Raw genomic sequence first — 283745 nt, forward strand, 5'->3', positions numbered from 1 at the left:
TATGGACCCCCCCCCTATATCCCCCCAACCTCTTGAAGCCTCAAGAACATCCCCCCCCCCCCCCAATGGGCAAGGCCACCACGGCCCGACCCCTGGCAGTGCCAGAATGTTTGGCAGGACACTGGTGTGTTTCAGCCACTGCCACAATGGGTGGCGCTGCCAATTTGCCAGGCTGGCAATGCCAACGTGCCTGGGGGAGTGCCAGGGTACTACACTGCCCTGTCCCTGATGGCCCGGGAGTTGCAAATGGCCTGTGAGACCCCCCGAGATGCCATCATGCCAGGTCAACGTTTGTGGCAACCAGTGCGAAACGGCGCCCTGTCGAGGTCTTCGCAGGCGTGGCCGTTGACTCCCGGTGCCGGGTGTGTACCTTGTCCAAGTATTTAAATCAGCTTAGTGGCTTATTTAAATATGCTGATCTGGATCACGCCCAGTGAGGGGGAGATCCAGATCACGCCAGCCGGAGCGAATCGAGTGACTCGCAATTAGCCTGGCACCTGGCATGGTGCCCGATTTGGGGCTCGCACAGGCTTCACCCATTGTGGCAGTGGCTGAATCACTCCCAGTGTCCTGACAAGCTGGTTGTTTCAACCTTGAGTCTTCTGTTTAAAGGTAAAATAACATAAAAGAAATGGGAACAAAGGAAATAAATTGGAGTGACTCTTACAGATGCAAGTCCTTATTTCTTTCTTGGAACAAGACCTTCTTCCAAGATGGCCAGATGGGCATGTGCAGCTAATGGATGTCTAACTCATCATATCCCTGAATTTCTTCACCTCCAACTCCATTCAGGCAACTGCTGGGGACCTTTGCAGGATCTCACCCTCCACAGCCCACAAATCTGTCGACCAATAGAGGTACCATGTATGTCAAAGCCACCCAATATATGCACATTGACACTAATGTGGCCAGTCAAACACTGAAAGCACTTGCCTTTGCTGTAGTTTCTGGATTCCCACAGGCCTATTGAGTCATACACATGTGGCAATCAAGGTACCGTCAGATCAGCTGGGAGTATTTATCAAAGGAAGGGATTCCACTTGTTCAATGTGCTGGTCGTTTATGACCACCAGAAGCTTATTAGGCACAAGATTTCCTGGAAGCTGCCATCACTCCAATATTCTATGTCAGTTAAGTCTACTACATATTTTGCAGCTCCGAGCAGACTGAATGGCTGTTTCTCTCGAGACAAGGGCTGCCCTCTAGGGAATTGGCTGATCACACTTGTCAAGAGTCTTACTAATGATACCGAGGAGATGCACAAAAGGAGACCACGTCATCACAAAGACGAATATTAAGCAAGCCATTGACTTGTTGAAAATAAGATTCAGCTGTCTGGACCGATTCTCAGTGTGCACCAGTAAAGGTCTCCAGAATGGTAGTGGTCTGCTGTGCTTTGCACAACATTGTGCTGCAGGGGGTCTGGAGCTGCAGGAGGAGGAAGGTGCTGACAACTCAATATCCTCTGAGGAGGAGAATAATATTGACAATGCAGCAGTAGTTCCACATCCAGCTGCCAGAGAAGCCCATACCGGAATCATAGAGGCACAGTTTAGATAACAAACAATGTAAAGCTATACAGAACTGCAACTCTAAATATTCTGCCCACTATCCTGCACCCTCGCTTAGTCTCCTCCAGCACAACACATTCCCAGTCATAAATGACTGCATCACAAACACGCATTCCACACGACTCCACGCTGGGAGTGCCATTCGGATTAAATCTTTATTTACTGGGGAATCGGCATTCTATAATATAGAGAACAAGACGTAAAAAACTTTCCTAATTTGCTATTTCACAAATTAAGCAACATTAACATAGTTACAAACATGAACCCCTTGTGCAATTATGAAGTCTTCCTCTTCTGCTTCTCATAATTTCTATGTGGTGCTGCCCCTAAGACTTCAGCTGAGCTAAGGACAAGTTACTTATTTCTCCATTTTTACAGCTGAGATATGCATGAGGATGCCCTCTGGAACTGCCCTACCTACAACTGTGCAAAGGCAGACTCATTCACCAATCAGGAGGCAGCATGTGGGCTCTGTCTGAGGAGGAAGTGGGAAACAGAGTCCCTCTCATGACCCGCATGCCCTTTCTTGCCAGTAGAAAACTGGAAAACTCTTTGCAGCATGTCAGTGTGGTGGTATGAATAGGAGCACTGCCATTGGTGCAGAGCACTGGTTTCCCATTGGCTCTGGCTGGTCATGTGCCTCTCAGCTGATTGGCTGGGACTAGCCATGTGACTGCTCACCAATTGGTCGAGAGGCTAGTAGACCCCGCCTCCGAGGCGGGGTATAAGTACCCAGAGTTCCCAGCGGTCGGCCTTTCACTGTAGTCGACCACCGGGCTAACATCTAGATGATTAAAGCCTAAGTTTGGACCTTCATCGTGCACGGCGGTATATTCAATGATTGAGGACGAACAAGATTATGATGCGGCTATGGATCTCCTGAGAGGACACTTTCTCCGGCTGGTCAACGAAGTATATGTACGGCATCTCCTGGCTACCAGACAACAATTCTCTGGTGAGTCCCTCGGCGAGTTTTACCGGGCCCTCGCAACTCTGGGGAGAAATTGCGCCTGTCCCCAAGCTTCTGCGACAGAGCACATGGAACGTTTAGTCAGAGATGCTCACGTTGCCGGCATGCAATCCTCCTCTATCCGCCAGCGATTACTGGAAAAGAATGCCCTCAGCCTAGCTGAGGCAAGGACTCTCGCAACCTCCCTGAAGGTCGCCGACCTGAACGCCCGCGCATACGCCCCCGGCCGCGCGCCACCCCCGTCCTCCGCTGACCCCGACCCCCCCACCCCCAGGCCTGCGCTGCGGAACGCTCCGACAAGCTAGCGGGGCCCCGCTCCTATCTTTGCGGCCTCTCAAAACACCCCCGCCCGCGCTGCCCCGCTCTGCGTAAGAGCTGTGGGAAGAAGGGCCACTATGCTGTGGTCTGCCAGACCAAGTCGGTCGCTGCGCGGAACAGCGCGGTGCACGGATCCCCCCCCCCCCGGGCCCACCGACCTCTCCAGCCCGCCTCCCGGCCCCCGCAACAGGCCCACGGTCCTCCCTACCCCCGCTCCTGGCTGCCCCGACTGGCTCGCAGACGCCGCTGACCCTGCCCCCAGCCGCCACGAAGGTCCCACAGGCGCCGCCATCTTGGGCCCCAGATGCCGTGTGTGGGCCTCGGCGCCACCACTTTGGGGCTCCAACTCCACGTGTGGGTCCTGGGCGCCACCATCTTGGGGCCCCGACTCCACGTGCGGGTCCTGGGCGCCACCATCTTGGGGCCCCGACTCCACGTGCGGATCCTGGGCGCCGCCACCTTGGGGCCCCGACTCCACGTGCGGGTCCTGGGCGCCGCCATTATGGGCCAACACGGAAGGCCTTGCCAACGATTACTCTGCCACCGAGGATGATCTGGAACTCTCGCCACGACTTGCTTCCATCACGCTCAACCAGTCGCGACCACGCATGCTCGCCAAGACAACGATGTCGATACAGCTCAAAGGGCATGAGACGAAATGCCTACTGGACTCCGGGAGCACAGAAAGTTCCGTCCACCCTGACACGGTAAGACGCTGCGCGCTACCCATCCACCCAGTCAAACATAAGATCGAGTTAGCCTCGGGTTCACACTCCGTCCAGATCACCGGGTGCTGCATAGCAGACCTCACGGTTTAGGGGAGGGTTTTCAAAAACTACAAACGCCTCATCCTCCCCCGTCTAGGCGCTCCGGCACTCTTGGCCTGGATTTCCAGTGCAACCTGCAGAGCTTGACCTTCCAATCCGGCGGCCATATTCCCCCCCTTACTGTCTGCAGCCTCGCGTCCAATTGATGGTACATCAATCAGTTTGACATACTGCTACCAAGGTAATGTTTCCTTCAACCCTCTGTAAAAGGCAAGTCGAGTGTCCAAGCCATTGCATTTAGATCCTCCTGCATTTAGTGATGTGTCTGATTCTCCATGGAGTGGCTGTTCTTTCCATGGAGGTGGTCGTCAGAACAAATGCCTGAGATACCATGACACTCATTTGTTTTTCATAAATTTAGTGTACCCAATTCATTTTTTCCAATTAAGGGGCAATTTAGTGTGGCCAATCCACCTAGTTTGCACATCTTTGGGTTTTGGGGTCAGAACTCACGCAAACACGGGGAGAATGTGAAAATTCCACACGGACAGTGACCCAGTGCCGGGATCGAACCTGGGACCTCGGCCCCGTGAGGCTGCAGGGCTAACCCATTGCGCCACTGTGCTGCCCATGACACTCATGCTTGAGATGAATTCCTCCATTTTTTGTGGAAGATGCACACCGCCTCAGGAAATTCTGATAGAAGTATAGATAACTGTATAGTGTATGATCCCTGAGGCTTTGCATCTGTATCTGAATGAGTAGAGTTTGGAGTGATAACTCTTCATTGCTGTCCTGCTCACGTGTGATGCGTTCCTCATCATGTGCTACCCTAACTAACTGAGAATCTGGACCCACTGAGGTCTATGTATCTGTGCTCAAGGAGGGTGTGCAGGAGTCATGTGTCTGTATCATCACCAAGTCTCTGAACTACCCCATCTCTCCACCACAATGGGCAGCAATGGTGCCACTTTGCACATCCCAAGTGCTTCCTCCCCCATTGCAGTCAGGGTGACCATGGCTGCAGCTCCACCCCAGTTCTTCGTTGATCCCTGGAGTTGTCGTTCTCTTCTGCTGCAATGAATAAAAGTAGAGTTAGGAGTGTGAGGAGTTAACTGATTTCTCAGAATGGAGCATGAAACAGTTGAAGAGGGTGACAATGACGAATAGGTTCAATAGGATAAGAGTGAGTCTCAGTGTTGTCTGTTGACATGGAAGCTGGAAAGAAAGTAATGTGTGTGTGTAAGGTGTGTGAGTCCCAGGAGTACTGTGCAGGAGAATGCTAGGGAAGTGAATGAGTGGTTGCTGCCAACTGGGTGATGCAGGATACTCATCTTGCTGATTGAAATAGATCATTAAACCTTTTCCAGCATTGGTTCTGGGTCCTGGGCACCACACTCCAGCTGCTCACATTCTCCACTGCTTCTTGCCAGCACCTCTCCTCCCATCCTCATGGAAGAAGACTACTTTTACCCTCAGTGCATTCAACATGACCTCCAGGGATATATCTGAGAACCTGGGAGCAGAAGTTCCACATCGTCCCTCCCTACAGCAGTTTCCTCCTTCCCGCTGGTATCATGAATATTTCACTCATGCCGTGGTTCCTTTACATAGAGATCCTGCATTGAAATTTTATGTGCATCACCTCACCTTGATTGGATGGGAATCCCAGAGGCATGAGGATAATGGCATGGCTCAGCAAAAGAGCCTTCGCTAAGTCTGCTCCTTAATCAAACTTTTTTTTGTTATTCATTCATTGGACATGGGCATCGCGGTCCAGGCCAGCATTTTTATTGCACAATCCTAATTGTCTTTGTGAAGGTGGTGGTGAGCTGCCTAATTGAACCACTGCAGTCCATGTGGTGTAGGCACACCCACTGAGCTGTTAGGAGGGAGTTCCAAGATTTTGACTCAGCGACAGTGAAGGAATGGTAATATAGTTCCAAGTCAGGATGGTGTGTGACTTGGAGGGGAGCTTGCAGGTGGCGGTGCTCCCAAGTCAGCCTTCTGATGTACTTCTAGGTGATGGAGGTCGTTGGTTTGGAAGTTGCTGTCTGAAGAGTCTTGGTGAGTTCCTGATCCAGAAATGGTCCCTCCTTTTTGGTAGGGACTAAGTTGATAATATTTCACTTGTGAAAACAAAGGACATATGTTTGCTGTTCTACAATATCCAGGGAGAACATCACGTATTCCTTTGCCTTGTTAAACAATGGGAAACATTTCATGTGACCTGTTCATCATAGGACTTCAGGGCAGGAGTAGGCCATTCAGCCCTTTGAGTCTACTCTGCCATTCAATATGATCATGGCTGATCAGATTGTGGTCTCAACTCTGCCTCCCTGTCTGCCCTTACAACCGTTGACTCCTTTGTCTTTCAAAACTCTATATAACTCATTTTTAAATTTAAAGTATCCAATTTTTTTTTTCCCAATTAAGGGGCAATTTAGCGTGACCAATTCACCTCCCCTTCACTCTTTGGGTTGTGGGGGTGAGACCCACGCAGACAGGGAGAGAATGTGCAAATGCCACACAGACAGTGACCCAGGGCCAGTATTGAAACCGGGTCCACGGTGCGGTGAGGCAACAGTGCTAACTACTGTGCCATCCAAATATCTATATAACTCAGCATTGATCAATTCAATCACCCAGCCTCCACTACTTTCTGTAGAAGAGAATTCCACAGACTAACAACACTCTAAGAGTAAACGTTTCTCCTCATCTCTGTCTTAAAAGGGAGACCTCCTGTGTTCCTTAGTTCTTGTCTCCTACAGAAGAGGAAACATCCTCCTGCGATGAATGTTGGAATTTCTTATATGTATCTGGTGCAGTAATGGTTTTACAAGCTTGGGTTAGGGTGTGTATATATTTTCTGCAATAGTGGGCGGGATTCTCTGACCCTCTCTGCCGGGTCGGAGAATCCCTGGGGCGCCGTGCGAATTGCGCCACGCCGCTCTGACGCCAGGACGCGATTATCCGCAGAGCGGAGAATCGGTGCCATTGGCGCTGGCATGGTCGGCGCAGCGCTGGTCGGGGGCCGCTCTACGTGGCCCCCTGCTCGATTCTCCACCCGAATGGGCCGAGCGGCCGCGGCAAAAAACCTGAGTCACGCCGACGCCGTTCTGACATGCTCTGAGCTGGCGGGACCTCGGCATTGAAGGGTCTGGGGACGGCCTGTGGAGGGGGGGGGGGGGGGGGGAGGGGGTCCGACCCTGGGGGGGCCTCTGTTATGGCCTGGACTGATCGGCGGGCCGGCATCTCGTGCTGGGGGTCTCCTTTTTTCCTCGTCGGCTCGTGTAGCCCTACGCCATTTGGCGTCAGGGCCAGTGTGGAGAAGGAAGCCACTGTGCACGCGCGCGTTGCCACTGCACATGCGTGGACCCTGTGGTGCCCAGTTGACGCCACGCCATGCTGGCCCCCTGTGGCCCGGAGAATCGAGTGCCAGAAGGCCTATTGACGCCGGAGTAAAACACTCCCGTTTTTACGCCAGCGCAACATTTAGCCAGCCAACGGGAGAATCCCGCCCAGCATTTTTTTTAATGCTGGTTTAAAAGAAAGACGGACACGGTAGTTGCAGAAGGTGCAATTAAGATATCGTAAAAATAAATCATCGTCATTTCAGGCCATGCTTGTATTTACAAAGAAAAGCTGAATGGGTTTTTATTGTGTTTTCGGGGGAGTAGATAATTAGAGACATTGGGTGCGATCTACTGGCTATGTTGCGCTTGAAAGTCGGTGTGGCACACCGTGACCGGTAGATGCCTGAAAACCCTGCTCCCGGATCTAACCGGCTTGCTACTGTCATGTGAGAGTACCTTTAAGAAATGGGTGTTTTAAGAAATGTACCTGTAAGAAATGGGTGTTTATCAGTGATGTCAGAGTGTGGGTGGAGCTGGGCTGTCTGTGTTTTTTACTTTCGTTTTAGGCTGTTTGTTGCAGGATGCGTTTTAGTTTTGTTTTCAGTGTTGGAGCTGAAGCCAGACAAAGCAGGTGTACTGCTGTTTCTCTCTGCCATGAAAAGACTATATCTTCATCATTTGGTGAATTCAGAATTATAAATGTTATCAGTAGTGAATGTAAACCTAATGTGCTTCTGTTAAAAGGTGTTTCTTTTGTCTTCTGGATGTTGTTTGGGAGGTTATTAATGATTACTTAGTGTTGTAGTCTTTGGGGCCATGCTGTTGGTGTTGTACACTGTTGGCTGTTGGTACCAGGCTGGCACTGATAAGATGCCCAGGTGGCATTGGCAGGGGTGCTGTGAGGGTACCAGGCTGGCACTGCCAAGGTGGCATTTTTTGTGAGGTATGATTGGGTATGATAGGTACTCTGTCGAATGTGTGGGGACCCCCCCAATAGTGAGTTGGGGGTATTTGGGGGTTGCATCAGGAGCTCGAGAGTCCTGATTGGCGTCCTAATCTCTCGCTGCACTGAGGAGTTCCAATGGACGGAGCCCAGTGCAGCAAACGGGGCTAAGTGTGGCCTCGGCTGTGCATTCCCTGCTGAGGCCCCCGATTTACCTAGATGGGCTTTCGATAGTGGGGTAATTCTCAGCACCGAGAAACACCCGGTTGACCTCACGCTATGGGACTTTGTCCCCATTTGGGTAAATCGCAATCACTGTGTTTAAACTTAAGCAAGTAGGCAATGGCATGTGAGTGGAATGGGGATGATGTAATTAATGGGAGGAGCCAGGTCTGTATAAGGTCTCTAGCAGGCAGTTGAGTTATTGTTGCTGGAAGCTGCGAGCTGAAAATCAGTTTCTACAGAAGGCTGTCAGAGATTGATCATTATTCTGACAGGATCTTTCTCTCTCTCTCCAAGCAGTCTTTTCAAGGAATTATTTATCTAAAAATAGACAAGTAATCCCTTGTTTGCTAACTCTATTTAAAGGTGGTTTTTCACATGTGATGGGTTTTGCTTGATTGGAGTTAAAGAAGTTGGCAGTTAGAAGTTAAAGTCAATCCTTTTATTGCTAAGCATTGTTTAACTGGTAATTGTAAGCTATATTTCTGTGATGTTAATAATTAAGGTTGTTTTAATATAACATATCCCTGTTTTTGTGTGGAATCACTCCTGGAGCAAAGTATCCTTTTCACATTGTTTTACAAATTTAAAAAATGTATTTGGGTTTATGTCCGGTATCCAAGTAAATGTTAGGATCTGGTCCACGATTGTAATACTCTCAGTATCCATCCTATCAAAATCCCTCAGGATTTTATATATTTCAATAAGATCACCTTTCATTCTTCTAAACTTCAATAGGTAAAGGCCCTAAGTGTTCAGCCTTTCTAAATAGGATAAGCTTTTTATCCCAGGAATGAGTCGAGTTAGCCTTGCCTGAAGTGCTTCTAATGCAATTGTATCCTTTTTCATATGAGACTAAAACATAGTACTCCAGATGTAGTGTCACGAAGGCCCAGCAGAGCTGCAGTAAAATGTCTCTACTTTAGTACTCCTTTCTCCTTGCAATAAACGCCAACATTCCATTTGTCTTCCTACTCACTTGCTGTACTTTCATACTAACTTTTTGTGATTCATGTACCAGGACACCCAGATCCCTCTGTATCACTGTGTCTGCAATGTCTCCCTATTTAAACAATACACTGCTTTTCTATTATTCCTGACAAAAGTGGATAAGTTCACATTTTCCCACATTATGCTCCATCTTCCAAATGTTTGCCCACTCACCTAACCTATCTAGAACACTTTGTAGACTCTTTACCTCCTCTTGACAATTGACTTTTTACTTATCTTGGTATCAGCTGCAAATTTAGCTACCGTACATTTGGTCTCTTCATTCAAGTAACTTATTTGATCGTAAATAGTTGAGGCCCCAGTGCTGATCCCTGTGACAACCCATTTGCCAACCAAAGAATACCCATTTATCTCTGCTAGCTGCTTCCTGTTAGCTAGATAATCCTTTATCCATACTAATATGTTACCCCTTATACCATTAACTCTTAGTTTATCTAGTAAACCTCCAATGTGGCACCTTATCAAATCTAAGTACAGAACATCTCCAGATTCCCCATTTATCCAGCTTACTTGTTACTTCCTCAAATAACTCTAATAAATTAGTTAAACATGATATCCTTTTCAGAAAACCATGTTTATTCTGTCTGATCACATATTGATGTTCTAAGTATCCTTCTATGGCTTTCACAATAATAACCACAGCAATTTTCCCTATGACAGATGTTGTACTAACTGGCCTATATTTTCCAACACTCTCTCCCTCCTTTCTTGAATAAAGATGTTACATTGGCTAATTTTGAATTCACAAGGAATTCTGGAAGATTATAACCAATGCATCTCCTATTTCAGAGGTCATGGACTGGACTCTCCGCCCCTCGACGTCAGAATCTGTTTTCGCACAAAATCAGAACCGCCGCCGGTTTCGCAATTCTCCGCTCCCCAAAAATCAGTGTATTCATGGAGTATGCCGCGCCGAGTATTCACAGCCTCAGGCCAATGCCTGAGACCTGCCCCGCGATGCTCTGTTGCTGACCGGCCGAATTCCCGACGGTATGGTTCTAACATGGTCCCAGCGTCAGTGATCCTCGTGTGGCGGCTGCGGACTCAGTCCAGGGCCACCACAGTCGTGGGAGGGCCAATCAGTGGGCAGGGAGGGGGGCTTCATTCGGGGCTGGGGCAATGCGTGTGAGTGGCCGATGCGGGGCACTATTTCGGCGGTCCAAGTCCGCAGGCTGAGTCTGTCATGGATCACGGTGCTGCTGCTGGAGGCTGCCGCTGTGCGCGGCTTCTCACCTGGAAGTGCAGGGGGGGAGGGGGGGGGGGACATATCAGCAGCTGGAGCTGCAAGCTTAACGACAGCTGCCTGATAGTCCGCAGGAAAACTTGGAACTGTGACCTTTTGATGCCAGTTTTCCTGATGGTGTGGGGACATAGTCCCAAAAATGGAGAATCAAGCCCCACTTCTTTTAAGACCTTAGGATGCAGGCCACCAGGTCCTAGGGAACTCATTAGCCTTTACGTCCAATAATATTCCGAGTACTTTTTACCTGGTGAAGTGATTTAAGTTCCTTCCTCCCTTGCACCTCTTGATTTTCAAATATCTTTGAGAATGCCTATTCCACACTTCTGCCATTTTCTTTCCATTATTAATTACCCAAACTTACACTCTAGAGCACCAACACTTGCGTGAGTTACTCTTTTCCCATTTAAATACTTGCAGAAAATCTTACTATCTGTTTTTATATTTCCAGCTAGCTTTCTCCTTTTCATTAAAAAAATAAATTTTGAGTACCCAACTATTTTTTTCCATAAGACCAGAAGACATAGAAGCAGAGTAAGGTCACCCGGCCCATCGAGCCATTTAATCATGGCTGATATGTTTCTCATCTCCATTCTCCTGCCTTCTCCCCATAACCCCTGATCCCCTTATTAATCAAGAATCCAATTAAAAGGCAATTTAGCATGGCCAATCCATCTAACCGCACAACTTTGGGTTGTGGGGGTGAAACTCAGACAGACATGGGGAGAGTGTGCAAACTCCAAACAGTGACCCAGGGCCGGGATCGAACCCGGGTCCTTAGCGCCGTAGGCAGCAGTACAGATTTGTACAATATTTCAAGCTGATATTAACCTTAACTTTCGTATTTAGACACAGATGATGCATCCTTCTCAGAGTCTTTCTTTATCAATGGGATAAATCAGGCATGACTGAGCCCACTGCTTACTTAATGAAGCTTTCCAGATGCCCAAAACATTTGCATGGTCAGCCTTCATTTTAATAGAATTACCAAGCTGCTTACATTACTAGACAGCGCTCCAATTGCAGGGGAACGTGTAGGAAGTCCAGAGGCCTGACTGCCTAACCCAGACAGCAGTATACTTTTAAGGAGGGCCAGGACAATCAGCAGGGCGACGGGCAAAGCAGTGGACAATCATGAAACAAGTTAAGATTTTTCTGGAGGCAAAGGAAGATTGTTCATGCTCCTCATGCTCCCTGGAAATAAAATCTTGTTTCTTGGCTTTGCTCCAATGGCATCCAGTGACCCTTCTAGGGATGCTGATTCGATTGTGTTCCATTTAGGGCAAAGTTTGCCTATCTGGCATATGCCTGGTCGCCTATTTCAAGGCTCCCTCCAAAATAAGTCAGCTTGAAAATGGTGGGAAGTTGACAGTAAATTCCTTTTATAATTTTCATCTCATTTAATCTGACTTCTCTATTATTTAAAAAAAATATTTTTATCACATTTATATGCAGAGGAAGAACAAGCATTTGTGGAAAATCACAGATTGTCCTCGAGTTCCTAGCTGCAGGAACTGACTGAACACATTCAGTCCCAATGAACACGAGGCACTGTCTGGCTCCGTTTTTTTCTTGTAGGTAATCTTGGACATCCTTCACTTCGGAATGGCTGGTAATATCGTAGATTTAAAGGTGGTCTAGTTTGAAATCGTAGCTCTTAAGCACTTCTTGAGTTCATATACAGAACAAGGCCTGCAGCGCGGGTTAAATTCCCGTACCAGCCTCCCCGAACAAGCGCCGGAATGTGGCGACTAGGGGCTTTTCACAGTAACTTCATTGAAGCCTACTTGTGAGAATAAGCGATTATTATTATTACTATTATTAAGGACAAGTCACTCGAATGAAAACAACAAATTTATCTGGTTTTATTTTGCTGTCCACATACTCCTGTGCCATTCTGTTTCGTTTTCCAGTTACCTCAATGAGTCAGCACTCAGTTACCCTATTCTTCAAATAGACGGCCAGTCCTCATGCCAGACAAGAACCGTATCAATGTATTTAAATCAGGGTCCCATGAAACTCTTACAATCACAATATAATTTTGATCTCCAAGCACAGAGGTAGCATATGCAAATTCTGCCAGAACTTAATTCAGGCGGAGACAGTACACCACCACTAATTACATACCCCTCCCACTTCCAAACTCACTACCTAAAAGAACTGAAGATTCTGCCCAAGGGTTCAGTAAGGTGTGAAATCAATTATAAAGTCATTTCTGTGTTTTGTTAATACTTAAGCAGCACGTGTCCTCAAGTGAAGAAGGTATGAGAAAAACATGTCTGGTCCAAGAAAGGGCACAAGTCATTCTTGATTACCTTATCACAGACTCTATCTGCAACCCCCATAATCAATGGTCAGTTTGTTCCTTGAAAGAAAAAAGCTATCAATATCGCCATAACCTTACTTGCCCTTTTACAACAAATATGGATCTAACTCACTTTCAAAGATGATAATTAACCGAGAATCTGCTTCGCCTTTAGTTGTGTTGGCATCACAGACTAATATTTATATTCTGCCACAGTTTATATTGGTTGCACTAGCTAATTTAGATGTCTTGTGGCGCAGTGTTAATGTCCCTACCACTGAGACAGAAGCTCCGGGTTTGAGTCCCACCCTAGGACTTGATAGCCAAGGAAGATGGATTCATAATGCGGTCAAACAGATTGAGTGTCAACCTGAAAATCAATTCAACATGCCAAAGCTGTCAGTAAGAGTGGGAGACACTCCTGGTCAGCCACACTTGAAGTGGAGTGGCGCCCCTCAAGCTATAAGCCACTGGCTCCAGACGAGCGACCTGTTCTGGGAATTACTAGTTAGAGAAATGGACAAAAGTCTGCCTTCGTGCACCACTAGGTGCAAGAAAAGAATTGGAATGGAACTAGCTAATCCAGGTATGAACTGCTGAAATGGTAGTCCTGATTGATTGCCGGCTGGATAGATCGCCGGCTGTCTCTGCATCATCTGGCTCGGCCAGCCTTGGTGGCTCCCCCTTGTCTGCACCATGGTGTCAACGCCCTCGGCGATGCTCCTCAGTGATTGGGCCATGCTCTGTGGCTATGACTCATCTTTCATTCCCTCGCCCCACAGTATAAATATTTCCCACTTATGTCTTTTAGCTTTGACAAAGGGTCATCTGGACAAGAAACGTTAGCTGTTTTTTCTCCCTACAGATGCTGCCAAACCTGCTGAGATTTTCCAGCATTTTCTCTTTTGGTTTCAGATTCCAGCATCCGCAGTAATTTGCTTTTATCCAGCGTTTAACTCAATGCCACTTCTCTTCCAGGAATGCCTACCCTGAAGAAGTACTGCTCTTCTCTCCAACAGGATTTCCATATGTCCCTCCCCGGCTATCCACCTTCACTGTTTTCCATTTCTCTCTTAGTGTTAGACAAGGTATGTACCGAGACTCGCTTCCACAGTCATATTTCCTTCTTCAGTGACTGACTTCGTCTCCGACTTACCCCACGGGGTTTTCAACTTAAATTCCACTCTGCATGTAACCTCCATGATTACAGGTACCTCCAGGATATACAACATTCTTCGAACTGTCGCTCTCGCTGCATCCTGAAAGCCACACTCAGTGCCATGCGCTGCCACATGAAGACACTCGACATCTCTCTCCAGCAGTACCGCGTTTCTCTCTCTCAAAGCTGTCCCTGTCCCCAGTTTCAGTTCATCCTTTGCATCATTCGTCGCCTTAACAAGAAACGTTTCCTGTTTCTTGCAGATGTTAAGGAAAGCAAGCTTCAACAAATTATCAACACCACTGCCCCTCCTAGGCCCTCCATCAGTCCCAATCCCTCGTACCCCATTTCTTCTAGCCCCAGCCCTTGGCGGGTGTTCACCATACCCTCCGATCTTTCCCTCCCTGAGGCTGAGCGTGTTGTTCTCAGCAAAGGACTCAGCTTTGTACCCTTACGTCCCCCACCTCAATGAATTCCGGGCTCGACACAATATTAAACTTTACTTCCGTCGCCTTTGTCTCCGTGCCCACTTCTTTGGGTAAGAATCCTCCCTATGTTCCACAGATCCTTTCATGTGCCTCCAACATTCTGCCTCAATTGGACACCCCCGCCGGGACAATTACCTGTCCTTGATCTTTACATTGAGAACTGTCGATGAGACTTTGGCCGTCTTAACTTTTCTGTTCCCCTCACCCATTCCAACCACTCTCTTTCCGAACTTTCCACTCCGTCAGGTCCAACCCTGACCTCGCTGAGCGCCAACTCTCAGATACTTTTCCCTACCTCCCCCGGACCATGATCAGACCACTAAACGCCAAGTTATTATTTCCAACACTGTTAGTGGCCTAATTTCCTCCAGATGCCTTCCCCCTATGGCTTCCAACCTCAGTCTCCCAACCAGGACAGCCCGCTTTTACCTACTTCCCATAATCCACAAAAAGGACTGTACCGGTAGGCCCATTGTGTCAGCATGCTCCTGCCCCACCAAATTTATTTCCTCTTACCTTGACTCCATCCTCACTCCTCTGGTCCATTCCCTCCTCACCTACATCCAGGATTCCTGTTGCCCTGCGTCATATTGACAGCTTCCAGTTCGCAGGCCCTAACCGCCTCCTATTCACCATGGATGTGCAATCACTCTATACCTCCATCCCACACCAGGATGGCCTGAGAGCTCTTTGCTTCTTTCTCAAAAAGAGCCCTGGACAATTCCCGTGCACCACCACTTTCTTCCGCCTGGCTGAACTCGTTCTATCTCTCAACAACTTCACCTTTAACTCATCCCATTTTCTCCAAATCAAAGGTGTAGCAATGGGTACCTGCATGGGTCCGAGCTATGCTTGCCTTTTTATGGGTTATGTGGAACATTCCTTGTTCCAGGCATACCCGGGTCCCCTCCCACAACTCCTTTACCAGTCCATTGAGTTTGGTGCCGCTTCATGCTTTCGTCCGGACCTGGAAAAATTTATGAACTTCGCTTCCAGTTTCCAGCCCTCCATCACTTTCACCTGGTCCATCTCAGACACTTCCCTTCCCTTCCTTGACCTTGCTGTCTCTATTTCCAGCAATAGACTATCCACTAATATCAATTAACAACCCACTGACTCCCACAGCTATCTGGACTACAGCTCTTCGCACCTACACCCTGTAAGGACTCCATCCCTTTCTCTCAGCTTCTTTGTCTCAGCCGCATTTGTTCCGTTGATGCCACTTTCTGCTTCGAAATGTGTTCCTTCTTCCTCAACCGTGATTTCCCACCTACAGTTTTTGACAGGGCCCTCAACAGAATGCGGTCCATCTCCCGCACCACTCCCCTTGCCCCTTCCCCTCCCTCCCAGAACAAGGATAGAGTCCCCCTCGTTCTCACATTTCACCCCACCAGCCTCCGTATGCAAAGCATAATCCTCCGACATTTTTGTCAACTCCAAACACATCTTCCCTTCACCCCCTCTGTCAGCATTCCGCAGAGACTGTTCCCTCTGAGATAAAAGAAAATTATTGCGGAGCTGGTATCTGAAACCAAAGAGAAAATGCTGGCAGGTCTGGCAGCATCTATCGGGAGAGGGTCATCTAGACTCGAAACGTTAGCTCTTTTCTCTCCCTACAAATGCTGCCAGACCTGCTGAGATTTTCCAGCATTTTCTCTTTGGTTCCCTCTGAGATAACCTAGTCCATTCCTCCACCATACCCAACTCCTCTCCCATTACCCATGGCACTTTCCCATGCAATCACAGAAGTGTAACACCTGCCCCTTTACCTCTTCCATGTTTAACATCCCAGGCCCAAAACACTCATTCCAGGTTAAGCAGTGTTTCACTTCTTCCTCTTTTAATTTGGTCTATTCCATTCGCTGCTCCCAATGTGGTCTTCTCTGCATCGGAGAGACCAAACATAGACTTCAGTCTGTGCTCGTTCAGGACCCTGACCTTCCTGTTGCTTGCCATTTTAACACAAGATTCTGCTCCCATGCCCACATGTCTCTCCTTGTTCCAGTGAAGCTCAATGCAAACTGGAGGAACAGCATTTCCTCTTCCGGTCAGACACCCGACAGCCTTCCGGTCTCAACATTGAATTCAACAACTTCAGATGATTGGCTCTACCCCACCTCAACCCCTTTGTTTTCATTCCAAAGGGGCTGGTTTAGCACAGTGGGCTAAAGAGCTGGCTTATAATGCAGAACAAGGCCAGCAGCGCGGGTTCAATTCCCGTACCGGCCTCCCCGAACAGGCGCCGACATGTGACAATAAGCGATTATTATGTTATTTCATTTTATCTGTCTTTTACATTTTATTTAAGACCATAAGACCATAAGACATAGGAGTGGAAGTAAGGCCATTCGGCCCATCGAGTCCACTCCACCATTCAATCATGGCTGATGGGCATTTCAACTCCACCTACCAGCATTCTCCCCGTAGCCCTCAATTCCTCGCGACATCAAGAATTTATCTATCTCTGCCTTGAAGCCATTTAGCGTCCCGGCCTCCACTGCACTCCGCGGCAATGAATTCCACAGGCCCACCACTCTCTGGCTGAAGAAATGTCTCCGCATTTTTGTTCTGAATTTACCCCCTCTAATTCTAAGGCTGTGCCCACGGGTCCTCGTCTCCTCGCCTAACGGAAACAGTTTCTTTGCGTCCACCCTTTCTAAGCCATGTATTATCTTGTAAGTTTCTATTAGATCTCCCCTTAACCTTCTAAACTCCAATGAATACAATCCCAGGATCCTCAGCCGTTCATCATATGTTAGACCCGCCATTCCAGGGATCATCCGTGTGAATCTCCGCTGGACACGCTCCAGTGCCAGTATGTCCTTCCTGAGATGTGGGACCCAAAACTGGACACAGTACTCCAAATGGGGCCTAACCAGAGCCTTATAAAGGCTCAGTAGCACATCGCTGCTTTTATATTCCAACCCTCTTGAGATAAATGACAACATTGCATTCGCTTTCTTAATCACAGATTCAACCTGCATGTTTACCTTTAGGGAATCCTCGACTAGCACTCCCAGATCCCTTTGTACTTTGGCATTATGAATTTTCTCACCGTTTAGAAAGTAGTCTATGCTTGGATTCTTTTTTCCAAAGTGCAAGACCTCACATTTTCTCACGTTGAATTGCATCAGCCATTTCCTGCACCACTCTCCCAAACTGTCTAGATCCTTCTGCAGCCTCCCCACTTCCTCAGCACTACCTGCCTGACCACCTAACTTCGTATCATCGGCAAACTTCGCTAGAATGCCCTCAGTCCCTTCATCCAGATCATTAATATATCTGGTGAACAGCTGCGGCCCCAACACTGAACCCTGTGGGACACCGCTGGTCACCGGCTGCCATTCCGAAAAAGAACCTTTTATCCCAACTCTCTGCCTTCTGTCAGACAGCCAATCTTCAACCCATGCCAGTAGCTCACCTCGAACACCATGGGCCCTCACCTTACTCAGCAGCCTCCTGTGTGGCACCTTATCAAAGGCCTTTTGGAAATCCAGATAGACCACATCCACTGGGTTTCCCTGGTCTAACCTACTTGTCACCTCCTCAAAGAATTCTAACAGGTTCGTCAGGCACGACCTCCCCTTACTAAATCCATGTTGACTTGTTCTAATCCGACCCTGCTCTTCCAAGAATTTAGAAATCTCATCCTTAACGATCGATTCTAGAATTTTACCAACAACCGAGGTTAGGCTAATTGGCCTATAATTTTCCATCTTTTGTCTTGATCCTTTCTTGAACAAGGGGGTTACAACAGCGATCTTCCAATCATTCGGGACTTTCCCTGACTCCAGTGATTTTTGAAAGATCTCAACCAACGCTTCCGCTATTTCTTCAGCCACCTCCCTCAGAACTCTAGGGTGTAGCCCATCGGGGCCAGGAGATTTGTCAATTTTAAGACCTTTTAGCTTTTTTAGCACCATCTCTTTTGTAATGGCAACCATACTCAACTCAGCCCCCTGACCCTCTATAATTTTTGGGATATTACTCATGTCTTCCACTGTGAAGACAGAGGCAAAGTACTTATTAAGTTCTCCAGCCATTTCCTCGTCTCCCATCACTAGCCTTCCGGAATCAGTTTGAATTGGCCCAATGTCTACTTTGGCCTGTCGTTTGTTTCTTATGTATTGAAAGAAACTTTTACTATCATTTCTTATATTACTGGCTAGCCTGCCTTCATATTTGATCCTCTCCTTCCTTATTTGTCTCTTTGTTAACCTCTGTTTGTTTTTGTAGCCTTCCCAATCTTCTGATTTATTTCTTGTCTGTCTTTATATATATATATCCCCCTATCTTATCCCCACTCTCCTTACCTTTTCTCCCTTTTGCTTCTCCCTCCCCCCGACATCTGTCACTGTTTACCTTCTGCTTTTAGTTTCTCTGCTGTTTGGCCTTTCACACCTGTCTCTCTGGGGACTGCCATTAGCACTCTTTTCCTTTGGTTTCTGTGGGTATTAGCCCTCTTTTTCCTTGGTTTCTGTGACTATGACTCATCTTTCTTTTCCTCACCCTACAGTATAAATATCTCCCACTTTATATGTCTTTTAGCTTCGACAAAGGGTCATCTGGACTTGAAACGTTAGCTCTTGTTTCTCCCTACAGATGCTGTCAGACCTGTTGAGATTTTCCAGCATTTTCTCTTTCGGTTTCAGATTCCAGCACCCACAATAATTTGCTTTTATCCATGCTCAGCAGCGCCTCGGCAATGCCCACCTCCAACTGGGAGATGCTCCACAGCGCCTCGGCTATTCCCATCTGAGATATCCCTCAGCGACTCATCAAGGCCAGACTGGTACTTGGTCAACCCCCCCCCCTGCGAGTCGGACGTTCTGTCGAGGCATTCAGCTATGGCGGTCACCGACTGTGCCACGCCTCGGACACCTCCACTAATGCTGCTGACGTCATGCATCAGGCTCTCCACTGCCGTCGCCACCCTAGCAGGGTTGGCCTCAATGCCACGCATTGCTGGTGACATCTTCTGGTGTGTAGCTTCTGGAACATCTCCAATTGGCTATGGACCTACTGGAGTGTCGCTGACATCATCCTCTGAATATCCTGGTTGCTTCCTAATGTCTCTATCAGCTCCAGGATAGCCTGTTCCAGAGGCTCAGCATCTGGCTGGGACCTGGGATCCAGCAGCCCTCCAACTGTTGTCTCATCTGGACGTTCCTGCCTCCACCTGGTGTCTATCATCAGCGACTGTGTGGTGCTCACCAGATTGTACCCCGGAATCCTGCCCACTAACTTTGCCCACCAAGGTGCGTGCCTCTGCACTGGCGGAGGGTGGGGATAACAGCCGTGACGCATCGATTGTGCCACCCTCGGAATTCTCCTCCGAGGTGGTCTCATGGGAGGCAGGGGAGGGGGCCACCACAGATGGGCCGGCGCCCCTGAGGACCTGCGGGAGAATGAACACGTGGTCAGTGGGAAGGATGGGTCAGTCTGTATGGCAATAACAACTCACGTTGGACAGGTCCTCCAGGTGCGAAGGTTGGCGGATCCTCACCTCTGCGGCGTGCGCTGACCTCTGATTGTTGATCAGTCCTCGGCCACCCCCGTCATCTCCAGGACCCATTCCTCGAAGGTCATGAGGATTGTTTTGTCCGTCACCCCTCTGGGCTCTCTCCTGATGATTGTGGAGCATCGTTTCCTGCAAAGACAGGAGGGCATTGTTAGCTGCACCTGCAGTTCACACTGGGGTTGAGGGGCTGATGTGAAGGAAAGTTTGAGTTGGTGAAGAGAGGGTTATGAAAGGAGAACAGGTGAAGGGAGGGTTTGGGTGAAGGGATGGGTGGAGGGAGTGTTGGGGGTTAAGGTAGGGTTGGGGGGGTAAATGGACGGTTGGGGGAGGAAAGGTTTCGGGGGGGGGGGTTGTCAACTCTTGCGTGCAGCTGCTGCCCCTTCATCCCAGGCGGCGCTGGCTGCCCTGTGGCTTACCCTCTGGGACCCTCGGGGAACTGGACATCCCTCCTGGCCTCCACCACGTTTAGGAGCCTCCCCAGGTCCGCATCTCCAAACCTTGGAGCCGTCGTCTCGGTCCCATGGCTGCAAGCTGTGTGGGGTTCTCGACCTTGTTAGTGGGAGGCTGACGAGCGCGGTGAATCGGCTGGCGTGCCTTTGTTTGCGGCGTGAAGCCCGTGGAGCCTTGCTTTTTAAAAAAAATATTTTATTCTCCTCCTTTTTCACATTTTCTCCCGAATTTACACCCACCAACAATAAACAACAATCAGCAACAGATATGTTAATCCCCATAACAATAAAAACAATCCCATCCTCCCACCAACCCCCAAACATCAGCCTGCATGTTTACACAAACAAATTACCAAAAAGGAATCAGGGATTACCCATAGTCATCCTTAATATACACAGCCCCCCTCCCTCCAACTAATGTTCGATGTTATCCAGTTCTTGAAAGTGCATAATAAACCGTGGAGCCTTGTTAAGTCAACCAATTAACGTTGAATAGCATTGCTAGCCTCGCCGGGTCGAGTGTTGGGAAGCTTGCGACAGTTCCCGCTTGCCACCATACTTAGAAATCTTTCTGGAGAATCACGGCCACCATTTATTTTTACTCAAAGTACCCAATTCATTTTTTTCCAATTAAGGGGCAATTTAGCTTGGCCAATCAGCCTACCCTGCACATAGGATTTACAGTCCATTCGGCCTATCGAGTCTGCACTTGGAAAGAGCACCCGACTCAGGCCCATGCTTCTACTCTAACCCCATAACCCAGCCTAATGTTTTGGACACAAAGGGGCAATTTAGCATGGCCAATCCACCTATTCTGCACATCTTTGGAGTATGGGAGGAAACCGGAGCACCCGGAGGAAACCCATGCAAACTCGGGGAGAAAGTGCAAACTCCACACAGTCACCGGAGGCTGGAATTGAACATGGCACCCTGGAGCTGAGAGGCACCAGTACTAACCACTGTGCCACCCCTAAATCTTTGGCTTGTGGAGGTGAGACACTGTGAGAATTTGCAGACTCCACACGGACAGTGACCCGGGGCCAGGATCGGACCCAGGTCCTCAGTGCCCTGAGGTAGCAGTGCCAACCACTGCACTGCCCTACATGCCCAGTATTTATATGGCTGGTCCAGTTGAGTTTCTAGTGCGTAGTGACTCCCCCCCCCAAATGTTGACAGTCTGTTTTCACCTCCACCTTCTCACATGAATTTTTAAAAAAACTCCCCATACCAACCACGTCCCAACTGACAACAATATCCTGCGCAAAGCAGGCATTTTGAACACGGTAATGGTAATAACGAATGAAGCGGCGGCTTTGGTGGCATTGCGGGTTGAAGGGAAGGACTGATGTCCGTGCACAACACGCAGAGCGCGGCGGCGGCGGCACCGCCCCCCACACTCCCGCGCGCGCAGATCCTGGCAGTCGGGGCCCCGCCGCGCGTGCGCGCCCCTCCTGGCTCGAGTGAGCGAGCGTCCGCCCGCGAGCTTGTGTCGGGGCTGAGCCGGAGCGAGCACGCGCGGTCGGTAGGGTGAGGGAGGAGGTGCAGAGCGGCCGCGCGCGCGCGCGCGCTCTCTCTCTCTCTCTCTCAGTGAGGGTGAAGGGACATTGGGCAGCATGGCGGGACTGTGTGTACAGGCGGCTCGGTGCTGCTGCCACCGCCACTGGGCTCAATGGATAAAGTTACTATTGGGCATCCTACAGCTCACTTTACCGAGTTTTCGACAAGGGACGTTCGCAGCACAAGGTTTGGGAATCCTTTGTGTGTCACGTTGTTTTGTGTTCGCAGTGTTAATTTTTTAAAGGGACCCCCCCCCCCCCATCTTAAATGTTTGCGTCCCTGACAGGGTGTGTGTACCAAGACCCATGTACATGCTCTCTTCTGGATGAAGGCGTTCGTGATTCGGAGGGAGCAACGTGCTGCAAGTCCCCACTCGTGGTTCAAAACCTAAACATGCAGTGTTTCAAAGTGTCTCTAATGGAATATTGTGGTCCATACTGTACCAGTTATTTAGTTGTCGTTTAAAACCTGCAGTATAAATCTTCACTATCCCAATTCCAAAGTGCTTGGTCGTGTTATTCGTGTCTCGAAGCGGTTTCGATTTCACTAAAAAATATATATTTTTCTTCGAATAGCACTTGCCGAAATTCCCAAGGTAGTGGAGCTGTGGCAGGCAGAGGAGGGAGATGTGTTAATTCCCACTCAGGTGAGAAATTTGAAATAAAGTCTCGAATTATATTCCTCACAATGTTTGGGAAACGGAAATTCCTGCAGCTGGATGTCAAATTCTAGTTTGTGATTATTTAAAAAAAAACATTATTGGTTAACATATGATCAAGAAGACCTCCACAGTAACAATACTACCCCTCCATTATGTATTTGTGTCTTGCTGATGGCAAGATGTAATAAAATATTTAAAGGTGTAATCAAAACGTGCACATTACTTTGTTTCCGCTCGAGCATTTCTCCAGTTGGCTAAACTATCAAGCAAATAATACATCTTATTTTATCAATAAAAACCGGCCAACAGTCATTGTTCTGCTATGGCATCACTGAATTGTGTTTCTTTATGTCTTGTTATCAGGAAGGTTATTTTTAAAATCAGCAACACAGATCACTAGCATTACTGCATTTGGCTGATTTGCATTTTTTCACTTATGAAAGTTCATCAGATTGATAACTCGATTAGATAATTACAAACCAGTGACTGAAGCTGCTTGAACTACGTTAATCTAGTTTCTGTTGTAAAAATCTATGGATAACTGCATTCTATTTTTTCATTTGTACAGTTTGTGTTGTGATTTTGAGAATTAATTAATTTTTAAAAGTTCTATTTAACCACTTGTTCAAGAAATATTTTTTTATATCATAGTACACTTTGATCATGTTGATGTTGTGGCTTCTGACAGCATTGCAGTAGCTTTAATTGAAAGAGGTGGACTTGTAAAGAAGTTAACCCAGCAACAAAGCTTGTAACTATGTCTGAATTCACAAACATAATTAGCTGTAAAGGTCCCGCCTACTTGGCAACGAACACCGAATTCTGGAACAGTTCTTTTAACTATTTCTTGTATGTTTCGGCAATCGTACGCCAGTGTGGCTTAAGGCCCACTGAATACTTTTTGTGTGCCGCCTTACTTCTCATCATCCAAACTAGAGCATTGATAACTCCTCCCTTTGTAAAATCTTTGACGTCTCTCAACAGAATGATGGCTGGGAGTGTTGATAGCAGGTTTCAAGGGGCACCTGGGACATGAGGGTGAACAATTGACTTAATAGTTTATTTCCTTGGATAGACAATGAAATGGGAATGACAGTGAAGGAAACGATGAATTAGTCAAAATTAGGTACAGAAAAGGGAAGTGAAGAGGGAAAGAAAGATTGGGTTGAGAAAAGGTAGAAAATTGAGAAACAGAACAATTTATTACTTGCAAGAAAAGTTGTTTCATTTCTGGGCTGGAGAGGTTGAACGGCATTCCAGGAACAAAAATCATGATTAAGAGCCCTTGAATAACTATTATGTGCTAGTCCTAACTCTCTCTAGTGAGTTTAATATATTTTTATTAATAGTGCAAATGCAGCAATATCTAAATGCGCTGGGTAATTTTTGCAAGGGTAAAGACAAAACGGCTCAGTGTCCACTAACATGTAGTGATTTGCAACTTGTAGTGTGTCTCTTACCTCAGATTGATAGGTTATTTACAAAATAGTAGTATGTGCATTAAACTCGGTTATTTTACGAGCAAATTCTGGCTCTTTGTGGAAAGCAAAAGTGTCACAATGATGCCATTCACAAGTGTTTTGTTGTGTGCTATTATTTTGTTAGTATAAACTCCTTCACTGGTTTGCACCTTACAGTCAAAATTGTATTCTCTTTAAATGATTCAGATTAGGCTTGATTTATAATGGGGAAGGGTATGTTTATTGAGGGAGTCCCTCAAAATCGAAGTCTTCAGATGACTGAGGAGTCCATGCCTGGATCCACAAGTTCTTCCATTGAGACATTTTGTGCAAAGGAGTGGAATTTGCAGCCCCGTTTGGATTTCCCCTTCTTCCCCTGCCGTCGCACTTCTGCTTTGCTGTCAAGCCGCTGAGCCTTGAAGCAGCTTGTGCTTTGATGGACCAGGTGGAGCCATGCCAAGCGGTCCGCAGTCTTTTCCTCCCATTAGTGGTGTTAGTGATTTACGATGGCCTTGAGCATGTCCTTGTACCTTTTCCTTTCAAAGAGAGCTGAGAGGAGGGAACCTGCTGAGGAAGGCCGTTTCTGGGCATCCGTACGCAATGGCCCATCCATTGATTGGGAATTGGGTCCGCAGGAGCAGGGCTTTGATTCTGGTAGACACAGCTTCATGGATGATGTTAGCTTTGGTACAGGGGTCGTCCCATTTGATCCCCAGCATTCAATGTAATTACTGCTGATGGAAGCTCTCAAGGATCTTAACTTGTCGTCGATAGACAGTCCAGGACCATTGTTGATTTCTAAAGGACCCTATTGTTAAAGACACATTGGCGCAACTTGAAAGCACAGTTGACAATCTCAGGATGGTGACAGACTTCAATGGGGAGGATGATCCGAAGAACTTCACGATTTAAGGAATCAAATGTCTTGGTGAGGTTGATGAAGGTGAGGAACAATTCTTGGTTTTGCTCCTGCCACTTTTCCTGGACCTGCCTAGATACAAAGACCATGTCTGCAGGACCCCGGGATGTTCGGAAGCTGAGTATCCTGGACAGGACAAAGGTGGTTCAGGAGGTTATGGGTCTTTTGACTGCAATGGACAGGTAGAAATCCCTCTTATTTTCGTAATTAAATTGATCGTCGACCTCCTTGTGAATAGTAGTGAGATCATGGAGGAACTTTTGGTAAATGAGATATCAAAGCCAAGCTGATTATATTGCATGAACGTTACCTGAAGCATAACTTGCATTTATATAGAACCTTTAGTGGTGAAGAGCATCGCAAGGTGCTTCAAAGGATGGTTACCAAATGAAATTTCACAACATGCCATGGAGATGTAGTATTAGGATAAGTGACCGTAAGCTTGGCCAAAGAGGTAGATTTTAAGAAGCATCTTAAAAGAGAAGAGAGAGATGGAGTGGGAATTCCAGAGCTTAGCATCTGGGCAAAGGCACATCTCGCATATATAATAATGGAAGATTGTGAGGGTTGCAGAGATCTCAGAAATGTGGTCGGGGCTGGAGGTGTTTACAAAGGAGGGGTATAATCATGGAGGGATTTGGAAACAAAGATGAGAATATTAATTCTTGCTAGGCAAGAGGATCAAAAGTGAAGGTGAAGATGTGATTGATCATATCGGTAGCTGTAGAAATGTCATGGTGAATGGAGGGCTGGAGGGCCAAATACGTATCAATTTGGAAGTTTGAAAGTGCGACTGTAAGTGACTTGGAGTGTTTTTTTCCCCACAGCGGTGGACAAGAAGGAAGTGGACTAGGAAGGGGAAAAAGCTGTATGGATGGAGAGTGACACGAGGAAATGATCAGAGATTACCTTATTTTTGAAACAGTGGAAGATCCAAGGGATGGCTGCGAATATGGGTATATGGAGGGAGAGATTCAGGAAGGAAAGGAGGGCAGTAAATTTGGAAAAGAAGGAACACTAAGTGCGACACGAGTTGAAATCATTGGTTACAATCCCTGTAAAGACATATAACTTTAAAAAAGGAATTAGCACAGATTCCCCCCAAATTCTGGATTGGCCAAACTAAATTGCCATTTAATTGGGGGGAAAAAAAGTATATTTTTTAAAAAAGGATTTAAATTTCCAGTGACCAACTTGAATGGATTGCATGACAGCATTTCAAGTTTTATGACTTTTATTTCAACAAACTAAAATCAGCATTGACTGGACATTACTTAGCAGGCAATGAATACCCAAAACTACAGAAAAAAATATTGATGTCTTTACTCGACTGATAACCCCATGTCACATATGTATACATTACTGCATGTTGTTCGTGTAATTTCAGTCTTTACAGGAAGGTTTGCAGTCTCTCTCAGCTTTCAATTGGTTCACTAGCAGTTTCACTGAGTTTTAATGTCCAATGTCCGTCAAAGGTTCTGCCCATCAGTCTTCTGAGAGTTCCCGACCAGTCTTCCGGTACCAAGACTCACTCCAATAATTCCTTCTGCCTTGCCAGGGCAAAATTTCCAGTGGCCTCAAATCTCTTGGAGGTTCTTTCTCTTTACCCCGAGGACCAGCTTTCTGCTTGGGAGCTAACAGAGAAGATATTTTCCCCTACTACTTGCAACAGCTGCTGCTTCTCTTTTTTTCCCTCTCTTTTTGTCTCCGTATATCCATTAAAAAAAAAAAAAATCCCACTACTTGGGACTCTGTAAGTCTGCACAAAGCAAGAACAGCTACCTCAAACTGTAGGCCTACTCATGACCAAGCCAGGTGTTTTGTTTTCATGTGTTTAACCTGGCAGGAGTGTCCCTTGACCCCATGGTAACCAGGTTTCAATGGCTTATCGCTGGGCAGAATTAGCAGGTGGTCACATGTGCCTTTTCATCATGCAATTTTACATTTATTTTAAAAAGACAGTCCAAAATGTAACCATCTGTATATCACATTCCTAACACATTGAGGGTGAGAAGTTGCTTGGTGCAGATACTAAGGGTGGAAGGCACTGGCGATATCTTGGTGAGAAACCTGATGTGGTATTTGGGTGGATGGTAGAGAAAGAAGATTTTTAAAATGGGGTGGAAAAAAGTGAGTTGCTCAAGGAAGGAAAAGTTGCTGGCCAAGGGGTGATTTTTTTTTTTAATAAACAATTTTATTGAGGTATTTTTTGGCATTGCAACAACAACAATATAAGTTCATGGAACTATAAACATAGTGCAAAAACCAACTCCCTTCCTAACAGGTCCCGCCTAATTGACCCCCTATTCAATGATCAATCATGATCACATTTACCAGCCTTCTTACATTGGCCACCAACTGCCTACCCGTAACAAATCCCATCTGGTCCTCCCCAATAACGTCCGGAACACAATCCTCAATCCTGGAGGACAAAATTTTGACCAGTAATTTGGCATCTACATTCAACAGGGATATCGGCCTATAGGACTCACAAAGCTCCGGGTTCTTGTCCTGTTTCAGAATCGTGGCCTTTGACATCGTCGGGGGGCAGAGCCCCTCTATCCCTTGCCGCATTGAACAACTTGATCAACACCTGCCCCAATGTCCCGGAGAACTTTTTATAGAACTCCACTGGGTACCCATCCGGTCCCGGGGCTTTACCCAACTGCATGGCCTTCATGCCCTCCACTATCTCTTCCAGCCCGACCGGGGCCCCCAACCCTTCTACCAGTTCCCCGTCCACCTATGGGAAAGTCAGCCCTTCCAGGAAGTCCATCATTCCCTCCGGCCCCGTAGGGGGTTCCAACCTGTACAGCCAGCTGTAGAAATCCCTGAACACCTTGTTCACCCCTGCCAAACCTCCCACCAAGTTCCCATCCCCATCAATTACTTTCCCTGTTTCTCTAGCCGCCTCCCTCTTTCTGAGTTGCTGTGCAAGCATTCTGCTGGCCTTCTCACCATGCTCGTGTAGATCACCCACCCCTCACCTTTCTAAGCTGTTCCACTGCTCTCTCTGTGGATAACAAGCCTAACTCCGCCTGTAGCCTCCGCCATTCCCTTAAAAGCTCTGCCCCTGGGGTCTCCGCATACCTCCTGTCGATCTGTAAAATCTCTTTTACCAGTCGGTCCTTCTTGTCCCTGTGAGCCCGGATCGAGATCAGCTCCCCTCTCACCATTGCCGTCAGCGCTTCCCAGACCACCGCTGCTGAGACTTCCCCCGTATTGTTTACCTGCAGGTAATTTTGCATGCATTTCCTTAGCCTCTCGCACACCGCTTCGTCCGCCAAAAGCCCTACATCTAACCTCCATTGTGGGCGCTGATTACTTTCTTTACTAACCTGCAGGTCAACCCAATGTGGAGCATGGTCTGAGATAGTAATCGCCGAGTAACCCGCGTCCACCACCCCTGCCAGTAAAGCCTTGCTCAAAATAAATAAATAAATCGATCCGAGAATATACCTTCTGTACATGGGAGTAGAGGGAGAACTCCTTCATCGTTGGTTGCCTAAATCTTCATGGATCCACCCCGTCCATCTGCTCCATGAACCCTTTCAGTTCCTTTGCCATTGCTGGCACCCTGCCCGTTTTCGAGCATGACACATCCAAAAAGGGATCAGTAAGCCATTCCCTTTCTTGGGCCTACCTCCAGCCCGTGCGCCACGCCTCCCCCGGCAGCCCCCACCACTGCCCTCCTCTCTGTCACTCAACCCAAGTCCCTCCCTCATCAGCAGAACAACTAACTTCTCCCCCTAGCAACACCACTCTGTAACCTAATACGCTAAACATATACATACCCCCCACTGCGCTTCCGTGAGGTAGCTCACACAGCTAGTGTGGTGGCTCCCATTCCCGGCGCCAGATAGTCTCCCACCTATTGTCCTTTTCGCCCCCCCCCCTCATCTAACAATCCCCACACAATCAACCAATTGAAAGAAAAACACCGAAATCCAAGCATAACGTCTCCATCCCACAAATCCTGCAAATCAACGCAAAAGGCACTGCCAACACCCCCCAAAAAGAAAACCCGAAAACGAAAAACTTTCCCCCCCCCGCCGCCTTAAACAGAACTCAAAAACAGAAGAGAAACAAAACAAATATAAGCCAAAATGTTGCATCATAGTTCAAAAGTTCTCAGTCCACCACAAGCCCTTTCCTTTTAAGGGGTGATTTGTTGATGTGCCACACTTTTCCTTGGTCAGTCTGGGCTTGGCAAATGGTGGAAGGTATTACCAGCGGTGGGAGATTTCATTAAGTAGCGGAAGGTGTCAAGATCGCCACGTTGATGCAATCATTTACAAGTTCAAGGATGGGCAAGGCCCTGTTCACAAGTGAATGGACTTTCTCGAGTGGAGTGTGGAGAGAGGAGATGAGGGCTGACATTGGGAAGGCAGCTTGCAAGATTAGTCTCCAGTGGGCTCACCTGTTGGGACGGTCAATGATACTTGTAAAGAGTGGGTCACTTTTGGAGGATACCAAGAGAGGTATTCCAAACGTGTATGCTAAACAAAGAGGGAGTAAGCAGTCACTCCTCAGGTTTATTATGAAACAAGTGAATGTTAATAGATGCATTTCAGCCTTTTTGCAATGAGGTATTAGTGGCTTGCCTTTGGAATTACCACAATCTTTGTGCGACATACTCTTTTTCTTTGGGAACCTAGCAGCATTCACATAATTCAGCAAGTTGCATGACCACTGTGTGCACATCTCAAACTGTTTAATTATTGTTCAACTTTTCTTGATTTTTAAAAGAACTGTTCTGATGAAAGGGTTACAGACCTGAAATGTTAACTCTATTTCTGTCCACAGATGCTGCCTGGCCCTGAGTAGTTCCAGCAATTTTTTTTTCCATCAGGTTTCCATCATCTGCAATATTTAGGCTTTTAATTTTTCTTTTGTTTTCATATACAGATTGTCACGATTGAGCAGCGTACACCTCGTTGGTAGCCTTACTTTTAAAATAATTACTGTGTCAATAAAGTTCACTTTAGAATCGTTATAGTCAAGGAGATGGTGATTTTGTATGTCATTCAAGTAATTTTGTTTTTCCCCTTGTTACATTGCAGACTACTTCTGAACAGAGTGTAGATGACCTGCCTCTGGAACAAAGGTAAATTTGATCAAATTCTGTTTCCATGTTGTAACTCCGACCACTAATAAAGTCACAATGAAAGTAATAGTTTGCTATGCCAAGTCATACTAAAAGCTTTTAAAGTAATTGCTTTTATATATAAAGTTTGGTCTAAGAGCTCTTTATTAAAATTTAGAACATCTGGATTTGTAGTGTGGCTATGAGCTGTAGAGTTGGGGAGCTGCTAAGTTCCATCACTGATCTGGGCTTTGTTAACCATAATGCTTATGGAACTGCACTATTTGCCTTTGGCATTCTGAACTGGAGATAAGTTGAACATTAAAATTCCCCCCCCCCCCCATAATGTCCAGTGATCTATTCCAGAAGTGTTTGTGTGTGAGTGTTGAATACTGGATTGCATGGCTATGTGTCTCATGCTCCACAGATGGCCTGCTTGAAATCATGGTTCAAGCTTTTTCCTGGGTAGCTTTCAAGAGTGCTTTCTTTTAAAAATAGCTTTTAATGTGAGTTTCCTCTGGGTGCTCCGGTTTACTCTGGCAAGTCCTAAAAGACGTACTGTTGGGTAATTTGGACATTCTGAATTCTCCCTCTGTGTACCCGAACAGGTGCTAGCATGTGGCGACTACGGGCTTTTCACAGTAACTTCATTGCAATGTTGGTCTGAGCCTACTTGTGACAATAAAGATTATTATTATCAAAAAGTCATTTTCAGTCAAGTAACCATTTTCTTCCTGTACTTTGTGGATACCTGTGCAAAGCGTTAAACAGATTGGTAGCCTGTTGTTGCGTCTAGTTAGTGATTTCACTATTTAATCATTTACATGCAAGCAATCTGGGTGTTTAGTGCTCACTACTTTAAATTTCTTGAAAGCTTTCAACCACACATCTTATGACTTAAAATGTCTGCAGTATCGTCCCAACAGTGTAGGTAGGAATGAAACCTCTCCAAACGTTTATTGACTAACCCATCGAACTGACTTATCAAAATCATCCAAGTAGTAATAAGTAATAATGTTGAGGGCCGAAGCATATTCAAACAACTTTTCTCCTTCTGGTTTTCTACTATCATATTATTTTGTTCTAAAATATGAAAAGCAGTGGCAAAGCCAGTGGCTCCAACAATAAATGGACCATAGCTTCCAGAGTGACATCTGATGATTTATTAATTCTGAACCTGTGAATGTTTCTTGCTCTATCTTATAGTTCACTTACATTTGTAATTTTCACTTGTTGGTGAACAGGTAACCTGCCTCCAGCTTCTAGTCTTCAGGATGAAACCTGCATATCTTTGTGCAATAGATATAAAGATTGTAAACTTCCAGTAAACCGGCCTGGTCACTAGAATTAAATTGCACCTATTTGCATAACTAGTTTATTGCCAACTCCACACTTAAGCTTCTATTAGAGTATTCAGTTGGGATATTGGCTGTTTCAGCTTCAATTACTTGTTTTGAGACCAGTTATTGATGCAGATCATAAAGCTTTGGTTTTGATCAATTTGATTCCTGGTTGCATGATATAGTGAGTTATCTATAGAAATCTTGGAGTAGACTTTGTGCAGAGTGCTCCCAATTACCATAAAACTCATGTACACATTGTTAACTCTCATATATGCTTTTTTTTTTGGTAAGCTTATGATGAGAGATCAAGCGAACTGCAAAAGTTTCAGATGCTTGTGTCTTTTTGTCTGTGTGCACTAAAATCTGCTTAGAGTTTCATGATTAACTAGTGCAGAATGGACCCAACTACTGTTGCTTCAGCTAACCACCTTTCCATCTCACCAACAAATAAACCTTTGATAATGAAGAAAATTCTGAGATGTAGGTAGTGACTGTAACCTAACCTGCCATGCGCCTAATTCACAAGATTGGCATCTCGGCTTCAGTTAAGAGTAAAAACAGTATGCACCACGTCCCAATGGGGTGGGATATGTTAAAATTCCTACATGGCCCAGATTAGAGAAAAGCTTTGAATGGAGTTTCTTTAAGTGTAAATTTTGAGTGCTAGGATGCAATATGCTCTAAGGACTGAAAGAAGGGTGATTTGCTGCATATAGCTGCAGCTTCCCTCCCTCAGTGATGTGGAGGTAATTTGGGAGGGCAAGGAACGGGGTAGCGGGTTGGTGTGGGTGGGCTTCCGCAATGTTCAGATTCCATTTGTGGAACCTGAGCTTCAGCTCACTCCTCAACTGACCAACCCCAATATCCCAACTGGGCTCCACTTTCTGACTGCATGTGGGGATTTGCAGCATCATCTCTTTGTCAGGAGAGTTGATCCAGTTTTTGTCATACAGGAAGCATGGTGACTGCCGAATGGCAGCACAGTGGAATGTGACTGGGAGCAGCTGAGCATGTGCACAAAACTGCTTGGAATTTAACATTTCAATACACTTGTCCAGAGTCATCACTTAGATTTTATATAGCTATTTGGTCCTGTCATATCAATTAGAGATGTGACTATTTGATCTGGTGGTGAATGGCTAAACCAGTTGTCTGTCATATTCTTTCATCACCCAGATTCCCTTTTCGTGCCCCAAGCCTTCTGTATCCTCCCTGGAAAACTAGCCTCAAATTTGTTCACAATTACACTTTCAAAATTCCAACTATCGAGCCTTCGGCCCTCTGTTTGCGGCAATATTTCTGTTGCTGCTAATTTTCTCAATTGCACCCTCTCCTACATCTTTGGTGCCATTCCCCCGGTAAGACCCTTTTCTCCACTTCCTTAAGTTTAAAAAAAATCTTTCTATTCTCCATTTTCACCTTTTCCTTCAAAATTTACACCCCACCAACAAGCAGTAAACGGTAACAGACACAAAGTCAATGCCCTGAGCATCAACAACGATCCCATCCTCCCACCACCCCAACCAACGGCCCACCTGTCAATATATGCATCAAATAAAACAAACCCTCCCACGGTGGAAAAAAAACAAAGGCGAAAAAGAGAAAGGAGTCTGGAATCGCCCATGGTCACCGTTAACCTATAGAGTCGTCCCCCCCCCCACGACGACACTCAATGCCATCCAACCTCCAAAAGAGTACCGTAAATGACACCCAAGAGTTGTAAGCCCGCCCCCCCCCCCCAATTCCTCCCCTCCACTTCCTCTTGTAAAAATCCCCCCCCCCCCCCCCCCCCCCCCAAACCTTAGTTCCTTCCCCCCAACTTTTCACCCCAGCTAGACCCCTCGGACCCTGTTCTGCCAGGCTCCGATGGCTGCAGCCCCCCCTCCCGTTCACTGGCCGGCTTAAACTGGCTAGGGTGGAGGCCCCCGCCCGAGTCTCTTTCCCCCTTGCCCAGCCCCAGGAAAAACCCAGAAGTCCCCTTTAGCACACAAACCCCGCATACACACCCACATCCCAAAGAACCCTCATTACGACTGAAAGTCCCATTTTTTCCCTTGTCCAAATATATACAACGTTGGCTCCTATAGCCCATACACCACGCAGTGAAACAAAAAAAAAGAAAAAATACAGTCATGAGACTACATCGGTACATGACCATTTCTCAATTCTGCCACGGTCCTTCTGCCTTTGCAAACTCCTCCGTTGCTTCCATCGTCCCAAAATAAAAGTCCTTGAAATAGTAGGTCACCCACAGCTTCGCTGGATATACAATGCCGCACTGCACCTTGGTAATGTACAGTGCTCTCTTCACCCGGTTGAAGGCAGCCCGCCTTCTCGCCAGCTCCACCGTAAAGTCCTGGTAAATGTGTATACCAGCTCCAACCCACTGCACCACCCGCTTCTGCTTAGCCCAGCACAGGACTTTCTCCTTTACACTGTACCTACGGAAGCATAGAGTCACTGCTCTTGGCGGCTCACTCGCCTTTGGTACAGGTCTCCACGACCGCTGAGCCCGATCCAGCTCATATCGGGAGGGATCCTCCCCTTCCCCCAATAGTTTCGCCAAAATCGTGGCAAAATACTCAGTTGGCCTCGGTCCTTCCACTCCTTTGGGCAGCCCCACAATCCTCAAATTCTGTCGCCTGGATCTGTTTTCCAGGTCTTCCATTTTGCCTCGCAGATCCTTGTTGATCTCTATCACCTTCCGCATCTCCTTCCCCATCGAGGTAAGTTGATCACTGTGCTGCAGTAATGTCTCTTCCACTTCCTTCAGCGTCTCGCCTTGCTCCTGCACCTCCGCCATTGCGCTCGCCACTGCCGTCACCGGAAGTCCTCCACTTCCTTAAGTTGATGGGGCGCAGACTGGCAAGGATATGGTAGACAAGTTTAACCATTCACTGCCAGATCTGGCTTAAACAAGTAAACCACTAAAGGGTCCAGCTCTCATCTGCTAAAACTGATCACAAATCCGGGATCATCCCAGAATACACCGATATGCCCTAGCTTCATTTCTTTACTGCAAACAGACCTAAGCCCCACTCTGTCCCCTTCACCCTCCCCTCCAAAATCCTGCCCTCCACCCCCCGGCAGGTTATGCGGTGGGGAGTGGACCGAGGAAGGGGAGTCGGTGCAGATTTGATGCCCTCCTGCACTGTAGGAGTTCCATGATTTAATGATGGAGGACATCACCTTGACCTAATTGGGAAATCGACCAATTTCTCTAGGTCAGCTCTATTTCCATTGTCCTGACCAAGTTAATAAGCTAATTCAACACAAACCTGTGATTGAATTTAGGACTTCCCAGTCTGTACAGGTAAACTTGTTAACTGATAAGCTTCCTGGGTCATTGGGGAAGCTGTTTTTTCATGAAATATAAATTTTCACAAGCAAATAATGGCTTTAAAATGCAAAACACATCTTGTAATTTCTTTCTGATGGGGGTGAAAACTTATTACATGAACTTTTAGTATTGAACAGCAGTTTAAAGTAAAACAAATTTGGTCATGTTGTACTTGGTGGAATGACCGAAAATTTATTTTCCTTGCTGTTGTCTGACCTAGTGTTCCCAGCTCTGGGTCACTGTCCGTATGGAGTTTGCACATTCTCCCTGTGTTTTCATGGGTTTCACCCCCACAATCCAAAAATGTGCAGGATAGGTGGATTGGCCACACTAAATTGTCCCTTAATTGGAAAAAATGAATTGGGTACTCTAAATTTATTTTAAAAAAAAAGAAGAATTTGTGTGGACTTAGCATAGGGATCATTCTCAATTTTCCACTGCACTGAATTCTCTATTTATAATCATTCAAAAGATGGAACTTTTGACTAACTTCGCAATTCTTAATATTGTCTTTGAATGGCACAATGGCACTTGATGATGAGAGATTGGTAGTCCCATGTTCAATTCTGATGTCATATGCATAAAACTATGTATAATGATTATTTCGTAAGAATGATTGGTCATCCACCTGGGCTGAACTGTGATAAACTGAAGGAAAAAAAATCAGTTTTAGCATTTCTGCTCAATGGGAAACCAACAAGCAATGACCTTGGCAAACTAAACCTCCAGCTGGGGCTTCAATCGGCCTTCTCTGCCATTTAATAAGATCATTGCTGATCTGGCATTCTTTATGTCTAGTTTTTCTGTAACCCTTGATTCCCTTACTAATCAACTATCTAACTATCTGTGTCTTTCCTCCTTAAATACACACAAGGAATCTGCCTCACAGCTCTCTGTGGCAAGGAGTTCCAAAGGCTCACAACCCTCTGAGAGAAGACATTCCTCCTCATCTCCATCCTAAATTGGCACCCCCTTTATTCTGAGACTATGCCCTCTGGTTCTAGACTCTCTACAACCATGATGCTAGTCTAAAAAATATATTCTTCATCAATTTTTAAACAAAAATACCTTTTGTTGAATATTGGTCTCATAACATATTTGACAAAATCACTTGAGTATTAGGTTAACTCTATAAAATAATAGATCAATTTTTGTTGACAATATGTTGGTAAAAGGAGGAGTGGTGCCGATTCGGAATCATAAGGGTGATTTTTAAACATTTAGAGGCAGAGGGCATGGCTGAGATATTAATTGAGCACTTTGTGAATTCTTTACCAAGGAAGAAGATTTTACCAAAGTCATGGTGGAAGAGCATGTAGTTGAGACACTGGAAGGGCTAAAAATTGATGGTGGAGATATTAGGCTAGCTGTACATAAAATCGATAGGACACCAGGACTGCATGGGATCTATCCAAGAGTGCTGAAGGAATTAAGGGTAGAAATTATAAAGACACTGGCCGTAATCTTCCAATCCTCTTTAGATACAGGGCTGGTTCCATTGAACTGGAAAATTACAAATGCTACACCATATTAACAAAATGGTGTAAGGATGACCCCAGCAACTACAGCCATGATTGAATGGCAGAGCAGACTTGATGGGCCGAGTGGCCTAATTCTGATCCTCTGTCTTATGGTCTGACAGGCAAGTCATTTTGACCTCCTGAGGTGGGAAAGATTTTAGGCGCGGTATTCCGGGACAAAATTAGCAGCCATTTGGGCAAATGCGAATTAATCAAGGAAGGCCAGCAAGGGCTTGCCAAGGGCTATTTGTGTTTAACTAATTGAGTCTTTTAACTGGAGAATGTTAATGAGGTTAGTGTGGCTGATGTGAACATGGACTTCCAAAAAGTGTTTGATAAAATGCCACATTAAAGGCTTCAGTAGATTTGAAACCCATGGAATGAAAGAAGTAAAGGCAGCATAGATATAAAGTCATTATTGACACCTTTCTTTAGTCATTAACCCTCCCTTTGTCTTGAGCCCATAACATCTTTGTCAAATCTCTCCCAGTATAAAATCCTTCACATTTCTCGCGCTCTTTTCTCGCCTTCTGTCTTTATTTCAGATTTCCAGAGTCCGCAGTATTTTGCATTTATTATTGGATAGAAAGTTGGTTGAGTGTTAGTCTAGACTTGGTTTTACATAGCGCAATTTCAAAATTTGCTGATGACTGAAAACGTAGAAGTATAATGAACTGAGGAGGACAGTGGCAAATTTCATGAAGACATAGGCTGATGCAGTGTTTTAGATGCAAGGCAGATAAAATTGAATGCAAATCAGTGTGTGATGTGATGCATTTTGGTGGAAAGAACAAAGAAAGGTAATATAAAATACATGGCACGATTCTAAAATTGGTGCAACAGCGGAGGGACCCAGGGGAAGAATATATACACAAAAAGTTGAAAGTGGCAGGACAGGTTCAGAGATCAGTTAATAGGCATAGGGTTTCCTCGTCTTGGAGGCACAGAGTACAAAAGCTAGGAAGTTATGATACACTTTTTAAAACACAAATTCAACGGCAGCTGGAATATTCTGTCCAATTCTGGGCACCACGAATTAAGAAGGATGTGAAGGCATTGAAAGGGTGCACAAAACATTTATGCAAATGCTGTCAGGCGTGAGGGACTTTAGTTACAATTGACAAAGGTGGGCTGTTCTCTTTGCAGAAGAGAAGATTAAGAGGCGATTTGATGGAGGTGTTCAAAATCATGAGGGTTCTGGACAAAACCTGTTACTGTTAGAAGGGCTGAGAACCAGCAATCACTATTTCAGATGATTGGCAAAGGAAGCAATGGAGACATGAGAAAAAATGTTTTTATGCGGTTAGGGTTAGGGGTGGCACAGTGATTAGCACTGCTGCCTCACAGCTCCAGGGTCCCAGGTTCAATTCTGGCCTCGGGTGGCTGTCTGTGTGGAGTTTGCACTTTCTCCCCATGTCTGCGTGGGTTTCTTCTGGGTGCTCCGGTTTCCTCCCATAGTCCAAAGATATGCAGGATAGGTGGGTTGATCATGCTAAATTGCCCCTTAGTGTCCAAAAGTTTGGGTCCGGTTATTGGGTTACGGGGATAGTAGGTGCTCGTTCCAGGGGCTGGTGCAGACTCGATGGGACAAATGGCCTCTTTCTGCACTGTAAATTCTATGATTCTAATCATCACAATCTCGTGCTAATCATATTGCAAGGTTTTTGGGGATTTATTCCGATTAAGTGCTATTATCCACGCAGAAGCCAAATGAGAAAACTTTCCTGAACCTCCCCGAGGAAACCCCCTGCAGCTATATGTGATTAGGAGGGAACAGTGATGGAAGATCAGGAATTAATGTTATTTCATTGTTTTTAATGTTGTAACCGACATTCTGAAAGATGAACTAACTACTGGAGGGAATGCAAAATGGGGATGTTCATAGGTGGGGTTTATACCATGAATATCGACGTTTACTTCCAGGTTCATTCTGAAGAGTTATATGGACTTGAAACATTCAGTCTTTTGCTTTTATTTACTTCCAAGCTGTTTGCTGCCAGAAGAAATGAAACATACTGGCTTAATGTGATCCAGATGCAGTGTTTCTGTTGAGGTGATTCATTTTGGAATATGGAATCCAAAATCCATATCATAGGATCATACTTATTCCATTGTTGTCCCATGTATTCTGATACTTTTGGGAGTAGTAGAGCACTCTTGTGTGGATGAAATATAATTTAGGCAGGATGACACTCCAAATCGTGGCAAAAACCTTTCTGACCTACCATGTTGTATGAAATATTTGTATTAATTTGCAAGAACAGAATATGGTATTTGGGTTGCAAATGACCAAAGCTGCTCAGCAAGTCATGCTGTATAGCTTTAGGGTTGGGAGGAGCAAGAATGCCTTTATGGATTGATTTGTTTGAAAATTGGAAATGCTAGTTCATCAAAGTGGTGCAGTCTAGCACAGTTGTGTGTAACTACATATCTAATATCAACTTTTTTTTTCTTGATGTGTTGCAAATGTTTTACCTTTCAGTATTCAAATATTTGATATCTACTATGCACACTGGCCTGGCCTTCAGCATTCTATCAACATTTTAGGTGTGACAGAATTCGAGTTATGAATACTTGGCCGTTGCACACTTATTACACTGAAATAATGGCATTACTGAAGCTTTGTACCAATGGCAAATAAAAACAGAATTATTTTTCCTCTGTTCCTTTTCTTAATCATTTTTACAATACATTGCACAATTAGAGAGAAGTGTACAGCAGGATTATAAAGTAAAGAGTTTTCACTTGTCACCATATCGAAAGTGACATTGCACGAGCACCTACATAGTGTGAAAGCTCAAATATAGTTTCTGATTTGCTAATGCCATTCATGCACCATATATCCTCGTTTGTTTAAATTCAACGTTGACCCTGAAATTCTGACTCTTCAGACATACTCTGGGCATATCTTAGCAAAAATCAGCTGGAAGTTAGGTTGTTGCCCATCTGCGCTGGGTCCAGTCTTGAATGGGAATTACTGCTTAGCTTTTGTAAACAGCAAAACCACTGCCAGTTTCTTACAAGGTCAGTAAAGGAAAGTGGATGAAAGGGGAGTTGCTCTACCTTTGATCCATCAATTGAAAGAGATTGAGTTGATGGTTGGTATACTTTGTAGCAAGTCACTGAACAATGGATTTATGATCCAGTTGGGAGTCCAGGTCAGAATTGTGGCATAGGCACCCAAAGTGGACTTAATTTTTTGAAACCTTTTTTTCTTAAAGCCTTTCATAGAGTCATGCAGTAGAGAAGAGGCCCTTTGGCCTATTGAGTCTGCACTGACAAAACTACACTGAATCTACACTAATCCTGCTTTCCAGCACTTGGCTCATAGCCTTGAATCTTTTGAATGTTACAGCATTTCAAGTGTCATCCACGTACTTTGTAAAGGTTGGAGATTTCCTGCCTCTGCCACCCTTCCAGGCAGTACACTCCAGACTCTTGCCATCCTCTGGGTGAAAAATGTTTCCTCAAATCTCCTCTATACCCCCTGCCCCTCAACAACTGGTGAATCTTCTCTGCACCCTCATGTGCAATCACAGTCTTCCTATAGTCCGAACTGAACACAGCACTCTAGCTGTTGCCTAACAAAAGCTTTGTACAGCTCCAACATAACCTCCCTGCTCTTATAATCTATGCCGCAACTGATAAAGGAAAGTGTCGCGCATACCTTCTTAACTAGCCTATTAACCTGCCCTGCTGCTTTCAGCGGTGTGTGGGCAAGCACCCCAACATCCCTCTGTTCCTTGAGCTTCCTAGTGCCCAGCCATTCATTAAGAAGGCCGTTGTCTTGTTACTCCTTCCAAAGTGCATCACCTTGCACTTATCAGGGTTAAATTCCATCTACACAATGTTTGTTGCTAGAAGCAGTTTCTAGAGGTTTCCTGTGGAATGGGAGCGATCTGACCGGGCATTGCTTGTCTGGATTTTCTGGCTTCGTTAGACTCCTGGACCTTTTCTTGCCACTTGGAATTTGAAATACAAATAGTTTAAATTCCCACAATGGAAATTGTATGTGATTCTTAGCTATTTCTGAGTTACATTTTGACTTTAACCTGTAGGAAAAACATTAATGTCTGAATAATAGATTTCAGTGGTTGCATTTAATCTGTTGTAGCTCTCTCTCCCCCATTGACTGCACTAGCACCTTGCCATGCCTAACCTGTAAAGGTTTTCTCAAGTTCCAGTTGCAGCGTTAAAAAAAAATAAAAGTCAATCTACCTGGCAGCTCCTGAAATGAAATGAAAATCGCTTATTGTCACGAGTAGGCTTCAATGAAGTTACTGTGAAAAGCCCCTAGTCGCCACATTCCGGCGCCTGTCCGGGGAGGCTGGTACGGGAATCGAACCGTGCGGCTGGCCTGCTTGGTCTGCTTTAAAAGCCAGCGATTTAGCCGAGTGAGCTAAACCAGCCCCTGGATGCAGATGTATAATTTTAAATATGTAGGAAAAACATTTCAATATCTTACTTTACCCCATTAATATATGATTTGAAAAGCCAGCATCTGTGTAAAATCTTTACTGTGAGGATAAATGCAGAGCTTTTGCATCATATAATTGAAATTACCATGGAGCCAATGCTATCTTTCTGTGTGTGGAGGCCAAACGGAAACATTTTACTCTTCCTGTGTGCTTGTATAAAAATGGAATTGTTGACACTGGTGATTTTTGTATGGGTGAGCCAAGCCATCTTTCTATGGCTCAGGGTGGTATGGCATTGTTCTCTCCAGTGTTTCTCCAATGGGTTGCTTCCACTGTAAAGGCTTTTAGATGAAGATCCTTAGTAGAGCAGTGAGTCTGTGTCCCATTGCCCTGCAGCACAGAGAGTTGTTCTAATGTACAGCATTGCCTTAAATGGGCTTTGCTTTGTAGATTGTTAACTGTGATGGCCAACAGGAAGAGGTTTATGGTTTTCTGTGTTTTAATGTAGTGGTTTAATATGTTTCTTTTTAAAGCAGGGTGAGATGTATCTGCAGTAATGGGGGACAGAAGAATTATTGGGTAACATTGCTTACGTCGAGCCTCCAGATGACCACAAAAACATCCCCTTTGCAGAATGAGTATATGGAGTTAAAATTTTGTTGTAGACAGACAGAGGAAACCGCCTCGTACAAATGACATTTAACAATTAGTAACTTCCTGTTTTATGCATGTGCTGAAGTCTCTAAATGTTTTCCTTTCCTTTACTGTTGGCCCCAGACCCATTAGAGTTTCCTTTGTTTATTTCAAACAAAATGAATAAGGATGTGTTGTGTGAATATTTTTCTTTGAATCTCTTCATGAGCAGTGCTCTTTAGCAACACAGGTGTACTGTATTAACTTTTTTTCTCTCAGGTTTCCACCATTGCACTTTTTCTTCAGCTGGTTCTAAAAATCCTAAAATGTACTGCTGCTGCTCAGAAGTTACAATTTCACAAAAAAAGTGTTTGGAACTTCGCATTTGTGAGATTTTAAAATCAATATTGTACCTTCTATTTTGTAAACGTTCACTGCCCTCGTCTTTTTCTCCCATCCCCTTTTATGTTGATGGAAGGCAGGCTGGTGACTTGTTTGGCTACTGTGCTTGGGGTCAATTTGCAATGCAGAATAGAAAGGCACAAGTTTTGAATTAGTGCAGACTTGATTTTTTTTCTCTGGAAGGATCTGGGATGGGGGAAATTGCCCTGGCTTCCCTCAGGTTGCTCATCGGTCTGAGATGGGGAACTGGAAATAGAACATTTAGGTCATCTGTTCTTTCAAATCCTGCTCATTAAATCTTGATTCAAGGCCATGATATATCATTCCTGGTTTTCATGGTGTCAAGTAATGTCAAACTTGTGGGCAGAGAAATTACCAAAAATATCCAGACATCAATTTGTGGTTTCAGATCTGTCATCCATGGGTAGTGAATTCTGCATTCTCTTCCTCTTTTGCTCAGTTTCCATGTACACATGAATAATTCATTCTCCAAATCAATAAATCAGCTAACGTGTTTCCTTTTTTAGAATTTATGGAAGGCAGGCTCTATTCTGGATTTTACCATCCTTGCCTGAAATAATCCATAATTTTATCCCAGGGACCTAAATGTTCCTTCAAAATTTGTTGAATGTTGTTTTCAATCTTGGTTCCTGATCTGATTGTGGCCTTCACTCCACTTACCTCCTGTCCTTCATAGTCCTTAATGTCCTTGTCTTGAGTTGCTATCGTTTTTAAGTTTAATTTAGCTTTTATTGCGGTGTTAGAGGGGTATTGAATGAAGGTTTTACTTAACTATTACCAACCTAATCAACACCTTAGTCAAGATGGATTGAAGACTTTACTGGAAGCAAATCGCCATTGAGTGCACCTGGTTTGTTGCGGCTAGAGAAGCACACTGAAGGCTTCCAGTAACAAAGGGGTTTATTGATGAAAGGTTAAAGGCTGGTAATAATACACGCACAGAACACAATTGGATGCGTCTTGTTTCTTCAGCTCCGGGGTCCTGTTCCCAGGCCCCACGCAAACTCGCTTTTGGCTGGTGTTTGCGGACTATTGGCCCCGACCCAATCATGTGGTCTGTCAGACTTGTCCCCTTAAAGGGGTCACACCACCACATCCCTCCCCCTTTAAGTCCCTTATAACATTTTACACAATAACTGTGTATAGATTCTATGTACATGGCAAAAGATATCAAGGGAAAAAGAGTTCATCAAAATGTCAATCGGTTCTCGAAGACCTTGGACCCCAGTAGCCCGCACACAGAGTCCGCATTCTTCAAGATAATCAAGTTGTCAGCAGCCTCCGGGTCCAGTTATGAATGTCCAGCAGACACCGGCAAGGTGTATAGGAAATTCAAGGCCAATACGACCTCCAGTATGATCTTTGGCAGGCGGAGTCTACTTAATGCATCTGCATTGGCAATCTGCCTGCCGGGGTGCTGCTGCTGGAAAGCATAATTGACGGCTGTAAGCAGCAAGGCACAAAGCTCCAGCGTAGCTGGGACTATTGGTAATATTGGCTTGTCCTCACTAAAACGGCCCAGTAGTGGCTTGTGACCAGTGATTAGATCAAATTGCTGTCCGTACACACATTGGTGGAATTTTTTCATGCCATATATGACTGCTAATCCCTCTTTTGCATAGTTCTGCTCCGCTTCTGAAAGGGTCCTTGAGGCAAAGGCAATGGGGTGCTCTGAGCTGTCTCCCATCTTGTGGGATAATACTGCCCCATGCCGTAAGGGGATGCATCACAAATAAGCAGAGTAGGTTTCCCAGGTTTGACTTGAGCTGAAGGCAAAACTTCCTTAGCACTTCCTCCAGGCTAGTCATGTGCTCTTCAGGGGTGGTGCTGGTGACTAGAACGTTGTTGAGGTAGACCATCACCATGGGAAGTTATTGGCGGAAGCTTTCCATCGATGCCTTGGAAAACACCGCAGGCTGATATGATACTGAATGGAAACCTCGTGTCCTGAATTAGACCCATGTGGGTTTTAATGTGGTAAATGTCTGGGACTCTTTGTCCAATGCTGATTGAAGGTATGCATGGCTGAAGTCCAAGTTCGAATGGGTGAGGCCTCCCATCAGCTTGGAGTTGACATCCACGAACTGGGGGATCAGGTACCTATCCTCCTCGTCAGCCAGATTTTTGGTTAGTTTGCAGTCCGAACAGATTCTTCTTGAATGATCTGGGAAAACGGGGACTATGGGAGCTGCCCACTTGGAGAACTGAACGGGACAGATTATGCCGAGTTCTTCTAATCTCAGCATAGCTTCTTGTTTTAAATTTAAAAAAAAATATATATTTTATTGAGGCATTTGTATCTTAACACAACAAACACAATCAAATCAAATCAGGCCAACAGGGCTGCAATTAACCAACTCAACATAATACCTGACCCCCAACTCCCCTGCCTCCCCATTTTTAAACCCCCCACCACTGCTGACAACTTAACTTTTCACTCCGGGAAAACCCCTCCACAGACCAACTCAAGGCGAAGTGTATTTTTTCTAACCCGAGAAACTCTGCCAGGTCAGACACCCACACCCCACAGTTTCGGGGGCCCGGAGTCCCTCCACTCTAATAAGATCCGTCTCCAGGCTACCAGGGAGGCAAAGGCCAAGCTTCTCTCGCCCCTTGGACTACTGGGTCTTCTGACACACCAAAGATCGGCACCCCTGGACGGGACCACCTTCACCTTCAGGACCGCCGACATAACATCGGGCAATCCCCAGGCAATGCCAGAATCACCCAGGCTTCGGACATGTCCAAAACGTGTGGACATGATTCGTGGCTCCACACTGCCCACACCTGTCTTCCACCCCTTCAAACACCTGCTCATCCTGGGCAGTCATATGTGCCCTGTGGACCACCTGAAACTGGATAAGGCTAAGCCTAGTGCACGACGACAATGCATTCACTCTCCTTTTTTAAAATAAATTTAGAAGACCCAATTATTTTTCTCCAATTAAGGGGCAATTTAGTCGGCCAATCCACCCACTCTGCACATAATTGGGTTGTGGGGGTGAAACCCACGCTGACACGGGGGAGAATGTGCAAAATGACCCAGGGCCGGGATCAAACCCGTGTCCTCAGTGCCCGACAGTGCTAACCACTGTGCAACCATGCAGCCTACAAGCTTAGCTTCAACCCTCTGATGCAGGGCATAGGGAACTGGTGTGGCTTGAAAAAACTTGGGTGTCAAATCCGGAGTGACACAGATTTTGTCTTTGATGCCTTTAATCTCGCTTAGTTCGCTATGGAAAACATCTCCCTACCTTTTTAAGAACATCTTGAAGGACACTGTTTTTAAGGACTTCCAGCCAATTGATTTTCTGTAACCAGTCCCTTTCCATGAGGCTGGGTCTGTGCTCTTACTTGACAACCAGGGCAGATGGCCTCATGCTCTTTTTATAAGCTACGGGTGTGTTGATGGTCTCAAGGATTTTCAGGGTTTCCCCAGTGTGAGTGGGAAGCTTGGCTGTGATGGTGATGCAACATTTAAAAGTTGTGCTCCATCACGGATATACTTGAAGGTCTATTTGTTCATGGCGGTCACTGAGGCCCCAGTGTTGACTTCCATTGCCTTTTATCTTTAGGAAGAATTGAACTGGACAAATTCAAATGATACAGTGCATGCTCCTATCCACCATGTTCAGTGGCGCTGTGGACTGCTGCTGCTATTGTCCGTTTAAAAAATCATTCGTGAGCTTTGCCTTGCATGGCATCGTGCTTGTATATGATTCCTACGATTGCCGGGGAAACACACAACTCCCGACAATAGGTCTCTTGGGGTGGTGTCCCCCCCCCCATCCCCCCCCCCCCCCCCCCCCCCCCCCACCCCCATCCCCCCCCTCCCCCCCCCCTCCCACAACGATAGCAGTCCACCTCTGTCTTAGGTTTATGTCCTGTTCTTTTCCTGGTCCTTTGACTCTGGTCCAGTACCAAGGACCATTTCTGGATGTCTGTTGTCTCTGTTGATCCTGCAGCACGCCTTGCAGCCATGCCGCCCCATACTTGATTAACCTCCTCTTCAGCCATGCTTTGAAGCTTAGTGGTGCCTTTTTCGGCGCACTCTGTCACCTGAGCTATCTCGATTGCTTTTTCCACGTTATAGTAGTTTCAACCAGGGGTTTCTTTTGGATATTGAGGTTGTGGATCCCACAAACCAGTCAGTCGCGCAGCATATCACCAAGTCCGGTCCTGAACACTCAGTGCTATGCAAGCTGGCGAAGCCTGTCTGTGAAGGCTGAGATGGACTCTTCAGGGTCCCTAAAATGGAGTTAAATTTATAATGTTGGAGGGTCTTGGGTTAAAGTGTTCTTCGACCAACTTCACTATCTGATCAAAGGACTTTGAGGGATGCCTCCGGGGACGTGAAGATCCTAATTAGATTATAAGTTTGGAGCCCGCGCACTCCTGCACAATTGGCCTTGGCACTTGGTCCCTTAAAGGGGCCTTGCTACCACATGGTCCCAAAATCTCAATCTTACAAACTATGCAGTAAGCCCTGACTTGGTAGTTGTGATACTTTGGTACTGGCAGAACTTTAATTTCACGGTCACAGTTACTGCCTTTTAATTCCAGCATATCTAATTAATTGAATTTAACTCCTAATTGGATTTGAACTCCTGCCTCTGGATTACTGGTTACATTAACATAACTATTGTGCTACTGTAATCTTCATTTAACTCTTCAATTGCGTGCCTGCAATTGTTTTCCAGGTTATTAGATGCAAATGGCCATAAATAGTGTTGGAGGTTTTACCATCCGTCGGTCAAATAACTTTAAAAAGATGTGTTGAGGTTCTCCTGTGCTTCAGTTCGCTAAGTTGTGTTGCTGATTTTAAGGCAAGGAGACATTCTATATGTTTACTAAAATTGCACCTCTCTTTAAGGCGTCAAAGTTTAATTATTAAGTAAACAAACTCCCTGACCTTGGTCTAATTGGTGCAGGAATTGCTGGAGACTGGAGTATGCTCAACTGCCTCAGGCTGCAGTGCAACTATTAGTGGCAACGATCGCAGCACGACATGTTTGGCATGTAAAATAGAATGCTGGTGTGTGAAAGATATAATTGCTGTGGTTGCTTGAAAATTAATGCTCGTGTCCATTCCAGGTTAAGCACTAAATTGGAATCCTGATTTTTTTAAATTTGCAGCTACAATGGAATTGAAGCTGAAACATAGAGGATTTTGAACTGTATTTTGCAATTGAGTTGAGTGCAGGAGATAGAAAGCGTAAATTTTATTCCCTTGAATTTTTAAAGGATAAAGAAATTGGAAGAGGAGAAGCCTTATTGTTTAAAGATATAATTACAACGTTAGTAAGGGTGGAATAGGGAAGTGACCGCAATCAGCAGGTATTCTGGTTAGAGTTGAGAAATAAGAGGACGTACAGGCCTTCTGATAGCTGTGAAGTTGGAGAATGGTAATCAATTCATTGATTAGAGAAGTTTATAGCAAAAGCAAAGTTTCAATGGGAGAACTTAATTTTCATGTAGATGGAGGAAAGCAGAGTAAGTCAGAGTCAATGCCTTAAGTGTTCACAATCATGTTCTGGAGCAGCATGTTCTGGAAGCACCAAAAGCATGAGCCACCTTCGATTTAATAACAGGCTGGACTTGATTTTAATCAAATAGCAAGGTAGCATTTATCTAAATGATAATATAAAATTCAATGTTTAGTTTGAAAAGGAGAGACATGACTTGATAAGATTCTATATTGTGCTAAGAGAGAAACTGATGTTAGCAAACTGATTTAAAATCCATTGAAATCCGTTTTTATTGGATAAAGCAAAAAGCACACTGGCGTTCAAAAGAGAATTTTACTTAATACAGGACCCCTGAGGAATAAGATCTCTACTTAGATCAAGAGTTGAGAGGCTAGATACAATGGAAGAATAAAAGTATAAGTGCAAAGAAGAATGTGGATCCCAGGGACTGGGAGCGATATAAAGGATAGCAAAGGAAGAGCAAGATAGCATGAGCTACAAAGAGGAATACAAAAGAAAACTTCTGAAGGATATAGAAATTACCAAAATGTTTGCAATTATGTGAGGAAAAGAGTAGTCGAGGCCAATGTGGGTCTTTTTCAAAAAAGATGTGGGAAACTTTGCAAATAAAAGTAAGATAATGGCAGTCTTAATCCTTACATTATGTCAATCTTCACAGTAGAGGAAAAGGATAATGTGCCTGATACTTAGAGAAATAACTCGACTGAAACTTACTAAAATTAATGTAAACAGAATTTAGAAATATAATGGCACTAAAGACTGATAAATCTCCAGGACCCGATGGCTTTCAGAAGGGTTTTAAAGTAAGAAGGTGAAGATATTGCAGATGTTTTAACCATAATCACCCAAAGCTCTCTTGATTCCAGAATTGTACCTTTCTTCAGATTGGATAATTCTAATCCCATTATTTAATAAAAGTGAGCAGAAACCAGCGGCTGAATTTCACACTGCTGCCAATGGGCTGTAAAATGTCCCAGATGCCCTTGCCACCACCTTCCTGCCCACACTGACCTGCACTTTTATGATGAGATGAGTAAGGCATAGGCCTGCCCACCTGCACTTGCCCCAATAGAACATAAGTGCAGAAGGAAGCCATTCGGCCCATCAAGTCTGCACTGACCCACTTAAACCCTCACTTCCACCCTCTCCCCATAACCCAATAACCCCTCCTAACCTTTTGGACACTAAGGGCAATTTAGCATGGCCAATCGACCTAACCTGCACATCTTTGGACTGTGGGAGGAAGCCAGAGCACCTGGAGGAAACTCGTGCAGACGTGGGGAGAACGTCCAGACTCCGCTAGTCCAACATTTGTTGCCCATCCCTAATTGCCCTTGAACTGAGTGGCTTGCTAGGCCATTTCGAGGGCAGTTAAGAACCAACCACATTGTTGTGGAGTCACATGTAGGCCAGACTAGGTGATGGCAGCTTTTATCCAAAAAGGACTTAAGTGAACCAGATAGGTTATTACAGCAGTCAATGATTGTTTCATGGCACCTTTATTGAGGCTAGCTTTCAATTCCAGATTTATTAACCAAATTTAAATTCCACCACCGTAGTCTGAGGAGGCATGTGGAAACGTGGAGGAAAAGGTGGGATGGAGGAGGACACAGGACTCATGGGTGATCTGAGGGTACATGGAAAATATATGGGGGGGGGGCATAGAGCTGACATGAAGAAATTTGAGGGGCCATGGAGAATACATTATCATATAAGGCTGGCATGACCGATATTGGGGGGGGGGGGGGGGGAGAGGCATGGACTGGCATGGGTGGGTTGATGGGGGTGGTGAGAACATTGATGGGTGAGGTTTCAAACACTTGGGATCTGGAATACTGTGTTGGAGAACTGAGGCAGACTCGAGCAGCACTGCAAACCTGACCCTAGTGTGAAAAGACAAAAGCGGCATGTGAAGTCGCAAGTGGGTTAGATGTGCACTTTGTGAGCCGCAAGAGTGCACAGGCCAGGTTTCCCCAAACTCACAGGAAGATTCGGCCAATAGAGTCTGTAATTAACGACCGAGTGAAAAATATTTGCTGATTAGAGGGAACTTGCATGGCATTTTGAAGGATAGGTCATGCCTAATAAATGTTACTACCATAAAATCAATTACCAAAGTAATAGATTGAAATTATTATGGCTGTGGTGTATACGGACTTCCAAAAAGCCTTGAGTAAGGTTACAAATAAGAGACTGTTAGTTAAAATTAAAATTTGTGGATTTGAAGTTAAACTATTCTTTCGTTTCGCATATTGGCTAAATCGAAGAAGGACGGGAGTGGGATAAATGAGTATGTGTTGCAATTGAAAGAAATGTCTCGAGGTGACCTACAAGGATCTGTACTGGGGCATCAATTAATGACTTGCATATTATAATAGAGCGCCATATATTCAAGTTTGCTGATGATACAAAGACTGCTGCCTAAGTAGTGTAGATGGGTGCATAAAATTATGAAGAGGTATTGATAGATTAAGTGCGTGTGAAAAACTATGGCAGATTGATTTTAGTGCAGCTAAATGTGAAGTCGCTTAATCTAAATGGATAGATCGGAGTATGTTTAAATAGTGAAAAGCAGGAACAATGGAGGTCAAAAGGAATTTGGGGTTTCTTATGCAAAGAACACTAAAATGCAGTCAGGTTAAATAAAAAATCAAAGGCTAATGAAATTATAACTGTCATATCTAGAATGCTAGAATATAATGTTAACCTGAGGAAGGAGCAGTGCTCTGAAAGCTAGTGATTTGAAACAAACTTGTTGGACTTTAACCTGGTGTTGTAAGACTTCTTACTGTGCTCATCGCAGTCCAACACCAGCATCTCCACATCAGAATATAAAGGGAAGACTTTTTCACCAGCTATCCAAAATCCTGGTTAGACTACATTGTGAAGTGCTGTGTACAATGTTGCAGTTTATAGAAAGGCTATATTGCCCTCTGAATGAGTGCAGCTCAGATTAATCATAAAGCTTCCAAGGTTCCAAGAGTTAAATTTTGAGTGATCACATAAACAGGTCCAGATTTATGCCAGAATGGAGAGCTGCACTTGTGTGAAAATGGTGGGAGCAGCCAAAAATGCAAATCCCACCCCAGTATAGCAATCCTCATTTTAGAGGGGTGCAGGTCACATTTCAGATGTATGCATTGTATGAAGGCAACCAGCCACTAAATCAACAATGCCTCCACTCAAGTGGGATTTTGGTAGTCTTGTGTGAGACCCAAAATGTGCAGATTAGATCCCCGGTGTAACTTTGGATCTGAACTTTGTGGATTTGTTTGGATAGGTAAGGTACCCCTTTGGAGAGGTAAATTACCCCATTGGATCCGGTCCTGGGATACCTTTGGTGGGAGGTAACATGCCCTCTGGTGGGAAGCAAGATGTCCTTTGGAATTGTTAAAATTAAGCATGAATGTGTATTCATTAATGCTCAACTCTCATCAGAACTGTTTAAAAAGTGTCAAGAGCAATTGTTAAAGGGAGCTTTCAAGGCATTTAAAAGTCCTGTCCTTTAAATCTTCAAAAATTGTCTGGCAATTTTAAAGGATTGCCTGATACATCTCTTATGATGTGGGGATGCCGGTGTTGGACTGGGGTGAGCACAGTAAGAAGTCTTACAACACCAGGTTAAAGTTCAACAGGTTTGTTTCAAACACTAGCTTTCGAAGCACTGCTCCTTCCTCAAGTGAATGAAGAGGTAGGTTCCAGAAACATGTGTATATAGACAAAGTCAAAAATGCAAGACAATGCTTTGAATGTGAGCATTTGCAGATAATTAAGTCTTTACAGATCCAGAGATACGGGTAATCCCAGGTTAAAGAGGTGTGAATTGTCTCAAGGCAGGACAGTTGGTAGGAATTCGCAAACCCAGGCCAGATGGTGGGGGATGAATGTAATGCGACATGAATCCAAGGTTCTGGTTGAGGCCGTACTCATGTGCGGAACTTGGCTATAAGTTTCTGCTCTGCGATTTTGTGTTGTCTTGTGTCCTGAAGGCCACCTTGGAGAACGCTTATCTGGAGATCAGAGGCTGAATGCCCTTGACTGCTGAAGTGTCCCCCGACTGGAAGGGAACATTCCTGCCTGGCGATTGTCGCGCAATGTCCGTTCATCCGTTGCTGCAGCGTCTCGCCAATGATCTCGCCAATGTACCACGCTTCGGGACATCCTTTCCTGCAGCGTATGAGGTAGACAACTTTGGCCGAGTCGCACAAGTATGTAACCGCGTATCTGGTGGGTGGTGTTCTCACGTACAATGGTGGTACCCATGTCGATGATCTGGCACGTCTTGCAGAGATTGCCATGACAAGGTTGTGTGGTGTTGTGGCCGCTGTTCTGAAGGCTGGTTAGTTTGCTACAAACAATGGTTTGTTTGAGGTTGCGCGGTTGTTTGAAGGCAAGTAGTGGGGGTGTGGGGATGACCTTGGCAAGATGTCATCTTCATCGATGACGTGTTGAAGGCTGCGAAGAAGATGTCGTAGTTCTTCCGCTCCGGGGAGGTACTGGATGACGAAGGGTACTCTCTCAGTTGTGTCCCGTGTTTGACCTTGGAGGAGGTTGGTGCGTTTTTTGCTGTGGCGCGTTGGAACTGTCGATCGATGAGTCGAGTGCTATATCCTGTTCGTACGAGGGCATCTTTCAGCGTTTGTAGATGTCTGTTACACTCCTCTTCTAAGCAGATCCTGTGTATACGGAGGGCAGCAACGGTAGCATGGTGGTTAGCATAAATGCTTCACAGCTCCAGGGTCCCAGGTTCGATTCCCGGCTGGGTCACTGTCTGTGCGGAGTCTGCACGTCCTCCCCGTGTGTGCGTGGGTTTCCTCCGGGGTGCTCCTGTTTCCTCCCACAGTCCAAGATGTGCGGGTTAGGTGGATTGGCCATGCTAAATTGCCCGTAGTGTCCATAAAAAAAAGTAAGGTTAAGGGGGGGATTGTTGGGTTACGGGTATAGGGTGGATACGTGGGTTTGAGTAGGGTGATCGTTGCTCGGCACAATATCGAGGGCCGAAGGGCCTGTTCTGTGCTGTACTGGTTCTAAATTCTAAATATGGGATGGCTTCTTTAATGTGTTCAGGGTGGAAGCTGGAGAAGTGGAGCATTGTGAGGTTATCCGTGGGCTTGCAGTGAAACAAGTGCTGAGGTGACCGTCCTTGATGGAGATTAGTGTGTCCAAGAATGCAATCTATTTGGAGAGTAGTCCATGGTGAGATCTGATGATGGGATGGAACTTATTGATGTCATCAGTACTCGTTTCAGTGAACCTTCGCCGTGGGTCCAAAGGAAAAAAATGTCATAGATGTACTAGTGTATAACGTCGGTTGAAGGTCCCGTGCGGTGAGGAGGTCTTGTTCAAACTTGTCCATGAAGATGTTGGCATATTGAGGTGTGAATTTCGTCCACATGGCTGTTCCGTGCATCTGGATGAAGAACTTGTTGATGAAGGTGAAAACGTTATGATCCAGAATGAAGCGGATGAGTTGCAGAATTGCGTCTGGAGATTGGCAGTTGTCGGTGTTGAGTACTGAGGCTGTTGCAGCAATGCGTCGTCATGGGGGATTCTGGTGTAGAGTGCTGAGACGTCCATTGTGACGAGGAATGTTCCTGGTTCAAGTGGTTCATGGGTGCTGGAGCTATCTGTAGGCAGTCCGTTGTGTCGCGACAGAAGCTAGGCGTTCCTAGTACGATGGGTTTCAAGATGCCCTCGATGTGCCCGAGAGGTTCTCACACAGGGTCCCATTGCCTGATACAATCGGGCGGCCTGGTGTGTTGGCCTTGTGTATTTTCAGGAGGCAGTAGAGATCTCCAATGGGGGGGAGTACGTGGGGTGAGAGCAGGTAGGTGGCTCTGAAGGTCTGAATCACACAAGGTCTTGATCAGTCTGTGAGTTGGCGGGTATGTTCCTTGGTCAGTTCTGCGGGTAACTGTCTGTAGTATTCCTGGTTGTTGAGTTGTTGATACACTTCTTTGCAGTAGTCCATTCTGTCCAGTATGACGGTGGTGTTGCATTGTGCTTGGGTGACGTTCGGGGCTGTCTTGTGAATGCGACTGATGAATCTGATATTGACGCGACTCCTGATGGCTGAGCATACATGTCGAGTCTAGGGCAGCAGCCGTCCGGAGGGGTCCAATTCGACTCTTTCCTCTTCGGTTGCCGCACCGCAGATCTCTCAGTCTGCTGTTCTGGGTCATTGGTTGACTCATTGGGTTCGCTGACGGCCTCTTGTCACCTGTGGAAGAAACTCTCGGAGCCTCATTCCATCCTTCCCCTCAACTCATAATTCACCTTCTCAAGTGTTTAAAAACTCCAACCGATCCCCTGCCGCGCCAGAACACAGGAGTGGAGAATCTGACCTCCACCCCAACAGGATCTGCCTTTGGGCGATCAGCGAGACAAAGGCTAAAACATCTGACCCGCACAGCCGTTTCTAACCCCGACTCATCTGATACCCGAATATGGCCTCCAGAGGACCTGGCTCAAGCCTCTCATGTACCACCTTTGAAATTACCCTAAATACCTGATCCATTATCCCTCCAAAACATATCAACGTGGTTTGCGCCCCACTCCCTCCCCCAATCTGGCAATGTTCACAAACATCCTCTACCCCCTCCAAGAGTCATCTCATCCTCGCCTTTGTAAAGTGTGTCTATTCATCACGCACAAAGTTGAAGCATTCCGGAGCACCCTCCTCCGTGCCCTCCCCCCAACTCTTCCTCCCACTTTGCCATAAACCCCTCCAGCAGTGCCTTCTCTTCTCCCAGAAACGCCGACACCCCCCCTTCTCCGTTCTCCCTGTCGTCAGTACCTCCTCCAACAGTGTGGAAGCAGGCGTTACCGGAAAGCTCTCTATCTCCTTCTTAACAAAATCTCGGACCCGGATGTATCTAAACATTTCCCCCTGCCCCAACCCATATTTCGCCCCCTAGCTCCTTCAATCCCGCAAACCGGCTCCCTACAAACAAATCCTTTAATGCCCTGACTCCCTACTCCTCCCATCTCCGAAAACTCCCATCCCACTTCCCTGGCTCAGATCTGTGATTCCCCTGAATCGGCATTGCCCTTGACCCCACCCCCAGCCTAAAATGGTGGCGTACCTGCCTCCAGATTTTCACCGTCGCTACTATTACCAGACTCCGAGTATTTCTCCGGGGCCATCAGGTGGCGATGTCGCCAACGCCCTCTGCCCCGACCCCCTATACAGACTCCTCCATTCTAACCCACTGGAATTACCCCCCTCTCCTGAACCCAGCTCGCCACCTTCTCCGCATTCGCCGTCCAGAGATAATATAGTACATTCGGAAGATCCAACCCCCCTGACTGCCGTCCTCTCTGCAACAGCACCTTTCTAAACCTAGCCACCCCATTATAAACGAGGTAATATCTTTTCAACATCAGCAGGCACTGAAAAATACACAAGAGTCGCGGCAACAAGTTCATTTTAATTGCCTGTACCCGACCTGCCAGCGACAGAGGGAGAAGGTCAGATCCGTTTTTGCCCCCCCCCACCAGACTTGTAATGTTATACCTAAGGAGCCCCCCCAAATCCTGTGCCACCTGCACCCCCAGATATTTAAAGTGAGAGAAGTGTTGTATGTATTAAGGGTGCTAATTTTAATGTTTAGATATTTGTATCCAAAGCTGCAGAACCGTTACTTTTTAAATTCCTGTTATGCTGTTTGTGAATTAAATTGCTAATGATTTTCATTCCATCAACTTGAACTGCTTGTTAACTCCAAACTTGAGATGAAGAGTATTCTAATTGACTGTGGGACATCTTCTTGGCTTTCATAGAATCCCTATAGTGCAGAAGGAGGCCATTTGGCCCATCGAATCTGCACCGACTCTATGAAAAGAGCACGCTACTCCCACCCTATCCTGTAACCTCACCTTTTTTTTTTAAATTTAGATTACCCAATTATTTTTTCTATTAAGGGGCAATTTAGCGTGGCCAATCCACCTACTCTGCACATTTTTGGGTTGTGGGGGCGAAACCCACGCAGACACGGGGAGAATGTGCAAACTCCACACGGACAGTGACCCAGAGCCGGGATCGAACCTGGGACCTCAGCGCCGTGAGGCGGTTGTGCTAACCACTAGGCCACCGTGCTGCCCTCCTGTAACCTCACCTAACCTTTAGTCACTAAGGGGCAGTTTTAGCATGACCAATCCACCTAACCTGCACATCTTTGGACTGTGGGAGGAAACTGGAGCACCCGGAGGAAACTCGCTCAGTCACGGGGAACGCGCAGATTTCACACAGGCACTCACCCAAGGTTGGAATTGAACCTGGGTGCTGTGAAGAGGCAGTGCTAACCACTGTGTGACCATGCCACTTCCATGTTTTTATTTGTGATTAATTTGAATTTATAACTCAATCTTTAGGCCTCTGATTGGAATTAAATCAGAATTTCTTCTACTTGCAATCACATACTCTGAGATTAGGCACAGTTTCTAATGAATCCATATTTTCTAATTAAAGTCCAATCTTTAGAAGGTGTAAAAGGATGGAAGAGTAACAAAATATATGCTTGAACATTTCACGCTTATGAGGCATCTATTCTGGTCAGCTGGAACTGCTTTGTAATTGAACAAAAAAAGAAAGAAGTTCATGTTCAGGGTCAGTCAAGCCGATTGAGGACAGCATGAAGGTAGGACTTGACCTGAATTGTAAGCCATGATGTGTGACATTTTCCCAACTAGAATATGATCTCAAAGTTACTTGGTATTAGTGCATTGTTTTTTTTACGATATAGGAAGTATTGAAAGTTAGAACCATAGAATCATAGAATTCCTACAGTGCTGAAGGAGGCCATTTGGCCCATTGAGTCTGCACCAACCTTTTGGAAGAGCACCCTGCCTAGGCCCAATGCCCTGCCCTATTCCTCCAACCCCACCCAAAGGGGAAATTTATCATGGCCAATCCACCTAACCTGCAATTCTTTGGACTGTGGGTAGAAACCTGAGCATTCGGAGGAAATGCATGCAGACACTGGGAGAATGTGTAAACCCAACACAGTCACTGGAGGTGGGAATCGAACTTGGGTGTCTGCCGCTGTGAGGCAGCAATGCTAAACACTGTGCTGCATCCATGGTGTTGTTTTAAAAATAAAACTCTAATTGCGATTTTCTTCAGACAAATGTATTTTCCAAATTAAACTAATTTTAATGACTTGAGCACAAAAATCCAGTGCAGTATTGAGGGAATGTGGTACTTTTGGAGGCGCTGTCTTTCAGATGAGACATTAAACTGAGGCCTGGCTGCCTGTTTGGTTGGACGTAAGAGATCCCATCCCACTATTGTGAAGAAGTGAAGAGGAGTTATCTCTGGTGTCTTGGCTAATACTTATCCCCTGAGCAACATTACAAAACCTATTATCAGGCCATTTCCACTTTGCTGTTCATTGCAGCTTGCTCTATGCAGGCCGGTTGTTATGTTTCCTACATTACAATAGCAAATAACGTTCTTAATTGAGTCTTAAAACACTCTGGATGTCTTGTGGTCATGAAAGGCACTAATGCAAGTCTTTCTTCCCTTGATTTGTCATTGACTTCTCATATCAGTGTTCCAGCAGCTCTCTCCATCAGGAGATTGAAGGAGCATGTAGGAACACATCTGAATTTACATTTTTTTTAATGTTAAGGGGGACACATGATTACACTCGCTGCGTTAGGCTATTCTGTAAGTAGTGTTCAGGTTTGTGAATTAACTGGAAAGTAAGGGATACGGGAACTGCTTTTGAAAGTGAATGATGCCATTGGTACTAAAGAAGGTGTCTAAGGCTGACTGAATTTGTAACCACAGGGCACTAGGTTATCTTGCATTTCTGTAAAACGTACTTTTTCGCTTCATGTCCTGGGAGGTTGGTGGGGTGCTGATTGACAAGTTATCTGAGTGGTAGAGTCGTTGCCATAGTTGTTGGTGACTAACAGTTAACTGCCAAGCATTGTTTCAAATTGAAACCAGACAACATGACTGGGGTCAATGCTTGTCCTGTGGAGTGAACCAGCAAATGGCTATCACCTATTTTGTTTAGCTGGAACAAGTACAATTTGTGCACATGTTCTTTCTGTCTGCAAAGAACAGGACCCTGTATATTAATAGATGTATATTCCAGAATACAAATAATGCCACACTGCAGGCAGTGTTGTCATAATTTTTAGCACACCGAGAATTATTTATCAAATATTGTCCAATTGTGGAATCACATCTAATGTTGGACAGTAGAGTATTGTTGTTTCCCCTGACATTCATATTCTAGTGATTGTCCTGATGTATGCAAGAAGAAACGCTGCAACAAAATATATTCTTTTCTCAATGCTCAAGAGCTCATCAGTCCCAGGACACGATCTAACACAAAAACCCAGAGTCCATTCTGGGTGTGATTAAGCGCCACGAACAACCCCGCTATCGAATGGCATTTTTTTTGTGGCTTCAATGGGAATGCCCCGCCGAGGCCGCACTCCATCACATTTCCTGAGAAACTGCGCCTCAATTTCTTGACCCCCTGATGTGACACTCAAGACACCACAATGCCCAACTCGCCTATTTGGGGGTGCTTGGGTACCCCCACACCCCACTTCATATGGGCAAGGCATACCTGGATTCTACGGCATGGGCAGTTTGGCATTGCCAGCCTGGCACCAGACAATGCCCCTGCCAGCCTGGAAATGCCACCGAGGCACCCCGGTTATGCCAGGCTGGCACCCAGGTAACACTGCCAGGGTGCCGAGTTGATGATGCCAGACTGGCAATGCCAAGATGCCTGTGTGGCATCAGAAATGCCAGGGTGCCATCCTGCTCAGATACGAACCACCCGGGGCCTCTGATCGCCTGGGAGATCCCCCTCCCCCTGAAGTGCGTTCTGCCTCATCGAGGCAGTAGATCCCGGGGGCCAGTTAGATCTGGTGTCGGCGGTTTCTGCAGGCCTGGGTCCCACCCATTTTGGACAGCATCTAGATTGTAACGTCGTGCGAGATCCTGTAAGATCTCGCAAGGCGTAACGACCATCGGGAAACCCGGACGCGGCGTCTCGCCTCTGGCAATGCCATCCAGATTCCGGCACCCCTGTTTTTAAAATCTCACATGATTTTCATTGTTTTTGGTTCCATTTTATTTTTCTCAGGGATGCCTGAAATGGACATCCATGTGTTTACAATGAGAATTTGATGGGAATTGATTGGGTGTATTTGCAATTTTGAATCCATACACAATTTCTATATTCAGTCATGAATACAGTACTCTCTAACTTTAGCCCTGACTGAATCTCACTGGTAAATTCAATACTTCAGCTGGCCCATGATATTGCAAATGTGGTACTTTTCTATTGTAGCTGACTGGCAGTATGCATTTTGATGCAAAAAACCTTCAATTGTTGTCTGGTGATGATGAGTTTCCTTATAGTTTCCCTTCACCTCATTACCTACCAGGCACCCGGTGTGGTATCCTGTTGTGAATTGTAAAGTTGCATAATCTTACATCCGTTTGCCATTACAAGCTAGAAAATAATTTTTGCAATGCTTAACTTGAAGATTTAAGGCAAAATAAAAATAAAAGTGTCAGTGAAGTATCATTACTCAATTTTTGAGTTGCACATTCATACTACTGTTATGTTTTTCAACACAGTTCAATTTTGAAGGTGGGGTGTGGGGGGCACTGTCATGGAAATTTCACTGGGTTACAAATGTCTTTATGTGGCAAATTTGTCTCTTTTTAAAAAAAAAGTGTTTTTATTGGGTTTTCACACTGTCTTTCACAACTCATATGTTACGCTTTGCATAACCGTGCAAGAAAAGAGGAAAACAAACAATCAAGAGATAAAAAGACAGGGAGAAGTCTGTACAGATAATTACATACAATTGGTTTCCCCCCAGTTCTGGCCGTGACCACCCTTTGGTCTGCATACCTGTGTTGCAATTCCCAGTTTGACCCGGACGCATATTTACAGGTTACTATATGCAGTCTTGGCCCCTTTTACCTCTTGTTTTCCTTGCATGCCCTTTTCCCTCTTTTCTCCACCCCCCCCCCCCCCCTTTCCTTTTCATCTTTATCTCATGACTTGCTTGTGTCTCTCCCAACCCATCCCTCACTCTGTTGGTTGCTGGCTACAAAGATCTTGGAACAAGTTGGTGAATGGCTTCCATGTCCTGTGGAAGCCCTCTGCCTATTTGAAACTAGCTATAAAATTATACATCGGATCTACTTTAGGTAGATTCCCCACTTCTGTTCATGTGTATTTGTTTTGAGCTCCCAGAGTACTCTTTATGCAATGCCCCAGGGAGTTGCTTCAGGGTTTTTTTTCTTCAAACTGTACTCATTTGGAGTTGAAATGATCTTGGGCAGTAGCAAAAAGTGGGTAAGAACATATCTGTAGTTGACTTTGTGTTATAAATAGTGAAAAAGAAAATTGTTGGATTTTGAATTATCGCTCAAGATGAATACACCCCTCCATGATGTTTAAATATTAAACAATTGTTTCTCATGGTAAAACTAACTCTTTAAAAATGTTAGCAAAAAGCTACAAGAGGAAGATAGGTGGTTGAAAAAAGAAAACTTTACTCATTTCCTTTGTAATTTTAAACAAACTTCTGGTATTGAGGGGAAGTAAAATTTCATTGCTAAGAATAGGAAAGGGTGAGGGGCGGTAAAGAGTAAAAAGAAATCTCAGCAAGTCGCTCAGTATCCTCCTATCGTGAACACCACCAGTTTCAGCTACTGTAACTTTATGGACAGCAAGTGAATACATCCAACTTGAAACCTGTACACAGGCCAATTCTATCCACATCAATATTTCAGCAAAGAGACAAATTTGCCGCTTCCAGTACAGGGGATGTGCGGAGTGGACTCCTGGAAACTCAAAATTAAGCACCTTTAACCCAAAATAGCACTCTAAACACAGAGGGGAAAAACTCCACCCTTCTCCAACACCACCACAACGAACTAAGCATGCCAGGCAGCACCAACCCGAGGAGCCAAAGAGACGGCAGAGGCAGTAAAGGCCAGGAGAGAAAGACTGAGGCGATACCAAACATGTGGGGTAACAAGGTCCCAGCCACACCCGACCGGAATGGATCGGCAGAACATATGCCAGGCTACATCCCAATAAACAAATGGAGGGAATTCCTAGCACAGGAACTCCCAAAAGCTCAAGGTCGTCGCAGTAGTGGTAGTAGAGGCGCTCGATTGTCAAACAGCAGCGGGACAGTGGTATCACTGCCTCATGCCTCTGTGCAACTGGAGTATTCAGAGCTGATGGTGTTTGTCTGTGCGTTTGCCACGGGAGTGCTGTGTAGTAGTTTCACCCAGGAGATGAACCCTGGTCCGAACCTAAACCTTTCCAGTACCTCTGTGATGTACTTCCATTTGATTATGTTGAAGGCCGTTTCTGCATCCAGGAAGATGATCACTTCCGATGTTCTCTCCCTGGATGGGTCAATCACATTCAGCAAGTGCCTGATGTTCGCTGTCAGCTGCCTGCCCTTGACAAAGCCTGTCTAGTCTTCCATGACTACCTCTGGCATGTATCTCTCCAGCTGCTTATCCAGGGCCTTTGCATCTACGTTGAGAGTAAGATGGACCTGTATTCAGTCAGGTCTTTGTCCTTTTTGGGTATCGGCGATATTAAAAAAAAAAAGGTCCTACAAGGGAAAAGAAAACTACTGATCTATAATGGGCAGCCACAGTGGAAAGAGGGATGGTGAAGGAACCAGGAGCAGGATGAAGGAACCAGGAGCAGAATGGGTGAAGAGAGAGAAGGGTTCCTACATAGGGACATCCTTCTGAGCCCTAATAGCAACCGCTCTACCACCTCTCTCTCGCCTCTCGCCTCTCGCCTCTCGCCTCTCGCCTCTCGCCTCTCGCCTCTCGCCTCTCGCCTCTCGCCTCTCGCCTCTCGCCCTCGCTCTCGCCTCTCGCCCTCGCTCTCGCTCCTGCTCTCGCTCTCGCCCTCTCTCTCTCTCTCCTCTCTCCTCTCTCCTCTCTCCTCTCTCCTCTCTCCTCTCTCCTCTCTCTCTCTCTCTATCCCCCCCCCCCCCAACCAGTGGTAGTAGCAACGCGCCACCCGTGGTACCAAATGAGGCAACATTTTTTTAAAAAATATTTTTTTATTACGGTTTAGCAAAACTTTTCATAATAAATAGTAATAATCTTAACACAGCAAATTAGAGTGAACATTAACATAGTGCAGAAAGAGAATATACAACAGCAATTAACTAGACGTTACCCCACGTGCCTCAATCTTCCCACACCCTCCCAACGGGGCACTCGCCCTCATCCCCATGGATCGCTGATGTTTTAATTTTCCCCGAGATGTCAATGGACGATATTATGCCCCCGGTCAAGCAGGACTCTGTATACCGCGACAAAGTTATTTACCACATATGTAGGCATCCGTTCGTGGTGTTGTCCCTTGCTCATCCCCGGATGGAGTTCGCTGCCGTTGTCGTCTCGTGCACAACTTCTGCTTCTGTGACCCTTCCGTCTTCCCCGTTTTCTCTTGTCCAGTGGATGCCAAGTTTGTTAACATTTCCCTGCCTCCCCCTCCCTGGCTCTCCTCTATTCTTCACTGTCTCTGCCCTCTACCCCCCCCCCCCCCCCCCCCCCCCCCCCCCCGGTCTCTTCTCCCTCTCATGCTTTGGCTACTTTCCCGTTTCTTGGCTACCTGGCTATTCTTCTGCTTGTTTGTTGACCACAAACAGGTCCCGGAATAATTGGTTGAACAATAGGGGGAGGACTCTGGATCAAAGCACTGCACAGGGTGAACTTTACCTCCACACACGCAGGGCTTAACCTAACACAGTTAAGAGGTGGTGCACAGAGCGCACCTAACCAGAACCCGAATGACTAGGTTCTTTCCGGAGGTGGAGGACAAATTTGAACGGAGCCAGGGAGGCCGGGCCAACTACACCCACTTGTTCTGGGCCTGCCCCAGAATTGCGGGTACTGGACGACCTTTTACTTTAGGCAATGTCCAATATTGTCATGCCCAAAAGTGGGAGTATTCGGGCTCTCAGACCAGCCAGAAGTCTTTATGGGGAGGGGGACCAATACCCTAGCCTTTGCCTCTCTGATTGCAACATATAGGCAACATCTGTGATTCTAAACCAGAACCTGTATGAAGTTGGTTACTGGAGAAGAAGTTATGTTGAGCTTTACTGACATGAGACAAGAGCAAAATGTCAGTAGCAAGTGTGTGGTGGTGGGGAGATGGTGTTATAATAAAAGTGTTGCAGTGACCACAGATAATGCTTAACAAATGGATGGTGCTGTTCATGTGCAAAGGAATAATCCCAAAAATGTGCTCACTCTGCTGATATCAAGTTTAAGCTGACATTTCTGGTGAATTGCATTAGAATGCGCCCAAATGTAAAATGGATATAAGCAATCGGGATGCAAGGAGGGCCCTGTACTTCCCACCGTGTTTTGTAACTGACAAAATTAAAAATTCAACCATCCTTCATCGACATATTTACCATCAAGCTATTGAGGACATTTTTCAATTTTAAATCTGCTATACTTGTGCAGTAAAAGTATTCAGAGAACAATAAAAAGTCCAGATTGGAATGAGAATGATGTATTTAGAAAACCCCAAATTGTAGCAAAAAAGATCATTTCCTGTTGCATCTGAAAATATAGTCAGAACTTGAAGAAGGCCTTTGTACAAGTGCAGTTGATGAAATGTTGTGCACCAGGACTCCTAACTTGTAAGGGCCCATTGTTATGAGCCAAGATGGGTGGCATAATGGTTAACATGGCTGTCTCACAGCACCAGGGACTCGGGTTCAATTCCTGCCATGGGTGACTGTCTGCGTGGAGTTTGTACGTTCTTCACGTGTCTGCGTGGGTTTCCTCCGGTTGCTAGAATTTCTTCCCACAATCCAAAGATATGCAGTTAGGTGGATTGGCCATGATAAATTTGCCACTTAAGTGTCCAGGGATATGTAGGTAGGGTTATGGGGATCAGACGGGGGAGTCAACCTAGGTAGGGCACTCTTTTATAGGGTCAGTGCAGGCTCAATGGCCTCCTGCAGTGTAGGGATTCTATGGCTCTATGTGATTGGGCTTAAAGAGTGACAAACAATTATCGAAGAACAAGGAATTTTGGAGTAATGTACTTGCACATCTAACTTGCTCGCATCCAAAATACCGAGATCTTCTCGGTCATGTACTTGATTTATGCCCAGATTAAGTGTGTCTGGGCACAAATACACCAAAAGTTTTAGGTCCTCCTGTAATTCTATGGAAGTACTGATATTGTATTTGCATCGGGGGACAGGTGTCATTAGAGTTTGTGTACTGGCGTTTTCTACAGCCATCTGTTTAATACTTTCCCATTTTGGGAATTTAATTTGTTTGTCTTCAAAATCCTTTTGATTTAGATTTAAATGTATTGTCACATGTACAGAGGTACAGTGAAAAGTCTTGTTCTGTGTACAGTCCAGGCAGAATCTGTACAGATTGTTTACACGGGAAACTGCTGGAACTTGGAGACTTTGCAGCAATGTAATGCCTTATTTACTGTCTTTTTAACAATAAATGAAGACAAATCTTTGGGGAGGGGGAGGAGTCATCTGCACGTTACTTCACGTTACACTCAACTTTGGAGTTGCTTGCAGTAAAATTTGAAGATTGTGTTTTGACATGTTTACTACTAATGCCTGTCAAAAAGTCTCCAATCCTGGTGCAAATTTGACAAAAAACAAATGATAGATCACTGAAATTAGCAAGTTGTTACAAAACCGTGCAACCTCGTATTTCAGGTAGTAGTCATTATACCTTGTTTTGTATGACCATTGGTTATATATTTATACATTTGAATAATAGTTTCCAGTTGATCAAAAATTGAACTGGAACCCACATAAATGTTGCAGGAGCAGGTCTGAGGCTGGGAATTCTGAATGGGGTAACTGGCCTGCTGAATCCCCAAAATCTGTTCATCATCTTCATGGCACAAGTCAGGAATGTGATGGAAAACTCCACATGCCTGGATGAGTGCAACTCCAACAAAACTCTGAGCTTAACACTAACCGGGACAGAACACAAAGCTTGATCAGCAGTGTATCTACCATCACTCCCACCACCACCAACGCACAGTGGCAGCTGTGTGTATCATATACCAGATGCACTGTGGCAACTCACCAGTGCACCCTCAACAGCATCTTCCAATGTGTACCTCGATCTCTTAGAAGGTCAGGAGCAGCAGAAATGTGGAAATGCCACTACCAAGTTCCCCTCCAACACACAGCATCTTGACTTGGAACTACATCACTATTTCTTTACTGTCACTCGATCAAACTCCTGAACTCCACCCTCGCAGCACTGTACATGTACCTGCACCAGACTGCTACTTTCCCAAGTGCAATCTGATGGGCTCAAATGTTGGCCGTGCCAATGACGCCCACTTCCCATGAAAGAATTATAACAAAAAATAAAATACCATGTACAATTAAGAGTTCTCAAAATTGTGCACTGTTGACTTATTGTGCTTTCCATTTATACCTTCTCTAGTGCTATCTTTTTGGGTTTTTTTGCTTGTCCCATTACCCTCTCCTTTTGCCTTGTGCCAACAGCCCTTTTGTCATTTAATCTCCTGCCCTTAATAATCTTTCCTCTTATTCTATCCCTGCTTTGATATTTTCTCAAACGTGTTGCAACCAAAATGTTTTCAATTTCAGACAAAAAGTCATCAATCTTAAACGTTGGACGCCATTTAACCAGAAACAAATCTGTGTCTGGGTTTATGTGCATTGTGCATTTAGTGGGGTGTTTCACAGCTACTACAATGCAGAAACACCCTGCCATTCAACGCCTTTGCCGTTTTGTTTTTGGCCTCGGCAGTTTCTCTCTGCTGAGGCCGCACTTAGTCATTTGTTGCTGGTGATCCCAGCAGATCAAGGCACTATTTTATCTGACTGCCCCGATCTTTTCCCCCCACCCTTTCAGCACCCCCTATCAACCTGGTAAGGCCCCTCCCAATTGGGCCCGAACCTCTGCATTACCAGGGTGCCTGGATGGCAATGCCAAGGTGAGAGAGGACATGCCAGGGGACACTCTGCCTCGGCCGCACCCCCCCCCCCCCCCCCCCCCCCCCCCCCCCTTGCCACCTCCTTGAAAAATACCTGCACTGATCCCCTTAGGGCAAATTTCACCTTCTCTAGCTTGAGAAACACTGCCATGCCTTGACCCAGGCCTCCACGCTTGGGGCCCTCACGTCCTTCCACTGAAGAGGAATCCTCCGCCGGGCTACCAGGGCCGCAAAGGCCAGAACACCGGCCTCTTTCGCCTCCTGCACTCCCGGTCCTCCCCAACCCCAAATACTGCGAGCCCCCAGCCCAGATTGACCCTGGATCCAACCACCCTCGACAACGTCCCTGCCACGCCCTTCCAAAATTCCCCCAATGATGGACATGCCCAGAACATATGGGCATGATTTGCTGGGCTCCTAGAGCACCTAATACACCTGTCCTCACTCCCAAAGAACCGGCTAATCCTTGTCCCAGTCATGTGAGCCCTGTGCAGCACCTTAAACTGTATGAGGCCAAGCCTCGCACAAGAAGAGGAGGAGTTCACCCTCCCCAGGGCGTCCGCCCACGTCCCCTCCTCAATCTCCTCACCCAGCTCCTCCTCCCATTTACCCTTCAACTCCTCAACTGAGGCCTCGTCCATCTCTTGCATCGCTTGGTACGCCGCTGAGAACCTCCCCTCCCCAACCCACACCCCCGAGAGCACCCTGTCCTGGACACCACGCGGCGGCAGCAGAGGGAACCCCGCCACCTGCCGCCTGACAAACGCCCTCACCTGCATGTACCGGAAGGCGTTCCCCGGGGGAGCCCGAACCTCCTCTCCAGCTCACCCAGGCTCGCAAATTTCCCATCTATAAACAGGTCCCCCAACCTCCTGATACCTGTCCTGTGCTAACTCAGGAACCCACCATCAATTCTCCCCAGAACAAACCGGTGGTTCCCCCGTATCGGAGATCCCATCAAGGCCCCCACCTCCCCCCTGTGCCGCCTCCATTGCCCCCAAATTTTGAGGGTAGCCACCACCACCGGGCTCGTGGTATACCTCGTTGGAGGGAACGGCAGCGGCGCCATCACCAGCGCCTCCAGGCTCGTGCCCACACAGGACGCCATCTCCACCCTCTTCCATGCTGCCCCATCCTCCTCCATCACCCACTTACGCACCATCGCTGCATTGGCAGCCCAATAGTACCCACAGCGGTTGGGCAGCGCCAGCCCCCACCATCCCTGCCCCGCTCCAAGAACACCCTCCTCACCCTCGGGGTCCCATGTGCCCACACAAACCCCATAATGCTCCTGTTAACCTGTCTGAAAAAGGCCTTCGGGATAAGGATGGGGAGGCACTGAAACAGAAACAGAAATCTCAGAAGCACTGTCATCTTGACTGACTGCACCCTACCCGCCAGAGACAGCGGCCACATGTCCCACCTCTTAAACACCTCCTCCATTTGCTCCACCAGCCTTGTAAGGTTAAGCTTATGCAGGGCCCCCCAGCTCCTGGCCACCTGCACCCCCAAGTACCTAAATCTCCTCTCCGCCCTTTTCAATGGGAGCCTACCAATCCCCCCCTGCTGGTCTGCCGGGTGTACCACAAACAGCTCGCTCTGCCCAAAGTTGAGCTTGTACCCCGAAAAGTCCCCAAATTCCCGGAGAATCCTCATCACCTCCGGCATTTCCCCCACCGGGTCCGCCACATACAACAATAGGTTATCCGCCTAGAGTGACACTTGATGCTCCTCCCCACCCCGCACCAGCCCCCTCCAGTTCCTCGACTCCCTCAGCGCCATAGCCAGGGGTTCAATTGCCAGCGCAAAAAGTAGGGGGGACAAGGGACACCACTGCCTCGTCCCTCGGTGTAACCGAAAATACTCCGACCTCCTCCTATTCGTGGCCACGCTCGCCATCGGGGCCTCATATAACAGCCTCACCCAACTGAAAAACCCTTCCCCAAACCCAAACCTTTCCAGCAGCTCCCACAAGTACCCCACTCAACCCTATCAAAGGCCTTCTCCGCATCCAGTGCCACCACTATCTCCGCCTCCCCTTCTACCGCCGGCATCATTATAACATTCAAGAGCCTCCGTATGTTAGTGTTCAGCTGCCTCCCCTCAGAACCCCGTGTGATCCTCGTGGATAACCTGCGGCACACAGTCCTCTATCCTCGTGGCTAAGATCTTTGCCAAAGGTTTGTCGTCCACATTCAAGGAGTGAGATTGCCTGTAGGACCCACACTGCTGGGGTCCTTGTCCCGCTTAAGAAATCAGGGAGATCAGCGCCCGAGACATCATCGGGGGCAAAGCCCTCCCCTCCCTTGCCTCGTTAAAGGTCCTAACCAACAGGGGCCCAACAGTCTGCATAACATCTTAGAAATTCCACAAACCGGAGAACCATCCGGCCTAGGCGCCTTCCCGACTGCATGTTCCCTATCCTTTAACCAGCTCCTCCAGCTCAACTGGCGCCTCAGCCCCTCCACCTGTCCCTCCTCCCATCCTCTGGAATCTCAGCCTATCCAAAGAGCGCCCATCCACCCCCCCTCCACAGGGGGTTCGGCACGATACAGTTCTCGTCGAAGTCCCTGAAGACCCAATTGATGTCTACCCCCCCTTCGCACCACATTTCCTCCCGATCCTTAACTCCACCAATCGCCCTAGCCGCAGCCCGCTTACGGAGCTTGTGTGCCAGCATCCTACTCGCCTTCTCCCCATATTCATACACGCACCCTGTGCCTTCCTCCACTGAGCTTCCACCTCTCTGGTGGTCAACAAGTCAAACTCAGCCTGAAGGCGTGCGCCGCTCCCGCAACAATCACCTCCTCCGGGGCCTCTGCATATCTCCTGTCCACCTCACCATCTCCCCCACCAATCTCTCCCTCTCTCTCCCGCTCCTTCTCCTCCCGGTACGTTCGAATGGGCGATCAACTCCCCCCGAACCACCGCCTTCAGCGCCTCCCAGACCGTCCCCACTCAGACCTCCCCATTGTTGTTGGCCTCCAGATACTTCTCGATACATCCTCGGACCCGCCCGCCCACCTCCTCGTCCGCCAGCAGCCCACCTCCAAGTGCCAAAGCGGGCGCTGGTCCCTCTCCTCCCCCAGCCTCAGGTCCACCCAGTGCGGGGCGTGGTCAGAAATGGCTATCGCCGAATATTCAGCATCTTCCACCCTCGCATCAGCGCCTACTCAGAACGAAAAAAATCAATCGGGGAGTAAGCCTTATGCACATGGGAGAAGTATGAAAAATTCCCTGGCCCTCGGCCTCGCAAACCTCCATGGATCCACCCCTCCCATCTGGTCCATAAACCCCCCTCAACACCTTAGCCGTCGCAGGCCTCCTACCCGTCCTGGAACTTGGACCGGTCCAGTGGCGGATCCAGCACCGTGTTGAAATACCCCCCCCCCCCCCCCGTTATCAGACCTCCCACCTCCATATCTGGAATCCCGGCCAACATGCATGAAACCTGCATCGTCCCAATTCGGGGCGTATACATTGACCAGCACCACCCGCTCCCCTTGCAGCTTGCCACTTACCATCAAATACCTCCCGCCACTGTCTGCCACCACATTCGACGCCTCGAACTACACCCTCTTCCCCACCAGGATCGCCACCCCCGATTTTTTTGCATCCAGCCCTGAATGAAACACCTGGCCTACCCATCCCTTCCTCAATCGAACCTGATCCGCTACCTTCAGGTGTGTCTCCTGAAGCATAGCCACATCCGCCTTCAGCCCCCTCAGGTGTGCGAACACCCGGGCTCGTTTAACCGGCCCATTCAGTCCTCTCACATTCCAGGTGATCAGCCGGATCAGGGGACCACCTACCCCCCTTCCCCGTCGACTAGCCATCACCCTTCCGTAATCCGCCACGTGCCCGCACCCCCCACTCAGCCCGTTCCCCACAGCGGCAAATCCCCATCCCGACCCCCTCTACCTGCTCCAGCTCCTTCGCTGCTTCAGCAGCAACCCGGTACCCCCCCCCCCTTTTCCCTACTCCCCAAAGCTAGGGCCCCCCCTAGCTGCGTAACCCCTTCTATTGTACTTCCGTAAGCCAGCCGACTCCTGCTGCTCCCGCTACCCCAAAGACCCTCCCCATTGCAACACAACCCCCCCCCCCCCCCAAAGTGACTGTCCCGCCCACTACTCCTCTAGCGCGGGAGAAAAAAGCCCGCACTTCCCTACCAACCCCCCCCCACCCCCCCCGACCCAAAACACGGGGAAAGGCGGGCACATGACCCAACAGGACAGCGAACCCCTCCCAACCGGTGAAGGAAAATAAAAATCCAAACGAAACAAACGATCAAGTAAACAGATAACAGTCCCAAAAAGCAAATAAAAAGGCAAAAAACCAACATCATCCAACAGAACCGATAAAAGAAAGATTCCAAGGAGGACAAAACCTCCGGGCTGTGTACAACGTTCCCCAGCCCCCAGTCCTCAGTTCAAGTCCAGCTTCTCTGCCTGGACAAAAGACCAGGCCTCCTCCGGGGAGTAAAAATATAGCTGCCGGTCTTGATAAGTCACACCCACAGGCGTGCCGGCTGTAGCAGGCCAACTTGACCCCTTTCTTGTGGAGCACTGCCTTCGCCCCGTTAAAACCAGCCATTCTCATTCGCCACCTCCGCACTCCAGTCCTGGTAGATCCTGATCACCGTATTCTCCCACTTGCTACTCTTCTCCTTCTTTGCCCAACGCAGCACACACTCGCGGTCGATGAAGCAGTGAAAACGGACCAGCACCGCCCGAGGCGGCTCATTTGGCCTGGGTTTCCTCAGCATCATCCGAAGGGCATCCTCCAGCTCTAAGGGTCCCTGGAACGACCTCGCACCCATTAGCGTGTTCAGCATCATAGCCACATAGGCCCCCCAAATCCGAACCTTCCAGCCCCTCTGGGAGGCCCAGAATCCGCAGGTTCTTCCGACGGGTCCGGTTCTCCATCTCCTCCAGCCTCGCTGACCACTTCTTATGGAGCGCCTCGTGCGACTCCACCTTCACTGCCAGGCCCAGAAGTTCATCCTCGCTCTCCGAGGCCTTTTCTGGGAGACTTTTTGCCTCTGAGGAAGGGGAGTTCACAACCCCAATTGCTGACCTACAGTTTGGGTTCCTTCATTTTGTGCTGATTTTATCCCATTTAATTTTGGGGCAATGGAAGTCTTCTGTTATTATCCTATTATTTCTGCATTTTTCAGCAACATAACTAACAGATTTGCTCTTCTACATCCCTCTAACTTTTCACTAGTCTGTTGTATACTTCCAACAGCATGATTGTATATTTTCAATTCTTCAGCTCAACCTGCATTTGGTAATCCTTCCAGAATATCATCCCTTCTCAGCTGTGATTTTTTTTTTTCATGAACTAATAATGTGACATCTGCTCTCTTTTTTTTAAACCCCTCTCCATCCAGTCAGGAAACCCTGTAACCAGGAATGTTGAGCTGCCATTCTTGCCCTTTAAACCGTTCTTTAGTGATAACTGTGAAATTGTAATGATTAATGGCAGAACCAACAAATTTTTGTTGGTGATGGCGGAAGAACGAGAACCTTGTAAGCGAAAGATCCTTTGGAAAGAGGACTTGCATTTCCTTTAAGCACACATGAAGAAGGTAACGGGAAACCACCTCATGTATTTGTTTCCGAGTCACCTTACTCATCCCCCTTCATTGCAATTGGAACTGACAGGCTCTGATGACAGCTAAGAGGAAAGTGCAGGACCAGTGTCATAGGGAAATCAACAAAGGACCCCGTAGCCAGATCACTACCATGATATACTTCCCAAGAATTGAAATGCATTTCTCCCACACCAGTCTTTCATCTCTCTAATCCTGCCCTACAACCAGTTTGCTTGTGATTTAGTGTGTGCATTTTAATTTGGCCCCTGGCTGCCTCATAATCCCTAACTGTGCAGCTTTTACTTTCATCATACAAGCTGCAAGAACTTTGACCTGAACGCACAATTGCAAAGGGTGGAGACTCCTCCACTTCTACCCTCTGGGGTCCCAATACCTGCCTCACTCTCAGTCACATTCTTCTGTCTTTGACTACTGACCAAATCATTAGAGTTGTGACTGCCTCCAGGAACCAATTATCCAGGTAACTTTCTCCCTCCAAGATGCAGTGTGATGTCTGCTGCTCAGTCTCCAGCTCAGTGACTGAGCCAAAGCTACTCGAGCCACAGACACTTACTGCAGACATGCTTACTCTGACTCACGCTGGTGTCCATGAGTGCCCTTATCCTAGACACAGCACATCACCTGCCTTACCATCTTTATTATGTGTTATTTAATTTATTAGTTTTTATAAGTTACAATTAAGAAACCCTACTACTCCCAATTATTTTGTTGTTACTAATAAAGTTTACCAATGTAATAAACCATGCAATTTTTAAAAGATTACACTAGTTTGAAGATAAATTAGCGAAATACTTATCACCAACAAGTGTTTCTCCATAATGTCACTCTTTGATATTTTGTTTTTTAAAATATGCCTGTGAAGCACCGAGGGACATTTTATTATGTCAAAGGCCCGATATGAATTGGTTGATGGCTAATTTAGTTCCAAAACCACTTGATTACCTCTCATGTTGTCAGACCAAATTTCAGTTCAGGCAACTGCCTTGTTAATAATTCCATAAATCATTGTTCACTTGCATTATGTTCTGATTTCTGGATACACCCAACTTGGAATGTAGGAAACTTTTGTGTACAAATGTGATAATCCTTTGGTCAAACAATGGGGGAGGCAATGATATTGTCACTAGTAATCCAGAGACCCAGGGTAATGGGAGCCCAGTTCGAATCCTACCACGGTGGATGGTGGAATTTGAATTCAATTAGAAAAGGGAATTGAAAGTCTAATGATCATTGTCGATTATCGTAAAAACCTTCCTTTAGGGGTGGAAATCTGCCATCTGTACCTGGTCTGGCCTACATGTGATCCACACCAATGTGGCTGGTTCTCAAATGCCCAGTGGTGGACAATAAACACTGGCCCAGCCAGCAATGCTCACATGCCATGAATGATGATAAATATTCCCAGAACCTTATCCTGGAGCAATCAAATTGCAACGATAATCAGCCTAACCGCTGATTTCTCCGCCCTCATAAACAAAAATATATTTTTAAATACCGCATTGTGTACAATAAAGCTGCTTGTGTGATTGTGTAGTATAATGCTAGAATTCTGATATGTTGGCCAACTTCCATTGTACATATTGTGTATTTTATTGAGCTGTCTCAGTGCTTGGCAGCCAAAGCTTAAACAACTAGTTAATTATTTACAAACATGAAAGAATACTTGTTGAAGTTAATATGAATTTTATTTGACAATCCAAGCCGTCTTGGTGTTAGCAAAATTTTTAGGTTTAAATTCTATTCATAAATCATTGATAACTTGTTTAGTAACATGTCTCTAGTTTCTCTCCTTTTGCATCATTTATGCCCAGTCATCAGTGCAGGAATCGGGGGCAGCACGGTGGCACAGTGGTTAGCCCTGCTGCCTCACGGCCCTGAGACTCCCAGGTTTCGATCTCTGCTCTCGGAGTTTGCACCATTCTCCCCGTGTTTGCGTCGTTTTCAACCCCACAACCCAAAGATGTTGCAGGGTAGGTGGATTGGCCATGGTAAGTTGGACTCTTAATTTCAAAAAATTGGGTACTGCTAAATTTTTTTAAAAAATCAGTGCAGGAAAAGGAGGTGTGCTTGTTTTCAGCATAATTTCTGCCATTCAGTTGTTGGCTGCTTCACAGAAGGGTTGTGGGAATGAGAAGCAATCTCTTTCAGTTTCCTTCCTAAAGGATATTTCATCATAATGTCAGAAAGCGGGATGTTGCTGATGACTGCACCATGTTCAGCACCATTCGCCCCATCCTCAAAATAATGAATTAGTCCATGACCAATGCAGCAAAAAACTGGACAATATCCAGGCTTGGGTTGAAAAGTGGCAAGTAACATTCATGCCACACAAGTGCAGCAGCCTTGTAACCATCTCCACAAGAGGACGAACCATTTCCCCTTGACATTCAATGGCATTACCATCGCTGAATCCCGCACTATCTACAGTCTAGGGCTTACCATTGACCAGAAGCTGAACTGGGCTAGCCATATAAATTCCGTGGCTATAAATGGCAGGTCAGAGGGGCAGCATGATAGCACAGTGGTTAGCACTGTTGCTTTGCTGTACCAGGGCTCCCCGGTTCGATTCCTGGCTTGGGTCATTCTCTGTGCGGAGTCTGCATGTTCTCCCCTTGTCTGCGTGTGTTTCCTCCGGGTGCTCTGATTTCCTCCCACAAGTCCCGAAAGATGTGCTGTTAGGTGAATTGGACATTTGAATTCTCCCTCTGTGTACCCGAACAGGCGCTGGAGTGCGTCGACAAGAGACTTTCACAAGTAAAAAGCCTATTTGTGACAATAATAAAGATTATTATTATCTCCTGATTCGCCAAAGCCCATCCACCAACTACAAGACACAAGTCAGGAGTATAATGGAACACTCCACTTGCCTGGATGAGTGTAGCTCCAACATGCCGTTTGACGGCTCTGGAGCTGCGGATGGACTCACTTTGGAGCATCCGCGATGCTGAGGAGGTCGTGGATAGCACGTTTAGCGAGTTGGTCACACCGCAGGTGAAGGTTACTGAGGGAGATAGAAAATGGGTGACCAAAAGAAAGAGCAAGAGTAGGAAGGCAGTGCAGGTGTCCCCTCCGGTCATCTCCCTGCAAAACAGATATACCGCTTTGGATACTGTTGAGGGAGATGGCTCACCAGGGGAAGGCAGCAGCAGCCAGGTTCATGGCACCGTGGCTGTCTCTGCTGCACAGCAGGGCAGGAAGAAAAATGGCAGGGCTATAGTGATAGGGGACTCGATCGTAAGGGGAATAGACAGGCGGTTCTGTGGACGCAATCGAGACTCCAGGATGGTATGTTGCCTCCCTGGTGCAAGGGTCAAGGATGTCTCGGAGCGGCTGCAGGACATTCTGGGGGGGGGAGGGTGAACAGCCAGCTGTCGTGGTGCACATAGGCACCAACGATATAGGTAAAAAACGGGATGAGGTCCTACAAGCGGAATTCAGGAGTTAGGAGTTAAACTAAAAAGTAGGACCTCAAAGGTAGTAATCTCAGGATTGCTACCAGTGCCACGAGCTAGTCAGAGTAGGAATGTCAGGATAGATAGGATGAATGCGTGGCTCGAGAGATGGTGCAAGAGGGAGGGATTCAAATTCCTGGGCATTGGGACCGGTTCTGGGGGAGGTGGGACCAGTACAAACCGGACGGTCTGCACTTGGGCAGGACTGGAACCGATGTCCTAGGGGGGGTGTTTTCTAGAGCTGTTAGGGAGGGTTTAAACTAATGTGGCAGGGGGATGGGAACCAATGCTGGAAGTTGGAAGGTAGTAAAACAGGGACAGAAACAAAAGGAAGTAAGGGGAAAAGTGCAAGGCAGAGAAGACATAGTCAGAAATCCATAAGGGCGACAGTACAAGGTACAGTGACTGAGGGGAGCACAGTGAATAGGCCCAGTAATAACAAAAGGAATAAAACTGGAGATGTTAAGATTCAAACAGAGGTAAAAAAAACCAACATAAGTGTACTTTACCTGAATGCTCGTAGTATTATTCGGAATAAAGTAAATGAGTTGGTGGCACAAATCATCGTGAAGGACTATGATTTAGTGGCCATTACTGAAACATGGTTAAAGGATGGTCACGACTGGGAGTTAAATATCCGAGGGTATCAAACTATTCGGAAGGACAGAGTGGATGGTAAGGGAGGTGGTGTTGCTCTGTTATTTAAGGATGACATCCGGGCAATAGTAAGGGATGACATCGGTGCTATGGAGGATAAGGTTGAATCCATTTGGGTGGAAATCAGGAATAGTAAGGCGAAAAAGTCACTGATAGGAGTAGTCTATCGGCCACCAAATAGTAACGAGATGGTGGGGCAGGCAATAAACAAAGAAATAACTGATGCATGTAGAAATGGTACAGCAGTTATCATGGGGGATTTTATCTACATGTCGATTGGTTTAACCAGGTCGGTCAAGGCAACCGTGAGGAGGAGTTTATAGAATGTATCCGCGATAGTTTCCTAGAACAGTATGTAATGGAACCTACGAGGGAACAAGCGGTCCTAGATCTGTCCTGTGTAATGAGACAGGATTGATTCATGATCTCATAGTTATGGGATCCTCTCGGAAGAGCGTCACAATATGGTGGAATTAAATACAGATGGAGGTGAGAAAGTAAAATCAAATACTAGTGTTTTGTGTTTAAACAAAGGAGATTACAAGGGGATGAGAGAAGAAACTAGCTAAGGTAGGACTGGGAGCTAAGACTTATGGTGGAACATTGAGGAACAGTGGAGAACTTCCAGCGATTTTTCACAGTGCTCAGCAAAGGTTTATACCAACAAAAGGAAGGCGGAAGAAAGAGGGAAAATCGACCGTGGATATCTAAGGAAATAAAGGGAGAGTATCAAATTGAAGGAAAAAGCATATAAAGTGGCAAGATTGCTGGGAGATTAGAGGACTGGGAAATCTTTAGGGGGCAACAGAAAGCTACTAAAAAAGCTATAAAGAAGAGTAAGATAGAGTATGAGAGTAAAACTTGCTCAGAATATAAAAACAGACAGTAAAAGTTTTTACAAATATATAAGACAAAAAAGAGTGGCTAAGGTAAATATTGGTCCTTTAGAGGATGAGAAGGGAGTTTTAATAATGGGAATGAGGAAATGGCTGAGGAACTGAACAGGTTTTTTGGGTCGGTCTTCACAGTGGAAGACACAAATAACATGCCAGCGACTGATAGAAATGAGGCTATGACCGGTGAGGACCTTGAGACGATTGTTATCACTAAGGAGGGAGTGATGGGCAAGCTAATGGGGCTAAAGGTAGACAAGTCTCCTGGCCCTGATGGAATGCATCCCAGAGTGCTAAAAGAGATGGCTAGGGAATTGCAGATGCACTAGTGATAATTTACCGAAATTCACTAGACTCTGGGGTGTCGCGGGTGGATTGGAAATTAGCAAACGTGACGCCACTGTTTAAAAAAGGAGGTAGGCAGAAAGCAGGAAATTATAGGCCAGTGAGTTTAACTTCGGTAATAGGGAAGATGCTGGAATCTATCATCAAGGAAGAAATTGCGAGGCATCTGGATAGAAATTGTCCCCATTGGGCAGACGCAGCATGGGTTCGTAAAAGGCAGGTCGTGCCTAACTAATTTAGTGGAATTTTTTGAGGACATTACCAGTGCAGTAGATAACGGGGAGCCGATGGATGTGGTATATCTGGATTTCCAGAAAGCCTTTGACAAGGTGCCACACAAAAAGGTTGCTGCATAAGATAAAGATGCATGGCATTAAGGGTAAAGTAGTAGCATGGATAGAGGATTGGTTAATTAATAGAAAGCAAAGAGTTGGGATAAATGGGTGTTTCTCTGGTTGGCAATCAGTAGCTAGTGGTGTCCCTCAGGGATCCGTGTTGGGCCCACAATTGTTCACAATTTACATTGATGATTTGGAGTTGGGGACCAAGGGCAATGTGTCCAAGTTTGCAGATGACACTAAGATGAGTGGTAAAGCGAAAAGTGCAGAGGATACTGGAAGTCTGCAGAGGGATTTGGATAGGTTAAGTGAATGGGTTCGGGTCTGGCAGATGGAATACAATGTTGACAAATGTGAGGTTATTCATTTTGGTAGGAATAACAGCAAACGGGATTATTATTTAAACGATAAAATATTAAAGCATGCCGCTGTTCAGAGAGACTTGGGTGTGCTAGTGCATGAGTCACAGAAGGTTGGTTTACAAGTGCAACAGGTGATTAAGAAGGCAAATGGAATTTTGTCCTCATTGCTAGAGGGATGGAGTTTAAGACTAGGGAGGTTATGTTGCAATTGTATAAGGTGTTAGTGCGGCCACACCTGGAGTATTGTGTTCAGTTTTGGTCTCCTTACTTGAGAAAGGACGTACTGGCGCTGGAGGGTGTGCAGAGGAGATTCACTAGGTTAATCCCAGAGCTGAAGGGGTTGGATTATGAGGAGAGGTTGAGTAGACTGGGACTGTACTCATTGGAATTTAGAAGGATGAGGGGGGATCTTATAGAAACATTTAAAATTATGAAGGGAATAGATAGGATAGATGCGGGCAGGTTGTTTCCACTGGCGGGTGACAGCAGAACTAGGGGGCATAGCCTCAAAATAAGGGGAAGTAGATTTAGAACTGAGTTTAGGAGGAACTTCTTCACCCAAAGGGTTGTGAATCTATGGAATTCCTTGCCCAGTGAAGCAGTTGAGGCTCCTTCATTACATGTTTTTAAGGTAAAGATAGATAGTTTTTTGAAGAATAAAGGGATTAAGGGTTATGGTGTTCGGGCCGGAAGTGGAGCTGAGTCCACAAAAGATCAGCCATGATCTAATTGAATGGCGGAGCAGGCTCGAGGGGCCAGATGGCCTACTCCTGCTCCTAGTTCTTATGTTCTTATGCCATGCAGGACAAAGCAGTCTGCTTGATTGGCATTCCTTCCACCACTGACAAACCATAGCAACAGTGTAACCCAAATACAACATACCCTGGAGGAACTTGTCACTGCTTCTTAAGCATCACCTTCCAACCCATGACCGCATAGCCATCTCGAAGGGCAAGGGCAGTAAGCACATGGAAACATCCCCACCTGGAAGTTCCCATCAAAGCCATTCACCATCCTGACTTGGAAATATATCTCCATTCCTTCACTGTTGCTAAATCCTGAAACTCTCCCTAACAACACTGTGGATGTATCTCCACCACATGGACTGCAGTGTTTCAAGATGGCAGCAGCTCACCACCACCTTTTTGAGGGAAATTAGCGATGGACAATTAATGTTGGCCTAGCCAGCAATGCCCGCATTCCATAAAAAAATCAATAAAAAAATTCTGCAGCAAAGTATAGTGATTCAATCTCAACATGATCTGCTCCCTCAACCCCCCATACAGTTTCTTTTCATCAGATGTTTTGACAGGCATTCAATACAATTACTTTTGCACTTCTATGTACAAATAACCAGCAAGGTTGTAGAGCACAAGATGCATGTAATTTGTTTTTAAATAAAGAAAAGTGCAAGGTGAGTTGTTTAGACTGGTTTATATTTGATAAGCAATGGTTCAACATTTATTTGGATACTTTTCTAATATTAAAAAGTATGTTCATTGATATTTTCCATACTAACTGTCAATAAAACACAAGAATGCAAATATTACAAACAAAGAAAAAGTAACCGACTTAAACACTATACACCTGAAACCCCGAACAGCTGATAGTGTCTAGATCTTTGAAAAAGGAAATTAAATGTTGCCATCTCCTGCAGAATCTCTCCACTGAACCCCTGATGGTGAATTTAATTTTCTCAAGTGCAAGAAGGACATTAAGTCCCCTCACCAGCCAGAGGCACTGGGTGGAATAGGAGGCCTCCAACCAAACAGTATCTGCATCCAGGCTATTAGTGAGGCAAAGGTGACAACGTCTGCCTTTACCCCCGGAATGAACTGCCGGTGAATCCGAAACCTCAAATATGGCTACCAGCGGACATGGGAGTAATTCCAAAAGGAGTACCCCTTCATGGTGCTGAAAAAGCTGGCAGGTCTTGGGGCAGGATCAAAACATGTGTATGAGCAGCTGGGCAAACGCGTCTGTTCTCAATGTTTTGGAAAACCCCACTTATCTGTGCCTTGGTCAGTTCTGTCCTTCGTAGCACCTTCAACTTTCAGCTGAATTATGTTCAGCCGGGCACATGAGGACATTGAGTTGACCCTGTAAAGGGCCTTTCTCCAAGCCTCACTAGTGAATATAGGGCCCAGTTCACACTCCCATTTCATCATCGCCCTGTTTAGAATTGAGGGATCAGACAAGAGAATGTGACCATGTAGGCCTGAGATAAATCCCCTACCAAGCTCAGCCGAGCTTAGAGTCCACTTCAGCAAGGAAGGTGGAGCCAGAGGAAAAGAAGGGAAAGCGAGAGAAATCATGAACTTGAAAATAACAAAAAAGATTAGAGAAGCTCAAATTTGTCCACTAACTCCCCCAAACTGGCAAACCTCCCCTCCACGAATAGGCCACCAAAACACTACAGTCCCATCAACCTTCAAGAGTTAAAAGTCCAGCCCAGAAGTCAAGAAAAGGTGATTACCACAGATAGGAGCCAGTGAAGACTGGGAGAGGAGTTTAAACTGTTATCAAAACTGTTCCCAGATTCTAAGAGAGGAGACCACCACTGGTTTCGAGGAGAATCCAGTGAGAGGAAAGAGCAGTGGTGCAGTAACTATGGCAAGAGAGTGGGTATAGTGCAAAAGCGAGCCTCCATTAGGCCCCAGATTGAATCGGGATCCTGACCAACAACAAGATTTTTTGGATGTTAGGGGCCCAGTAATAAAACAAATTTGGGAGGGTCAAGCCTCCTTTCCATTTATCCCTCTGGAGTAGAATTCTGTGAATTCTAGGAATCTTAGCCGCCCAAATAAAAGCAGATATCAACTTGCTAAGTTGAATAAAAAAGGATTTGGGCAGGAAAATGGAGACGCATTGAAAAATAAATAAAAATTTAGGGTGTATGTATATTTCTATTGTTTCAATCCTGCCTGACAAAGATAGAGAAAGGTTGTTCCACCTCTAAGTCTGTTTTGACATTATTGATCAGCCTTGAATAATTCAATCTGTGAAGTGAGGCCCAATTATGGGCTACCCTGACCCCCAAGTAACAAAAGCTTTTACTAGACAGGTGGCGGATGGGTAACATACCTAATCGGGCTCAGCTTCAGGGGGTTTAACTGGAAAAATGCCCTCTTGCCTAGATTTAACTTATAGCCAGAGAAGGAGTCGAAGGTATTAAGTATCTTCATTGTGCCATCGAGGGAGGGAGGTGGGTGGGGTAATATATAAATAAAGTAATCTGCCGAAAGAGATGCACGATGTTCCACCCCATCTTATTAATATTGCTCCATTGATTAGAAGCCCTTAAGACTACAGAGAGCAGCTCAGTTGCCTGAATGAATGAAAGTGGGCAGTACTGCCAAGTGCCCCTTTTCATGGGCAGTAGACTGAATATAAAGTTTTTGTGCGAAAGCTGGTCGTAGCGGCATTGTATAACAAGCGGACCCAAGAGTCAAGTTTATGGCCGATTCCACATCTCCCAAGAATCTCCCATTCGACCCTGTCAAATGCTTTCTTAGCATCGAGAGTCACTATCACCTCTGGCTCAGATGCAGGGGCGGGGGAAAGACTAACATTTAAATGACAATGTATATTGGCTGATAATTGACAACCCTTTACAAAGCATGTTTGATCATCAGAAATTATACTTGGAAGGCAAGGTTCCAACTGGAGCACCAGAACCTTAGTGAGCTGCTTAAAATCCGTGTTTAAAAGCAAAGTGGGTCAGTATGAACTGCACTCGGTCGGGTCCTTGTCCTCCTTTTTGTTTATAAGTTTAGAGTACCCAATTCATTTTTTCCAATTAAGGGGCAATTTAGCGTAGCCAATCCACCTAACCTGCACATCTTTGGGTTATGGGGGCAAAACCCACGCAAACACTGGGAGAATATGCAAACACCACACAGACAGTGACCCAGAGCCGGGAGTGAACCTGGGACCTCTGCGCCATGAGGCAGCAGTGCTAACCCATTGCACCACCGTGCTGCGGGTCCTTGTCTTTCTTAAGGTGCAAAGAAATTAGAGGCTTGAGTGAGGGTCAGAGGCAATGAATCGTGGTATAGGGGGTCATTAAGGTATGAGAACTTCTTATAAAATACGATCGGAAAGCTATCCGGGCCAGAGGCCTTACCGGTCTGCATCAGCCTAGTGTATTTTCAAATATAGTCCAGGCATAACGAGTAGTCCAACTCATAACTTTTGTCTGTCTTAACAGTTGGGATGGCAACCTGTCCAGAAAATCAGATCTGCTTGACTGTGCGCGGGTGGCTCAGATTTATAAATAGGATTTCCGCCTGGGCTAAGTACCTGGGGGATCTTGTGGGATGCCGCATGGCATTAAAGTTGGTGAGCCAGAAGACAACTGGCCTTCTCCCCATATTTGCAAAATGTACCTCTGGAGCACTGTATTTGATGCACGGCCTTATTAGTGGTCAGTAGCTCAAACTGGGCTGCAACTTTTTTCTGCTTGCGTAAAGCTCAGGAGTAGGATCAAGTGAGGACTGGTCATCTACCTCTAAGATGGAGTACACCATCCTCTGCTGATTCATACTCTTCATCTGTAGCAGATGTGTGCCATAAGAAATAATTCCTTCCCCAGGAACAGCCTTACGGGTCTCCCACAACGTGAAAGGAAAGATTGAATCAGACCTATTTAATTCGATGTAGGCGTCAATATAGGTAGATAGGGGCTCACAGACGTTTTTTTTAGCAACCAGCAAAGTTGTAGCCAATCTCCAAGGTGGACATAGGATGAGGCCGGACTCCAGCAACAGATCAACAAAGTGTGGGGTGTGGTCAGAAATTATGATTGCTCCATAAAAGAAGACAAAACCTTGGCCATCCCTGATGGGATAAAAGATCTGTGTTTACAACAATCCAATTTAGGTTCCAAAACACAATTCCGACCGTCTCTTAAAATAAGATGGTGTGAGTTGAGGTTGGGGAGGAAAGCTAACGGAGATAATTAAATTTGTACCATCCCGCTGCTGCCTAAGGCGCTAATGACCCTGGTTCGATCCTGGCCCCGGGTCACTGTCTATGTCGAGTTTGCACATTGTTCCCGTGTCTGCGTGGGTTTCACCCCCAAAACCCAAAGATGTGGAGGTTAGGTGGATTGGTCATGCTAAATTGCCCCTTAATTGGAAAAAAAATTGAGTACTCTAAATTTATAATTTAAAAAAAAAATTTGTATCATCCCAGTTAGGGACATAACTCTTGGGGTGTTCGACAGGGAGCAGAAAAGTATTATTTGTCGAACATTGGGGTCAGCTACAATTGGAGAAGAGGTGATCCGGACTCTTTTATTAATTAGAACGGCCGTGCCCCTGGCCCTTAAGTTGAGTGAAATGCTCCCTACCATTTTACAGTGCTATTCGAACACCTAACCTTCCAGGTAATCAGTTGGATTGGAGGTCTTCCACCACCCCTTAAACCGGAGACAGCTAAGGAGAGATATTAAACCAGGGACACAGCTAATACAAAGCAAGAAGATCTACCCAAGATGGCCACTGAGCCAAGTCAGATGACTCGACAAAGAGAGACCAACAGGCAGTCAGCAACCTAAAACTAAAACACATCCACCCCATCTAAGAAGCAACATCACTGTTGAATACAACCACACCCAAAAGTAAATGGAATGGTGAAAAACAATAACTTAACCTAAAGCATACTACTGTATTGACAAACCATAACTAAACACAAACGCTAAGCTCATTTAAAAAAATATTGTTATGAGCTGCAGAAAACCCTCTAATATCACTCCCGTTAACTAATACACCTTGTTAGCAGAGAGACTCTCAACTGGAGAGTAAAATCTTTCTTAACTTACATCGCCATGCTGGCAAGTCACGCCAAATAATAATGGAAAGATAAAGGGGAAAATAGGTTAATATAAGGAACAAACAGCAGAAATCTCTCAAATATAATTAAGGGCACCAAGAATGCACCCAAACAACAAACATGAAAAGAAACAAAGTGCCCATGCACCGAGCCATAACAGACTAAACAGAGCACAACTTGTACTTTTGGACAAAGGAGTCAGCATCTTCCGGTGAGTCGAAAAAGGTGGCCTTTTTCTTGGAACGTTAGTCGAAGGTGAGCTGGATAAATCATCCTGAACTTGACTCCACTCATGTACAGGATGGAAATCACTGTCTTAAAAGCAGCTCTTTTCTTAGCTAGATCTGCACTCATGTCCTGGAACAGCTTAATAAGAGTGACCTTCTCACTTAAAATCCCGGTGCTCTCTTGCCCATCGGGAAAAAAAAAACAACTCCTCTTTGAAACTGTGAAATCTTGCAATCACAGTAGCAGGAGGATCATAGAGCGAGGCTTCGGACAAAGCAAACAATGGGCCTGTTCTAATTTGGGGTGGGGAGGATGGAAGTACCCCTTCACCCACTATCTTGTGGAAGAAGGTCCGAGACCACGGGTGTGACCCTCGGTCACCTCTGGCAACCCCACAGTACGAACATTCTGACTTCTGGATCTGTTCTCCAGGTCATTCAGCTTAGCCGATAATGTTCAGTTAACTTTGGCCACAGAAGCATGGTAGCACAGTGGTTAGCACTGTTGCTTCACAGCGCCAGGGTCCCAGGTTTGATTGCTGGTTTGGATCAATGTCTGTGCGGAGTCTGCACTTTCTCCCAGTGTCTGCGTGGGTTTCCTCTGGGTGCTCCACTTTCCTCCCGCAAGTCCCGAAAGACGTGCTGTTAGGTAATTTGGAGATTCTAAGTTCTGCCTCTGTGTACCCGAACAGGCGCCGGAATGTGGCAACTCGGGGCTTTTCACAGTAACTTAATTGCAGTGTTAATGACTTGTGACAATAAAGATTATTATTATTGTAAGGTTGGACTCCAGGGAGGTGATCTATCACTATAGTCCGAGAAAGCCGTCTCCATGCCTGTAATTATAGCTCCATGAGCTTCAACGGTATTACTGGTGGTTTCATGAACTAGAATGGGGCCAAGGCAGCTTCAATTACCTTTTAAGATCCATTGATAAGCTTTGTCCGTATTTATCATGCTTGATCACCAAATTTTGGTGAGAGCTTTGGCCGCCATTAGTGGAGTGGTTGGAGAAGAAGCTGCCCCACTCTGCACTTTATATGCATTTATAATATGGTTAGTTTTATGTCCATAAGTGCAGGTTGAAATATAGGCTGGTGGGAAGAGAATCTGATGTACTTTTGCTGGGGATGAATTAGCAAGGTTTCTAAAGCACATGTTGCGACGAAAGTGCTGTAATTAAAATCGGGTGAGTGAGATACAAAATCCTTTTTAAAACTGGAGAACTTGCTAAATGTATGCATATTCTATATTTAATTAATGCATATTCTGTCAGCCATTGTGGCTTTAAAGACCATTGACGTTGAATCGATCCCCGCTTGTTCACTGGAGAGCCTTTGCTCTGTAGGTTATTGTAACCGTAAACCTTGGAGTTTTGCAGTTGCAGCATTTGGTCAGATTAGATGGTTAGTGAAAACTATATTGTTAATCTTGTGATTTGATTTAGTGGCACCCTATGAGCAGATATATTATCTGGTGGTTATGAACATGCTGATAGATGGCTGGCATAGAGTTTCAAATGACTGATGGACTGAACATGTCCATGGGAGTTACGAAAGTCAGGGGAACTCCTAGAATCAAATAATTACCTGTTATGCTGAAATTTTAACTTTGGCGCCGCTTATAGCAGTAAACAGTATGATGGTGAAAGGGTAAAAATACAGCTATGATCTGAAGATGCGTTCGATGATTTGGGGCAGTAGATTGCTGCTTTCTTACTGGCTGTAAAGTTTAGAAGCATAGTACATTGCAGGAGAAAAGAACACCATTCAGCACACCATGCTTGCACCAATACCCTATTCTTTTTCCTATTCCCGAGGTTTTCTTTCAAAGTAATAATCTTTATTATTGTCACAAGTAGGCTTACGGTAACACTGCAGTGGAGTTACTGTGAAAATCCCCATGTCACCACATTCCTGCGCCTGTTCGGGTACACCAAGGGAGGATTCAGAATGCCCAATTCACCTAACAGGCACGTCTTTCGGGACTTGTGGGAGGAAACTGGAGCACCCGGTGGAAACCCACGCAGACACTGGGAGAACATGCATATTCCATACAAACAGTGACCCAAGCGGGAATTGAACCCAGGATCGTAGCACAGTGGTTATCACAGTTGCTTCACAGCTCCACGGTCCCAGGTTTGGTTACTGGCTTGGATCACTGTCTGTGCAGAGTCTGTACTCCCAGTGTCTGCGTGGGTTTCCTCCGGGTGCTCTGGTTTCCACTCGCAGTCCAAAGATGTGCAGGTTAGGTTGATTGGCAATGCTAAATTGCCCTTAGTGTTCAAAAAAGGTAGGGGGATAGGGTGGAAACGTGGGCTTGGGTAGGGTGCTCTTTTCAAGGGTCGGTGCAGACTATGGGTCTAATGGCCTCCTTTTGCACGGATCTATGACCTGTGACCCTGGTGCTGTGAAGCAACCGTGCTAACCACTGTGCTACCGTGCCACCCATCTTTATTCACTTCCATATTAAAAGCTTTCATGGTGACTACTTTCATCATTGTTTCAGCATTCCAAGTTCTAATAACTATCCATTATTCCTTCCTCCCTTTGGATTCCTCCCTTGGAAATCTAAAATTTATGTCCCCTCATTTTATTTTTTGTATTCCCAAAAAAGTGCATTTAGCTGTCCCACACCATCTTCCCTTCTTGCATGTGAGAATTTGTACATCGTTCATCCTCCTGTTCAGAAGTTCAACAGTGTATCTTTTTGATTTCTGCTTAAACCAATGATATTTAAGATAAAAAGGGCAATGACACCTTATCAAACTTCCAGAGGCTAAAACTACTGGTGCAGATAGATTGTATTTGTGCATATTAAAAGACGTGGTGGAAGAGACCACTGTTCTTTTTGATGGAGGATGGAATAGAAGTGTCATTTCAAAATTTGCAGTCGATACCAAATTTGGAGCCATGGTTAATCTAGTTTGGGGGCTACAGGAAAAGTATGACAATATTTGAAGTAATTAATGCAATTGCAAGGTGAACTTGTAATTGATGAACACTTTGATATCGATGAGGTGGTGTCAGGGATTTTCACAGTAACGTCATTGCAGTCTTAATGTAAGCCTACTTGTGACAAAGATTATTATTATGTTATATACTCCTTAGAAAATAAATGTCTTAATTTGCTAGAGGACAAGAGGGTTCTGGGAGAACAATCACAAATCACTAAAAGTAATGATGAATAGGGCCATTTAAAAGCAAACCAAGCACAGTGGTGCATTTCTAGAGGATGGAACTTTAAGATAATAAAGAATTTGACAAGGTTGACATAGAGTAGATGTTTCCATTTGCAGGGAGAGCAGAACTATAACATAAGGTATTTACAAGAGAATATTGTTTGCTGAGAGAGTGGTTAGAATGTAGAATGTGTTACTACAAGAAATAAATTAGATAACTAGATGTTGCATGTTGGTAGGGCCTCTTCTCATTGGAACAGAGCAGTTTAAAGAAATGACCTTTAAAAATGTTTGCAAGCTGAAAAGTTTCTGTAGACTAGAGATAGAAAAATGATTCCCTCGGGTGAGTGAATTGATAACTGGAGGTCGTAGATTTAATATCATTGTCAAAAGGTCGAGAAAGGTGATGAGAATTTTCTTCACTGAGTTGTCAGGATCTGGAACGCTCTACCTGAAAAGGTGTGGAAGCTGATTCCATAAATAATTTAAAAAAGCAATTGGACAGGTATCCTATGTTCTATTGACAAAAAGCCTGAGGGACTAAGCATGGCTGCCCTTCTAAAGAGCCGGCACAGGCATGACTGGCTGAAAGACCATCCCTCATGTTGTAAGTTACTGTGATTCCAGGAATTTGTTTTCCAGTGTTAAATTGTCAAATTGGTAATTTTCCAGTTGCTCTTTTCTTGTTAGGTCAGATGTTTTACAATAGTTCGCTTCATTTGAGCACAAAGTTGACGAGGTTTGAAACTATTTCTCAGATGTGACTTTAAAAACCACGGTCCAATTTACCTGTTCTGCGTGCAGAGGATGTGTTGTACCTGACCAACATTACTCCCTCAACCTACCTCACCAATGCAGAATGTCCAACCTTGCATTTTATTGGTTTCACATGGATAGTGAACCGCTTGACGATGGAGTGCATCACAACCAAGCCTACTTATAGCTCCAAGTGATGTTCATGATCACTCATGTTGCTGCAGGAGCCACTGGGTAAACTACTGGGAATCCTGGGCGGCAACACCTTTTCCCCTCTGCTCCCCAGCACCACCCATCTACGCCTCCTGCTGCCTGGGGAAAGCAGGCAGCATAATCAAAGACCCCTCCCACCCGTCTTACTCACTCTTCCAACTTCTTCCATCGGGCAGGAGATACAGAAGTCTGAGAACATGCATGAACAGACTCAAAAACAGCTTCTTTCCCGCTGTTACCAGACTCCTAAATGATCCTCTTATGGACTGACCTCATTAACACTACACTCTGTATGCTTAATCCGATGCTGGTGCTTATGTAGTTACATTGTATTCCTTGTGTTGCCCTATTATGTATTTTCTTTTATTTCCTTTTCTTCCCATATACTTAATGATCTGTTGAGCTGCTCGCAGAAAAATACTTTTCACTGTACCTCGGTACACGTGACAATAAACAAATCCAATCCAATCCATAACCCAGTGACACCAAGACCCATTGTTAAGCATTTTTATTTTTGTGTACATAACATAATGCTTGAGAATATCCTATTGAAGTTTAATGTGTTGAAGGTGTGGCATGTTGTCATCTGGGTTTGAGTACAACGGTATTATGTTATTGTGTATCTTTTGTTCTTAGATGGTGCCAGGTCACTTGAGTCCGATCACGTGATGTGTTGATGCCGTAATTGGTTATTTGAATGGGCAAATGGGCAGTCTATCCTAACAGCCTGTCGAGTAATCACCTTTCCAATAAAGCTCTTGTTTGTTTGTACCTTCATGGTCTGCAAGCATATCCTTTCAATATACCACAAATGTGGTTATGTTAGGCTTACTTGTACCCTATTTTCAGAATATTTTATATGAGAATAGTACATTATTCCACTAAATATTAATAAAAAGCATCCCTGACTCTCTTTTTATAAATTGTTTATTGAAAATATGATTTACAGTGGGGTATTTTGCAGTGAAAGTGTACTATGCGTTTAGCACAGCTGTTACTAAGAATAGTGCAAGGTGCTGGTGCATTGTAAATTTAGGATTACTAAATTCATGCTGAAAGTACTTCATAGTTTGCGCTTGCTGATCCTTGGTGATGAGTCGAAGAGCAATGTTTTCAGAAATTTATTGCATCATTGTAGTGACAGGTGGAAAACTATTAACAGTACAAATTGTGCTGTAAAACAAAGTATTTGACCACAAAATGAGCAACTCAAAAATGTGCAGTTTATAAAATGCTGATGCTAAATTTGACATCCTTGGCTATTGAAGCTTCAACATATTTGGCATGTTGTTTTAGAAGGACATCTGTTGACAAACATTAAAATGAAAATCTTGTGAAAATGAGTTTTGTTTTGTGGCCATTGATGACTGTAACACTGAGGTTTTCGACAGGTTAACCACAGGCCTTGTTAGCTGTGGGAAATTTAAGAAAGAACAGCCTGGTGATGGATATTAGCATATATCTTTTTCCAAAATTACAATTCCTGTATTCATTTGCAGAATAGTTCCCACATGTCAGCACGGTAGCATGGTGGTTAGCATAAATGCTTGACAGCTCCAGGGTCCCAGGTTCGGTTCCCGGCTGGGTCACTGTCTGTGCGGAGTCTGCACGTCCTCCCCATGTGTGCGTGGGTTTCCTCCGGGTGCTCCGGTTTCCTCCCACAGTCCAAAGATGTGCGGGTTAGGTGGATTGGCCATGCTAAATTGCCCGTAGTGTCCTAAAAAAAGTAAGGTTAAGGGGGGGGGGGGGGGGAGTTGTTGGGTTACGGGTATAGGGTGGATACGTGGGTTTGAGTAGGGTGATCATTGCTCGGCACAACATCGAGGGCCGAAGGGCCTGTTCTGTGCTGTACTGTTCTATGTTCTATGTCAATGCCGTCCCTCTGTACACTGAAAAGTTTAATTCAGTTAATTGAATACTGATCATTGGCATAGACTAGGGGCGCGATTCAGCGACCATGTTGCGCCCAGCACGGACTGGGCGTAAGGGATGAATCGCACGAGAGCCCCAAATCTAACTCCAGGCCAATCGTGAGTCACCAACTTGCTGCACCCAACAAGTTCCTAACTGGCGATATGCAGATCTGCATATTTAAATGACCCATTAGGCTAATTTCAATATCTGGACATCACATTCACCCCTGCCCAGGAGTCAATGACTGCGCCTGCGAGACTTTGCCAGGGCACTGCTTAGCACTGATTTCTACAAATGTGGACCACACGTAATGGCATCTCTGGGGGCCTCGTAGGCCATTAGAAACCCCTGGGTGGTATCCTGGCACTGTCACGTTCAGGGGGTTGGGGGGGGGGGGGGCTTGCCCATTTGAGGCAGGTTGAGGGGGATCCTTGGAGTTTCTGCAAGATTGGGGGAGCAAAGGGGAGGCGGAATGCTGAAAGGGGGAGTCTAGAGATAAGGGCTGCCGGTCAAAATGGCTCCTCGATCTGCAAGGATCCATTAAACCCGCCAGCAAGAAATTGACTAAAGTGTGTCCTCAGCAGGGAGAAACTCCGAGAGTCAAATGAACCGACAAAGTGCCAGAGAATAGCAGGGTGAATCTCAACACTGCAGCCGCCAAGAAACACCCCGCCACACACGCCCAAAAGCGGACTTTAACATTTATCTGGTGAATTGCACCCTGGGTGTAGGTAAATCATGTAAAGTATTGAGACCACTTTGAAACACAGCAGCAATGCACACTTGGTACTTGAAATTATTATTTAGTGCTATACCCTGTCCAATTCATTCTCATAATAAAATATAATTGGAACCAACGTGGAGATAACTGATGCAACATGATTGGCATGAATTTTTAAATCAGGCACAGTTTTATGGAGGTGATTGCCTCACCAATTCTGAAAGTTGAATCATAAAGCAGTTTTGCCTCCAAAGTCTTGAATAAACTGGCCAATATTTTCTTATTTTATTTTGCCAGTTTTCTCTAAGGGGAGCTGTGAAGGAAAATGCTAATCTCTCCAATTTTAGTAGTATGATATATTATCATGTTGAAACTTCCTGCATATTTAGTGTATTACAAGGGCACTTGTATTAGTGGAGTATTGTGGTCCTCTTGCATTGAGCAGGCAATTGATTATTCTGACACAGCATTGCCTTTTGATTACATTGACTAAATGTTGTTTTATATATTGGGCAGCTAAGGCATTTTCTAGTAAAGCATTTACAATAAACATTGCCTACAGCTTTGCTTATTTTTACTATCTTCTCTTTCAGCTCAACAGATGGGCCTCATGCAAGGATCTTGCATTTTAAACCCCTGCTGCTGGATTTTGGTTTACAGTAAGTGCTTTTATTAATGGTCACAATACCTCCAATGCTGAGATAAGGTGATGCTGTTTGCCATCCATGTCTTTGGGTGAAGTGAAATATGGCTCGAGTAAGAAACGCATTCTGCCGGCCGCATTGCGTCCGAAAGGCGGCACATGGCGGCTGGTGGATGCCAGGAGATCTCTCTTCCAGGGTCCAACCGGGTCACCACACCTCGCAAGATCTAACGCATATTACAGTGAGATAGCTAGTCTCTCTCCAATATGCGCTCCCCTGATTTAATCCTTTCGCCTCAGAGCCCTCGAGCAAATGTCGTTCAGTGCTGGTCCGCACATATGGGGATCCGATGGAATGGATCGGAGATCCCCAGGTGGTTGCCCTTTGGACAGGGTATCACCCTGGCACTGCTGGTGCCACCCAGGCACCCTGACACTGCCAGCTGATAGGAGCACTGCCAGGATGGCAGGCCAATCTGCCAGGCTGGCATTTCACCTGTGCCGTGGATCAGGTCCAGGGGTGCTGAGATCGGGACACCATTTAAAAATGGCAACATAATCTCTTCCTGCATTGAGGAGTTCCGGCGAGCGGAGCTCCTCCTTTGCGGAAACGGGACTAAGTGTGGCCTTGACAGGACGTGCCCCACTGAGGCCCCCAATTGCAAGAATCCCGATAGATAGCTTGGTGTTTCTCGGCACTGCATGCACCGGAGAAACACTTGGTCAATCGTGCTCTGATCCAATTTGGTTAGATTACGCTCATAATATAAAAGGAGTGGTTTTAGATGAATTCTGCCGGTTGTGAGCTCTATGATGAACATTGTAATCATGATTCATTTTTATCTATATATTGCGTGGCTAAATTCCAAATTTAAAATGAAATCTTTGAAATAGTAGCCTGGAATATAAAATTTTTTTTTGGAGTACCCAATTAATTTTTTCCAATTATGGGCAATTTAGCGTGTTCAATCCACCTACCTTGCACATCTTTTGGGTTGTGGGGGTGAAACCCACGCAGACACGGGGAGAATGTGCAAACTCCACACGGACAGTGACCCAAAGCCGGGATCGAACCTGGGACCTCGGCGCCGTGAGACTGCAGTGCCACCACTGTGCCACCGTGCTGCCCTGCCTGGAATATTTTTAATCCACCTGAGGGATGAAAAGGGGCTTCAATTTAACCTCTCATCCAAAAGGCTCTGACACTGCAAAACCCCATTCGCACTGCTGAGTGTCAGCCTAGATCAGCCTAGACAGCCCAACCTGTCATGTCATGGCACACGTCTATTCCATACATTTTTTTTGAGGCATATTTCCTATTTTGAATTAGGTTATGAACAATCAATTTTTTATTTGAAATTAAATTGAGTTTAGTGGTAAAACATTCAAAATCACTAGATCCAGACCTAGAATGCACTAACTATTCCACTTCAGTCATTCAGCTTGTGTATAATTTTATTTTACGGTGACCAACTCCCTCAAGTAGAAATAAACAACTGCCATCTCAGGGAGAATCTTTCAGCCAGTCCTCTCTTTACATACATGATTTTCTCCAAGTATAAAAACTCCATCCAGCCATTTAACCATACCATGCCGCTGGGCAGGGCCGAAGACTTCCAACCAAATAGAGCTCTCCTTGGGGCTATTAAGGAGGCGAAGGCAAAAACATTCGCTTTCGTCCCATCTGCAACTCTGGTAAATCTGAGATACCAAAAATAGCCATCAAAAGAGCACAGTTCTAAATCAATCCCAAGAATTCCCGACATAAAATCATAACATTCCTACAGTGCAGGCATGATGCTGAAGAAGGAGATCCAAAGCTCACAAGCTTAGTACAGGATCAGAAAACGTGTGTATGATATGTCGGACAACTAGAGCACTGCTTACATCTATCTTTTACATCAGCGAAAGCCCCACTCAGTTCGTGCCCTAGTCAAAGGTGCTTATGCACCACTTTAAATTGAATCAGGCTGATCCTTTCACGCAAGGAGATAGATTTGACTCTATATAGAGCCTTGCTGCACCCCCCACCCCCAAAACTCCATATTCAACTGCTTCTCCCATTTCCTTTTAATTTCGTCCAACAGGACCTGCTCCATTGACACCACCGAGCATAAATCTCCGACATCCTCACCTACATCAGCCACTGAGAGAACTCTGTCCATCAAAGAGGGCGAAGGGGCCAAAAGGAAGGAAGCGATTGCATGCGTACAAAGTTTCACACCTGATAGTAAAACCCCCCCCCCCCATCCGCCCCAGTACTAACAACTGCGCTATCGTGCTGCCCCTGGGTCAGTGCAGACTAGATGGACCGAATGGCCGCCTGCACTGTAGGAATTCTTTATTATTTACATTAATTTAGAGTACCCAATTATTTTTTTCCAATTAAGGGGCAATTTAGCGTGGCCAATCCACCAACCCTGCACTTCTTTGGGATGTGAGGTTGAGACCCACGCAGACACGGGAAGAATGCGCAAACTCCACACGGACAGTGACCCGGGTGTCTGCGCCAATGTGGTCAGCAACGTCCCCGGGCCATAGAATCCTTCAACATCTCGAGCAGCACTGGGGCCAGCAACCCGGCAGACTTATTGTAAAAGTCAATCCGGAACCAGTCCGGCCCTGGTACCTTCCCCACTACCATACGCTCCATAACCTCTCCCAAAGTCAGAGGGACCTCCCTTTTCCCCTGTTCCACCACTGGAATAGCCAAACCGTCCAAAAACTCTTAACATTGAGACTCCATCCTTTGGGTGCTCTTTAATCCTCTTTAATCTTGACCGGGGCAGAGACCTCACTAGCCCACACGTTCCTAACCTGCACAATTTCCTAAGAGACCCCTTGTCATCTCAGCTGATGCGCCTACAAGTGACTAATCTCTTCCCCATGATCATGAAAAGCCACCTTGAACGTTGCAGCACGCGCACCACCCTATCCGTTGACAGCAGCCCAAACTGTAGCTTCTTCCTACTAGCTAGTAACTCCGGTGTATGAGTGACTGAATATTGGCAGTCCCCCTCCAAGATGAGCACAGTAAGAAGTCTTACAACACCAGGTTAAAGTCCAACAGGTTTGTTTCAAACACGAGCTTTCGGAGCACGGCTCCTTCTTCACCTGAAGAAGGAGCCGTGCTCCGAAAGCTCGTGTTTGAAACAAACCTGTTGGACTTTAACCTGGTGTTGTAAGACTTCTTACTGTGCTCACCCCAGTCCAACGCCGGCATCTCCACATCATGGCCCCTCCAAGATGGCATCCACCAACTACTACCCCTCCACCCTTTCACTCTTCTCCTTGTGCGCCTTAAAAGAAATGATCTTCCCATCTAATAAACACCTTCAACACCTTCCAAAATGTTGAAGGTGAAATCTCCTCACTCTTATTAAATCTCAGGTACTCCTCAATGGCGGAGGAGAAGCCCTTATCTGTCAGCAGCGATATATCAAACCTCACGAGGGGTGCTGAACGGGTCCCAACCCAGCCACCACGTCCACATAATGCGGAGTGTGGTCAGAAATCACAATTGCTAGGTATCCCGCCCCCACCACTCCCGGCAACAGGGACCAACGTGCTACTAATAAATCTATCCTGGCATACATCTGGGGAACTTGAGAGAAGAAAGGAAAATCCTTCTCCCGTGGGTGTAGAAATTTCCAAGGGCCTGCTTCCCCCATCTGCTCCATAAAGGCCAGCAGTACCTTTGCCATCCCAGAAGGCTTCAATGCGTTAGGGCTCGACTTATCCAGTCGGGGATCCAATACTCAGTTAAAGTCCCCTCTCCCGATTAGCTGGTGTGCATCCAAACCTGGGGTCAAAGACAAAAACTTATTAATAAAAGCTATGTTGTCACAATTTGGGACATGTACATTGACCATCACTATTGGTGTGCCCATTAACAACCCACAGACCACCACATACCTCCCGTTCGGATCCTTCAAACAAAATCATCACTGTGGAAAAAGCTACCTTATTAACCAGGTCTGCTGCCCCCTAGGGCCTACTATCTAACCCCAAATGAAACACCTGCCCCACCCAACCTTATTTGATCTGTAACTCGCAAATAGGTCTCCTGCAACAGCACTACATCAGCTGTCAATGTCCTAAGGTGTGCAAACACCCAAGACCAACCAAGTCCCCATATACTCCCCTCCCATCAGACCCCAACCACCCAATAACCATAACCCCTAAGCTCATACCTAATAGACCTCTCACCTTATGAGCTGCAGATAACCCCATTCAGACCATTGACAACTCTCACTAGAGGGATGGCCCACTACACAGAGACCCATTCATAACCCCAAAATTCCAAAACACCAACCCCCCCCCCCCCCCAATCCCTGCCTCGATCGCCTTCTCGTGATCAGTTCCACAGCTAAGATTTCAGCGGTTAGTGAGGTGGCCCCTGACACTGCAATCACCTCCACTATTTTCTTCTCCACCAATGCACTCAAAGCTTTCTCTTTTGAAGCTGTTCCTTTCTTGTTCTGTTGCCTAGTTCTGTATCGATCACGCATCCCTTTACTGTGGGACACTCGATCCATCGATCTCAACAAATTTCAGTCCAAATTTCCATCGCCAGTCGGGCGAAAATAACTCAAACAGCGATCTCTGATGGAGCCACCTCATGTGTGACCATCCTGCTACATGCCGCACCAGCAAGCTTCAATTTTAAAAAATGACTTAATTCATTGAATTATTTGTGTGCCTTGTTTGACTTTGAATTTCTCTGTTATAGCACATTATTAACATAAGCAAGTACTTGGCCCACAAATGATCTTGTTCAAGTTTTGATATTCACTGTTTCAAAATCATCAGTGCTTTCAATCAGTGGACCGTGTGCCACTCTGATCTGGAGTGTTCCTTTTCTGCCTAGTATCTAGTTAAACAATAGCATTTCTGAACATAGAAATAAAAACAGAAAATGCTGAAATTACCCAGCAGATCTGCAGTTTCTGTGAAGAGAGTAACACAGTCTGATGGTGCGACATCTCCTGAGTCTCTCCAGCATTTTCTGTCCTTACTGCAGAATGCCAGCATTTGCTGTATTTTGCTATTGAATGAGAAATTTTACAGCATACTCCGGCACTGAAATATAATTGGTGCTACCGCATGAATTATTTTCTGTTTATGAAAGGTAGATTCTAATCATTCTCCAGAGATGAGGTGCAGGTTTAGGAGGAATAGTTTGTTTATTTAAAAAAAATAATTTAGAGTATCCAATTCTTTTTTTCCCTATTAAGGGGCAATTTAGTGTGGCCAATCCACCTACCCTGCACATCTTGGGTTGTGGGGTCGAGACCCATGCAGACACTGGGAGAATGTGCAAACGACACACAGACAGTGACCCGGGGCTGGGATGAAACTCAGGTCCTTGGCACCATGAGGCAGCAGTGCTAACCATTGCGCCACTGTGCTGCTCAATAGTTTGTTTATTGACATAATAGGCACTGATGAGCAGTGTACTGTTGATACAATTGAAGGACGCTCCTTAGATTATATAACTGATAAGTGCCTCTTGTTTTTTATTGGTTATATAATCTAAGGAGCGTCCTACAATTGTATCAACAGTACACTTGCTTTTTCTTAATCAGCTCTATGGTGGATTTCTCTCATCGGTATCTCTCAAAATTAAGCTGATTTAGACTTAAAAATACCGGCAGCCCTTTACCGCTGGCCACAAACCCGTAGACCTCTGTGAATGAGTGAGATATCCTTAATCATGTTCCATGTGGGCACAAATGGCATAGATAAGAGTAAGAAAGAAGTTTTGCTTCAGAATTGTGAGCAGCTGGAGTTAAATTTAAAAGACAGAGAGCTCCAATCTGAGCCATGAGCAAATTGGCACAGGGTAAATAAGATCAGAGTTGAATGTGTGACTTTAAGATTTGTGTGGGATGGGTGGATTTTTATTCATGGAGCATTGACACCAATACTGGGGAACGGGAGAACTGTACCGTTGGGCTGGTCTTCACCTGAACCACACAAAGCTACCGCGGATTTTCTTGGCAACATTGTCTATAATCGCCTGCTTAATCCCATGCACCAATTTCGACCAGAGTTCCCAACACTGAGGGATTGTGCCTTCGAGGGGATTTCAGCACAAGGGTGGGAACCGACTACACAGCTTGGCCGATGTGCATAGGGCACCGGAGAATAGGCAAGATGAACGAAAATGGACAGAGTTTTCTGGAGCTATGCTACCACCATTGACTCTGTGTGATGAACAGCTACTTCCAAACTAAGCCACAAAGTGTCCTTAAGACATCTAAGATCATGGCACCAGCTGAATCTCACCAGATGTACCCCCTTCCCCCAAACAGTGTCCACATCAATTTTAGCTATCACAGTGTCGACTGCAAGACTGACCTCTCTCTAATGCGTAGCAAGGTCAGGCTTCAGCCAAGGAAACTATGCCACTTCAAAAACAATGGTCATCCTCAGATCAACATTTGCTGTACCACTGACCCAGAAATGACAGGAGTTCCTCAGCATCTCTTTCAGGCAATACCAGAGTGCAGTGGGGTCATCTGTGCCACATTATCCATAACTCTACACTCAGTATAAAGTAAAGAGATCAGAGGAATGCTGACTGGTTTGAGGGGTTGGACTGAAATGAGGCCTGTTACTGCAGCCAAGTGGAGAGCCCTCATGAGCTGCCAGCAAGTCCCCAGTAAACAACATCCAGATGCTGTCATAGCTACCAGAATCATGTCTCAGCAGACTACTCCGCATTGCAACAATCAATACTTGTCGAAATTCTGCAACAGCCAACTATCTGCTGCTGAAACCGGTGATGCTAGAGGGCTCTTTGAAGATATGAAGAAAGCAACAGGCCCAGCAGCAACCAAATTGCCCCCTTGAAGACAAGAGAGGGATGATCATTACTGAACTTTGCAAGCAGATGAAAAGGTAGATGGAGCACCATCTCAAACCTTATGCAACAGAAGCCGTTGTCATTGAAGAAACTCAGCGCCATTCCAGACTTTCCTGTCATTGAGGAACTGGACAGCAAGCCCACCGGAGTAGAGCCCAACTTGTCCATTGACTGTTTTGCCAGTAGTAAAGCCGTGGGAATCTATGGCATTCCATCTGAAATCATTAAAAGTGGGAAACTGTCACTGCTACAATATCTCTATGAACGCGTGTCTCTGCTGCAAGGAAAGATTTGTGCCTCAAGGCATATAGGATGCAAAAATAGTCACCTTGTATAAAAACAAGGGGGAATTGCAGCGACTACAATAATTACCAAGGCTTCTCCTTGTTAATTATTGTGGGGAAGATTTTTTTTGGTTTGCCGTGACCAGATTGCAGACTCGGGCATCCAACATCTACCCTGAGCCTCCGTATCGCGTCAGAGCTGGCAGATCAACAGTTGATGAGATTTTCTCACTTCAGTTATAGAAGTGCCATGGGCAGCACAAACCTCTCTACATTCTTTTCATAGCCCTTACCAAGGCCTAGACTTCACCAAGGCCTTGTCTCTTTTTATACTTTTTAAACTGCTGGAGAAAATAGGCGACTGCCTAGATTCCTGGGTATAATTTCTTTTGTCCATGAGAACATTCACAGTTTTGTCAGTTACAATGGACAATCATTGGAGGCCTTTGCGATCAGCGAGGTAAAGCAGGACACTATGTCCCGGTGCCAATTCAATATTTTTTCGATGACTCAAATGAAGATTTCTCCCTGCATGCCAGAGCTCATGGCAAGCTGTTCAACTTGGCAAGACTGCATGCCAAAGTATGTAATGTCCTAATCCATGAGTTGCTATTTGCTGATGATGCCACATGGGCATCCCATACTGAAGTTCACTTGCAACATCTTGTTGATCGGTTTTCCAGGCCTGCAAGGAGTTTGAACTGTGACAATCAGCATCAGGAAAAGCAAAGTTTCTGGGCCAGGACATGAGACTCCATCTTCCATCAACATTGACAAACCTCACTTTGGAGGTCGCTGCTAGTTTGACATACCTTAGATCAATAGTTACCAGTAACCTGCCCTTTGATGCTGAGATCAGTACCAAGATTACCAAGGCCGCAGCTATCATGTCAAAGTTGAGAAGCCAAATATGGACTAAATACAAAATAAATGAAAATTCAAAGCTCCATGTGTACCTGGCATATGTTCTGTCACCCTCCTTTATAGTAGTGAGGCATGGACCAGCAAGCTAAGGAAAGCAGATGAACTGCTGTCTACTTCAATGCCTCCGATCTATATTGTGCATCTCCTAGGAAGACAGAGTGCTGAATTTGGAAGTAAACCAGCTAGAAGGGACCTCAAGCATGTTTGTCCTTGAGAGTCAGTGATGACTCCATTGGCTGGGTCATGTGAGCTGACAGTAACAGTCATAGCCCCAAAGTCATGCTGTTATGTGCCAGGGTTTAGAAAACTCCAAAGTATATCATGGAGTTCACCTGACCTACAACTGTTTATCGATTTTGGTTATGATGAGCTCAAGGGCCTACCTTTCAAGTGTTATTCAACAGAGGCCTTAAGCACTTTTAATCAAAAACAAGCTTTATTCTATGAATTTAGATAACATTTTTATAAACACACACAGTAAGCATTTTTATCAACTACAAACATAAATACCCCACACAGCTACAGTAATCTCTATCATCCATAATAAATTTCCCACTTTAACTGTTCCAATTTAATAACAAGATCCCCAAAGCTAGAAACCCCTTCTCAAAGGTGTGGTCCAACACACGACACTCTTACTATCTTTAAGACTTGGTATGGATACACCTGTTTTCTTTCCAAAACAGCAGGTTTAAATTCCTTCCAGAAAACAGCTATCACTTTTAAGTTATCAAGTAATTTGGAAACAGCTTTTAAACTGAAGATAGAGAGACACTTCTGAAGATAGAGAGACACTTCTTTCCAACCTGCGCAATACAAAACTAGGTCAAACTCAAAGCGAAAGTAAATCTCAGATCCACAGCCCAGCTCTCCCCCCACAATGCCATCACTGAAGCCATGTGATAAGACAAAATAATTTCTTAAAAGGACACTATCATGACAATGCAGCATGGCGAGTTTGCTATCCGCATGAGACCAACAGGTCGCCCATGTCTGTGACACACGGAAATCTGCAGCTGAGTCTTCAAATCCAGAATCGGTGCTGATGCATGGGAAGTCCTCAATGCTGACTGTAAGGCCTGGAGATGAGCAGTCAGGAAGGACATGGAAAAAACAGAGGACAAAATAAACGACCAGTAGGCCAAAAAAGAGTCCGCCGGAACCTTGGGTCAACACTATTCATCTGCGCCAGCTGCGGGAAGGACAGGGATTCATGAATTAGCCTTCGCAGCCACAACTGATGATGCTGAATCCATATACTCCCTCGACGCAGTCCATCTTCTCCTGAGATGGACAGACCAATAACAAGCTGTTCCAAAGGCTCTGAAATGGGATTCATTTTGTTTGCATTGTCATCTGTACGGACTGCATTAAGTGAACAATTTTACAAAATTCTATTCCATGTGTGCTATTATTTTTCAAACCAGCAACATTGGTGAAAATTTCTGTGGCTGATCAAAATGTTCATACTGAAGGCACCCAGTAAAACCAAATGCATTATCCATCAAATTCAGATTGCGAAGCAGTAATGTTTAAAAATTTTTTTAAAAATTTAAAAATAAATACATTTAAGAGCACCCAATTTGTTTTTTTTCCAATTAAGAGGCAATTTAGTGTGGCCAATCCACCCATCCTGCACATGTTTTTGAGTTGTGGCAGTAAGACCCATGCAGAAACTGTCAATGTGCAAATTCCACACGGACAGTGACCCCGGGCCGGAATTGAACCCGGGTCCTTGGTGCTGTGAGGCAGTAGTGCTAACCAATGTGCCACAGTGCTGCCCCAAAAAGTAGTCATGTTGATTGTATAAATACATTGATTTATCTTGCATGAAATATTGGTAATCCATTTCAAACTCTTGGGTCTGAATAGGAGTCTGTTGGGGCTTATTTTTCCACAGTGTAATACTAAGGGATTTCTGCACTCTTGGAGTTTTGGATTAAATGTTACATTAAATGCAACCTGCTCAGAGGGATGTAAAGATATCAAACGGCGCTATGGAATGTTCTCTCTGACATTTATCCCAAAAGCAGCAGCTAAAAGAGATTTTCTGATTATTTATCTCATTGCTGTTTTGGGGTCTTTATGCACAAATTGGATTCTGTGTTTGCCTACAATACAGGAGTGGATTGCACTTGAAGTGCTTTGGGACATCGCATGGATGTGAAATGTACTGTATAAATGCAAGTCTGGTTTAATGACACATTCTTGTCTGTCCAGCATGGATTGAAAACCATTATACTGCTATTTAATCTGAGTTTTGTAATGACTCTAGAGATTGTTTCAGATTATCTTTCCAAAAATTAAAGCATGACAAAATGTAATTATGTACATAATGCAACAGGCCTTTTATGGCAGGCGGGCTGTAGTTTTGGGAGACTTCAAACTTGATTTGCTTGATTAGGTAGCCTGATGAAATAGATTATCTGCCTGTTACAGATCTTGCCTGATTTTATTCCGTTCATATAAATTCAGTGAAAATGGAATGGGTTCTGCACTGGGTGCCAAACACATTCCCTGCTTTTATTTTTAGGTTCAGCTTCTGATGAAAGGTCATCAGAAATGTTAACCGTGTCTCTTTCACCACAGAAGCTACCAGACCAGCTGAATATTTCTTGTCCATACAATCTCTTTTCATAGTTAAAATTCTTCATTCTTGGCAGTATCCTCATAAATCTGCTCTTTAGACTCTCCAGTGCAATCCCATCCTTTCTGTACCTCGGCAACCAGAACTGCATGAAACAATGCAGCTATTGGCAAGCTAGTGTTTTGTGTAGTTTTAGCATACCCTCCCTGTTCATATCTCTATGCCTGGTCTAATAAAAGAAAGTATCGTGAATGCCTTCTCAACCAGCTTCTTGACCTGTCCTGTGACCTCCAGGGATATGTAGGCATACACATCAAAGTCCACTTCATATCTCATCTGGGCTGCAGAGGACCTTGGAGTGGGAGGGTAAAATCCAGTTGTCGTGGTCCACGTAGGTACCAACGACATAGATAGGATAACGACAGAGAATATTTGAGCAACTAGGGGTTAAATTAAAATGCAGATCCAAAATTGTAATAGTCTCTGGATTAATACCTGAGCCATGAGCTAATTGGCATAGATCAATAAGATTAAAGAGGTAAATGCATGGCTCAAAGTTGATGTGAGAGAAATGGGTTTGAATTCATGGGACATTGGCCCCAAAACTGGTGAAAGAGGGAGCTTTCCTGATGGGACAGTTTTCATGTGAATCATGCTGGGACCAGAGTCCTGGTGAATTTGATAACTAGGGCTGTAGATAGGGCTTTAAATTAAATATTGAGGGTTCTGTTGTATCGGAATTTAGAAAATCAAAGATAAAGGAGAATGTAGGAGTGCAGGTTAATGATTTGGGGTTGGGGGGGGGGGGGGGGGGGGGGGGGGTGCGGGGTGGAGGGAGTGTGGAAAGCAGAACTTATTTTTAAAAAATATATAAATTTAGAGTACCTAATTAATTTTTTCCAATCTAGGGGCAATTTAGGGTGTCCAATCCACCTACCTTGCACATCATTGTGTTGTGGCAGCGAAACTCACTCAAACATGGGGAGAATGTGCAAACTCCACACGGACAGTGACCCAGAGCCAGGATCGAACCTAGGACCTCGGTGCCGTGACACTGCAGTGCTAACCACTGCACCACCGTGCTTCCCTGTGGAAAGAGTACTAAACGGCACCACGGGGAGGTCTCCGAGGCGAGTCTGTTTGATTCTGTGCCTTGGATAAATACCTCCGGCGTGGACATATTCAAGTGAGACTAACTACTCACGTGAATATGCAAATGTAGATCACGCCCAGTGAGGGCGAGATTCTGATCGTACCGCTTTATGAGATCTCGCGAGGCGCAATGAGCATCATAAATCTTGTGAGAGGCCTCGCGTGAGATTTACCAGCCTCCGGAGTGACAAGGGTGGTAGATTGCACCCCAGGTAAATGAGTTTGTGTAACACATTGAAATTGGCGGGTATGGTTTTGTGGGCATTACCGAGACATGGCTGCAAGGGGATCAGGGCTGGAATCTAAGAAGCTGAGGATATGTGTCCTATCGAAAGGACAAGCAGATGGGCAAAGGGGGCGGGGTTGCATTGTTAGTAAGAAATGAAATGAAATTGTTAGCAAGAAGTGATAGAGTTGGAAGGCGTAGAATCTGTTTGGGTAGAGTTGAGGAATCGCAAAGGAATAAAGACCCTGATGGGAGTTATGTACAGGCTGCCTAGAAGTAGTCTGGATGTGGGGAGAAAATAAATCAGGAGATAGTAAAGGCATATAAGAAAGACAATGTTACAATACTCGGGGGGACTTCAATATGCAGGAGAACTGGAACATTCGGGTTGATAGCGGACTCCAAGAAAAGGAACTTGTGGAATGTCTATGAGACGGTATTTTAGAGCAGTTTGTGGTAGAGCCCACTAGGGAACAGACAATTCTCGATTAGGTGATGTGTAATGAGGTAGACTTGATTAGGGAACATAATGTGAAGGAACCCTTAGGGGTCAGTGACCACAATATGATAGAATTGACCCTGCAGTTTTGAGAGGGAGAAGCTGGAACGAGATGTAACGGTATTACAATTGAGTAAAGGTAACTACAAAGGCATGATGTGGAGATGCCGGCATTGGACTGGGGTGAGCACAGTAAGAAGTCTTAAAACACCAGGTTAAAGTCCAACATGTTTGTTTCAAACACGAGCTTTTGGAGCACTGCTCCTTCATTCACCTGAGGAAGGAGCAGTGCTCCGAAAGCTAGTGTTTGAAACAAAAATGTTGGACTTTAACCTGGTGTTGTAAGACTTCTTACTGTACAAAGACATGAGGGAGAAGCTGGAACGAGATGTAACGGTATTACAATTGAGTAAAGGTAACTACAAAGGCATGATGTGGAGATGCCGGCATTGGACTGGGGTGAGCACAGTAAGAAGTCTTAAAACACCAGGTTAAAGTCCAACATGTTTGTTTCAAACACGAGCTTTTGGAGCACTGCTCCTTCATTCACCTGAGGAAGGAGCAGTGCTCCGAAAGCTAGTGTTTGAAACAAAAATGTTGGACTTTAACCTGGTGTTGTAAGACTTCTTACTGTACAAAGACATGAGGGAGAAGCTGGCCAGAGTTGATTGTAAAAGGAGCCTAGCAGGGAAGTCAGTGGAACAGCAATGGCAGGAGTTTTTCTGGGTTATTCGGGAGGCACAACAGAAATTCATCCCAAAGAGGAGGAAACATGCTAAGGGGAGGACAAGGCAACCATGGCTGACAAGGGAAGTCAAGGACAGCATAAACGCAAAAGAAAAAACGTACAAGGTGGCAAGGATTATTGGGAAGCCTTTGGAAGCAAGCAGAGAACAACTAAAAAAGTAATTAAGGGAGGGAAGATGGAATATGAGTGTAAGCTAGCTAGTAATATAAAACAAGAGTTCTTTTCAATATATAAATGGTAAGAGTGAGGCAAGAATAGACATTGAGCCACTAGAAAATGAGGCTGGAGAAGTAATAATGAGGAACAAAGAAATGGCAGAGGAACTGAATAGATACTTTGCATCAGGCCTCACGGTGGAAGACTGGCAGTGACATACCAGAACTTCAAGTGAGTTAGGGGGCAGAGGTAAGTGCACTGGCTGTCACTAAGGAGAAGGTGCTGGGGAAGCTGAAAGGTCTGAAGGTGGATAAATCACCTGGACCGAATGCACTACACCCCAAGGTTCTGAAGGATATAGCTGAGGAGATTGTGGAGGCATTGGTGATGATCTTTCAGGAATCAGTGGAGTCTGGAACAGTCCAAGAGGACTGGAAAATGGCTAATGTAGCTCCCCTGCTTAAGAAGGGAGGAAGAAGAAGATGGGAAATTTTTGGCCAGTTAGTCTGACTTTGGTCGTTGGTAAGATTTTCGAGTCCATTATTAAGGATGAGATTGCAGAGTACTGGAAATGCATGGCTAAAAAGGGCTGAGTCAGCACCGCTTCGCCCTGGGGAGGTCATGCTTGACAAATCTATTAGAATTCTTTGAGGAGTTAATGAGAAAGTTAGACAAGAGAGCGCGAGTGGACGTGGTCCATATGGATTTCCAGAAGGCCTTTAACAAGGTTCCGCACAGGAAGCTGCTAAATAAGATGAGAGCCTATGGTGTTGGAGGCAAAGTACTTGCATGGATAGAGGATTGGCAGGAAGCAAAGAATGGGGATAAAGGGGTCTTTCAAGATGGCAGGTGGTGACTAGTGGTGTTCTGCAGGGGTCAGTGTTGGAACCACAACTATTCAAGACATACATTAATGACTTGGAAGGGGAAATCGAGGGCATTGTTGCCACGTTTGCAGATGATAGAGGGACAGGTTGTGTTGAGGAAGTGGGGAGGCTGCAGAAAGACTTGCAAAGGCTAGGAGAGTTGGCAAAGAGGCAGCAGATGGAATGCAACGTGGAAAAGTGTGAGATTGTGCACTTAAAAAAAAAAAAAAATGTTATTAAGGCATTTATGATTTTATAACAAGAAACAATACAAATATAAATGTACACATGGTTCAGTGCGTAACACATTCCCCCCCCCCCCCATCTCCCATTGTTTTTGCCTACTCTAAACACAAAATAATCTAACTCAGCCTCTCGCCCCCTGGACTCCCGGATCTTCGACACTCCGAAAATCGTCACCTCTGAACTCGGCGCCACCCTTGTTTTTAGTACCGTGGACATGACATCTGCAAATCCCTGCCCGTATCCCCTAAGCTTCGGACATGGCCAAAACATATAGACATGGTTTGCTGATCATCCCACACACCTCACACACTTGCTCTCAATCCCAAAAAACTTGCTCAAACGTGCCACTGTCATGTGTGCCTGATGAACCACAATTCAGGGTGGTTCAATCAGGCTGAGCCTGGCACATGATGAGGACGTGTTGACTCTGCTCATCCTCCCACAGACCCGCCTCGACCTCCCCTCCCAGCTCATCCTCCCATTTACGCTTTAACTCACCTCTCATGAGTTCTTTATAGATAACAGAACCCCCCCCCCCCATTTTAGAAACTACCCTGCCCTGTATCCCCTGTGGTGGTAGAAGCGGAAAGGTTGCAACCTGCCTTCGCACAAAATCCCATATCTGCAGATATCGAAACCCATTCCCTCCCGGCAATTCAAACTCCTCCTCTAAATCCACTAAACATAGAAAGCTCCCATCAATAAATAGATCCCCCAGCCTCTCAATCCCTGCTCTCTGTCACCTCTGAAACCCCTCATCCAGCCTCCCCAGGACAAATCGGTGATTACCACAAATTGGCGTCCACACCTACGCTCCTGACACTCCCATGTGCTTCCACCATTGCCCCCAGACTCTTCGGGCGCCACCACAACCAGGCTGGTGGAGTACCGGGCTGGCGAGAACGGCAGAGGAGCCTTTACCAATGCCCTGAATTCCCAAATAATGGAAGCTCCCTCCCACCACTTTAAATGGCAGCTCCCCCAGTCTCCTCTCCTGCCTCCTTGCCTGGATCACAAAAACCTAACTTTTACCCATATTCAATTTGTACCACGAGAACTGGCCAAATTCCCCTAAGACCTGGATAATCACCCCCCCCCCCCCCCCCCCCCCCCCCCCCCCCCGGAACACAGTCCTCTATCCTTGAGGCCAATTTGGCATCAACATTCAGTAGGGAGATTGGCCTGTATGACCCCATTGCTCTGGGTTTTTCTCCCGCTTCAGGATCAGTGATATCGAAGCCTTCGACATTGTTGGGGGAAGGACACCTCACTCCCTAGTCTCATTAAATGCCCTCACCAGCAGCGGGCCCAGTATCCGAGAGAACTTCTTGTAAAATTCCACTGGGTAACTGTCCGGTCCCGGGACCTTGCCTGACTACATGGCCTCCAACCCCTCTACTACTTCCATAATCCCGAATGGGGCTTCCAAACCCTCCACTAACCCTTCCTCCACCTTCGGAAATTCCAACCCTTTCAAAAACTGCCTCGTCCCCTCCATCCCAGCTGGGGGTTCCGACTCATACAGCCGACTGTAAAACTCTTTAAACACCCCATTCGCCCCTGCTGGGTCCAAGACTGCGTTTCCATCCTCTGTCCATTACTCGTCCTATCTCCCTGGCTGCCTCCCTCTTCCTTAGCTGGTGTGTTAACATCCTACAGGCCATCTCATCATACTCGTATATTACCCCCCTCGCCTTTCTCAACTGTCCCACCGCTTTCTGTGGATAGCAGACCAAACTCCATCTGCAGCTTCTGCCGCTCCTTCAACAACCCCGCCTCCGGTGCTACAAATACCTTCTACCACCTGGAGTATTTCCCTCACCAGCCTATCCATCTCTACCCACTCCACCTTCTCCCAATGAGCCCGTATTGCGATTAGCTCCCCCCCCTAATCACTGCCTTCAGCGCTTCCCAAACCGTTGGCTGAAACTTCCCCCGTATTATTTCTCTCCAAATAATTCTGGATGGCCTCTCTCACCTGCTCACACACCCCCTCATCCGCTAACAGCCCTACATCCGATCTCCACTGCGGGCGCTGACCTCCCTCCTTGCTCACCCATAGATCCACCCAGTGTAGGGCGTGATGCGCCACCACAATTGCCAAACACTCGCTATCCACCACCCTCTGCCAGTAAAGCCCTGTTTAAAATTTTAAAAATCAATCCGGGAGTACACTTTGTGCATGTGGGAGAAAAAAGAAAACTCCTTCACTCTTGGGCATCTGAACCTCCATGGGGTCTACTCCCCCCCCCCCCCCCCCCCCCCCCCCCCCCAAAATCTGTTCCATAAATCTCTTTCGCCACGGTTGGCACCCTCCCTGTCCTTGAACTCGACCGGTCCAACCTTGGATCAATGACCGTATTGAAACCACCCCCCCCCCCCCGTCATGATCAGCTTATTCAAGTCCAGGTCTGGGATCTTCCCTAACACCCGCCTTACACACTCCGCGTCATCCCAATTTGGTGTGTAAATATTCACTAATACCACCAGCAGCCCCTCCAGCTTCCCTCTCACCATGCTACACCTACCCCCTGAGTCTGCCACTATATTTCCTACCTCAAATGACACCCACTTATTGATCAGGATGACAACTCCCCTCGTCTTAGAGTCTAGCCCTGAGTGGAATACCCGCCTGGCCCACCCCTTCCTCAGTCTAGTCTGGTCCACTACCCTCAGGTGTGCCACTACCCTCAGGTGTGTCTCTTGTAACATTGCCACGTCCGCTTTCAACCTCCTCAAATGTGTGAACACCTGTGTCCTTTTGACTGGCCCATTCAGCCCTCTCACATTCCATTTGATCAGAACAATTTCCCCCTCCCCCCACTAACAAAAGAACAATCCCAACCCCCCATATCAAACTAGTCATCTGCTCACCCCCCACTGCGCTTCCGTGAGCTAACCCGCCCAGCTAGCCTGGTAGCCCCCGACAATGGCACCAAGCATCCTACCCACCTGTGATCTCTCTCCCTCCGCTCAAACATACAAATGCAAAACATCACAATCCCCAACCAACACAAAGAAGAAAATTCCACCCACCAGCGCCCCACAAGAACAAAGTTAACCCACTCACAGAACTGAGCAACTTCTGAAAAAATTGGTATAAAAACACTACATACACCGCTTAAAAAGAAAATAAATTTAACAGCACAGGCACCGAATTACTCGCCCCCAAGTTCAATGTCCTCAATCACTTGCCAGTTTCCTGTCCTTGACAAAGTTCATTGCTTCATCCTGCGATCCAAAATAATGTTCGTGGCTCTCTTAAGTGATCCACAAACGAGCTGGGTATAGCGTGCCAAACTTCACCCCCTTCTTGAAGAGGGCCGATTTAACCTCTTCTTTTGGTCAGTTTCGCACCCAAGTCCTGGTAAATGCGCAGCTCGCTGTCTTCCCATTTGCAGCTTCTTGTCTCCCTATCCCACCTCAAGATCTGTTCCTTATCCAGGAACCGGTGCATTCGCATCACCATTGCTCTCGTCAGCTCATTCATCCGCGGCTTCCTCGCAAGCACTCTATACGCCCTGTCCACCTCCAGGGGTGGAGCAAATGCACCTTCGCCAAGCAGCTTCTCAAACATGCGTGCCACGTATGCCCCTGCATACGATCCCTTGATGTCCTTGGGGGGAGGGGGGGAGGGGGGCAATGATCCTCAAATTCTGCCTCGCGACCTGTTTTCCAAATCCTCCACCTTCTCCTGCAGCCCTTTATGATGGTCCCTCCCCTCATCAGATCGATCTCCACTGCCATCGCAGTTAGCTGGTCTTCGTTCTCAGCCACCTTCTTTTCCACCTTCTGCCTCACCAGTTCCTGGGCTTCCAACCTTTGCTGCACCCAATCAATCCCCGTCTTAACCATGTCCAGGTACTCCTGTCATTGCTTGGCGAAGCTCTCCTGAAGGAATTTCACCAGCTGCTCCGTTGACCACTGGGCCGTCAATCTCAGCTCCTCAACCTCCGCCATGTTTTCCTGTGCTGCAGGATCCACTCTCTTCTTTGCCCAACAATCTCTTCTTTGCAGACCACTTCTGGTCCACCACTCCATAAACCGGTGGGGATTCCTCCTCTCTACCTCCCCAATCTCCAATTTTACCGGTCAAATCCCCCATAAATCGGCGGAAAAGGTCCTAAAAGTCCACCACGAGCTGGAGCTACCAAATAAGCGATTTCTCAATCCATGGCCGCCACCGGAAGTCGAGATTGTGCACTTTGGCAGGAAGTATGGAGGCATATACTATTTTCTAAATGGGGAATGGCTTCGGAAATCAGAAGCACAAAGGAACTTGGGGAGTCCTGGTTCAGGATTCTCTTAAGGTTAACATGCAGGTTCAGTTGGCAGTTAGGAAGGCAAATGCAATGTTAGCATTTATTTCAATAGGGCTAAAATTTAAAAGCAGGAATATCTTGAGGCGGTATAAGGCTCTGGTCAGACTCATTTGGAATATTGTGAGCAGTTTTGGGCACCATATCTAAGGAAGGATGTGTTGGCCTTGGATGGATTCCAGAGGAGGTTCACAAGAATGATTCTTGGAATGAAGGGCTTCTCGTGAGGAGCAGTTGAGGACTCTGGGTCTGTACTCATTGGAGTTTAAAAGGATGAGGGGGGAATCTCATTGAAACTTGTAGAATACTGAGAGGCCTAGATAGAGTGGAGAAGGTGTTTCCATTAGTAGGAGAGACTTGAACCTGCGTGCACAGCCTCAGACTGAAGGGACAACATATTAAAACTGAGATGAGGAGGAATGTCTTCAGCCAAAGGGTTGCGAATCTGTGGAACTTGTTGCCGCAGAGATAGATCGATTCTTTAAGACAGAGATAGATAGGTTCTTGATTAAGAGGAATCGGGGGTTACGGAGAGAAGGCAAGAGAATGGGGATGAGAAACATATCAGCCATGATCGATGACAGAGCAGACTCGATGGGCCAAATCACCTAATTTTGCTCCTATATCTTTTGGTTTTATGGCTCTTCTGTTTTTCTCCACTTCTCTGTATCGCTCCATTTGTTGTACATTCCCTTGCCTTGTTTGCCCTCCCCAAATGCCCATACCTCTGATTGAATTTCATTTGCCACTACTTTGCCAAGCTGGCCATTTCATTGTTAGCTTCCTGCTTCCTGCAGTCTACAGTTTGCATTGATATAGTGCCTTTTGTGAGCTCAATAACACCCAAAGAGCTTTACAGGCAATGAAGTAATTGTGAAGTCACTGTTGTAGGGAAATGCAGCAGCCAATAGAGAAATAGTTCAATGTGCATTTGGTTTAATTACTGGCATTTTGTTGCTCTGTGTGAGATCAAAAACGTAACATTAATCAATTCCTTGTTTTGGTTTTTCTTCTCTTCTCCAGGCCAGTGGGGCAGCCAAGGGTTAAAGAATTTTTTATACACAACCCAAGTTGGGAGTTGCCAGTCATATTGGTTTCGGTGTTTCCGTTGAGTAGACATTTCTATGTACCTCCTGTAGATAACATGGTGAGTATTCACAAACGTGCTGCCAGTCAGCTTAAGCAAATGGTGATACCCATGGAACTTTTGCCAGTAATTTGATGCAAAAAATAAAATCCATATTGACAATCTTAATTTGTTCATGAACCATTGATTGACCAAAAGAAGTCCAGTTACGTTAAATAGTTAAAACTAGTTCTCGATTTATAGAGTGATGAAGGCTTATTGAAGAGATTTATATGCAGTGGTTTCAAAGAGCTGCTCATTTTTAGTAATTCTTTTGACTGTAGCTTTTTATGTAAAGAAAGTCACTCGGGTGAATTGTGGCCTCTGTGGGAGTTGATTTCATTTGCGAGTTGTGCAAAAGATGTGGAAAAGCTACATTTGTTGCACTTAATGAATACAATTTGGTGTTTTTAAAAAAAGCTTTGGCATTCTCAGAAAACCACGAACATTTAATGTTGCAGAGCTTTTCATGCCCTGAGAACAAATTCTTTGGGCGGCATTATCAGCTCTGACTGTGATCGCCCAATATTCACACTGGTGAAAGAACTTCCTCAGCACTGCACGATTGGTGCAAAGAAAGGTGGCCACAGTTCTGCAGCAAGGAAAACCTAAACATGATTAGTTCCTGAAACACTGAACATCTCAAAACTGTAGATCGGACAGAACAGATCCTTATTTTAGGGTTCAACACAATAAATCTGTTGTTTAATTGTGGAAATTAACATGTTGTGCTGCGTTTGTAATCCTGAACAACCCTCCCTATTGGAAAATGTCACATTGAGCAGAACCTGTGAAGGAAAATAAGTCATGTTGACCTTTACTTCTTCAAGATGTCTGCTGTTGGCAGTAGCTCAGAAGGTTGTTTGGAGCAAGTATAACACAAATCGTAATCTAATTGTGTGCGATGTTAGTGCAACAATGGGCTTTCATTCTGCTGCATTAATAACATTTTTAATAGTTGCAAATATGGCACAATCTCATAAGTAGCATTTAAACCAAGTATTGAGTGTAAAGGAGATTATTTTCATGTGAACTTCAAATTTTGTGTTTTCTATCCTCCAGGTAATTCCAGCAGGAGGAAATGTTCTATTTAGAGTTGTCTTCCTACCCACAGAAGAAGGCAATGTAAAAAATTCTTTATTTATAAACACTTCTACCCATGGGACTTTTTCATATCAGGTTAGTGTATAGACTTGATTCTGAAGCATTCTCTCTAAAAATCCTTTGCAAAGTGCACACAAGAGATGCTGCTGTATCTGCTGTATTATATTGTGCAGTAACATAATGCAGCACAAATTATGCACCATTTTGTACTGTGCCTTATTGTGGAGAAGTGAATTCTGCGCCTAATGAAGTTTATGTACAAGTCTTTTTATAAATGTAGTTTGGGTTTCATGAGAGTTTTACCTTTCGTCACGCATACCTCTTGGCAGTTATTAGATAAATCTGGCCATTCTCAGTTTCTCGTGACCTTTTTGTTCTTTCTCCTCTTCTCCGTCACTTGTCTCTACTGATTTTTGTATTTCTTCAACTGTTGTTGATAAGTTGAATCTTACATACATAACATGCTGTCACATACACGTGTCTTAAATACAGCTTCATAGTAGCATAACATAGATAATTTAAAGTAATTTTGAAGGGTTGGGAACCAGGGTGCAGCATTAGAAAAGAGAAATGAGGTGCACAAAGGATTGGCAGAGTCTGCTGGAGCTAGAGTAAGAACGAGTAAAGTATTATGTGGGGTCAGATTAAGAAGGAATACACACTGAGATCTAATTTAGGTTTATAGTGCATGTATGTAAACACCATGGTGTGGCAATTAAGGTTCATGAGCTGCAGGAATAAATACACTTGAAAATGTGATGTTGTGGCATTAACTGAGATCTGGCTCCAAAAACAACAGGACTGGATACTCAATATTCCTGAATACATGGTGTTCAGGAAAAATAGGGAATTTTAGAAAAGATGCAGTATTGGATAAGGAGATTAATACAATGCTGGAGAGAAAAGGTATCCTAAAGGGGTCTAAGACAGAATTTGTTTGGTTAGTGTTAAACAACAGAGGTGCCATTCCACTATTGAATATATTCTATAGGTCACGAGTTGTTGGGAAGGAGATAAAGGCAAAAATCTGCAAGGTAATTAGAGGCGCAAGAACCATTGAGTATTGGTAATTGGTGATATTGATTTTGAATTTTCTTGACCAGTAAAAGGCGGCAATGTTCTGAAGAATGAGATGGGTTAAGTGTTAGTAGGGGAACGTTTAGGGAACAGGGATCATCGTATCATAAGATTTAGATTAGCTGTGGAAAATGACAATGAGTAATCTACAGTAAAAATACTTAATTGAGGGAGGGCCTTGAGAACAGACCTGCCCATTTAAATTGGAATGGAAGATTGGCAGCTAAATCTATAACAAAACAATGGGCTGCCTTTTAAAGAGGATATGGATTGGGTACAGTTGCTGTGCATTTATAAGGGGAAAGATAGGACAAGCAAAGCTAGAGAACTTGGATGACAAAAGAATAAGATAAAGCAGAAAAAAGTTGAGTATGTCAGATAGCAGGCTGATGATACAAATGGCTGACTATAGAAAATTCAGAGGGGCTTGAAAAGAAAATAGGAGCAGCAAAGAGAGAGATGAGAATGGTAACTAACATCAAAACAAGAGTAGAGGTTACGACAAATTAGGGACCAAAAAAGAGATCTAAATATTGAGGCAAAGTTCATGACTGAGATACAAAATGAGAACTTTGCATCAGACTACCAAGAAACCAGATGCTGCCAATGCCATTGTGATACTTGAGGGGCTAAAAATTGATGGAGAAGTAATATTAGGTAGGTCAAAGGACGATGCTGAGGGAAGTAAGGGTGGAAATTGCAGAGGTACTGACCATAATTTTCCAATCTTCCTTGGATATGGCTTGGCGCCAGAGGACTGGAGAATTTCAAATATTGTAGCCTTATTTCTAAAAGGATGTAACAATCAACCCAATACAAACCCCAATACAAGGGGGTTTAATCTCCGTGGTGGGAAAGCTATTAGAAATTATAAGCTGTACAAAATTCAGAAAAGATTTATTAATGAAAGCCAGCACAGTTATTAAAAAGAAGTGCTGTTTACCGACCGAGATTGAATTCTGATAAGGTAACGCATATGGCTGATGAGAGTAAATACAGTTGATGTGATTCAATTGGATTTCCAAAAAATCTTTTGATAAAATGCCACATAATAGACTTAACAACAAAGTTGAAGCCCATGGAATAAAAGTGACATTGGCGGTATTGGTGTGATACTGACCTGAGTGACATGAAACAGTGCAGTGGTGAACCGACTGATAGAATGGACGTATAGAGATGTAGCAGATGAAAGTTAATACAGAGAAGTGTGAAGTGGTACAATTTGATGGGAAGAATGAGGAGAGGCAATAGAAAACAAGAGTTTTCTAAAGGGGTGCAGCAACAAAGAGACTTCCCAGGGGGATTTGTATGCACATATGCAGGTCAGGTTGAGAAAATGATTAAAAAGCACAGGATCTAAAAATAGAGGCATTGAGCACCTCAAGAGGACATGGCCTGGTGCAATGGGCAGATACGTGCCAGATTAAATTTACTGCAAAGAAGGGTGAAGTAATGCATTTTGGTAGGAAGTATGAGGAAGAGACGATATAAACTAAGGGGTGTGAATCTATAAGGGTGCAGGAACGGAGACCTGGGGGCATATGTGGATAAATCTTTGAAGGTGACAGGGCAGGTTAAGAAATCGGTTTGAAAAGGCATATGGAATCCTGGTCTTCTACACACATAAAGAGTACAAAAGCAAGGAAATTATAATGAACTGTTATATAACACTCTTTTGTCCTCAGCTGGAATGTTGTGTCCAATTCTGGGCACCAGGCTATTGGAAGGATGTGAGAGCTTTATTTTATATTTTTATTTTTTTTCCAATTAATGGGCACTTTAGTGTGGCCAATCCACCTACCCTGCACATCTTTGGGTTGTAGGGTTGAGACCAACACTGACATGGGGTAAATGTGCAAACTCCACACTGACAGTGACCCGGGGCTGGGACTGAACCCGGGTACTTGGCGGCATGAGGCAGCAATACTAACCACTGCGCCACTGTGCCGCCCCAAGATGTGAGGGCTTTGGAGAGAAAAGTTTCATGAGAATGGTACCAAGGATGAAGCACTTCAGTTACGTGTGTAGAATGAAGAAGCTGGGTCTGTTCTCAGGGAAGAGCAAGTTGAGAGGAGATTTGATACAGCTATTCAAAATCATAAGGGGTCTGGACAGAGTAGATGGGGATAAACTGTTTTCATTGGAGGATGGGCCAATAACCAGAAGACAGATTTAAAGTTATTGGGAAAAGAATCAAAGGCAACATGAGGATAAAGATTTGCATGTAGACAGTGGTCTGGATCTCGACTGTCCTGCCTGAGTGAATGATTTGAGACAGATTGAATTGTTGCTTTCAGAATGGAATTGGATAAGCACCTGAAGAGAGAAAATTTGAAGTGCTACATGAAAGGGGCAGGGGACTTTGACTAGCTAAATTGCTTTTGCAGAAAGTCACAACGGGCTGACTGGCCTCATCTGTACTTTATACCATAAGTTTTCATTCAGATAATTGGGTTTAACTAATGATGAGAGTTAAATGTGCAATTAGGATGTTTCCATGAAGGCATATTTATTTGTCAAACAAGTTGATGTGGCAAGATTACTGGAGGACAGCTATTGGAATTATACCCTGTATGAGTTGGTGCCGTTTGGGGTGGGGAGTGTTTTTTTTTGATAACACACCAAACTGCTGATCACTTAAATGGTCAATACATGAGAAAGGAAGGAAAGAGAACAGCTAAATCTATATTACCTCATAGATTTATCGTAAATTATTGAATGAACAGACTTGGCCAACCGGTAAGTGATTTATTTAACTACTTTTAAATTGATCTCTTAGAAAACCCCTTGTTCTGTGTAAAATCTAGCGAGTGTATCTGGAGATTTTACAAATTCTGACAAACAGATGAATCAAATAATCAAAATATGAAGTTTAAAAAAAAAACTGAAGCAGTAGAGAATAATCTGAGTGAAGGGAAATCATACTTTATAATTGTGTGTTGGCATTTAGTGCATTGTCGAATTGTCCTTTTCTTTTCCTTTTCAAAAAAAGATGTTTGGTGTTGGAGTTTCCAGTACCCAGGTGGTAATGGGTGATCAACGTTACTCAGATGACAAACTCGTAATTTTTCCACGCATCCAGAATATACAGGTTGGTGTATAATGTACTATTTGAAGACCGTCAACAGCTTGAATAATTTAGTGCAAGCAAAATCAAAAGCTTTAGGATAAACCTTTGACTGTCTATTTCTTAATTGTTTACTCATTACTGAAATTCTTACTTTGATGTAGCGAAATTTCGACTGTGATTTCCAGTGCATCAAATTCACCCCACTTTGGTGGTTGGGGATGGGATGTGCTGGGACTTTCTCAATTTGAGTAAGCTGATCCCTTTTCATTTTGGTATGATCCCTGCTGGAGCAAAAAGAGCACAGGGCCAAGTATTAGTTGGAGCAGGAAATCGGGCAATTGAACAGCCGTTAAAGGCTGGGAAGAGTTTTGTCCAAGTTTTAAAGATAAAACAACCATTTGCATTCTGCTGAAAAAACTACATATTGGGTTTAATAAATATATTTCGAGAGAACATGGGTGAACACGGGTGGCACAGTGGTTAGCACTGCCGTCTCACAGCACCAGGGACCCGGGTTTGATTCCGACCTCGGGTGACTGTAGAGTTTGCACTTTCTTCCTGAGTTTGCATGGGTTTTCTCCAGTGCTCCGGTTTCCTCCCACAGTTCAAAGATGTGCAGGCTAGGTGGATTGGCCATGCTAAATTGCCCCTTAGGGTGGGATCGCTGGAATAAATCTGGGGATTAGGCCTAGGTAGGCTGGTCTTTCGAAAGTCAGAACAAACTCAATGGGCTGAATGGCCTCCTTCTGTACTGTAGGGATTCTATGATTCTATCTCCCATTTAATGAATACGCCTTTTGGGGGCTTGCTTCTGTTTATGTACTGCAAGTGGGCAACATGCTGTAGATATTGATAGTTTTTGATAGGGTACACAGTAGGTGCTGTTGATCTGAGCTGTCTAGATAGGAGAATCCTTACTTTAGCATACCAGTATGCTCCATAGTAATTTTAGTTGAGGGATGTGCAACAGATATATGTTCAAATGATCAGAAACTCCTCTGAGGGGAAGAGGGTGGGAATGGATCTCTGAGCTTTCAGCTAATCTCTACCAGCCATTTCAATCATAAAACAACAATCCGATCCCCCCCTTTTGTAATTCTGCTTCTGCTGACATTTAATTTTCACCGAGAAAGTCGATGACCAGCTGCCACCTCTGGGTGAACCCGACCATTGACCCTCTTAAGGCGAACTTTATCTTCTCGAGACTGAGAAACCCAGCCACGTCACTAACCCAGGTCTCTACACTCGGGGGCTTTGAGTCCCTCCACATTAACAAGATCTGTCTCCAGTCTAACAGGGAGGCAAAGGCCAAGACGTCAGCCTCTTTCTCTCTCTGAACTCCCAGCTCTTCCAACACTTCAAAGATCGCTACCTCCGGACTCGGCACCACCCGTATTTTTAGCACCGTGGACATTGCCTTAGCAAAACCATGCCAAAACCCTCTAAGCTTCGGGCATGCCCAAAACATGTGGACATGATTTGCTGGGCTTATCATTCACTTTCTCAAGACATCTATAAGAAGCGGATTGGATAATTTGACACACATCACCTGTAGAGGTTTTGACCTGATGTGATAGCAAAAATGCTGCAAGATAAGCTGTCTCTATGATGGGAATAGTGTGCAGGTTAACCTTTTGAGGCGATACATAGCTCTGGGGTGGTCGTCTTTGTTTAGTAAAGATAGCTCTTTGAAACAACCAAGCAATGTTGTGTGGATCTTGAAATGCAAGTGTCAGAATAGTGTGAACCTCATGCTTCTGGGCTAGTTGCATTTGTCCTCGTCCCTTGTAAGCTCATTCACCCCATCTAAACCCTGGAACACCAATTGGAATTTCATATGAGCACTTTCTCCAATAATTTGCCCACCACTGAAGTCTGACTGACCAGCCTATAGTTTTCTGGCCTATCCCTCTCACCCTTTTTAAATAATGGTACAATATTCACACACCTTCAAACCTTTGGGACCATGCCTGAATCTAGTGAGGATTGGAAAATGATCCTCCGAGCATTCACTATTTCCTCCCTGGCTTCCTTCAACAGCCTGGAATACAATTCATCTGACCTTGGTGATTTATCCATCTTCAAGAATGCCAGCTCCTCCAGTACTCTTCTCTCACTATGATTATTGTATCTAATATTTCATATTCTTTAACCAAAATATCTGCATCATCCCTCTCCTCAGTGAAGACGAGAACCTTCCCCACATCTTCTGAGTCAACCCACAAGTTACCATGTACATCTCTGATAGGCCCTATTTTTTACTCAGTTATTCTCTTGGTCTTAATGTATTGGTAAAGCATATTATGATTTTCTTTGATTTTACATGGCAGTATTTTTTCATAACCTCTCTTTGTTTTCTTAATTTCTATTTTTACTTCATCTCTGTACTTTATACTCCTCTAGGCTTTCTACAGTATTAAGTTATAAGCCTTCTTTTTCCACTTTATACAGATGCATATAGACCAAGATAAACAAGGAGTTCTTGATTTAGCAGTAACACCTGTTTAGTTTGTGGGGACATGTCTAAACTGTGTCTGTAGAATTTCATTTTTGAATGCTGCCGACTGATTTTACACCGTTTTGACTGATTTAACACCGTTTTTCCTTCCAGTTGCTGCATCCAATTCACTGTTGCCAGCTCAGCTCTCAGCATTGTAAAATTTGTCTTCCCCTAATTTAGAACTTTTATTTAATCTTTCTTTGTCCTTTTCCATAATTATGCTAAATCTAAATATATATTATGATCACTATCTCCAGAGTGGTCCCCCACTGCTACTTCACCCACTTGCCCAGCTTCATTTCCTAAAACTAAATCTAGAATTGCACCCTCATTGGGCTCATTACGTGCTGACTAAAAAAGTTCTCTTGAATGCGGTGCAAGAATTTTGCACCTTTTGTGCTCTTCACACAGTTCATATCTTGATTGACCAATTGATATTAGGGTTGTTGAAGCCTCCAACGATTACTACCCTATATTTGCACTCTGAAATCTGCCTATATACTTTCTCTTCTACTTGGGCTTTATAGCAGTGTTCTTCAAACTTTTTTTCTGGGGACCCATTTTTACCAACTGGCCGACCTTTGCGACCCACGCCGGCCGACCTTTGCGACCCACGCCGGCCGACCTTTGCGACCCACGCCGGCCGACCTTTGCGACCCACGCCGGCCGACCTTCGCGACCCACGCCGGCCGACCTTCGCGACCCACGCCGGCCGACCTTCGCGACCCACGCCGGCCGACCTTCGCGACCCACGCCGGCCGACCTTTGCGACCCACGCCGGCCGACCTTTGCGACCCACGCCGGCCGACCTTTGCGACCCACGCCGGCCGACCTTCGCGACCCACGCCGGCCGACCTTCGCGACCCACGCCGGCCGACCTTCGCGACCCACGCCGGCCGACCTTCGCGACCCACGCCGGCCGACCTTCGCGACCCACGCCGGCCGACCTTCGCGACCCACGCCGGCCGACCTTCGCGACCCACGCCGGCCGACCTTCGCGACCCACGCCGGCCGACCTTCGCGACCCACGCCGGCCGACCTTCGCGACCCACGCCGGCCGACCTTCGCGACCCACGCCGGCCGACCTTCGCGACCCACGCCGGCCGACCTTCGCGACCCACGCCGGCCGACCTTCGCGACCCACGCCGGCCGACCTTCGCGACCCACGCCGGCCGACCTTCGCGACCCACGCCGGCCGACCTTCGCGACCCACGCCGGCCGACCTTCGCGACCCACGCCGGCCGACCTTCGCGACCCACGCCGGCCGACCTTCGCGACCCACGCCGGCCGACCTTCGCGACCCACGCCGGCCGACCTTCGCGACCCACGCCGGCCGACCTTCGCGACCCACGCCGGCCGACCTTCGCGACCCACGCCGGCCGACCTTCGCGACCCACGCCGGCCGACCTTCGCGACCCACGCCGGCCGACCTTCGCGACCCACGCCGGCCGACCTTCGCGACCCACGCCGGCCGACCTTCGCGACCCACTCCGGCCGACCTGCGTGACCACCATTTTCTCTTATCTTGTTTGATGCTGACAAAAATAGAAGAAATGGTTTTGGGTCCCATTGGCCCTCGTACACGCTCCTCCAATGCAACCTGTTGGATGAAGGTGAAGCTTTCCGGTGTCAGAAAGTATGGAGTCTCCATCTGTCCAAAGTTCTGAATTTTTTCCTGTAAAATTTTATAAAATAACCCCCCGCCGAACTTGTAAAAATTAATAAATAAAATGAGTAAAATAAATGAAAAAATGAATAAAACCCCCCCAGAACTTTAAAATAAAATGAATAAAATAAATGAAAAAAATGAATAGACCCCTCCCTCGAACTTGTAAAAAAAATAAAATGAATAAAATAAATGAACAAAATAAAAATTAAATGAATAAAATAAATGAATAAATGACTAAAAACCACTGCAGAACTTGTAAAACAAAAAGCTGCAACCGTTTAAAAAAAAAAAATAGCGGCTGCACTGCGCATGCGCGCATGCGCAATGTGGCCGAATTTTTTAAACATGCTCGCGGAGGCACGCATGTGCGCCAATCATCGTGCGAGCATGCACATTCCGGGAACATGTTAAAAAATTTGTCCGCATTGCGCATGCGCGCACGATGAATGGCGCGCATGCGCAATGCAGCCAAATTGTTTTTCCACATGCTTGGGAGCGCCGCTGACCGTATCCGCGACCCTCCCGACACCCGCCTTCGGGTCGCGCCCCTGACTTTGAAGAACACTGCTTTATAGTACAGTCCTAGAAGTGTGGCTGCCCCTTTTTTATTGCTGAGCTCGACCATGTGGCTTCATTTTTTTTACATAGATTTTTTACATAGAATTTACAGTGCAGAAGGAGGCCATTCGGCCCATCGAGTCTGCACCGGCTCTTGGAAAGAGCATCCTACCCAAGGTCAACACCTCCACCCTATCCCCATAACCCAGTAACCCCACCCAACACTAAGGGCAATTTTGGACACTAAGGGCAATTTAGCATGGCCAATCCACCTAACCTGCACATCTTTGGACTGTGGGAGGAAACCAGAGTACCTGGAGGAAACCCACGCACACACAGGGAGGATGTGCAGACTCCGCACAGACAGTGACCCAAGCCGGAATCGAACCTGGGACCCTGGAGCTGTGAAGCGATTGTGCTATCCACAATGCTACCGGGCTGCCCCCTTTAGCATATCATCCCTCCTCACAGCTGTAATTAATTCTTTAACCAATAATGCTTTTGACATTTCTTTTAGCAGTGGATAAACTGTATAATGGGGTGTGGGATTGAGATGGAATTGCAGAGCTTGTGAGAAGACTGTAAAGTCAGGTGTGGGATCAATTGGAATTTATTTCCAAACTCAAATTAGGATGTTACTGAGTTACACTGTAGGCTCCGTCTGCCTCCCACTTTTCTTTGCTTGACAATGGAATTTTCGGTGAGTTTCCTGATTTGGTATCATCATGGATTTTTATGTGGTTTCTCCAAGATCTTGTTGGAGTTGCGGTCAGGGATCAGGTATAGAACTTTATCTCAAGGTGTGATGTGGTTTGAGCATGTGTATTTTCTTTAACCTGTTTATGCCCACTGCAGTCTCCAACACCGTTAAATCTCTTTGTGCTAATGTAAAGTTGATTGTGTGGGAAGGTGCTAGGCACCCTGTCTCTGATGAAAGGAACAAACAATCGTTACTAGCGTTTTAAGTGATCTCTGGAGTCTTGGCTTGGACATGTCAAACAGGAGCTTTTGTGTTGGTTTGTCTTTTGTACATACATCGTCTGCTGTTTTTCCACTTGCAAACATAAAATCAGCCTACAAAGGTCACAATACTTTTGTACACATTTGTTTTATCAAGTGCTTGTTTTACCCCCTTCAAACCTGAGCCCTAGCATTTGTGCAGATGTTAAGTGACCTAGATTGGTTGGTTGGTATGTCATGACTAAAGTAGAACCACCCAGCCAGCTCAGCAACAGAAGTGAGGCAGACTGACGATGTGGTCATGTTTATTTGAAGGAAAATCACAACATTGAATACAGTAGTTTTGTCAAACCCATTTATTATGAATTCACCATCATTAGCTTTGTACTGAAGATTATAAACAATAATAGAACAATATCCTCATTTGTCTGTCTGTCTGTTTGTCCAGGAAAAATCTTCAAATTGCACTCTATCAGAACTGAGTTTTGAACTTGCTCTACCATTGCAGAGCAATAGAGACTTCCAGGTAAGAAAGCTCTGGCAGCGGAGGTACATACGAACATACATGTGTCATGTATATTTTTTAAACATTATACCATGGGATTTTGCATAGGGTGGCGAGGTGAACAAAACAAAATTGATCTCCCTGTAGAAATAGTGTAGTTAATTTATTTAATGTTGCATTTTTAAAAATAAATTTAGAGTACCCAATTATTTCTTTTTTCCAATTAAGGTGGTCAATTCACCTATCCTGGACATCTTTGGGTTGTGGGGGTGAGACCCATGAAACACTGGGAGAATGTGCAAACTCCACATGGACAGTGACCTGGGGCTGGGATCAGACCCGGATCCTCAGCATTTTGAGGCAGCACTGCTAACTACTGTGCCACCGTGCTGCCCCCCTGTAATATTGCATTTTAATCGAATTTTTAAAAAAAAATGTTTTTGAGATTTTAAAAAATATCAAAAACAGAAAATAACAACAAGAAAACAGTATTAACAACAACAGAAAGAAAAAAACACAATAACCCCCAAAACACAAATATACATCCCCCCCCCCCCCCCCCCCCCGGGGCTCGGACCGGTACAATTCCCCGTAAAAGTCCCTGAAGACCATATTAATGTCCACCTTTAATCACATTTTTTAATGTACAGTATTTTACCTTGAACACTGAACTGGTTTCATTCAATCCTGAATGTGCAAAGTGGTATATCATATAGCAAAGGATACTGGACTACTCTTCCCTCATCAATCAACCTGTGGAGTATTATTTTAGCAGCATTAGTGACACTCAGTTGAGGTCAAAAGGTTGTTGGCTTAGCACCTGAGCACGCAATCTCGGCTGACATTTCAGTGCATCGTTGGGGTTTGTTATTGGAGCTGGTTTAGCACAGGGCTAAAGAGCAGACCAAGGCAGGCCAGCAGCACGGTTCAATTCCCGTACCAGCCTCCCTGAATAGGCGCCGGATTGTGGCGACTAGGGGCTTTTCACAGTAACTTCATTTGAAGCCTACTTGTGACAATAGCAATTTTCATTTCATTTTCATTTCATTGTTGCGAACTATACAGGAAGTGCTGTCTTTTAGCTTAGGCACAGAATTCAGGAGGAAGTAAAAGATTTCATGACACTTTTTTAGTTAAGAACAGGGAACATACTTTAAATAATAAAAGAATGTGATGGGAAAACCCAGCAGGTCTGGCAGCACCTGTGGAGTGGGAAACAAAATGAATGTTTCTAGTCCAATGTGGCTCTTCTTCACCCTCCCATCCCTTAATCCCTTTAGCCCCAAGAGCTACATCTAATTTATTCTTGATATCACACAATGGTTTGGCGTGACTACTTTCTGAGGTATTGAGTTCCACAGATTCACCACTCTTTGGGTAAAGATATTATGGTTTAGGTGTTCCTTCTTCGTGAAAGCCAACCTCCCTTTCTTAGTTTACAACTATCCATTCACCAGCCAGAGCTGGCACATGGACACTGAATGGGGAAGGGGCACATAAATTCTCACCTCTGAGGAATTGGGCATGGATTTTGATTGGATGCCGAGGAAGAGTTTAAAGGTGGGCAAATATAAAACTGGGAAAAGTGAGAACGGAGAATGCATCTTCACCCGAGCTTGCATTTAATCAACCTGGGCAAGTCAGCAAATGTACTTGGGAGCATTATAGCTGCACTAGTATTGTTTTGCCATATTTGACAGTTCCCAGTTTGCATCAATAACTGACCCTGATGTCCATTTCTGAGATTGGTGTTGTAAGTTGTCTGAATTCTGTTAAATCTCACCACGTTTTGTCCGAAAGAGTGTAGAATAATGGGGTAATGCATATGTTAAAGAGATGGTGATGATGATGTTGATGTAGCTGTGAAATCAGTAGTAGTCAGGTGACCAAGAGGCTCCACGAGAGAAAGATGCTGAATAGTCATGTGCTAATCCTAAGGACTTTTAAATAATTCCTAATAAATTGAAGTTCGGATGGCATGGTGGCGCAGTGGTTAGCAATGCTGATTCGCGCTGCCGAGGACCCGGGTTCGATCCTGGGTCACTGTCCGTGTGGAGTTTGCACATTCTCCCCGTGTCTGCGCGTGTCTCACCCCCACAACCCAAAGATGTGCAGGGTAGTGAATTGGCCATGCTAAATAGCCCTTTAATTGGAAGAAAGAATTGGGTACTCTAAATTTATAAACAAAAAGAAAAAAAATAATAAGTTGAAGTTAAACTGTACCAAATATCACAAGTTTGTTAAAGTGAAGCAAGGTTCAGTAAGACTAGACAGCATGGTATTAGTAAAACTTCACTAATTCTTAGCAATGACAGTGAAAAAAAGGGTTTGTGTTTGTAGGAATAAATTGCTTTGAGTTATTACCAATCAGCTGAATATTCAAGTTGCATGTGTTGAACGTGATTATAATTCTTCAAGTCTCGTCTCTTGCATTTGTTTGACCAGGCAAATAATAAATCTTGTTTGTGGTTTGATGTTTGGAAATCATAGATTAATATTCACTGATTTTTTGCTTTCCTATTTCTTACAGAAATATTGCTTTTTGAGGAATAATCTTCCATTATACATCCACATCTCTCTCAACACCGAAGAATGCTACCATAAATTTGAAAAAATAAAGAGCTATTTATTAGAAAATATTTTTGTACTTTATATGCCAGTTATCAAAGAAAGTACCTCAGGTAAGTTTGTACATCTTGCCTGTTTTTCTTTTCCCCTCCACGTCCCCATCCAAGAAAGCTATGTAATATTTGTTTTTGTAGTAGTTGACGATTTCCTTCCTGTAATATACATTTTGACTCCGTACATATGCCATGGTCATTCGACGTGAATATTGAAATAAAAGCTTCCGTTACCCAAGTTTTGAGGAATATTTTAGCCATTAGTGAGTCCAGGCCTTTCACATTTTAAGCTTTGTGTATATATTTTCAGTGTTTATAATACAAGTGATTGCTTCAAAAAGAATTCAGTGAAGCAGTAGGACAACATGGTGGTTAGCACTGCTGCCTCACAGTACCAGGGACTCGGGTTCAGTTCCGTCCTCAGCTGACTGTCTGTGTGGGCTTCCCCCGGGTGCTCCGGTTTCCTCCCACAGAACAAAGATGTGCAAGTTAGGTGGATTGGTCATGCTAAATTGACCCTTAGTGTCCCAATGGTTAGGTGGGGTTATGGGGATAGGGTGAGGGATTTGGCCTAGGTAGGGTGCTCTTTTAGAGGACTGATGCAGACTCGATGGGCCGAATGGCCTCCTACACTGTAGGGATTCTATGTTTCTCAAGGCACAAGGCGCTTCTGTAAATGCAAGTCTCACCATTGGAGTTACTCATTTTCCATTTTGTTTGCAGGTGAACAAATAAATATTGTGTACTTCTTGCATTCAGGGAACAAATCTATGTACATTAAGGTATGACTTTCTAAAATACTTTTATTATAGTGATAACTTGGTTTTGTTTATTATTCAAACTGTAATTTATATTGTCGATCCATATTTACAGGAATGCCCATTTGGTATTGCAACGATAGACTTTATTTTGAGTTTGGTTCTGTAGAAGTGTGTACTGTGAAAATTCGAAGTCCATTTGTATTTTGTTACAACCCCTATTCGCTACTATATATGAGATATTTGTTACTGTCTGAATATCCTAACCATGGTGAATCACTTTAAGAATTTCAACTCTGTAATAATATGGTATTACACCTGTGCCCATGTCAAAGTTTTGTTGGTTAGCTTCTAAATTTTATTAATTCTGATAAATCGTACACATTTGTTCAATTGGTATATCGATAATACCTATTGAGTACAAAATTCTACATTGAAATGGTTTTGCTAATTCTTCACAGAATGTTCATTTTCTGTCAAGTGGAGGCACAATTACTGTTGAATTTGAGCCAATACAACTGGAAACATCTGTGACCAATTTAACAAGGGTTGCTTCTATTATTTGTGAAGGTAGGTCGTTTAATACTTCAGCATTAACTGAAATGGCGACTAAATGTAAATCTTCTTAGTAGCCTGTCAGATCTATGTAATTTCTTGTGTTTACTGAGGCTGAGGATGATTGTGCCTCTTTTTAGCTTAATGCCAAAAAATATATCATATCAAAGCATTACTCTCACTCGTAGCTTAAAGGTTGTTGGACACTCTCCTAAAATGCGACTTGACGCACATCATGTTTTATAATGTGTTGGTTCAAACCCAATGTTTTATTGAGACTAAGCTGCAGATTCTGTATATTGTAGGGTGTAAACATTGGATACTGTAAAAGAAAACTCTCACTTCATTTTCCAGCAACTGCTGTGCCTGATGATGTGGAAAATTGTTTGGGTGAGGTGATGTATGTAGTAAAAAGCAGCTTAGCACTGAAGGCATCCCCTATGCTGCAACCAACAGAAGGGTGAGTTTGCTGTGAGCACATTTCAAATCTCCTCTGTTTATTGATTTTTCTAATGTATTGTATGTTTATAATTTGAAACATTTTGCATACATTTCTTTTAGTTCAATAGCTTATTTCATGATTTTGTAACTCATCTGGGGCTGGATTCTCCAATTCTGGGGCTATGTCCCTACGCTGTCGTAAAAATATGGCCTTTCATGACAGAAAAACTGGCGTGAAAGGGCCACAAATTCATAGCCCTGCAGGGAGCTAGCAGGGACCCTGCGTGAAACTAGCAGCTTTTTGCTGCAGATATGGGCCCCCGCACTTCCGGGTTGGAGGCTGCCCATGCGCACAGCGGCGGCCTCCAGCGGCCGGGCCATGCTCCATGGCGGACTCAGACTGCAGAGCTGGAGCTGCCAAGTAGTGCCCCCGATCGGCTGCACGCCCGACCCTGACCACGTGCCTCAAGATACCCCGGGCTCGTATAAGGCCCCCCGCCTTCCAATCGGCCCGGACTGAGTCCGCAGTCGCCACGCTAGCATCCCAACGGCAGGACCATATTAGATCCACGCTGTCGGGATTTCGGCTGGTCGGGGGCGGAGAATAGCGAGATAGGCCTCCAGAAATGGCCGCAGGTCGATGATACGCAACGGATACTCCGCCCCGGCACTGGCCGTGATTTCGGCGTCAGGGTGCGGAGAATCCAGCCCATGATGTTTTTACAGCGACGTTATCTTTAGGTTCACAGTTGTTTCCTGAATCATTCCTTTTTTTGTATAAATTAAGGGGCAGTTTAGCTTGGCTAATCCACCTAAACTGGACAACTTTGGGGTGTGGGGGTGAAACCCATGCAGACACTGGGAGACTGAATCATTACTTAGGATGCAAGGTTAATCTGGTTGTTAACTTATTGAACTTTCTTTTTGTGGGGGGGGGGTTAGTGCAGACTAAGGAATTGGATGTATGGTCATCTGCATAGAGCACATTCCTCAGAAAATCCCAGCTAATCAGAGATTTTGGGAATCATTGCAGGACATCCTCCAAACACTGCCCTTCCAAAAGTTTGAAAATCATTGCTCAACATTGACTTGCATTTACCACGTTTTCTGAAAATAATCCAAATGTGCATGCATTGATTCATTGAATAATTTACTGCAGTCACTTTTGTTATGCTCTGCAGGCTTAAATCCTGCTTTCCATAGCCATGGCCCAATGTGATATGCAGAATATCCTGCACATAACCTGTTCAACAATATTAAAATCTATTGTATTTATCTTTTTAATATAAATTTAGAGTACCCAATTCATTTTTTTCCAATTAAGGGGCAAGTTAGCATGGTCAATCCACCATGCCTGCACATCTTTGGGTTGTGGGGGTGAGACCCACGCAAACGCGGGGAGAATGTGCAAACTCCACACGGACAGTGACCCAGAGCCGAGATCGAACCTAGGACCTCAGCACTGTGAAGCAGCAGGGCTAATCCACTGCGCCACTTTGCTGCCTAGTATTTGTATTTATATAGTACCTCCAACGTCGTAAGATGTTTCAAGATGCTTCACAGGAGCTTTATCAAACAAAGATTGACACTAACCCATAGTGAAATATGAGGCGGATGACAAAGCTTGGTCGAAGGTAGATTTGAAGGAGCATCTTAAAGGAGGAAAGATAGACGGAGGGATTCAGGAAGAGTATTTCAGTGATGAGGGCCTTGGCAGTGGTGAAATGATGAAAATTGGGACGTTAAAGCAGTCAGAATTTGAAAAGCACAGATATCTCTAGTGAGGTTGAATGAGATTACAAAAATAGTGAGGGGCCAGGCCATGGAGGGATTTGCAAACATGGATAAGGATTTCAAGTAGAGGTATTGCTCAACTAGGAATGGGTTACTGGATAAGCAGAACTTGGTGTGAGTTAGGACATGGGCAACAGAGCTTTGGATGGCCTCAAGTTTATTCAGGGCAGAAAGTGAAAGACCAGCGAAGAGTGTGTTGAAATAGTCAAGTCAAGAGGTAACAAAGGCATTGATGAGCATTTCAACAGCAGATCATCTGAGGCAAGGGCAGAGTCAGGTGTTGTTAAGGAGGTTGCTCCAAACTAAATGGCCAGTGGGTGAGTGAGAAAGGAAGAATACTGCTGGAACAGTGCAAAGTAATAAATCTTCATTGTGATGTTTCACAACGCAGTTAAAGTTGAAAGCCCAGCCGTCCCAGAAAGAGCTTAACAAAAATCCCCTTCCCTTGAAGTATTGTTCCAGGTGGATGTTCCTGATAAGCAATTAAAGGCGTATATTCCTCAAGTTTATGACATTTCTTTTTGTTATTGCACACACATTCCTGAATTCAAATCAACTATTTGGCTTGAGCAACTTTTGTGCCAACTTGTATTTATATAGAATATTTAATGTAGTAAAATATGCCAAGGGACATCACACAAGCATAATCAAACAAAAGATTGTCACTGAGCTAATAGGAGAGGCTTAGTCACCAAGTAGGTTTAAAGGAACACCGTAGTATCTTAAGGAAGACTGAGAAATGGGGTGGTTTAGTGAGACAGATGCCGTCCATATTATACATTTCAGGCTGTTCGGGGTCATGACATTTCTGAAATCTGAATTGTTTTGTTAATGCTCTGATAAAATAGACCTTTTGTAATCCTACTGGTGTTGAATATAGAGGCACAGAAATTTTGAGCTAGATCCTGGTGATTCAAATTTCGCCTTTACTGTGTCCAGAGGTCAAGGTATTTTGTTTTATTAAACTCACGTGAAGCATTTTTTTGATCTTTTATTACATTAAAAGTGCTATATAAATTTGTTGTTGCTGTGGAGAGGTTGCAGAACTAAAGTTATAGTAGGTATAAGAGTCTCGTCTTATGACTAAAATTTGGAGAAATTAGAACTCATTGGCGCCAATTTGCTTTTGCCACAAGCACAAATGGCGATGTGGATACAAAATCTCATGAGACTTGGAAATGAGAATCTCATCGCCAATATCCGATTGCTGAGAACCTTGTTTTACAATTCTTCCCGACCCCCGCTGGTGATGCAATTAGCTTCCTGCCCAGGAAGGTCGCAAACCTCATTTCAAAATTTTTTAATATAACTGGCGGGCTTCATGTCGTACTGTGTCCCCCAACATTAGTAATTTCCTGTTGGTGAGGTTTACAGCCACCTTTCAAAAACTGGAACCAGGGAAAGTGAACTTGCTGAGGTGGCGCGCAGGTAAGTATAGCCTCTAGGGGGAGAGGGACATGGCCGGCCAGTACACTGTAACTACCAGGGGGTGTCCTCTGGGGAGCTCCATTGTGGGAGCGGGTTCCCCTTATAGATTGTGGGGATAGTCGTTCCCCTTCTGCGTGTGCGCGTACGCATGTGTGTGTGTGTGTGTGTGGGTGGGTGGGTGGGTGGGTGGAGGTGTGGATGGAATGGGGGGTCTGCACGTGTGTATGGGGGGGGGATGAGGATGTGGGGGTCTCTGTGTGGGGGGAGGGATCCTTTCCTGTGTTTTATATTAGAGATTGAGTGCCCTTCCCAATTCCCGGTTGCTGGCTTTTTCTGGCAGTGAGACAGTGTGGGCCACACCTTCAGATTTGTTCTGCACAGAGTGCTGGGTTATCTGGAGAGGACACCGGCTCTGGAGCCTGCAGGCTGCACACTGGTTTTCTCAACTCAGCCGGCACTCTGTGCCGAGCATGGAAAATTCCACCCATTGCCACTGAAGCAGTGAAAGATACAAGATTTGACACATATGGGTCGAGGTAGGGGGCTCTTTCGAGGGGTTTTGGGGGGAGGGGGGGGGGGGGGGGAACGCCGCTGCAGACTTGATAGGCTGAATGGCCTCCTGCACTGTAGTGATTCTATGAATTGCACCGGTTGACAAATGTGTAACCAGAGGACATAAATTAAATGTTAATCTCTAAAAGCACAAAGGGAGAGGTATTGGTAAAAGGTTTAAAGAGTCGGAGGGTGGCTATTTTGCTAGAAACTGGCAGAAGCAGAATACATAATTCATTTCAAAAAGAAAGTGCATAAATATTTGAAAGTTAGAGAATGGGATTAATTGGATAGTTTAAGAGCTGGGGCAGGTCTGATGGGTAAAATGACCTCTCCCAGTGGTGTAAAGTTCTATCCTGATATTTACTGTTTTTCTTTCTATCATTAAGAAACCTTCAACATGATTCTTCGCTTCAAGTCATGTCACGACACGGATCAGAATTCTGGACCGTCTGGTTCACAAATTACTTCGAATTCAAAGTCTCGATAAGCAGTGTTTATGTACCTGAAGAAGCAGCGCATTTGTTGACAGTAAAGTTGTTTTAATTTTATGATTTCTTTATAAACTTGTGAAGTTACCAACATTAATTTGATGTGAAGATAGTTGTGTTCTTCAGAATAGGATCACCTAAACCGTGGTGCTGATGAATTTACGACTTACTGCCTATAAAATGTTGCTGGGATTTAAGAGAAAGGATTCCAAGAATTGAGCATGCACCTTTTTACATGGGCACATTACTTACACCTGAATTGTGAGGAGCTAGGTTCCCTCATTATTGCAGCAAAAGCAAAGTACTATGGACGCTGCAAATATGAGATATAAACAAAATATGCTAGAAATCAGCAGATCTGGCAGCATTTAGGGAAGAGAAGTAGAATTAACATTTCAGGATGATGACCCTTTGTCAGAACTAGAAAAAGTTAAGAGATTCAACAGATTTTAAGGCAATGGGTGGGGGAGAAGAACAAAGGTCTGTGAAAGCAGGAGAGGTTGAATAACAGGAGGGATGATGGTATAAGGCAAGGTGAAGTGGTAATGGGATAGGTATGTTATAAAGGAGGACTGTAGACCAGGTGTAAATGCGAAAGGCAGAATCATCACCAACAGTTGCCTTCCAAAAACAAAGAAATTCAAAAAATACACAAAAGAAAATGGGAGCAGAGGTTATGATCTGAACTTTTTGAATTCGAGTTGAATCTAGGAGGCTGTAAAATGTCATCAAAAGCAAAGTATGGTTTCTCAAGCTTGCATGGAGCTTGGGACAGTATTGGAATGTAGAGGAGACCACAACATGAGAAGTGTATACAGAAAGAGGTACAAATAAATCCCTGTTTCATCTGGAAGGTATACTTAGGGTCCTGGATAAGAGAAGGATGAAAATAAAAAGGCAGGTGTTGCATCTAGGGCCTCACGGTAGCATGGTGGTTAGCATCAATGCTTCACAGCTCCAGGGTCCCAGGATCGATTCCCGGCTGGGTCACTGTCTGTGTGGAGTCTGTACGTCCTCCCCGTGTGTGCGTGGGTTTCCTCCGGGTGCTCCGGTTTCCTCCCACAGTCCAAAGATGTGCGGGTTAGGTGGTTTGGCCATGCTAAATTGCCCGTAGTGTAAGGTTAATGGGGGGATTGTTGGGTTACGGGTATACGGGTTACGTGGGTTTAAGTAGGGTGATCATTGCTCGGCACAACATCGAGGGCCGAAGGGCCTGTTCTGTGCTGTACTGTTCTATGTTCTATGTTCTACCTACTCAGCTTGCATGAGAAAGTGCAATGAGAAGTTAGAGGAGTAGATCAGGGTGTACCATAAGGAACTGTTCCTACTGAATGTTGATAGGGGAGGATATGATGTGTTTGGTGGTGGCATCTTGCTGCAGGTGGTGGAAATAGTGGATTATAATCCCTTTGAATTTGGAGGTTGGTGGGTTGCATGGCTCCTTTATTCCTTAGTTTGGAGGAGCCCTTCCCCTGCCAGCTCCATAATGAAGAAAGGTGCTCGACCTCTTGGTTGCGCCTATCAGCCGATTAGGCTGGAGTTTCTGAAGCACTAACTGAATCCGGGAATCACCTTCGAGACAAACATGTATTGTACGCCTTTTTTAAATATTGGGAAAGATCTTAATTGTTCAGGGTTGTGTAAAGGAGATAAAGGACACTTTTTTTGGTCTTTATCCAATAATGGCAAGCAGTAGACATGTGACCGGAAATGCCAGATTTCTTGACTTGCTGTATTGTGGCCTATGTGATCCCAAGTACTGAGACAATGCGGGTGCTGTGTGGAACAATTTCTTGGATAGTTTATTAAGGAAAGCTTTAAACAGAATTGTTTTAAAGAAAAGCGAGCACATGTTGTTGCTTCATTGGAAAATAATGTTACGAAGCAACATTCAAAGTACTAATTTCAGGCTAATGGTGTGAAATATCAATAGGTTGCTGACAACTCATCAGTATTTAATATTTTTCAGATTCTAAATTTTACTGGCCCAGTGACACTCGTACCAGGTTGCTGGCACATCTTGTCACTGCAGTTTAACGATGGGAAAACACCTATAACTTTAAACACACATCTGGTAATCGTAACCGGGTCGGGATTAACGCTTGAGCTCCCACTGCGTCTCTGCTCGATTCATGTGCAGGTATATATTCCAATTTTTGAGCATCTGCAAATCACTTAATCCGAATTGCAATTTCTCTCATCTTAAATAATATATTTATTTACACAAGATTTTATCATGTATAAAAACATTTGTGAATCTAAATCAACAAACGCTATTCATTTATGTTTATCCTGAAAAGTAGCACAGCTTTACTTAATATTTTTGCATTTAAAATAATGTTTAAAGCGCTCCATTCAAATGGAAGGAACACATTCATTTTTTGGAGTATAATCCCAGACTCCAATCTCGTACAAAAATGACCGGCCCCACACAAATCCAGTTCTTTGAGAATGAACCAATACCACAAAACTGATAAATTGGCAAGTACACTCAAATGTCACAGTCTGGTTAATTTTAGAAACTGAAAAATTACCACACTGGTGTGGTGAGCTGTATTCTTCAGGGAAGGAACGGAGGTATTTTTGGGAGTGGCAGGGATCTTTACCATTCAGTTAACTGCTTAAGTATCCAGGGCAGCTTGATATGGGCATTTGTTGTCTGTTCTGTAATATGTGCTATGCTCCAGTGCCAACATCCCTCATCTCAATGAATAAAATCATCCCATAATTAGCAAGTAGGGTTTGATGATGATCAAATGTTGAGGGGATAAAACGTTAGTACAGGAGGCATCTGTGCAAAACTGTTGCAACATGTCTTTTTGGAAATCTATTTTTATTTTGAGTACCTGTTTGAATATCTGCGTATATTTGTCAGAACTTGCACATCTGAAAGAAATGCTGCTGCAGGATTTTACAGGATTGTAGCACTAAAACATAAGGTGTTGCTTAAGAAGAAGAAAATTGCCTGGATATAAATTTAGCAATACGGGCAAGAGATGGCAATTCCTTTTTTCAGTTTTAATTGCTTAAACTGCAGTAGTGGAGAATGTTGAACTTTAGCCATAATAAGCTCACAGATTTGGAAATTGAACACACTACTTCAGAACTGTTAGTTTAGCAGTAACTGGAAGAGTTCTGATAAGATATAGGAGCAGAATGAGGCCATTTAGCCCATTGAGTCTGCTCCGCCATTCGATCATGGCTGATCTCAGAGGGAGCTAGAAGTATACATAGGATTTCAACCTGCACGCCACGCGATCTGGGATCATGGAGGTGTTGAATGTCTTGTTGTAGCTGTGCATGTTTTATTTCGTCCCCCCTCCCCTTGTCTCATCAATTCTCCTTTATCACGTTGAGCAGCTTCCTTGTTCAATTAGTGCTAATCTTCATACGTCACTTTTCTACCACAAATGTTATTTGAAGTTCTAAGTTAATTCACTTTGAATTTATGATTTGGACATCAGTGATTAATATTGCATTTCAATTTTTATATTTATTTTTAAAGAACTTGCGTATTGCTGTATTACATTCTCAGGATATTCCAAAGCACAGTCAAAAAACAATACAGCATAGGAATAGGCCCTTCGGCCCTCCGAGCTTGTACCGGTCATGATACCACCCGTGGCCAAAACCCTCCGCACTCCCTAGTGCCGTATCCCTCTATACCCATCCTATCCATGTATTTGTCGAGATGCCCTTTGAACGCCGTTAATATATTTGCTTCCACAACCTCCACTGGCAGTGCGTTCCAAGCACTCACCACCCTCTGTGTAAAAAAACAAAAAATCTGCCTTGCACATCTCCTCTAAACTTTGCCCCACGACCATAAACCTATGCCCCCTAGTGACTGACCCCTCCACACTGGGAAAGAGTGCCTGCCCATCCACACTATCCATGCCTCTCATAATCCTGTAGACCTCTATCAGGTCAACCCTCAACCTCCGTCGTCACCTCCAACAAGTCATCTCCAACAGTGCAGCCCACCCTCAGTCCTACCCTAGAATGCCAACCTTGATTTCTGTGCTCTATTCCTGGAGTGGGATTTGAACTCACAAACTTCTAACTTGGGCAATGGTGTTACCAACTGAGTCACAGTTGACACTAAGGTGTGATGCTGCCACTGGGCCAAGCCACTGGAATGTGGATTTCCCTTCCATACACTGTGCTCTGCGACTGAAGCGTCACTAACAATTTGGAAACTGCCTTTTGCTACCTTATTCCTAATGCAGATTTTTCTCCTACCCAATTCATGTAATATGTTAATAAGTCAATGACTACCCTCACTGAATCTTCTTAATTAATGCTGCTAAGAAGCACTAGAAGTGAAATCATGAAACATTGGTTTTAAAATATTTTTATACTATTATTTACCCATTTCTTACCTTGAGTATATAATCTGTTAAAATAGTTTTACTTTTTGTGAACAGGGGAATGCGTATTCTGATGCAGTTCTGCAGTGTGGTATATATTGTTATCTAGGGGCAAAAGGTAAGAACAGAATGATGTACATGTTTCAATACTATATTTATGTTGATTTTGGTGGGTGGGGGTGGACTCTGACCTGATTGTTGCCCACTTTTGCCCCTTCTCTGTTCGAGCCAGCAAAGTCATTGATAGATCAGATCGTACTTATTTTCTTCTGGATTTGCAGGCAGGCTCCTATCTTCTGACAGTTGACCCTCCAAACAGATAGAACATTAAAGCAGAGGCAATTTGTTGCTGCAATTTACTTTCAGCTGTTCAGTCAGGTGTGATGGTCTGCTGACAGATTGCCGTCAATACTGCAGTGACTTGACAGTGGAATTCAGTGTTTCTACTAAGTCAGGAAGCAACATTAAGTCAAAAGCCAGTGGACTACAGCTGCCTGAAATGCCATGGGCGAAGTCTGGAAGAGTTGTGGAATCAGGAGATTCAGACACTCGCTATCTAGGCGTAATGTATTTCTTGAATCCATTTCGCAGGTGCAAGACAAGATATTACGCAATGAGTTCTTTATTATTTATTTTCTTAAGCTGTCTTTGATAATTGCGGTTTTACGACATGAGCAGTGCATAGCTCTCCTTCAAAAATCAAAGCATATTTGTATAATTGAGAGAGCAATAGCTGTTTGTTGTGCTTTTCCTGGCTTGGGTTTTTCCACATCTAAAAAAACATCAAAGCATTGTTTCTATGTGAAATTAATCCAGTAAAACTTACTCAGGCAATGAATCTGAACCGCAGCTAGATGGGTCAAACAGCATGCATTCACCACAGGTTCAGGCAGCACCTCTTTTGCTGTCTGTATGGCTCAGTTGGCTGGACAGCTAGTTTGTGATGCAGAGCAAGACCAAACAGCGTGGGTTCAATTCCCGTACCGGCTGAGGTTATTCATGAAGGCCCTGCCTTCTCAACCTTGCTCCTTGCCTGAGATGTGGTGATCCTCAGTCAGCTCTCCCCCTTAAAGGGAAAACAGCCTATGGTCATCTGGGACTATGGTGACTTTACGTTACCTTTTGTGTGATTAGATGACGAGTAGTCAATTTGAATACATTTGTAAATAACACTGCGTGCTTCCAATTTAGAAAATAATGATTTAAGGTGAGAGGCATTTTAATATGTCATGCCTGTCGTCAGCATATCCCACAAAATTGTGCTATTAAAACAATGTATGATGTATATTTGGTAGAACACCTGTAACTTTTCTTGTAAATAGTACACAATACACACAGTCTCAGACTTATAGCGCAATTGGTTCTCGAAAAGCCCATTGTAAATCAAGAAGTTGTAACTCTGAACCGATTTTGCCATATAAACAGGTGATTGGTTCCTGAACCAAGGCTGGAAATTATTCATGGGGTGGCCAGTGATGTTAAATGCTCCCAACTCTTGCCCTGACAAGTCACTGAGGCAACTGTTGATGCCTGCACACCTTTAACACAAGTTCCTCGGTTAGTTTGGGGGCTGTAATGAAGCCATCGATCACCTTCAGTTGCCTGTTTAACCTTGAACTTCTGTGAGTCAACGTATATTAAATACAACATAAACGCGTAAATACATTAAATCACGACAGTTGTGCCAAAAACGTTCAACAGAATAAAACACTTGTTTCCAACCTAATAAAGACACTCACCTGCGGGCAGCACAATGACGCAGTGGTTAGCACTGCTGCCCCACAGCGCCGAGGTCCCAGGCTCGACCCCGGCCCTGGGTCACTGTCCGTGTGGAATTTGCACATTCTCCCCGTGTCTGTGTGGGTCTTATCCCCACAACCCAAAAGATGAGCAGGGTAGGTGTATTGGCCATGCTAAATTGCCCCTTAATTGGAAAGAAAAACAATTGGATACTCTAAATTTATTTTAAAAATACGCTCCGACCTGTCCAATCATACAGATGAGTGACGCAGATCGTCAATGCGCACCTATGAACATGTTTGTGCTGCACTGTAGAGTCAAAATCGACAAAGTCGAAATTGAGTTTCGATTTATAAATGATGTAAATGGTGTTCGTCATAAGTCGAATGTCGCAAAGTCGAGCACTACCTGTTTTTCATTCCACGTGAAATGTTGAGGTATAGTTATTCCTTTGACTAGAATAACAAGAAACCTCTCAGTACTGCCACCAATATTCAACTTTTATCTGGTACTTTCAAATATGAGACTTTGTTTATTAAATTCATTTCTGTGTTTTTCAGCTGCTGTGCACTGGCACGATAGTCTTTCTCTGGAATCCTCATCCTGGAAGGTAGATTCTGAGCTGGGTTTGGATTTACGGCACAAGTGGCAGCAAATGAAGGAGAAAGGAATGAGCAGGTAAAACCAAGAGGTGGACACTGTTTTAAAGTTTGAAGGCCTGGATTTTGCGGTACTCAAGACAGCGTTCACCCTTGTTACCCCTCTGATACTGACAGCAATTTCTGGAGCCTGCACATATATAGTTAATCGTTACAGTACTGAGTAACTTTTTAAAAAAAATTTAGAGTAGCTGATTATTTTTTTTCCAATGAAGGACAATTTATCCACCTAACCTGCACATCTTTGGGTTGTGGGGGTGAAACTGACGCAAACACGGGGAGCGTGTGTATGGAGCGCGGTGCTTAATAACATTGAATGGTGTCAGTTCTATCCTTTACTGGCTGATTTACTTCTTGGGGCCTACTTATGCTGTTGTGATATCACTGCATCATTGAGCCATGGTTAGCAACCCTCAGACAATGAGGATGCTACATGTAGAGAGGTAAGTTTATTTGAGAAGCTGCTGCCTCGAACTGCTGCAGTCCTTGTGGTGTAGGCACATCCATAGTGCTGTTAGGGATGGGGTTCCAGGATTTTGAACCAGTGACCATGACAGTGTGACCTGGAGGGGAACTTGAAGGTGTTGGTGTTTCCATGTGCATGCTGCCCTTGTTCTTCTAGGTGACAGAGATCAAGAGTTTAGAAGATGCTGCGGAGGGAACCTTGGGGAGTTGCAGCAGTGCATCTTAATGGTACACACTGCTGCCCCTGCATTGATGGTGGAGGGAATGGATGTTTAAGGTGGTAAATGGGATGCCACTGAAGTGAGCTGCTTTGTCACAGTAACTTCATTGAAGCCTACTTGTGACAATAAGCAATTATTATTATTGTCCTGGATAGTGTTGAACGTCCAGTGTGTTGTTGGAGCTACCCTTTCCAGCAAAGTGGGAAGTATTCCATTGCATTCATTACTTGTGCCTTGTAGATAGTGGACAGGCTTTGGAGAGTTGGGAGGTGAGTTGGTCACTGCAGAATTCTCAGCTGCAGAATTCTCAGCTGTTGACCTGCAGTATTCGTATGGCTGATCCAGTGAAACCTCTGGTCAGTGGCAGCTCCAGTATGTTCATAGTGGGGGGATTCAGTTGGTAATGTAGTTGAATGTCAAGGGCAGTGGTTGCATTCTCTCTCGTTGAAGATGATCATTGTGTATTACTTGCACTTACAATCCAAAACTGAATGTTGTCCAAATGGACATGACTGCTTCAGTATGTGAGGAATTACAAATGGGACAGCACTGCAATTATCAGTGAACATCACCACTTCAGATCTTATGTTGGAGAGAAGACCATTGAATAGGCTGAAGGTGGTTGGACCTAGGACACTCCCTGTGGAACTCCTACAGCAATATCTTGGGGCCGAGATGTCTGGCATCCAACAGCCACAACCATCTTCCTTTGTGAAAGTGAAAATCGCTTATTGTCACGAGTAGGCTTCAATGAAGTTACTGTGAAAAGCCCCTAGTCGCCACATTCCAGCGCCTGTTCGGGGAGGCTGTTACGGGAATCGAACCGTGCTGTTGGCCTGCTTGGTCTGCTTTCAAAGCCAGCGATTTAGCCCTGTGCTAAACAGCCCCTTGTTGGGTGTAACTCCAACCAGTGAGGAGTTTTCATTCTGTTTCCCCTTGACTTCAATTTTTCATCAACTCCTTGATTCCTACTTGCTGAAATGCTTCTTTGATGTCAAGGACATCTACTCTCAAATCACCTCTGGAATTCAGGTCTTTTGTCCATGTTTGAACCAAGGCTGTAATAAGGTCTGGAGCTGAATGACTGACTCTGATGGAACTTTAACTGAGTATTGGTGAGCATGTTATTGCTGTGTAAATGCTGCATGATACCACTGTTGACGACACCTTCCATCACTTGTTGATGATCAAGCGTAGGTTGATGGCTGGTACTTTTCTGGAGTGGATTTGTCCTGCATTTTGCGCTAGGGCATACCTGGGTGGGTAGTTGCCAATCTTATATCTATACTGGAACATTTTGGAGAGGTGTGTGGTTAGTTCTGGAGCATAATTCCTCACTACTGGTGGGAGGTTGACAACGCCCATTGCCTTTGATTACACGGTGCCTTCAACCTTTTCTTGATAGCTCGTGGAGTGAATTGAATTGGCCAAAGATTGTCATCTCTTATCGTGGGAACATCAGGAGCAGGTTGATTTGCGTCATTGACTTGGCATTTCTGGCTGAAAATGGTGGGCAGCACGGTAGCGCAAGTGATTAGCATTATGGCTTCACAGCGCCAGGGCCCCAGGTTCGATTCCCTGCTGGGTCACTGTCTGTGGGGAGTCTGTATATTCTCCCTGTGTCTGCGTGGGTTTCCATCCGGGTGCTCCGGTTTCCTCCCACAGTTCAAAGACGTGTAAGTTAGGTGGATTGACCATGCTAAATTGCCCTTAGTGTCCAAAAAAGTTAGGAGGGGTTATTGGGTTACAGGGATAGGGTGGAAGTGAGGGCTTAAATGGGTCAGTGCAGACTCAATGGGCCGAATGGCCTCCTTCTGCACTGAATGTTCTATGGTTGAAGATGTCTTTTCTTTTGCACTGGTGTGTTGGGCTTCCCATCATTGACAATCAAGCCTCCTCCTCATCCTCCAGGTGGTGGTCTCATTGCCTCTCACCATTCGTGGCTGTAGAGTTATGGTTGTGAAATCGCTTAGCTGTCTACAATATGTTTCTGCTGTCCTGTGTTATAGCTTCAGTGGATTTGCACCTAATTTTTTAGGTGTCACTGCTAGGACGTTTTGTCTGTTGTTTTGAGTCTACAGACAGCAAATAAATTAACGACCCCATCTCGCAAAGTGTATTTTAAATAAAAGTCAAATAAACTGCAAAATCAAATGTGGATATTTATAGCTGATTTTGTTTGGTAAATGTGAATCACCTGCAAATGACAAATATATACCAAACAACATAAGTTTTGTGGAGTTAGTTACAAATCAAAGTTATTAAATGAGGTTTCCGTGATTTTGATTTTACTTTGAGATAAATTTGATCATATGCATGGTCTGAATTCAAACCTGCGAAGATAAAAATATTTGTCCTTCTGAAGAGCATTTCAGAGACCCCAAAATTTTGTATTATTTTCAGTCACCACCACCACCTACTGGCCGAGATGTGGGACTGCAGAAAATGCCTCTTCAACTCTGCATTTACCAGAGAATATTACTTTTGCTCATCAAGTTTACTAATTTATTTCCAAATCTCACCCATTCCTGCACAAGGTTTTGGTTGTGTGTTCTCTGGGATTCTGCAGCTACACTGTTTGAGATTGGGACTTAGAATTTCTGTTTTAAACCAAGATTAGCTTCCTGGAAATTGGAAGTAGTGCCCAGATTTCATTGATTGCCAAAAGCTTGATTTTCCCTTTGCACATTTGTGGTTAATTAACCCAATCTTGACTCCTTTCTCTCTAATTTGCTGTGTACATATGATATATTTGAGATGTGATAATACAGGCATTGAATCCAGTCTAAATGAGTTATCTTTTGTTTGTCTGATGTAAGCATCTCTGGCAAGACCATCCCTTATTACCATTTCTAATTGTGCATTGTTGGTACAGGCACAGTTCTGTTAGGAAGAGTGTCCCAGCCAGGTTGTGAACCAGTGACAGTGAGAAACAGCAATTTAGTTTCAAGACAGAATAATAATCACTTGCATGTGGTGGTGGTTTTCTTCCAAGTGGTCACGGTTGTGGGTTTGGAAGGTGCTGTAAAGCGGGCCTTGGCGATTTGCTGTGGTGCATCTTGTAGATGTACACTGCTTCTGCTATTAGCTAGTAAAATAATATGATAATCTTTATTGTCACAAGTAGGCTTACATTAACACTGCAATGAAGTTGTGAAAATCCCCTAGTCACCACATTCCGGTGCCTGTTCGGGTACACGGAGGGAGAATTCAGTATGTCCAATTCACCTGACAGCGCGTGCGCGATTCTCCGCTGCCCAGGCCGGGTGGGAGAATGGCGGGAGGGCCGCTCTGGCCCCACCCCGCGATTCTCCCACCCCCCCCCCCCCCCCCCCCCCCCACCCTCAAAATGGCGTGTCGCGTTTTGCGACACGCCGCTTGGAGAATCGCGAGTCGCCGTTTTTCACCGCGACCCGCGATTCTCCAGCCCGGATGGGCCGAGCGGCCTGCCATTCCTGACCGGTTCATGCTGGCAGCAACCACACCTGGTCGCTGCCGGCGTGAACATGGCGCCAAAGGCTCGTTTGTGGCTTGTGGGGGCGGAGAGGGGAGTGAGCACCACGGCCGTGCTCGGGAGGGGACTGGCCCGCGATCGGTGCCCACCGTCTCAAAGGGACGCACTCTTTCCCCTCTGCCGCCCCGCAAGATAAAGTCGCCACGTCTTGCAGGCAGCGGAGGGGAAGACGGCAACCGCGCATGCGCGGGTTGGCGCCGGCCAACCTGCGCATGCGCGGCTGATGTCATTAGGCGCTACCGCCACGTCATTCTCGGCGCGCTGGGCTTTGATGCCAGCGACAAGGCCCGGCGGCCGAGATTTACGACACGCCACTCCTAGCCCCCCGGGGGTGAAGAATAGGGGGCGAGGAGCGGCCTCCGACGCCGCCGTGAAACACTCCAGGTTTCATGACGGCGTCGGGCCTTGCGGAGAATTCCACCCCACATCTTTCAGGACTTATGGGAGGAAACTGGACCACCCGGAGGAAACCCACGCAGACACGGGGAGAACATGCAGACTCCACACAGACAGTGACCCAAGCCGGGAATCGAACCTGGGACCCTGGAGCTGTGAAGCAACAATGCTAATCACTGTGCTATCATGCCCCCCGGAAAAATATAACTAGCAGAGAGTTGTTTTGATCCATCGACCTCTGGGTTATGAGCCCAGCACACTTCCGCTGCACCACTCTGCTCCCTAGTGGAGAGGAATTAATTTTACTAGCTGCACTCATCCAAGCAAGTGGGGAGATTTCCATCTAGAATGGCTGTCTTCTGTGTAGTTACATTGCAGAGTTCTACTTCAGTTAGAACTTGAGAGGGTTTGTAGCTGAAGCTTATCCAATGAATGGATCACTGGATTTAACAGACACATTTATTGAGTTGCTATTATATTGTAATTCAAATTCTCAGAACCCAGTATCTGTGAGACAGCAGCAGGAGTTTATGCTGGATTTTCAAAGCCTGGTTGACAAACTTGTTGGCTCTGCCTATTGCCAATGAATTTATTAAAATAGATTCTGGACTTGTGAATCTGAATCAAAAAACAATATAAAAGTAGTTTCAAGGCATGGTTCTGTAATATCATTCCAGTCAATGTGTATTTTATTCCAGTGCTGGGAAACCTAGCCTATGTTTTGCTGGTGTCCACAACACATTTGGGCCGACAGTCATTTCAGGAGTCAAGATTTACAAGTAGTCGAGGGATGTACTGACCAAACCCTAATGTGGAAAATGTTAACCTTTACCTTTATTGACCATATTTACTGCTTTTGGAGATGCCAGTACTCTACTAGCCAACATTGGGGCCTCACGGTAGCATGGTGGTTAGCATCAATGCTTCACAGCTCCAGGGTCCCAGGTTCGATTCCCGGCTGGGTCACTGTCTGTGTGGAGTCTGCACGTCCTCCCCGTGTGTGCGTGGGTTTCCTCCGGGTGCTCCGGTTTCCTCCCACAGTCCAAAGATGTGCAGGTTAGGTGGATTGGCCATGCTAAATTGCCCATAGTGTAAGGTTAATGGGGGGATTGTTGGGTTACGGGTATACGGGTTACATGGGTTTAAGTAGGGTGATCATTGCTCGGCACAACATCGAGGGCCGAAGGGCCTGTTCTGTGCTGTACTGTTCTATGTTCTATGTTCTATCTCACCTTGCACCTTCCAGAAGTTTGAGCTCATCCTACCCATATCCTAACTTGCACCAGACCTGTTCACTCATTACTCCTGTGTTGGGTCCTGACCTGGCAATACCTCAATTTTAGAATTCTTGTTCTTATTTTCAGGTTCTTCCCTGGTCTGGCCCCTCCTAATGTCTAATCTCTTCTCGCCCTAAAACCCTCAAGTATCTGTGCTTCACCACACATTCCCAGTTTTAATCAACCCACCATTGGCGGTTGTCCTTTCAGTTGCTTTGGCTATCCCTCCCTGAAGTTCATGCACTCTCCATCTCTTTTTCATGCACTCCTTTAATACCTATCTCTGGCCAAGGTTTTGGTCATCTGCCATGATATTTCCTTCTGTAGCTCGGTGTCAGTTTTTGTCTGATTATGTTGCTTTGCTTTGGGACATTTCACCACTGTATTAATGGTACTATATAAATGCAGGTTGTTGGCACTTTGGAGGCACTGGTAAAATCCATCTGTTTAAATGTTTGTGCTTCCCTCTTGCAATTGCAACTCTAAAATGTAAGAGGGAAGTTCGGAATATCCAAGTACATTGACTTTTTCAATTTTGATGTTATCATTCGGTTTTGAGGAGTTGATGATGGCAGCAGGCAGATCACCCACCTGAAGTCATCATTATGAGGTCCAGACCTCATTTCAATATGACTGACATTTGAGCAAAGCAGTGGCAGCAGTGACGGGCTATCTGCCACTTTGAGGCCAGGATTTCCTGTGGGTCATCTGCTCGGTATTTAAAGTATAAACCTGCCTTTTCAAGGGAAGTTGCATTCATGTTTTATTCTGTCTGAACTGAGTGATAGAGGTGAAGAATGAGTCGGGGAGAGCAGCTTAATCTGAGTGATAGAGGTGAAGAATGAGTTGGGGAAAGCAGCTTAATCTATCACGGTATTAGTTCCTATGGTGAGCCAGCAGAGGGACTCTTCCCATATGGTGGCTAGAGGTCACTCAAGTAAAATATGCATCAGACATAGAAGGAGGTTACCGACACTGTTGACATCACAGCGTCATTCTCGGGCACTGGATGTGGGCTGCAAGTGCCTCAGTGACCTGTCTATATCAGTCAGAGCAAATACACGTTTTAGTGTTTCCACTCTGTTATATGTATAACCTGTCCATAGCATCACCACCCACTTCTGCCCCAGTGCATTACATTTCTTCAAAGAAAAACCACTTCCTTTCAAATGACCAGCTCGGCAACCTGCTCATTCTCAGCTTGCATAGTTACGAAAAGCCCCACATCTGCATGTTCTTTCTCAGCCTTTCATCAACTTCCTTGCTTATTCTCTGACTTTTTTTTCAATCTCTCCTCCCTCCATCCCTCCATCCCTCTGTCTCTTTCCATGCCCGAGTCACCCTCCTTCATTCTGTCTCCTCCCTCTCTGTCTCATTCTGTCCCCCTCTCTCATACACTCGTTTTCACTCTCACTCGGCCCCCATCATGCTCTCTCTTACTCTATGTACCCTTCACCCTCTATCTCACTGTTCCCCTCACCCTCTTTCACTCTGTCCCCCACACTCCCTTCTCTCTCACTGTCTCCACACTCACTTTGTCTCTCACTCTGTTCCCCATACTCACCCTCTCTTTCGGTCACTTCCACCCTGTCTCGTGGCTGATGGGGATGTGCAATATTCAGGACCATTTTCATAACTCCGATACTGAAGTAGTCCATGTCTATCCGCAGCAAAAGCTGGATTTTATTCAGCTTCGGGTTGATAAGTAGCAAGTAACATTCATGCCAAATAAATGTCAGACAGTGACCACCTCCAACGAGAGAGAGTGAGAGAATCTATCAGCTCTTGACTTATAAAGGCATTCACATTGAACTCCAGATCTTCAACATCTTTAGGATCATCATTGACCAGAAACTGAACTGGACTAGCCATATATTAATACTGTGTCTACGAGAGCAGGTAAAAGGTTAGGAATCATCCTCCCTCTTGATTCTCTAAAGCTTGTCCACCACCGATAAGGCAGAAGTCAGGCGTGTGATGGAAAACTCTCCTCTTGCCTGCATAAGTGCAGCTCCAACAACACTCAAACCTCAAAACCATCGAGAACAAAGCAACCCGCTTGATTAGCACCCCATCCATCAGCTTTAAACTTTCAATCCCTCCAACATCTGTGCACAATGGCCGCAGTGTGTATTATCGCCAAGGCTCTTTCTCAACCCGAGACCTCCAACACTAGAAGGACAAAGGTGCAGCAGATGCATGAATTGTTGCAAAGCCTGGCAAACCTCTGCTGCACCATGTCTGAAAATTTTGAGAGTCCACTTTCAGCTTGTGTTCTCTATAATTCCGTTATCTACCAAGTAATGTGGGGCCATTCCATTGCTGTAATCGGCAGCTATTTCCCCACAGGTCTGAGCTCTCAGAGCTCAGCGGTCGTGAACTTGAACAAGAAAATTAAAAGGAAAACATTTAAGAAAAAGACTTGTGTTGACCCACACTTGATTAATGATAAGAAGCTATTATGGTAATCATCAGAATCCAAATTCTTCTGCAGTGTGATTGCCTCGAAAGTTAAGATGGTGGATGCGGACAAAATGGCTTTCACTCTGAGTTTGAGGGTGGAATGGCTTTCACTCTGATTTTGGCATCATTGCTGTCCCATTTTTTGCCAGGTGAATACATTTCAAACTTCACAGGTCAATCCAGGCATCTGTTAATCATAAAATCTAGGCTATCCCTATACCATACACCTATCACTATACCATACACCTTCAGTGCCTGAATATTTTACTGACTTTGGGGCAGTTTATGTAAAATGCCACTTTGTATGAACCATTGTAGATGCATTTAAATTTCATGAGACACCTTGGCTCATGCCGTTTCGCAGACTGAATTATTTTTGTTGAATTACCCAGTGCTGTGAGGCAGGAGTGTGAATCATGATGGCAAAATGTCAAAAGGTGAGATTGGAGCAGGAATAGACAATTGGTGTCCACTGATTTTTGCTCCGATACCAGCCGTTGCGAATAGGGCTCCTGTCACCCGATTCACAATGGCTGGTTTCAGAGCAGAAATCAGCCCATGTACTTCAGTTTCATTTAAAGCCAGATTTATTTGTGCAGCATTTCTGGTTTTGCCTTTTTGGCTATGTATGTGTAGCCTTGTATTGTGATGATTAGTTGTGGCTGCTTTGTTTCTTAGTTCATTTGTGCCCAAAAAAACTTCACAGGATAGCTGAACATGGCATTCTCTTCATATTAAGTTAGAATGAAATATACAGTATGCTGTATATAATTGTATTATAGCATTGGGATAGAAGTAGGCCTTTAGCTCCTGGCGTGTTCTGCTGTTCATTTAGATGCCTACAGACCTGTATCTCAGCAGTCATTTAATATCTGATAAACCATATTGCTTGATATTGTAGAACACAGGATAGAAGGAGCCCTTTGCACCGGTTATGTCCTTGCAAACTCTGCAAGAGCGACTTTGTTATTCTCAATCCCATAGCTTTGCCCATAGCCCTCCATCTTTGTTCCCATAAGGCGTTAATCCAATTCTGTTTTGAAAACCTCTATTGTATCTGCATTCAGCACACACCCAGCACTGCATTCCAAATCCTAGTCACTTGCTGCATAAAAAATATCTCCCCTCATGTCACTATTGCTTTTTTTGCCAGTCTCATTAAATTGGTGCACTCTAGTTCTCAACCCTTGATTGAGCTGATTTTCAACAGCTCGATCAAATCTCCTCTCAACTCTTCACCAAGGAGAACAGCCCCAACCTATCCCTGTATCTGGCGTCCTCTAACCCTGGAATTATTCTCTGGAATCTCTTCTGCACCCACCTTATAGCGTTCACATCCTCCCTCCCCAGAATTGGACATTCAAACTACAGTTGAGCTATTGTTTAGCAGGGTTCATCATAACTTCCTATCTTTTGTACGTTCTGTTTCTGTTTATAAAGCCAAGGATCATATATGCCCTTATAACCACATTCTCAACCTGCCCTGTCACCTTCAGTGATCTGTGCACATGTATCCACCCCCGCCGTCTCTGTTTCCATACCGCCTTTATAATTTTACGTTTAAATTTTATATTACCTTTCCTCATTCTTCCCACCAAAATGTACCATTACCCACTTATTTGAATTACGTTTCAACTGCCGTGTCCCCCCCCCCCCCATCTCATTCCACCAGTTGGAGTATGTCCCGAAGACAATCACTATCCTCATCTGAATCCATCACCGTCTTCGTCCAAGTCAGTCACCGTCCGGCCCGTCGCCGACCGTGTCGGGGCCCGTCGCCGACCTCGTCCGGGCCCGTCGCCGACATCGTCCGGGCCCGTCGCCGACATCGTCCGGGCCCGTCGCCGACCGTGTCGGGGCCCGTTGCCGACCGTGTCGGGGCCCGTTGCCGACCGTGTCGGGGCCCGTTGCCGACCGTGTCGGGGCCCGTCGCCGACCGTGTCGGGGCCCGTCGCCGACCGTGTCGGGGCCCGTCGCCGACCGTGTCGGGGCCCGTCGCCGACCGTGTCCGGGCCCGTTGCCGACCTCGTCCGGGCCCGTCGCCGTCCTCCCTCCGGGCCCGTCGCCGTCCTCCCACCGGGCCCGTCGCCGACCTCCCACCGGGCCCGTCGCCGACCTCCCTCCGGGCCCGTCGCCGACCTCGTCCGGGCCCGTCGCCGTCCTCCCTCCGGGCCCGTCGCCGTCCTCCCTCCGGGCCCGTCGCCGTCCTCCCTCCGGGCCCGTCGCCGTCCTCCCTCCGGGCCCGTCGCCGTCCTCCCTCCGGGCCCGTCGCCGTCCTCCCTCCGGGCCCGTCGCCGACCTCCCTCCGGGCCCGTCGCCGACCTCCCTCCGGGCCCGTCGCCGACCTCCCTCCGGGCCCGTCGCCGACCGTGTCGGGGCCCGTCGCCGACCTCCCTCCGGGCCCGTCGCCGTCCTCCCTCCGGGCCCGTCGCCGTCCTCCCTCCGGGCCCGTCGCCGACCTCCCTCCGGGCCCGTCGCCGACCTCCCTCCGGGCCCGTCGCCGACCTCCCTCCGGGCCCGTCGCCGACCTCCCTCCGGGCCCGTCGCCGACCTCCCTCCGGGCCCGTCGCCGACCTCCCTCCGGGCCCGTCGCCGACCGTGTCGGGGCCCGTCGCCGACCTCCCTCCGGGCCCGTCGCCGTCCTCCCTCCGGGCCCGTCGCCGTCCTCCCTCCGGGCCCGTCGCCGTCCTCCCTCCGGGCCCGTCGCCGACCTCCCTCCGGGCCCGTCGCCGACCTCCCTCCGGGCCCGTCGCCGACCTCCCTCCGGGCCCGTCGCCGTCCTCCCTCCGGGCCCGTCGCCGACCGTGTCGGGGCCCGTCGCCGACCTCCCTCCGGGCCCGTCGCCGACCTCCCTCCGGGCCCGTCGCCGACCTCCCTCCGGGCCCGTCGAAGCCCTCCTCCGGGCCCCCCGGTCCGCCATACTTCCAAGTTTTGTGTCCGCTGCAAATGTTGAAGTAATGGTAAGATACTGGACCAGACCCCAACATTTGTTGTTATTTGTAAACTTGTGAGGAAAGGATACTTCCCCACAGACCTGACTGAAAAACAAGAAAGAAATAAATGGTAAAAGGCAGTTAAAATGAAATGGTTTGGAAACAAAGGGGTCGAGGTGGGGTAGAGTTAATCATCTGACGTTGTTGTCTTTCTTTCTATATATTTTATATATATTTAACCCCCCATATCTTATTCCCCCTTTCCTTACCTTTTCTCACCTTTGTGGCCCCCCCCTTCCCCCCCCCCCCCACACACACACACACACACACACATCTAAATCTGTCACAGTTTACCCTCTGATGTTAGTTTCTCTGCTGTTTGGCTGTTCACATCCTTTGTTCTCTCTGGCGACTGCAATTAGCACTCTTTCCCTTGATTTCTGTGGCCAATAGCACTCTATTCCCTGGGTTTCTGTGGCTATGACTCATTTTTCATTTTCTCACTTTACAGTATAAATATTTCCCATTTTATATGTCTTTTAGCTTTGACAAGTTCATTTGGACTCAACGTTAGCTCTTTTCTCTCCTTGGAGATACTGCCAGATCTGCTGAGATTTTCCAGCATTTTCTCTACCCAGCTTCAGATGATTAGCTCTATCCCACCTCGACCCCTTTGTTTTCATCCCATTTCATTTTAACTGTCTTTTACCATTTATTTTTTTCTTGTCTTTCTTTATATATATTGACCCCTTATCTTTTCCCCTCTTTCCTTACCTTTTCTCCCTTTGCTTCCCCCTTCCTGTCTCCCCACATCTACATCTGTCACAGTTCACCCTCTGATGTTAGTTTCTCTGCTGTTTGGCCGTTCACACCTTTTTGTGTTCTCTGGGGACTCGATTAGCATTCTTTTCCTTGGTTTCTGTGGCAGCACAATTGGATAGCACTGTAGCTTCACAGCGCCAGGGTCCCAGGTACGATTCCCCGCTTGGTCGTTATGTGTGCGGAGTCTGCACGTTCTCCCCGTGTCTGCGTGGGTTTCCTCCCACATTCCAAAGATGTGCAGGTTAGGTGGATTGGCCATGCTAAATTGCCCTTCATGTCCAAAACATGTTTGGAGGGGTTATTGGGTTGTGGGGATAGGGTGGAAGTGAGGGTTAAGTGGGTCGGTGCCACTGGATGGGCCGAATGGCCTCCTGCATTGTATAGAACATACAGTGCACAATGTTCTATGTTCTATTAGCATCCCGTTTCCCTGGGTTTCTGTGGCTATAAATCATCTTTCATTCTCTCACTCCACAGTATAAGCATTCATCTGGATTCGAAATGTTAGCTCTTTTCTCTCCCTACAGATGCTGCCAGACCTGCTGAGATTTTCCAGCATTTTCTCTTTGGTTTCAGATTCCAGCATCCGCAGTAATTTGATTTTAATAGAGGAACTGCTGCACTGCTGGATGTTTACAGTCGGCTGCCAAATAGTGAGAGGAAGATAAAGAAGCAAATTACAGAGGGAGGGGAGAACTATAGAGTAATAATAAAGGGGGCTTCAGTTATTCTAATATAGGCTGGGATTGTGACAGTGTAAAAGGATGAATTCCTGAAGTGTTTGCAGGAGAATTGTTTTGAGTAGCATTCCTAACCAAATGAGGAAGGAAGCAGTGCTAGATCTGGTTCTCGGGAATGAAGCAGATCAAGAGGAGCATGTTTGAGTCGGTGCATGAGGGGATCTGTAATCATAAAATTTATAATTGTTGCAGAAAAGGGCCAGGAACAGTCATGTGTAAAAACAGTTAACTGGAGGAGGGCTAATTTCCGGGAGTTAGAAATGGATCTGCCTGAGTGTATTGGAGTGAGAGATTGGCAAACCAAACAGTCATAGTTCAAATGAAGCGTTTAGAGAGGAGGTTGTCTCCACTGGCACTGTCGTATGAAGTGGGAAAAGAAGGACATCCAAAACCATGAAAGATAAAGAGATTAAACTGAAGTAGGAAAAGGAGGGTTCTACCAAACATAGTGTTGATACTGAGTTAGGATAACAGAATAAAACTAGGAAGTACAGCGGAGATTTAAAAAGTGGGAATAAGAGCAAAATAAATCACATATGAGAACAGAGCGGCTGGCATAAAAAGAACCTGGAAGTTTTTAATGAATATACAAATAGTTAGTGTAGTCAAAGGAAGAGTGGGACCAATAAAGAAACAAAATGGAGATGATTTTGTGGAGACCGAGAGCCTGGTTGAGGTATAAAATGAGTACTTTGCATCTATCTTCACCAGAGAACTATCTTCTGCCAATGTAGCAGTGAGAGCACGAGGGCGACTAATTGAACAGCTCTTTCACATGGCCACATCTGTACTGTATCATTCTATGATTCTAACCCTTAGATTGTTTATTCTTGGTATAGGCAGCGAATGATAGATGAAGATCCTGGCCTGTGGGAGACAATGCCGCAATCGTTTTCGTCCGACTTTATTTGGCCCCGTTTATCTCCTGACTTTTTAATGAGTTTCAGTGCTACTGCTTCTCACAACACAACGGTAAGTCACTCTGAAAAGCATGTTGAAATGTGAAATTAATTTCAAACAGGTTATGTATGGATCACTGTTGTCTAATATTTTATCGATGGACTCTCGCCAGTCTGATCCATTTAAAATTTAATCAGAAGTGTGCCATGATGATCGTATTTTTAATACCATCAGTATGTTTGTTGAAAAAAAAGTTTTTATCATTCAACAATGTGCGGTAGTATTGTTACAACTGGAAAGCTATTGATTGAACTCACGTGTGGAAACGGAATATAGCCAAAATAGTAAGACTACTGAAGTCATCTTGGGCTACTCTCTCAATCAGTGTGCTCAGTAGCTCCTTCTGCCGTCCCGTAATCTGCCTATTTACCTAGTCAATACCATATATCTACAGTATCCATAGTATTGAATACCTTTCCTCTGTTTGGTTAAGTGTGTTTAGCCTTATTTGCTTTCAACTTCCATACTTCAAAAAAAAAATTGTTTCATTGTTTTGCCCCAAAGAAATTTCTTATGAATTATTCCTTTCAACCCATACTCTATATCCCTGCTATTAAATTCCTCAAATATAATTAAAAGTTCAACAATTCACAAAAAAAACTTGCTTCCTCCTTTAATGTGCCAAAATCAACACCCTTCACCTCATATACACTCACCTCTTCTAGCAGACAGTATTATATCCACCCCATTCTGCATTATGGAAAACATGCAAATCAGATCAAAGACGTGTGCAGGCTGAAGATCAGCATTACACCCATGATAATTTTGCAGCTGTATCTGCTGCCTCCTGACCTGATAGTCATCTAGCCTCCAATGCCTATGGAATTGTTACTAATTTTCAGATTTGTTTATCTTTTTGTGTGCCTCCCTCCAAACTAAAATTCCTGTTCTCCCATTTAGGTCCCTTCATAGCTTCATCCCTCCCCTGTGTCTGTAGTCTCCTTCACACTGTCAGCCTTGCCCTATCTGACAGTATGCTTAGGGTGTCCCTTTTTAAACAATCACCTCCTCCTCCTTAAGACATATCTATTTGACCTGTTGACAAAACCTAGGTCACCCCTCCTAACATTGCCTCTTTTCTGGCAATATCCATATTTCTCTGATTAATCCTTCTGTGAAGTGCTTCAGGACTTCTTCCGATGATAAAGGCATAATATAAATATATATTGTTTAAAAGCAGCTAACAACCCATTCATTGCAAGCTCACGTATCTAGACCAACTCTTGGGCTACTTACTGAGCCAGACCCCACAATGCCAACAAAAATCTGGGGCATGATTCCCCACACCCCTCGCCGGGTGAGAAAATCGCGGGAGGGCCGGGCGAATCACGGCACGCCACCCCGGTGATCGCCGGTTCTCCAGCCCGGATGGGCCGGCCGGCCTGCCGAACCCGACCCGGCGTGAACAGCGCGCGACCGCTGTGTGTGGGGCCTGTGGGGGGTGGAGGGAGGATCGAGCACCACGGGCGTGCTCAGGAGATGTCTGGCCCGCAATCGGTGCCCACCGATCGTCGGGCCGGCGTCTCTAAAAGACGCACTCGTTTCCCTCTGCCGCCTCGCAAGATCAAGCCGCCATGTCTTGCGGGGCAGCGGAGGGGAAGATGGCAACCGCGCATGCGCGGCTGACGTCACTTAGGCGCCGGCAGCCGCATCTTTCCCGGCGCGCCGCTTTGACGCAAGCATCATGGCCGGGCGCTCGGAATTCACGTCCCGTTGCTCCTAGCCCCCGGGGGGGTGGAGAATAGGGGGCGAGGAGTGGCCTCCGATGCCGGAGTGAAACACTCCAGGTTTCACTCCGGCGACGGCTGTTTGTCTCCCTTTAGGAGAATTGCGCCCCTGATGTAACCTGCAGTACCCCCTGCCCCGTCATAATCACAGCTGTGTCAACAAGCATACCTCCTCTTAATCTGTGGTGTTTTGTAACAATGTGTGACCCTCATTGCATTTTGCTGCAAGCATTGAAAAATATGTATAAGTTATGATTTTCGCAGAGCCCATGTTGGGGAATGCAATTTATATTCTAGATGTTAGATTCCTAGATTTCAAATTTAAATTTGGTTATGGCCGGTTTCAAAGAAATTAGATAAACTGTCCACAGTAAACATAATAATAATATTATAATAATAGCTTATTGTCACAGGTAGGCTTCAATGAAGTTACTGTGAAAAGCCCCGAGTCACCACGTTCTGGCGTCTATTTGGGGAGGTCGGTATGGGAATTGAACCCGCGCTGCTGGCATTGTTCTGCATTACAAGTCAGCTGTTTAGCCCACTGTGCCAAACCAGCTATATATAAATCTATTAATAGTTAGAACTATAGTAGATCAATGGGGGGTATTCAAAAAATAATTTAACATAATGCAAAAGGGCAAGATCTCTATTTTTGCAAGATCTCTATTTGAAAGCTAAAATAGCCATGATGACTAAAGTAATAACAAAAATAAAAGAAAGAACACACAAAATGCTGTTCTTTGCATTCCATCCAACCACCAGGTTCAGTGCTTTTAGCCATGGATGACTAAAGTGATAAGAGATAACAAAAATAAAAGAAATCACATGCAGAATGCTGTTCTTTGCCTTTCATCTGGCCACCAGGTTAATGCTTTTTCTTTTGCACAGAATGACAAAACCGATAATAAGAACTTGAAAAAAGGTGAGAATGTAAAGGAACTTGCAATGAATATCAAAATTAACCTGATACAGAATTAGCCAAGTGTAGTTAGGCAGCAGTAGGAGCTGTTTAAAAATGAATAACAGTAACATTGCGAGACACAATGGCGCAGTGGTATTTTCACTACACTAGTAATCAAGAGACTCGGGGCTCTGTGTTCAAATCTCATCACGGCAGTTGGTGAAATTTGATTTCAATAAACATCTGGTTTACTCATGTCTTTACTGATCTGGCCTGCGTGTGACTCCAGATCCACAGCAATGTGTTGGCTCTTAAATGTCTTCTAAATGACCCCTTAGCAAGCCACTGAACTCAGTTCAAGGGCAATTGTGGGTGGGCAAAAAATGCTGGCCCAGCCAGCGATGCCCACATGCCACGAATGAATAATAAAAAGAAAACTGTCAGTGAAAACAAGGAAATAACTACATGATGAATAATTATTTTGCTTCAGTAGGATTAATTCTTCCACCTCATGTCACCGGTAACGGAGTTACTGATGAGGTGGAGAATCCAGTGGTTGTGAAGAAAACGGGATCGCCGCTGGATGCTGCCTGTTTCCGGTGCTTTGGCCCCCTGCTGGCTTTGGGATTGAGGTTCGCACCCCATGCCAGCGAGAGGATGAGAATACACCATTTAAGACCCAGTTAAATCCACTTAGCGGGCCGGGCACCATATTCTCCGGACTCATCTCTGGTTCTCTGGGCCGGGAATCATGTGGGTGAGAAAAGCTACTAGTCCTAACAAATGTGGCCCTGACGCTGCGGACCTCGAGGTGGGCAAAGGGAGTAACTCTTTAAGGGAGTTGCCCCCAAAGTCCATCCGAGGGTCCCATCCCCCACCATGACAAAACCTGCTCCTCACCACCAGAGACCCCCAAAAAAAGAAACCCATAGTAACCCCTAAATAAAGTAACCCTCTCACATAGTCCCCAGAAATGAGACCCTTGCCTGGAAGCAAGACAGCAGTCCAGACAGACCGAGGCACTGAAAAAAATCACTGCTTTAACACTCACCTGGGCCATGGACCTGCTGGCTCTGACACAGGAAGCACCACCTGTCAATTCCTGGAAGCAGAAAACCAGTCAACTGTGTTTAAACCTCCTCGGATCTCTTGATCTGCAAGCCATTCATTCATTTCTCTTTGATATTGATTTTACTAGGCTGTGATTGACAGCTTCCGCACACCACAACTGTCAGGAACAATCAGAATTGTTCCATTCGTCTTCCTTCACACCACGGTTAATGTAACTCTGAAGTGTTCTAATCACAATGTTTATAAAATATCAAGCTTGGATTGACAGCTCCTTTCCCACTTCAAATAGAATTAAGTGCTGTCAATTTCTAGTTTACCACTTCAAAATTACCTGAAGGGAAGTGTTTGAAGTGGTCAATCAAAGCTTGCTGTTTATAAACATTGTGATTAGAGCAATAGAGGCATACAAAATGATCAGAGGGTTAGATAGGGTGGACAGTGAGAGCCTTCTCCCGCGGATGGAGGTGGCTAGCACGAGGGGACATAGCCTTAAATTGAGGGGTAATAGATATAGGACAGACGTCAGAGGTAGGTTTTTTACGCAAAGAGTGGTGAGGCCGTGGAATGCCCTACCTGCAACAGTAGTGACCTCGCCAACATTGAGGGCATTTAAAAGTTTATTGGATAAGCATATGGATGATAATGGCATAGTGTAGGTTAGATGGCCTTTAGTTTTTGACTTCCCATGTCGGTGCAACATCGTGGGCCGAAGGGCCTGTACTGCGCTATATCGTTCTATGTTCTATGTTCTAGAGCGTTGCAGAGTTACTCAACCGTGAAGGAAGATAAATTTGCATGGCTAAGAATTGGGAATCGCTTCCTGATTTGCGCTCCCAGCCTGAGCTCAAATCCGGTGCAATTCAGCTCCGGCGGGAGAACATAGTCTCCCAAACTGAGAATTTTGCCCAGTATATACCATGGAAGAAGAGGATAGCATACCAAACATCCTAAGGGACCTAATATTGAATCTGGGAAGGGAGCACAGTAAAATTTACAGAAAAGAAAACCTTGAGACTAAAGAATGACAAATACCCAGGAGCTAGGGTTTTCAAGGATGTGGTTGCGAACATAATTACAATCTTCCAGGTATTCTTGATTCGGGACCTGTTTCTTTAGATTGGAGAGCTCTGCATGTCTGTTACTTCATAAAGGTGGCAGAGAGAAACCAGGGAATTATAGACTAGTTAGCCTAACATCGGTTGTCAGGAAATTGCTGGAGCCTATAAAAGAGTGACTGAACACCGTGAACATTTTCAGCTGATCAGGAAGCCATGCCTGATGAACCAGATAGAATTTTGGGAAGGGGTGACTAAAATAGCGGGCAGGCGAATGTCTATGGATGTTATTAATGTTGCCTGTCGAAAGTCATTTGATAAATTTTCTCATTGGACACAGTGAGCTAAAGTTGAGGCTTGTGCAGTTGAAGGGAAGTTATTGATCTGGTTGGGAAATTGACTGAGTGGCAGATACAGAGTAGGGGTAATTGGCAAGTGGTACTCCAACTGATCGATGGAACTAGTAGCATCCTACATAGATCTGTGTTTGGGCCACAAACACTCACCATGAGCGAAATTCTCCGACCCCCCGCAGGGTCGGAGAATCGCCCGGGGCCGCCGAAAATCCCGCCCCCACCGTGGCAGAAATTCTCCGCCACCCTGAAATTGGCGGGGGCGGGAATCACGCCCCACCGATCGGCGAGCCCCCTGCGACGATTCTCCGGCCTGCGATGGGCCGAAGTCCCGCCGCTGGGAGGCCTCTCCCGTCGCCGTGGTTTGAACCACCTCGGGTGGAGACGGGATCGGCGGCGCGAGCGGGCCCCCTGGGTCCTGAGGGGGGCGTGGGGCGATCGGACCCCGGGGGCTGCCCTCACGGTGGCCAGGCCCACGATCGGGGCCCACCGATCGGCGGGCGGGCCAGTGCCATGGGGGCACTCTTTTTCTTCCGCCACGGCCTCCACCATTGCGGAGGCGGAAGAGAATCCCCTAGCGCGCATGCGCCGGTGCGTCAGCTGCTGCTGACGTCACCACCGGTGCATGCGCGAACCGGCGAAGGCCTTTCAGCCAGCCCCGGGCGGCGGGCGTCAAAGGCCCTTGTTGCCGGTTTTGGCGCCAGTCGGCGTGGTGTCAACCGCTCTGGCGCGGGTCTAGCCCCTCAATGTGAGGGCTTGGCCCCTGAAGGTGCGGAGAATTCCGCACCTTTGGGGAGGCCCGACGCCGGAGTGGTTGGCCCCACTCCGCTACGCCGGGACCCCCCCGCCCCGCCGGGTAGGGGAGAATTTCGCCCTATATTCAACAATGGAATGTTAACACAGCCACAAATCCAAGTTTGTTGGTAACACGAGGTAGATGGCATTGTAAGCAATGTAGACTGAAATATAAAATTAAAGAGAGATATTGGTAGCTTAAGTCAATGTACAAAGCTAGTAAATGGATTTAATTGAACCTAAAAAAGGATATGTCAGAATACTTCCAAAATGGTGAACAGCTAGGAATAACTGGAGGCCCAAAGAGATATATGGGGGACATGTACATAGAATCATAAAATTTACAGTGCAGAAGAAGGCCTTCGGCCCATCGAGTCTGCACTGCCCCTTGGAAAGAGCACCCTACTTAAGCCCACAACTCCTCCCTAGTACTAACCACTGTGCCGCACAGAGATGATTAAAATGTCACAAAAAAGTTGAAAGGTAACCAAAAACACCAATAGAATTCTAGAGGGCTAGAGCACAAGGGATGGAAGCTATACTAATGTTATATAAACCTCTGGTTAGACCAGAGGTGGAATATTAGCAGTTCTATGCACCACACCTTGGTAAAAATGTATTGGCCTTTGAGAAAGTGCAGGGTTGCTTTACTAGAATGATACCTAGATTCCAACGGTTAAATTACAAGGCAAAATTACACAAACTAGGGTTGTCTGCCATGGAATTTAGACGGTTGAGGGGTGACTTGTTTGAAGTTTTCCGGATATTAAGGACACCAGAAAGGGTGAATCTAGAAATAACTATTTTTGCTGGTTGAGAAGTCTAATACCAGGGCTATGGTCCACAAATAAGAACCAGATTTTTCATGGGTGAAATTAGAAAAGACTGTTTCACAAAAAGGTAGACGTTTAAGGCACTCTTCTGCAAACTTTAATTGATGCTCGGTAAGTTGTTTTGAACCTGAGATTGACAATTTTTAGTTATGAAAGGGATTGAGGAACGTGCAGTTACCTTTGCAGCAGGAGTAAACATTTTTTTGCCGAGCTAAATTTTAACGAGAACTATGGGCATGATCCCACCGGCAGTGTTACGCTCTTCCTTGAGCGCAGTGCGACCAGTGAATCCCAGGAGAGCACTCTCGTGGGCCTCCCGGCAGTCTACACACCGCGGGATTCACCCAAAGTCCCGCGAGGTGTCGGAGTCAGGATCCCACCCATTGTGAATGCGTCTCTAATTCACTTGTCTCTCAGTCCGGAAGAAAGTACTCTCGAACACGTTCGTACTTCAGAATATTCTTTATTACGATCGGGGCAGCTCTCTAGGTATTCCGGAGAACCACCTCGGAGAGTGCTAAAGTATTGCTCAAAACATCCTTTTTTTAATATGTTTTTTTAAGGGGCTGTCACTTACATTCACTTGAGCTTGCCCCCATTACAAAGCATAACTTGTTTTTGCCATAGATCCAATACATGATTAACTTGTTATTGCCATAATTTCAATACATGATTTTACAGACTTTGAGGTTATCTATTGGCACATGAGTATTTAGAAGTCTTAGCATAAACAGCAGGTGTTTAGCCATAGTAGAAGCGGCTCCCACATTTCATATTCCGTCATCCAGCCATCTTCCTTGTTTCTCAAGGCTATTCGGCTTACAGTCATGAGTCTGCTCACAAATTCAATAACAACTCCCCTATTTGTAATTTTCCACTAATGTGTCCCATTAATTCTGGCTTGTTCTAGCTATTAACCCTTGCTTCACATTCTCACCATAAAGGGCGGGATCAAACGGCACGCACCAAAGCTGGTTTTAAACCGACTTCAGCAAACTTACCCAGCATTGACCGGCCTTCCATGACTTCGGCCTCCTCAGCGAGGCCGCAGCCTGGCGCCGTTCAGCACTGGTCCACACAATCATGGACCAGGCGGAACAGCACCCGGGGGGGGGGGGGGGGGGGGGGGGGGGTCTCCCAGGCCATCGGAGGACCCTGGGTGGTCAGGATCAGTGCAGGGCGGCTCCTTTCCCTCCCCCTGGAATGTGAGTACCGTGGCATTGCCAAGCTGGCATGAGCACTGTCCAGGTGGTAGTGCAGGGGTGGGGACACCCTTTCGAAATGTCAGCCCGATCTGAGTTCAGCTCCCCAGTGCTAAAAAGAAATTAAGTCTGAGCTAAACCTGTGGGAAACTCCCCAGGGCCCAAAAACGTGACTAAGTGTCATGAAATAGTGGTGGGGAACTTGCGAGCAGAGCCGGCAGGAAACTCCCTGAAAAACCTGCCACAAATTAACTTAATTTTTGGAGAGAATTGCGTCCTGTGTTTTGGTTTTTGGTGGCAACTTTTTGGTTTCAGGGGGCTTTTTTTCATTTTCACTAACTCTTTATAAGATGACACAGTCACATAGTGATGAGGCCTGCAGCATAGAATTTATTTGAGGATGAACAAATAAGAAATTTTACTTCAGATGTGCTATTGTATCATGACTTATTTATTTCAAAGAATTTTAATTGTTAGGTAACTTCTGGGTCGGCATTAATTCTGCAAAGGAAACATTTGTCACGTGCTTCTTAATTTTGATTAAGTTCTATCTTACCTTGTCACTTTTTAATGCTTCCTATCATCATGAATTTTGATAAAGCAAGATCTACGTGGTTTCATTTGCCCATGGATCTCGGATTCTGTCAGTCCCGGTGATATCCGGCTTCTCTGGATGTATATAATAGAAACATTCTCATTTACTGGATTTGGCTAATCAACAATATTTAAGGGAACACTCGGGCAGACATTTTTGTTCTAATTTTAAGTTCAATATATATATGATGTCTCTGCTGGATGCTCCATAATTCATACACACTTCTCACAGATTTTTCTCTGTCTACCCTCACTACCCTTCTTTACTTCCCTCTTTTCATTTCATTATCACTTCAATAGCGAAATACAGCATAGAACAGGCCCTTCGGCCCACGATGTTGTGCCGAACTTTTGTCCTAGGTTAATCGTAGATCATAGAATTTTGGACAATAAGGGCAATTTAGCATGGCCAATCCACCCAACCTGCACATCTTTGGACTGTGGGAGGAAACCGGAGCACCTGGAGAAAACCCACGCACACACGGGGAGGATGTGCAGACTCCACACAGACAGTGACCCAAGCCGAAATCGAACCTGGGACCCTGGAGCTGTGAAGCAATTGTGCTATCCACAATGCTACCGTGCTGCTCTTAAGAACAAATTAATCTACACTCCATTATTCTACCATAATCGATGTACCTATCCAATAGCCGTTTGAAGGTCCCTAACGTTTCCGACTCAACTACTTCCACGGGCAGTGCATTCCATGCCCGCACTACTCTCTGGGTAAAGAACCTACCTCTGACATCCCCCCTATATCTTCCTCCATTTACCTTAAATTTATGTCCCCTTGTAATGGTTTGTTCTACCCGGGGAAAAAGTCTCTGACTGTCTACTCTATCTATTCCCCTGATCATCTTATAAACCTCTAACAAATCGCCCCTCACCCTTCTCCGTTCTAATGAGAAAAGGTCTAGCACCCTTAACCTTTCCTCGTAAGACCTACTCTCCATTCCAGGCAACATCCTGGTAAATCTCCTTTGCACCCTTTCCAAGGCTTCCACACCCTTCCTAAAATGAGGTGACCAGAACTGCACACACTACTCCAAATGTGGCCTTACCAAGGTTTTGTACAGCTGCATTATTACCTCACGGCTCTTAAATTCAATCCCTCTGCTAATGAACACTAGCACACCATAGGCCTTCTTCACAGCTCTATCCACTTGAGTGGCAACTTTCAAAGATCTATGAACATAGACCCCAAGATCTCTCTGCTCCTCTACATTGCCAACAACCCTACTGCTAACCCTGTATTCCGCATTCATATTTGTCCTTCCAAAATGGACAACCTCACACTTGTCAGGGTTAAACTCCATCTGCCACTTCTCAGCCCAGCTCTGCATCCTATCTATGTCTCTTTGCAGCCGACAACAGCCCTCCTCACTATCCACAACTCCACCAATCTTCGTATCAGGGGCCTCACGGTAGCATGGTGGTTAGCATCAATGCTTCACAGCTCCAGGGTCCCAGGTTCGATTCCCGGCTGGGTCACTGTCTGTGTGGAGTCTGCACGTCCTCCCCGTGTGTGCGTGGGTTTCCTCCGGGTGCTCCGGTTTCCTCCCACAGTCCAAAGATGTGCGGGTTAGGTGGATTGGCCATGCTAAATTGCCCGTAGTGTAAGGTTAATGGGGGGATTGTTGGGTTACGGGTATACGGGTTACGTGGGTTTAAGTAGGGTGATCATTGCTCGGCACAACATCGAGGGCCGAAGGGCCTATTCTGTGCTGTACTGTTCTATGTTCTAAGATCGTAACCTTTACTTTTATAAAACTTGGATGAACAGAGTCACAGGACCGCTCACACAACAAAAAGAAAGCATTTATTAAATTGGATTATAATACAATGTCCCTTTACTCCCCCCTTAGTTTAACAAATACACACAGATTTAAAGCTTAACACGGATTACAAAGTGCATCTTAAGGTGCAATGCTCTCATTAACACAAAATGTCCCTTTTAAGCATGCAAGATGATTGTGGGGAGACACACTCCTCTCTGAACCCAAGTGAATGCCTATGGCAAAATCACCCCAGGTAAATCTTACTCTTGAGCCACCTTGTCTTACTAAACTCCGACTTCTACACGAACAATTTCAGATTCCGCTTTCAGAAGTCACACTTCACATCTTTTAAATTATTCGTTCTTCCGCTACTCCATCATGGTTTTGCTTTCAGGTTTTACACCTCTCCCTTCAGTTTTCCTTTGTCTTAAAGACTTTCGCACAGACTCCAAGGTCCAGCCGCTGATTTCGACAATTATTTCAAATAATATTTCCCAGACTGCAGAAATTTCTCTCAAACCTTAGCTATACTGCAGATGTCTTTCTGGCCTCACACGATCCAATACCTTTTCATCTCTGTGACTTTACTGAACAGTAATCTGTTCTGGTTCCCAATTTCCTTTGTTCCGTTAACTCCAGACTTCTTGGAAACTTCTCTTCGTTTCTCCAGTTTCCTTAACTTCTGGATTGTAGATTTCTGGCATCTGTTCTCTTAACCATTACTTCATAGTATGGCATTTCTTCCTGCAAAGCTGCGAGGGATAGAATCCCTTTAGTGTAGAAGGAGATAATTTAGCCCATTGAGTCTGCACCGACCCTCTGATTGAGCACCCTGCCTAGGTCCACATCCCTGATCTAGCCCTGTAACCCTATCTAACCTGCACATCTCTGGACACACTGAGTGGGAATTTTAGCATGGCCAATCCACCTAACCTGCACATCTTTGGACTGTTCTCTCTTTAATCTCCTGAAACTAACTGCTTTTAGCAGAGCTCCGGTGGCATGGTGGAACAGTCAGCAATGCTGCCTCACAGCACCAGGGACCTGGGTTCAATTCCAGCCTTTGTACATTCTCCCCGTGTCTGCGTGGGTTTCTTCTGGGTGTTTCAGTTTCCTCCTCCAGTCCAAAGATGTGCAGGTTAGGTGGATTGGCCATGCTAAATTGCCCTTTAGTGTACAAAAGGTTCAGTGGGATTGCAGGGATGGGGTGGAGGCATGGGCCTAGGTGGAGTGCCCTTTGAGGGTCAGTGCAGCCTCGATGGGCCGAATGGCATCCTGCACTGTGGGGATTCTGTGGAGCTCTGAGAGCTACCTTCTCTCGCTACCTATTTCCAACTCCAATCATATTAGCTAAACTTAAACGTTTCTCATCTTACAAGGTCCCATTTGCTAAGCAACTACGCTGGTTTATTTACTCTCCATGCAGTATTTCTTTCTAAGCCCAATAGAATCACAGTTGGAATTGAAACCAATCCACACACATCCAAACAACTTTGTCCAGCTTGAATCTAACCATAGTTTTTACCCTTCCAGGCACAGAAACAAAACAGGCGCCGGAATGTGGCGACTAGGGTCTTTTCACAGTAACCTGTGACAATAAGCGGTTATTATCATTATTATTAAATGAAACCCAATTAAAAATTATACCTTATTTATAATGTTTACTAATTGTTGCACGTTTTACTATGGGCGTAAAACGCGTTTATTGGAGTGTATTAACACGCCTCCGAGTTCGACGTGTGCTTAACACTACTAGGCTCTGTTCTATGTAATTATTTAGCTCTGGAGTCGCCAGTTGCCGTATAGGCAACGTCACAAGTATTCCAAGGTCAAGTTCAAAGTAATAAAGACGATACACCGATTAGTAAAGTTCAAACGATCAATATTTATTATACAGTTATAATAAATACTCATGCACACACTAAGAGACTAAGCTATAACTAAACTTAAGTGAACAGAATACTTATCTAACAGGAACAGGCAAGGTCAGAGAACGAGGCCTTCGTCCTGGTTTTGTCTGCAGCCTTCAGCAAGCGTTCTGGTACTTGGGAGTCTAGTGGGCTTGGATCGCGTAGCGAGCGTTGAACTTACGGTTTCGACGGCTGGTGCTCAACGGCTGGAGTCAGGATGCAAGATGTCAGTCAGAGCCGGAGCACGAGTTTAACAGACCGGGCTCTGTGGGGAATTTGCTTTTATACCCCTCTCTAATGTCCTTGCCCCCTTCTAGGCGGGCTCTACCTTTCGGTACCGATTGGAACGTTTCCAAACGGCTACCTTCGAAATCCTCCAATGCGGGGCTTCCCTCGATGTTGGGGGGTGGTTTCGATATTCGTTACTCTGGTGCCATCCTGTCTACTCCACCAATTAAGTGCTACATTGAGATGGAAATGTTGCCATTGTGTGTGCCTGGATCTGGGCCGCCTCATCAGAATGTTAAGCGCTTTGCCATTAACACCTTTGGCTTGGAGATCTGCACCTGGCCAGAAAACTGGTTTGCTGCTTGCAAAATGCTAATTAGTTGAGAGCAGGCTGTCTGTTCTCACTAAACAGGCTTTCCCTGCTGTCCTCCATTTTAGTTTGGCTCAGTGTCCATTTTGCGTGGCCAGCATGGCTACATTCCCTCCTTGTGATCCTCACAATCATACTATTGTGAAGGATCACCTATGTACTTTGCCTTCCTTGTGTTCTGACCTCTTGCCAGTTCCTGTTCTACTCTGTTCTAAACTATGGGAAGAAGAGAAAAAAAATTTTAACTAACATTTCTACTTGGCCCTATGTCAAAGGGACATGCATTACTACAACTGGGAACCTCTACCTATCACTATTAACCTTAACCTTAACTTAACATTTCATCACTCTAAAATCTTAACCATTCACACCACAACATCACACTTCCCAACTCGGCAGTCGAGTATGGAACAATATAATACATGGCTGAATTTTTATTTACAGAGTGTTGTAATCAGTGAGGGGTTGAGGGGTTTGGTGGAATCCGAAGATGGGGGATTGAACTCTATAGATGGGTGAGGTGCTGGAACGAGAGGCTCTCCTCTTCCATTTCCTCAACCTGAGGGTCTGCACTAGTATGATGAGGATCGCGATCACCAACAGTGATTCGATTATATAGGACATGGAGTACCACGTCATGAATTTAGTACACCAGGTCTGAACCTCGCTGATCAGAGCTGAGCACTGGGGGTTTGCTGTAATTGAAACATTTACGGTGGGGGTTGTGGGGGAAACGTGTCTTGTTTCCACACATATACATATGACATTAAACAGTAATAAGTGGGCTTCCATCATCTTTTGTTGTTCTTCTTTCTCTTCCTTCTTCCTCCGGTATTGACAATCCTGGCTTCGACCTCTGTCTCGTCCTTTGAAACCTTTGGGATCAAGCACAGTATCTGTCAATACACAGTTTAAGACCTTTACTTGTTAGTGCATCTGTCTTTCAAAACCCAATTGACCCTTTAAAATGACTGGCTAAGTCACACCCTGTGACTCCCCTCATTTTTTTTTTCAAAAAGCGAATTTAAAGACCAGCATACACCTAACAATCCTTTCTTCTGCGAGCCGTCTCGCAGGCTTTGCTGATTTATCATCCGAATGTTCCCGGATGTAAATAGCATGTGGGATGGTGGCCGAAGGGCTACCTAACGTAAAATGAAAACAAACTTTGAAACAAACATCCGAATGAGTTGCGTATGGGCCGCGACGGGTACGAGTTGGATGGGATCCCCGGGTAGGGCGTGCTGTGCCATACCCGAGCTTGGCTGACCAAGGGTTGGTTCTCAGACAGGGCGGGTCCTCAGTGCCGTTTGTCCACTGCCTGAGTAACCTGGAAAGAAACGGGTACGAATGTGTTGACCATGACTTGCAGCCTCTATTTCGCCGAATAGAGGGGCACCTAAAAAACCAAGGGAGCCAAGATGCTCCAACTGAGGACATCACTGAAGTTCTCAGAGATATCTGCAGATAAACTATTTGGCGTGTGGCCTTACAACTTTGGAAAAGATCTCCAATCAAACCGAAGTTCTCAAAAGTTTCTGCGGACAAACTAACGTGTATGTGAGGTGGTCACAATCTTTTCAGCTGAAAAGAAGATGTCCATCCTCCAACTGAACAATGTACAATCCTGAGACAAACAAACATAAAACGAAGACAAACATACGTGCAGGTTCCATCAGAAAGGACATCGTTTCCCTCAAACGATTCCTATTTTACATCATCTGGACACCTCACTTTGATTCTGCCTCTGTGAACAGGGTCACAAAGGGGTTGCCGTGTCGGGAGTCAGACACCGTGTCGTCCTGCTCTCCCGGATCCCACACCCTTGTGTGGATCAGGCATGCAACTTTGGAATTGTGTGACCGGGGGTCACTCTCGTCATTGCGGACAAGTCTGTAGGAATTGTCCCTGTGCCATTGTGTAGTGTCGAGTGTGTTGTCGGGGTAGTCGGGGTCGGGTGGTGGTTCTGGATATTTGAGGTAAGTGACTTCCATGGGGTCACTGGAGTCGGGGTCGTAGTTGGTGCAGTGTGGGCTGTATGGCTGTGTGCTGTCGCTGTCTTCAGAGTCAGTGTCAGTCCTGCTGTCTCTGCTGTGGCAGCTTGTGGGCGTGTCGGGGCGTGGTCTGTAGTGGTCTGTGGGCGGAGTCTTGGGCGAGTCCGTGGATGAGCTGGTCTGTGAGGGGGATGGTGGAAAAGTGTTTCTGGTGGGCGGGGTGAAGTGTTCTGCTGCATCCAGCAGGACATGGTGAGCATGGTTGGCCTGTGTTCCATATGCCTTTAACTGGTTTATATGGAACCACGCGGTCTTCCCATTAGGATATTTGATCCTGTAAACGGAGGGGCTAATTTTGTCCGAAATTGAGTAGGGACCGGAATATTTTGGAGCCAAAAAACTGCTGGGGTTATAAACAGATAACATTACCTGTTGCCCAACCTGGAATTCTGTGGTGTGTACGGTCTTATTGAAACAGGCAGTACGTTGCTGTCGGCGTTTCCCTAGCTGGACTGCGGCTGCGAGCTGTGCAGACCTCACAGTCTCAACTAGATCTTTAACTGCCTTTTCATGTGTGAGGGCCGTCACTTCGGGGCTTGTCATGTCCAGTCCTAAAAGGAATTCTGTACCTTTCATAGGGCGTCCGGTCATGAGTGTGTGTGGGGTGTATCCTGTAGATGTGGAGACAGTGTTCCTTATGAACATGAGTGCAAAGGGGAGCACTGAATCCCATGTGGAATTATTCTCTTGAACCATTTTCCTGAGGGTCGTTTTTAGGGTCCGATTCATGCGCTCCACAATCCCGCTGGACTGTGGATGATACGCAATATGGAAGTTCTGTTTGATTCCGAATATTGTCAGGACGTTCCTCATGACCCGTCCTGTAAAGTGAGATCCCTGGTCCGAATCGATACTTCGGGGTAAACCCCATCTCGTGAAGATGTGGTGGGTCAGGATCTTTGCAGCTGTCTTAGCTGTGTTTGTTCGTGAGGGAAATGCCTCTACCCATTTGGTAAAGGTATCTATCACCACCAGAACGTATTTATAGCCATTCCTACAAGGGGGCAATGGACCTATAAAATCGATCTGGAGGTTTGTCCAAGGGCCGTTAACTGGGCGAGTATGCCGAAGTTGTGCTTTCTTAGAATACCGCTCCGGGTTATTCTGAGCACAAATCAGGCAATTCTCAATGTAGTGCGTTACATCAGTCCTGAGATTAGGCCACCAACAGAGTTGCCTGAGGTGCCTCGTTGTTGCATCAATTCCCTGATGCCCGTGTCCGTCATGGAACAAGGCAATCATCTGATTCCTGTCCTGCTTCGGGACCACATAAAGTTGGTCCTTAATGATCACACCCTCATGTGTGGTCAGTGTGTGTTTAAAGTGCTCGTACGCAGGCACAAAGTTTCCCTTGAAAACCTCCCTGAGGTCTCCGTCCTGTTTCTGTGCTGCTACGAGATCTTTAACCTCTGTTTGTGAGACTTGTACTGCGCTCACAGGGGCGCTAGCTGGTGCGCTAGCTGGGGGGGTCCATAAGTGTCCTCTCCTGGAACCTGCCTTAGCCAATGCGTCGGCTTTTACATTCCCAGGGGGTGATGACCTATGGTGGCTTCTTACTTTTATTATGCCGAAGGTCCTGTCCTTCGCTTTTGCTAAAATATGCTGGAGTAGAGGGGCTGATGGAAGGGGTTTCCCGTCTGCGGAGACAAAACCTCGTGTCCTCCACAGGGGCAGAAAATCGGTCAAACTGTTACAGACATATAAGCTGTTTGAATATATGTCTGCTGGGCTGGGGAAAGAATCGGGGTGGTCCACTATGTACGCTATGGCTGCTAGCTCTGCTGCCTGCGCGCCTAAGTGACCTGGTAACGTAAGAGCTATCTCTTCGAGAGCGCGCCCCTGCGCGTCCTCTACATAGATGCCGCATCCTGTGATACGCTCACCATTTAAAACTGTGGCGGAACCGTCTACATAAATCCTCAAGGGTCCACACGTGTCTGTGGGCTGGGGGCTTTGTTTCGGGTTCCCTATCTTCCTGGGGGGTGTTTTTGCTAAAAAGGGTCCTGTGTTATGCAGGGGAGCTACAATTTCACAGTCATGGGGCTGTCCGGGGTATTGGAGGTTGTCTGCTAAATATGTGTGGGTGCGTGTCCGTTTCACTGTAATGTCCCGTCCTTGTAAAAGTAGGGTCCACCTAGCTGCCCTAATCTGGCTAACTGAACCGTCCTTCAGTCGACCGTCTAGTAGTAGCTGTGTGGGTGTGTGTTCGGTTAGAATGGTGATGGGGTTTAGTCCGGTTATGTATGAAAAATACTGTACTGCCCAGAAGACAGCAAGGAGGTGCCTCTCACAGGCTGAAAATCCTTGTTCTACTGGGTCTAGCAGTCGGGAGGCATAAGCCACTGGTCTTAGCTGCTCGTGCCGTTCCTGAAGCAACACGGCCGAGAGGGTTAGATCTGTGCTAGCTACCTCGATTGCGTACGGGGAAAGTTGGTCGGGGACTAGCAGCGCGGGTGCTGCACTAAGGGCTCGTTTTAACTCTTCCACAGCGCCTGTATGCTGCGGAAGCCATTCCCAGGGGGCTCCTTTCTTAAGGAGGTCTGAAAGTGGGGCGGCTTTTGTCGCGAATCCGTCTATGTGGTTCCGACAATAGCCAACCAGTCCTAAAAACGACCGGAGGGCTGAAACATTCTGGGGAAGGGGCAGTTTGACAATCGAATCAATTCTTTTGAATTCGATCTCGCGTTTGCCGTGCGTGATGACTGATCCCAAATACATCACTTTACTTTCCAATATTTGGGCCTTTTTCGGGTTAACTTTACAGCCAATTTCAGTTAAGAGTTCCAGGAGTTCGGCCAGAAGCGAAATGTGCTCTGCCTTTGTGTCTGTCTGCAGTAGTAGGTCGTCTACATACTGTACCAGACATTCGGGTCGGGAAAATTTTTCTAATCCACTTGCCAGCTGTCGGTGGAAAATGGAGGGGGAATTGTGGAATCCCTGTGGGAGGCATGTCCACGTATACTGCTGAGTTTTGAAAGTGAATGCGAATTTGTATTGGCACGCTTTTGCCAATGGTATGGACCAGAATCCGTTACTGATCTCCAATACCGTGAAGTACTTGGCGTTGAGACCCTGCTTGAGCATGGTCTCGGGACTAGTAGCTACCGTTGGGGCTACTGCGGGGGTAACTTTATTGAGTTCCCGATAATCGATGGTCAGACGCCATGATCCATCGGGCTTCCTCACTGGCCAAATAGGGGCATTGTTGGTGGAGGCTACCGTTCTCAGTACACCTTGGTCCAACAAGCTACCTATAACTTTTTCTATTTCCACCTCTGCTTCAAGGGGAAATCTGTATTGCTTTTGCGGTCGGGGGTCCTGTCCGGTAACATGAACTTGTCCAGTCATTCTGCCACAGTCATGACGGTGACTTGCAAATGCTGTCCTGTGTTTGTTTAGTAGGGCCTTAATTTGTCGGTCGGTGTGGAGTGTAGTCAGGTCGAATGAGTACTCTCCCACTGCGCTAATCCGATTAGCGTAGTCTCCTACTGTGAGGGTGGCTGGTGCTCTGTCTGATCTTGCCATTCGCCAGCCACACTGGTTCACTGGGTCGAACGACAAGCTGTGAGCGTTCATAAAATCGATCCCCAGGATGTGTTCTGCTGTCCGGGGAAGATTTACTAGAACTACGGGGTGCCTTGTGCTAATGTTCCCTAGCTGGATCGCTACGGGTGCTGTGATATGTCCCTGCTGCGAGTGTCCGGTGAACCCGCTAAGTGTAATGGTGGAGGTGGTCGGCCACGTGTCTGCGTGTGCCGTGGTTGTGGAGTTAATGGTGGTGCGGGATCCTCCTGTGTCCCACAGTAACTCTATGGGCTTCCCTTTGACTTTCGCCGTGACTACGGGCCTCCCTGATGAGTCCCATAGTGTGTCACAGACCCAAGTGGGGGAGCCCGAACACCGTCAGTTCGTCTCGTCCACATTGGTGGGTCCTGACTGTACTGCTACATTGTGGATGGGTTTTGCTTTGTTGCGGTTCAGAGTGCCTGTCTGCTGGCCTCTCTGAGATCGCTGGGGTGCATTACACTCTTTTGCCCAATGCCCTAACTGTCCACAGTTATAGCATTCCTGTCCTTTCTGTTGAGGGCTGCTCTTGCCTTCATTTACCCATGCGGGCTTCTGGTGCTCTCTGACTGCTTGGATATCTGCAGCAGCCTGAGCCTCTTCTGGGGATCTAACCTTTCCTTTTGCCTGAAGCGATTGCTCCCAAGCGCGGGACAATCTTTTCAGGACCCATTTTTCGTTATGGGCCTCTTCTGAGGGGTCGTAGCTATTGCAAGCGCTCTGTCCTGCTTCTGTTGCGTGTGAGATAATTGTGCGCGTCCACTTAACCATGTTTTCGCGGGTTAAATGCGCTCTATCTAGCTGTCCGAAAACTGCGCTGAAATGAATCCACAGCCTTCCTGCGAATGCTGTGGGGTGTTCGGATCTCTTCTGCCTGCACTTATTCAATCCTTCTACGGGGTCACCTCTATTGTACCCGATGGCATCTAAAATGGCGGTGTGCATCTCCTCTAGGCTGCCTCCTGCCACGTTCTGTGGGTCGGGGAGGGCTGCTACTACACTCTGGTCTAAACTCAGCACGGTGAGCTTAACCTGCTCTCTCTCATCCAGGCCGTACATGGTAGCCTGCTGTTTTACTTTAGCGAAAAACTGGTGGGGGTCTGCGGTGGGGAGGAACGGAGTGATCTTTTCACAAGCGTCCCTTAGCTGGGTTACTGTTAAAGGGGTGGTGTAAGTTATGTCTGGGGCGCCTTCTGATTCGGCTTTTCTCTGCGTGGTTACGGGATTCATGGGTGCGGTTATGGTCTGAGCTGTGGGGGGTTGGGGTGCCTGTCGTTTCTGCTGAGCTGCTGGCGCACATGTTCCCTGAACATAACGCTGCGCTGTCTCGCTTAATTCCTGCCAATCTGGGGCATTTTCCCCATCTAACTGAGCTCCAAAGGTGCTTTGGAAGCCATTCTGCACCGAAAGCAGAGATTGCAATTCCGCAATCTGTTTCCTGCATTTCGCGTGGTCAACTGTGCTTTGTCTTTGTTCGGTCGTTGCAGCATGGAGTGCTCTCAAAGCTGCTTTGAGATCAGAACATTGCCTCTGCAATGCCTCCACCTGCTTTTCCGATTCCTGTCTTATCAGAACGGCACGTTGCACGTCCTGATAGGCTTTCTCATACTGGGTCTGGGAACTGCTCAGATGAGCTAGACAAGACTGGTGAACCCTCTTGGCATCATCCACCTCTCTATCCTTCTCTGCCAACTTCCCTTTTAATTCCAGGTTTTCTTTCTCGATGTCCCTGACATCGACCTTACTCATCCTATTCCTCTCCTCTAAATCTGTCCGGAGCGTCCTGATGACCTCCTCTGCGCCTCGCAACTGTGCCAAGCAGGACACAATCGCCATCGGCTTGCGTGCTTTACCTAGATTCCTTTTGTGTATTTGAGAGAGGTTCTCCCACCAAGTATGACCTATACTCCCGGGACCTGTCTCCTCATTTGCACAAAACTCTTTCCAAAGGGGCCATCCCTTTCCTTGCAGATATTTGCGGAGTTCCAGCTCCCACGTGGGACACTGGCCTACTCTGCTACTGCTGCTGGTCGCTGCGACCACAAACTTTGCTGGATCCATCAGACGTTCCATTGCCTGCATGGCCATTTCCTCTGACTCTCTTTGTATAATTTGGAACAGGGGGTTGCTGGGGTGGTGTTTCGAAAAAAGGGTACGGCTTACGCTATTTTCCGTTAACAAAACTACCGAAAGTTTGTCGCAACAAAAAGCTTTCAGTTTTACCTTACAGCCCTGTTAGTACGCATGCACTAAAACACACTTCCGAATTACGCTTATTATTTTGAACACCTTGAATACTTGTGATCTCTTTCTTTCTCTGCAATTTGGAGTTCCAATTCAAATTTCAGGGTCCTGGACGGTGTGGGGTTTCCACTTACAACCGTGTCCCACCAGAGTCGCCACTAAATGTTGCACGTTTTACTATGGGCGTAAAACGCGTTTATTGGAGTGTATTAACACGCCTCCGAGTTCGACGTGTGCTTAACACTACTAGGCTCTGTTCTATGTAATTATTTAGCTCTGGAGTCGCCAGTTGCCGTATAGGCAACGTCACAAGTATTCCAAGGTCAAGTTCAAAGTAATAAAGACGATACACCGATTAGTAAAGTTCAAACGATCAATATTTATTATACAGTTATAATAAATACTCATGCACACACTAAGAGACTAAGCTATAACTAAACTTAAGTGAACAGAATACTTATCTAACAGGAACAGGCAAGGTCAGAGAACGAGGCCTTCGTCCTGGTTTTGTCTGCAGCCTTCAGCAAGCGTTCTGGTACTTGGGAGTCTAGTGGGCTTGGATCGCGTAGCGAGCGTTGAACTTACGGTTTCGGCGGCTGGTGCTCAACGGCTGGAGTCAGGATGCAAGATGTCAGTCAGAGCCGGAGCACGAGTTTAACAGACCGGGCTCTGTGGGGAATTTGCTTTTATACCCCTCTCTAATGTCCTTGCCCCCTTCTAGGCGGGCTCTACCTTTCGGTACCGATTGGAACGTTTCCAAACGGCTACCTTCGAAATCCTCCAATGCGGGGCTTCCCTCGATGTTGGGGGGTGATTTCGATATTCGTTACTCTGGTGCCATCCTGTCTACTCCACCAATTAAGTGCTACATTGAGATGGAAATGTTGCCATTGTGTGTGCCTGGATCTGGGCCGCCTCATCAGAATGTTAAGCGCTTTGCCATTAACACCTTTGGCTTGGAGATCTGCACCTGGCCAGAAAACTGGTTTGCTGCTTGCAAAATGCTAATTAGTTGAGAGCAGGCTGTCTGTTCTCACTAAACAGGCTTTCCCTGCTGTCCTCCATTTTAGTTTGGCTCAGTGTCCATTTTGCGTGGCCAGCATGGCTACATAATACAAATATAAATCCCTTAAAACTATTTTTATTTTCCTAACACAGTGAAGAAATGGTGATGTAGTTTTAAATCAGGATGGTGTGTGGCTTGGAGGGGAACTTGCGTGTGGTGGCATTCCCATGCATCTGCTGCCTTTGTCCTTTTAAGTGGTGGAGGTTCTGGGTTTGGAAGATGCTGTTAAAGGAACCTTGATAAGTTTCTGCAATGCATCTTGTAGGTGATGCACGCTATTCCCACTGAGTCAGTGTAGAAGTGAATGTTTAAGTCAGTCGATGAGGTTCAGATCACGCAGGCTGCTTTATCCTGATTGGTATCAAGCTTCTTGTGTGTTGTTGGGGTTGCACGCACCCAAGCAAGTGGAGAGAACTCCATTCCACCCTTGACTTTTGCCTTGTAGATGGTGGTCAGGCTTGGGGGAGTCAGGAGGTGTGTTACCCACCTCAGAATTCCCACCACCTGACCTGTTCTTGTAGTCACATTATTTATATAGCTGGCCCAGTTCAGTTTCTACTTAATGATAATCCCCAGGAAGTTAATAGTGGGGCATTCAGTGATGGCAGTGCCACTGAATGTCAAGGAAAGAAGGTTAGAATTTATTTTGTTGAGAATGGTCTTTGTCTGGCACTTTTGTGGCTTGAATGTTGCTTGCTACTTATCAGTCCAAACCTGAATGTTGTCCAGGTCTTGGTACATATTGGCACAGAATGCTTCAGTGTGAATGGTACTGAACATTGTGCAATCATCAGCGAACATCTCCACTTCTGACCTAGATGGAAGAAAGGCAATTGATGGAGCAACTGAAGGTGGTTGGGACTAAGATGTGACCCTCATGAGCTTCTGCAGCAATGTTCTAGGACTGAGATGACTGAGCACCAACATCCCGCAACCATCTTACATAACACTCTGTATGGCTTCAACCAGAGGAGAGTTATCTCCCTAATTTCACAGTGAATTAATTTTGCCACAGCTCCTTGATGCCATGCTCGATCAGACGCTGCCTTGATGTCAAGTCCCCACCGGGTTCAGCTCTTTTTGTCCATGTTTGTACCAAGGTTGTAATAAGACCTAGAGCCAAATGGACATTGCAGAGCCAAAAGTGAGCACCAATGAGCGGCATATTGCAGTGTAAGTTCCACTTGAGAGTACTGTCAACGGCACCTTCCAACACTTTGATTTTCAAGAGGTTGCTGATGGGGTGGGAATTGGCTGGATTTATCTGTTTTTTTCTGGACAAACGTGCCCCAGCAGTGCTGAGTAGAAGCCAGTGTGGTAGCTGTACTGCGACAGCTTTAGCATGGCTAGTTCTGGAGCACAAGTTTTAGTACTATTGCCTGATGTAGTCAGTGCAAAGATAATGTCTTGAAGGGGGGCAGAGCAGAATAGTTGCAAGAAATATCTGAGGAAACCAGCAGCCAACTCTGCACCCTGAACACCATCTGTTAGAGCAGTTCTTGCAATGTAAAACCTCTGCTCGCAGATGCTGTCAGACTAAACAGTCAGGTTCCATCTTATTTTCATGCTGCACTAACCTCCCCCATGATCTCCTCTGAATTACCACAGTTCTGATAGCATGGAGCCCCTGCTGTGCTATCTAAATTGCATTGCCCTTGAAAATTTATCGCGAATTGTCATTTAACATGATTAATAGGCAGGCCACCACTGCTGGCTCCATTTCTGTCACCAATCCGAAGCAGCCTTCAGGAAGGTAGGAGGAGGAAGTGGGATCACATTGCAGAATTGACACAGTTTCTTTTTCCACTTTTTTCCTGGCTCTTTCGCACTTCCAACCCTGCCTCAACTCCCCGCTTGTCTTCCCGCTCATATTTTTCTTTTAAATTTCAGTGATATTTGCCAGAAAGAAACTTCACTCTTAAAATTACTGACCTGAGTGCCCATTGACGTTGCTTTAATCCATGCATTTGTATGGGTTGGTGTGTCTGCCTGTCTGTATGTATGTGCATGTATGTATGTATGTTGTTACCTATTTGCTTATTGTTTATAAACAAATCCATAGGACATTGAGTGGTGAGTTTCCAATAAACCATTGAATAATTTTAGGAACTTTCAACTTTTTAAATTGCCAGTGTAATGTTATGTTGTTGCAGGTGAAGCACTTTATTTTGAAGAACCCATCAGATCTACCAGTTACAGTGCAGCTAATGCCAGTTGCTCACTATCCGAATCCAGAAGCTGTTTTAGGTCTGCTGAAGAATTGGTAAATAACATTTTTCATTATAACTGTGTTTCAACTAGAGAAACAGCTGATCTAAATTGAGCTAGATCATGTCATGCCTCATTCTACGTTGTTCTCTGCTACTCATTCACATAAATGTATTTAACTGGCTGAATAATATAAAATATAAAAAAAACACCTTTGCCACTCAAGTTTTGCAACTGCCAACAAAGTTGTTGTTTCTTCGTTTCAAAGGCCTCATCCCCTGCTGGAAGTTTAGTTCCATGAGGCTGGTTTCCCTCTAGCCTCTCTCACAAAGGCTATTCTTCGCAACTGTACCTCAAGACTGGGCGGTTATTATGTACTACATCATAGCCAAGTTGATACCTGCTTGAGTACATTCCTATAGGGGTCACTGGATGACCAGAAGCAGAAACCCTGGTTCTTAATTTGTTTCATCCCAACCCGATTAAGATCATTTATGGGACTTAGCTGGTAACTAAAGATGAGATTTTCTATTTTCTGTGGTACAGCTACATGCTGTGTTTACCAGCTGAGTTCTTCGAGAGTTAATATTTATCTTCAAATAAAACTTGACACTGCCGTAATTTATTATTTTGAACCAGTTTAAATAATGTGGCAAAACCAGTGCCTGTGGTAGAGACAAAGTATGGTTAGTCACAGTGGTTTTTCAGGTATTCTGAGTAATAACTGTTATAGTTTACGAATTACCAAGAATGTGGCGAAAGTAATAATAGGGGAAACAAAATTTTTACACGTAATTTCTCCTTTACATCAGTCTGAAATTGCAAGTAATTTTCACCAACAATTTTATTTGGGTATGGCAAGTAATTCAGTTATTTATTTTTTGTAAGGTATAAGCTAAGGAGACAAGATATTAGCGTCACAGCAAATGAATTTCGACTGGTAAAGCTCTCTGACAATAAGGCAAGTTAAATTCCATATGCTTTTCTAATACTACCCGTGTTAAATGCAGCACAGTTAATTAAGCGTGTGAAGCTCTGTTTTTATTTTTCATCCATTTAATATAACATTTAAGCTACCTCTTCACAAAAAGAAGTTGTGTAAGAATGTTCCATGATCTAAAATAAAGCAGCCCTAAAACTAGTTCCTTTGGGGTGAGAGTGACCAAATGGCCTGGAATTTGCGATGAATGTAACAGTGAGGCTGTTGGCACTCACCATTACAATGGAGAAAATCTGGCAGCATCCTCTGGAGTACGTACATGTGCAATTAAAGGTGGAAATTGCTGTTAAGAGATACAGTGCTCCTCCATCGGCTGTGCTGCTGCATTTCTTGCCAGTGGACTCAGAACTGACATGATTGCGGTGCCATGAACTTGTGGTATTTGCCCACTGGTACTGCACTAAACCAGTATCAAGTTAGGCTAGTGCAATTGGTAGAAAGCTAGGTTTCCACTTCTCTTGCATTGAAAAAATAATTTTACAAGCGTGGAATCTAATTCCCATCGAAAATTAGTGTTAAACATTAAAAAAAAATTTTTTACTTGGAGTTCTGACGATAGGTCATCAAATGAAAAGTTAAAAACCTTTCTCTTTCCACAGAAGTTGCCTCCCCTGAGTATTTCCAGCATTTTCAGTTTTTATTTCCACTGCTTTTCACTTTTAATGTTATTCTCTTTTACCTCCTTAATGCCATTTTTATTTCCCAATATTCATTTCCTTTTCTGTACACCATTTTAATCTAATTTATATTTCCTCCCTTGTACTGGAGAAAAGCAAATTACTGCGGATGCTGGAATCTGAAACAAAAGAGAAAATGCTGGAAAATCTCAGCAGGTCTGGCAGCATCTGTAGGGAGAGAAAAGAGCTAACGTTTTGAGTCCGATGACTCTTTGTCAAAGAGTCATCGGACTCGACACGTTAGCTTCTCTCTTGTACTTCTGCTTTGGGCTCTTTATGGTTCAGTGAGCAATCTTGAGTTTGATTGGTTGAAGGGCCTTGTTATTCTTTGTCCAGTTCATAGACACTACAGATCTCCTGTAGAGCGACTCATGTCTGAAAAGATGCCAAATTGAAGGAAATCTCCTTTGACTAGTGCGCAGAAAGTTTGTGTGCAGCTGTAAAGGTGAATGGCAAGTGCCATTTCTTCCATCCTGAGAGCAAATTCTAGGCCAATGATTTGTCTTCCAAATTTCTTTCCCTTCTTGGGGAACTACACCTGTTTTTTGTGTCCTTTCTTCCTCCTTGCTTAGTGGTTAATCAAAGACCTGGCATGCATGAGAATTACCAATATGAAGTCATGAACAGTTAAGATAACACAGCACATTTTCCTCAAATTAATTAATTTAATTGCTGTAGCATTTTCAGAGGTGTATGATATAGATGGCTGATAAATCCGATCACTGGTCTGACTATATTGACTGGCATACTAATGTACTTAAGTGAGGCAGAATCTTCCTCATGGTATGGAAAAAATAATTCTGTAATGTTTGTAATGAAATAGCATACAGACAGTTATAAACAGATGGAATTGGACAACAGACCGAGTGCTGGAATTCTTCTGTTGACTTTACAACCTCGAGAAGTGAGGAAGATTGGTGTTGAGTTCACACCAGTAAGCCACAGTCTAGTGACATCGCTCATACTGATGAGGTAAAATTCATCTTTTTAAGAAAAAGCCTTGAGTAACTAATTTGAATGAATTGCTGCCGATGCTTTAGGTATCTATGGTTAACATTACATCATATCATAATGTTATGATGTAGCTGCTAGATTAACTGAGTGTAAATACAGATTTCCTTTTTGCCTTATCTTTCCTTGAGTTAACACTTAGCTGAATTAAACAATATTTTTTTAGAATTTTACTGTAAAAGATCCTCCTTCCAGTTAAGCACAAGTCTGATTTTAATTTGAAAGATTCAAAATTGCCACATATATGACGTTTTACTATTTATTTTTCAAGAAACAATCTTACTATACTTGATGTGCTGACGGTGGAAGGCTTTGGGGCTAATGAAGTCCTGAAAGTGGGAGGAAAGCTGCCTGGAGCAGCGGGCTCGCTTCGATTTAAGATGCCGGAATCCACACTAATGGAATGTAGAGGCAGTAGGTATCTGAAATGAATGTTAAAACTAGTTTTGATTCAGCAGAGCCAAACTGATGTCATTTACTGTTCGGTTGCTCAGTACCTGATGTCACAAAAATTTCCTTTTTGAATCTGTTAGCCTGTTTTAGTTTCCTGTATTACAAACCTAATTCAACTTGAAACTTGTGCAGTTTAAGACAAAGTTCTCTGAAATCATCTCTGAATGCTTTTCTTTCATAAGCCAAGCAATATTTGTTCCCAATTAAGAGCTCTTGTTTCAAATTGCAGTCCTGCAATTTTCAAACTTGGATTTCTCCATGTCTCAACGTTTCAAACTGGGGTCTTTGGGCTTTCTGAAGTGGTGGCTCTTTTTATCTTCTGACATATGATACTATCTTTTGGGAAGTTAAAACTGAGAGGAGGTCTGTTGGTATTTACGTGGTGTGTGTCGGTTATTGCTGAATATTGACTATCTGGGAAAACTTGAAATCGGCTGGTTTCGTTGATTTCTAACTGAGTAAGTTCTGCAAAAGATGGATGAAAGGTTGTAAGGAGTTAATTAGTTTCCTTTATGAATGAGCCACCCCTTATCTAATGTGATCTGACATTGGTGACAAGTTGTTGGGAAAAGAAAATGCTATTCAGACCAGTATAGTAAGAAAGGGGATAAAAACCAAGCTCACACAAGATTTGATGCTTTGCAAGATTGGAGAATGCATTCTCTTTGAAGTTCAGTGAGGTCTTTACACAATTTTCTAGTGATTACTTTTAATGCATTGACAATAAGATGGGGGTGAAAACTTGCAATTATATAATCATGTTCATGACTTCAAACTGTCCCTAAACACTTTATGGTCACTTAGTATTTTGAAGGAATCGTCACTTGTAATAGATGCAGGAAACAATTTTTGCACATTGCAAGATAATCTGTTTTTAGGGACATTGGCTGACGAATAAATATTATCCAAAACAATTCCCCATCTCATAGAATCATAGAATTTACAGTGCAGAAGGAGGCATTTGGCCCATCGAGTCTGTGCCAGCCCTGGGAAAGAGCACCCCACCTAAGCCCATACCTACACCTTATCCCAATAACCCCACCCAACCTTTTTGGACACTACGGGGCAATTTAGAATGGCGAAACCACCTAATCTGCACATCTTTGTACTGTGGGAAGAAACCGAAACACCCGGAGGAAACCCACGCTGACATGGGGAGGATGTGCAGACTCCACACAGGACTCTGGAGCTGTGAGGCAGCAGTGCTAACCACTGTTGCTGCCCCCTCTTTCCCATACAGTGCAGGACTCTGGAGCTGTGAGGCAGCAGTGCTAACCACTGTTGCTGCCCCCTCTTTCCCATACAGTGCCTCAGAAGTGTTAACTACTCATTTTCTTGACAGCAGAATATTTCCTCAGTACTACACTGAAGTGCTAGCCTGGGTTATGTGTGCAAGTCTCTGGCGTGGAGCTTGAATCCACAATCTTCCAACTCTGAGGACAAGAATATTGAGTCATGCTGACAACTTCAAACAGGCTTCTGTGCTGGAGGACACTGGAATACTCAAAGATAATGATCTGAAATTTAGTGTGTTGAATGCACTGACTTATCTGACATTAGTTTACAGCATCAAAACAGGGTATGTGGCACAATTGATCAGTGACAGTGTTTATACTCCCCATGTGCCTTAACCATCATACTTGTCCAACTCCATCAACATATCCTCATATCCTTTCCTGCCTTGTACGTTTATCTAGCTTTGCCATAACTACTCCTTGTGGTAGCAGGTTGCACATTTTAGAACAGTACAGCACAGAACAGGCCCTTCGGCCCTCGATGTTGTGCCGAGCAATGATCAACCCACTCAAACTCACGTATCCACCCTATACCCGTAACCCAACAACTCCCCCTTAACCTTACTTTTTAGGACACTACGGGCAATTTAGCATGGCCAATCCACCTAACCCGCACATCCGGAAACCGGAGCACCCGGAGAAAACCCACGCACACACGGGGAGGACGTGCAGACTCCGCACAGACAGTGACCCAGCCGGGAACCGAACCTGGGACCCTGGAGCTGTGAAGCATTGATGCTAACCACTATGCTACCGTGCTGCCCCTATTTTGAACCATTTTCTGAGTAAATAAGTTACTCCTGAATTCCCACTTTGATTTATTGATCTATCAGCATTTCTTTGCAGACAGAGATTTTAGGAAGGTTTGTTCTCAACAATTACAGGTCACTGGTGGCTAGTCAGGCCTAACTGTGATGGATAGATTCTCCTTTAGCGGGTGCAAGTGATGGTGCAGTCGCTGCTGGGGGCAATTTCATCTTTTCTTCTCCTCCTCTTCCATGCTGATTTTTTTGCTTGATCTCAAAGGTGTCTGTGCCACTCCTAATGTAGCATTTCCAGGCATCACAATCTAGGGCCTGCACTCCCCACCGATGATAATTGATGTGACACACAGAGAGCGACTTCTTCAGAGAGTTCTTGAAATGTTTGCGTAGGGCCCCTCTGTTCTGTTTGCCAGTGATCAGCTCCTTGTACCGACAACCGTGGGCAGTGGCTGTCGCCCATCCGGGCAACATGACATTTTGGGCTTCTTGCAAGAGATCTCCAGGAAATCATCCTTCAGTCATCTCCCTTCTAAAGAAAGGTGGCACAATCTATTCAGTCTTTAGAGTCATAGAGGTCGACAGCACAGAAAAGGCCCATCACATCTGCGCTGGTCAAAAACAACCACCTACCTATTCTGATCCCATTTTCCAGTACTAGGCCCATAGCTTTGTATGCCTTGGCATCGCAAGTGCACATATCTAAATACTTGTTAAATGTTATGAGGGTCTCTGCCTCTACCACCCTTTCAGGCAGTGAGTTCCAGACTCCCACCATCCTCTGGGTGAAAAGGTTTCCCCTCCCATCCCTTCTAAACCTCCTGTCCCTCACCGTAAATCTATGCCCGTTGGTCATTGATCCCTCCACAAGGGGAAAAGTGTATTTCTGTCTACATTATCTATACCCCTCATAGTTGTATACATCTCATTCATGTTCCCCCCCCCCCTCAGTCTCCTCTGTTCCAAGGAAAGCAACCCCAATATATCCAATCTCTCTTCAGAATTAAAACTCTCCAGCCCAGGCAACATCCTGGTGTATCTTCTCTGCACCCTTTCCAGTGTTATCACATCCCTTCTATAATGTTGATTCCAGAACTGCACACAATACCCTAGCTGTGGCCTAACCAACGTTTTATACACTTCCAGCATACCCTTCCTGCTCATTAACTCTTTACCTCAGCAATACAATATGCCTTCTTTTTTTGTTAAATTTAGAGTACCCGATTATTTTTTTCCAATTAAGGGGAAATTTAGTGTGGCCAATCCACCTAACCTGCACACCTTTGGGTTCTGGGGGTGAAACCCATGCAGACACGGGGAAATTTGCAAACTCCATGCAGACAGTGACCCGTGGCCGGGATCGAACCCAGGCCCTCGGCGCCTTAGCCAGCAGTCCTAACCACTGCGCCACCATGCCGCCCACCATATGCCTTCTTAACCACTTTATCCACCTGCCCTGCTACCTTAAGGGACCGGTGTACATGCACACCAAGATCCCTCTCTGATCCTTGGTGCTTCCCAGGGTCCTGCCATTCATCATGTAATCCCTTGTCTTATTTGCCTGCCCAAATGCATCACCTCACATTAATCTGGATTGAATTCCGTTTGCCCCGATCAGCCCATCTGACCAGCTATCACACCACCGATTTTTATATCCTCCGCGAACTTACTGATCAACCCTCCTACATTCAAGTTGAAATCATTTATATAAACCTCAAACAGCAAGAGCCCCAACACTGATACCTATGGGACCCCACTGGACGCAGGCTTCCAGTCAGAAAAACAGCCCTCAACCATGACCCTTCCTGCCACTCGCCAATTCTGGATCAAATTTGCTCAATTTCCTTGGATCCCATGGGCTCTCCCCTTCGCTATCCATCTCCCATGTGGAACCTTCTCAAAAACCTTGCTGAGGTCCAAGTATGTCAAATGCATTGCCCTCATCTACACACCTGGCCGCCTCTTCAATAAATTCAATAAAGTTATATATTTATTTGATGTATATTTGAAATTGATGAATTTAGAGGGCTACAGAGAAAGGGCTGGGAAATGGGACGAGCTGGGTAACTCTTTCGGGAGCCGGTGCAGACACATTGGACTGAATAGCTTCCTTCTGGGATGGAAAATTCTATGATTCTAAGCTGGTCAGACATGATCTTCCCTTGACAAAACCATGCTGACTGTTCTTGATTAATCCCTGTCTCTCCGAATGCTTATTCATTCTGGTGTCTCAGAATTGCTTCCAATAGTTTCCCCACCGCTCAGATTAGACAGACTGGCCTGTAGTTTCCTGGTTTATCCCTTCCTCCCTTCTTGAGCAATGGTTCCACATTGGCAATCTTCTAGTCCTCCGGCACCCCTCCTGTAGCTGATAGTTAAAACCTCTGAGCAGGTATAACACTGAAGTATAGTCTGAAGGGCCTTTATCTGTGCTGTATCATTCTATGATTCTACTTCTCTAGAATGAGACCTGAGCCGACAACCTTCTGTTTCAGGTCGGAGTGCTACCATTGAGCCAGAGTTAACACTCTTGAGGACTTGGATGCTCATTTCGTTGACCCACGCTAATGAAGAAGTATGATGGGCATCTAACAGGAGATGCGTGATATACTGGGCGCCCTTGTAGCGGGCTTTTCCAGAACAAGAGCAACTCCGCTCTAAAATATCAAGTACAAAGGCCTTTTTATTCAACACTGACCATTAGCACACCCACTATCATTTAGTCTCTCTGAACAACTCTTAAATGTCATGGAAGTTCAAATGACTTCCATCTTGGTTTTGGTAGACCAATATTGACTTGGGTTTCTTGAATGTCATTTGGTGACATTTGACAGATACCTGACAATACTATAATTACTAAACTTTCTTCATTTCAGAGTCAAAAGGAAGTGAACTCAACTTGACCATCAGAAAGAATTTCAGGATTGAAAATGTTGGACCACTGAAAGTCACAGTGATTTCGATGAGCATTAATGGGTACAAATGTCAAGGATTTGGATTTCAGATTCTCAAATGTGACTCGTTTGTACTGGAAGCTAATTCTTCACATGAGATCAGCATTGTGTAAGTACAGCAGGTGGATGATGAACCAATGAGATTTGCATTTGCTTCAGGTGATAGTAGCAGTAACCAACAAAATGTGAATTTGCGAGTGTTTGCCATTGTATTTAAATAATATGCCAAGTAACTCACTCGTCACTGTTTTAACTCACTGAAGTACCCAGTAATTGATCAGAAATACAATTGCCTGTTGGTGCCAAGGCATTTCAAATGTCAGAAGACTGGGTTGAATTGTCAATTAATTGCCACTGGCGTTTCTAATTCTGGGACTCCCATTTTGAATCCATCTCAGGCTGGGGGTATAAAAGACTCCCATCTCAGTCTTCTGATTTTCAGTGGTGCTGTAGGCTCATGAGAAAGTACATGTAGTCATGTGGCATCCATCATAGCTGCCTCCAATTCATCTCGCAGTTTATGAAGTACACTTGGGTTTAATTGTTATTACAATGTACAAACAGAAAGATGTTATGATTTGTTCCTCTCTTTATAAGCTGTGGTGTATTTCCCTCTATTTTTGTGTGATAAAATTATCTATTAAGCTCTCAACAAACTCTAGATAGGATGACCTAAAAGAGTTTTTTTATTGCACACGTTCGAACTCTGAAAGAAGGTTCTCAATACATTCACAACACAGCTTCTACATAGGCAGTGAAGCAGAAGATAGAGAAAAGAAGATTTTACAGTACAGAAACCACAGTGGAACTAAATATTGGTTCAAGTGAGTTCAGAATCAAAGTCCTGTGAGGTATTTCTTCATGTAATAATATAATAATCTTTATTGTCACAAGTAGGCTTACATTAGCACTGCGATGAAGTTACTGTGAAAAGCCCCTAGTCACCATACTTGGGCTTCTGTTTGGGTACATGGAGGGAGAATTCAGAATTTCCAATACGCCTAACAGCACGTTTTTCGGGATTTGTGGGAGGAAACCGGAGCACCCGGAGGAATCCTAGCAGACACTGGGAGAAAGTGCAAACTCCACACAGACAGTGACCCAAGCTGGGAAATGAACCTGGAATCCTGGAGCTGTGAAGACACAGTGCTACCCACTGTGTTACCCACTGCGGTAACTTGGCGAGCTGGAAACCAATGTTGTCGAATTCACTTTTCCATTGGCGTTAAATGACTGCTAAATGTTTCGAACTATTAGGAATGGAAAGGAGAGTTGCAAGGCCTTTGTCTTTGCAGACAATCCATCTCCTTCAGGCCAGCTGAGTTAATAATTGTAGATGGCCTTCGGGATAATCCACTGGATTGTGTGACATGCCATTGATGCACTGCAGGTTGTCCAGAAGGACCACCACCACCCAGAGAGCCTATCCAGATATAGGGATAAGACTCCAAGGGACATGTCATTTGTGGAGCTTGCTGGTGCCCCCCATGCCTGAGCCCCTTTTTCCGTTCTACCACCCCCATCCCTCCCGACTGCATGTGAGGGTGTCACAGTTGTCTCTCCACCTGCAGAGCAGATCGACTGCAGTGGGGCTGAGGACCCCCCCCGCCGCCGCCGCCACCAAATTAAAATTGATTCATTGTGCTTAGTGTGAGTATTGTGGTGGTGGGATTGAAGCCATTCATCCTCTTCCATTATTGGAGGGTTGATCTGTGCTGGAGGCCCCAGGCACTGACTGCAGCAGGCTGCTCCCATGAAATGTTGCTTTTCCTTCTCGGCCGCCTTTTCCCATCAGCTGGGTACAGGGCATCCCTCCTGACTTTCACCTGGTCAAGGAGGATGCCCAGCTATGCATCATTGAACTTTAATGCTGGAGGTCCCGGTCTCCTATTTCCATTTCTAGTGGCCTTCTTAGTAAGATGCTGTCCAGGTGCCTTTTAAATATTGGCCTGGATTTAACGTGCCATCCAGCCCACCCTGCATGTGATTTGTTGCGATACAACCTGAATTCCTGTTGGCCTTCACAGCTGAATACACTCCCCATCCCTGCCACAGGACCTTGTCCCAGAGGGAAAAATCCCAACTCGTGTCTCCAGTTCTTCAGCCAAATAATTCCGCTGCTGTTTTATGGCTCCGTCTTTTTTAAAATAAATTTAGAATACCCAATTGATTTTTTCCAATTAAGGGCAATTTAGCGTGGCCAATCCACCTACCTGCGCATCTTTGGGTTGTGGGGGTGAGACCCACGCAAATACGGGGAAAATGTGCAAACTCCACACGGACAGTGACCCAGAGCCGGGATCGAACCTGGGACCTCAGCGCTGTGAGGCAGCAGGGCTAACACACTGTGCCACCGTGCTGCCCTTCATTTATCACACTTTTCAAAAATAAATTTAGAATACCCAATTCATTTTTTCCAATTAAGTGGCAATTTAGCATGGGCAGTCACCTACCCTGCACATCTTTGGGTTGTGGGGGCGAAACCCACGCAAGCACAGGGAGAATGTGCAAACTCTACACGGACAGTGACCCAGAACCAGGATCGAACCTGGGACCTCGGTGCCGTGAGGTAGCAATGCTAACCACTGCGCCACCATGTGCCCTGCATTTATCCCACTTTATACAGTTGAACTTTAATCTGTCCAGAACTAAACAATATCTATAAAATATTAACATGAACTATGAACTAGATATTTGTTACAGATTGGAATAATGAGTAAGGAAATCTTGAGGAAACTCTATTGGTCTTGATCAGACCATACCTCTGGAGTGTTTTGTACAGTTTGGGTAGTCTTATCTAAGGAAGGATATACTTGTCGTGGAGTGTATCGAAGTTTGAACAGAATATTTCCTGGGAGGGAGGGTTGTCCTGTGAGATGAGATCAAGTAGACTATGACATGCTTCCTAGGGTTCAGAGCAATGAGAGATGATCTAATTAAAATATATAATTCTTAGAGGCTGAACAGGATAGATGCTGAGAGGATGGTTCCTCTTGCTGAGAATTTGGCACTAGGGTTTACAGTCTCAGAATAAGGGGTTGGCCATTTAAGACTGAGATGCTCAGTAATGTGAAACGTTGCAATTCTCTACCTCAGAGAGTTGTGGTTGTTCATTGATGGAGTATATTCAAGGCCGAGATTAATACGTTTTTGATTACTGAGGAAAATCCAGATAGTGGAGGCTGAGTTAAGAAGCCAGCCATGAACTTCGTGAATGATCAATGGCCTACCTCCTATTTCCTTTGTTTTCACTAATAAGGTCCCACACACAAACAAGCAAATGACAAGTTGTTCTGTTTTAATGCTGCCAATTGAGAGATGAGTGTGGCAATATGTTATTGTGACAGGAACCAAGACCTGGTAGTAAGACAGAATAGACTCGGACTGTTTTAATTAGAACGACGGAGGTTGAGGGGTGAGCTGATAGAGGTCTACAAGATTGTGAGGGGCATGGGTCAGTCACCAGGGGCATAGGTTTAAGGTCCTTGGGGCAATGGATCAGCCATTCACCTGCCTATTGATTTCAAGGTTAAACATTTCTGGATACAAGGGGTACTATTTAATGCCTTCCCCATGACGGGTTAGGTGCAGGGATGTTTAACCAGGCAGAGTGGGCGGCGGGTGAGGACAGTACCACCTTCCTGATTAGGTTTGTTTCCCGAGTCCAATTGAAGCATTTAAATGGGCAGTTAATGTCACCTGCAGAGCCTCAACTCAGCACTGCTGATATTTGCCTTGCTAGGAGCACAGCAAATGAATCCTGTCAAGCAGGGAAGTTCTTCATGTGAGTTTCTGCATTCAAAGACACTCGGTGCCTAATTGAGAGACCTGGCTTCGGGAAGGTGGCTCCTGCTAAGAACTACCCCCCTGTCTGGCTGGCTATCCAGTTAAGTGCCTGACTGGCACTTACTTGGTGGGCCTTCCCTAAAAGAGATGACATTAGGCTCCTGGCATTGCCATTTAACATTGCCATAGAGGGTTTATGAGGGAAATGCAGATGATGTGGTGCACGTGGACTTCTTAAAGGCATTTAATAAAGAGCACATTGAACCAAAGGTACATTGGCAATGTGGATAGAAAGTTGGCTGAGTGACCAGAAACTGAAAGTAGTGGTGAATGGTGATGTTTTGGACTGGATTGAGGAAGGTATAGAGTGGGGTTCCCAGGAGATCAGTACGGGGATCACTTGCCTCATGGCGCCAAGGACCCGGTTCGATCCTGGCCCCGGGTGACAGTCTGCGTGGAGTGTGCACATTCTCCCCATGTCTGCGTGGGTCTCACCCCCACAACCCAATGTTTGCAGGGTAGGTGGATTAGCCATGCTAAATTGCCCCTTATTTGGGGGGAAAAAAATCAGATACTCTAAATTTTAAAAAGTACAAGGATCATTGCTTTTCTTGAATTACATTTATAACTTGGACTTGAGTGTAGAGGTCACAATTGCAAAAAAATATGAATGGCATAAATCTTCAAAGTATGAACTGTGTGAGGAATAGTGATAGATTTCAGGAGTAGGTCCCAGGTTTGATTCCCGGCTTGGGTCACTGTCTGTACGGAGTCTGCACATTCTCCCTGTGTCTGCGTGAGTTTCCTCCGGGTGCTCCGGTTTCCTCCCACAGTCCAAAGATGTGCAGGTTAGGTAGATTGGCCATGTTAAATTGCCCTAAAAGTGTCCAAAAAGGATAGGTGGGGTTACAGGGATAGGGTGGAGGTGTGGGGCTTATTGTGGTGCTCTTTCCAAGGGCCAGTGCAGATTTGATGGGCCAAATGGCCTCCTTAGGCACTGTAAATTCTATGTTCTATGCTCATGCAACAAAGTGATACATTTTGGTTGGAAGAACATGGACTGGCAATATAAGCTAAAGGCTAGAATTGTAGGACAGAGTATCCTAGAGGTATTTGTGCACAAATCATTGAAGGTAACAAGGCAGGTTTAGAAAATGTTCAAAAAGAAAAATGGGACCCTGGGCTTTATAGCGGCACAGACTTCAAAACCATGGAATTTATTTTTTAAATACCAGTTTATCTTCCGTTGAAGTATTGTGCCCATTTCTGGGCACTGCACTTCAGCAAGGGTGAGACTGTGCAGAAAATATTTTTGAGAATGGTTCCAACGATAAAGGACTGCAGTTACATGACATAATTGACATTCAATGGCATTAACATCACCAAATCTCCCACTACCAAAATCCTGCGGGTTACCATTGACCAGGAATTCGACTGTACTGGCCATATACATACTGTGGCTACAAGAACAGGTTAGAAGCTCGGAATCCTGCGGCAAGTAACTCGTCTCGTGACTCCCCAAAGCCTGTCCACAATTACAAGGCACAAGTCAAGAGTTGATGGGCTACTCTCCACTTGCCTGGATGAATGCAGCTTCAACAACATTCAAGATGTTTGACACTATCCAGGAGCAAGCAGCCCGCTTGTTTGGCATCGCTTTCACAGGCATTCTCTCCCTTTACCAACGATGCACAGTTGCATCAGTCTACACCATCTACAAGATACACTACAGGAACTCACCGATTCCTTAGACAGCACCTTCCAAATCCACAACCACTACCATCGAGGAGGACAAGGGCAGCAGATGTACGGGAACGCCACCACCTGGAAGTTCCTCTCCAAACTACTCACCATCCAGACTTGGAAATATAACGTCATTCCTTCTGTCACTGGGTAGAAATCTTGGAATTCCCTCCCTAACACTATGGGTGTACCTACACCATATGGTCTGCAGCAGTTCAAGAAGGCAACTCACCACCATCTTCACAAGGGCAATTTGAGATGGGCAATGAATGCTGTCTAGCCGACGAAGCCCACATCACTTGAATAAATGAGAAAAAAATTAGAACAGCTGGGCTGTTCTTGAAGAGATTGAGAGAACATTTGATTGAGGGTTGACACAGCACAATGGTTAGCACTACTGCCTCACAGCACCAGGGACCCAGGTATCAATTCCTGCCTTGGGTGACTGTATGGAATTTGCACTTTCTCCCTGTGTCAGTCTTGAATAATTCAGCTCCTGTTTTCTCCCATAGTCCAAAGATGTGCAGGTTAAGTGGGGTTACAGGTTAGGGTGGGGGAGTTGGCCTATAAAGAACAATATAGCACAGGAACAGGCCCTTTGGCCCTCTAAGCCTGTACCAGTCATGATACCAACCTTGGACAAAACCCTCCGCACTTCCTTGTGCCGTATCCCTCTAAAACCATCCTATCCATGTATTTGTCAAGATGCCTTTTGAATGCCGTTAATTCATTTGCTTCCACAACCTCCCCTGGCAACGCGTTCCAGGCACTCACCGCTCTCTGTGTAAATAAAACCTGCCTCGCTGCTCTCCTCTAAACTTTGCCCACAGACCGTAAACCTATGCAACTGGTGACTAACCCATGCCCCATATAATCTTGTAGACCTCTATCAGGTCACCCCTCATTCTCCGTCGTTCCAATTAAAACAGTCCAAGTCAATTCAGTCTCTCCTCATAGCTAACATCCTGCAGACCAGGCAACATCCTGGTAAACCTCCTCTGCATACTCTACAAACCCTCCACATCCTTCTGGTAGTGTGGCGACCAGAATTGTGCGCAATATTCCAAGTGCGGCCGTACCAAGGTTCTATACAACTGTAGCATAACATGCCAGTTTTTATACTCAATGCCCCATCCCATGAAGGCAAGCATTCTGTATGCTTTCTTGACTACTTGTCCACTTGTGTTGCCACTTCCAAAGATCTGTGGACCTGCATGCCCAGATCTCTCTGACTTTCTATATTCCGAAGAGTTTTGTCATTTACGGTATATTTCCCCTCTATGTTAGACCTACCAAACTCACATTTGTCGGGAATGCTATCACTGATCCAAGGCTGACACTTAGGGACACAACCCTGATAATTTTTAAGAAATAAATTTAGAGTACCCAATTTTTTTTCCAATTACGGGTCAATTTCGCGTGGCCAATTCACCTACCCTGCACATCTTTTTGGGATGTGGGGGTGAGATCCATGTAGACACGGGGAGAATGTGCAAATGCCGCATGGCCAGTGTCCCGGGACAGGGATCAAACCTGGGTGCCGTGAGGCAGCAGTGCTAACAATTGCGAAACTGTGCTGTCCACAACCCCTGGTTAATATGGATCTCCAGCTATAGTTTTTTTTTTGTTTTGAATTATTTTCTTCATGTTAATTTTACTCTTGCAGTATAAGATTATGTCCACCATGTGTATTTCTGGTGAGCTTTATTTTACTCGCAAATAAGATTGCTGAGAAAAGAGTTTGTGCTTATCAACAAAAGCAAGATATTGCAGATACTGGAAATCTGAAATTGAAATGAAAACCGCTGGAAACACACAGTAGGTTTGGCAGTATCTGTGAAGAGGAAAATCGAGTTGGCATTTAAAGGTTGATAGCCTTTCACCGGAGCTGGTGAAGGTTCAGTTGAATGGCCGTTAACCTTAAACATTAGTTCTTTTTCTTCAGAGATGCTGCCTAACCTGAGTATTTCCACTATTTTGTGTGCTTATTTATGTGCTCATAGTTGACATGTTAGTATTTACTGTGCATCTTGCTCAGTAACATAGTTTTAAGCCTCACTGTACTTGGGTAATGATCTGAACTGCAGAGAGTAGGAAGGTACGGACAGAAGCTGGAGCATCTTATACCTGTCGGAGGCAAACAGGGAGGGAAGACACTCTCCACAAAGGCTTCCCAACCTAGTCGATGACAAGGGACATTAATAATGATCTAGGGAGCAGGTTGAGCCTACCTTGTCAAACAGCACAGTAGCACAGTGGGTAGCACTGTTGCTTCACAGCTCCAGGATCCCAGGTTCAATTTCCGGCTTGGATCACTGTCTGTGTGGAGTCTGCATGTTCTCCCTGTGACTGCGTGGGTTCCCTCTGGGTGCTGCGGTTTCCTCCCACAAGTCCCAAACAGGCGCCGGAATGTTGATACTAGGGGCTTTTCGCAGTAACTTCATTGTAGTGTTAATGTAAGCATACTTGTGACAATAGAGATTATAAATGTAGGCGACAGGCATGGCAGTTAGAAAAAAAAACAAATTTTCAAAAGATAGTGAAGGATAAATGAGTTCAGTGGCCTATATTTGTGGTGTAGTATTTAGTCCCAGATATGTACCCACTGTTTCCCCCCGGATGAAACTTGTTCAATTTGATCACATTAATTTATTGCACTAAATTTCATTTTTCTGTCCAGGTTTACACCAGATTTCACTACTTCCTGGGTGATTCGTGAATTACAACTTTTAACTGCAAGAGGCTTGCAGTTTCAGTTCACTCTGAATGTGACTCTTCCACACCACATGTTACCTCTCTGTGCCGACTTGGTGCCAGCGCTTAGTTGGGAGCAGCCATTCTGGTTGATCGTCTGCCTTTTTAGCTGGTCAGAAATTTAACAAGAAACTTGCATATTCTTAAAGTACTGTTTTAATTTGGCAACAATTTTTGTGATGTTACTGTTTTGAATAATTGTTTCTCACCCTGGCTCTTGAAAAGCAAATTTGTTTAAAATACCCAATACCTGCTGTCTTCTATTCATATTTAAATAGGTACTAAATTAAGGTTCTGACAGGAGTCTAAATGTCGACTTTGTTGATTACCTGAGTCTTGCCACCTTATTTTTTCCCTTATGGAAAAATTAATGGAGATTTAAGCATTCAAATTTGTAATTAATGAGGATTTTCCCATTATAACCAAGGCTAAAAGTTCAGGTTTTCGTTTCCGGAATTATTTGTACTGATTGATTTCCAAGACCTGTCCCAAATCCCACACGTTGGGATTCATAAAACTTTTTAAAATATATATTTTTATTCAAGGCATTTTCAAATTATTTACAAAGCACAGAACACACAAAACCATTATCCATAGTCCTAACATAAAATCCCTCCATCTCCTAACCCAATTGACTTTCCAAGTATTAAAACAGAACACACCCACAAAGTGCCCACAATACAGTAAAAACTCACCTTGATTTGCTTATATCGGAACCCGTTACTTATCAGCAACTGGAACTCCTCCAACTCTCCCAGCTCCACAAATTTACTCCAAACGATCAGAAAACACTCTATCCCCGCCTGCTCTCAAGCCCTAAACATAGAATGCAACCCAACCGGAATAAATCTACAATTGCCACAGATCAGTGGCCACAATGGCCTACCCTCCATCTTATGATGTTGCCTACACTGATTCCACATTGAGTGATGAAACCACCACCCAGCTCGTGGAGCACCTAGCTGACGAGAACAGAAGAGGTGCCAGTAACAGTGCCCTCGAGCTTTTCCCTCTACATGAGGCCTCCTCCATCTGCCTCCACACCGACCTCCTCCACCACTCAGCTCCTGACCTTTTCAACATTCGCCGTACAGTAATAATTCAGCAAGCTCGGCAGAGCCAACTCTCCCCTCCGCCAGTCCCTCTCCAAAAACCCCCTCCTAATCCAAGATACTTTACCCACCCATATAAACTCAGAAATGATCCTATTCATTCTTCCAAAGAATTACTTGGGCACAAAAATCAGGAGATTTTGAAAGATAAACAGAAACATCAGCAAAACATCTTTGCTGTCTGGACCCTTACCTCTTAAAACTCTCCTCCCCTCCACCAAGTTCCCCAAATTCAACTTATGCAATTAGGCCAACTATGCGCCACTGGTATACCCAAATACCGAAAACTCGACTTGACCAGCTGGACCGGCAACGTCCCTCCCCTGCACCCGAGCATTAACCGGGAAAACCTTGCTCTTTACCACGTTGATCTTATACCATGAAAAAGACCCAAACTCCATCAATACTTTCCACCGGATCCATGACCCACTGTAACAGATCCTCTACATATAGGCAGACCACTGCTCCCCCTTCCCCCCCAACTTCCGAAGCCCTAAGCTCCATTGCCAAAGACTCGATCTCCAACGCAAAAAGCAACAGAGACAACGGATATCCCTGCCTCGTTCGCTGGTGCAAACAGAAATACCTCAACTAATATTATTTGTGCAAACAGTGAGGGTCCCTAAACATCAACCTAATCCAGTCCACAAACCCCGGTTCAGGGAGTCTCTGCTACTTCAATGAGGAACGGGGGGCATGCTGAAAATGTGTCCCCAACTGCCAAAAGTCTTTTGTTACTGTTTAAGAGTTTACTTTTGTGCAGTCTGCAAGTTTTCTTTTCATTGTGACCTGCAAGAAACTTAAAAAAGGAGGACCTTTTATTTGTTCTAGATTCCTTGGCTCCTAGATTATGATTTGAACTTTTTTATGACGTAAAGGAAATTCGTCCGGTTCAAATTATGTCTTGCCTTTAAAGGAGTGAAAAAATGAGTGAAATTCTCCTGAAACTTAAATCTTTGCACCGTTCTTTTAAGAAGTTGAATGACAGTAGCATTTTTGTTGAAGTGATGTGGTCATTGCACATTCTATGGGAAAATGTAACTTTTGGGGTGAAAAACAGATGGTAGTGGACCAGGTGGTCATTGTACACTGTTCGAAATTCCTGTGTATGGGAAAGAAAATCAGCTGGGTTCCAAAAAGTTCCCCCTAAGATGGTATTGTCCTCTGATTTAGTTTGCAATCCCCCTTTAAAATGTTCTAGGTTGAGAGGACTTTGAAGCCTTTGTTAGTTTTGCAATAATGCCTTATCTGTAAATTGAACATTTTTGATGTATTGTCCTATTCTTGTCAATAAGTTGGAGAAATAATATGCAATTTTTGTTTTGTAGTTTGCTGCTGTTTTGTGTCATCATAATGGCCTATCAACGTGCTCACTACATTTTGACAGAGTTTAGTCAATCTAGATCAAGACCGTGTCACACCTCCCTGCTGCTCCAACAGGATAGAACCTCCATTAACACACTTGGTTCCACAACTTACAAGTAAGCTTTCTGTATGTAGTAACACAACATATTTTTAACAAATAGTAGCTTTAGAAAAGAACACTGCTTTTGCAATTATTTATATTTAGTTTGCCTATTTGGTTCATATCAGTGAGCATGGTGAAAATATGCACTTGACTAAGTATCAAGTAGTACATTTACACTAGAAATAATGATGTTTAATTAGTCACAAGCAAGTCAATAATTTACATTCATTTAAAAACTTACTTTGCCTATACAGGCAACGTTTAGAATGAGATTAATTATCGATGGTATAATTTTAATAATTTATTTTTTGTTGTCAGGTTAAGTAGAACTGGCTGCAAGGCTTACAGTGAAGGCAATAATGTGTCAGACAGGGGGAAAGGAAGAGGGACTGTAGCATTGAATGGGTCCTCTGTCCGAACCCAAAGTACCTCAAAGCGGAGTCCTATTAACTCAAACCATTGTCCAAGAAAGCTCAAATACTACAGCAAAAGTAAACTGAATACATCTACGAATATTACCTGTGGGACTAGTGAAGAATATCGGCAGACCAGTGGCGTGCTGTTTTATAGCCCAAAGGAGCAGCAACCTCATGTGGAGAGTCTTCCATATATGAAGCTACATGATGAAAATTATGGACCATTCACAGGGGAGAATCTAGAAAAAGTAGAGGAGATGGTACAAGAGTGTGACGGGAAACAATTTTTTCTTGAAACTGAACCTACTACTGATCATGAACTTGTGACCTGTGTACTCTCAGAGGAACAAAGCTCTGTGCTTCCTATTCCTGACATTAAAGAATTGAATCACTACGGATCTTTCCAAGCACATACTCTAGATGAAAACCATGATCACCTGGTGTCAGCAGAAAGCTTCAGGACTGATGAAACACAATTCTCTTCATCTATTATTAAAGGTATCTTAATATTTTGAGGATTATTCGGAATAGGAAACATATGTTAATTTTAAAAGTGGTGTTTGAATACCATCATATTTTAAGTTACGGTGATTTATGTTGTGATCTTCCAGTATTTTATTATGATCCCAGACCAAAACCCAAACCCAACAGTGGCTAGGATTCTAAACTGAAACCCTAATATTTTAGATTATTGTGCAAGACTGTGTGAAAAGAATATTTCGCTCCAGGAGTGATTGCATGAAAAAATAGGGATTTAGTATTTTAAAACAAAACTACACAGTATTATAATCTTTCACCTCACACCCGAAAATAGTTTGCAATTGCACTTAAACCGTACTACTAAATACAGTAAATACAATGACTTTCTCATTTCCCAATTGAACAACAAGAAAGAAAAAAACATACATCACTCAACCCATCCTAATTCCCCATAGCACAGAGTAATACCTGCTTTCTAGAACAGATTTGGCTCTTGGTACAACCCATTCAGACCATGGCTGGATGCCTTTTTAAAAAAATAAATAAATTTTAGAGTACCCAATTATGTTATCCAATTAAGGGGCAATTTGGCGTGGCCAATCCACCTACCCCGCACATCTTTTGGGTTGTGGGGGTGAAACCCACGCAGACACTGGGAGAATGTGCAAACTCCACACAGACAGTGACCCAGGGCCAGGATTCGAACCCGGGTCCTCAGCGCCGTAGGCAGCAATGCTAACCACTGTGCCACCGTGCTGCCCTGGCTGGATGCCTTTTAAAAGCTGTTTCAACTGGTTTGTTTCAACTTCCCCCTTGTCCTCGGACAAGTCTGCACCGCTTTAAATATTATGAATCTTGTTTTTGTAACTATCCTACTGTGAGAGCAAAAGAACTTATTTGTTGACTCAGTTTTGGCCAGATCAGAACTCAACTCAAAAGCTATCTCAAAATGTCTGAATACCATAGCTCCATCCAGCAATGACATAATCTCCCCAAGCTGAAAACAAATTAATACCCCAGGCTGAAAACACATTAACTCCCCAGGGACTCCCTCAAGTCAAATAACAGTGCATTAGCCCAGGCTTTTTACTCTGGTCAATTTCACCTCTGGGTCCTAAAAGTTTTCTGGTCTTGCAAAACTAGATTATTTAAAAAACATGACTACTGCTGTCAAATACACACTAATCCAGGATTTTAATCCTTAAATTGCCAAATGTTTATAATCCAATATATATCTAAAATCCTGCATTTGTCACAATATGTAGGATAGATATTGTATAGATTTTATAAGGCAGTAGCATAGTCAGCCAGTTATAATGAAAGAAGCACACTAAATGAATTACTCATCTAAACCTATTGCCTGAGTTTACAGACTTTGTTTGATTCTACTTTTATACTGGTTTGACACTGGTGCCTACATTAGAATGAAGCAGTCCAGCAACATAAGGTCACACCACTTGCTCCATATAGCCGAGTTGGTGAAAGTCGGTCACTGAACACCTGAGTTCGATATATACACGCTGCTCTACTAACCAGCATCCATATGTCTGAGAAATAACATGAGAACATATTGCTGTGCCAGGCCTAAGTAAAGATGCAAGATCCAGTGAGCAATTAAACTCACTAAACCAGAGGAGGAAGTCTCGCAATTGAATTCCTGTGCTGAGGTAACTGATTTCAACTGCAGCACTCGTGAGTGCTGCAACTAGGATTGAGCCTCTGAATTTGGGAAAAGAAATTGGTGCGGGTTTCTGCACGCACCATTATTCAGTGATTCTAGTCGGAGGTTTATGAAGTAACAAATGGGGACATGATTGGATACAGCCATGCTTCAATGTACCTTTTTTCATGTTCCCTCCATCAATTATTAGATAGTCCATGTTCAATGTTGCACATAAATAATACCACTTAGCCAAGGTAGTGGAGAACTATCGGTGCTTGTGAATTTTTACCCAAAGGAGAATGATGGCTCTTTCAGGAGTGGTGGATAAACCTTGGTGTGAGGGGAGGCGATGGGAAGAGAATTAGTTTTGAATAAAAAACATTAGGTGTGATATTTCGTTAGGTGTTAATGTTTTTTATTTATGTTGTAATTCTAACGCTTAGATAAGCCACAGCAAGGGACAATGGAGAAGATCAGCGAAAATCTCAAGGTGGAAGAGCAGGTGTCCCTTGAACTTCAAGAAAAAGCTCATGTGCCAGTCCTACAAAATGTACTGCCTTCCTTTATAATGCAGACTCTGCCCACAGCTGAGGTACAGGAACCTTTAAAAAATATATATTTTTATTGGCATTTTCCAGCTTTAACAGTATGACAGTTTAACATACAAAGCACATAATATTTACAAAGTATGATGTTTCTTATGTACAATTTCACACACCCCTTCTGACAGTCCCCCACCCCCCATTGATAGTCGGGCTCCTTCATGGCACCATCTTTTGCCTTAGGTGTCGTATTGCTGTACTTTGTTCCTTTCTTATGCGATTCCTGTTGTTCTCCTTGTGAGTTCGCTGGAGGAGACTCTCTGCCCCTCCCTCCTTCCTTTTTTTCCCCATGTCTATCCCTGATACTCCCCTGGGTTCCTTCCTTCTCCATGTGCGATTAAGAAACAAAATCCAGGGCATCGGCCCTCTTCGCCGTATGTAGTACTGGCTGGTCCAAAACCCTGAAGACTGCCACTCTCGGGCAAGGCTCCACAACCTTGGACATCGCCTCAAAGAAGGCTGTCCGGAACACGACAAATCTGGGGTAGGCCCAGAATATATGGATGTGGTTGGCTGGGCCTCCCTGGCACCGCTCACATTGATCCTCCACCTCCAGAAAGAACCTATTCATTCAGGTTCTGGTTATGTGTGCTCTGTGCATCACTTGAAACTGCATGAGGCTGAGCTTTCTGCAGGAGGAGTTGGAGTTGGCTCTACTTAGCGCTTTGTTCCAGAAAACCCAACCCACGTCCATCCCGTGTTTGTCATCCCATTTATGCCTAGCTCCATACAATGGTGTTCTTGTCCTTCCAGCAGTCGTCCATAGATGTCCCCACAGTTCTCCCTCTCCTTACTGTCCGTGTTTATTAGCTCCTCCAGTAAAGTGTCTCTCGGGGTCCTAGAGTACCTTGCTGTCTCCTTGCGGAGAATATTTTTGATTTGTAGGTGCCGGCACTCCTGTCCTTTCGGTAGCTCCAGTTCTTTTGTTAGTTCATCTAGGGTCGTGAGTGTGTCCCCCATGGAAAAGTCCCTGACCGCTAGTTTCACCCCCGTCCTGTCTCCACATCTTAAAGGTGGAGTCAAGCATGGCTGGTGGGAATTTGTGGTTACCGCAGATGGAGCCATGGAGGACATCTCTGTTAAACCAAAATGTTGTCTCATTTGGTCCCATGTCCTCAATGTGGCTGCCACCAGGATGTGTGTTTTGCTGGCGGGGGATAGGAGTGCTGCCATGGCGAGGGCTCAAGAGGGTCAGTCCCTTGCAGGAGGACTCCTCCAGCCTCACCCATTCCGTGTTCAGTTCTCATTTCCATCCCCTCAAGCTCTTGGCTGTGGCTGCCTCCTCTTCGGATGCCTTTCCAGTCTTTCGAGTCTCGCAGAACAATTTCCAGGTATTCGCTTTCAGGTCGAACAAGAGCAGGGATAGTGGGCATCCCTGCTCTATGCCTCTGTGCAGCTCTTAAGTATTCAGTTCTGGTGGTGTTGGTCCGAACGCTTGCCTTGGGGGTCGTTGTACAGGAAATACAGCCATGAGGTGAACCCCGTCCCCAGCCCAAACTGTTCCGGTACCTCAATGAGGTACTTCCATTCGACTCGTGTCAAAGGCCTTTTCTGCATCCAGGCAGAACCTCTGGTGTTCTGTCCTCGGATGGGGTCATTACAACATTCAGCAGCCGCCTGAAGTTCGCAGTTAGCTGCCTACCCTTGACAAAGCCCGTCTGGTCCTGACACCTCTGGTACGCAGTTCTCCAGTCTCTTAGCCAGGACTTTTGTGAGTATCTTCGCGTCCACATTGAGCAGCAAAATGGGTCTGTACAATCTGCATTCCATTGGGTCTTTGTATTTTTTGGGTATCAGCGATATCATCACCTGTGTTAGCGTTGGAGACAGAGTGCCCCTCGCAAGTGAATCCGCAAACGTTTCCTGTAGGTGTGGGGCCAGGGTCGGTGCGAATTTGTTCTGAAGTCTGCAGGCACCCATCGGGTCCCAGCACCTTCCCCGCCTGCATGGAGTTAATACTCTCCATGATTTCTCCCAGTCCTATTGGTACTTCCAACCCCTCCGTCTATCGTCTCCCACTACTGGCATGTGCAGTTCATCAAGGAACCATTTCATCCGCGCGTCCCCGTTGGCGGTCTCAAAAGGTGTACAGTCCCCGGTAGAAGGTCTCAAATGCTTGGTCGACCTATTTTGGTTTGGCTACTCGTCCGCCTCTGCTATCCTTTACCTGTGCTATTTCCATCAACTGCCTGCTTTCTCAGCTGGTAAGCCAACAGGTGGCTTGCCTTTGCTCCATGTTAATAGAAGGCGCACTGCTTTCCTGATGGATATCAGGTAAAAGTCCATTTGTCGCTTTTTCCTCTCTGCCAGTAGCTCTACATTCGGGGCCTCAGAATATTTTCTGCCGACCTCCAAGATGGAGTCGATCAAGTTCTGCCTAGTCGCCCTCTCTTCTCTGTCTCTACATACCTTGTAGGCTATAATCTCCCCTAATCATAGTCTTCAGTGCCTCCCAGAATGTGGAATATGAGACTTCCCCATTCTGGTTGTTACTGATGTACTCGCTATGGCCTATGACATTTTCTGGCAGAAGACCTTTGTCGGCCAAAAGATCCGTGTCCAACCTCCATGCGGGGCATTGGGCACGGCATGTCTCCAACTTCACATCCATGTAATGTGGTTGGAGATGACTATCGCAGAGTATTCCACTTTGTTTATTTCTGGAAGTACCAATTTCCCCACAGCAAAGAAGTCAATACGGGTGTATACTTTATGCGGAAAGAACAAACATTCCTTCTGACCGGGCTGTAGGAATCGTTATGGGTCCATTGCCCCCATACACGTAGGGAGCGTACACGTTTACTAGAACTACTGGTACCCCGTCCAGGACACCGCTGACCATGACGTACCGTCCCACTTGGTTCTTAACTGTCCTTGTCGCCGTAAACACCATCCTCTTGCTCGTCAGTATTGCTACTTCTTAGCCCTTGTCCTGTAACACGAGTGATACGTCTATCCCATCTAGCCCTTCCTTACCCGCAGTCGGTCCTTCTCCCTCAGGTGTCTCTTGCAGAAAGACTATGTCGGCTTTCAAGCTTCTTGAGTGGGCAGGGACTCTGTTTCTTTTTACTGGGGTGTTAAATCGAGATGATAATCCTGGTGTTTTTTTTAGTCCCCCCTTTCTGCTGGATCACCAAAATTACCTGGTGGGCGTACCCCTGCACTCCGGGGTTTCCCTTTGTTAGGTGGCCGTCCAAAATGGCCGCAGTTGCCGTACTCACCATGAGGCCGGGCCCCTGCGCTCTGGGGTTCCCCTTTGTTCAGGGAGAACCCAACACGGCCACCAACTTTGTGTACGTCACGTGGGTGTGTCTCTGCACGAGGTACAGGAACTTTAATTGTATACAGACAACTAGCATCCTATAAAGTATTTTTAGGTGCATGTTTTCTGGTTACAAACCTTTTACATGGTTGCACCTGTACTTAAAAATGTACTTTTTTTAAAAAAAATGCCTGATGCATGGATTGGGTGTTAGAAGGCCTGGAGTAGGAATTCTTTGACCAAAAGGGATATTGTTTAGGAATGGATCCACCAGCAAGCCACACCATATTATGCTCCAATTACACAATATGACTTTCTTCTAATTGTTGAAACCTTATTGAACCTGGCTCAGTGATGGTACACATGCATCTGAATCAGGAGGTTGTGGGTTCAAGTTCTGTTTCAGAGACTGGGCGCAAAATCTAGGTTGCTACTCCAGTAAGTGCCACCTTTAGTACCAGATGTTAAACCTGAGTTCTTGTCTGCTCCTTCAAGTGGACATTAAAGAACCCAGAGCATTATTGAGGGGTCAGTTCTCCAAATGTTCTAGTCAACTTTTATGTCTCAACCGACACCTAAAAGCAAACGATCTGGTCATTTATTTCATTACTGCTTGTGGAACCTTGCTTCACACAAATTGGCTGTTCCACTTTCTGTACTGCAACAATGACTAAACTTCAAAAGTATTTCATTCACTGAAACAATTTGTCTCCCTTTTAAAGTTAAAAATAATAACAATGCAAGACCATTTGTTCTCTTTTGCATTTAGTGCGTGGGTGCAGCTTCTAGCACCGATAATATTTCAGATCCACACATTGTGACACTGAGCCTATCCCACTGCCCAGTCAGTTCCGTTATTCCTTTTGATGTATTTTACATTTTAATTTTAACACTGAATTGGAACTCTGTAGCGTACTGTGCAACAGTACTTTTGCACTGGCACCCTATGCAGTGCTAACTGAAAGCACAGAACATAATGAAGTATCAGTTTTTGAAGGCTGTGAAGTTGATTATTCCTATAAAAATGCTCCCTTTTTTTGAGAGTTTTGGATGAATCAGAAAATGCTGAATCTATTTTATAATCTTCTCACAATGTAATTAAAACACTTAATTCTATCAGCAAAAGACATCAATCGACAATGTTAAGCAGAAAAGACAACAGGAGACAAGCGATGTTACAATTCGTAATAAATTGAAAGGAAGAAAAACTTGGGGGAAAAACAGGAATATTTCTGCACAGTAAGTATGAAATCTTCAAAGATTTGTTTTTTAAGATCTAATGCAAGTAAATATGATTATGGGTGACATAAATATCGCTAATTGTGTACAAGTAGAACAGGCTGCTGTCAAGGTATATATTGCCATATTTTTGCATTTTATTTAAACCTATCTTTTTTTTTAGAAAATATGCTCTAAAAGAATGCATTTGTACTGGTTTAAAAAGGTGGACCAATGCTGTAGATATTTCCAGAATATGTATTAAACTCGACTTTTAACCAGGAGATTGGAAATAGTGGGGGAGTTGCCACAAAGCTATGCAGGATAGATAACATGTTGTGTGGGATGAAACTTTGGAAGGAGCTAGTTTCAAAGAGAGGATGATGGTCAAGGATTTATTTGGAGCCCATTTGACAAACTCCTAGAGATGGGATGGGATCATGTATTAAGTTCTAAAAAATAAAAATAAAGAAATAACATTCGAGCTTTGGTTGCAAGGCAGGCTGTAAAGGCACCCTTTAGGTAAAGAGGAAGATTTTGTAGACTGACAAGTTTTTGGCAGCAGGGAGCTGATGATGCTCTCTGCAGAGAAAGTAAGGAACCAAATCTATTTAAGTACGGTGCCTTGCACGAGGAGGCTTAGCAACCTCATTACTATATATTATTTCATGCAGACAGAGAATCTGATCATTTTCTTGGTTTGCTTACTGTGAAATGAAAAACCTTAATGATTTGTATTAAGATTTGAATGGCCAGGTGCTTGTTCTGTCCAACTTCAGAGAGATTGAAGAAATATACATTTGAACGACACAGATCTAGTCCAGAACACAATGGAAGGCCATCTTTTTACATGCTGGTGTACACTATTGTACAAGTGGATAATAGGACAATGCAAGTTAATTCCCATAAAACTAAGATGCTCGGACTGTTTACGAGAGTGCCTAATGCCACTGTATTTGAGAAGATATCTAGAACTGAGCCAAATTTTAAAGATTTAGAACCATAGAAATTTGCTACACAGAAGAACCAGCAGAGGGCAGCAGAGCAGAGCTACTGATCAGCTGTTCTGGGGAAATTTGCATACGTGCAGTGCGGTCAGCCTAAGTTGAAGGTGAACCTGCGAAGAAGACCCAAGGAGTTTGAGTAAAGGCAAGCAACCAGCAGAGGGCAGCAGAGCAGAGCTACTGATCAGCTGTTCTGGGGAAATTTGCATACGTGCAGTGCGGTCAGCCTAAGTTGAAGGTGAACCTGCGAAGAAGACCCAAGGAGTTTGAGTAAAGGCAAGCAACCAGCAGAGGGCAGCAGAGCAGAGCTACTGATCAGCTGTTCTGGGGAAATTTGCATACGTGCAGTGCGGTCAGCCTAAGTTGAAGGTGGTTTGTGGAGGGGCTGTTGGCAAGTGACAGTTAAACCCGAAACACTTTGTGAGTGTTTCCCACCCTACCTCCTCCTCTAACCAACCCCCCCACCCCACGGTGGTTGGGAAGCGGGAGCAGGGGCCTGTCGTGAAGGTGAGCGAGTGCCTTTAAATTTGCTTACCTTTCAGCGGGATCAGGGTTTGAGGTAATATCAGGTAAGCTCTTCCTTTCTTTTTCTTATTCTTGTTTTTTTTTAATCTAGAGGAGATGTCAGGGAAGGCAGTACAATGCTCCTCCTGCAGAATGTTTGAGGTGAGGGACGCCGTCAGTGTCCCTGCTGATTTCATCTGTGGGAAGTGCACCCAACTCCAGCTCCTCAAAAACCGTGTTAGGGACCTGGAGCTTGAGCTGGATGAACTTCGGATCATTCGGGAGGCAGAGGGGGTCATAGATAGGAGCTTCAGGGAAGTAGTTACACCAAAGACTGGAGATAGATGGGTAACTGTAAGAGGGACTGGGAAGAAGCAGTCAGTGCAGGGACCCCCTGCGGTCGTTCCCCTGAGTAACAAGTATACCGTTTTGGATACTTGTGGGGGGGACGACTTACCAGGGGTAAGCCATGGGGTACGGGCCTCTGGCACGGAGTCTGTCCCTGTTGCTCAGAAGGGAAGGGGGGAAAGGAGTAGAACATTAGTAATTGGGGACTCAATAGTCAGGGGCACAGATAGGAGATTTTGTGGGAGCGAGAGAGACTCACGTTTGGTATGTTGCCTCCCAGGTGCAAGGGTACGTGATGTCTCGGATCGTGTTTTCCGGGTCCTTAAGGGGGAGGGGGAGCAGCCCCAAGTCGTAGTCCACATTGGCACTAACGACATAGGTAGGAAAGGGGACAAGGATGTCAGGCAGGCCTTTAGGGAGCTAGGATGGAAGCTCAGAGCGAGAACAAACAGAGTTGTTATCTCTGGGTGTTGCCCGTGCCACGTGATAGTGAGATGAGGAATAGGGAGAGAGAGCAATTAAACACGTGGCTACAGGGATGGTGCAGGCGGGAGGGATTCAGATTTCTGGATAACTGGGGCTCTTTCTGGGGAAGGTGGGACCTCTATAGACAGGATGGTCTACATCTGAACCTGAGGGGCACCAATATCCTGGGGGGGAGATTTGTTAGTACTCTTTGGGGGGGTTTAAACTAATTCAGCAGGGGCATGGGAACCTGGATTGTAGTTTTGGGGTGCGAGAGATTGAGAGTAGAGAGGTCAGGAGCACAGTTTTGACTTTGCAGGAGGGCGGCAGTGTTCAGGTCTGTGGTTTGAAGTGTGTCTATTTCAATGCCAGGAGTATACGAAATAAGGTAGGGGAACTGGCAGCATGGGTTGGTACCTGGGACTTCGATGTTGTGGCCATTTCGGAGACATGGATAGAGCAGGGACAGGAATGGTTGTTGCAGGTTCCGGGGTTTAGGTGCTTTAGTAAGGTCAGAGAAGGGGGCAAAAGAGGGGGAGGTGTGGCGCTGCTAGTCAAGGACAGTATTACGGTGGTAGAAAGGATGCAAGATGGGGACTCTTCTTCCGAGGTAGTATGGGCTGAGGTTAGAAACAGGAAAGGAGAGGTCACCCTGTTGGGAGTTTTCTATAGGCCACCTAATAGTTCTAGAGATGTAGAGGAAAGGATGGCGAAGATGATTCTGGAAAAGAGCGAAAGTAACAGGGTAGTTGTTATGGGAGACTTTAACTTTCCTAATATTGACTGGAAAAGATATAGTTCGAGTACATTGGATGGGTCGTTCTTTGTACAATGTGTGCAGGAGGGTTTTCTGACACAATATGTTGACAGGCCAACAAGAGGTGAGGCCACTTTGGATTTGGTTTTGGGTAATGAACCAGGCCAGGTGTTAGATCTGGAGGTAGGTGAACACTTTGGAGACAGTGACCACAATTCGGTGACCTTTACGTTAGTGATGGAAAGGGATAAGTATACCCCGCAGAGCAAGAGTTATAGCTGGGGGAAGGGCAATTATGATGCCATTAGACATGACTTAGGATGTGTTGGTTGGAGAAGTAGGCTGCAAGGGTTGGGCACACTGGATATGTGGAGCTTGTTCAAGGAACAGCTATTACATGTTCTTGATAAGTACGTACCAGTCAGGCAGGGAGGAAGGGGTCGAGCGAGGGAACCGTGGTTTACCAAAGAAGTGGAATCTCTTGTTAAGAGGAAGAAGGAGGCCTATGTGAAGATGAGGCGTGAAGTTTCAGTTGGGGCGCTTGATAGTTACAAGGAAGCGAGGAAGGATCTAAAGAGAGAGCTGAGACGAGCAAGGAGGGGACATGAGAAGTCTTTGGCAGGTAGGATCAAGGAAAACCCAAAAGCTTTCTATAGGTATGTCAGGAATAAAAGAATGACTAGGGTAAGAGTAGGGCCAGTCAAGGACAGTGGTGGGAAGTTGTGTGTGGAGGCTGAGGAGATAAGCGAGATACTAAATGAATACTTTTCGTCAGTATTCACTCAAGAAAAAGATAATATTGAGGAGGAGAATGCTGAGACCCAGGCTATTAGAATAGATGGCATTGAGGTGCGTAGGGAAGAAGTGTTGGCAATTCTGGACAAGGTGAAAATAGATAAGTCCCCGGGGCCGGATGGGATTTATCCTAGGATTCTCTGGGAAGCCAGGGAAGAGATTGCTGAGCCTTTGGCTTTGATTTTTAGGTCATCATTGGCTACAGGAATAGTGCCAGAGGACTGGAGGATAGCAAATGTGGTCCCTTTGTTCAAGAAGGGGAGTAGAGATAACCCCGGTAACTATAGGCCGGTGAGCCTAACGTCTGTGGTGGGTAAAGTCTTGGAGAGGATTATAAAAGATACGATTTATAATCATCTAGATAGGAATAATATGATTAGGGATAGTCAGCATGGTTTTGTGAAGGGTAGGTCATGCCTCACAAACCTTATCGAGTTCTTTGAGAAGGTGACTGAACAGGTAGACGAGGGTAGAGCAGTTGATGTGGTGTATATGGATTTCAGTAAAGCGTTTGATAAGGTTCCCCACGGTCGGCTATTGCAGAAAATACGGAGGCTGGGGATTGAGGGTGATTTAGAGATGTGGATCAGAAATTGGCTAGTTGAAAGAAGACAGAGAGTGGTAGTTGATGGGAAATGTTCAGAATGGAGTTCAGTTACGAGTGGCGTACCACAAGGATCTGTTCTGGGGCCGTTGCTGTTTGTCATTTTTATAAATGACCTAGAGGAGGGCGCAGAAGGATGGGTGAGTAAATTTGCAGACGACACTAAAGTCGGTGGAGTTGTAGACAGTGCGGAAGGATGTTGCAGGTTACAGAGGGACATAGATAAGCTGCAGAGCTGGGCTGAGAGGTGGCAAATGGAGTTTAATGTGGAGAAGTGTGAGGTGATTCACTTTGGAAAGAATAACAGAAATGCGGAATATTTGGCTAATGGTAAAATTCTTGGTAGTGTGGATGAGCAGAGGGATCTCGGTGTCCATGTACATAGATCCCTGAAAGTTGCCACCCAGGTTGATAGGGTTGTGAAGAAGGCCTATGGTGTGTTGGCCTTTATTGGTAGAGGGATTGAGTTCCGGAGCCATGAGGTCATGATGCAGCTGTACCAAACTCTGGTACGGCCGCATTTGGAGTATTGCGTACAGTTCTGGTCGCCTCATTATAGGAAGGACGTGGAAGCTTTGGAACGGGTGCAGAGGAGATTTACCAGGATGTTGCCTGGTATGGAGGGAAAATCTTATGAGGAAAGGCTGATGGACTTGAGGTTGTTTTCGTTAGAGAGAAGAAGGTTAAGAGGTGACTTAATAGAGGCATACAAAATGATCAGAGGGTTAGATAGGGTGGACAGCGAGAGCCTTCTCCCGCGGATGGAGGTGGCTAGCACGAGGGGACATAGCCTTAAATTGAGGGGTAATAGATATAGGACAGAGGTCAGAGGTGGGTTTTTTACGCAAAGAGTGGTGAGGCCGTGGAATGCCCTACCTGCAACAGTAGTGAACTCGCCAACATTGAGGGCATTTAAAAATTTATTGGATAAGCATATGGATGATAAGGGCATAGTGTAGGTTAGATGGCCTTTAGTTTTTTTTTTCCATGTCGGTGCAACATCGAGGGCCGAAGGGCCTGTACTGCGCTGTATCGTTCTATGTTCTATGTTCTAAGGAATCTTTTTGGCCTATAGTGTTTGGCTCAGGTAATCCAAAACTAGTCCAACTATGTTGATTTCTCTCCACAGCCTTGAAGCTTCCTCTGTTTCAAATAGTTCCTCAATTTTCCATAAATTGGTTTCTGTCTCAGCCTCTCTTTGTGAGATGATATTATTACACACTTCAGAAAATTTCTGTGTAAAGAAATTGGTCCTAGTTCCCCTCCTTGTTGAGTGACAATTTTAGGGTGAAATCCCTTAACTACTTATTTTCTCAGCCAGCCAAAATGGGCTGGATTCTTCTGTCCCGCCCGTCGCAACCCTGAACAGGCGCCGGAATGTGGCGACTAGGGGCTATTCACAGTAACTTCATTTGAAGCCTACTTGTGGCAATAAGCGATTTTCATTTCAAGATCGCCACGGTGAGATGCAGACAACGGAGAAAGCCATTGACCTCAGGCGGGATTCTCCGGTCGCTGGGCAGGCACAGCCGGAAAATCTTGCCCAATATCTTTCTCTATTCATGAAGAAATCTCTTTATAATTGAAAGACTCTTTGAAAATTTTGCCTTAATCTCCCCTATTCCATTGGTTAAAACTGCAATAATTTCTGGCATGATCTTTATTAATCTATGCTGCATGCGCTCTATAGCTTGAATGTAATTTCCATAATAGGATGCCTGAAACTGCGCTCTACGTTTAGTATCCTAACTATTGTTTAGTATAAATTGATTCTTCTTTACCATGTTAAATGCCCCTATTTCCGAAGTCTGGAAATACTTGCCTTTATAACTTTATTTGCTCGCATTTTCCAGAGAAATATCTATTTGAACTTTCAAATCCCTTTACCCATGAATAAGAATATGTACAAAAGAAGCAGGAGTATGCCATTTGGCCCTTTGGGTGTACTTCACCAATCAACAATACCATGGCTGAACATATATTTTAACTCCACTTTCCCGCACTAACCTCATATCCCTTAGGTATGTGTGTACTCAAAACTCTGTTGGCCTCTGCCTTAAATATATTCAATTCTGGGCTTTGACAGCTCCTTGTGGTGGAGATATCGAACGTTCACAACCCCTTTCATGGGCAGCACCCTCTCTCTTTCTTGGCGCTGTCTTTGTCATTGGTACCTGCATGAACCATGACAACTGGATACCTTCCCTGCTCCCCCCCCCCACCCCACACACACACACACACATCACGGTTTTCTCTAGCCCCTAGTACATGTTCTTAATCCTGGCATTTGTCAGGAATTACAGCCTCATTCATGCCTTTGTTACTTCTGAACATGACTACTCCTGTCTGGTCTTCCACATTCTATCTTCTCTAAACATTAAGTCATCCAAAACTTTTGTTGCCTGTGTCCTTACTTGCACCAAGTCCTATTCACCTACCATCCCTGTGCTCGCTGACCTATACTGACTTCCAGCCAAGAAATATCTTGATTTTAAATTTCTCATTCTCGTTTTCAAATCCATCCATGGCCTCACCCCTCACTAGCTCTTCCAGTCCCACGATGCTGCACGATATCTGCAATCATCTAATCCTGGCCTCTTGAGCATCCCTAATTTTAATTGCTCAACCATTGGTGGAATTCCTTCAGCTGCCTAGGCCCTAAGTTTATGAACTCCCTTCCTAAACCTCTCTGACTCTCTATCTTCCTGTACAATGCTTCTTGAAACTTGCATCTTTAACAGGTTTTTGACCACCTGCCCTGATATCACCTTGTGGGGCTCAGTGACTAATCTTCGCTTTATAACTCACCAATGAAGCAATTTGGGGACATTTTCTTACATTAAAGATGCTATATTTATATAAATTGTTGCCACATTTAAATGTACGGTGGCGCAGTGGTTAGCATTGCTGCCGCATGGTGCCATGGTCCCAGATTCGGCCCTGGGTCACTGTCCGTGTGGAGTTTGCACATTCTCCCCGTGTTTGTGTGGGTTTCGCCCCCACAACCCAAAAGATGTGCAGGGTAGGTGGATTGGCCGCTCTAAATTGCCCCTTAATTGGAAAAAATGAATTGGGTAATCTAATTTTTTTTTTAAATTACTGCATTTAAAATGAATAGAACTCTCAAGGCTGTATAGTAAAGTAAGGATTTGGCTAAAATAAGCCGAATGCATTAGGAAAGGTACAGAGGACTTAACAAAGGGGCATTAGTGACTACAGTGACATCAGTCAAAAATAGCAAAAAGTTAAAGCTAAAGGCACTGTATCTCAACAAGTGAAGCATTTTCACAAAAATAGAATTAATAGCACAGATAGAAATAAATGAGTTTGATCTAAACTGTTACAGAAATGTGTTTGCAGAGTGAATGAGCTTGGGAATTCCCTATCACACGATATTTGATTTTGAGGAGATAGGTAAAATCGAACATGAGGAGGGGTAGCCCTGGTGGAGAGAAAGGATCGTTGCTTGAAAAATGGAGATGCAAAATCTATTTGGTGGAGCTAAGAAACAAAGGGAAACATACACTAGTGGGTGTAGTTTGTAGGTCTCCCTATCATTAACTGTAGTGATGGGTAGCGTATAAATCAGGGAATTCAGGGTGCGTGTAACAAAAGCAATTATGGGATGGCTTTAATCTTTATACAGACTGGGCAACCAAATTTATCGTAATGGTGCAGGGGGGGAGTTTATGGAATGCATTCAAGGTAGCTTTCTATTGTATATTAAGAAACAACGAGGGAACAGGATATTTTAGATCTAGTACTGTGCAGTAGGACAAGGTTAATTGCTATTCTTGTAGTAAAGAAACCCCAAGAGTGAGCATATAGTAAACATTCACTCCCTCCACCACCGATGTACGGTGTCAGCAATGTGTACCATCTTTAGGATACACTGCAGCAACTGACCAAGGCTTCAACAGCACCTTCCAAACCCACAAGCTCTACCACCTGGAAGGAAAAGAAAAGCAGATGCATGGGTACAGCATCATCTGAAAGTTCCCCTCCAAGCCACACACCATCCTACTTTGGAAACATTCCAACTGGATTAAAGTCCTGGAATTCCCTTCTTAACAGCACTGTCGGAGTGCCCACAGAAGGTGGACTGCAGTAGATCAGGAAGGCAGTTCGCTACCACCACCTCGAGGGCAATTTGGAGTGAGCAACAAATGCTAACCTTGCCAATGACATCCATATCCCATTAAATAATTTTTATAAAAGGACCCGATGGTGCTTCATGTGTTCCAAGCAAATCTGTCAGTAAATGCTAAACCATATCTGTCCGCTATACCCATTCAAATTTGTTTTTGAAGTCAAGAGAATGGATGTACAGCAGACATTGCCAGGGCGGGAAAGTGTAATGGCTTTATTGGGGATTATTCATAGAGTCATTTTTTTTTTTTTAAATTTAGATTACCCAATTATTTTTTCCAATTAAGGGGCAATTTAGCGTGGCCAATCCACCTACTCTGCACATTTTTGGGTTGTGGGGGCGAAACCCACGCAGACACGGGGAGAATGTGCAAACTCCACACGGACAGTGACCCAGAGCCGGGATCGAACCTGGGACCTCAGCGCCGTGAGGCGGTTGTGCTAACCACTAGGCCACCGTGCTGCCCTATTCATAGAGTCATAATAGCACATAAGGAGTCCAGTAAACTCAACTTTGTAGAGCAATCCAGTTGGTCCCATTTCCCTATTCTAGCTTTGTAACCTTGCAGGTTTATTTCTTCAGGTGTTCATCCAATTTCCTTTTGAAATAATTAATCTCCCCTTCCACCATTCTCATACCACTGAGTTCCAGGTCATTGCCACGCACTTGATTAAAAAATAAGTTCTTCCTCTCATTCACATATGTCCCTTGGCCAAAACCTTAAACCTGTGTCCCCTAATCCCATCAGCTACTGTGAACAACTTTTCTTTATCTACATTACCTGTTATTATGTTGTACACCTCTATCAAATTTCTCCTCACTCAACCCCAGCTTCTCTGACCTCACCTCGTAGGGCATCAAAAGTGGAAGTGAGGATGCATTTGAGCAAATTATTAACTACAGAAATATTGGGGCAGTTAGGGGGGAGCATTATAGAACCATAGAATCCCTACTGTGTAGCAAGAGGCTATTTGGCCCATTGAGTCTGTACCGACCCTCTAAAAGAAGACCTCACCTACCCTGCACATCTTTAGACTGTGGGGAAACCAGAGCACTCCGGAGAAAACCCACACAGACACGGGGGAGTGTGCAAACTCCACACACAGTCACCCAAGGCTGGAATTGAATTTGGGTCTCTGGCACTGTGAGGCAGCAGTGCTAACAACTGTGCCATCCGAGGCTAGACAGCTGGGATTTTGGAAATGCCCTCCCCTGAATCTTTCTATCTCAAACACCTACTTTATATTAAAGCCCAGCTGTTGCCATAGTTAGGTGATCACCAGAACACTTGTCCCAGCCCACTTTAAGTGGAAACCAACGGAACAGAACAGCTCCCATTTTTTCCAGCAACGGTGCCAGTGCCCATGAAGCAAGCCAATCGAGTAATTATTACCTGTGAGTTTCTGCATTTTATTTTGGACCCTAACTCAAATTTTCTGAGCAGAACCTCATTTCTAGGTCTACTTATGTTGTCTCCTACCTGGACCATGACCACTGGATCCTGCCCCTTCCCGCACCCAGTTTTTTTTTTTCCAGCTTTAATCCTGGTAACAGACAGGAAGTCCAATCCTTGCTACCTAGTCCCAAATGTAGAGAACAGTATTTATTAATTTATCTCCTCTTCCGCCCATCCCCAACTCCCTCCCTCCTCACCAACTATACTGTCTCCCAGCACTACCTCATTCCTTTTCACTCATCCCACTTGAATAGCCATGATGTCAAAGTCAGTTTGCTTATCCACACTGAAGATTTTTGCTCTCGTCTGCACAGACTGCTAGAACTGTGAATCTGTTGGATTAGGGCAATGGTTGAGGCTCTTGCAGCATTGAACCTGGGATCTCCTCACCTGACAGACAGTCAATCCCTCCTGACCCTGACCACTAACCAGACCTGTACTACTTGCTAACCTAAGTGTGACTGCCTCCTGAAGCAGTGTGGAGGTAAAACCTACCTGATGTCCCGCAAAAACTGCACCTATGAGCAGGAGATCCACCGTATGTAGATTATAGACGACTAATGATTTTTAATTTCTAACCTTTAAACAAAGAATAATTTTTAAAATTTGCTTTGTGGTTAGAAGCTGTGCTCAGAACTGGTTAAATTTGAAATATCTGACTCTTTTTTGCTAGGTCAATTGAGCAGACAGGTGGTGTGCACAGCGAGAGGACCTACAATCGTAGACAAAAAGAAGATAAAGTTCAGGATCGATCTAGGAAAGTGTGGCAATATGGCAAAAAGGAAAATGCTAATATATATACAAAACCTGACTTTTATCTTAAAGAGGCAGAAAATGGTAATTATGCAGCTTGTTATTTTTTCTTGAAATTCTAATATGTTCAGCTGGCCTAAATTGAAATAGCTCTATTATAATGGGATAAATTTAATTAAGTCAATACTGTAATTGGAGGTATTTCATATTCCTAATTCAAGCTCATATTCTACAGTGTAACAGCACAGTTAAATGTTAAACACAGTAACTTTAACTTGTAGATGTCTTAATACGTAGAATAGGCCTTCACTAGACTGATCATTTTTAAATTAAGCTTGTTCCATGCATAACACTGCAAGCTTTAAATCTTGATGAATTAAAATAACTTTTTTGCTGAACATTGCTGAAGTGTTGTGCTGGGTCTTTGTTTAGGGCACTGTTGTCCAAATTGGAAGGTTTTACTTGGGAAAGTACGTTCTGGTGAATCCAGCTCTGATTCTGGCAGTTCGTCGGATAGCGTGAGAGCAAGCCGTGATAGCTGGGGAAGCTGGAGCAGCAGTAGTTCTGAGGGAGAAAAGGATCAAAGTATCAATGCCAAATTGCACTTTGTATCTTCCACTGCACAGAGTAAGTAAAGACTTTAAAATACATTCTTATTTGTAAATTATAATTCAAGACTGGATTAGATGGTAGATTTTTGCCTTTCAGACTTCTGCTCAAATGCTTCCCAGCCTGAAGAGTGGAAGTCAAAAGCAAATTACTGCAGATGCTGGAATCTGAAACAAAAACAGAAAATAATAGGCAATCTCAGCAGGTCTGACAGCATCTGTGGAGAGAGAATGGCGCTAACGTTTCGAGTCTGGATGAGTCATCCAGACTCTAAACATTATGGGCGCAATTCTCCGCTCTCACGAAAATTCGGAGAATAGCGGGCGGCGTAAATGTTTACGGACACGCTGGTCCGACGCCCTCCTGCTATTCTCTCCCCCCCACGGCCGCCCCCCGACACGAATCGCTGCTCGCCGTTTTTTTACGGCGAGCAGCTATTCACCCCTGGCCGATGGGCCGATTTCCAAGGCCTTTACGGCCGTTTTTATGAACGTAAAACACACCTGGTCTGACCGTTCGTAAAAACGGCCGTAAAGTCCCGATCTGGGGAACCATGGCACCGATTGGCATGGCAGTACCACGGCCGTGCCAAGGGTGCCATGGGCCCGCGATCGGTGCCCACCGATCGCAGGCAGCGGGTACTTACCCCGCGCACTCTTTCTCCCTCCGCCGCCCCGCTGGATCCATTTGCGGGGCGGCTGAGGGGCATACCAGCCCGCGCATGCGTGGGTTTCACGCATATGCGTGATGACGTCATCCGCGCATTCGTGGGTTGGAGTCGTCAAATCCGCGCATGCGCGGCTGACGTCACCTGACGCGCCAGCCGTCGCTAACTCTGGCTAGCGGGCTTAACGAAATTCGTTAAGCCCGCGATGCCGGAGTTCACGGCCGCGCGATACTAGCCCCGACCGGGGAGCTAAATCGGTTCCCGGTCGGGGGGGCGGAGGCTGGCGTCAAACGCGCCCGTTTTTGACGCCAGCTTCCCACGTTTTCGTAACTCGGGAGAATCGCGCCCTATCTCTCTCCCTCAACTGCTGCTGTCAGACCTGCTGAGATTGCCCAGTATTTTCTGTTTTTGTTCTAACAGTGGAAGGTTTATTTATCTGTGAAATGAGTTTAGATGGTGTTAATCTTGTTCCTAATCAGTATTGGCCAGCCGCACAAAACAGCCTCGCTTTAGCATTAGTCATGCCACCAAGACATTTCTAAGGATGATTGCTGTGGGGAATGAGTGCACAGGTGCAGTCAGTGACGCTGTTCTGAGGTTGGGTCTAAGGCACATCAGTGGTGATTTTAGCTCTACCTGCCTGATATAAATTAGGTGGGCAAGCAATGACAGTCAGCCAAGAGACCTTCCTTCCAACATACCATTCCTCTTAAGACTGTTCTTCTGAACAGGCAGCACTACCACCAAGCTAACATTGGTGACAGCTTTTTAAATATTCAGATTGAGATAGAGTGAGTTAATCAGGCCCTAACTATACTTCATTAGGATCATGAATTGGAGGCTGGTGAAGTTAACAGGAAAAGCAGCTGGGGCCAGAAGAAGCCCGATCAGATATGATATTTTAACTTGTCTACTGGGGCCAATAGAGGGCGGCACGTTGGCACAGTAGTTAGCACTGCTGCCTCACTGCACCGAGGATCCGGGTTCGATCCGGCCCCAGGTCACTGTCCGTGTGTAGTTTGTACATTCTCCGTGTGTCTGCATGGGTCTCACCCCCACAACTCAAAGATGTGCAGGGTAGGTCGATTGGGCATGCTAAATTGCCCCTTAATTGAATAAAATAACGGGGCCAATAGGAACGGGAGTATTTCTCCAGCTTCCACAAGGAAAGTTTAGACCTTGCTCGCTTTGAACTCTTTCCCACACACCCTGCCTTCCATACCTTCAAGATCCTGGTGAAAGCTCCACCCCATGATTATCTATGGAAGCTGGAACCTGGGAACCTTGGCACTGCCAGCCTGGCACCTTGGAACTGCTATCCGGTCACTGCCAGGGTGCCTGGTTGGTGCTGGCAGAGGCACTGCCAGGGTACCTGGGTCACACTGACCAGGGCAACTGACAGGTGGCAGCTTGCCATGGATCTGGTCATGGGGTGCCCTGCCTTGAAGAGGTGGAGTGAGGGGGGGGCTTGATGATCCCCTAAGAGTTAAGTTCGTTGGGGGGGGTGGGGGAGCTGTCGAGAGGCCACGTTTAGGATTCCAAGGGCGGGTCGAGAGATCGGAGCAGCATTTAAAAAAGGAAGTGAGGCAAGTGTGGCCTCTGCGGGATGTTCACCGCTCAGACCAAAATAAAAACTGCGGCGTCGAGAAACACTGCTATACGCACCCAGAATTGGACCCTGGATTTTGGGCTTTAATCCGTCCTTATATCTATAAAATTCTGAAAATTAATGTTGTTTATAAATTAAGTCAAGAAAAGTGCACCTGCATATACTGTGTTTTTAAATTTTAAATATTGTCTTTAGGGGAGAGGATTTTCCAGCAGGCTTCTCCATTTTATAGCCCGACTTTACAAGAACTTCACAGTCCAGGACGTAGGAGGTAACAATAAATATCATTTTTTTAAAACAAAATGTTACATTATATAAAATGTTGCTAGAATTTTATATTTCCTTTCTATTTTGTAAAAGGCTTGCTCATTTCAGCCAATTGCCCAGTAACAATGTACATTTAAGAGGAGATCCACAGCCCTCAACTCTCCAAGATAAAAGCCATTGCCCCTCCTTCGCTGCAGTCGCTGCAGGTTTAAAGAAAAGTCCAGGTAAGAAGCAGATTGTGCGTTAGAAAGCAATGAGTAATTTAGAATTGTTAGTAAATGCGTTTGGTCTTCTAAAGATAAAAAACAGCATTTGATGACATTTAACCCTTGAGAAAACTGAAGTTAACATAGAACAGTACAGCACAGAACAGGCCCTTCGGCCCTCGATGTTGTGCCGAGCAATGATCACCCTACTCAAACCCACGTATCCACCCTATACCCGTAACCCAACAACCCCCTCTTAACCTTACTTTTAGGACACTATGGGCAATTTAGCATGGCCAATCCACCTAACCCGCACACCTTTGGACTGTGGGAGGAAACCGGAGCACCCGGAGGAAACCCACGCAGTCACGGGGAGGATGTGCAGACTCCGCACAGACAGTGACCCAGCCAGGAACCGAACCTGGGACCCTGGAGCTGTGAAGCATTTATGCTAACCACCATGCTACCATGCTGCCCTTGGATTGCCATTCTTTTCCAATGCTCCAGCCCCTCGCTGGCATCAGAATCAAGGTTCGTGCCCCGTGCTAGTGGGAATATGCAATAGGCTATTAAGACCCATTTGCATCCACTTAGCCGGCCCAGCACCATGGGCGAGATTCTCCGCAAATGCGGAGAATCATAAAGGCTGCCGTGGGACAGGCTGTGACCCACGGCAGCCTTCACGCCCACTTCCGGGGCCTATTCTCCCCCCTGGGCGGGGCTAGGAGCGCGGCAGCGAGCAGGTGTGTTTGCTGCCGTGTTGAAACGGGCGTGAAGGCCCAGCCGCTCGGCCCATCGGCCTCGGAGAATCGGCGCTCGCCGTACAAAACGCCGTAAGAATAGCGGGAGGGCGTGAAAAATGTCGGGAGGCCCTCCCGCTATTCTCCCACCCGGCGTGGGGGGTGGAGAATCGCGCCCCCTATTTTCCGGGCACGTGATTCTCCGGTCTCCTGAGCCGGGAATCAGGTGAGCAAGAATTACTACTGCTATTGACAAACGTGGACCTCGCGGATAATTCTTCCAAGAGAGTGGCCCCCAAAGTTCATCCGAGGGTCCTTCCCCCCAACAGGGACCCCCTAAATAAAGGGACACTCTCCTGAACACTTCAAAATACATAAGCGTGAAGGGAGGTGACTGGAAAGCTCTTGATTCTGTTTGAATTTCTGTGTCTGAGGCAGCAGGTGCATTGCCCAGGTGAGTGTTAAAGCGGTAACATTTTTCATTGCCTTTGTCTGGACTCCTCTAGGGGGGCTACCTGACAGACCTCTCTCTTCTAGAGGGTCTGTGGGAGGGCCTCTTTATTTAGGGCAGCGTTTATTAAATTCTGGTTCGTGCCCACAGCTAGGTTGTGGGTGTATGTCGGGAGGGTCGCAGAGCGATCAGTTGGGGTGTCCTTGTTCGCAGGAGAAGCACCCAAAGACGTGACTGGCTTTCAAGAAAGCCGGCCGTTCTGTGCATGCGTGCCTCCTCAAGTGGATCCGGCTGTGCACAGACCTGGAGCCCAGCGTAGCAGATCACCGCTGTCTGATGTCAGCAAGCTACCCAGGACCAAATTTTTTTTTTTTTTTTAAACGTTGAGACGTCCCGCCAGAAGCAGCTGCAGTGAGCAGGTCATGTGCCCGGCACGTACACTGATATCACTTGCCCTGTACGTCCTTGCTTTGGGCGCAAATTCACAGAGGAGAGATTCCTCTACTTTGCAGCTGCCAGCAAGAAAGGCAACAACACTGAAGAATTGAAAATGGATGGTTTCAGAATAAGGAAGAGATGGCCAGGGTCTCTCAACTAAATCTGCTGGAGTGAGCTGCTTAGAAGAGACCATGGCAGGATAAAGCAGTGCTAGTGTAAACTCCAGGACCTCTAGTGGAGAGCCCATTAAGAAGAAGCTGAAACTAGAAACAAAGCAGCATAAAGATGATTTCTTGACATGCAGCTTTATTAATTGTTCCAATGCAAAACAGGATGCAAAGTCCATGTGTGTTATATGTAAGGAAGTACTGGCAAATTGATTGATGTTTCAGATTTTGAAAGAAGTGGTAGGTCAAAAATTCCTTTTTGAGGTTGAGACCCCAGAGTCTGTTATTAATTTACAGCTGACTCCAAATGTACCTGACCTGTGACAGCACATTAAAAACACAGCAAAAGCCCATGAGGCTGTTAGCATTCTGGAATGTCACCTTCTTGGAGTATCCAATGCTGAGTAAAATGAGCATTTTGTTGCTATTGCCCTTCACAACGCCCTACATGTGCAAGGTTCGATTTTCCATCCTCACAAAGGTGAAGACTGCACAAAGGAACGGGTTGAAGTCTGCGCCTGATATGCGCATTGCCCTCTTCTCCTAAGAACGTGATTGGAGTGAGATCGTTAGTGACAAGCAGGCAGACTCATCTGTAAGAGAAAATGGTGGGTAACGAAGGTCAGCCGTAGTGGGTCACGAAGGTCGGTCGGCGTGAGTCCTGAAGGTTGGCCGGTTGGTGAAAGTGGGTTCCGGGAATAAACGTTTGGAAAATACTGATTTAGGGGGTCTCTGAGGGTGATCCCTTTCGTTAGGTGGTCCCTTGGTTCAGGAGGTCTTTGTGGGGGTGAGAGAGTCGGGTAGCCCCCACCCCCGTACTTGAAGGGGAGGGGGGAGACCCAGAAAATCCAGTGGTTGCGGCCTGATCTGCGCAGCACTGCAGGGGTCGGAGGGTGACCAGCCGCGGGACATCGCTATCGGGTAGCCCCATCAAAATGGATTTGCATGGCGAAGGTTTGGAAATCACTTCCTCGTTTGCGCCACAGTTTCAACTAATGCCATATCTGATGTATGTTTGTGCCTCAGGACATTTATGTAACTAAATTCTGGATTTAAAATCTTGGCCTGCTGGCTAAACCAAATGCTTGTTAAATTATGTTCAGTTATGTTTCATCTTTAATGCATCACCACTCTCTCCCACCTGCTGCATTCAAATATTGGTATGTAACCTTTTTTGAAGTGTTGGCATAATCTGTCTTGAATCTATTTTATGATAATCATGTGAGAAATACCATGATTTAAAAACTTGAGGAGAATTGTCTAGCCAAGGCCGCTGAAGAAACTTCTTTCGCTAAAATCTCTTGCTTTCCTTGCAAGGACTGTTACCATTCAAGATAGCATATGATTCAGTTACAAATTACTTTTCTTTACAAACTTCTGATAGTTTTTATGTTTTCAGTCAATGTTTATGCTGTAATTTCTTTTACAGTATTTGCGTTTTAATTTTAAATAATCTAAGCAGTACTGAGAGTTGGTATTTAATAAGTATTCAATTCAGGTTTCTGTTGTCCATTAGAAAGATTTTTTGAACAGAAATGCCCAGTTCATCAAGTAATAATTAAGAAACTCTCTTGATCCATCGATTGTCCCTTTGTATTGGAAAATTGTATGTGAAACTCAATTTTTCATGAAAGGAGAGAGAGAAAAAACAGGAAATTGTAGACCTGTTAATCCCAAACGTGTTGTGAGGACGTTATTGGAATCTATGATTATGGACAGATTGAGCACTTAGACAAATTTCAGCTGATTAGAGAGAGTGAATCTGGATTTGTAAAGGGTAGTTACTGCCTAATGGACCTAATTGAAACTTAGGAATTAACAAAGTAGCAGACGGAGATGTCTGCGAATGTACTTTATACGGACTTTCAGAAGGTATTGACGAGGCTCCAATTAAGAGTCTTTTTTCTAAAATTTAAATTCATTGAATTGAAGACAAATTATTGACTTGTTCAGAGATTTTAAATTTTTTTTATTCCAAACGCATTCAACAGAATAACACAGCCTTAACATCTGACATGTTTGTACATTTTTCCCTCGTTCCACCGCCCCGACAAACAGCTCCTCAGAATTAGCTATGAACGGCTTCCATCATACCTCAAAATCCTCCTCATCCTTAATCAAATGTGATTTTCTCCAACATAAGAAACTCGTACAAGCCTTCCAACCATGTCACAATTGGGCAGCACAGTATCATAGTAGTTAGCACAGTTGCTTCACAGTTCCAGGGTCCCAGGTTCGATTCCTGGCTTGGGTCACTGTCTGTGTGGAGTCTGCACATTCTCCCTGTGTCTGCATCGGTTTCCTCCGGGTGCTCCGGTTTCCTCCCACAGTCCAAAGATGTGCGGGTTAGGTAGATTGGCAATGCTACATTTCCCTTGGTGTCCAAAAAGATTAAGTGGGGTTACGGGGATAGGGTGGGGGTGTGGGCTTGAGTAGGGTATTCTTTCCAAGAGGCGGTGCAGATTCGATGGGCCGAATGGCCTCCTTCTGTACTGTAAATTCTATTACTATAATCCCCGGTGGCATGGCCAACCTTCAATTAAAAATTTTCCACTGCCGGGTCATGAGAGAGGTGAAGGCCACGACAGTGGCCATTTCCCCATCATCAGCTCCGTTAACTCCGACACCCCAAAGATCGGCAACATACGATCGGCTTCATCTCAACCTCTGCAATCCTAGATATGTTCCCCAACACCGCCTCCCAAAAGCACTCCAACTCCTCACACCCTCAGAACATAGGAGCATGGTTTGCTAGCCCCCTTCCACTTCTCTCACACCTGTCCTCTACCTCCGGAAAAAAAGCACTTATCTGGGCCGATCCCCAATCCTGCCATGCTTCCCTTCATCCGCGAGCAACATTTTCTCCAAAAGTGCCCTTTTCCGCATTTGCTGCCCAATAGCGATGCAACAAATTCTGGAGCGCCCCCCCCTTCCCGCCTTGGCCTTTGCAACAGCGACCTCTTCATCTCGGCATCTTCCCTGGCCACACAAGTGCTGAGATTAACACATCTACCCTACGGAAAAGGCCTTGGGGAGGAAAATGAGGAGGGGCTGGAACACAAACAGGAATTTTGACAGTATATTCATCTTCACCTCCTACACCCACCCTGCCAGTGTCAGGTGCAGCGTATCCCACCTTTTAAGGTTCCCCTTAATCTCCTCCACCAACCCGCCAAGTTTCACCTCTGCATCGTGACCAACTCATGCATTACCTGGATCCCCAAGTACTGGAACCGCTCCCTTGCCACCAAAAATGGCAGGGCCCCGAGGTTCTCCCCGCCCCGCATCATTCACCGGAAACACCTCACTTTTCCCAACACTCAATTTATAGCCTGAAAAGGCCCCAACCCTCTCCAGTAAGCCCATGATTCTGCCCATGCTTTCTAACGGGTCCGTCACGAACAGCAACAGGCCATTGGCATACAATGACATAGATTGTTCCCTGCCCCCCTCTCAAGCCCCTGCCGCTCAGCCGAGGCCCGAATTGCCATCACCAGGGGCTCAATCAGCAATGCGAACAGCGGGGACAATGGACACCCCTGCCGAGTTCCCCTGTGCAACCCGAAATGCCCTGAGTTTGTCACATTTGTTCGCAGCCTTGCTATGGGGGATGCATACAGCAACCGAACTCGCGCCACAAACCTAGGCCTGAACCCAAACCTCCCCTGGATTTCAACAAATATATCCACTCTACCCGGTCAAAGGCATTTTCTGCGTCCATTGACGCAATCGCCTCTGGACTTGCCCCACTGACGGGGTCATAATTACATTTAACAATCTCCTAATGTTAACAGAGAGCTGCCTCCCCTTCACAAACCCCGCTTGATCCTCCGAGACCACCACCGGTACGCACCCCTCCAACCTTCTTGCCAATACCTTTACCAGGGCTTTCACATACGCATTCAGCAGTGAGATGGGCCTATAGGACTAGCACTCCAATGGATCCTTCCCCTTTCTCAGGATAAGCAACATCGATGCCAGCGATAGCTTAGCCGGCAATAACTCCTTCTCACGCCCACCCCTTCTCCACTGCTTCATTATACATGCCCAACATTGCTTGTCGCCGCAGCTGATGGGCCAACATGCGGCTCGCCTTCTCACCATACTAATACTATATCCCTCGCAGACCCTCTGCCCTTCCCGTTGTCAACCGGTCAAACTGCCTCTGCAACTTCTCTCATTCATCGAACAACTCCTCCATGGGGGCCACAGAGTATCTTCTATCCACCTTAACTATCTCGTCCAACAGTCGCTGATGCTCCTCCCTCCCCATCCCCATATGGGGCTGGTTTAGCACACTGGGCTAAATAGCTGGCTTTTAAAGCAGACCAAGGCAGGCCAGCAGCACGTTCAATTCCGGTACCAGCCTTCCCGAACAGGTGCCGGAATGTGGCGACTAAGTGCTTTTCGGAGTAACTTCATTGAAGCCTACTTGTGACAATAAGCGATTTTCATTTTTTCATTTTCATTCATCTTATCCTTATGGGACTTGAATGAAATAATTCCAGCCTCCACGGATCCACCAATGCCCAAACCTCCACGGATCCACCATCCCCATCCTCTCCATAGACCCTCCCAGCTCTTGTGTCATTCCTGACCTCCTCATTGACTTAGGGCTCGACCTATCCACTCTCAGCTCCAGTACACGATTAGAATCCCCCTCCATGATTAACTGGTGAGAGTCCAAGTCCTGAATCGTCCCTAAATGCCTCTTCATGAATCCGGCATCATCCTAATTAGCCACAGACACATTCACCAACTTCACTGAAGTCTCCACTAGCACCCCAATAACTATCAGAACCCCACCCAGCCCCCGGTCTCGCACTTCCCTCGTCTCCATAAACTCAATTTTCTTGTTCAACCATATGGCGACCCCCCTTCGACTTCAAGTCAAACCCGGAGTGGAACCCTTGCCCCGCCCACCCCTTCTTCAACCTCATCTGATCTTTCACCCAGAGATGCGTGACCTGCAAGAAAATCACCTCTTTTCAAGTGCGCAAACACCCAGGCCCGTGGATATTTCCTGTCACAATTCGGACCGTAATGGTACGAGGAGCACAAGGGGAGATAAACTTTCTGTAGGTGGGGGACATAAAATCAGAGAATAGTAGAGTACAAAAGGAGACAATCTGTGTCACCTCTTTCAAAAAGCAATCCAACTGGGCCCATTTCCCTCCAATCTGTTTCTCCGAGTATTTATCTAACTCCCTTTTGGAAGGTCACTATTAAATCTGCATTGACAGCCCTGGTTGTCCCCATCTGGTTTTGCATTCAGAATCTTACCAGCTCGTTGCCCGAAAAAGGTTTATCTTCATGTCACAATGGTTTTTTAAAATCAATCGCTTGAAGCCTCTGTTGTGTTGTTATTCATCTTCCTTTTTATTTGCTCCAGCTAAATACTCCCATCAAGTCCTCGTGAGGCATACAACTCTATCCATGTAACTGAAATCTGTCTTCTAGCCTCTTTATCCCTTATCGCGAGAGCCATTCTCGTAAATCTCTTCCTTGCCAAAGCTTTAACATCTTAACTAAGGTTTGGTGACCAGGATTAGACAGACTACTTCAGCTGGGTCTGAGCAAGTGTTTTACATAGGTTAGAATAACTCTTGGCACTTGCCCTCTAGTCCAGGATACCATATACTTTATTCACTGTTCGTTAAGCTGTTCTACTGCCTCAGTTTTGTGCACCAACAGTCCACGGTCTCTCTCTTGCACCTCCTTTAATATTATACCATTTCGCTTGTTTTGTCTCCTCTCGTTCTTCCGACCAAAACGTATCACATAACACTTTTCCACATTGAAGTTTATCTCCATGCGCCTGCTTGTTCCTCCAGCTTGTTATTTGTTCTCTTGAACTTTATTACTATCTTCCTCACTACTTTCCTTGTTGCACTTCCAAGTTTTGCACCTTGTGAAATTGTGCTCTGAACACCTAAGTCCAAGATATAAAAATTTAACTTTAAAATCAGAACCGGGCCATTGAGAAGTCAGGAAACAAAAAGAGTGTTAGATGTGTTAAACACTCCCTCAAAACGTAGTTGATGCTAGTTCATTAGTAATTTCAAATCTCGGATCAATAGATTTTATGCTGGCCAGGGGTAGAATAAAAAGTTAGGATAAAAATCAGCCATGATCTCTGAATGTTAGACTAAGCTTGAGGGGCCGAATGGACTACTTCTCTTCCTAGTAATTGGTGGCTTGGTACTGAAGAAAATATGAGTGTTTTTGCTATTTTTTTCAGCAGTGCGAATGTAACTTCTTTTGATTGTAACATTTACTCTCATCGTTGCTTGCATTTTTCAGGTCTTTACACAACAGTAAATGGGCAATGTTTAAAATCCATTCCTCCTGCAAATGGCATGGCATATCATTCAAGTAATGGTATGCAGTTTAACCCACAGCCAAGTGCTGCTGCTGATTACAGGTATGTTAGTTGCAGAACAGCTATGACCAAAGAGTCTCAACATAGCTTTAATTTCTGTACCATTGAGCATCTTTTTCAGAGTGATATTTCACCTCAGCCTCCACAAAAAAAATAGTTTGGAATATTAAGGGCATTTTTAATATGTTTGTTTCTTTGAAAGTGTAATTTTAGACATGGACAGCATCACTGCCCCACCCTAATCCAGTTTTGCCATTTAAAGACTGGTTGTGCTCACCCTGCATTTAGTAATTTTTAAAAAATATCAATTTAGAGTACCCAATTTGTTTTTTCCAATTAAGGGCAATTTAGCGTGGCCAATCCACCTACCCTGCACATCTTTGGGTTGTGGGGGCAAACACGGAGAGAATGTGCAAACTCCACATGGACAGTGAACCAGGCCAGGATTGAACCTGGGACCTCGGCACCGTGAGGCAGCAGTGCTAACCACTGCGCCACTGTGCTGCTCATGCATTTGGTAATGTTAATATGAAATGCTGCCCGTCATATTTGACACAGTTTGTGCATAGGTTCCAGGAAATGTGATCCAGGTTCCGTCATGAGGAAGAGTACCTTCAACTTTCCACTCTGACGGGCTGGCCGAGGACAAGTGTAATACTTGGGTCTAAAATAGATATTTTAAAATAATTTTGATTGTACAATAACTTTTTCAAAAATAGTTTGCGATTGTTTTTAAGTGAGACATGCAAGTAACTTTAGAAGATGCTCATCGATTATATTTTAGATTATTTAATTCCATATGATTTGCTATTAATGTTCTTCAGCCAAAATTACTCAAATTTCAACTCTTTAAAGCCTTCTTCACTAGCTTGATGGGTCAGTGCGCAACATTGTAATGATTAGAAAATTCTGGGTAGTTTGTATCGAATGTGTGCTACTGGCAGGCAAGGTTGCCCATAGGGCGTGCAGACCTGTAAAATTGCCCCCATGATTTTCTTTTTCTGTCTACCCCTCCATTTATATAATGTATGAAAAATAATAGTTTACTCTTTCACTGCAACTAGGCTTTGTTTACATACTTACGTTAAAATAGACACCTGGATTTCTCCTTCCATCACCAGCTAATATAGTCTTGGCTTTTAACTTAAGTCACAATGTGAGGATGCTTGTAGCGTTTGCATTGTTACTTAAAATTAAATCTTTTCTATCTTTTTAATTCCATTTGTCTGTAAATTGATATTAAGCCATCTTTCCCGGACCACGTACAACGACGATCATTGCAGCAATATCTTCAACACATACCATGAGAATGATTTCTCCAGTGTTTCTGAAGGTAAGGTGTCTGTAGAACAACTTGATAAAATGAAACCTTGGGCGAAATTCTCCGCCCCCCACGACGGGTGGGAGAATAGCGGGAGGGCCTTCCCGACATTTTTGCCGCCCTCCCGCTATTCCCCCCCCCCCCCCCGCCGAAGTCCCGACCCGAATCGCTGCCGCCGTTTTTTTACGGCCGGCAGCGATTCTCAGCTGTTAGATGGGCCGAAGTCCCAGCCCTTTACGCCGTTTTTACGAACGGCAAACACACCTGGTCTTGCCGTTCGTAAAAACGGCGTGACTAACTCGCTATTAATAACCATGGCACCGATTGGCACGGCCGTGCCAAGGGTGCCATGGGCCCGCGATCGGTGGGCACCGATCGCGGGCCCGATGCCCGCGCACTACTTGTCCTTCCGCTGCCCCACAGTATCCATTCGCGGGGCGGCTGAGGGGCAACCCGGCCCGCGCATGCGCGGGTTTCGCGCAAAAAACGCGATGACGTCACCCGCGCATGCGCGGGTTGGAGTCTTCAAACTGCGCATGCGCGGCTGACGTCCTATGACGCGTCAGCCGGCGCTAACTCCGGCAAGCGGGCTTAACGATTTTCGTTAAGCCCGTCTTGCCGGAGCCTACGGCGTCGGGCTGCTAGCCCCGACCGGGGACCAGAATCGGTCCCCGGTCGGGAAGGGGCGCGCTGCCGTAAAACCCGCCCGGGTTTTACGCCAGCTTTACGATTTCTCCCGTTTTGGGAGAATCGCGCCCCTTATTCTTCACTTCTGGAAGTGAACATTGACTTGTGAATAAAAGAGCCAGTTAGAGAAGAATAACCTTTAGATACTTCAGCTGTGAATTTCTAGCAAACTACAGTCGATCCTTAACTCCTATTTATTTAATATTGTGCACATTGATGCTTAAATATAATTTGTAGAAACCTAGAGTTGGTTCCAGCAAACTAACTTTGGTGAAATCAACATTGGTTTCTTTCCATATCTGCTCAATCATTTCTCTTTGGAAATATAATTCCCTCAAATGGGTTTTCCTGATGGATTATTCCCGAATTTGACTTTGTTATGCTCCTGATAGTCTGTTATTGAGGGAAGAAACCAAAGTCTGTTTTTATTAGGGACAGGAATTTTTGGATGGTGGGGTTTCCCAACCCACCACCTGAAGAGCTGGTGGGGAGCATGTTCCTACTGATACCGGCTGCCCTGCAGCTATTTAGTGTTCGGTGGGGCATTAATTAACTAAGGGTGAGATTTCTGCCCAATCTGGCAGAAACAAGGGGTGGCCCCTGCTGGGACTACATCCAGTCTCTAAAGAAGAGGAGCGATTGGAGGCCCGACTGAAAGTAGGTCTGGGTATCTGTGGGATCAAGCTGGCTGGCCCAGCAAGGAAAGTAAGCAGTTCGGTGGCTGGATTTAAGAAGGTGGGGGGGATGGATGACCTTAACCTTATGGTGGGGCTGGGATTCCCAGAGTAGGTACCCCACCCTGCGCTCCAGCCTGTGCAGCTAAAGCAGCTGGGCCACCCGTTTCTCATGCGGCTCTGAATTCTGTGGTGGGGCTGGGATGAGGCACTTGTGTCCATTAATTGGTCACTTAAGGGCCCTAATAGGCCCAAGGATGGGTGGGCTGTCCAACAACTCCCCTGCTTCCGGTAAAGTGGGAGACTGGATGAGCAGGCCATGAGCTTCATTTTACTTGTCTTCAAATCTGCTAGTGGGAACAATAAAATTCTACCTTTGGAATCGATTTATTCGGAGTGAAATATTACAGATATACACCTCCTGACTCCACTCAATTCTTGTGTCTCTTTATGTATGCTCCGGCAACTATCCAATCAATACTCTCCACCTGTATGAGATGATACAATTGATACAATTAACAGTCTGTAAATTTCTATTATTTAAAAAAAAAGATATTTTGGCAAATGCGTGTTTTTCAACGTGAGGAATTGAGGTTGGAAGTAGAATATTCTCCCAACTCCAGTCACATCAAAAACTCTGGGTCAGTTACAGGACTTTCAGATACAGATTAACATTCTGCCTTCTCTGCCTTTACACCAATATGAATATTTCCTCCTTTATATTTATGTCCGTGTAAGGTTGCCAATTTAGTAACAGTTCTAATCTATGAATCTATACAAGGAACTGCATCAACATTACCCACACTCATGCGCGTTTGCAAGATTTCACCCCTCACTCGGGGTTGGATTCAGATCTAGTTTCATTTGGCAAAGGCAGAAGGGTGTTTAATCTATGCTGCCTAATGGGTCTTTTCTCATATAAAATTGCACTGAGTATTTCAAAACAAATGGAGTTTTTTCATTGTGATCAACTCCTATGCTTCACAGTATATCTGCTGTAAATGTTCCACTATTTTGTGCTTTGCACTGGTGCCAGGTGGACAGTATAATAATGTCATAAGGAAAATTGATGCTCATAGCAACATTACTAGCAAAAGTCTACTGCCAGCATGAAGCTGATTCAGCATCAGTACAAAATAGGCACACTCAATATTTTGTAAATGTTGAGGTTCCCTAAGTGCACAGATCCACAATATTCAAACATCCTAAGCTATATGTGTAAGAGGCATATGCTTTGCTGTTGGTCTGTGTCTCTTGTGAAATTGAGTGAGTAGAAAATATGATGGGAAGGCAGTGTAGCGATGAGAATAGGTGGATGGAAGAAAATTGTCCATATTGTTGCAAGGTAGTAATAAAATTAGTGCCCTAGCTTGTGCATTGGTAAAATATATGTAAAACAACCTAGAGTAAAGGATTTACAACCATTAAAATGCTAGTTCTGATTTTGGTGATGATATGTAAGATATGTAAATGCTCCCTGCAGGATCTTTGTTTTTCATCCTTTTTACGTGTTTTTTTCGGGGATTTTGGTGTCCAAACCCTGTTAGTCGATACGGTGTGCCCTGGCCCGACTGAGAAATTACGAAAATGTCAACAAAGAAGCCCAATGTGAAGAAGGCTCAGGAGGGTAGTGCGTCAAAAGAACTTGAATAATAATATAATAATCTTTATTAGTGTCACAAATAGGCTTACGTTAACACTGCAATGTAGTTACTGTGAAAATCCCCTAGTCGCCACATTGCGGCACCTATTCGGGTACACTGAGGGAGAATTCAGAATGTCCAATTCACCTAACAGCACGTCTTTCGGGACTTGTGAGAGGAAACACACGCAGACACAGGGAGAACGTGCTGACAGCACACAGACTCAAGCCGGGAATCGAACCTGGGACCCTGGCGCTGTGAAGCAACAATCCTAACCACTGCTACTGTGCTGCCCATTACATTAGACACATTGGCTGTGGTGATGGTGCAGGAGCTGGGAGAATTTGGCAAACAGGTTGATAGGCAGTTCGACCGACTTGGCAAGCAGATAAAGGAATGAGTTATTTAAAGCCACAGTTGAGGAGGCTTTGGGCCCAATTTGCGAACAGCTTGTAAAGACCTCGAATGTGGTGAAAGCACATGGTGAGACACTGAAGGGTGTGCAGGAGGCCTTGTCGCAACATGAGGATTGGTTTGACTTGCTGGAAGCGGTGTTGCTGCTCATGGCGGAGAGCAATAAAGGTCTGAGGTGTAAACTGGAGGACTTAACAACTGGCGGTGGGGCTGGAAATGTTGGGTGCAGCGAGTATTATGCGGTTAGCCCTTCAGGGAGAGTTGCTGGTTTGGGGTGGCTGCCGTTCCCTCTGATTGGACCTAGTTTCTGGTATCTGGTGGTCCAGGTGGTTCGGGATTGAACGCAACTTTGCAAATCGAATTACGCTAGCCTGGTGAGCAGGGTCAGGGTGGACCTACAAAGGTGGAACAGCCTTCCATTGTCGTTGGCGGGCCAGATTCAATCCATTAAGATGGATATCTTTCCGCGATTCGTGTTTCTATTTCAATGCCTCCCAGTTGGTCGTTTATTTCAGGGATGGAGCGGCTCATAACTGGTTTCACATGGGCAGATGCCCTGGTATTTGCCTCGTTGATTGCTCAGTGGTGGATTCTGTTGATTTGGAGGCAGGCGGCGGCACCTAGTACCTCAGCGTGACGAGGTGTCCGGAGTTTCTGCACCTCGAGAAGGTCAAGTTCACTGCGAGGATCGATTGATGGGTTCTACCAAATTCTGTCTTGGTGTATTCGTACAGACGCCGTAGTGTGGCGACTAGAGGATTTACACAGTAACTTTGTTGCAGTGTTAACATAAACCTATTTGTGACACTAATAAAGATTATTATTATTATTCATATCGCACTTTAAGAAATTGGTCAGTTAGTGGTGGGGAGGCGGGGTGGGTGGGTTGTTTGGGTAAGAGAGGGTATTAGTTGTCGGTTGGAATTTTTTATTTTGATACATGTTAGTTTTTTTTGCCTTGTGAATTTTTGATGATAAAAGTTTAATAAAAATATTTTCATAAAGTAAAATGCGAGTCACAGTTTGCATTTTGTTAAGAATTCAGCAACAGTGCTTGAACTTTTGTATTTTGTGTAAATGTCCTCATGCAGGTGTGTCCATTTTGGAAAAGTTGCCCGTAACTATTTGTGTTTGACCTGAAGCTCTGGAATTTCCTTCCAAACCCCTCTTTGCCCCCTTGAGACCTTTAGCTTTTTGTCACTGGTCCTGATAACTCCTTCTGTAGTTTAATATAAATAATTTTCATTTTGATAATGCTCCCGTTAAATGTCTTGGGATATTTTCCTATATTAAAGGTCCTATATAAATGCAAATTTTTGATGTTTAAATTTCTTATACGCTGCTCTATTTGCATTTTCTGAGCACAATTGTTTGTAGAGAACTGTTTTCAGTACTGTTGCTTCATTTGGTGGGTAAATCTAAAGTCAGAATGTGATGTGTTTGTATCGGCAACTTGAGAGATAGATACAACTTGTAGCAGCATGCGTTCATGAGGCTTGGTGGGAAGAACAATGCAGTCCATTAAAGCAAGGGCTTTGATCTCTCTCTCTCTCTCTCCCCTCAGCTCACCAGCTACTAAAATAACCTCAACTGTCATATTACCTCAGTAAACAGTAAATAATTTGCTTTTTCAATTACTTATTTTGATATATTAGAAGTGTCACATTTGTAATCGGCAATTAATGGAAAACATCTGATCTTCTGCACATCATTACCGAAACTATCGCTTCAATTGTGGGTATGATGCCCCTTCAAAAGGTAATGACCAAAATGTGTTTTGAAATTTCTTCATGATAGGCAACCTGAATTCGCTTCAGCCCTTCATTTACACCGAAGGCCAAAATGCATCTTTTGCTGATTCAAGCTGTGCTGGCACTTGGACCACTCAAGAGGCTCCCTCTAGCTGGAAACTGCCGAACTATGTCAGCACTCCTGTAAGTTGCCTGTCTTGTAATTAGAAGTTCTCTGCTTATAGAAACGTTTACTAAAATTAGTATTAGTTATAAAATCTGTGACTATTATGCAGCTGGGGCCAATTTTGATGTACAGTTTAAATTCACACTATATTCTGTTTAACTTTAGCTGTACAGAGTGAAATAAAATTGCAGGACAATGATTTTCCACCATATGATAAAATGAGTATAAAAAATATAAAATTGTATTCCAGTAATATTCTGCTATTCTGTAATCTGACAATTTTATGAAAAGTTAAAATTTAATTGTTGTTTTTGAAAAGGCAGATACTGGGGTACATTTTCTGGTCCTGCCCGCTGTGGGAATCATTGCAGGCGGGACAGATACTTTGACGGACTGTTTAACGGTCTGTTGACCTCCGGCGAGAATATCCGGTCTCGGGGTGGACGTGACCAGAAAATCCCACCCACTGTTTCTGCAGTAGTTTTCGAAATGAGCACGTTAAATTTGTACGGTTGAATGTTGTGAAATAGGACTAGAGAAATGTTCAAGCCTGTAGCATGTTTAATTTACTCCAGATAAAATATAAAGAAAACTAACACCATTCCTTACGGATACATTTTTGAGAAGTTGAAAGCTCAAACCTCCCTCTTTCTCTTTCCTCTCTCATCAGTCCTACCTCTCGGGAACTAGAAGTCTGTCCCCTATGTCTGGATTGTTTGGATCCATTTGGACCCCACAATGTGAACCTTACCAAAGCTACTTCACATCCGATAACTCGGTCTCACATACGTTAGTGAATGAAAACCTGGAATCGACCTGCACCCAAGGGCAGACATCAAGTTTCGATCCTTTTGGCACTTACATGAACCTGCACATTTGGAATTCTTCTTCCAGTCGTGTTTGTAATTCTCAGTTCTCCAGTGACTCCGGTTATTATGGAGATGTTTGAATTAGATTTTTGTTTTTTTAAATAAAGGTGTGCATAGAAATGGTTAAAACCCCTTTTAAGAGTATTTAGGTGACTTAAATCTTTTTTATTTTTTTATTTTTTCCGATTTTATACTGAGGAAATTGCACTTAATATGGAAAAATTATACCACAAGATTTTTTTAATAAAACTTTTCCAAATAAAATCACAAAAAAATAAACTAACCTTTGGCAAGTGTTTTTTTTCTGCATAACACAGTTTGTCCCTAATTACTGTACACTTATTTCATATTAAAGTCTGGACTGACTTTCTTCATTCTGCTCTAATAATGTTATCCACTAGATTGGGCAGCACGGTAGCACAAGTGGCTAACACTGTGACTTCACAGCACCAGGGTCCCAGGTTTGATTCCCCGCTGGGTCACTGGCTGTGCGGAGTCTGCACATTCTCCCCGTGTCTGCGTGGGTTTCCTCCGGGTGCTCCGGTTTGCTCCCACAGTCCAAAGACGTCCAGGTTAGGTAGATTGGCCATGCTAAATTGCCCTTAGTGTTCAAAAAGGTTAGGAGGGGTTATTGGATTACGGGGATAGGGTGGAAGTGAGGGCTTAAATGGGTCGGTGCAGACTCAATGGGCCAAATGGCTTCCTTCTGCACTGTATGTTCTATTAGCCAGAAAACATATTTGGCTAATTGAATTTTTGATTAGAGGCATAGAGTAATCTATGACACAGAAGGAGGATCCCCCTACTCCATCTCCATAATACTGCAAATCTATTTCCTTGAAGTGTCCACCCAATTTCATTTTGAAATCATTGCTCCCACTTCCACCACCCTCATAGGTCGAGGTGTCCAGGTCATTACTACTTGCTGAAGTTATTTATCATATTCCCATACATCTCTTGCCTAAAACCTTAAATCTACTTCTCTTCCTTGTAGCTTTCAAACCTAACCTTGAAGCTAAAATACCCCATCTCTGAAACCATCCTGATAGATTTTCTCTGCACTCTCTCAAGAATGCTCACATCATTCCTGAAGTGTGGTAACTAAAACTGTGCCATTAAGTCTATGTTGCTTCTCCACGTCCCTTCAGCCAAAATGCATCATCACATGTTTCTCTATTAAATTCCATCTGCTACTTGTCTGCCCATTCTGCTGACTTATCCATGTCATGTTGCAGTGAATTAGTGTCATTCTCACTGTGTGCCACTCCCCAAGTTCAATATCACCAGCAAATTTTGAAACTTTACTCTGTATTCCAATGTCAAAGTCATTTATAAATAGCACAAAAAGCAGGGACCCGTGGCAAACACCACCATCTACCACTTTCCGGTCTGAAAAATAACCATTCGGTAAGATTTGCTGTTTCTGTCCGTAGTCAATTTTTAAATCCAATTTGACACCGCCCCTCCTCTTCCGTGACCCTCGGTTTTGTTAATCGGGTGTTTTGGTCGCACTTTATCAAACACTTTCTCAAAATAATCTCGACAACATCTACCATATTCCCTTCAAAAACTTTGGTGTTGCATAATCAAAAAAATCCAATTAGTCAAGCATGATCTGCCTTCAGTTAATTCATAAGCACGCTCATTATTAATTACCTGAAACCTTTCCGAATGCTTGTTGATTTTCGTTTCCATTTTACTGTGGCTCGATCCCTTCTCATCCAATTGAAATTAGCCCTCTTCCAACTAAAAAGCTCTATCTTGGATTGCTCTCCGCTCTTCTCCAGAACTAATCTAACCATTATACAATGGTCACTATTCCCTAAATGTTCTCCCACAGGCACCTGGTCCACTTGGCTTACCTCCTCTCCCTCCAGCACCTGTTGCAGCAATGCCTCCTTTTGAGTTTGGCTCGGAACATACTAATCAAGGCGGTTCACCTGAACACATTTCAAAAATTCCACCCCTCCTTACCCTTCACTATAACACAATCTCGATCACAGGTCCCCCAATATCACCACTTTGTTTTTTTTTATCCCTGAAGTTTTACTTCTCTTTCTCGCTCTCTCTCTCTCTCTCTCTCCACCCCCACCCCTCCCCATTTGGAGGCCCACAGAATACCCCTGGTGTGTTCCTGCAAGAACATTGGTTCCAGTCCTGCTGTGATTCAACCTGTACCTTTGAATAGTTGCCTTGTGTCCCAGAATTGGACTCAGTGCCCTAAGACTCTGAACTCCTGCCTCACACGACACTTGATCTTCTCTACCTTTTTCTACTGGTGCTAATGCATGCCAATTGGAGTTATCCAGAGACCTTCAAGGTCCTACTTATTAGTTTCCACCCTAGCTCCTAAAAATCTGACTGTAGGATGTCAACATAACCCCTGCTATGTTGTTGGTACCAATGTGCACCCCAACATATGGTTCACTTCTGCCCTCTACAGAATATTCTGCATGCTCTCCATGTTATTGTTTACCCTGGCATCAGGGAAGCAACACCCCATATGAGAATTACAGTTACAAAATTGCCTGCCTGTGCCCCTAACTATGGAAGCTCCTATAACATCTGCACTTCTACACTTTGCTGGTCGCTACTGTGTTGCTTATTTGTGCCATGGTCTAGAAAGATGAGCTTGTCCAACAAATTCTGCCCACCAACGATGGATTCAGGGTGAAGCTAGTTAGTACATAGCACAGTACAGGCCCTTCGGCCTACGATGTGCTGACCATTTATCCTAATCTAACATCAACCTAACCTACACCCTTTCAATTTACTGTTACCTATGAGCCTGTCCAAGAGTCGCCTAAATGTCCCTAATGAATCTGACCACCACCTCTGCTGGCAGTGCATTCCACGCACCCACCACTCTCTAAAAAGAACCTACCGTTGACATCTCCCATATACTTTCCTCCGATCACCTTAAAATTATGTTGCCTCATGACAGCCATTTCCGCCGTGGGGAAAAGTCTGTGACTATTGACTCTATCCATGCCTCTCATCACCTTGTACACACTTTTCCTTCTTCGGTCCGGTGAGAAAAACCCTAGCTCCCTCAACCTTTTTTAGAAGACACACCCTCCAGTCCAGGCAGCACCCTGGTAAATCACCTCTGCATTCTTTCCAAAGCATCCACATCCTTCCTATAATGAGGCGACCAGAACTGGACACAAGGGCCAAGATCCTCCGAAATCCCGGGCACGTGTTGACGCCGGCGTCAACGGGCCTCCTGGCCCAGCAATTCACCGCTGTTCAGGGGGTTAACTGGGAACGCTGTTCAGGGGGTTAGCATGCGCGTGCGTGGTTGCCGTCTCTGCGCCGGCACGGAGCAACATGTCAGAGACTTTACAGCGGGCTGCGCGGAAGGCGGTTGGCCGCCTCCAGATCGCGGTCGCTGCGCCACAGCAAAAAACCGCACCAACCTCCTCAGAAGACAAACACGGGACACAACCGACAAGAGTACCCTTCGTCATCCAGTACTTTCCCGGAGCGGAGAAACTGCAACATCTTCCTTTGCAGCCTTCAATACGTCATCGATGAAGACGAACATCTTGCCAAGGTCCCCACACCCCCACTACTTGCCTACAAACAACCGCGCAACCTCAAACAAGCCATTGTTTGCAGCAAACTACCCAGCCTTCAGAACAGCGACCACGGTACCACATCTCTGCAAGACATGCCAGATCATCGACATTGGTACCACCATTACTCGTGAGAACACCACCCACCAGGTACTTGGTACATACTCGTGCGACTCGGCCAATGTTGTCTACCTCATAAGCTGCAGAAAAGGATGTCCTGAAGTATGGTACATTGGTGAGACCCTGCAGACGCTGCGACAACGGATGAACGGACATCGTACGACAATCACCATGCAGGAATGTTCCCTTCCAGTCAGGGAACACTTCAGCAGTCAAGGGCATTCAGCCTCTGATCTTCGTGTAAGCTTTCTCCAAGGCAGCCTTCAGGACGCGCGACAACGCAGAATCGCCGAGCAGAAACTTGTAGCCAAATTCCACACACATGGGTACAGCCTCAACCGGGACCTTGGATTCATGTCGCATTACATTCACCCCCCACCATCTGGCCTGGGCTTGCGACATCCTACCAACTGTTGTGGCTTGAGACAATTCACACCTCTTTAACCTGTGATTATCCCTATCTCTGGATCTGTAAAGACTTAATTACCTGCAAAGACTCTCATTCAAAATATCGTCGTGCATCTTTGACTTTGTCCATATATATGTTTCTAGAACCTACCTCTTCATTCACCTGAGGAAGGAGCAGTGCTCTGAAAGCTAGTGATTCGCAACAAACCTCTTGGACTTTAACCTGGTGTTGTAAGACTTCTACTGTGCTCACCCCAGTCCAACACCGGCATCTCCACATCATCTCTAAATATGGACTTTTCATTCTAATATGACAAAAGTATGCATATATATGGATAGCAAGTACCAGTCATATTGATGCTGGAATCTGAAACAGAAAATACTGGACAATCTCAGCAGGTCTGACAGCATCTGTGGAAAGAGAAGGAGGCTAACATTTCGAGCCTGGATGACTCTTTGTTAAAGCACATATCGAGTCATGTTGAGTTCCTTGCCAGAGCCTGCCAGCTTTTGAAGATCATAGAATCATCGAATTTACAGTGCAGAAGGAGGCCATTCAGCCCATCTATAACACTAATTCATCTATATTTCATGAAGATTCATTGAAAAATATTGAAACCAGACAAGATGAAAGATCTTGTTCAGTTAACCTGCTGCTATCCGCAAAATTATTGTCTCCATCTTAAATGTGTTCCGAGTTGAAGTTTAATTTGTATGCACCATGTATAATGCCCAGTGGCCGGCTAGTTCCAGCTGCAATTGGACCTCTGCCTGAGCCACAAAAGGATTCTGTCTCTTTGACACAGGGTAAATAGCTACGCTATTGAATACGACTCTGACTCTATGTATCTGTGAATGCAGCAGTTCAATGCGTTTGTAAGCTTGAAAAGGAATATATCTTTGCAAGCGTGTACTTGATGCAGTCATTATTTTTGCTGTTGTATGCCAAGTATGCAGATTTTTCTCTGCCTCTGCAAAATGTTGGGCAGTGCTCAAATCATTTGTAGGTCCTTATTCCATCATACCCAAATGTGTCTTGACACTTGGTGGGAAGCACATGCAAAGGCTACTTCAGTTGTAGCTGATAGTTCTGGTTCAATTATCGATGCCCTTATTCATCTTCATACTGATGACAGTGAAATAGGTGATACCGGAGAGAAGCTGGCATTCTGATGGCGAAAGTAGAAGAATCTGGATTTGTGTTCATGTTAGTTGCACGTTCTCTCCATGTCTGTGTGGGTCTCACCCCCACAACCCAAAGATGTGCCGAGTAGGTGGATTGGTCATGCTAAATTGCCCCTTAATTATGAAAAAATAATAACTGGGTACTCAAATTTTTTTTTAAAAATGTGTTCCCGTTAGAACTTTGGTATTGTGTATTGGATCAGTTCCACAAATTCAGCCAGGCCCTGTAGGATGCATAGATAGCCCTGGCCTTAGTACATGTACAAAACTTTACAAAACTTATTGAAGGAAATGACAAGTTTTGACAAAATTGAATTTGAGCCAAAATATAGCCTGCCTGATGTAGACTACAAATGTGTAAATAAAGGGAAAAGGCAGGGCAGCACGGTGGATAAAAGCAAATTACTGCGGATGCTGGAATCTGAAACGAAAGGGAAAATGCTGGAAAATCTCAGCAAGTCTGGCAGCATCTGGAGGGAGAGAAAAGAGCTAACGTTTTGAGTCCGATGACTCTTTGTCAAAGCTAACAGACAGAGAGAGTGGGAAATATTTATACTGTGGAGTGAGAATGAAAGATGAGTCATAGCCACAGAAACCCAGGGAAACTGGGTGCGAATGGCCACAGCAGTCCCCAGAGAGGACAAAAGATGCTTGTTAAGACGTCGAATGATATGAAGGATGAAATGAAACTGGGGACAGGGACAGCTTTGCGAGAGAGTAAGACGGTGCTGCTGGAGAGAGATGTCGCGTGTCTTCATGTGGCACCGCATGGCACTGAGTGTGGCTTTCAGGATGCAGCGAGAGCAGTAGTTGGAAGAATGTTGTATATCCTGGAGGTACCTGTAATCCTGGAGGTTACATGCAGAGTGGAATTTAAGTTGAAATCCCTGTGGGTTAAGTCGGAGACGACTTAGTGCCATGCGGTGCCACATGAAGACACTCGACATCTCTCTCCAGCAGCACAGTCTTTCTCTCAAAGCTGTCCCTGTTCCCAGTTTCATTTCATCCTTCACATCATTCGACGTCTTAACAAGCATCTTTTGTTTCCTCTGGGGACTGCTGTGGCCATTAGCACCCAGTTTCCCTGGGTTTCTGTGGCTATGACTCATCTTTCATTCTCACTCCACAGTATAGATATTTCCCACTCTGTCTGTTAGCTTTGACAAAGAGTCATCGGACTCGAAACGTTAGCTCTTTTCTCTCCCTACAGATGCTGCCAGACTTGCTGAGATTTTCCAGCATTTTCCCTTTCGTTTCAGATTCCAGCATCCGCAGTAATTTGCTTTTATCCCAGGTTTGATTCCCGGCTTGGGTCACTGTCTGTGCGGAGTCTGCACGTTCTCCCCGTGTCTGCATGGTTTTCCACTGGGTGCTCCGGTTTCCTCCCACAAGTCCTGGAAAACGTGCTGTTAGGTAATTTGGACATTCTGAATTCTCCCTCAGTGTATCCGAACAGGTGCCGGAATGTGGCGACTAGGGGCTTTTCACAGTAACTTCATTGCAGTGTTAATGCAAGCCTACTTGTGACAATAAAGATTATTAGAAAACAAAATGTCAATGATGATGCACCTAATGCTGATGAAATGCTTTCTCCAAGAGACCGATTTTGGGTGAAATCCTTTATCCCTATGATGGATGCACTGGAAACCAATTTGAAGAAAAATGGAACGGTGGAAAGGTTGCAATTTTTCAGTTTTGGTTGATTTAGATCAGTGTTCTTCAAACTCGGGGGCGCGACCCGTGGGTGAGTCGCGGGTGCTTGTCGTGAGGGTCGCGGAGCCATCCTTCGCAGCGCTCCCAATCGCGCAAATCCCCGCGCAGCAGCCGGCTTTTAATAATACCGGCTGCAAGCGGCCTTCGAAATGGCCGCGAACTTGTAAACAAAATTTGGCCGCATTGCACATGCACACACGATTATCGGCGCGCATGCGCAAAACAATGCGCATGCGTGCCAATGATAGGGCACGCGTGCGCAGTGCGGGCGCTATTTTTTTAAAAGGTCGCAGATTTTTGTTTTACAAGTTCGGGACATTTTTATTCATTTATTTTATTCATTTAATTTTTATTTTTTTCATTTATTTTATTCCTTTTATTTTTTTTACAAGTTCGGGGTTTTTAAATTCATTTTTCTTTACAAGTTCGGGGGGGGGGGGGGTTATTTGATAAAATTTTACAGGAAAAAAATGCAGAACTTTGGACAGATGGAGACTCCATAATTTCCGACACCAGAAGGCTTCACCTTCATCCAACAGGTTCTATTGGAGGAGCGTGTACGAGGGCCAAAGGGATCCAAAACCATTTCCTCTATTTTTGCCAGCAGCAAACAAGGTAAAAGAAAATGGTGGGTCGCGCAGTTCGGCCGGCGTGGGTCGCGAAGGTCGGCCGGCGTGGGTCGCGAAGGTCGGCCAGGTTGGGTCCCGAAGGTTGGCTAGTTGGTAAAAATGGGTCCCCGGAAAAAAAGTTTGAAGAACAGTGATTTAGATGCCTTGCTGAAACAGCGGTGCGGAAGTGTCAAACCTCTGACGAAAGACTATCCTGAAGATGTTAATGTTAACCTTGTTGGGGAAATAAAGCACTTCCATGCCAATATTAAGGGCATTTAAGCCGCCAGGGCCAGTATCAAGTGATCAACCAAGATCAAATTCAGTTGGCATTCCTTAAATGTCAAAACAACATTGCAGCTATTTTTGAGACTAATGATAACAAACTGCTCAGGTGAAAGATAATTTTTGCGACTGAAAAACATTAAGAAAGGACTGGGGACAACAATGCTGTAAGGAATGCTGTCCGCCCTAAGCATTGCGTGAGGGCATTGTTGGTGACTGCTCCAAAAATCACAAAAGAAAATGTTTTAAAATATTAACTTCATGTGATGTGCAGAGTGCAGGTTATATCACTGCTTCCATTTAGTAAGCTGTTGATTTGTGTAACAGCTTTCCTGTTGGTGTTGTTAAAAAGTTTTCATAACTCATAATTAAGAATTGAGCATTTTAATTTGTAAGTATTGTATAGGGCAAATAGGTATTTTGTAATATTTGTTCTAGTTTTATAATTTTTTTTCTTCGGGTCTTTGTCTTTGCATTTACGACAAAAATAAAGCTTTCATTTATATTTTCTGCCCTTCCTGTGAGAATAATGCAGTATTATTTATTGTATCGGGCCTCTTAAATTTGACATAGTTTTAGGGCTCAGCATATCATAATCCCCACACTCCCAAAGGTTTCTCTCCAACCCGCAGACTGATGTTCAAAATACAGATATATGAAGCCTAACACTGTTGCCTCACAATGCCAATGGGGTGGCACAGTGGTTATCACTGCTGCCTCAGCGCCAATGGGGTGGTACTGTGGTTGGCACTGCTCCCTTAGTGCCAATGGAGTGGCACAGTGGTTATCACTGCTGCCTCAGCATCAGAGACCCAGGATCCGGCCTTGGGTGACACTGTATGGAGTTTGTACGCTCTCCGTGTCTGCATGGGTTTTCTCCCACAGTCCAAAGATGTGCAGGTTAGGTGAAATGACCATGAAAAATTTCCCTTTAGTGTCCAGGGATGTGCAGGTTATGTTATGGGGAGGTGAGGGGTGGGTTTGGATAGAGTGCTCACTCAAAGAGTTTACAAACTTCCACTAGGCTAGTTTTGACAATTTGTTTGTCACAGTCTATATGAAGATTAAAGTCCCCCACATTTATTACATTTTCTTTTGGTTCAATCTCCAATAGTTTCTTGTTTAATGTTCTGTCCAATGGTATAGTTACTGTCCGGAGACCTATAAAGTGCTCCCTATGGTGTCTTCTGACCTATACTGATGCTACTTCATGCTCTTTTGAGGCCAGATCCTTTCTCACTAATGCCCTTATGTTATGCTTTAATGTCAGGTCTGCCCCATCTCCTTTGCCATTCTGTCTGTCTTCCTGAATTGTGTACCCTGGAATTTTTATTCTCCACCCTTGATTACCTCGTAGCCTTGTCTCTATAATGGTGATTAGATCTAAATCACTTCCATCTATTTCTACCACTCGTTCGTTTATATTGCAGATGCTTCATGCGTTCAGGCAAAGGTTATTTTTAAAAATTCCATTCCCTGCAATACCCTTATTCACTGATAAACAACTTTTGTTAAACTCTCTGTTCCTTCCTGTGCCTCTCTACTTACCTTTACCCTCATCACTATACCGCTCCAATGCCTTGACCTTTGATTGGATTTCTTCACTTGAACTCTCCCCCGCTTCCCGGAGTATGGTGCTAGTGCCCCATGAATCAAAACACCTTTCCACACCACTCTGAGCTGCACTTGTAATTCTTTATTCTGGCCCTATGCCAGTTGGCATGTGGCTCAGGTAACAATCCAGAGATAATTACTGTGCTAACTTGACCACAAGAAAGGTAGTCGAACGTGTTGTAAAAGTTAAATCTTATTTATTTCAGAATACCTTGAGGTAATAATACAGTTTGGCTTCAGACATTATCTATCCATAGAATTCCTACAGTGCAGAAGGAGGCCATTCAGCCCATCAGATCTGCACCAATCCTCTGAAGGAGTACTCTACCTGGCCCCTATCTCCGTAACCCTGTAACCCCACCTAAAATTTGGACACTAAGAGGCAATTTAGCTTTGCCAATCCCCTTTATCTGTACATCTTTGGACTGTGGGAGGAAACCGGAGCACCCAGAGGGAACCCACCCAGACAATGGGAGAACGTGAAAACTCCACACAGACAGTCACCCAAGGCCAGGATTGATCCCGGGTCCCTGGCGCTGTGAGGCAGCAGTGCTAACCACTGTGCCACCTCCCAAAAACTAAAAACCTGTGCTCTCGATGACATCACACGCGCATGCGCACTTTTGTTAAAGATATCCATGCCACTCCTTATGTATTTCCTGTCTCATGTATTTCCAGTCTCCTTCACACTCTCGTTTTGACATCTGGATGCAGCAGATCCAAGTGAGAATTTGGCTTTCTACTCAGCAATATTTCAGCCGGTGAAAGTCCTGTTGCTGTTTGTGGTGCGATAGGGTACTGGAACAAGGACCACAAGAGCTTGTTTTCCAGGGTACTGCCTGCCATTCTCTTCAGTCCTCCTTCAGTGTCTGAGCAACTTGCTCTGCTAAACCATTTGACGCTGAATGAAAAGGAGCAGTATGCAAATGGTGTATTCCATTTTTTTTGCCTAAACTCTTGGAATAAATTCGTAAACGTCCTGTTAATCAGAAACTATGAGTCGCAAAATCTTGGCACAGCTTCTATGTTGTAATTGAAGCAGTAACGTTACTCATGATGTGCACTTCTAACCACTTAGAATCGGCATCCATGGTGACTAGAAACATGATCCATAAAAGGCCCTGCAAAGTCCACATGAAGTCTAGACCAGTGATGGTCAGGCCATTCCCACAGATGGAGTGGTGCTGGTGGTGCTATCTTCTGGTTTATTTGACATGCAGAACAGGATTTCACCTTGTTATCTATGTCCTGACCCATTTTCAGCCACCAAACATACAGCCTGACTGAACTTTTCATTTGGGAGACACCCTGATGAACCTCATGGCTTCATTTGCACCAGGAGATGGACCACTCCAGACCCCCAAAGGATGCAGACTCAGCTCAGCTTTGCGTTTTGTATATGGTCTCACTTCCTTATCTATAAGAGGAGGCCAACGCTGCATTAGGAATCTTCTCACCCAGGACAAAACAGGATCCCTACCCATCCATGTTTAATCTGTTGGGCATTCACAGGAGAATTTGAAAGTTGTTCAAGAAAAGTGTCTCTGGAGGAAATACTGTCTTGGTTGACAAGTCCGGTAAAGGAAGATGACTCAGCGTGTCTGCATTTGCATTGTCCCTCCCTGTCCTGTACACGATGTACATATGGTGAACGAATGCCCATAAAGATACTGATGAAACAGTGAAAACAATGGCTAAACCTTTCTTGCCTAGCTACGAATATCCCTTCTCGGCTGTTTACAGTGTGTGTGATGCAAATCCAATGGGTTTTTCTGACCTGTCCTTCAGATGAGAACACTATTCCAACACCATAAGGTGAAGCATCACATGACAGAATGAGCTCTCTACCCTGATCAAAGTGAACTAGCCATTTTGCTGATTGTAGCAGTGCTTTCACATCCTTGACAGTTTTGTCTTTTATGCTGGCCCTCACCTCTATTTGGTCTCTTTTTGGAGCAGATGCAGTGGTGCCAACATTGTTGAAAGGTGTGGCAGAAACGTCCTGTATTATTTCACCAAACCCAGAAATGATCTGAGCTTGGACACATTCTTGGGGTTTGGAGCTTCCTTGATAGCTCAAACCTTTTCCTCCCACAGGGGACAGACCCTGGTGGGTGCCGTGGTGGATATAGTTAGGTTATCAGATGGTGAAGAGCACATCTCAGGCAGGAGCCAATGCTGAAGGCTCCCCATTAGGTGAACAGGGCATTCTTAGCTTTGCTGAGCTTCTGAAGATGGTCCAAAAAGGGACAATTCAGGAACACGGACAGCAGATGTGCGTGCTTTTGTCAAAATTCCCAGACGCACTGTGCACACTACAAGAAAGATTTAAGGATCTATAGCAAGGGTGCAGTGATATCTTCGCTATTTGTAATGATCTCCACCTTCATGGAAAGAGTGGCCACCTGCATAGTGAATCAGGCGTAGCAGTGATTTAGGCATCTCCATTGTGACATCACAATGTGGACATTGGAAAATGAGCTTCAGACTAAAACTTCCTCCTCTGGGCAACATCTGGGAGTAAATCAATGTTTTCGCCCTTACCATTTCTTTTCTCATTCCGAGGGGAAATTGTTGACTTGCAGCAACTGAAGGTAAAGGAATTGAATCCAGGGAGGGTGCAGACTCTGAAAAGGTTGGCCCAGGCCTCTCTCGTTCTTGAAGACGTTGTGACAGCTGAGTGAGTGTTCCAGAGTACGAACAATGGAAAAAAGCTTTAACCAGTTACACAGCCTGAAAAATCATCGCACCATTCACAGCGGGGAGAGACCATACACATGGGGCTGGATTCTCCGCCCCGCTGCGCCACATTCCTGTTTCACCCTGCCGGCGGGATGCTCCATTACGCCAGCTAGTCAATGGGGTTTCCCATTGTAGGACAGTCCCACGCCGTCGGGAAACCCTCGGGCTGCTGGCAAAAAGGAGCATCCCGCCGGCGGAGAATCCAGCCCATGTTCTGTGTGTAGACAAAACTTCAATTGATCAGACAATTCAGTGACTAGTGGTGTTCTGCAGAGGTCAGTGTTGGGACTACAACTATTCACGATCTACATTAACGATCTGGTAGAAGGGTATTGTTGCTCAGTTCACAGATGATATTGGGCGTCATGGTGGCGCAGTGGTTAGCACTGCTGCCTCATGGCACTGAAGACCGGGTTCGATCCCTGCTCCAGGTCACTGTCCGTGTGGAGTTTGCACATTCTCACTGTGTCTGCATGGGTCTCATCCCCACAGCCTAAAGCAGGGAAGGTGAATTGATCACGCTAAATTGCCTCAATGGGAAAATAATGAATTGGGTATTCTAACTGTATTTTTTAAGTTTGCAGATGATACAACGATATTTAGAGGGACAGATAGTGTTGATGAAGTGGGGAGGCTGCAAATGGACTTGGACAGGCTTGGGCTTGGAAAGTGGGCAAAAAAGTGGCAGATGGAATACAATGTGGAGAAGTGTGAGGTTATGAACTTTGGTAGGAAGAATGGAGACATGGACTATTTTTGAAATGGGGAAAGGCTTCGGTAGTCAGGAGCACAAAGGCACTTGGGAATCCCAGTTCAGGATTCTCTTAAGGTTAACATGCAGGTTCAGTTGGCAGTTAGGAAGGCAAATGGAATGTTAGCTTTCATGTCGAGAGGGCTAGAATAGCAGGGATTTCCTGCTGAGGCTGTATAAGGCTATGATCAGACCCAATTTGGAATATTGTGAGCAGTATTGGACCCTCTTATCCAGAGGAGGTTCACAAGAATGATCCCAGGAATGAAGGACTCGTCGTATGAGGCGCGGTTGAGGACTCTGGGTCTGTACTTGATGGAGTTTAGAAGGATCAAGAGGGATCTTATTGAAACTTATAAGATACTGAGAGGACGTGGAGGATGTTTCCACCAGTAGGAGAAACTAGAATCCGAGGGCACAGCCTCAAGACTGAAGGGATGATCCATTAAAACTGAGATAAGGAGGAACTTCTTCAGGCAGAGGCTGATGAATCTGTGGAACTCATTGCCTCAGAAGGCTTGGCATTGCCATCGCTGAATCACTTCCAACATCCTGGGGGTTACCATTGACCAGAAACTACTGGAATAACCATATTAATACTGGCTACCAGGGCAGGTCAAAGGCTTTGAATTCTGCGGCGAGTAACTCACTTCCTGACTCCTCAAAACCTGTCCATCTTCTGCAAGGAACAAGTCAGGAGTGTGATGGAATACTCTCCACTTGCCTGGATGAGTGCAGCTCCAACAACACTCAAGAAGCTCAACACCATCCAGGGCAAAGCAGCCTGCTCGATCGGCACCCAATCCACCACCGTCAACATTCACTCCCTCAACCACTGACACACAATGACAGCAGTGTTGTACCATCTACAAGATGCACTGCAGCAATTCACCAAGGCTCCTTTGACAACACCATCCAAACCCATGACCTCTACCACCTTGATGACAAGGGTAGCAGATACATGGGAACACCACAAATTTCCCGCCATGTCACGCACCATCCTGACTTGGGAATATATCGCTGTTTCGTCACTGCCAATGGGTCAAAATCTTGGAACTCCCTAACAGCACCGTGGGTGCACCTATACCACATGGACTGCTACGGTTGAAGAAGGTGGCTCACCACCAGCTTCTCAAGGACAATTAGGGATTGGCAATCAACGTTGGCCAGTCAGTGACATCTACATCCTATGAAATAATTTTTAATAAGTGTAGGAGACTGAGGTCAGAGTGGGATTGAAGTGGAGAATTAAAATGGCACAACTAGAAGCTCAGGGTTATACTTGTGAACAAAACAGTTGTGCTATGTGAAGCAATCATTTAATCTGTATTTGGTTTTACCAAACGTTGCCAGCAGTTAATATGAAATTTGAGAAGAAAATCACTGTTTTCATGTGGGCAGGATATCTCGGATCCTGGAAAGTGAGAAGTCAGAAGATGAAAAGGCAGGTGTTGCGTCTCCTGACCTGTGCTAGCATGGGAAGGTCATGGGGGAAGGTGAGCTGGTGTTGGAAGTGATGGAAGAATGGATCAGGATTTCTTGGAGGGAAATGGTCCCTTTGGAATGCTGAAGTGGGGGAGGGGAAGATATGGTGTGGCCTTGGACTGCAGGTGGCAGAAGTAGTTGGACTGGTGGTTTGAATATGGAGGTTTGTAATGTGGAAAGTGAGAAGAAAGAGAACTCTATAATAGCTCTGGGAGGGTGGGGAAAGGGGTGAGGCCTGAAATGTGGGAAATAGAATGGGCGCAGTTAAGAGCCTCGTCAACCACAGTGGAGGGAAATCATTGGTTGCAGGAAAAGAAACAGCAATATATTTCCAAATCGGGATGGTGCGTGACTTGGAGGGAGATTTGTGGTGTTTCCATAGAACATAGAACAGTACAGCACAGAACAGGCCCTTCGGCCCTCGATGTTGTGCCGAGCAATGATCACCCTACTCAAACCCACGTATCCACCCTATACCCGTAACCCAACAACCCCCTCCCCCCCCCTCCCCTGGTGTGGAAGATGGTGTCGTCAGAACAGATGTGACGAGGACAGAAGGAAGTATAATCAAGGCATCTGTGTGAGTTGATTTTTTTAAAATAAATTTGGAGTACCCAATTTTTTTCTCCAATTAAGGGGCAATTTAATGTGGCCAATCCACCTAGCCTGCACATCTTTGGGTTGTGGGGGTGAGACCCACGCAGGCACAGGGAGAATGTGCAAACTCCACACAGACAGTAACCTGGAGCAGGGATCGAATCCAGGTCCTCAGCGCCATGAGGCAGCAGTGCTAACCACTGCATCACCGTGTCACCCCATCTGTGAGAGTCAATAAGTTTATATTAAATATTGGTTGCAGCCAATCCCCCAAAATAGAGATGGAATAGTTGACCCCTGTCTGATGTGGGCTGTGCTCCAGCGCATTACATATTTTAATATAGGATCTACCAACCCTCTATTAGATGTGCAATTGAACTGACCCAGGAAACTCTTCTGTAGCACCTTCTCCTGACCACCAGGGGGCACAAATCTCTTTCTAATGCAATAACAGTGATGCCACTCATCATCGGGTAAAATGTCATTGTGCTGCTAGGTTAACATAATCTCTATTAGTGTCACAAGTAGGCTTACATTAACACTGCAATGAAGTTACTGTGAAAATCCCCTAGTCATCACGGGACTTCTGGGAGGAAACCGAAGCACCAGGAGGAAACTCGCACAGACACAGGGAGAATGTGCAGACGCAATAGACAATGACCCAAGCCGAGAATCGAACCTGGGACTTTGGCGCTGTAAAGCAACAGTGCTATCCACTGCACTGGATGAGATTGGAATATAGGCTGTGGACTATAATCATGACTCCTGCTTTTTAAAAAGTTTCCGTTTAACTTAAGTAATTGTAGGGGCGGCGCAGTGGTTAGCACTGCTGCCTCACGGCGCTGAGGATCCAGGTTTGATCCGGGACCTGGGTCACTGTCCATGTAGAGTTTACACATTCTCTCCGTGTCTGCATGTGTCTCACCCCCACAACCCAAAAAGATGTGCAGGGTAGGTGAATTGACCCGTAATTGGGAAAAAAAGAATTGGATACTCTAAATTTATTTTTAAAAATAACTTAAGTAATCGCACTATTGTTATTCCTGCTGTTTTTTTTAAAAAGTGTGACACGGAAACTTGAGTTTGCAACAGAAAATGTTATCATTTTAGAATGCAGATAAGGCTTATCTACTCAGCGTGAGTATAATGGTTATTCTATGGCTTAATTTATTGTTGAAAATGTTTGTTTTTTTTGTCATTAATCAAGATTGTGTTTTAATTTTATGTAACAAAGATAAATGGTACCGGCAAGAGAGACCTTCCAACTCTGATTAGCCTCAACATTTAAAACTATGAATAAGGAATCGTACAGAACCAGATAAAGGGATATTATGAAACAGTTTGACAGTATTCCTGTCTAAAATAATGAGAGATGGTGATATATGTAATTGCAATCCAAGTAACAAATTAATCTCGTGATCAAATTGAGAAATTTTCATGTTACAACAGGCCCAACTCTTGCCTTTGACAAGGTGCCACATAGGAGACTGTTAAATAAGTTAAGAGCCCATGGTGTTAAGGGTAAGATCCTGGCATGGATAGAGGATTGGCTGACTGGCAGAAGGCAGAGAGTGGGGATAAAGGGGTCTTTTTCAGGATGGCAGCTGGTGACTAGTGGTGTGCCTCAGGGGTCTGTGCTGGGACCACAACTTTTCACAATATCATTAATGATCGGGAAGAAGGAACTGAAGGCACTGTTGCTAAGTTTGCAGATGATACAAAGGTCTGGAGAGGGACAGGTCGTATTGAGGGGGGCTACAGAAGGGCTTGGACAGGCTAGGAGAGTGAGCAAAGTGGCAGATGAAATACAATGTGGAAAAGTGTGAGGCTATGCACTTTGGAAGGAGGAATGGAGGCATAGACTATTTTCTAAATGGGGAAATGTTTAGGAAATCAGAAGCACAAAGGAACTTGAGAATCCTTGTTCAGGATTCTCCTACGGTTAACGTGCAGGTTCAGTCAGCAGTTAGGAAGGCAAATGCAATGTTAGCATTCATGTTGACAGGGGTAGAATACAAGCAGGGATGTACTTCTGAGGCTGTATAAGACTCTGGTCAGACCCCATTTGGAGTATTGTTTGCAGTTTTGGGCCCCGTATTTAAGGAAGGATGTGCTGGCCGTGGAAAGGGTCCAGTGGAGTTTCACAAGAATGATCCCTGGAATGAAGAACTTGTCGTCTGAGGAAATGTTGAGGACTCTGGCGTTGAAAACTTTTTGATTGTATATTGTAATTCTTCACCACTAATGAAGCCACTTTTCTCCTGTTTTTAAACTGTTATCATTCCCAGCAAAGAAGAACCTGCGATTGGATATCAGAATTCCTACAGTATAAACAACAGGGACTAATGGGAAAGGTTCACTGGAAAACTCTGAACTTTCTTCCTGTTACTTGGTCCTCCAAGAGGAGAGGATTTCAAAATTTCAGACTTCAAGATGACATCCACATTCAGATAACAATGGCGGCAAGGCTGTGATACTGACTGACTCAGTCAACCTGACACATGCTGTCAATCACACTAGGATAGGAGAATCTGTAATGGTACTTCTGTTCAATGTTAGTGCACGTACTTACAGTATTGCAGTCATGTTTGTTCTAAAGTCAGTCACAGAGAGGACTAGAACCTCAGTATAGTGGCCCACTATATGTCTTGAACACATTGTGCGTAGGATAATATACCATAAAATTAACTCTTAATAACTTGTCTGAGGCAGCATGGCCAACCATCTACTCAGACAGTGAATAATTAGTGCAAATATCCTTGGCAGGATATCACCAATCTGGCAGTACATCACCAATCTGGCAGTACCTGCCTGAATTTACCTTGGAGAGGTAAGGAAGGGATGGCTGATCAACATTAGTTGGAAAGCACAATTGCGTTTGGTGGGCAGAATGCTCCTGATCTTTGATTTTTCTGCCTTTTTACTGCTATAGTTCCCAATTTTGGACAGGATAACTTAAGAGAATTCAGCCCCAAGCCTTCCATGTGCCAGAACTTGCAGCCATGTCCACATTGTGAATGTAACAATGTGCTACAGAACAAACCATTCGCATTTCACTTAGCATAATGAGAGTTGCTGAAAAAAGTGACAAGCTGTTGCAGTTTTTCGTCTTCCACTCATCAGGACAGATTTGCAAGGATAACAATTTATACCACATGGAAAGAGAGTACTGATTGATTAGCAAGTGGACTCTGATTAGTAGATGCGTTGCCATGGAGAATGCACCAGGTAACAGTTAACTTCCAAGCCTTTGTAATAAATCAAACCAGGACTTCCGGTGGCGGCAATGTGCTGAGCGGACTCACATCCCAGTTACACTCAACATAGCAAATTTCTTTGAGTTTGTAGCCCAAAAAGCCACCAAAAACTCTGCCAAATATAGAAGGCACGAACAGCGACGAGGGGGGAAGGAAGATGCCGGCAGACAGCAGTTCGAAGGGACGACGAGAAGGCAGAGGAAGAGGCAGAGGAAAGGGGCTAGAGCAATGGGCAGACGGGCCAGTGGCCCCACGAGGCAAGGCGGAGGCCCAGGAAAACGAGGAGAGGGTAAGATCGGTGACCCAAATGGCGGAGCAGGAGTGGACAATGACACCTCCCCCATCCTCTTCCCCCCCCCCCCCCCCCACACACACACACACACACTACACGGGGAAGGATGGAGGAGAGCTTTTAAAAAGGAACTGACCGCTATGAAGGAAGCAATTAAAATGGAGGCCCGGGTGGTGGTGAAGGAGGTGGTGACAGAAGAGAGAGCCACCCTACAGTGCACAATAGACGGCCTGGGAAGGAAGGTGGAGGCCCAGCATAAAACAATCCTGGACCTGGAGAAGGCGTCGATGAATCAGAGCGACAGGATCATCACTCTGGAGGCTGAGGTGACGAGGTTGGTTGCGGCCCAGGGGAACTTAAAGGGGAAGGTCGAGGACTAGGAGAACAGGTCCAGGCGACAAAATGTCTGCATCGTGGATCTGCCAGATGGGATTGAGGGAAGAGACCCAACGGGCTACATCGCCCAAATGCTGGGCAACTTAGTTGGGAGGGAAAGCTTTCCAAACCCCCCAGAACTTGACAGAGCCGGTCGCTCCGGCCTAAACCCAAAGCTGGGGAGCAGCTGAGAGCGATAATTGCAAACTGCACTGATTCCAAGACTGGGAAAAGATCCTGAAGTGGGCCCGACAGACGAAGTCATGCTCATGGGAAGGGCACAGAATAAGGGTATACCAGGACACTGGGGCAGACCTGGCAAAAAAGAGGGCCGAATTTAACAGAGCGAAATCGCCGCTCTACAAAAAATGGGTGCGATTTGGCCTATTGTTCCCGGCCAGACTCCGGGTAACATGCCAGGGAAAGGAACATTACTTCGGCACCCCGGGGGATGCCAACGAGTTTGTAAAAACTAACAACCTAAAGGGAGAACAGACGCGGCAGTGGTGAAGGCAGCAGAGACAAAAAAAAAAAGAGAATGAGAGTGGAGGATGGACCGAAAAAAAGGACTGTAATGTGAACTATGATTTTGCACGGGGCGTTTTCATTTTTGTTTTCAGTTTGAAGATGGGAAACAGGGAGAAGGGAGCGAGAATAGGGGAAGCAGGTAAGGGGGTGAGGTACGGGATGGAAACAGAAAGGCAGAACTAGATCAGCACAGGGAGGCGAGCCACCGTACTAACGAGGAGGGCTAGCACGGGAAGACGGGCAGTAAGGAAGGCCGCGGCGCACCTCTCAGGGGAAAGGGAGCATCTGGCCAGAGGGGAGGGGGGAGGACAGGGCAGAAGGGGGAGAGAACACGGTGGGGGGGGAACAGAGAAATGAAAAGAGGGATGGGGGAAGGGACAGGAAGGGAGGAAATGGGGACGGCAGAACAGAAAGGGAACAAAAAGACAGGAAAGACTAGGCAGCGAGACAGACACAGGCCACGGCGGGCATGGAGCAGGGCGAGGAACCAAGATGGCACCGCAAGCAGCCACTCGGGAGGGCCCCTGGGCAAAGGGGGACCCCGGAGTGCAGGGGCTCACCCACCTGGCGTGCACGTAGTTGCCGGCCATGTTGGATGCCCCCTGGACAAAGGGAAACCCCGCAGCGCTGGGGCCTGACCTCATGGCGAGAGCGGTGACTGTGGCCATTTTGGACGGCCCCCTAACAAAGGGAAACCCCGGAATGCAGGGCCGGGTCCACCAGGTAAGTATATTTGATCCCGCAGGACCGGAGGGTCAGAAACCCCCCCACCAGGATAGTCACCTGGAATGTAAGGGGACTTAACGGCCCGGTGAAAAGATCCAGAGTCTTCGACCACCTGAGAAGTCTGAAGGCGGACATAGTCCACCTGCAGAAAACACACCTGAGGGAGAAGGACAGACTGCTGGTAAGGAAGGGCTGGGTGGAACAGACCTATATTCATACTATGGGGCGAGGGCTAGGGGAGTAGCCATACTGATCAGCAAGAGGACGAGATTTAATGAGCCCAGAACGGTTATGGACCCAGGGGAATGGTCAGCGGTATCCTGGAAGAGGCACTGGTGGTGCTGGTAAATGTGTACGTTCCCAATTGGAATGACACAGACTGATTATGGGGAGTGACTTTAACTGTGTGCAGGGCCCACTGAACAACAGATAAAACTCCAGGACGGGGAAAAAGACAGGCATGGCTTGGGAATTATGAGCATTAATGGAGCAGATAGGGGCGGTGGACCCGTTGAGGTTCCTATACCTGGGAGAAAGGTAGTTCTCGTACTTGTCGCAGGTGCACAGGGTGTACACTCGCATCGACTTTTTTTGCAGTGGGAAGTCGGTGTCCAGGAATCATAGAAGCGGAATATTCCGCAATCATCATCTCTGACCACGCTCCATATTACATTGGATGTGAGGTTGGAGACAGGCCATGCACAGCACCCCACATGGAGGCTGGACGTCCTGGCTAATAATGCCTTCTGCCAGAAAACATCGCGGGCCATAGACGATTACGTTAGTAACAACCAAGACGGGGAGGTCTTACCCTCCATGTTTTGGGAGGCACTGAAGGCCGTGATCAGAGGAGAGATCATAGCCTACAAGGCAAGCAGAGATAGGGAAGAGAGGGTGGCCAGGCAACAGCTAGTGGACTCCATTCTGGAAGTCGACAGAAAATACTCCCAAGTCCCCGACCGTAGAGCTGCTGGTGGCGAGGAAAAAAACTGCAAATGTATTTTAATCTGCTATCCACCAGGAAAGCACTGTACTAATCCCGCCAGACACAGGGGAACACGGAGACAAGGCCAGCCACCTATTGGTTCACCAGCTGAGAAAGCAGGCTGCCACGAGGGAAATAGCGTAGGTAAAGGATAGCAAAGGCAAACTGGTAACAGAACCAAAGGAGGTCAATCGGGCATTTGAGGCCTTCTACCGGGGACTGTACACCTCTGAGCCCCCCAATGGGGATGCAGGGATGAAACAGTTCCTAGACAGACTGGAACTACCAGTGGTGGGGGAAGACAGACGGTGGGGGGGGGGGGGGAGGGAGCTGGAAGCACCAGTAGATCTGGGAGAAATCATGGAGACCATCAGCTTCATGCAGGCGGGGAAGGCACCGTGACCCAATGGGTCCCGGCGGACTTCTACAAAACATTTGCACCAGTCCTGACCCCACACCTAAGGGACATGTTTGTGGACTCACTGGCAGGGGGCACCCTGCCCCCCACGCTAGCGCAGGGCACCATTTCACTGATACCTAAAAACGATAAAGGCCCAACCGTATGTGGATCAAACAGACGCATTTCACTGCTGAATGTGGATGTGAAAATTCTCACAACGGTCCTGGCCAAAACGCTAGAGGGCTTCATATGGGAGGTGGTCGCAGAGGACCAAGCAGGCTTTGTCAAGGGTAGGCAGCTCACAGCAAACATCAGGCGGCTGCTGAACGTAATAATTACTCCACCTGAGGGAGAGAACACCAGAGGTGATCGTCTCCCTGGACGCAGAAAAGGCCTTCATCAGAGTAGAATGGAGCTACCTCCTCGAGGTACTGGAACGTTTTGGGCTTGGAGCGTGGTTCACCACCTGGGTGAGGCTCCTGTACAACGCTCCCAAAGCGAGCGTCCGAACTAACACCACCAGCTCTGTATACTGCAGAGAGGAACAAGACGGGGCTGCCCCCTGTCCCCATTCTTGTTCATGCTAGCGATCGAATCCCTGGTGATAACCCTGCCCGATGTGACAATCACAGATTCCCCTCAGCCATGCTAAATACCACCTTCAAAAGATGGAGGCGGGACGGGGGCACACTGACGGTCGGGGACGTCTACGTAGGGCGCAGACTGGCGACACTGGACGAACTGATGAGGAAGTGGAAACTAACAAAATGACAGGAAATGAGACATCTCCAAATAAAGCACTTCCTCCGCAAAGGGACGGTAGAGTAACACGAGCCCCCAGAAACCACACTACTGGAGGACCTGATAGGCACAAGCAGCGAGGAGGGGGGGGGGTGCTTTGTGGGAAAATATACGGACAGCTACTGGACAGAGCCGAACACCACTGGATGAGACCAGACAAAAATGGGAGGCCGAACTGGGGACGTAAATGGGGTGGGGACTCTGGAGTGAGGCACTGAGCAGGGCCAACTCCACCTCCTCCTGCGCAAGGCTCAGCCTAAGGCAGTTCAAAATGGTGGACAGAGCGCACCTAACCAGAACCTGAATGAACAGGTTCTTCCCGGAGATGGAGGATAAATGTGAGCGGTGCCAGAGAGGCCCGGCCAACCACACCCACATGTTCTGGGCTTATCCAATGCAATGTCCAAGGTTGTGGGGGTGAAGCCATGCCCGATAGTGGCAATCTTCGGGGTATCGGAGCAGCCAGAACTATACATGGGAACGGGGTTAACGCCCTCGCTTTCGCTTCCCTAATCGCACGCCGGAGAATCCTGCTCGGCTGCCGATCGGCAGCACCACCCTCGGCTGCAGACTGGCTCGCTGACCTCTCAGAATTTCTCCACCTGGAGACGATTAAGTACGCTATCCGAGGGCCAGAGGACGGCTTCCTAAATACTTGGGGGCAGTTTGTTGGCCTGTTCCAAAACCTGTTTGAGGCCAGCAATGAGGAGAAAGTTAAGAATAAAAAAACAAGTTAGATGAGGAACCAAAGGATTGCGCTACCCAGGAAGGGGGGAGGGGAAGATGGAAAGAAGGTGGGGAAACCACAAAAGAAGAGAAGAGGAGGGAGGGGGTAACCCGCCCCCCCTGAAAATAAAAGCAAAGCACAGCTGAAGCCAACGGGGGAGGCGGGAGAGGGTCAGGGGGAGTACGCAAGGAAGGGGGGCAAGGAAGGGGGGCAAGGATGAGGCAGGATGGGGGAGGGACCATAGACCGATCCAGAGGGCAAAATGTATATAGCGTCAATTAAAAGAAAGACAAAATAAACCTTTCTGTACAATAAAGTAAATTAACATGGGTAAGAAAAATGTGATGTATATGTCAACTGTTCCCTGGTGTATTCTCCATAGCAACACCTCTACCAATCAGAATTCACTTGCCAACCAATTAGCACTCACTTCATATGTCGTTTAAATTGCAATTGGTATCCTTATGAATCTGTCCTGATGAGTGCACGATGAAAAGCTTCAACGGTTTGTCTTTTTTCTCACCAATACTCAAATTCTCTGCTACCAAATGACTGGTTAGCTGGCAGCTTTTGTAAAGTTGACATTAGTGTTGTGAGGTTAATCATGTTTCAACTGAGAGAGCTTGCTTTTGGTGTAAAAGGGAATAGACTGTGGAATGTCAGCCTTTGTCAGACCCATTTAAGCTGCTCCCCATCCGCAAGGCGGACCGCCAAATACACTGCGTTCGAAGCAGACAGCCGCCTTTACCACTTCCTTAGGGTTCCCTTCGCCGTCACAAATGGGGTCTCGGTCTTCCAACGGGAGATGGACCGAATGGTTGACCGGTACGGACTGCGGGCCACCTTCCCGTACCTGGATAATGTCACCATCTGCGACCACGATGAGCAGGACCACAACATTAACCTTTTCAAATTTCTCCACACCACCAAACTCCTGAACCAAACGTATAACAAGGAAAAGTGCGTGCTCAGCACCAACCGCTTAGCCATCCTTGGCAATGTGGTGCAAAATGGAGTTCTAGGGCCCGACCCCGACCGCATGCGCCCCCTCATGGAGCTCCCCCTCCCCCACTGCCCCAAGGCCCTCAAACGATGCCTGGGATTCTTCTCATACTATGCCCAGTGGGTCCTAAACTATGCGGACAAGGCCCGCCCACTCATTCACTCCACAGTGTCGAATCTCGGAGGCGTTGAGGTACAGGAGAAAAATGCTACTGGCCTGCCTGCCTGGTTAAGGGTGACGGCGAGGGCGACTTCTGACGCGTCGCTCTCCACCTGGAAGTGGACAAACTCGTCCACTGCGCGCATCGCGGCTTTGGCAATATCTGCCTTGATACAGTTGAAGACCTGGCGGGCCTCAGCCGCCAGTGGGAAGGTGGTGGCTTTGATCAGTGGCCCGGCTTTGTCCGCATAGTTGGGGACCCACTGGGCATAATAGGAAAAGAACCCGAGGCATCTTTTCAGGGCCTTGGGGCAGTGGGGGAGGGGGAGTTGCAGGAGGGGGCACATGCGGTCGGGGTCGGGCCCTAGGACTCCGTTTTCCACGACATAGCCGAGGATGGCCAGTTGGGTTGTGCAGAAAATGTATTTCTCCTTGTAAGTGAGGTTTAGGATTTGAGTGGTTTGGAGAAACTTCCGAAGGTTGGCGTCGTGGTCCTGCTGGTCGTGGCCGCAGATGGTGACGTTGTCCAAGTGCGAAAATGTGGTCCTCAGCCCGTACTGGTCCACCATTCGGTCCATCGTTCTTTGGAAGACCGAGACCCCGTTGGTGATGCGAAGGGGACCCGGAGGAAGTGGAAGAGGCGGCCGACTGCCTCAAAGGCAATGTCGTGGCGGTCCTCCGGGCGGATTGGAAGCTGGTGGTATGCGGACTTCAGATCCACATGGAGAACACTCGGTAGTGTGCGATCTGATTAACCATGTCCGCTATCCGGGGGAGGGGGTACGTATCAAGGTGCGTGTACCTATTTATGGTTTGGCTGCAGTCTACAACCATCCGATTCTTCTCCCCGGTCCTGACGACCACCACCTGGGCTCTCCAAGGGTTATTACTGGCCTCGATGATCCCCTCCCTCAAGAGCCGCTGGACCTCTGACTTGATAAAAGTCCTGTCCTGGGCACTGTACCGCCTGCTCCTGGTGGCGACGGGTTGACAGTCGGCTGTGAGGTTCGCGAAGAGCGGGGGAGGAGCGGCCTTTAGGGTCGCGAGGCTACATATGGTGAGAGGGGGTAGGGGCCCGCTGAACTTCAGGGTCAGGCTCCTGAGGTTGCACTGGAAGTCCAGTCCCAACAGGAGAGGAGCGCAGAGATCGGAGAGTACATATAGTTTAAAATTGGCCTACTTGGCGCCCTGTATCGCGAGGTTCGCGACACAGTACCCCCGGATCTGCACTGAATGCAATCCGGAAGCGAGGGAGATTGTTTGGAATGCGGGGAAATTCGGCCTTACCGTGTCTGGGTGTACGAAGCTCTCCATGCTCCCGGAGTCAAACAGGCGGGGCGTTTCATGCCCATTGACCCGGACGGTCATCATCGAGTTCCTGAGGTGCTTGGGGTGTGGCTGGTTGAGAGTGACTGCGCTGAGTTGCGGGTAGCCGGCATGGTCAGAGGTGGTGGGGTGGTCCCAAGATGGCGCCCCCGTCGGTCGTACGTGTCGGGCGGCGATGAAGATGACGGCCGGGACTTCAGTTAGCAGCCATATCCGAATAGGTCGCGTACACGGCAGCTCCCGCCGAGATTGGAGATTTGGGCCCTTTAACTGAGCGGTAGCGGCACTTTGGCGGTGATTCCCGGCATGGCAAAGGATGCTGGAGAGGTTCCCCTCACTGCTGGATGGAGGGGGCCAGGAGCGGGGCCGTCAAGAGCGATTGTAGTGTCGTAGTCAATATTCTCCCCGCTTCTGGACTGTGATAGAAAGATTCAAACATGATTCATTAGGTAAGCAAAACTAAGCTTTATTTACGGACTACAACTGCTAGCAGTATGGCTGAGACTTGAAGTCGGAAGGCAGTCAAGTACAAACTGCTGGGTCCGCCCCAAGTCTGCAATATCACAAAAGAATAAGACGATTTTTATACATTATAGGATCAAGATAACATGAATACAGCTTGGTCAGGAATTTGATCAAAAGTAAAACATAAGTAATAATCATTACAATGGTGTCACCTTGCTGACCTTTAGAGGACTCGGGGTCTCATATCAATATCTTGTCTTTTGGTGCATGTTTTAAGAGATGGAGCAAATTTGTTTATGTACCGACAGAGACATGTTTTTAGCCTATCGTATGTATTTAGACTGCTCTGGTCTTATGACGGACGAGCTTTATCCGAGTTTAGAGTCAGCCAGTTCTCGGGTCAAGTTGACCTTGGCCTGCTTGTATTTGTTCCTTAGTTTATGCAAAGTCAGTTTAAATTTAATTGTACCAAGAAAACTTGACTAGTTTTCCCATCATGCCATTATTTGCTTCGCACAATACCACACTCCCCCCTTTTGTCATATCATGACAACTAGCTAAATAGGTATATCCATGATTCATTTGAAAATGCATTTACACAAGCAGGCAAGCAATCCTATCCCTAGTAGCATTAGTAGTAGTAGAATAAAGGCCTTAAAGATCCTATCAAATAATCCATGACCCAACCACCCTAGCCAACCCGGCGGGTTATAGTCGTGAAATTCACTGCCAATCTCTTGAATTTGAGCAGCCTGTTTCTTAATATGGTCGGCCAGGTTAGTGATATTTTCAGAGCCATCTGGAATGTAAGTACAGCACTCTTGGCCTATGATAGTGCACGTTCCTCCCTGCGAGGCTAACAGATAATCCAAAGCCAGTCGATTTTGTAATGCCACGGTCCGGACAGCCACTAGCTCAGCTGAGACCCCGACCAGTGCCTGTCCAGTGTCCCTGGCTTCTGTTGCCGTTACGTTTGCCAGATGTTCCAATGCTGAGGCCATGTAGATCAGTTCGTTGGATGCCTTGCCCGTTCTGTACAAGGGAAAGGCCATCATAAGGAGTTCTTTTTGCTCGCGAGGGGGAGTGCTTAAGGGTGGGTAGGTGACGCATTTGGGGTATGACATATCCCAAAAAGCAGGATCCTGTCCAATCAATGGGGAGCCATGGATATGCTTTAGTGCCGCATATAAAATAGGTTCCATTGTAGGCTGTAAAATCATCAGCTGATGTCATCCAGGGGATTGTATTGGTAGGTTGCACCTACTTTGCCCCATTAACTTTCCCTGATTTCTTAAAACATATGGAACCTTGAACATTATACGAGTGGACAGTGAGGGAGGGTGGAGTCAGGACATGATTATAGGTAGGTTGATACGAAGCTGAAAATTTAGTCATGTCATAGCCAGCAGATCTCCATATTTTCATATTCCCCCTATCTCCCCTGATACCTGTTTGATTTTGTCGTAAAATCCATTCAACTGTCTCTGCGGTATGAAAGGGGAGAGATTGGAGAGGTATTCCTTCCCTCGAATGGTCGGGGATGTGGGTACAAACCCAACACTTGCTAATATTCAATTTTTCGCCGTAAAGATATGACATATGTAAATAGGTATTGGAAGGCAGGTCTCGTTTAGTTCGTTTTTTTACTACCGAGTGGCCATTAAGGCTAAGTAGTCCAGAAAGTCCAAAAATTATACTGAAGATCTTCATCCTGTGTTTTCGTCTGGGTTGGAGACTATCTTCTTGCAATCGGATAGATGTATCCAACTGGCACGTCCTTCAAGTTTGACCGAAGTTGGTGTCGTCAGTAGTACGAGGAAGAGTCCGCTCCTGTCCCAGTTTTTCACCGACACGTGGTCTCCGGGTTTGACCACTGGATATCGAGGGACGGCTGTCCCTGTCGTTACTGGGAGATGTGCCTGTTTTACCTGTGAGTGGAGGAACTTCAAAGAAAGTGTTAATTGCTTCAAATAGTTCTGCATTTGTTCCCCCATCACATGGAGGTCTACTCCCTCTAGGGGTTTTTCATGGGCATCCCAGGGAGTCCTCATTGGCCGACCATAGACTATCTCTGCAGCTGACAGTCCGGTCCGCGAATGGGGAGTCACTCGCATGTGAAACAGTGCCAAGGGTAATACTTTTAGCCAATTTAACCCAGTTTCTTCAGTTAATTTAGATAATTTTTCTTTTAAAGTCCCGTTGGCTCTTTCCAGAATTCCTGCTGCCTGCGGGTGATACGCGCAGTGCAGTTGCTGTTTAATTACGAGTCCTTCGCACAATTCAGTATTGATCCGAGCTACAAAATGTGGTCCATTGTCTGAGCTCACCATTTTGGGTACCCCAAAACGAGGAATGACTTCCGTTAACAACAACTTCACTACTGTATGTGCCGTACAATTAGTGGTGGGGAAGGCTTCAATCCATTTACTAAACACATCGATTATTACTAAACAATATTTATAGCACTGTGCTTTTGGCAATTCGATAAAATCAAGCTATATACAAGCAAAAGGACCATCTGGCAAGGGGGTGGTTCCTGGAGGGCATTTAATACATTTACCCTTATTATGTTTCATGCAAACGACGCATCGATCCAGCCGCGTTTGCGCTGCTGTATTCAAATCTGGGTGCCACCAAGTTTTTAGGAGTAGCTGTACCACTCCCCCCTTGCCAAGATGGGTACAAGAATGCAAATAATCAACAAGTACCGGCAATAAAGAATTCGGAATACAAACTTGACCAATGGGAGTAAGCCAGAGGTCTCGTGTCAAGGAGTGCGAACACCCCATTGACTTCCGTAGTGCTCGCTCAGAATCAGAGGCGCCCCTCTGCAAATTTTGAACTTCAGCTATCTCTGGCATGCCCTTCGTCCTTGATGCAGGTACCTGGTTTAAAGCCTGATTAGCCCCACTGGGAACAATTAAAGAGGTTGATGAAGCTGCAGTTTTAGCAGCTGAATCAGCACGCGCATTTCCTAATTGAACAGGAGTGCCACCCTTTGTGTGCGCAACACATTTAATAACTGCCAATTGACGGGGAAGCTGAATAGCATCGAGGAGATTTTTAACCCAAAGAGCATTTTGAATGGGAGTTCCCGCAGAGGTGAGAGAACCTCGCTGTTGCCAGAGGCGGCCGAAATCATGGGTCACGCCAAAGGCATACCGAGAGTCAGTGTAAACATTAGTACTTTTGTCTGTGGCAAAAGTACATGCTCGAGTAAGGGTGAATAGCTCGGCTTTTTGTGCAGAGACAGGGGTCTGGAAGGCTGCTGCTTCCTGCACGTCAGTGTCGGTTACCACGGCATATCCCGACTGTGGGACGCCAAATGGGGAAATGGAAGAACTGCCATCAACATAAAAAATTAGATCTGGATTATCAATAGGCCTGTCTGTTAAATCCGGGCGAGGTGCAGTAAGGAAGTGATTCCGAAGTAAACAATCGTGTGGTGGGTCCTCAAGGTTATCGGGGGGCTGTTCGAGGAACACAGCAGGATTTAAGGTTGAACAATAATGAAAAGAGAAGTAGGGGTTTTGCAATAGTGAAACCTCATGGCGGCTCAAGCGCACTTGAGTCAGATGCTGGGTTTGCTGAGACGTTAGGAGAGCCACGATAGTGTGAAGTATGCACTTGTACTGGCTGGTGAAGGGTCAGATTAGAGGCTGCCTGTGCTAACAAATGGACAGCAGTAAGAATTTGGGTGCAGGGAGGTAGACCACAAGCTACAGGATCTAATTTGGTAGAATAGTAGGCGACCGGGCGACGCCGGTCACCGTGTTCTTGTGTAAGAACACCAGTGGCGCATTTATCGAGAACATTAACGTACAGCTGGAAAGGCCTGTCATACATAGGTCGCCTTAAACCTGGGGCGGTAGCCAGGGCATTTTTCAGAGTAATAAAAGATTGTTTTGCTGAATCAGGTAGATCAAACTTAAGAGGAGCATTTTGAGAGGAGTACGGAGTTAATTCTTTAGTATGTACAGTAACATTCGGAATCCATTGTCTGCAAAAGTTCACTAAAATTAAAAAGGCTCGGACCTGCTTGGGCGATGTAGGAAATGGGGTCTGCAGTATAGGAGTAAAGCGTTCCTGAGTAAGGGAGCCATCAGTAGCACTTATTAGGACACCCAAAAATTTGACCTGTCGTTGGCCTTTATGAACTTTAGTGGGCGGGATCACGTATCCCCATGAATGGAGACGGATGAGCAGGTAAAAGGTGTCACGCTGGTTAGTGATGAAATCAGGGCTGGCAAGGAGTAAGTCATCAACATATTGAATGATGGTGGAGCCACCAGGAGGTGCTAATGTCGCTAACGGAGTGCAATGCCTGTGAGAAAAGGGTTGGACTACCATTAAGGAAAGGATCAGCTTGTCCTCTTAGTGCAGCTGCCAGAAATCCCAAGGACTTGGCACTGTAGCCTTCATTGACAGAAAGGGTCACGTGGGGTGACACAAGTCTCGACTGACGCCATAGGCTGTGGGGTAAATCGACAAGAAAGGCAGACCCTTTTTTGACTTGGTAAATGCTCTCCAAATCGGGCGAGCATCCTGTATGATCGTAGCAAAGAGTGACATGTGGATTGGGAATATCTAAGGGAGGTGAAAAGTGTGAGGGATTAAAATCAATCGACCACCACTGTGGAATAGTGAATAGGGGAAAATGTCGAAGCTGGGCCTGCGGGATAGGTGATAAGGGAATGCCATTATCAAGGCTTGGGTCACTATATTCTCTCATCTGGACTCTATCGGGTGTTTTAATAGCTGTGCCCAAGTGTCATTAATCTTTTGTAAGACTTCCTGCAGTTTTTAGATTTTTATTTTTTTAAACAGTGGTACTCAGGGTTAACGTTAGCTGCCAGCATAGAACAGAGAGCAATCAGGCGCAGGCTCAGAAGTTATTAAATTCTGCAGCTGGTGGCCTCGTATTTGAGACAGTTCTATAAACATTCCATTATCAATGCACTGTATTACCGCTCCGAATTTGCAGTGTCTGTCTGCCTAATAGGGTCAGGTGTCGCTAGTTGAGGTACATCCTTCCTGGGAGAGGGCTATGAGTAGTCAATTTTCAATGTTTGCTATTTAACCAGTTTTTTTTTTGAAAGAGACATTACTGGATGTTTATTATTTTTTTTTGTTTCAAATGAACATAACCACCGCCGAGTCTATCTGGACGGCCTGAAACGATCTGAAGTTATTTTAGACAAGAATCCATTGTTAAGTTCCTAACCTTAATCTTGTATTGACTTTGCTCCCCTTTTTTCATTTTGGGCGATTTGTCATCCTCAGGTATTCCTGAACAAAAACAAATGGAGTGTTTTAGCCCCTTTCTGATCAAGGTGGATAGCCTAACTTGGTTCTTTTCCCATATGCACATTCCGTTTTCAAGACCTGTCAATTCTATATCCAATTTTAATTCTTTATCCTGCCAGCTGGCTAACAAGGAGGCATCCTTCAATTTTGGACAATATTCCCTCCAAGAGCAACTTTTTAGCAGTTGACCCCCTATTATTTTCCCAAATCACTTGTTGAGCTTCTATCGCTGTTGATAGGTCTTTAGTTCCCCCCAGTATTGTTCACACAGCGTTTGCAGTGCGCTGCCATTTTCAAAAGTTGTATCTAAAGTTTTACCCATTGCACCCTTTGTCTGATGCCAGATGATCCATCCGATTACAATTTTAACAATTGATTAAGGAAATTACGTGTGTGATGTTTTATGTCAGGGTCCGCATGCCTTTTGCCCTGTTTATGTGTTGTTAAGCAGAGTTATCCGCATCTGCAGGAGATTATAATTTAAATCACGGAGTAATCGCGCTCCGTACAAACCAATTAACAGCTCGAAGGTGACACCGTAAAGATTCTATGTCACCCGCCTTACTAAGTTAACGGGAACCTTTTATCGCGAAGGTTTCAGGTAATAACAAGGACCATGTTGGCATCGATATCTCTTTACCTCTTTCAAATAATCACAGCATGAAACATAATTTTTAAAGTCAAAGTCTGAAAAATGAAATATGAATTCTTTCCCTCTCTCTCTTATCTATCTCTCTCCCTCTATACGTAACTCTGTCTGTCTTTGGAACTCTTGTTGCTCTTTCTCTTTATCTGCCTACCTCTCCATCTCTGCCTCTCCCTGATTCGCTCTCTTTCGTTCTCTCCACTTTCGCTGTCTCTAACAGTTCCTGTCTCTGTCCCTGGCTCGCTCTCTCTCCTTCAATCTCTTCCTCTGTCTCTCTTTTTCTCTCTTGGATTCAGCCCTTGTCCTTGGGGACAAATTTTGAACAAAAATTTTTCATTCTCTTTTGAAAACTTTATCTGTGTTATTCCATTTAAGTCAATTTGCATTGATTAATTTAAGAGGCATTAGCTATTCTTAGAGACGTATTTCTTTGTTTGTCAATTCAGAAAAGACCAACTGTCTGCTGAAATGGTTAATGTTTCCTGCAGAATCTAAGGGGCGGAGAACTTGGCGTGATGCCATTTACGTCTTTTCACGCAATCTAAAAACTTATTCAAATTTCAATTACTCTTATTTGTAAAGTTACCTTCTTTTAAACTGATATAGTGTGAACTGAACAACTTTGGGAACATTTGCAAGAGGAATTATGAATGTTTTGCTATTAGTTTAAAAACAATTCGAGTACGCATTTTGTTGTCCTTCAGAATATCATAATAAGGCCAGTACAACATTCGAAGCAGTAGTTAGTTTACATTATCTGATGTACTAAATTTCATTCAAAAGCAATGTTAAACTTTAGTCAGGGCCGGCTCAAGGTACCGGCAACTCGGGCAGTCACCCGGGGCGCCATGTGCCTGGGGGCGCCATCAAGGAGTGCGTAACCGGCGTCAGAGATCCGGCACCGCGTAAAAGACTGCATGCGCAGTTGGACCGGTGCCAACCAGCGCATGCGCGGTGGCCGCCCTCCCCCAGGCCGCCCCGCACAAACATGGCGGATGGATCCAGGCTCGCTGGTGGAAGAAAGGAGGCCTGCCGACAGAGAGACCGGCCCGCCGATCGGTGGGTCCCGATCATGTACCAGGTCACTCCGGCGCCCCCCCCTCCCCGGTGAGCGGAGCCCCCCCCCCCAAAGGGCGCCGAAGTTCAGCTTGCCCGGGGCGCCAGCAACCCTAGGGCCGTTTCTGACTTTAGTCATTATTGCCAGCATGCTTCTAGATTGGTAACTCATTAACCTCACTTCCACAATTCCTTTCTTGTGGATCTTTTGATCAACATCTTTTAGTCAATTATCATGTCTTCCGTAGAGAAGGGTTGTTCGATATTTGCGCCTTGCGTCTGTGACCGAGTGCGTTAGCGGGAGTTTCATTGGTAATGGGATCAGAAGTGGGAGTTAGGACTTGGGACAGTGGAATTGTAGGATCGGGGAGGATGAGGGTGGGGTCCAGGGTTGAAATCCTCCTCCTCTTCCGTATCGCCTGAATAGGGGAACATCGGCATGCCAGAGCAACTGGGAGTATCCTCCTTTCCTATAATCTTATAGGCCAGCCCTACTTTTCTGCTAACAGGAGGTTTGTTATTGCCAGATTGCTTTTTTAGTGTTTTGACTGTTTTCTATCCCAAAGCTCACATTACAATTTTAAAGTCTCCCAATCTTTCGCTTTACCGTTCACACACTCATTAATCCCTTTTTTGCGGGCTTTATCTCTCCAACACATTCATAGTGATTGTTTGTTGTGTTAAGTGGACTGTTTTTTTCCACTGTAAAATTAAACATTCAATTTAAAGCCGGCATTTTTTTTTCCAGATTGCTTTTTTTTCTGCATCAATGCTATTGTCAAAGTTCCAAGATCCCTGTGTAACCTAGTGGCCAGATATCGTTACCTAATTTATTGTTTAAAGCAGCGCTGCAGCCAATCTTTGAATATTACGCTCTTGAGAAGGGGTTTTCTAAACACATGAAAAAAATAGAGGGGAATTGCTGCTAGTTTTATCTAAAGTTTGTCCCATAATGTCAGTAAAATGTGCCCCTGGCAAAAAAAATGCTCAAAAAATATTTTCTGGTACCAAATCAAATTGGAGGGTCCTTGATCCAAAAAAAATTACTGACAGGGTCCCTGACCCCAAAACCTACTTAAGGGGTCCCTGACCCAAATGTATTGACAGCCTGTATAAATCTGATCTGGATGGAAAACGAGATCAAAAAGGTCCCTGACCTGCGGCTAATCACAATCAGGTCCCTGACCCCAAAAAAAAGTTACTCACAGTCAAATTTAGATTCGAGAACCGTCACCTGTTTAGTTACTTCCGTCAGGTATGAGGGGTCGCAGCACAGATCCGAGAGAGATAGCAACCAAGGTTAATCTTACCTTGTGCCGGCGTCTGTCTCTGTACTCTGGTCCTGGCCTTGATCACTTTTTCTCAGTCCCTCATGGAAGATCACTCAGGATATTGGATTTTTCTCGCAGCGCCAAATGTCGTAGTCAATATTTTCCCCGCTTCTGGACTGTGATAGAAAGATTCAAACATGATTCATTAGGTAAGCAAAACTAAGCTTTATTTACGGACTACAACTGCTAGCAGTATGGCTGAGACTTGAAGTCGGAAGGCAGTCAAGTACAAACTGCTGGATCCGTCCCAAGTCTGCAATATCACAAAAGAATAAGACGATTTTTATACATTATAGGATCAAGATAACATGAATACAGCTTGGTCAGGAATTTGATCAAAAGTAAAACATAAGTAATAATCATTACAATGGCGTACCTTGCTGACCTTTAGAGGACTCAGGGTCTCATATCATTATCTTGTCTTTTGGTACATGTTTTAAGAGATGGAGCAAATTTGTTTATGTACCGACAGAGACAAGTTTTTAGCCTATCGTATGTATTTAGACTGCTCTGGTCTTATGACGGGCGAGCTTTATCCGAGTTTAGAGTCAGCCAGTTCTCGGGTCAAGTTGACCTTGGCCTGCTTGTATTTGTGCCTTAGGTTATGCGAGGTCAGTTTAAATTTAATTGTACCAAGAAAATTTGACTAGTTTTCCCATCATGCCATTATTTGCTTCGCACAATACCACAGCAGGAAGCGAGCGGAACGGGTCTAGGGAGGCAAAATGGCAGCTGGCGCGGACCAAGCAGCGTGGGCCCAGTGGTCGAGAGAGCAGCAAGAGTTTTTGCGAAGCTGCTTCGCAGAGCTGAAGATGGAGATGCTGGCCCAATGAAGGCCTCTATGGAAAAGATGGTGGAGACTCGGAAGGTACAGGAGAAGGCAATCAAAGAGGTGGAGAAGACGGTATCTGATAATGAGGATAAGACCCTGGGCCTAGCTGTCAGAGTGGAGGTGCACGAGGCCCGACACAAGAGATGGCAGGAGAGACTGGATGACCTCGAATATAGATCCAGGAGTCACAACCTGCGGATTCTGGGCCTCCCTGAAGGTGCGGAGGGGGCGGACGCGAGCACGTATGTGACTGCAATGCTGGGGACGCTGATGGACGCGGGGGCCTTCCCACGGCACTTGGAACTGGACGGGGCACATAGAGTCCTCGCAAGGAAGCCAAGGGCGAACGAACCACCGAAGGCGATGGTGATAAGGTTCCACCGCTTCACAGACAGGGAGCGTGTCCCGCGTTGGGCAAAGAAGGAGCGGAGCAGTAAGTGGGAGTACGGCGAGATTCGTATATACCAGGACTTGGGAGATGAACTGGCAGGGAGGCGTGCGGGATTCAACCGGGCTAAGGCGGTCCTACACAGCAAAGGGGTGAAGATCGGGCTCCTGCATTCGTCCAGGCTGATCACGTGGAATGTGAGGGGTCTGAATGGGCCGGTCAAGAGGCTCCGTGTGTTCTCGCATTTAAAGGGATTAAAGGCGGATGTGGCCATCCTACAGGAGACGCACTTAAAACTCGCTGACCAAACGAGGTTAAGGAGGGGATGGGTGGCCAGGTGTTCCACTCGGGGCTGGACTCGAAGACCAGGGGGGTGGCAATCCTGGTTAGTAAACAGGTGGCATTTGAGGCAGGGCGTATTGTGGCGGACAAAGGGAGGCAGGTACATAATGGTGAGTAGTAAGCTGCAGGGGCCCGGGTGGTGCTGGTGAACGTCTATGCCCCGAACTGGGATGACGTGGAATTCATGAGGCGCATGCTGGGTAAAATCCCGGACATGGAGTCAAGTAACTTGATTATGGGGAGGGGTACTTTAACACTGTCCTGGATCCGGCATTGGACCGGTCTAAGTCCAGGTCGGGAAAGAGACCGGCGGCGGCCAGGGACCTGTGGGAGTTCATGGATCAGATGGGGGACGTGGGCCATGGAGATTCGCGCGGCCTAGGACGAAGGAGTTCTCCTTTTTCTCCCACGTCCATAAAGTCTACTCGCGGATTAACTTTTTTGTGTTGAGCAGGGCGTTAATCCCGAAGGTGGAGGGGGTTGAGTATTCAGCCATTGCGATCTCAGACCATGCCCCGCACTGGCTGGACCTGCGACTGGGGGCGGAGCGGAGGCAGGACCCTCTCTGGAGACTGGATGTGGGGCTGCTAGCGGATGAGGAGGTGTGTGGGCGGATAAGGAAGAGCATTCAGGATTATGTGACAATAAATGACACGGGAGGTAACAGCAACAACGGTCTGGGAGGCTATGAAGGTGGCCATTAGAGGAGAGTTAGTTTCTATTAGGTCCCACAGAGAGAAGAGGGAGAGGGCTGATGCACTATCAATTACGACGAGACAAGAGTAGAGTGTAATCGAGGCTTTATTACACAGAGATGTGTGGCCTCCCACAGCTGCTGCCGAAATGGCTGCAGCTCGGTGAGCACACACATTTATACTCCGCCTACTGGGCGGAGCCAGCAGACAGGGAACTACCCCCGTACCTGTAATACAGGAGCCTTACCATAATACCCCTGGTATGCGGTATATACAATGCATCAGTGGTGACTACCACATTCACCCCCTGTTAAGAAAGAGTCCCGTGGGGGTGGTGGAAGGCTATTTACATTCAGGTGTTTAACATTTTAAGGAAAAGTTTACAAATTTGCCGATCGGGCGACTTGATCCTCCATCGCGAGCGCCGCAGTCCCGGTGACGATTGCGGCATCGGTTCGGTCGTCAGTGACTCCGGGAGCTTGTCGACCTCGTCTTCATCCCTGGGTGGGACCAAGGGGAGGACAGATCTTCCTGGAGTGGGGGCTGTGGTGGGTTGCGCGGGGGAGGGTGACGCTGGGGCGGGGGGGGGGGGTGTCTGGGGACCCAGCTGGTGCTAGGTCCCTGAGGGAGACTATGTCTTGGCGGGCAACGGGGTACACTACGTAAGCGTACTGTGGGTTCGCATGGAGTAGCTGTACCCTCTCAGCCAACGGGTCCGCCTTGTGTAGCCGCACGTGCTTGCGGAGGAGAACGGGTCCTGGAGCTGCCAGCCACGTTGGGAGCAAAACCCCGGAGGTGGACTTCCTGGGGAAGGCAAGGAGACGTCCATGGGGGGTTTCGTTAGTCACAGTGCAGAGGAGCGACCGAATGGAGTGAAGGGCATCGGGGAGGACCTCCAGCCAGCGGGAGGCAGGGATATTTCTGGACCGTAGGGTCAGCTGGATGGCCTTCCAGACCGTCCCATTCTCCCGCTCCACCTGCCCGTTTCCCCGGAGGTTGTAGCTGGTCGTCCTGCTCGAGGCAATGCCCGTGTTGAGCAGATACTGGCGCAGCTCATCGTTCATAAATGAGGATCCCCGGTCACTGTGGACCTGGCGTGGAAACAGAACAGAGCGAAGATGGTGTTGAGGGCTTTGATGAAAGTGGCAGACGTCATATCGGGGCATGGGACGGTGAAGGGGAATCCGGAATATTCGTCAACCACATTAAGAAAGTACGTGTTTCGGTCGGTAGTGGGGAGGGGCCCTTTGAAATCCACGCTGAGGCATTCAAAGGGGCGGGAGGCCTTCACTAGGCGCGCACGGTCTGGCCGGTAGAAGTATGGTTTACACTCCGCGCAGACCTGGCAGTCTCTGGTGATAGCCCTGACTTCCTCGACGGAGTAGGGCAGATTGCGGGCCTTTATGAAGTGGTAAAAGCGGGTGTCTCCTGGGTGACAGAGATGGTCGTGCAGGGTCCGGAGTACCTCGGGATAGGGCATCGGGGGGCTCGTTGAGCTTACCGGCGTGATACAAAATCTCGTAGGTGGAGAGCTCGACCCTCCACCTCAAGATCTTATCGTTTTTGATCTTACCCTTCTGCGTGTTGTTGAAAATGAAGGCAACCGACCATTGGTCAGTGAGGAGAGTGAATCTCCTGCTGGCCAGGTAATGCCTCCAATGCCGCTCAGCTTCAACAATAGCTTGGGCCTCCTTTTCGACGGAGGCATGGAGGGTGCGGGAAAAGAATGCCACGGGCCTGCCTGCCCAGTTGAGGGTGGCGGCTTGAGCGACGTCTGATGCATCGCTCTCAACTTGGAAGGGGAGCGTCTCCTCGACCGCCTGCATCGCGGCCGTGGCGATGTCGGCCTTGATACGGTTGAAGGCCTGGTGAGCCTCGGCCGTCAGTGGGAAAGCGGTGGATTGAATGAGTGGGCGGGCCTTGTCCGCATAGTTTGGGACCCACTGGGCGTTGTACTAGAAGAAGCCCAGACATCGTTTGAGGGCCTTGGGGCAGTGGGGAAGGGGGAGTTCCATGAGGGGCCGCATGCGATCGGGGTCGGGCCCCAGCACTCCATTCTGGACCACATAGCCAAGGGTAGCTAATCGGTTCGTGCTGAACACACACTTCTCCTTGTTGTAGTTTAGGTTGAGGAGTTTGGCGGTGTGGAGGAATTTGGAAAGGTTAGCATTGTGGTCCTGCTGGTCGTGGCCGCAGATGATGACGTTATCCAGGTACGGGAAGGTGGCCCGCAGTCCGTACCGGTCAACCATTCGGTCCATCTCCCGTTGGAAGACCGAGACCCCGTTAGTGACGCCAAAGGGAACCCTAAGGAAGTGGTAAAGGCGGCCGTCCACTTCAAACACGGTGTACGGGCGGTCCGCCTTGCGAATGGGGAACTGGTGGTCGGCAGATTTCAGGTCCACTGTCGAGAAGACCTGGTACTCTGCAATCTGATTGACCATATCAGATATGCGTGGGAGGGGGTCGAGCTGCGTGTACCGATTGATGGTCTGACTGTAGTCAACGACCATCCTGTGTTTCTCCCCAGTTTTTACAACTACCACTTGGGCTCTCCAGGGGCTGTTGCTGGCCTCGATGATACCTTCCTGCAGCAGCCGCTGGACCTCAGACCTGATGAAGGTCCTGTCCTGGGCGTGTCCCGTCTGCCCCTGGTGGCGACGGGTTTCCAATCCGGGGTGAGGTTTGCAAACAGGGAAGGTGGGTCGACCTAAAGGGTTGAGAGACCGCAGAAAATAAGGGGTGGTAGGGGCCCGCCGAATTTCAGGGTTAGGCTCTGGAGGTTGCACTGGAAGTCCAGGCCGAGTAGCAAGGCAGTGCAGAGATTGGGGAGGATGTAGAGTCGGAAGCCGCTGAACTCTACGCCCTGGATGGTGAGGGTGGCGATGCAGTACCCCCGGATAACCATGGAGTGGGATCCAGAGGCCAGGGAGATTCTCTGGTTAAGGGGGTGTACCGTGAGGGAGCAGCGCCTTACCGTATCGGGGTGGATGAAGCTCTCAGTGCTCCTAGAGTCCCGAAGGCAGGATATCTTGTGCCCGTCGACCTTCACTGTCGTCAAAGCGGTCGCGAGGTTGTGCGTGTGGGACTGGTCGATCGTGATGGAGGCGAGACGCGGCTGGTCGGCGGTGGTTGCAGGCGATGTGCGGCCCGATGAGGTGCCCGATGAGCTGGGGTCCTGAGGCGGGGAAGATGGCGGAACCCATGGGCCACACGTGGCCTGAGGCGAGCCAGATGGCGAGTAAGATGGCGGCGCCCACGGGCCGCACGTGGGGGTTACCGGGACAATAGTGGCGATTAAGCGGGCCTGGCACACTGCAGCTAAATCTCCCTTCTTGCCACAGGCCTTGCAGAGTGCGCTCCGCGCCGGGCAGCGCTGCCAGGGGTGCTTTGTCTGTCCGCCGAAGTAGCAATTGGGTCCCCCGTGGTTGGTTGCTGCCACGCGGTGCAGGCCTGGGGTTGGCTGGGGGCGGTCCCTGATGGGGTCCACGATGGGGTGGCCGCTGGCGGGATCCACGATGCCCAGGAGGGGGGGGGGCCATGTGGTTGGGGGCATAAGCCTGTACATTGCGTGAGGCGACTGTGAGCGAGAGTGCTAGTTTGGTGGTCGACGCGAGGTCGAGGGTCGCCCCTTCTAAGAGGGCACTGATGGATGTAGGCCGACCCTATGCCTGTAACAAACACGTCTCTAACTAGTAGGTCAGAATGTTCAGTGGCCAAAACGGCCTGGCAATCGTAGTCTCTCACCAGGGCATGCAGGGCACGGCAGAAATCGTCCACAGACTCACCGGGGAGTTGATGCCGAGTGGACAGGAGGTGCCTGGCATAGATCTTGTTGGTCTGCTGGGTGTAGTTCTCCTTCAGTAGCGTCATGGCCTCAGCGTAGGTAGGCGCGTCCCGGATGAGGGGAAAGATATCGGAGCTCAGCCGCGTATACAGGATCTGGAGTTTCTGTGCGTCCGGGGTTGGGTCTGGTGCAGATCCGATGTATGCCTCGAAGCAGGCTAGCCAATGTGCGCAGGCCGACTTGGCATTGTCTGCTTGAGGGTGCAGCTGCAGGCGATCAGGCTTAATGCGGAGATCCATTGTTGTAAAATCTTTGTGTAATAAATTGATGCACTATCAATTACGAAGAGACGAGAGTAGAGTATAATCGAGGCTTTATTAAGCAGAGATGTGTAGCCTCCCACAGCTGCTGCCGAAATGGCTGCAGCTTGGTGAGCACACACATTTATACTCCGCCTACTGGGCGGAGCAAGCAGACAGGGATCTACCCCCGTACCTGTAATACAGCGGCCTTACCGTAATACCCCTCAAAAGCTGTATATACAATGCATCAGTGGTGACTACCACAAGGGCAGAGAGGGAGAGGCTGGTGGGAGAGATACTTAGAGCAGACAGGAAGTACGCGGAGACCCCCAAGGAGGGGCTGCTAAAGGAGTGCTGCAGATTGCAGGTGGAGATTGATTTGCTGACCACTGGGAAGGCGGAGGCACAGCTGAGGAAGGTGAAAGGGGCAGTCTACGAGTATGGGGAGAAAGCAAGTAGGATGCTGGCGCACCAACTTCGCAGGAGAGAGGCGGCCAGAGAGACCCGGGGAGTGAGGGATAAGGAAGGCAAATTGGTCTTGGGCCCAGAGAAGATCAATGAAGTCTTCAAGGAGTTTTATGGGAAGCTGTACGAGTCAGAACCCCCGAGGGGAGGGGAAGGGATGAAGCAATTTATGGATTGATTGAGGTTCCCAAAGGTGGACGAAGATCTGGTGGAGGGACTGGGGGCCCCGATTGAGTTGGAGGAGATAGTTAAAGGACTGGCAAGTATGCAGTCGGGCAAGGCCCCGGGTCTGGACAGCTTCCCTGTAGAATTCTATAAGAAATTCTCGGAGCTGCTGAGCCCACTCCTGCTAAGAACCTTTAACGAGGCAAAGGAGGGGGGGGGGGGGGGGGAGCTTAGGTGGGGGAACTGTTTATTTAATATATATTTTCTTTTTGTATAATGATAACAGCCACCTAGTTTTCCTTTTATTTTTCTGTTATTAGTTATGTATAAATTCTGTTTGCAAAAAAGCTTTAATAAAAACAAATGTAAAAAAGAAAGACAATGGCGGCCAAGATGGCAGCCCCCGTGAGTCGCACGTGTTGGGTAGAGTCAAAGATGGCTGCCCCATTGACAACACGAGGCAGATGATGCGTCCGGAGGGGGCGGAGCCGGCAGGCATGCAGCCATGCTGCGGGATCTGCGGGCCTGTGAATCTGAAGGTCGGGCCTGTGATTTAGAGGATTTGGATCTGGCCAGGCAAACTTTGGCAAAGTGTCTTTTCTTGCCGCAGTCGCTACAGGTCGCGTTCCGAGCCGGGCAACGCTGCCTGGCCGCAGAAATAGCAGGGCAGCCCCACGGGTTGGGCGGGCAGCCGCACAGCACAGGCCTGGGGCACCCTCTGGTCAGGTATCCACGAGGGGGTCACGTGGTCGGAGGGGAAAGCGTTGAGGCTTTGGAACGCTATTGCTAGGAAGGTGGATAGTTTTACCGTCTCTTCTAGGTCGAGGGCGCCCTTCTCGAGCAGGCGCTGTCTGACGTAGTTGGACCGAACTCCAGCCACATAACGTCCCGGATGGCAAGTTCCATGTGTTGTGGGGCCATGATGGCCTTGTAGTTGCAGCTTTGCGTGAGTACTTTCAGGTCGCGTAGGTACTCCTCCAGCATTTCCCGGGGCGTTGGTGGCGAGTGGTAAGGGGATGCCACGTGAACACTTCGTTCACCGGCCTCACGTATTCCCTTTTCAGGATTGCGGCCGCATCTCCGTACCGTTATCGCTCCCGTGGTCGCTTCCTCGATCTGTGTGGAGATTCTGTGGCTCACCCGGGCGTGGGGGAGGCTCAGTGTCTGTTCCTCGGTGACGGAGGGCGAGGAGGAGGCGGCGAGGTAGGCCTCAAAATATCGGAGCCAGTGCAAAAACATCCCTTTGGCTTCAGTGGCCTGTGGGTCGAGTTCCAGTCGATCAGGTTTGAGGGTTGCTTCCATCACGATTTTCTAGCTGATTAAACTGATGCCACCACTGTTCACTTCAATTCTCCGTCTCGTGTGAATTGATGGTCGCATCAAGTTCTTTATTTAAACTTTGGGTTGAAAGTCCCACCATTGATGCTATTTGCCTGTCATTAGCTTCTTGAGCCTTCACGCGTATTTAGTCACTCTTACCTAATTTTTTGCTTATTGTCCTTGTGTTCTTCCCAGTCTAGTTTCATCCTCCAAGTAACATTCTGTTTCTGGGACCAAACTAACTCCCAACGGGTTTCATTCATTCCACTGTCAGTTATTGATGTCTGAGGTTGCTAACAAACTGTTCCTAATAGCCAGGCTATTCTACTACTACTGCTTTGGTTATGTTGGCGTCACAATGCGGTTACCAATGTGATAATGACCAGATAATCTGTTATTTTTTTGTAGGATGTTGATCGAAGGATATATCTTGGCCAGGGCACTGGGGAAAACTCCTCTCTTCTACATTGAAATAATGCCGAGCAGTCTTTTACATCTACCTGAACAGGCAGACTTGGTGCCTAACCCTAACTCTAATGTCTCATCCAAAAAAATGGCACCTCTGACAATGCAGTGCCCCCTCAGTACTGAAGTCGGCCTTAATTTTACGTGCTCAAGCCCTGGAGTGGGCCTTGAACCCAGAACCTTGTGATAAAAGGTTACAACACAAGGTAAAGAGCTCATGTGGTGGGGGTAAAATATTAGCATGGAGAGTTAAAGAGTGGCTAACTAACAGAAAGCAGATTCAGGATAAATGGGCCACTTTCAGTTTGGCAAACAAACTAGTCGAGTGCCGCAGGGATCAGTGCTGGGGCCTACACTTATGATCTGTATCAATAATTTGAAAGAAACTCAGTGTATTGGAGCCAAGTTTTCTGGTTGTAATATCTGAGTGATTGTAGACCACCAGGTTCGAGCAACAACCAAAGGTTTATTAAAATAACTATATATGAGGACATGCTGCCAACTTCTACAGCTCCAGGACCGATTCTGCCGGGAAAACCCCTGCTCAGCCCCCCAGATGCAAACCTGACTGGCCGATCGGATCACATGACCCTTCAATACCTTGGGTGGGATTCTACAACCTGTGCCGGGCGACTGGAGAATCAACGGCAATCATGCCCACACGGTCGTCGGGGGGCCGCTGAAATAGGCCCCTGCGGTGATTCTCACGGGCGATGGGCCGAACTCCCACCGAGTCCCTCCGGCCTAGTTCTAACCTTGTACCACCTGGCCGGACCTTGGACCCGCGGCCGCTGTGGACATCCTGGTGGGAGGGCGGGGGGATCTGACTCTGGGGGGGCCTCCACGGGGTCCCGGCCCGCGATAAGGGGCATCCGATCGGCGGGCGGCCGCGATCTGGAGGGGGCCTACCTCCTTGCACATGGCCCGCTGTAAAGTCCCTGACATGTTGCTCTGCGCCGGTGCGGAGACGGCAACCATGCGCATGCTCTGTGCGGAGACGGCCGTTGTACATGCGTGGACCTGTGCGGCCGTCGCGCACATGCGTGGACCCACGCCAGCCGTACCGGGCCATCTTTCAGCGCCGGAGCAGCGCACAGCTCTCTGGTGCCGGGCTAGCCCCCTGAACAGTGGTGAATTGCTGAGCCAGGAGGCCCGTTGATGCCGGCGTACACCACTCCGGTGTTTACGTCGGCGTCAACACTTGGCCGGGATTTCAGAGAATCCCCGCCCTTGTGTCTTTCAGGGTCCTGACAGTACACTGACAGTACAAAGATGGGTAAAGCAATTTGTTAAGAGGGCACAGAGCCAGCAAAGGGATATATAGAGAGTTTAAGTGAATGGGCAAAAGTCTGTCAGATGGAGAATAATGTGGGGAAATGTGAGGTTGTCCACTTTGGTAGGAAGAATAGAAGAGCAGAATATCATTTATTTGGAGAGAGACTGCAGATGCTGTAGTAGAGAGGGATCTGGATGTCCTCGTACATGAATCGCACGAAAGATACCATGTAGGTGCAGCAAGTAATTAGACGGCAAATGGAATGTTGGTCATAATTGCAAGAAAAATGGAGTATAAAAGGATGGGAGTCTTTGTGCAACAGTCCAGGATATTGGTGAGACCACACCAAGAGTATTGTGTATAGTTTTGGTCCCCTTACTTAAGGGGGGATGTCCTTGCATTGAAAGTTGATTCCTAGGATGTAGAGGTTCGCTTATGAGTTAATGATACATAGAAACACCGCAACGCCACATTTCTGTCCCGACCCGCCGGTGGGATTCTCCGTTACGCCAGCCGGTCAATGGGGTTTCCCATTGTGGGGCAGCCCCACGCTGTCGGGAAACCCCCGGGCTGCCGGAAAAATGGAGAATCCCGCCGGCAGGGAATCCCGCCCCCGAACTAGGAGCAGGAGTCGGCCATTCGACCCTTTGAGCTTACTCTACCATTCAATATGATCATGGCTGATCCTCCATTGCAATGTCATATTCCTGCTTTCTCTCCATACCCCTTGATGTCATTAAAATCTAAAACATTATCTTTTTCTTCAATATTTTCTGTGACTTGGCCACCAGAGCCTTCTATAGTAGAGGATTCCATTGGTTCACTACCCTTTGAAGGAAGAAATCTTCCTTCATCTCAGTCGTAAATGGTCTACCCTATATCCTGAAATTGTCTCTTGGTTCTGGATTCCCCAACCAGGGAAAACATCCTCCCTGCATCTAGTCTGTCCATCCCTGTTCAAATTTTGAGCGCCTGAGGCCTATAATCATTGGCGTTTAGAAGAATGAGAGGTGATCTGACTGAAACATTTATGATTCTGAAGGTTTGACAAGGTCGATACCCAGGGATCATTTCCTTCATGGGGACATCTACAACTGGGAGCTCAGTTTAAAGGTAAGGAGTCTCCCATTTAAAGAGGAAATTAATTTCTTCTCTCAATGGGGTTGTAAACATCTGAAATTCTCTCCCCCAGGGAGCTACGGAGACTTTGCCATTAAATATGGTTTGTGATTGACCAAAGAGTCAACGGTTATAGCACGTCGGCAGGAAAGTGGAGTTAAAGGCACAATCCAATCAGCCATGATCTTAATGAATGGTGAGCAGACTTACGGGGTTGAATGGCCTACTCCAACTTCAAAAAAGGTCATTCGGGCCATCTTGTTTGTGCTGGCCCTTTGCACAAGCAGCTCAGCTAATGCCATTTCTCCAACCTTTCCCCAGAGCCAAGCAATTTCTGTTGCCTTCAGGTGCTTGTCAAATACCCTTTTGAAAGCCACGGTTCAGTCTGCTTCCACACCACTTTCACAGAATTCCAGATCCGAAACACAAACCAATTCTCGCCGTCTCGCTGTTGCTTATTTTGCCAATCAGTGACGTCTGGTTCTCCAACCTTCTGCCAAGAGGGGGAGTTTCTTCATATCTACTCTGTCCAGACTGCTCATGACTTTGGACACCTGATTGATTGATTGATATTTATTGTCACATGTACCGAAGTACAGTGAAAAGTATTTTTCTGCAGCCCACGGAACGTACACTGTAAGTACATAGCAGACAAAAGAATAATCGACAGAGTACGTTGACAAATGGTACATCAACAAATAGTGATTGGTTACAGTGCAGAACAAGGGCCAAAGAAGAGCAGCATAGAGCGTCGTGAATAGTGTTAGCATTATTAGTAATTACATATGAAGCGGAAAAGAGGTTTAGTAGATCAGAATGGTGATAAGAGACAAAAGAAAAGGATCTGGTTAAGAGAGCTCGCAGAGAGTTGCCATGTTCCAACGTCACCTTGAATTCCACCCAGGTAACACCTTGATCAAATCTCCTCTTAATCTTCAGCAAGGAAAACAACCCCAGCTTCTCTGATCTATCCGTGTAACTGAAGTCCCTCATCCCTTGGACCATTTTTGTCAATCGTCTTTTTCATCCTTTCGCAAGCCTTTAATTCTCCCTAAATAATGGTGCCTACAGTTAGACACAATATTGTACATCGGCTGAGGCCAAACCAATGTTTTATAAAGGTTCATGACAATTTCCTTCCTTTTGTACTCTATCCCTTTATTAATAAAATCCAGGACCCTTGTATCCTTTTAACCACTTTCTCAACTGCCTTGACACCTTCAATAATTTGTTAATGTCTACACGACCAGTCACCCTGTTCTGGCAACACTTCAGAATTGTACCATATATTTTATGTTGCCTCTCCTCAATCTACCTAGAAAAATGTATAGATACTGATGCACGACTCGAGGGGCATTATGACTTTGTCCAGCTCTTATTTCTTACGTTCTAGTGATGTGAAAGAATAAATACCGTGGTTACAAGAGTAGGTCGGAGGCTGGAAACTTTATGGTGAGGTACTCACCTCCTGACCCTCCCACAGCCTGTCCACCGTCTACAAGGCACAAGTGTGGTGGAATATTTGTCCAATTCACTCAGGTGTCGATGTTCGTGAAAGCATCTTCACCTGACAGCTCCTGACCTCCACAACACCAGCCTCGCAAGGTGATCAATGTACTATCCCCTCCTCATTCACACCTACCTTTGGTTAATACGCCCGATTCATACTCAGCATATTGTTCCCTACTGATCATTTTTATTTCAATCAAATCTTTGCAATACTAAATCATTCCACATCTTGGAGGCATAATCTACCCTGCGGCGCATGTATGGTTCCTCTCAACAAATAAAAAAACATATTGATGCAATCACAACCTAGAATATCCTGCATCCCTATAGAAAAGGTGGAAAGATGACAGATAAGGCGAGTATTACGGTAGGAAGATTTCGAACAAAAAACAATTTGGGAGTCTCGCCAGATGTACATTGAGCAGACGTACTGCAGAAAACCTGCTGATCTCTGCATGAGGAACATTTTTCAAAAAAAAGCTATTTTTATTATGGAGAGGAGAAGTAAAACACATTTAACCTCACTGCTTGCGAGATTACTGTCGACTGGACTTCCCTCTTTATTTTATTGTTAACACCATAGATTCCTGCTTGAAAGCACAAATGTGACCACAGTGGGCGCCGCAGGGTGATGTCCTTGTTCTTGTATTAGAATTTTTCTGCCAGATGCACATTTCTACACCACCTGCATTAGATCCAATCTCTCACTGCACTCTCAAACCCCTAGCATCTGGTAACGACAAAACTGCAGTCAGCAAGTTTACATTGGGCCCCAGCCAAACCGTTTAAGGGCTGCACTCTAAAACAGAGACCAGCATGGTGGCTGGGCCTAGGGTTCAAGGGAAATCGGTGGACAGAGGCATGAGGGTGAAGTTGGGGTGGTGGGGTTTGAGGGAGGGTAGGGTGGGGTGGGTAGAGGGGCACGTTGGCAGACAGAGGGAAGCAGGAACCGAGCATGGAGCTCCGGAATGCAGAAGGAGGTTGGATGGGATTCGGGTTGCACGAATGAGGGGGGAAGCACGCAGACTCTAGAGTAAGAAAGGAGGAGGAGGGAAGGGTTGCACCGACTCATGGAGGGGAAACAGTCCTGTGACCAGTCCTGAAGGAACCAGTGAGCTGCGTGAAGGACAGTTATAGCCCGAAGCTGGGACAAAGAGGTTTTGTTGAGAGACTAAAGGCGGTCTTGAGTCTCTGTGGCCCTCTTAATCGGGTTCAGAGATTAAAGGCTGTTCAGGGTTTCACAGGTGATGCTGCAGGGCTGTGCACACGTCATGTTCCCGCTCCGACAAGGGGCAAGACCTGTGTGCTCAATGAGGATCAGACACAGCTTGATGTGCAGGATGTGGTCATAATTGGCGGCAATGGGCTTGTCCAGTTCAGTATTTGGCTGCAGATGGGATGGTCATGATCAGGGGAGGCATCTGCAGCATGTAAATGAGTAAAGGCTAAATTGTTTTATTCCTAAGCTATCCATAACATCTTTGAATAACCTTGAGGTAAAATTCGATCCTTGATCTGATTGTATTTCTGTGGGTACATAGAACATAGAACATAGAACAGTACAGCACAGAACAGGCCCTTCGGCCCTCAATGTTGTGCCGAGCCATGATCACCCTACTCAAACCCACGTATCCACCCTATACCCGTAACCCAACAACCCCCCCCCTTAACCTTACTTTTATTAGCACACTACGGGCAATTTAGCATGGCCAATCCACCTAACCCGCACATCTTTGGACTGTGGGAGGAAACCGGAGCACCCGGAGGAAACCCACGCACACAGGGGGAGGACGTGCAGACTCCACACAGACAGTGACCCAGCCGGGAATCGAACCTGGGACCCTGGAGCTGTGAAGCATTTATGCTAACCACCATGCTACCCTGCTGCCCTTATGTAGTCCATATTTCGTAAAGAATTTAAGTAACTCCTGCACAATCTTTTCAGCTGTAATATTAGGTACTGGAATGACCTCTGGAAACCTAGTAGACATATCCATTATCGTCAAAAGATATTAACTACATCTTTATGTAGTCCAGGCCAATAAAAATGTTTTTGGATTTTAGCTTGAGTTTTCCTTATTCCCAAATGACCTCCCACTGGTACCTCATGTGCAACTCGCAACACCTCCTTTCTCTTTCTTTTTATTCTGCTAGGGCTATTCTTTCTGTTTTCCTTTCTTCTTTCTCTTTTTACTCTCTATCTCTTTCTCTTCCTTTTTCCTCTCTCTCTCTTTCGTATTCAAGCTGCTTTAATTCTTTCTCATATTCCATTTGTTTAATTTATAATTGAATTTTTGCCATTTCCATTGAGTCAAACTGTATCTCAGGCAACTTTAAATGCTTAGCCACTGCCATAATTACCTCATCTTTTCACATTGTGTCAGGTACTGTTAACTGCAATGTTTTTGCCAAATCTAACAGTCTGCTTTTAGTCTCTGTCCGTAAGGTACTGCGTGGGACCGTCTCCACCCCCAAAAACTTCTGAGCCTCTGAAAGAGCCATTATTCAGAACACACTCCCTCCTTAATCTAAAATACCACACCTGAAAAGCACCCACAATATGCTCACCCCTCACTGTCTTTAAGTTCACTAAGCCAATCCGAAAGATAGACTTTTATCCCCCTCGAGCCCCCAATTTGTTATGGGCCAGGGTTTGGAGAACCCCAAAGTGTATCATGGAATTCACCTGACCCACAACTTTTAATAGATTGTGGTATGGGGAGCACACGGCCCACTCTACAGGTGTAGTACAGCAGCAATGGAAAAGCATTTCTTTAAGCAAATAAATGTTTATTCCATGAATTCAAGTTAACCTTTTTACAGCATATAGCGAACATCTTAGCAACCATTAATTCAAATACAACTCCCAAAGAATACAACACTAAGTAATCCGTGAGCTGTGCTTTTAAAATCCAGAAGACGTTAAAAAAACTTTAAACATAAGCACATCAGGTTAAAGTCACTACTGCGAGCAGTTATTAGTTTTAAATCACCAACGGTTCGATTTACATTCTTTAGATGACAGAGGGAGACTCTAATACACCTTCTGGCTGTGACTGCAGCTATCCAGCTCTGAAAACAAAACTAAAACACACCCTGCAGCAAACAGCCTAAAACAAAAGTAAAAAGCTGACTGACAGCCCAGCTCCTTGACATCACTGCAGTAATAAACACCCATTTCTTAAAGGTACTCTCACTACTGATATTTATATACACACACCCATTGATAAACACCCATTTCTTAAAGGTACTCTCACATGACACCAAGGGCTGGTGCAGACTTGATGGGCCGAATGGCCTCCTTCTGCACTGTAAATTCTATGATATCCCCCTGAATATCCCTATCTGATCCAACTATCCTGTCCAACCCTTATCTGACCTAACTAAAACCCCTGACCACCTCACAATCTTATCCAACTATCCCCTTCAACACCCCTGGTTGCCCCTCAATCCAATTTAACAATCCCCTCCAAACCCATCCTACCCATTCACCCACTCACAAATATATCGATCTTTAAGCTTACCTCTTAGTGCCATAAAAAAGTAGTGTGTTCTACCTTCCCCCGACTCCACCCCTCTGTACTGGTGCTCTTCCAAGAACATTGTACACCATATTTCTGGAAAGGTCGGGCTCTGCAAACATAGCAGGAAATGGGGAGCAGTGTCAAACAGAGGTAAATGCGAATGGAGAGGCAATCTAACAATGATTGTCACTCCTCGGAAGATCTGTGTCAATGTCTGGAGAGGGGAGCTGCCATTTGGGCTGTCTCAAACAATCAATATTGGTTACCAGTAATGGAAAACAAATCATACAAACTGTTAAACTAATTAATAGTCAGCACTTTGAGTTTTCACCAAAGGTCCTTTAATTAACACAAAGTTCGTGGGGGGATTGGATGGACCACAATCATTCCAAATGCCCCCGCTTTACAGAAGTAAGCAAGCAGTTTATATGATACAGGAAGCAATGTCTAGGACAAAATTCATTCTTTAGATTAGCAAAAAGACAGAAAAGCGAGCAGGCCAGAGTTAGAGTTTAATAACAGGCCTTGAGTTCCTCGCCTAAGAAAAATAATAATTATCTGCTGTCAGCAAAACAGTGTGCAGCTGTATGCTTGTTTACATTGTATGACCTTCTGACTGTTTCATACAGAACGTCTTGACTAAAAATAAGGCTAAAAATCCATTATGCTTTGCAAAGTGCCTTTTTCCATGAAATATAGTCAAGCAGCCGCTTCGCAATTCAATATGACCACGGCTGATGTGTTTGTGTTTCAAGTTCACATTCCCCGGACTGGATTCTCCGCTCCCTGACGGCGAAATTGCGTTCGGCGATGGGGTGAGAATCTGTTTCGGCGCCGACATCGGGACCAGTGATGGTTTTCCAATTCTCCACCCCCCGAATATCGTCATACTCATGGAGTACGCCACACCGAGTATCCATTGCCTTCAAACAACCGCGCAACCTCAAACAAACCATTGTTTGCAGCAAACTACCCTGCCTTCAGAACAGCGACTACGACACCACACAACCCTGCCATGGCAATCTCTGCAAGCCGTGCCAGATCATTGACACGGATACCACCATTACACGTGAGAACACCACCCACCAGGTACGTGGTACATACTCGTGTGACTCGGCCAACGTTGTCTACCTCATAGGCTGCAGGAAAGGATGTCCCGAAGTGTGGTACATTGGCGAGACCATGCAGAAGCTGCGACAATGAATGAATGGACATCGCGCAACACTCACCAGGCAGGAATGTTCCCTTCCAGTCGGGGAACACGTCAGCAGTCAAGGGCATTCAGCCTCTGATCTCCCCGGTAAGCGTTCTCCAAGGCGGCCTTCAGGACACGCGACAACGCAGAATCACTGAGCAGAAACTTATCGGCAAGTTCCGCACATGAGTACGGACTCAACCAGAACCTTGGATTCATGTCGCATTACATTCATTCCCCACCATCTGGCCTGGGCTTGCGAAATCCTACCAATTGTCCTGGCTTGAGACAATTCACACCTCTTTAACTGGGGTTACCCCTATCTCTGGATCTGTAAAGATTCAATTACCTGCAAATGCTCGCATTCTAAGCATTGTCTGGCATCTTTGACTTTGTCTATAT

General features: G+C 45.8%; 1 protein-coding gene across 2 annotated transcripts; it reads left to right on the forward strand.

Annotated features, from left to right (window-relative positions):
* Positions 1-21858: 21858 nt before the first annotated feature.
* tmem131l (transmembrane 131 like) lies at positions 21859-231772 on the forward strand. 2 transcript variants are annotated; one of them, XM_038792026.1, is made up of 35 exons: positions 21859-22063; positions 22453-22523; positions 29981-30024; positions 90285-90350; positions 110236-110359; positions 111401-111517; positions 115512-115610; positions 121725-121802; positions 124312-124462; positions 125126-125184; positions 125622-125730; positions 126070-126175; positions 130320-130461; positions 132391-132561; positions 134849-134909; positions 137092-137209; positions 150861-150993; positions 174883-174992; positions 175826-175898; positions 177438-177586; positions 177897-178039; positions 183011-183197; positions 191298-191483; positions 193812-193964; positions 194270-194865; positions 196954-197102; positions 201495-201613; positions 212349-212512; positions 212861-213055; positions 215509-215584; positions 215674-215804; positions 223886-224006; positions 225209-225297; positions 230501-230637; positions 231291-231772. In XM_038792026.1, the coding sequence occupies exons 1-35, from the start codon at positions 21934-21936 to the stop codon at positions 231567-231569; spliced, it is 4836 nt and encodes a 1611-aa protein (XP_038647954.1). In that variant the 5' UTR covers positions 21859-21933; the 3' UTR covers positions 231570-231772. The 2 variants fall into 2 exon arrangements, with proteins under 2 accessions (XP_038647954.1, XP_038647955.1); XM_038792027.1 differs by lacking the exon at positions 132391-132561.
* The last annotated feature ends 51973 nt before the right edge of the window (positions 231773-283745 follow it).

The sequence above is a fragment of the Scyliorhinus canicula genome, chromosome 3 (assembly GCF_902713615.1).
Source record: "Scyliorhinus canicula chromosome 3, sScyCan1.1, whole genome shotgun sequence".
Lineage (NCBI taxonomy): Eukaryota > Metazoa > Chordata > Chondrichthyes > Carcharhiniformes > Scyliorhinidae > Scyliorhinus > Scyliorhinus canicula.

Coding starts and splice junctions, on each gene's coding strand:
- tmem131l (XM_038792026.1), top strand. CDS start 21,934: ATGGCGGGACTGTGTGTACAGGCGGCTCGGTGCTGCTGCCACCGCCAC. Junction 125,185..125,621: donor ACAAATCTATGTACATTAAG/GTATGACTTTCT, acceptor AATTCTTCACAG/AATGTTCATTTTCTGTCAAG. Junction 201,614..212,348: donor AACAGGAATATTTCTGCACA/GTAAGTATGAAA, acceptor CTTTTTTGCTAG/GTCAATTGAGCAGACAGGTG.